Source organism: Aplidium turbinatum, chromosome 6, assembly GCF_918807975.1.
Source record: "Aplidium turbinatum chromosome 6, kaAplTurb1.1, whole genome shotgun sequence".
NCBI classification, from domain to species: domain Eukaryota; kingdom Metazoa; phylum Chordata; class Ascidiacea; order Aplousobranchia; family Polyclinidae; genus Aplidium; species Aplidium turbinatum.
Window position 1 is genome coordinate 16,132,141 of NC_137477.1, and position 222,106 is coordinate 16,354,246.

Sequence of the window (222,106 nt, forward strand, 5' to 3'; positions counted from 1 at the left end):
GTTTAAAATTTATTCTTTTGTTCATAGTCGTAACTCGTAATCCTCCTTCAAAGCGGTATTACAAAGAACAATTTTCGATAAGGGGGGCATCAAGAATATGTCGACATGACTTTTAAGGTTTACGTCAGCCCCCGAGATCAGTAAAATGTTAAGGTTCTCATTATCGTGATTGTAAGCCGCGGGAAATTTTTTCTCTAAAAAACAGATTCCCAGGAAGCTAAACATTTTTTCCAGCCCTGGTAGAAAACAAGAGAAATTAAATAATATACCACTGTCTTGCATGTCTTGCACCAGTGGCGTAGCCAAGGGAGGGGGGTTCGGGGGTTTCAACCTTTCAAATTGAATTTACGGATGTTAATACATTGTTTACAAGAAAAGCTTTAGCCTATGATGTAATTTCTCGTCAAACTGTGCAAGGATGCAAGCCATCTGCAACTGCCGAGATCGCTTGTTCGATCTAGATTAACATCTAAACAGCTATTCGTTATACAAAACTTGAATATATCAGAAATAGCCTAAAGTAATTTCATTGTCTCAAAGCTTTTTGTTTGACACTCATCAAGATGTATGACCTCTATGACGTTACATTTTCTAAACTTTGGGTTGACTTTAGAGCATAAAAGTTAGTGACTTACCAGAATAAGATCGCTTTTTGAATCAACCAAGGAGAAAATTGATAAATAATTAAACTGAAATAATCTCACAAAAAAAAGCAATCAACCTATGTCTCTAAAACAAAGTTTGCCTAATTTTAAACGAAATTGCATTAAAAGAGCGAGTTTTGCCAATACCAAACATTTAAGTATTTCAGTGTGGAATTAGCAGCAAGAAAACATAGAGACTTAGCTTTATTTCCGAAAAATGCCGAAGAAAACATGATCTTATCCTTTTGCTATGCCACCGGACAGAACCATTTTACAGAAATATTTATACCCACAATTTTGTTGAAAATGCTCTCAAAATGCACCAAACTGAAAGTAATTTTTCAAAATTTTCTGGGGGAGGCCCCCCAGACCCCACGCCGCTATGTGTCGCCTTCGGCAAACACGCCATCGGGCTTCGCCCGCCAGCTGTCAACACCCCCCCTTTCAAAATTTTTGACTACGCTACTGTCTTGCACTGTCAATATTTTGCCCCCCCATTGTTGAAGGTCTGGCGGCGCCACTGACTGGATTACAATCCCGATAAAGCAGTTATTGCGTGGTGCAGCGATTCTATTGTAGGACGTCGCCCAGGCCCAGACTTCAACAACGCTAAGTGATCATTTTAGCATTGTTGCAAGTTTAATTCTATTTACTTGTGCTATCGTTATTTTTATTTTGGCCTCCAAGCACGCAGATTTGGCCGCCGAGAAGGAGCTCCCGTTAGGCCACGATGGCTGTCGAAAAAAAAACGAGTTTTAAGGCCTGTACTGTGTTGCAAAATTTTGTGCCGTAAATATTATTTTGAGGCAAAAATGAAAGATTATAATTAGGCTAAAAGCGAATAGCAGAAATTGTTATATTGCAAAATGTGCAGTACCTTACATGACTTTAAAAGGGCACCATTGCCCCCCCTGTCCCCCCGCTTCCGGCGCCCCTGGTTGCTGCCCACATACTTTGTGATATTTATTCTTTAACAAACAAACTAGGCTAACAAAAGTGCAATGTTAGATGAAACAAAATAATTTTTTTAATTTACGTTTGTAACATGATTTTTGTGTGTCAACGTTTAAGGTTTGGACCTATGAATCATTTTGTTTACACACACGGATGCCTTTAGGAAAAAGACTTCGTGTGGTAATGAAAGAACACGAGAATGCAAGCCCAAGTCATTTCATTACGGTTTCGTTACTTAGCTTTGATCCATATTTAAGCCTAGGTTTATTAGGCTTAGCCTAAGTGTTGTGAAAAAATTTCTTGGCTAATCATTGAACAAAACATAAGTATCCGCACCCACTGGCTCGCTGGTTGTTGTTGCTTTTTATTATTTGCAGAGGTTTCTCCATTCAAATAGGAACAATTTTCTGGCTCCTGCACTTAGAGCTGACAACACTTGCTTCCTCAACCGAGCTTTTCCAGTTGATGTCGACTGCGGGCCGAGTGACAACAATTCTTCCACGACCTCCCAATGGATCAAAGTTCTACACCGCTCTAGAGCACACATCGCTTTCCTATTGATCAGTGTTTGTTACATTACTTGATTCGGACAAGCCATTACACCACCAATTAGGCTATTTGTGTGCCTGATAATCGTTTCTATGACTTTAGCATTTTTTCTATATAAATGGGAGACAATTAATTATCGCGATCACGCAATGTGAATCCAGAAAGACGATCGATTCGTCATTGAAATGCATTGGCCAAAAGCTTCGTTGGGAGGCTGTCTTCGAACAACGATTGCTCATATATTAAATAAGGTATAAAAATGAAAGTTAGCCCTTCAATAACCAGTAACATGTTCTTTTAATTGGTTGTCGTTTAATGTTTTTATCATTGCAAATAAACTTTTGATAATGGTTTGAATTTGGTTAAGTTTAGGTGGCCACCAGATGGAGCTAGTAGTATTTTTTGGGACTTAGTATTAACTTAGTTGGTTAGATCTATGCTTGTGCTTTTCAACGATAGCAAATCTGTGGAAATTGAGCAAGAAATGAATAAATGGGAGACAATTAATTATCGTGCACATGCAGGGCGTGAACTGGAAGACGATCGATTCGCCATTGAAATGCATTGTGCAAAAGCTTCGTTGGGGGGCTGTCTTCGAACAACGATTGCTCGTATATTAAATGAGGTATAAAAATGAAAGTTAGCACTTCAATAAACAGTAACATGTTCTTTTAATTGGTTGTCGTTTAATGTTTTTATTATTGCAAATAAACTTTTGATAATGGTTTAAATTTGGTCAAGTTTAAGTGGCCACCAGATGCAGCTAGTAGTATAGTAGTATTTTGGGACTTGGTATTAATTTAGTTGATTAGATCTATGCTTGTGCTTTTCAACGATAGCAAATCTGTTGAAATTGAGCAAGAAATGAATAAATGGGAGACAATTAATTATCGTGCACATGCAGGGCGTGAACTGGAAGACGATCGATTCGCCATTGAAATGCATTGTGCAAAAGCTTCGTTGGGGGGCTGTCCTCGAACAACGATTGCTCGTATATTAAATGAGGTATAAAAATGAAAGTTAACACTTCAATAAACAGTAACATGTTCTTTTAATTGGTTGTCGTTTAATGTTTTTATCATTGCAAATAAACTTTTGATAATGGTTTGAATTTGGTCAAGTTTAGGTGGCCACCAGATGAAGCTAGTAGTATTTTGGGACTTGGTATTAATTTAGTTGGTTAGATCTATGCTTGTGCTTTTTAACGATAGCAAATCTGTTGAAATTGAGCAAGAAATGAATAAATGAGAGACAATTAATTGTCGTGATCAGGCAGGGCGTGAACTGGAAGACGATCGATTCGCCATTGAAATGCATTGTGCAAAAGCTTCGTTGGGGGGCTGTCTTCGAACAACGATTGCTCGTATATTAAATGAGGTATAAAAATGAAAGTTAACACTTCAATAAACAGTAACATGTTCTTTTAATTGGTTGTCGTTTAATGTTTTTATCGTTGCAAATAAACTTTTGATAATGGTTTGAATTTGGTCAAGTTTAAGTGGCCACCAGATGGAGCTAGTAGTATAGTAGTATTTTGGGACTTGGTATTAATTTAGTTGGTTAGATCTATGCTTGTGCTTTTCAACGATAGCAAATCTGTGGAAATTGAGCAAGAAATGAATAAATGGGAGACAATTAATTATCGTGAACATGCAGGGCGTGAACTGGAAGACGATCGATTCGCCATTGAAATGCATTGTGCAAAAGCTTCGTTGGGGGGCTGTCCTCGAACAACGATTGCTCGTATATTAAATGAGGTATAAAAATGAAAGTTAACACGTCAATAAACAGTAACATGTTCTTTTAATTGGTTGTCGTTTAATGTTTTTATCATTGCAAATAAACTTTTGATAATGGTTTGAATTTGGTCAAGTTTAGGTGGCCACCAGATGAAGCTAGTAGTATTTTGGGACTTGGTATTAATTTAGTTGGTTAGATCTATGCTTGTGCTTTTTAACGATAGCAAATCTGTTGAAATTGAGCAAGAAATGAATAAATGAGAGACAATTAATTGTCGTGATCAGGCAGGGCGTGAACTGGAAGACGATCGATTCGCCATTGAAATGCATTGTGCAAAAGCTTCGTTGGGGGGCTGTCTTCGAACAACGATTGCTCGTATATTAAATGAGGTATAAAAATGAAAGTTAGCACTTCAATAAACAGTAACATGTTCTTTTAATTGGTTGTCGTTTAATGTTTTTATCGTTGCAAATAAACTTTTGATAATGGTTTGAATTTGGTCAAGTTTAAGTGGCCACCAGATGGAGCTAGTAGTATAGTAGTATTTTGGGACTTGGTATTAATTTAGTTGGTTAGATCTATGCTTGTGCTTTTCAACGATAGCAAATCTGTGGAAATTGAGCAAGAAATGAATAAATGGGAGACAATTAATTATCGTGAACATGCAGGGCGTGAACTGGAAGACGATCGATTCGCCATTGAAATGCATTGTGCAAAAGCTTCGTTGGGGGGCTGTCCTCGAACAACGATTGCTCGTATATTAAATGAGGTATAAAAATGAAAGTTAACACGTCAATAAACAGTAACATGTTCTTTTAATTGGTTGTCGTTTAATGTTTTTATCATTGCAAATAAACTTTTGATAATGGTTTGAATTTGGTCAAGTTTAAGTGGCCACCAGATGGAGCTAGTAGTATTTCGGGACTTGGTATTAACTTAGTTGGTTAGATCTATGCTTGTGCTTTTCAACGATAGCAAATCTGTTGAAATTGAGCAAGAAATGAATAAATGGGAGACAATTAATTGTCGTGATCAGGCAGGGCGTGAACTGGAAGACGATCGATTCGCCATTGAAATGCATTGGGCAAAAGCTTCGTTGGGGGGCTGTCTTCGAACAACGATTGCGCGCATATTGAATAAGATATAAAAATGAAAGTTAGCACTTCAATAAACAGTAACATGTTCTTTTAATTCATTGTCGTTTAATGTTTTATCATTGCAAATAAACTTTTGATAATGGTTTGAATTTGGTCAAGTTTAAGTGGCCACCAGATGGAGCTAGTAGTATTTTGGGACTTGGTATTAACTTAGTTGGTTAGATTTATGCTTGTGCTTTTCAACGATAGCAAATCTGTTGAAATTGAGCAAGAAATGAATAAATGGGAGACAATTAATTATCGTGCACACAGTGGCGTAGCTAGGGGGGGGGCGGGGGGGGCGGACCGCCCCGGGCGGCACGTCTGGGGGGCGGCACTTTCAGACAGGACGTTATTTTTTTGTTGATAATGCAAAAGTACACGGAAAATAAAAGCAAACAGAATGGCAACGTTCAAAACAGTGGCGTAGCCAAGGGGGAGGAGGGGTTTGGGGGTTACAACCCCTCTTTGGCACGCATGTGACGTCACGATATTGAGAATGATGCTTTCAGTCTCTATGTCTCTAAAACAAAGTTTGCCTAATTTTAAACGAAACTCCATTAAAAGAGCGAGTTTTGCCAATACCAAACATTCAAATATCTCAGCCAGGAATTAGCAACAAGAAAACATAGAGACTTAGCTTTATTAAGTTACCGAAAAATTCCCAAGAAAACATGATCTTATCCTTTTACTATGCCACCGGACAGCACCATTTTACAGGAATATTTATACTAGGGGATTTATACCCACATTTTTGTTGAAAATGCTGTCAGAATGCACCAAATCCAAAGTAATTTTTCAAAATTTTCTGGGGGAGGCCCCCCAGACCCCCCGCCGCTGGGTGTCGTCTTTGGCGAGGACGCCGACGGGCTTCGCCCGCCGACGGGCTTCGCCCGCCGGGCCTGAAAACTCCTCCCTTTCAAAATTACTGGCTACGCTACTGGTTCAAAACATACAAAAAATCCACTTTCAGTCAATTAAAAAAATTTCATTTTCACATGCTTTTTCCTGAAGGGGCGGCAAAATCTGAATCCGCCCCGGGCGGCACATTCCCTAGCTACGCCACTGCGTGCACATGCAGGGCGTGAACTGGAAGACGATTGATTCGTCATTGAAATGCATTGGGCAAAAGCTTCGTTGGAGGGCTGTCTTCGAACAACGATTGCGCGCATATTGAATAAGATATAAAAATGAAAGTTAGCACTTCAATAAACAGTAACATGTTCTTTTAATTGATTGTCGTTTAATGTTTTTATCATTGCAAATAAACTTTTGATAATGGTTTGAATTTGGTCAAGTTTAGGTGGCCACCAGATGAAGCTAGTAGTATTTTGGGACTTGGTATTAACTTAGTTGGTTAGATCTATGCTTGTGCGTTACAACGATTGCAAATTTCTTTAAATTGAACAACAAATCAATAAATGGGAGACAATTTCCTTCTGGTGTGTTTCATTGCATTTCCACCCCGCAATTCCTCCTTCATAATAGTCTATTCCAATGTGTGTGACGTCATCATTTTGTCTGGTTGACCAACAGGGCGTCTTGTGGAAGAGCACCTAAAAACACCACCGTCATTCTGGCAGAATAGTTTTTCCGCTTTCCGCCTAAAAAAGTCATCCGTGAATAAGTGCGAGGCATAAAATGCGACCTGACATACCTTCGAAAAACCTTAAATAAAACAAAAACTCGCAACACGTGCCACTTAAATTTTGCATGCATCGGATTCAGTATTAAATTACCTTTCCAGGGATGTGCACCAATAGGTGGGCATTTGGAAGGAACTCCCAGCAGAACGCTCCAAAGATGGAGGATAAATTTACAATAAACATTAAAATAATACGATTTTTGCATAATAGACACCACTTCAAACATCTCAAAATAAAACTTTAATCCGCAACACGTGCCACTTAAATTTTGCATGCATCGGATTCAGTATTAAATTACCTTTCCAGGGATGTGCATCAATAGGTGGGCATTTGGAAGGAACTCCCAGCAGAACGCTCCAAAGATGGAGGATAAATTTACAATAAACATTAAAGTAATACAATTTTTGCATAATAGACACCACTTCAAACATCTCGAAATAAAACTTTAATCAATAAATGCTCGTCTATCACTCATTACAAAAGCGATTTTTTTTGTCACTAAAGTTACTTTTTTTTAGTTGTAGCCTACCAATTATTAAAAAAAGTGTAAAACCAAAATTTCATGGTTATGGGGTCAATATGCTTGTCCGCCCCGTTAGCTCAGTGGTTACGCGCCTGGCTCAAGATCATTCGGCGCAAGTTGAACTCTCGGGGAGTGCGCTTGAGAAATGCCTTTTTAGGACTGCTCTCCATTCAGCGGCACCTAGTGAATGGAATATTTCCACGGCAACAACCCTGGCCTAAATTGTAAAAACTGCAAATGAGAACGATGTGGAATCATTAGTAGAAAGTGCACTTGCATACAACCTCGCCAATATCAAGTTTAATGTAAATCCTGACACAATTAATTGTCACGTATCTATGCATGGTTGTCGTCATTGTTCAGTCAGATACACACCAGGCAGGTAGAATATGGCTACTGGCGATAGGTCCTGCCTCAACAAAAAACCTAGCGACCGCATGAGGTTGCCTCAATGGCGCGGTAGGAAAACCTTGTATATCACACCGATAATAGTTCTATTCGAAGATGTTTAGAAAAGTGTCAATTATGCAAAAATCGTATTATTATCTTGAATATCGCAAAAATTTCCTCCAGCATTTTTGAACCGTTCTACTGGGAGTTCCTTCCAAATGCCCACCTATTGATGCACATCCCTGGAAAGGTAATTTAATACTGAATCCGATGCATGCAAAATTTAAGTGGCACGTGTTGCGGATTAAAGTTTTATTTCAAGATGTTTGAAGAGGTGTCAATTATGCAAAAATCATGTTATTTTAATGTTTATCGTAAATATATCTTCCATCTTTGAAGCGTTCTGCTGGGAGTTCCTTCCAAATGCCCACCTATTGGTGCACATCCCTGGAAAGGTAATTTAATACTGAATCCGATGCATGCAAAATTTAAGTGGCACGTGTTGTGGATTATAGTTCTATTTGAAGATGTTTGAAGTGGTGTCTATTATGCAAACATCGTATTGTTTTAATGTTTATCGTAAATATATCCTCCATCTTTGAAGCGTTCTGCTGGGAGTTCCTTCCAAATGCCCACCTATTCATGCACATCCCTGGAAAGGTAATTCAATACTAAATCCAATGCATGCAAAATTTAAGTAGCACGTGTTGCGGATTAAAGTTTTATTTCAAGATGTTTGAAGTGGTGTCAATTATGCAAAAATCATATTATTTTAATGTTTATCGTAAATATATCCTCCATCTTTGAAGCGTTCTGCTGGGAGTTCCTTCCAAATGCCCACCTATTGATGCACATCCCTGGAAAGGTAATTTAATACTGAATCCGATGCATGCAAAATTTAAGTGGCACGTGTTGCGGATTATAGTTCTATTTGAAGATGTTTGAAGTGGTGTCTATTATGCAAACATCGTATTGTTTTAATGTTTATCGTAAATATATCCTCCATCTTTGAAGCGTTTTGCTGGGAGTTCCTTCCAAATGCCCACCTATTGGTGCACATCCTTGGAAAGGTAATTCAATACTAAATCTGATGCATGTAAAATTTAAGTGGCACGTGTTGCGAGTTATTGTTTTATTTAAGGTTTTTCGAAGCTATGTCAGGTCGCATTTTATGCCTCGCATTTATTCACGGATGACTTTTTTAGGCGGAAAGCGGAAAAACTATTCTGCCAGAATGACGGTTGTCCTAAAAACAACTGAACTAAATTAAAGACCACGAATAGAAAGAACACAGCAGGATTAGTAGGGTAACTACATCCGCTTTTCGTTCATCCACAACATTAGAAGGGTAATTTTTTTTTTATTTATAATACAAAATAATGTATTTTTTATGGGTTATATAAAAAGAGTGAAGTTAGTTTTGAAGTAATTTAAACTAATTAAAGTTTTTAGTTGAAAGCAAGCCAGCAGCAAAGCGTGAAAATTTTGTCAAATTGGCAATTTACCCTTCTAATGTTGGCGGAACAACGGAGTTGCGCATCCCCTAAGGATGAGTAAGCATGTATCTTCTCTAAACTGTTGATTTCAGAGTCATTTAATAATCAATAATAATCGATTGTGTGCAGGGTTGCCAGATTGGCCTTTTTACGGCCAAATCTCAGAAATTTGGCCTTTTTGAAAAGTGTTTGGCTGGACAATTTTTGTTTGGCCGCTTGGCCTTTTTTTGGCCTTTTTTAGTTTCCCGTTTGGCATTTGTTTGGCCTTTTTTTCTTTTGGTTTTCATAGTTCTTTTGGTTATCTCTAGCAAGAGTGAAAAGTTTTGGTGTAGCGTTTTACATCATGCCCATTTCAAAGACCTTGCTAGCTATGCTTTAACATGTCTCTGCATCCCTGTTAGTAATGCAGTAGTAGAGAGGATTTTTTTATTACTTACTGCAGTGAAAATAAACACGAAACAAAATGCAGACTGAGCTTTTGGAAACGATTTTGCGAATACAAACAGACAGGCTGCTGAATGGAAAATGTTGCACAAACTTTGATGGCAGTGCCATAATGATAAGGCGTTTCACATCTGATATTGTTTATGGTGAAACTAGCAGTAACGAAATGGCAGAGGCGCTAGCTTTCCTATAATAAGGACTGTTCATTGTGGAAAGATGTTGGACATAAATGCAATTGATTTTTCTGATTTTGCAGTGTTGGGTGTTTAATGTAGCCTACAAGTAATTATATTGGGTCATGTATTGGGTATAAATATTGTATATATATACTATTTTATATTGCATTAAGTGATATGCCAATATTAACTCTTTCTCACTAGTCACCTGGGTCTCACTGGTGGACGTTAATGGCTTTTTAGTCTACAGGATGACGCTTAGCCTAATGTTGTATGCATATTTCAGTTGTATTGTAATTGTTTCCATACCTATCTGTTTGTATTTTATGGATTGCATTTTTTCAGGAATTTTACTAAGCGATTCTTCTTTAACAGATAACATGTAGAACAATAGAAACTGGGTAAATATTATCTAATTTGTTGTTGAAAGTAAGTGCAAAAACACCACTGATTTCAACAAAGAGAACAAAACCTCAGGTTTGGCCTTTTTTTCTATAATTTGGCCTTTTTTGGGGATGCATTTGGCCTTTTTTGTTTTATCAATCTGGCAACCCTGATTGTGTGTCATGTGACGAGGAGACTGCGAAAAGACCAATGTTATTCCTCAAGTCATGTTATTCCTCAAGCTCAAATTGACACAAAATGGTTGGCAAAGGTTCAATTTTGCAATCTTGTGCTTTTGTATCCAAATCTTGTGCTTTTTTTCTGATATCTTGTGCTTTTTCCGAATTTGCTGTGCAGCATTGGTGGTGGTGAAGTTATGGAAAAAATTTGCATTTTAAAATAATAATCTAATTAGTTACCTAAAATGGAGCACTTAGACAAGAGATATGGAAAATTTTAATGATTGAATATGTTTTAGACTGGTTCATTTTAATTGTAAATCTGTAACATAAATTATACTGTAGTCCAATGGATGAAAATGGGTCACTTAACTTGGGAGAAAAAAGAGCAGCGAGTGATATGCTTGAAGATGCATTGCAGCACTTTGACAATATCATCGATAACACAGGTGATGGTACTACAGTTTTTGTATACCGGTAACAGATTATTCACAATTTTGCATACTTGTAGAGGCTTCGAATCACTTACGCAGGCCCAGTCATCGAGTTTGAAAGAGTAAAGCAGTTTTGGCAGACCCTATATGGTAACGTACCCTCAAATAAATTGCGGACCCCTAAATAATTTTATCAAAATTTTAGTATATCGCGTCTCGTAACAGAAACAAATGTTTTATTAGTTCTGAAGAATAAGTGGAATTTTTGCGACCTTGACAAAAAGCTTCTCCCTTTTTTTATTTGTAATCACAGTCATGGCAAAACTGTGAATGCTAATGAACTGCTGACTAACATTTGTATAGTTCAAACATACTAAGAGTGATGAGATGGGGTGCAACCTAGTTCATACCCTGAAAAGATCGAGAGAAAAAATTAAAAAAGCCGAAGTCGCTGATCGCAGTTAAATAGCACAAAGCCGAAGTCGTTGATCGGAGTTTCCGCAAACAACTTGAGGGTTAGGGTTAGCGGAAACTGTGGAAAAATATTTGCGGAAACTGCGATCAGCGAGGGTTAGGGTTAGAGAGCATAGATTACTCGATGGTTAGAGTTAGGGTAGGGTAAGCGGAAACTGCGGAAAAACGTTTGCGGAAACTGCGAGGGTTAGGGTTAGAGCATGAATTATTTTAAGGTTAGGGTAAGGGTTACTGGAAACTGCGGTTAGCGGAAACTACAAAAAAATGTTTGCAAAAACTGTGATCAGCGAGGGTTAGGGTTAGCGGAAACTGCAATCAGCAACTTCCGCTTTTTTTAATTTTTTCTCTCGATCTTTTCAGGGTACGAACTGAGGGTATATACGAACTGTTAAGGGTACGAACTGGGTTGCATCCGATGAAATGTAACCTATATAGATCGAAGAAACACATCATAAAAAAGATGAAGTAGATTTAGTTAAATTGTTGCAATTTTTATCTTGAAACTCCTTTAAATTTTTCATTCAGGCACGTTTTAAACCTTTCAAGGTTTTGCCACCTTTTCCCATTTGTTAACGTGCTGGTAGGTTTATACTGACTTTTGTAGTTAGTATCTTTTTTGTCCCGGACGCATTAATGACAAAAAATAAAATGATTGATTGATTTTACATTGCTTTTTACTCTAGCCTGAAAGTTTGAAGAGTGTATTTGCTTTTGAAGAGTGTAGTTTTTGAATTGGAAGTGGCTATTTTTCCACACTTGTTGCCATGGTTACAATCAGGTGTTGCCAGAGTTAAGATTAAAGTTAGGAAGGGTTAAGGTAAGGGTTAGTGTTAGGAATAAGGTTAAAGTTTTAATCTTTGCCCAGGACTAAAAAAATTTCCAAAATACAAGTTTTTGTATTCAACAGCTTTAAACTTTTCTCAAATTAGGGAAAAATTCCTTATCTGGCAATACTGTTGAGGCTATTATTACACTATATAGTGTAAATATAGCCACAGCTTTTTAAATTATTTAAGTCACATTTTACTCAATTGGAGTAAGCCTTAGAAAAGGTGCTTTTGGCAGTCATCCTTGGAAGCGTTGTTGATGGTTTTAGGACAAAAAAAGCACCAAAGTCCACTTTGAAATGTCTTAAATTTCACAACATGCAACGTTTCGGCATGATAAAAAGAATCGTTGTTCTTGATGATCTTGGCAAAAATAGACTCGATTGGACAAATTTCTTCTGTAACACATGAATTGGAGCAAGTAGTGTAGAATGGATGCAACCTAGTTCGTACCCCGAACAGTTCGGACCCTCAGTTCGTACCCTAAAAAGATCGAAAGAAAAAATTAAAAAAAGCGGAAGTTGCTAATCGCAGTTTCCGCAAACATTTTAAAATTTTCCCCCTGAAAAGATCGAGAGAAAGATAGCACAAAGCCGAAGTCGCTGATCGCAGTTTCCGCTAACCTTAACCATAGGCTAATCTATGCTCTAACCCTAACCCTCGCTGATCGCAGTTTCCGCAAACATTTTCCGTAGATTCCGCTAACCGCAGTTTCCGCTAACCTTTACCCTAACTCTAACCATAGATTAATCTATGCTCTAACCCTAACCCTCGCTGATCGCAGTTTCCGAAAACATTTTTCCGCAGTTTCCGCTAACCTTTACCCTAACCCTAACTATAGAGCAATCTATGCTCTAACCCTAACCCTCGCTTATCGCAGTTTCCGCAAACATTTTTCCGCAGTTTCCGCTAACCTTTACCCTAACTATAGAGCAATCTATGCTCTAACCCTAACCCTCGCTGATCGCAGTTTCCGCAAATATTTTTCAGCAGTTTTGCTAACCGCAGTTTCGGCTAACCCTAACTCTAATCATCGAGTAATCTATGCTCTGCTCTAACCCTCGCTGATCGCAGTTTCCGCAAATATTTTTCCGCAGTTCCGCGGTTTCCGCTAACCCTAACCCTCGAGTTTGTTTGCGGAAACTCCGATCAGCGACTTCGGCTTTGTGCTATTAAACTGCGATCAGCGACTTCGGCTTTTTTTAATTTTTTCTCTCGATCTTTTCAGGGTACGAACTGAGGGTCCGAACTGTTCAGGGTACGAACTAGGTTGCACCCGTGTAGAATTTGCTTTTCCCCAATTTAAAACCAGGGTCATTCCATGTCAACTGATCCAGGACCTGTCACCCACCCTCTCAGATTTTGTTCATACTTACCATATTTGTAGAACTTTCTTTCCTGATCACAAAAAACTAAATATTTTGAAAATCGGTCAACCAGAACATAAGTTGCAGCCATTTGAACATGGCCACTTTTGTGATCATTCAAGCGGAACAATCAGCTTCTGGTTCAAATGTGAAACTTTGAGTTAACGTATCTTTGCTTGTATGCATCTGCAACCAATGTTGTTTTCAGACATTGTTGTTCATACAATAACTAAATCATAGCAACAATCACCAACCACATCAATTGTGACCTTTGACCTTTAACCCTCAGTTGATTAGGAGTAGTCTTTGTGTTCAGTGATGCGGAACACAATTTTTGATCTTGCATAGCTCGATGCGGGTACCACCGACATAGACAAGTGATATATCATTGGAAAGGTCTTTCAAGGAGATTTAGAATCAGAAATAAAATTAATGGCTTATTAAGTATTCAACTTCTAAAACTGGTAGAAAGTTTTACTCTTCTTAACTTAAAAATAACAACATTATGCATGAAGACCTACCAATTTTTTCCTTGCATTTCAAACCATTTTGGACAAAAAGATTCCTTGTAACAGAAGAACTACAATAATAATAATGCTCGTGTTTTTATTTGTGCCTATTGCGATATCATACAGTACACTGCGATCACAGATGCGATACAACAGACGACAGGAAGCAGCGAAGGGACATATAGTCTTCGAGTCAGCTGTTCCCATTATTTTGGCTGTATATTGTTAGTATATGATATAAATATACAAAAAATATACAGTTCTTCTGTTACAATGAATCTTTTTATTCAAAATGGTTTGACAGATAAACAAGCTTAGACAGACCCAACGCATACTATATATTATGTAGTATGCGTTGGGTCTGTCAAAGCTTGTTTATTTGTCAAGGATTGGATGTAGTTTTATTACATATAATGTATGCAAATAACTCTAAAGTCTGCGTTATTGTTTTGTAGGCATTATATTATATAATGGATCAATGTAGCATAGGCTTATTGTTGAACAGTTTATGTACTAAAAAGCAACACTAAAAAGGTACCGTTCATCTCAAAAGCACGGTCTGCTTTGCATAAGGAGTAGGGTGTCTCTTATTTGGCAAAAAAAAAAATTTTATTGAATTTTGCTTAGGACACCTTTTTAAATGGTGAGGTTGTCAGAAAAAATAACTCTTGAAAAATTTTTGGAATTTGAAATTGATTTAGGAGTGGCCCTCCCCCCTAAAGTTTTGCGCCCTCATCCAAAATACTAAATCTGCATATCATAAAAACTGCTTGAGCTAGAGATGTGTCAAAAGATGCAAAAAAGATGATTTCCTATCTGCTTTCTGAACAATGATTGTGCCTATCTTGAGTAGAAAAGCAGCAATTTAGAAAAACCCTGTTTTGGGTATTCTAGCACAAAAGAGCGCTGAACAAGTATTGTGGCCCAAGCTATTCAATAAACAAAGTTCATAAACTAACCTGTAAAACTGGTAAAGCAATAAACAAAAGAAGTGTTCCTAAAATTTTTTGCATTCATACGTAGCTAAAATGCCCCTGTTTTTGTCATATTCCTTGGAGAAACTCCTGAGCGTGGAATCCGCTTTCAAGCTCCAGGTACCATGCATCGCGCTCGCTGGATGGCGAAGGCGATTAATGCCAACAAAATTTGGATGTTTTGTCATCAGTTTAATACGTTAAAGAAAGAAGCACAAGGCATTTGAGAATTAGCCACCTTTTCTGTGCGATTCATCTGAAACCATGGATATTGGATAACATCACCCAATGTTATATAGAAGAACCACTAAATGATTTCGGACTCATGGATCAACTTCTTAATTATCCGCATACAACTATTTCTGCTGCAACTAGTAAAAAACTTGGTCTGCATTTATGGTATCTGTCTGAAGAGATGGTTTAACTCTATATTGTCTGTGGAAAGTAAAAAGCTAATAACCATGTTAGATGAAACAGCAGAACGTCCACCAAGGTGACTAAGCGTCAAAGTAGATTTCTTGACAATAAGGGTGTAGACTCTAGAACAGTTTTGCGCCTCCAATTCAAAACGGCTTCTTCAGCTGCAGGGTGTAGATTAAGCCATACTTTCAAAGGATCCTGCTCATTGGACTGAAGATGGTGCATTTATACAAGCTTTACACATAGTGAAGGGACTTTCAGCAGATAGAGGAGTTGCTGTAATCCAGGATTTTAACAAACTCTTAATTAAAGATGAGGACCAACTTCAGTTTTTTTTGCAAGTTGTTACTGAACACAGGAAGCTGTTTCCATATTGCAACAAGAACAATATTGTCGATTCTTCTTCTTCGTTTGAACCTTCTTCGCTACTCCAGGGGCTCTGCCTTTACCACTGTTGGGCAGTGGCGGCGACACGGTCTAGACGCTTGGGCAGGTGTCAAGCAGCCATTGAATTGATTCGTCATTCAGTTCACGCAGACCACGCACACCATTTGGCGCGTGGTAGATTGCGCAGTTTCAGATGGTGTAGTCTGCAGATTGTTCCAATGTTCCTCCTTACCACACTCACAGATCACGGATGGAGCCATCCCCCATTTGCGCATGTTGGAGCAGAATAGTCCGACGCCAGTACGCAGGCGGTTGAGCCTCACCCAGGCCTTCCTTGGCAAATGCATTTGGGTTGGGTGGGGAGTGGTGTCAAGAGATGAAACTTTGGATTCTTGAGGAGTTCTTCTTCCACTCCGAGCTCCATTGGTGGTCTTCCCAGGTAGCCGCACTGATGGATTGGTCTTCAGCGGTTTTCATCAGGAGTTGTGCAGCACAAACAAATAGGTGTCTCAATTTCAGTCGCCGAGGCTGCTCGCTCACAGACTCGTAGAGACTTGAGTGGAGCAAGTGGTTGGGGTTCATAGCTCGGCGAGAAAGAGACAGGATGGCTTCTTTGTGACGAAGCTCAGCTGGTTGGATGCCTGCAAGGACAGGAAGATTGTCTGATGGTGTAGGTCGCAGGCATCCTGTCACGATACGCAAGACAATATGTAAAATATTGTCGATAATATCGCTTTTCGCAGTACCGACCAGAATTACATTTTAGTTTGAATATCGTCACCAGTGTTCCCTCAAAGGTGCAAAAACAGAGAGAAAAAAAGCATTTCTGTAGACTGATTCGTCGTCACAAAAAAAATTGTGAAACCAAGATTTGGACAGATATCACGAGTGCTGATTTCTTGGAGGGAACAGTGATCGTCACATATTTCTTATAGAGCTACCGTACCATACATTTTGTGTTAAGATGTGTTTTTTCTAAATATAATAACTGCTTTTCTACATAAGATAGATGCATTCAATGTTCAGAAAGCAGATAGGAAATCATATTTTCTGCATATTTTGACACAAAAACCGTATCTCTAGCTCAAGTGGTTTTTGAGATACGTACATTTAGTATTTCGAGGGAAGGCACAGAACTTTAGGGGGGAGGGCCACCCCAAAATCAACTTCAAATTAAAAAAAATTTGCAGGAGCTATTTTTTCTGACAACATGTTTGCACACCTGCAAATTTGTGATTATTGCAAAATGAGAATATATCAAAATTTTCATGAATAGGAAAAATATGTGGAAAATTTGGTATTTAGAAAAAATGTTTAGATAGTTTCAGATGTCAAATTCATATCTAAAATTTTAGTAGCAATAGTCAATAAGCCATTAATTTTATTTCTGATTCTAAATCTCCTTGAAAAGACCTTTCCAATGATATATCACTTGTCTATGTCGGTGGTACCCGCATCGAGCTATGCAAGATCAAAAATTGTGTTCCGCGTCACTGAACACAAAGACTACTCCAAATCAACTGAGGGTTAAAGGTCAAAGGTCACAATTGATGTGGTTGGTGATTGTTGCTATGATTTAGTTATTGTACGAACAACAATGTCTGAAAACAACATTGGTTACAGATGCATACAAGCAAAGATACGTTAACTCAAAGGTTCACATTTGAACCAGAAGCTGATTGTTCCGCTTGAATGATCACAAAAGTGGCCATGTTCAAATGGCTGTAACTTATGTTCTGGTTGACCGATTTTCAAAATATTTAGTTTTTTGTGATCAGGAAAGAAAGTTCTACAAATATGGTAAGTATGAACAAAATCTGAGAGGGTGGGTGACGAAATCACTTTTTTTTGGATCAGTTGACATGGAATGACCCACCAAGTATTGAAGCTTGGATTGAAACAAAGCATAATATAACATTTGTAATATCGTTAATGGTGCAATGTATCTTAGCATACATGCTATGCCAACAGACCTTTGCAAGCTGCTTTGTAAGATTGACAATATGATTATTCCATTGCATCGGTTCATCCAAAGTTAGACCAAGATAGTTTATATATACTTTTCTTTCAATACTTTGGCCACTGATAGGCAGACTAAAATTTTCTGCTGCACTTTGTTCATTGGAGAGAATCATATATTATATATAACAAGTTTTGATTTAATGACAGCTTATTGGATTTCATCCACACATCAATTTATTCTATTTTTTTATTGCATAATTACATTTCCTGCCAACGCAGATTAAAACGCACATTTGAACCATCCTTACTATTGTATCTCTTTCATTTTAAGTAAAAAAATATTTTGAACCACACTTCAACAAGTATAAGACGTTAAATTTTTGAAACTTGTATTGCAGGAAATATCAGTGAAGATGATCATTTCAATGAAGATGCTACTAACGAACTTGATAATGGCTTGCAGGTATTGTGGTCATTTAATTTGAGATGCTTTTTCTAACAAATTTTTATTTGGTTTTGACATAGCTAATGTAGGTGATGTGGTTAAGTCTGAAATAGGAATCAATCTGTTGGCATGGTCTAGCAATGCAGAAAGAATGTAAAACACATCTATAGCCATAAGAACCGCTGAGTACACTCGACATATTAGTCGAAAAAACTAAATGGAGATTGGAGATCACAAATTATAGCAGTAGCATTTCAAAATCATGCATGTACAAGAAATTTTCACACACAAAGTCGAAAACGACATTTGCAGGGTGTGGCTCTTCTCATGGAAGATCTACGGCATGCTGTAGAAGCAACTGTTGATGCGGAAGTGAACAGCGACGAAGAAAAAGAAGCTTTTTCAGATGCTCTCTTACGTTATATCTCCATTGACACCCTCACTTTTTATCGTGATTTACTCAAAATCAAGGTTTGTTGTGAATTATTTCTGTGCAAGACTAATACTCCTGAAAAACGTACAGTAGTAATGTATTGTAGGATTTGTGTAATTTTTCACTTAATAGTTGATGCGCAGTTTTGTTTTGCTACTAACTCTGCAAACTTAAGTTTTTCAACATTTTTGTTTCAGCCTACCAAAGAAGGTGAAAACGAAAAAGTCAGTCGCTTGCAAAACGAGAATCAAAGCCTGACATTACATGTGAGTCAATTTGTCCAACTGAAACTTCAGTGATGTTTTTCGGAAGCAGTGCTGTCATCTACTAAACGTTTAATTGTATGGTACCCCCTTGAATTAATTTCAGAGTTTAAACGTAGATTCTTTTTGTCGTTTGTTACAACAGTAGCGGATTGCACCGTCTGGGAATCTTCTTGCGCTTTAGCCGATTGATCACAGCTGTAGCATTAATGCATCTAAAGTAAGTGGTGTAGATGTGGTTTCAACGTTTCGTGTTTTAAAGTCAGTGTACTCACCCAGACAGCAAGTCAGTCGTTTTTTACATTGATTCAACATCTGCAGACGTTCAGTCAATGTAAAAACGACTGATTTGGTGTCTGAGCAGCACGGTCACCTGCATTTTCACCGAGGTTTGTTGATGGAATAATTTAACGGTTTCATTGTTTATTATACTTTGATTGACTCTGCCACCAGGGATGGTGATGTTCATTTTCTGTTTTAGGTAAGCATCCTCACCGACCAAATCGATCTACAGACGGAGAAGCTAAACGAGGTAGAAGCACAACTAAAGGAAGCTCTCCTTCGTCTGGAAGGGGCAGATGCGAGATTACAAGAGGTTGTTGAGTGTTTGTTTTTCTTGCTCGTGATCTTAACATCTACCGTAGGTTTTTGTATTATCCGAAAAGTTGACGTAATTGGAGCAAGCCTTGTTCTGGTCCGAATGACGCTAGACTTGGTGTATCGTACGCAAGTTGGTGCTTAATTGATTAAGGGGTCTGCTACTATTCGGCGAGTCCGATTCGGCGAGTCCGATTCGAATAGTCCGATTCGGCGAGTTCCCTATTCGGCGAGAGCCCTTTTCGGCGAGTGCCCTATTTGGCGAGGTTTTGAAATTTTTGAAAGGAAATTATCGGGTACCGTAGCTTAATTATAATTGCCGTTTTTACATCGTTTTAACGTCGCTAAACGTTGAAATCGTGCAGAAAGGAATAAAAATAAAATGTTTGAACTATAAATTAAAATTCGTCATGTCAGTTCGGTTGTTTTTATTTCTGACCATCATATGAAAAACAATACACGTCAACATAGCAAAGGTAGAAGCGACAAAACGCGAACGTTAAAACGTGCTTGAATTCGTCATGTCAGTTCAGTTGTTTTTCTTTCTGATCATGATATCAAAAACAATACGTCAACATAGCAAAGGTGTAGAAAAAGGTAGAAGCGACAAAACGCGAACGTTAAAACGTGCTTGTGACCGAAGTAAGTTATTAAGTTGAAAGAAATTTGGCACGGTGGCAACACTTTCAGAAAAATTTAAGATATGAAGGAAAAATAAAACAAAGAAAATGTTACAAAAATAAAATAAAATAGATCATGTTTATGTCTATAAGTTAGTACTTTTGAATAGTTAAAATGATTAGTTTGGACCAACAAATGTGTGGCCTACAGCTTGGATTGAAAGGAAATTATCGGGTACCGTAGCCTAGTTATCCCGACCAGCAAAAAATTGTTCCAAGAACACAGTTCATTTTTACATTGTAGTAACAGAATGAAAAGGCTAAACAAATGTGTGGCCTATCGTGTTAACGTCGCTAAACGTTGAAATCGTGTAGAAAAGGGAGCTTTTGCTGACTAGGATACTTTGAAACTGAGAAACATTCACAGAAGCCCTACGATTTGTTCCAAGAACCCATTTAGCATAACATTTCATTTGTACATTGATTCAACGTCTGAATACATTATCTTAAAAATGCAACGTATACGTATCGTAGGGCTTCTGTGAATGTTTCTCAGTTTCAACGTATCCTAGTCAGCAAAAGCACCCTTTTCTACACGATTTCAACGTTTAGCGACGTTAAAACGATAGGCCACACATTTGGTTAGCCTTTTCATTCTGTTACTTCAATGTAAAAATGAACTGTTAGGCTAACTGGGTTCTTGGAACAAATTTTTGCTCGTCGGTATAACTAGGCTACGGTAGCCTACCCGATAATTTCCTTTCAATCTAAGCTGTAGGAGTGTAGGTCACACATTTGTTGATCCAAACTAATCATTTTAACCATAGGCGCCTAAGCCGTGGGGGCCAGGCCCCCACGCATATTTCCGCGTGGGAGCAACTTTTCATGCGGCATTGATACATAAAACAATAGATGAACTAGCGATCGGCAGCAGGAAAACATTTTTAAATACAAACCGCAACAGCTTCGCAGTAAATAATCACTAGAACGAGTAGCGATGCTACAATCCCACCCCAGACAAAAAAATCTGTCATTTTTACGTTGATTTAACGTCTGCAGACGTTGAATCAATGTAAAAATGACTGATTTTGCTGCCTGTGACATAGCAAAAATCTACCATTTTGCGTCGATTCAATGTCATCAGATGTTGAATGCACCCAAAAACAACATAATTTGCTACGTTGACGCAGCGTGCGTTTAACTTAATGCGCTTGCAAACAGCCTCCTGTCGCTTTCGAAAGTCGAAACCTCTGCAGAGAATTGTCGCGGCAGTGAATTGGTTGCTGTGAAAATGAACTTGAAGTCTCGGCCCGAGGTTACCACTAACCAACGTAACAAGGGCTGGTACAAACCGCACTGCCCACAGTCGCACAAGCGGCATAATCAACACAACAACGGACTCGCGCAAATTGCATGGCGCACACACGTCCGTTGCCATAGAAACCCGATCAAAGGCGGGGGAATATGCGCATCTTTTGTTTCATCTGCAACACGAAAACGGGCGTATTACAGCAAATTGAAACTTGAAAGCTGGTCAGTCATAAGTTGCGATATTGTAGTGGAAAGGGAGCAATGTCAAGTCGAAAACTTAATCAAACGTCTCTCTGTAACTATTTTCAAGGGCTGTTTACGGATGTCAGCAACTTTTAAATTTATTAAAGGTGACGTGCTGTTGAATTGATGTAAACATGAATGATTTTGCTTTCAACAGGTATATTTCCAAGCATATGACCAAGTTAGTATTTTCATTCCATTTACGAGTATACCTTTTAGTAAACCTTTTCGTCTCTTGTTTCATGCTAATAAATCTACTTCGTTGCTAAACTTTATGTTGCGCTTAGCTTAAAGAGTCGCAGTCCATTAACCGCTAGCCAACGCAGACGCATAGCATGTGTTTTGGTCGAGCTTTGTTTATAATAATTAACGGTAGGTCGAACGTAGCGATAACTCCGAGTGTGGCAATAAAAGCAATCCTAGTGTGACGACATAATTACGTCATCCATCTGCGTGACATTTCGCTGAATTTACGTTGCTGCTGATGAAACACGCTTTCGCCCCCACGGCCAAAAAAATAGATGGGCGCCTATGATTTTAACTATTCAAAAGTACTAACTTATAGACATAAACATGATCTATTTTATTTTATTTCTGTAACATTTTTTTGTTTTATTTTTCCTTCATATCTTAAATTTTTTTGAAGGTGATGCAACCTTGCCAAATTTCTTATAACTCAATAACTTACTTCGGTCACAAGCACGTTTTAACGTTCGCGTTTTGTCGCTTCTACCTTTTTCTACACCTTTGCTATGTTGACGTGAATTGTCGCTTCTACCTTTGCTATGTTGACGTGTATTGTTTTTCATATGATGGTCAGAAATAAAAACAACTGAACTGACATGACGAATTTTAATTTAATTAATAGTTCAAACATTTTATTTTTATTCCTTTCTGCACGATTTCAACGTTTAGCGACGTTAAAACGATGTAAAAACGGCAATTGCAATTAGGCTACGGTACCAGATAATTTCCTTTTAAAAATTTCAAAAACTCGCCGAATAGGGCACTCGCCGAAAAGGGCTCTCGCCGAATAGGGAACTCGCCGAATCGGACTATTCGAATCGGACTCGCCGAATCGGACTCGCCGAAACGGGCCATTCCGTTGATTAAGACCCCCGCTCCGATTTAAGTCCACTCCACGATATTATGACGCGTTCAGAATTACACGATGCCTATACCACCATATTATACAAATGCCGGGAAGCCGTAATTATTTATAGAAGGGAAGATAAACAGAAAAAAAGCAAAGAATAAGAATGATTTGGACATTAAATAATACAAATAATATTAAATCAGTGTGAAAAGAAGTGATGATAAACAATCGCGCAATGTATACATCAGTGACGCGCGTCATTTAAAGATTGAATATTACTCTAGCCCTGCAAGCGATATCTCTCAACAGCGCAACCCCAAACACAGGCACAAGAAATAAGCAAGTTTCGCGTCATTTGGCCTTGGGTTAAAGTTATTGCCGCCTCCCTGCATTTGTGTATGGTGGCATACCGCATACGCATCGTGTCATTCCAACCGCGTCATAATATCGTGGACCGGACTTAAATTGGGGCAGGGTCTTATTCGGTTAAGCACCAATTTGTGTACGATGCTCCATCTCTATAACTACATGTTTATTTATTTTAAACTAATACTGACAAAGCCGACGAAGGTGTTTTTTGAGGGGTTTCTTGTGGCTTTACGAATCGCTACTTAGGCTACCTCCTAAACCACGCTTATTATTTAGGAGGTCGCAGCGAAGACGAATTTGGAAACGCAGAAACTCCAGCTGATGAACGAGATGTCAAACTACAAAATTGATCTCGTACAAAGACAGCAGCAACAACGACAGGACGAGGCGAGTCACACGTTGGATGGCTTTACTAGTGTTCCTGTTTTTTTCCCTTTACTGTTTTATTTCTGCTCTGTGCGCTAAACAAATTTGCAGTCAATCCGTTTCTTGTTTTTAAAATAACTGTTTCCTGAGGGAAATTTGCAATTGATTTTACATTTGCACCAAACTAACAAAGGGCGAATTATAATGTCAACTTTCTAGAGATGCTTGTTGCGCTATTTGCACAAATGTTGATGTTGCATCGTGCCACTACGACGACATGACGTCATTCTAGGAATCTAAAGCTTTGAAACTTTTGATTCGACTCCGAACCTTGGACTTTCCTGTTGAAAGTGTCACCTGAACGCTTGAACAGGTTGAGGGCGCTGGCGCATTAACTCGCGATCATCAACAGCCAGTTAGTTTTTAGTGTCAATTAAACTCGTGCATGCTGATAGGTTGATGGTGCTGAGGCGGAGCGACGCCGATTAGAAGTGGAGGCTCGAAATGATCAGTACAAAGTAAGCTGGTGTGTGCCTGCTGATGACCATATGGTGTTGAGGTGACATTAATATTCCGCTTCAATTGGATTAAGATAAGTCTCTTTAAATTTTTCGATGCTAACTCGTATAATTTTAAAAGTCTTACGCCACCTACCATATTTGTTTGAAAAACTGTAATTATCTGCAATATCAGTCGCTCTCTTTTTCAAACTTGTATTTCTACCCGTTACGAGCGGTCTATGAGTACTGTGTACACTGTACACTGTACAGTACAAAGTGGTCTATGATTTTGTATGAATTGGACGGGAGCACTGAAGCCAATTTTCGATTTATTCAATTTATGTCCTGGAATGTCTTGGATTCAAGCGCATACTCTTGATGATGTGAAACTTGCGTTTTATAAGCGTCTGTCAAACCAATCAGCTAAAAGTTGGATACGGACATTAATTCAAAATGTTTTCACATCTTGCTTGATTTGGGACGTGAGCGTGAGCCCCCGACTTTCTGATCAATCGGGTGATTTCTTTCATTATTATCATTCAAGTTTCTCATGGGAAAGCTGCATAAGATGAAGGAGAAAGTCTATAAGCTGCAGCAAGAAAAATTGGAATTTTCTGGGAAACTGTTTGTCGCTCAGGTTCCATCATAATTGTTGTCGGGGTTGTGCTGTGTTTATATATATTTTATTGATGCTTGTCTGACTGATTTAAATTGAATGCACTCACAACTCTTTCCTTTAAACCATGAATGTCATCTTGTTCATTCGTACATGACCGAATGCGGCTTCATTTTCATTGCAAAAGGTGAACCATTTTTATGTCTGTTTTGCGCATGGTATGGCATTTAATGTTTTGTAAGAAAGCCATGCAGGGCCTCCAAACAATTTTAAATCATTGTTCAATTGTGTTTTATACGAGCACGTGCTGTGTGAAGTCAGTGATTAGACCTGCTGTCGTCTCAGGTGGTGTTCCTATTTTATACTTGTTCCGATATATTGTCGGTGTTTGTGTGTGGAGTTGTTGCATCAATTGCTGTCAGGGGCGATGGTCAATAAGTTTCACTATGATGAACCATCAGTTCTCGGGTGGTGTTGTATGTAGAGTGCAGGCAAAGATGGTCATCTTCAATTGTCTTGTGATGTTGGTGGTGGTTGTGCACTGTGCAGTGAAGAGATATTTTTATTGTGAAGCATTATCAATATCCATGATGTCATGTTTGCTTGCTTATGCATGATATTACGTCAATGTTTTCTGGTAAGAGGTCATTGCTCCATGACGTCATCAGCCATCATGTTTGGGTGTCAAGAGCATTGGGAGCGATTTGGATTGAGTTGTGTTGGCATCATCATCTTATGATATCGCTGGAATCGTTCAATCGTGGTTTGTCGCAAACATTGTGCCAAAAGATGTCTTTAACATTTTATCGACTACATTGTAGGGCCTGACTGTCGATTGACTTTTCAACGGTTAGTCAAACAAACTATGTTATATAAATCAAGATCGATAAAGAACCCCGACTTTCTAACTGGACAGATTTAATAACTTCTATTTATTTATTTTTTTCTACTCGGTTTCCCAGGTCGAATTGGTCTTTCCATCTTATTAGATTGCTTTTGATAAAATATTTTTCAGAAAACAATCGAAGATCTTGAGAAGGAACTGGCTGTAAAAGATCGGATGTTAAAGGAGATCCACAGTGGAACAGGTATCCTGCCAGGAGGTTTGATGAGAATCTTTTGGAATACTGTTTATCTTCTCTGACGTCTGGTGCTTGTGTTTACGTAATAATGACTTTGCAGGGAAAAGACTGACGTCACCTGACGAGGGAATTGTGCAGGATCATGACGACAAAGTGAGATCATCAGTTACGTCAGTTTACGGTTGCTATTCCTTTAAATGGAAACATGCCATGATTGTTTTTATGTTGTAGGAACATCGTCTTTTGCGAATGCCAGCCCCCTTCGCCACCTCCACCCCCATTTCTAGCGAACCCACCACCCACGGGTAAGAGTAAACAAGGATGGAGACATTTATAGTAACTGGAAAAGTGTTGAACACTTTTAGAATTAGCACTCACAATAATAGAAACAAGTTTCATGTGATATTACATTTTTTATTTCCAGTGTGCAACAAGTTTTGAATGACGACGCGCACGATGCCACCAAACCAGTAGAAGAATTGTCAACTCCCACGAGTGCTCCCCCAATAGAGGCTGTGAGTGTTTTTTAGATATATCAGCAGTTGGGTTAAAAGCAAACGACAAAATTCAGAGACTAACCGTTGCGATTTCTTTAGCAGGTTCGATGCCACAGTCTGGAGCGGCTCCATGGTGTCCGCCTAGCTGGAGGAGATATCAACTCCAGTCCTCGCGATGATGGTCGGTGTTTGGATGGATTATTATTTATTTTTATGATATCGAATATCATTTGCATTCACTTCCACTTTTTTGGCTTCATTGGTGTCACGCTTATGCTGATAACCATAGTCTTAAACACTACTTGCCTCAACTTATTGTTATTTTGCATTTTGCTTCGTACTAATAACAAGATTATCTGCCTTACAATCGTTCATAGGTAAATAAAAGAACAATGAATGGTAGAACTTGCCCAAGTTAAAATGCTTCAGATTATTTGGTCATCGTAACTATTTTAATTAAATTGTTTGCGTTGCAGTCGGTTTAAAGCCTGGTCACATGGGAGGGAGTAGCGGAGCTATAACTAAAGTCACCCCAAATTCCCCTGTGTTGGAATGTGGACCCAGAAACCTGCAAGGGAAAAACCCGAAATCAAGCAGCACCCCAAATTTAGGTTTGTGAAGTTAAATATTCAAATCTACCAGTTTGCTTATTTCCTTTTTATAAACCGACACTATTTAATTAATTCATATTATATTTTTAGCCATTACCGAGATTAGGCCCCTTCCAACATCCAGCGATGGGACGGATGGTCGTGGGACACCGACTCGTGGAAATCCCCAACCGAACCCCTTCCAGCAAAGAAAAAAGCATGGCTTTCGCAAGTTTTTCACCAGGTGTGTTTTGTAAATTATTTGATTTCTAAATTTCGTTTTTTGGAGGCGAGTTGATGATGATCCCATCCCAGTCATCAAATTGGCTGCTTTCCGTCTTCGATTTAACGGCTTCTAAAGGTTTGATTGTTTGGAACGATGTTTTGCGTTGCCTTTGACAATATTTTGACCGAAATTTTCGTTTAAAATGATTTGCTTCATTGCAATTAAAAATTTAAAAAAATTGATCGACTGAGCTCATGACAATCACGGGCTTGCAAATATCACAACTTTCTCTTCACCATTCAAAGCTTCAAGCTGCGCCGGAGCCGTTCTACTTCTATAGATCCAGATACCATGACGACAAGTGCATCATCTCCTCAAGATGATGACAACTTTAAGAGGGGAGGAGTGCGATCCACTGCTGGTCCGAGACTAGGATGGAATCCACGTGATCACGTCAACCAAACGCGGTGTGTATTTTCTTTATGTTGTCATAGTAATCATCATTTAACTGGCATCGGCTTCAGCTTATTATGACGTCATAATCTTCACTTGTACGGAAAGATAGTGGAAGAATTTACTCTAACTTAGCGAATGTTTTCGTTATTTCTTCATTGTGTTTTAACCAGTGTTAGTGCTACTGAACATTAATTCATGTACCCCTAGCAGGTCACCTTTGAGCAGCAAGACCCCGTTTCAGCACTGGGACACTGATATGGTGTGCCGATGGTTGTCGGACATCGGGTTGGACAATTACGTGGACGCCTGCTCGCGATGGGTGAAGAGCGGCGACACCCTGCTGCGTGCGACCAATCACGAATTGGAAAAGGTAGGCGTAGTCTTAGGAATCACTGACTGGTGTAACATGATGTAACTGATGACGCAACAATGCATTCCTTGCTGTAGGAGCTTGGCGTGCGTCATCCGCTCCACAAGAAGAAGTTGATGCTGCACCTCCAGGTCCTTGCGGGAGGAGATGATGATGTGGAAGGAGTCGCCCAGATGAACGCTCTTTGGGTGGCCCGGTGGCTTGATGACGTTGGCCTGCCCCAATACAAAGGTGCCCCACTGTAACGTCGTTGTGCGCTCAACTGTAGTTCATGACTTCTTAACCATATTCACAATGTTCATAGCTTATCTTCGCGCCAGGTGAACTGGTGTAGACGTTAATTGGCATGGCGATGTTATCACCCGAAACTGTAAACTTGACTTTGCTTATTATAATCTTTTGTTTTGAAACAGTCTTGCTACCGCCTGGCTTACTGGCACCGCCTGGCTTACTGGCACCTGTAGTACCAGTACTATACAATTGCTAAGTTTGCAACAACAGTTACCTCGAGATTAAAAAAATACAGTATTACGAAAAAGTACTTACTTAGGAGCAAAACAAGTACCGTGCAATCGTGCATCATAAGTTGTAAAAAACATTTTTGTTTCGATATAAATCGTCTTGCGGGGAGGCAATGAAGTTGATTAAGGCGCAAGAAAGTATAGGAAAACGCCCTTCTGCGCATTTTGGTTTCGTCTCGTCGTCAATTTCGTCTCTCTACCACGTTCCGTCACTGAGTGATCCCCTATTTTTAGCCCCACACGAGATTCGACCACGCGGTGCCACATCTACATGACGTCATAATGGAATAAAAATTACATTTTTTAAATTAGTGTCCAAAATCCCATCATGCGCAAACCCGTACGTTTTTAATTTTAGAAGTGTGAAAAAAATGAAACCCTAACTAGTAATGTGGTCTCCGTTACCGAGGGTGTCCGGATTCACCCCGACGTACCCCAATCGCTTACACACCCCGTCTCTACATTGATCTGTCTAGACCAGAAAGTCTTTCCTCGTTAAACCGACCTTGTTACTTTCTTCCGCAACTTGCCTGACAATCAACACGTAGTGACATTTTATGTCTGCCATTGACGTCATTATTTTTCATCTCAACAGACTCCTTCCACGAAGCTTGTGTGGATGGGCGAACTCTCCATCACCTCACAGTGAGCGATGCACACAAATTAAAAGTGACAAATCTCTTCCACCTACTCAGTCTACGCAGAGGGATCGAGAAGTTGAGAAGCTGCAATTTCGACCCCACCCAGTTGAGGAGAAGACCGCTTGGCGAGGGGGTGAGTATCGCTTGTTTGATGTCATTCAATTGTCATGTCACAATTTTGATCGGCATGTTGTTGCCGTCAGTGATGCACCTGAAATGTTGTAAAGCAGTGTTTTAACAAGTTTGTTATCATTCACAGAGTTTTTCAAACATTGGTTTGAATTGGCCTTTGATGTATTAATTTTGTTCGATATTTTAACTTTTTAAAGGTAATTGTTTGATCACGTAGAGCAGCGGTGCCCAACCTTTCTGGTGCCGTGACCGGTTAATAATATTTACCAAGTTGCGGTGGATAAAGGACAAAATTAGTTGGGTTGATCCAGATCCTCCTTCACTACATTTTTGGAGCTAATTAGGAGCTAAATTAATTTCCGCGAATTGTGGGACTAACATGTCAAAATTAGGCTATTTTTGTTTCATCACTGCACAATGGTTTCACAAGTTAGGCTAGTTACTTTATTGATATTACATCATTATTCATTACAAAGTGTTCCGGGCGGGTCAATTGCCCTCTTGATTTGTGATTGTGCTGACGTTGAATTTGCGTTGTTTCTTTGCTTTCCGTGACATGGCCTGCCTGTAGTGTATACCCAGATGTTTCACTCTTAATTGTCACTTCTGCCGCGTGCCGGGAGTCGTTATGTGTGGAGAGACCATTTACCTTCTGTTATAATTCAGTATTGGTAAAAACAAGCGAGAGATGACGCCAGGACGCCTTTACGAGATGTGTAGGCTACTGTGAATTTGAGTTTAACCGTTTTGACGTTCATAAGTGTGTACAAAAATCACGTTTTTATTCCCACTTCAGACTCAATAAATCAAAACAAATAAACGGTTGCAAGTTATGGTTGTGACAGGAAGAAGGAGGGATTGTAGGCAAGCATTGGGCTCCTACTCTTATAACCACAAAGGTTATTTCTTTCTGCTTTTAACGATGTAAAATATTTAATTTTACAATAATAAATGAGTTAGTAATAATCAATAAAAACGTTTACTCAACTTTCTAAACTTGGGCAAATAGTAAGTTTGAAAACTTCAACGTTGTATTGTTGATAAGTTTCTGGGCAGCCGATTGTAGCATCGAATAGACAGCGATAGACACGTGTTTCGCCCATGAGGCTGGGCTCATCAGTATCGCACCGTATTCTTGCCACTTCACCGTTGTATTGTTGCTTAGTGACAACATCCGTGTTGCCAACGTGAGCCTTCAAAACGCAAATTTGTTTACCAGAATCGCGAGGGTATTCTGATTTGTCTAGCATGCACTAAAGTGCGCCGCTCATGTCTACGCTAAAATCGCAATGCGCTCCATGGTGAGCCGCCTGGAGTTAACTTTCTAAATTTCTAGATTAATGAAACTTCAAACTTTTCAGAAAGCCTCAGGCGACCCCAAGCAAATTGTCTGGCGACCCCAGCTGGGGACGCGACCCACAGGTTGGGAAGCGTTGACGTAGAGCAAACTACATAAGTTAATCAATTACGGTTACTTCACGTTTATCCACTCTCATGTTTCGAGCACTAATAGAATTTATCTTCTTCAGGAGATTGATGACGTGTCACTGTGGACAAACCATCGCGTCATGGAGTGGTTACGCATGGCTGATCTTGCCGAATACGCCCCGAATCTGCGGGGAAGCGGTGTCCATGGAGCGACTATGGTTTGTGCCACTCGGTTGTTTATAGGGTTCTAACGATGTAAACACCAAAGATGGATTCGTGAAAAGGTTTTACCACGTAGCGTCCAGGTTCAAAGTCTGGTAGTTTGCAAAGCGAGAGAATACATTACAGATTAGACACTTTAGAAGGTTACATATTTGCATCAATGGGATGTAAAGTATCAGTTGAAAATCTCTATTTTTCAATATAACTGAAGACAGGACGTCACTGTTTCGACCTTGAAATCTCATTAGTGGAGTGAACATACACTCAGCTTGAACGTCTTATTACTATATAATTAGGTCGAAATTTGGACTTTTTCTCCGATTTCATTGCTGCAAACTTTCTTTCTTGCGAATAGTCATAAAACGACATTCCTGAAAGTTTGAGCTTGATCGGACATCGTTTTCATTTCTAAAAATCGCGATTTATAAAGGTACCTGAAGCGATTTTTTCGAAGCTTGAAAATGCATTGTTTTTAATAGGGAATTTGTTTTTACGAGATTTGAAAACGTCATAACTTACTTAATTCTTATTGTAAAAACATGATTTATGCGTCAACAGATTCAATATAATTAGAATCCAATTCATTGTGTACTGACTCCGAAAAACGATGACGTCATCAATGACGCCATTAAACAGTAATCTGCAAATAGCGATAAAACTGATAATCCTTCATGCTTCATCTCTAATTTATGTGATAATCAATTGATGTACTTTCCAAACATAAACATCGTGCTGGTACTTAATGACATAATTTATGACTATTTATTTCAAACTTCGGCCCACCCTAGTATATAAGCAATTCAACGTGGTGATTTTTCCATTTGTGGTACGCAAGGAACCACGTTTGGATACTTTCGCCCACCTTGCCAGAGTGCTCAAACTGCCGGAGCGGTGAGCTATGCGCAATGCAACAGCAAGGTGTCTGCTGGCAGAGCATTCTCCATATTTGCCGAAGTTGACCTCCTCCAAAGTCTACGGGGCATATGTACAACATAAAACGCTCCTGGTTTTTAATGATTATACAGTCAACCCTCGATTTAACGGACAAATGCGAACCAGCAGCAGTCCGTTGCTGGAAAAAGTCCGTTAATCGAAAATACCGTACTCCCACTACTGTACAGTGTACAGTCAAGTACTCTGCTATAGCGTAGACCATCTGTCACCGCTTGATAAACCAAATACTGTACAGTACAACACAGTAGCAGTTTAAAGACACATGAAATGCGTTCCTTGTTTGTATTTTGTATAGCCTGCGCGACTACAGTACACAGGTACATCTACAGTACACAACTTAAATGTAGATTAATCTGAGTCAGAGATGATCATCAACTCATCATGTCCATCCTCCTGAACATCAACCTCTGGGATGGCGGACGATGACTGCAGCATGGGGCATCATTGTTCAGATTTTCAGGGGCAGGTGGGATGCGTAAGAGAGATGGAGACGACACAGATGGGTTGGCTGGAGCACCATGTTGAACAGGGCGGCTAGGGGCAAAGAAGCTGTTGATTTTTGTCTGGCGACCCCCCCATATGCTGTTCTTTGATGATATTCTCCCTGATCATCCTGAGCTTCCCATATTGGTGCGCCATCTCAGGTAGTTGGCTGTAGGCGGAGTAATCAATGAGGGCATCGATATAACTCCGTAGTTGACAACTTCACTTTGGGGACTTCAATCGCCTCTTCCTCGTCACTGCTTTCCTCTTCTCCACCATCCACCACAGATGCCACTATGTCGGCCTCAGACATACTGATACCCTGGGTCCAGATCTAATTCTTGATATTTCCGAGTCGCAGGTACAAAATGGGAGAAAAACCAATCAGTGAATATTGCAGAGTTAAACCAAGCTTTCTTAGAGTTGTAGTAAACTACTGGCAGGTCACGCTCGACGTTTAATCCCTTAAATGCCCGTGGTTTCTTCCATTTGCCCACCACGGCTAGCTTCAGTCGGTGAGTACCGGTGGCATTGGACCCGACCAGGACCGACAGCCTTTCCTTGCTTGTCTTCTTCCCCTTGGTCTTCTCCTCACACTGACGGACTTGAGAATTCTTCGGGAGAGAACGCCAAAAAATTCCCGTCTCGTCTGCGTTACATACTTGAGATAGGGTGAGGCCTGCGTCACTAATCAGCTTTGCTAATTTTTCGCGAAAGGGGGCCACACTTGCCGTATCTGCATCACCAGCCTCGCCATGCAGAACCTCGTTAAATAATCCGTGGCGATTCCGGAATTGCCAAAGCCACCCATCACTGCCCTTAAAATCGGTTAAGCCAAGACTGGTAGCAAGTTTAGCAGCAGCTGCGATTAACTCTGTCCCACACACATTCACTCCACTGGACCGTTGTTGAACGTACCACTTCATAACTGCTGCGTCTAAAGATTGTTCCTTACCCATCTTCATATGTTTTCTGTTGCTCACTTTACCACCCTTGGAAGACGCCGCATCAACACAATAAGACGTAGCGTATTTCAACAGCTTGTCCGTGCTCTTCTTAATGCCTGAGACTGTTTGTTTTTTGACACCATACTGATCGCAAACACTCGCAACGCTGGCCCCTTTTTCAAGCTTTTTGATCAGTTCTAGTTTCTGCATCACCGACAAGTTCACACGTTTACTAATTTGGCTTAGACATAATGCACCATACTAAACACAGGCAGGTTCTAACTGATTCTAAGGTGCACCGAATGAAGGCTCTTGCTAACAGAGTACGCTGACAGAGTACGCTGATAGATCACAATACGTATTGTGACGTTGTGAGAGACAGCTTTCTAATCTGGTGAATTCCAAAACAATAAAAACCGTTTGTTTGGTACATTCTTTTACCCATAGATCTGCGTATATTGAGTCCGTTAAATTCGAAGTCCGTTAAATCGAAGTCCGTTAAATCAAGGGTTGACTGTATTTCAATCTTCACTTTGGGACTTTAAACAATGACTGCGGTCTATCATGTGATTGTCCACATCCTGGCAGTTTCGTCCTCATTTAGTCTATGACTCAGCCAGGACCCTGATGATCTTGGCGACCTTAACCAATGTATAAAAATGCTCAAATATGCCCGTTTGTGTGATGTCCGACATCTCAATAGTAAAAAATAGAGAGATTAAACCATGTTGATTCAATATTCATGACGTGTGCATTGGGCCAGCGAACTTAAAATTTAGTTCTTAATTTAGCGGTACCTAGTGGATAGAATGTGAAGAAAGACGTTCTTCCCGGCTATCAGCACAAGGCTGATTACTCACTAGCACAGCGAGCAGCAGTAACGCTTCGCTAACCAGAACGGTGTAGCTTCCACGCTAGCCATTAAGACCTCCAATTAAACGTTTAAGTTATTTTGGCAGCCGATTGTAGCATCGAATAGACAGCGATAGACACGTGTTTCGCCCATGAGGCTGGGCTCATCAGTATCGCACCGTATTCTTGCCACTTGAGTAATCGACCGCCGCTTTACCAGTCAGTTTAACTCTTATCTTTGTGGAAAGAAAGAGCCAACAAAACCAGCAGGTGCCTGGGGTGGGTCAATGTGAAGAAAGGCGTTCTTCCCGGCTATCAGCACAAGGCTGATTACTCACTAGTGGATAGAATATTACACCAGCACCACAATATTTCAACTAGGGCCTACAAGTGTAAACTTCATTCGGTCAACTCTGGTAGCCTTTCATGCTTTAAGTTTTCAGAAGATGTTTTTTTTCTAAAAGCATCAACCATGCCGTATATTTTTCCCACGTAACCTTGCAATGTCCCATGTAGGTCTTGGAGCCTATGTTCACCTCCGAGACTTTGGCCGCTCTCCTTCACATTCCAATGAACAAGAGCCTACTGCGGCGACATCTAGCGGCCAAGCTGATTGAACTACTTCCTGAAGAAAGCATCCGCTTGAAGGAAGAACGGAGCAAAGATCCAGGATACCAACCTCTCGGTATCACTGTGAAGTACAAGGTGATGTGAATGGTTCAAGGTGAGACTGGTATCTTCTACCATGAGGCGTTCAACTTGCCGTGTTTTGTGCAGATCGGTCGCCGTTCCTTCGGTGGCTTTGGACGGTTTCGTGGTTTGTCAGCGGGAAGTGGAGGCCGCGAGTTCGGCCAAGGTGAGTATGTTTGCCCGATCTTATCCTCTTCTTCCAAGACCATGTCTGGGCATCGAGATGCCCTAGAGAAGAAAATAAAGATGGTAGAGATCAAAGAAAATCGTGATACCGAAGCCATGCAGAAAGAAGAACAAACTTCTGCTGAAAATATTGAAGTGGTCGAGGTAAGTAACTTGTGGATGTGATGCATCAAAAACACGCTGATGTGAACACTGCTTGTTGTTTCCGCAGCTGAACGAGAGCACGACTCGCGAGATCAACGCATTTTCAGCGCAAATCAACAGTTTGACGGTGAGTCCTGTGTGAAGGTATACATCCGATGTCTTGTTCTGTGCCTGTCACGATACATTCTGGAATCAAAGAACTCATACTCTCCGAGATCAACGCAAGTTTAGGCTCCATTCTTTGTTGCACTGTTTTTTTTTTATATCAATTGTTGGGAATCTTATATCCATATCGGGCTGTGGAACGTTGTGGGGATGACATGTACTTTGTAGACCGCGTGCTGTAAACACTTGTTGCCTCTTCTAATAAAACTTTATATTTCGCGCAGAACAACTGGACAGAAAAGTAGCTGATGATGTCGTCGGCATGTTTCCCCACAGACAAAGTTTGTTGAAGCTCACGCTAGACAGGGATACGTCATGTTCTACGCGCCATGGTGTCACCGCAAACAAACGCTCATGTAGCGGTATGACGTCATCCGATTACGTCATACATTGACTTGTTGGTTTGCAGTCGTGTCACGAAATTATGTTTTTGCTTTGTTTATGAGAGAATTTTTGTAGAGAGGTAACTTTGTAAATCAGGACCAGATAAAACCCAGCAACGATACGGCATTCAACAAAGTATTTAAAAGTAAACTCCAAATCTGCCGATCAAGCATATGAACAACTGAGTTACAATGCATAAAACGAAATACGAAATGCACAAACATGGTAGAGGAATTTAGCCACATCACATGCCTTTTTGATTACACGAGGAAAACACATCACATGTTATTTTAATTGAATACATTGAACAGTTTCGAGGCACCTCGGGCAAACAATTGCCTTGCGAGCCGAAGATTTTAGTGTCGAATTCGGTAGAACATTGATGTACAATTTTAAGACTCTACGGATGGTTTATTGTTTAAACATACCGGTAATTGACAGTCAAGTATATGGTCTTTGATCCCACTTTTTTCTGTTTGGATTGACTAGGTGCCTTGTGTGCCTTTGCGTTAATTACTCTGCCTTGTTTAGTTCACTTTTGTGCATTTAGTATTTCATTTCACATATCGCAATTCGGTTGTTCACATGCTTGATGAAGGTTAACATGTTGTACTGTGTAGCTGAAAACATTTGCAACCTTTAGTTTATTTTTGTGTATTATGTTAAACGCTTGTTATGTCGTTGCTTGTTTTTATACGTTTATGTTAAGTTTGTTATGTCATCACAGATGACGCAATGTGTTGTCGCTGCATTTGACATATTAGCTGCTCGCCTTACACTTTCGTGCCTCTTGTTTCTGATCTACTGTTGCCAATGTTTCATATGTTTTATATCAATAGAGCGCTTTGCATGATAGTATAGCATTTTATTTACGTTTTTGATGGGCAGTTATTACCGAATACTTCGTCGTCGCTTTATTGCTGCTTGTGATGTCATAATTGCACGACGCCTAACCAGCTCTTGTATATTTTCAGATAGTAGGGTAAATGTATCTTAATGGCAGTATGATGTCTAACTTCGTCGCGTTTGGTCGCGACATGGCGATTGGCGGCTCTGCCGCTGCTGTTGCCAAGACTACTATTGCCCCCATTGAAAGGGTGAAGCTTTTGCTCCAATTGCAAGCCACGTCAACTCAAATCCCACCTGGGGGGCACTACAACGGAATCATTGATTGTTTGCGGCGAATTCCCCGCGAGCAGGGTGTCGCCTCGCTGTGGAGAGGGAACCTTACCAATGTTTACAGATACTTCTTAGCGCAAGCCCTCAACTTTGCCTTCAAAGACACCTACAAGGGATTTTTCGCTCCGCGCAACGATGCTGGTTTCTGGCGCGTGTTTGCGACTAACATCGCGTCAGGAGGAGCTGCCGGAGTCACAGCCATCTGCATCACCTACCCCTTAGACTTTGCGCGGACTCGTCTGTCCACTGACGTCGGATCCGGTGAAACACGTCATTTTCGCGGTTTGTGGCATTGCATGCGCGTCATTGCTGAAAACGACGGAGTGCGAGGACTTTACCGCGGGATCTCTCTGTCTATTCCCAACGTCCTCATCTACCGGTCGATATACTTTGGAATGTTTGATACCGCAAAGTCCCTACTTTCTGACCCTCGTCATGCATCCATCATGGTCACATGGGTAATTGCTCAATCATGCACAACATTGGCGGGAATTGTTGGTTACCCCCTCGACACAGTTCGACGAAGATTGGTAATGCAGTCTGGACGCCAGAACCACCATTATCGCAACGCCAGACATTGTTGTAGCACTATATACCGTGAAGAGGGTGGGCTACGAGGGTTCTATAAAGGTGCTTTAACAAATGTGTTTAGGGGAATGGGAGGCGCTCTTGTTTTAGTGTTTTATGACGAAATAAAGAAGTTTGTTTAGTTTGCGACCTGTCGCAACGTACACGTTTTTTGTCTAAGGCTAAGCTGCACTGTACTTAATTTTCAATCATGGTGTTTTGAAGCACTTTTTATTTATTTTGTTGAATTTTTACTGACGTCATCTTTATTAGAACCTGGCACCTTCACTGTTCCCTCCCCTTTTTTAATTTTGTTTTGACACGAAGTCAACATCTCGAATGGAATGCTTGCCAAAATTATCGATGCAGACTCTCATGCAATTAACTTAGGCCTACTAACAACCAGCGTACAATGCAAAACACCAAATCCTCTTCTCGAATAATTGGCCGCCGACGCAGTTGGCTGTGTGTTACAACATTTTTTCCATTAACATTAGGGTACTTTTTGCTTGAGCACAACGTTTCAACGTTTTACAATAAAATCCTTACAAATGCAATTGTACGCTTACTAATTTACTATGGGCTACCTATCTTGTGGCAAAAGAAGGTGTAGACAGAGCCGTGAGAACACCATCTTCCCCCACCCCCCTAAATCCACTAGTGGGCCCCAATGTTTAGTGATGGCTCAAAATAGGACAAGAAAGCGTTAGGTTATGGGCATGGCCACAAACTCTTCAACGGAGGGAAAAAATTTTATAGAAAAAGAAAGGCTAGGCTGGGTATGCCGACAATACAGTAGCGGATCTGACTTGGACCAAAATTTATAAGATTGATTGGTTTTGAATCTTTATCCTCGAACTGACAAAGCCTTAATTTTTATCCTCGAACTGACAAAGCCTTAATAGGTCATTTTTTGGTTGTTTGGCATACTTATGGACGCTTTGACATATGGCCGGTTACCGAAATTGACAAAGCGAAGTTTCTGATTATTGAAATGTTATTGGAGAATTATTCCATCTATGATATTAGATGCTGCTGAATGGAGACATGTCCCTAGAATGAGTTGCTCAAGCGCACACCCAGAGAGACGAATCAGCGCCGCTAATCAGAAATAATTTAGACAAATAAAACCTATCAACCAGATGGCATTTCACATATTAACATGAAAATAAATTAAAAATTACAAACGTTTTCGGCCATACTGATGTCAGCCCTTTTCAAGTAACCAACTGACTGATGTTCTTCATAATTTGAAATTACATTCAATACACAAAAATCGAAAAATGAAACCCCCCATGTCAACTTTACTGGGTAGCTTATCCCGGTGATTCTCAACTTGGTTCATCTGGAATTTTTGTTGGTCCACAGAGAGTTCTAGAAATCCTTGATAAAACGTTCCGCAAAATTGTATCATATAGGCTACTGCAGTAAATTATGTGAGGACTGCATGCAGATGAAAGAAAATTATGTAGCATGTATGATTGTATGTCCGCCTGACGTAATAATCATATTTAGGGGAGAGTGGGGCACAATTGGACAAAAAATAGTAAAATAGAAGTCCCGTCTATATTAAAAGTCTAACAAAATCCAACTTTTGCACAACAACAAAGTATCACACTGTTAACAAAATGAGACAGTGAAACAACACTTAAGTAATGCATATTAAATACTACAGTCAATTGAAAAAATTATTTTTTTTTGTCCAATTGTGCCCCGGTAATGGGGCACAATTGGACATTTGCAAATATTATCAATGGTTTAGAAACAACAGTTTAAACCAACACAAAAGTAATCAAGAAACTGACAAGGACTCTAATAAATAGATTTTACTTGTTTATTGCAGTAAAATCAGGGACGTTGCCACGGGGGAGGGGGGTCTTGGAAAAGCAATTTTACCCCCCCCCTAAAATTTTATCTTGTCTCCCAAAATTTTTATTTTTAATGTTATTACAATTTACAACGTTTAAATGACATTGCGTTGTATGAGACCATGCAATATTAAAAGAACTACTTTTACAGTATGATCTACCATGTGTGTTGCTGTCCAATTGTACCCCAAAATTTGTGTCCAATTGTGCCCCACACACCAACATCGATTTAAAGTTGGGCAGGGACAACCTGTTCTAAAAGTCAGGTCAAAGCAAAGGTAATGAAAAGATACTTTACTGTATATGGCTTGAACAGAAAAAGAAAAAATCTAAAAATCTTTACTTTACATAAAAAAATTACGATTAAAACAAAATCCGCTAAAAATACTATACAGGTGCTAAAACACTTCCCACCGCCAAACTCAATACACGACCAACACAAACTCTTAGAATTTTCATAGTACAACGACTAATGTGAAACTAATTTTTTGCCAAGGCAGGGACTTTCAGAGTTTCCAATTTTTTCTATAAAATGCGATGTCCAACTGTACCCCATGTCCAATTGTGCTCCACTCTCCCCTACTTTGTGATTTTTGATCGATCTTTCTGGAAGTGCTAGATAAGCATAACCTCAGCAGTTTTTGAACTTATGTTACTAGTTGACGAGTGGACTGAACTTATTGAACTGTTCAAGGCATAGCGGTAAAGTGCTGGCAGGCCTAATGAATGAATCATATGTTGCTGAAATTGCTGTGGTGTTGTCGGTGCACGAAGATTGCGCTTCCTCATGGTACAAAGTTTCTTAGGGAGAGTAGAGCTATTTGCTGTTTCACTGAATGTTAGGCCTAATTAAATTATTTTATGATGATCACATGTTAGATTTTTTTCAGACGCTAAATTAAGTACTGTATTCTGCAGTGCTTTCAAATTAACAAAATGTTAGAAGCTCCTGTTGCTAAGAAGGCAAGACTGAGACATTACCAGGCATTACCATTCTATTGAAACAATTTGTGGATGATGTTTTGTTAGAATAAAATTTGAAATTAAAATTATGTGTATTCAAGTAGTTAAGGTTAGGTGTGCAAATTAAGAGGGTTTGCTTAATTGGTCAATTAGTAGGCTAATTACGTATAATTTTATTAAGGACTAAGATTGAACACATCCCTGTAGTCTTCTGAAATATGTGCAATACATTTTCGACTAGTGGCGTTCATGAGGCGTTAACAATCAACATAGCAAAGTGGTCCATCGGATATTTTTTTTTTAAATATGGTCCGTGGGCCAAAAAAGGTTGAGAATCACTGGCTTAGCCTATATGAAACTGCAACTGGGTTGGTTAAACAAACAAAATGTTGAAATCCTTTTGCGTTCGAAAAAAAAATAAGTTAAAACATAATTTCGATTTTAAGTCTAACGTAGAGTAATCACTAAACTTCTACGGAAATCCAGTTTTTATTTGATGAAACCAACAATATAAATTTAGTCTGCGAGCAGTAGTTACAATATTATGTATCATACATTATGAAGGGAATCGTGCATTAGTAAAATGGAGTGACAAACGCCAGGGAGGGATTCTGGAGAGGCAAGCCTTCCTCGCACAAAGTTGCCCCATAGCGAATCAAAATGATAGTCACTATCAATTAAAATGCAAAAACAATGAAATAGGCAATATAACGCAAGAGAACAACTGCACTTGAACTATTTGATCCTGAACAAAGAGAACAATTGGATCCGTAATTGGGCTTCTCTCTAGCACCAGCTTGCTGGGCGTACAGTTCAATAAAGAAATAATTTACAAATTTTATTTTGCCTGTATGAGAAACGCTAATAACAAAATAGTTATAACTATGTAGCCTACACGCAGGCTAGGCTCAATCGTCTACACACCAGCGTAAAATTGTTTTGCTCCAATATGCACAAATTGAGGATGGAACCATCCGCGATCTCGGAGTGCGGCAAGAAGAAAAATACCACAGATCACACCATCTGCAACTGTGCCATCTAATTATATCATACAAAGTGCGTAAACAATCCAAATAACTGCTTGATACCTGCCTAAACATCCAACCAGAGTCACTACCACCGATCAAGGGTGTTGAAAAGCAGAACCCTTTTCGGGGGCAAAGAAGACAAAACGTTCGCACAAAAGAAGTAGGCCTAAGTCTTAACTCGTTTTTAATTCTTTGAGTACCGTATTAAAAAGGACTTCTTTTTGTGAGCATTTAGCAACCAGTACGCTGAAAAATAGCCAAATAATTGATTGAACATTTGGGAAAGCCATCTGAATTGTTTTGCTTGTGGCCTATATACATGCAGGCCCGTAGCCAGACATTTTCAAGGGGGGGTTCCAAAATCCAAAATATGGACCTTTTGAAAACGCTTTCTTCTTGGTGTGTCCACAAGCAAGCAAAAACATAAGAAGCGGCAGTACATGTACCAACAAACTTCAAACTGTCAATTATAAAAAAAAAAAAAAAATACCGGTACAAACAATTTTCACATTAACAATAGCATATCTACAGTGGAACCGACAGGGGGGGGGAGAGGGCAGATGCCCTTATAAAGTCATGTAAGCTACTGCACAATTTGCAATATAACAATTTGCGCCACTGGTGGTCCACCTAGAATTTTTAGTGGTCCAAAGAGAATTTTATTGGTTCACATAATGGACATCAATTGCCAATGATCTATGGAATTTTTTTCTTGAAAAATGGTCCATGGGACAATGGCACAAATAGCCTACACGTAAGCTTCAGCGAATTTCACTGTAATTTAGCTTAAAGTAGGCTATACCTCACACTATCCACTAAACCAGTGGTTCCCAACTTGGGGTCTGCGGACCCCTTGGGCAGTGGCGTAGCCAGAAAAAAAAATTGGGGGGGGGGGGGGGCCAAATATTTGATAAAGTGAAGAGAACGACAAAGTGTTTGATTTAAGACATCGCCACCTGATGTACAGTGGCATATCCTGGTGGGTTAAGCAAGGGAAGCAATAAAGCTGGTGGGTGGTTAGAGCGTGCCGATGGCACGCGTATTCTAGGGGGGTCCGGGGGCATGCTCCCCCGGAAAAATTTTGCAAAATTACACTCAAATAATGGATTATAGCGCTTTCTGGAAACACTTTCAGGGTAATAATTGTATGAAATTTATTAGCAGATAAACAGCTGTTAACGTATTAAAGGTAGCTGTTACACACGAACGGGCAAAAACTGCTGCTAAAAGTAGAGAACACAAAAAAACTCAGCTACACAAAAACCCAACAGAGTAAGCGATTCTGAAATTGCTTCCACAGATTAGTTAAAAGAAGCGTAAATCGAGTAAACTTTGCGCGATTTACGATTTGCAAAATTTATTGGTGTCTTTCTGTGTGTCTAAAACAAGTCCTGGGGGTGTTAATAGCTAGATGTCTTGGAAAACGATATGAATTTATACAAATTATATTATATTTTTAACAAAGGGTTCAACTTCGGAATACAAACTTTGAAAATTTGGGGGGGGGGGGCCATGGCCCCTTTCACCCCCCCTGGCTACGCCTATGCCCTTGGGAGTCCGTGAGAAAGCCTTTAGGGGTCCGTGATTACCTTGATGAATTTTGGAAAAAAACAAAACGAAAAGCGATCTTTTTACTTTCATTTCTCTCATTAAATTTGCTTACGTTGAAAAAGTTTCGGACTGGCACTTTGGGTCACCTTAATAATCAAATACTGCTGACATTTCTTGAACAATTCATTCATTTTCTTTTTTGAGCGACTGTTTAACCTAATATTTGTCGCCTAGGAGTCATAGCGGCAATGCAATCTGACACAGTAGCCTACAGTAGTTGAGTAGCATAATTATTACAATAGTCAATAGCATTTAAGTTATTTTGGCAGCCGATTGTAGCATCGAATAGACAGCGATAGACACGTGTTTCGCCCATGAGGCTGGGCTCATCAGTATCGCACCGTATTCTTGCCACTTGAGTAATCGACCGCCGCTTTACCAGTCAGTTTAACTTTTATCTTTGTGGAAAGAAAGAGCCAACAAAACCTGCCTATATATTTTAATTGGCCTATATATTTTAATTGGAGGTCTCAATGGCTGGCGTGGAAGCTACACCGTTCTGGTTAGCGAAGCGTCACTGCAGCTCGCTGTGCTAGTGAGTAATCAGCCTTGTGCTGATAGCCGGGAAGAACGCCTTTCTTCACAGTCAATAGCATGTTAATTGAGTTTTAGGCAAAATTTAGGTAGGGGTTCGCAGAATTAATAATTTGTCTAAAGAGGCCCGTGACAACAAAAAGGTTGGGAACCACTGCACTAAACCAATACGCGTCCACAATTCCGTTGCCTGTTCTCACGTCAACTATCTTTTATCACGAGAACTGTATTCATAAGATTTTATCAAAAAAATTATCCAGAAGGTAGAATGCAAGAAAGTTTAACTGTTAGTCTATTACGTAAACTCTGTAACCGAGAAAATACGAGTTTAACAACTTTCGTCATATTCGCCAGCGCAACACATGGCATTATGACGTGGCAATGATCAAAGTTTAAGACTTTACTATCGTACAATCAATCATTTTATTTTTCGTTATTAACGCGTCCTGGACGAAAATGTTTTCAATCTTCCATTTATCTTCCAGAAACCTCTTATTTAGAACTATCTGGAAGGTTTCAGCTGATCCTGTGATCATATGTACACTACACCTTCTCCAAAATGTGGACCTTTTCAGCTCAAGGGGGGTTCCTGGGAACCCTGAAAACCCCCCCCTGGCTACGGGCCTGTACATGTAATTTGATAAAGGAAAGATCCGCAGCCTATGAAATAAAACATGCTCTTCTGTAGACTTATAGCTTTGTCTCATGTTGGCAAGAACGCGCGTATTTGTCCACAACTAGTGTAGGACTAGACGTGCACAAAATGTAACAGTTGGTTAAAAATTAACATATAATTTTTTTCATGACTATAGGCTAAACAGTTAAGCCATTTGCAAATTAACAGTTAAAAAAGTAAACTCTAACTAAGCTGTGTTATAGACTAAGCTGTGTTACAGGCTACTTAAAAAAGAAGCACCAGAAATTTGATTTCCATTATGACTTGTTTATGAACTGGTTGCCCGAAAATTTCACGTTTTTTCCAGGTAAAAATTTCTACAAATATATAGGCTATGTTATTGTTACAGTCAGGGCCGGATTTACCAATAGGCTAGGAAGGCTGAAGCCTAGGGCCTCAACGTCCAGGGGCCTCAAAATTTGGTTTCGAAGTTGTAATTCTTTTAAAAACTTGACAAGTTTAAACCCTTTCTAAAGTAGGCCTATATATATATCAAGCCTATGTAGTTATTACTATCTGAAGCCTTTACAAATTGTTTCACCTAACGGATCATCAGAAGGTCTTATTCAAATAGATTCTATTTGAATAAGACCTTCTGATGATCCGTTAGGTGAAACAATTTGTAAAGGCTTCAGATAGTAATAACTATATATTTGATTTACAGTAATTCGCTCTGCTTTGCCTTTTTGCTTGGCATTGAGCACTTTTTGTAGTATTAATAGTTTTCATTGTTTCAAGCCTATATATATATCAAGCTTTTTAGAGTAAAAATTCTATAACTTACACAATTGGTTTGACAAACTTTCTAAGCGAAATTAGAGATGAGTTTGTTCAGCAAGCAAAAGCAACCTTGCCAAATATTAACTACAGAGCTGTCACTAGGAGACAAAGAAATGCACCTGACGCTTTAAGTGAACTCTCTTCAAAAGAAAGGTTTGAAATAAATTCCTTTATCCCTAAGGTCAACGAGCTTGAAGCCAATTTAAGAAGAAGAGCTAATGTGTACAGTGACATTGCAGAAATGTTCCTCTTTCTTAATATATTTGATTTAATTCGCTCTGCTTTACCTTTTTGCTTGGCATTGAGCACTTTTTGTAGTAGGCCTTATTAATAGCTTTCATTGTTTCAAGCCTATATATATATCAAGCTTTTCAGAGTAAAAATTCTACAACTTACACAATTGGTTTGACAAACTTTCTAAGCGAAATTAGAGATGAGTTTGATCAGCAAGCAAAAGCAACCTTGCCAAATATTAACTACAGAGCTGTCACTAGGAGACAAAGAAATGCACCTGACGCTTTAAGTGAACTCTCTTCAAAGGAAAGGTTTGAAATAAATTCCTTTATCCCTAAGGTCAACGCGCTTGAAGCCAATTTAAGAAGAAGAGCTAATGTGTACAGTGACATTGCAGAAATGTTCCTCTTTCTTACTAATCTGAAAGCAACTAAGGTAGAAATTGTACGAGGCGTAGAACTTTTAAAGGAAGCGTATCCGGAAGATGTTGACCCGAAACTTACTGATGAACTTCTACATTTTCAGTTGTACGTGAGACAAACACAAACCGAGGGCTTGCCGGTAGGCCTACAGAAGAGCAATTTATTTCCTTGTCTCATGGAGATCTTTATGAAATTATATGCAAGGGAAAAATTAACACTGCCTTTCATAACGTGGAAGCAATATTAAGACTGTTTCTAAGCTTAATCGTCACTAACTGCTCAGGAGAGAAATCTTTCTCAAGGCTCAAAAGCATCAAAAATAAATTGAGATTGACAATGTCTCAAAAAAGATTGTCCGCACTGAGCATTCTGTGCATTGAGAGTGACAAACTTAAACAGATAAATTTTGATGAACTTTTGCATGATTTGAATTTTGATGAACTTTTGAAAAATTTGGTAGCCTTGTCTTACTCTATATGATGGCTGTAACTATTTCTTATGTCCTCGTAAATAAACTTTACAATTATTGTAACGATTGTTTGATCAAAGAAATTAAAATTAAAAGCAAAACTGCCTAAACTAAATTTTTATTTTATTAATTAAAAATTTGCACCCATGAATGTGGAAAATGAAAAGAACGAAGAGTTTAATGCACTCATATTTTTAACATTAAGCAATGACATGTGATGTTGTTTAGAGAAAAAATTCTGAGCTCAAAAATAGGGAGGGGCCTCACAAATGGAATAGCCTAGGGCCTCTCATGGTCCAAATCCGGCCCTGGACAGTGTAAGAGTAGGTGGTGTATCTTAAACTTTGAAACCACTAAATCTTGAAGCAGTAGGCTTCTTCTTTTCAGGTGTAGTGGTAAATCAAGCACTGGCCGTACACTACCAATTAGTTTAAAAAATATGAATGAGCGTGAGATGTGAACGAGAAAAGTTTGCAAAACGAAAACAATACTTATTTTTTTGTTTTTAAAAACACTTAAGGCACATGAGTAAGACACATATAAGTGCACTGCAACTGACTTGGGGTGACGCGTCTGTGGATCGCTGCAGTGGATGGAGTGCTATATGACCACAGACGTCAGTTAACTGCAGGTCGTTGTGACTCTTCTGGCGCTCGGCCAAAGAGTTGATTCTTGCTTTAAACTTTGATAATTAAAAAAAAGAAAAAGTGGTGGTGGTGGCAAAAATTGAGCCCACGTCGTCGAGGTTGTTGATTGGTTTTGAATCTTTATCCTCGGACTGACAAAGCCTTGATTGGTTATTTTCGCATACTTGTAGAGGCTCTTGACACAGGGCCGGTTACCGAGATTGACAAAGTGAAGTTTCCGCTTCTAGTTGTCGGAGAATTATTTCATTCACTAGGTGCAGTGGCGTAGCTAGGAAATGTGCCGCCCGGAGCGGATTGAGATTTTGACTCCCCCTTCAAGAAAAAGCATGTGAAAAAGAAATTTTTTTAATTTAAAGTGGAATTATTGTATGTTTTGAACCAGTAGCGTAGCCAGTAATTTTGAAAGGAGGGGTTTTAAGGGCCTGCGGGCGAAGCCCGACGACGTCCTCGCCAAAGACGACACCCAGCGGCGGGGGGCCTCCCCCAGAAAATTTTGAAAAATTACTTTGGATTTGGTGCATTTTGAGAGCATTTTCAACAAAAATGTGGGTATAAAACTATAAATCCCCTAGTATAAATATTCCTGTAAAATGGTGCTGTCCGGTGGCATAGCAAAAGGATAAGATCATGCTTTCTTGGGAATTTTTCGGTAACTTAATAAAGCTAAGTCTCTATGTTTTCTTGTTGCTAATTCCTGGCTGAGATATTTGAATGTTTGGTATTGGCAAAACTCGCTCTTTTAATGGAGTTTCGTTTAAAATTAGGCAAACTTTGTTTTAGAGACATAGAGACTGAAAGCATCATTCTCAATATCGTGACGTCACATGCGTGCCAAAGAGGGGTTTGTAACCCCCAAACCCCTCCTCCCCCTTGGCTACGCCACTGTTTTGAACGTTGCCATTCTGTTTGCTTTTATTTTCCGTGTACTTTTGCATTATAAACAAAAAAAACAAAACGTCCTGTCTGAAAGTCCCGCCCCCCAGACGTGCCGCCCGGGGCGGTCCTGTCTTTCTCTAAATCCGGCCCTGTGCAATGTACATCCTCATCTATTCCAAAATCCGGAAATATTTTTACGTTGAAAAAAAATACACATCAACCCCTAATTTCACACCTAGGCATACACAATAAATTTGTAGCTTTGCTTTGACAAAATTGCATAAAACACTGATTTGACACCAGAAGACTTCAGCGAAGCGAAACTTTTTTATTAAGTTATATCAGAAAATTAGTCTGTTTAGGTAGGGTATAAACAGCAAAAAATTTGAAATTTCTAAAATTTTCAACCCCCACGTTCAAAATAGTAAACGATATTTTTCAGTGCTAAAAGTAAGATTTTCGGTGTGTATGCACGTGTGACGTGTCTCTATATTTTGAAGGGACTAAAAAAACTTTTGGTCTAAGTCCCTCCCCCCCCTTTATTCAAACTTATGGCCTACTAACTTACCATTTGCAAACAAAAAAAATGATATGAAAACTTGTTTGAAACTTAACGAACCAACGACAAGACGCTTCGTTCTGTGTGGGAATTGACATGTGTTGCAAATTGCTATAAATGCTACTTTTTCAGTCGACATCAATAAACAGTAAAAGTATATTTATTTTTACACTGAAAGAGCAGAGAAAGTAAGTCACAAAAACAAAAATATATATTCATTGCTCGTGTCTAAATTCTACTGCAACAAGCGTACGTACTAGGCTACCTCATGGTGAACCTTGCATCAAAACAACTTCAACCGGTATGGGTAGAGGCAAAGCATCTCCTTTCCTCCGATCAGAGCTCAGCTCGTCATTTTGGTAGCAGAGATCACGCAATGTTCTATCTTTTTTAAGTAAAAGCAACAACGTAGGCGTACTAACATACGATGGCCACTTTCGCACTAAAACTTTTCTATGTAAGCTAGTTTGAGCTCATAAAAATTTTTTTAAGACATGCTTGATGGCATAATTCTTTATCTTGCATCACTTTTGAGAGGTGATAATGCCGTGTTCTTAAAATACTACTTTGAGGCGGACACAATAAGGTTAGGGAGCAAGAAAAGAAAATATTACAATGAACTGAATAATTTTCGTGAAAAAGAAAAGTTTAATAACGTTGGTAATAAAACAGTTTGTTCTACCACACCCCATGAATTAGCGCAATATCGCTCCGACGATGAAAGCTACAATGAGGGTAAGTAGGCAGGCGGGAGTGGCAACGCTGCCTCCTTGAGTGGTGGATTCAGTTGCTGCTTCAGTTGCTGTCTCCACGGTTCCAGAGCCATCATCTTGTGCTTCTGCTGAACTAATGACTGCAAATGCAATGCAAAAAACGTGATTAGTTCCGTTGCCAAGATGATCGAAATAAGAGCAATAATGAATCGTCAATTTCAGAATTGATAATTTCAAGTTTCATACGACGTTTTCAAAAATTTCTTCTATTTGATGTTTTGATTAATAGTTCGATTAAAAATCCGACATCTAATCTGGCATCACAAAAAAGTGCTTTTTTATTAATCTAAGTTATCGTATCACCGTTGTATCATTTGTGTCATTCAAAATTTGAATCGGAATGCTTCAACACTTTGTTCTTCAAACATTTATCAAAAAGTAGCATTCTTTCTATAAAACTTTTAAATTAGAGTTTTTCTAAAGATTTTAAGATGCTGATCAAACTCTTCTCAAAATTTGACCAGTAAACCAGGTACAGTAAGCTTCATACAAAGTTGTTGTGATAGAGGCTAGTTACAACGAGTTCAATTCAAAGCGCAATTGAGTAAAATATATGTCACCATCATTAGGTTTCTTCTACTCATCCAGGGTTGGAGGCGAGTCATACACACACAACAACCATAAAGCACAAAGACGACGCTTGAAATTTATTTTCTCTGGCATGCGGTGTAATTGAGCACGGTAAAAGCAACGTTCAACCTACATTTTGTGGTGAGAAAATGGAAAAGAAAACTAACAACGTTTTCATTAAAATATGATGACGTATTGATCAATAACACAGGTTAAATCACGCAAGCGGACAGCAGTATTCTCACTGCAAATTGTTTTGATTTCTTACGATTCTTATTCTACACACCGAAACGGTTCTAGTGATGACGCCGCAGTGAATCAAAGTCGAAAAATTAAGTCGGTAAGTTTACCAAGAATTGGGCGTTATCTGCAGTTTTACTGCTTCCAAAAATACCGCTTCATATGAGCATTTTACCACAATCATGGTTCATTGTGTGTATGAGAACGAACCAAACAATTCCTGTCCCACCCTTGACTCAGTGACGTAACTAGAAAGAACATGTAAGGGAGGCAAACATTTTAATATTTGATATAAGAGTTTGTTTATAATATAGCTACTGAATGCAGCCAAACATTTACGAAACGTCTACATGAAACGTACAATGTCATTAAAGGCATACTAAATAAAATTTTCAAACGGAAATTAAGCATTAAAATGCGTAAACTGAACATTCAAGAATACATTTCAAAAAAATTACAGAAAAAAATTTGTTTTCAATGGCGCTGGCAAGGCCCATAGTCCAATGTTTCATTTATTTTCATTTTTTTCAAAATGACCAAAAAGTGCAAACACAGCTCGAGAATACGTCACAAAAGACAGCAATAACAAAAGCCACGTTACAACATCTGCTGTTTTAACATCAGATCTGAGGTTTTGAGCAAACTGTCTGATGTTTTGATGTTGAAGTCTGATGTTTTGATGTACATTGTACATACATACATAGCCTACACTTAAATCGCTGGCAGTAACAACTGTTGCGTGATCAGCTGATTGCTCGTCTTTTGTTACGTAGACTGTACAGTCGCACGCTTCGCTGCTCAGGCCCATCCTGGTTTTGAAAGCTCTGACAAAAGCACGCGCGCAATGGTGGTCAGACCGCAATGGGGCAAAATTTTATTGAAAATCGTTTTATGGTAGCAAGTTAAACACAAAGAACGTGGAAAATCGCAAAGTCAGGTTTTTCCTTTAGTATCCATTTAAAACCTTGTCATAGCATAAAAATCCATGTTTGGAGGAGGGCTGGAGAAAATTTTCTGGGGGGATTGCTCTCTCAAGCCCTTCTCCGTGGCTACCGGGCTACGTCTCTGTCTTAGTTTTCACACATTTACAAAAACAGTTTGAAAGTTTGAATGAAATTACAAAATTTAAACTTCTTTTTGAGTTTTTAATTGATTTAGTAAAGCTAAAATCGACCTTGTTCCTTTCTGTTGACTCTCGACCATGGACGTAGCCACGAGGACATGGGGGAGCAATCGGCCCCAAATATTTTATCTTTCCTTCGAAAAAAGCAGGTTTTTAATACTATCACAACTTTTAATGGCATTGCACATCGACATTGCATGTCAAATGTTTCATAAACGTTTGGCTGAATTCAGTAATTATATTTTTAAACAAAGTTTGTATTTAAAACATTATAATAGCCTACTTGCTTTCCCAACAGTGGCTTTTGCCCCACTAAAGTTTTCTGTCTAATTACGTCTCTGTTCTTGACCCACCACTCTTTACACCTCCCCAAGCACATTTGTTTCTAAAAGTCGACTTATATATTTAGAATTCCCTTTCATCGTCTATCTGACCACTCCCTTTATTACAGAGAGCTTTGTTGTCAAACTCGTTACGTGATTCACACATGCTTGTTGGATGCTCACCAAATCTTTTCCCTCTGCATATGTGCATTAATATTTTATGTCGTAACACTTTCAAGATTTATTGCTAGGAGAAAGTCATGTGATCAGGGAGTGTCAATAAATTGCCATAGCAACGGTACGGTTGCCCACAGCACTATCGTCAGTTTGGTAGATTTTCGGTCCAATTGCAATAACTTCCTGGCAACGCTTTGCTGTTGGAGGCGAAAATAAAGGTTTAGTTTGCGCATTAGCTTTAAAAAGTGAAGAATGACTTGTATTCGAAGCGAATGTCAACGCTGTTCTTGGTTCTAGGCTGGAGGCTAGAGCACACACCTTCAGTTTAGGGGGAAAGACGTCAGAAGAACCGGTGTTTGTCATACAATCAGAAACAACAAAAGGACTAAAATTTGTACACAACCTTTTCGCAAATTAGATAAATCTTGTCACACCTATTTGGAATGCGAATTGGACTTGCAACTAGAAACAGCTGAGGATTTAATGCTGTATCTTGTTTCTGAAAAGGTGTTTCTGCAACTTGTTTTTCATATTATAAGAACCCCAATCCTTTTTTATGTGCAACACGTCACAACGGCAAGTAGACGACCAGATCAATAAGCGACAGTTCGTATTCCGTCTGGAAAGGTCGTAGTCTTCGGCAGAGGTCCGAATCAATAATGCAACAGCGGAGATATCGCATTAATATTTTAGAGCAAGCCTGTGAGCGAATACAACGCACTGAGCCACGTTTTAAAATTACCAACTAACTTATTTCAAATTCTTAAAACGATATATATACAAATTCTTTCATCGTTGGCCCACAACAAGTTAATTGGTTTCGAAGCTGATTTTTGCCTACAAAGCTGATTAATGTTGCATTGCATGGGGGGCGATTAGAGAACAATAGCGAAGATCATACATTGGGCTAACTTACAACTTTGAATTTTTTTTCTGAGTGTTTACATACATGTGAACGTGTCGATGTGTTACTCCTCTGTGACGATCCGATAACTAAAACGTGAGGTTTGCCTTGAAATCTTTTTCAATGGTTGTCTCGAAAATTGTGGGGCAGTCGAATCAGCTGCTGTTTTCAAACATTTTGGCAACACGTAGCTCGGTGACTGAATAGTCTTAGACTGCTTTTAGATGTCTGATGTGTCTGGGATTTCAATGCACCAAGTGTGATCACAAACGACATAAAATATAATGATAGTTATAGTAATTATTATTAATAATTTAATATTGTTATTGTTTCCCTTGAATGTGACTCGAGCATTTGACCTAGCATTACCCCTAAAGAATGAAAACCAGTGAAGTGTTTTTGACATTCATCCATTGCCTAACAACATATGATTTTCAAATGCTTTTCTCAAATCACCAGAGAAAAAATGAAGTGTTTCTATGTTGATTCATTATCTACAGATCTGAGTTGCAATCCCATTCATTTCACCATACAACAAATCACCTCACTCAGTGCCATTTTTGTAGATTTGATTAAACAGGGACGCTCCCTTAAAATAACTAACGCAATGGCAGTGTATAACTGACATCTTATCAACGTACTATACATGCATACTCATCTTCAAACAAGACGAATATCCGAGCAACGTGATACATTAAAATAGTTTTAACTTTACAAACTGATCGTCGTCATTATGACGTTGCATTGTGTGAAATTTATGCACTTACACCAACATATTATCTTCTTGAGCTACTGTTTATCTGCGCTGAGACCAATGTTGAAAGGCAAAAAGTAAAAATGGTTTGAAAATTTTGCTGACAGATTGATGAACGCCAGAAACTTTTGTCGGTTTGCTGCGTTCAGTGTTCGCTTATCAACAAATAACTTGAACTAACGTCGTTTTGTTGTTATTGTTAACGTGACGTCGATATGCAAGCGAACTAACTTCATGTTAAACAAATACAAGTCTTATTTGTACATTGTATTAATATATCCTGATGTTAATATTTGGTAAGTAGTTCCTTCCCAAATCGCTCTTCACTGTTTAGAAATCACAAGCTACGCTCCTTCCTCAACACAACCCTGTCTTGAACCATGAAGTTCCATATTTTATTGGATTGTTGCTTTTATTTTTGTTCATGTTAAGGCCATTCGAAACAAAAGCATTCCATTTAGTTTCAACCCAAAGTTTACTATGTCTATTTTGTTTCTTAAAAATATTTGTTTTAAAAACACCCTTAGTCTACGTAGCCTAACAATGCTAACATACGTGAGCAAAGCTAGAACTTAGCAGCACTGCAGCAGTTTGGCCACAGTAATGTAACTTGTTTGATTAGATTGTGTACTGTTTTATGAGAGGTACAAGAATAGTAGGCAGTCGTTTTAATGTATTGTCATTGTTTCGTCATAATCGGTATCGATTTATTATTTAGTTTCCTGTATAGACACACAAAAGCCAATCTCTGAAAGCATAAGTTTCATGAATAATAAATTACTTTTCAACTGAAACACGTGACCGAATCCGCCTTTTCGATTGGTCAAGTGTCACATGTAAAACCATCAATTTAAAATAAATCGATTGCTATTTTTCGTCAAATCATTATTTCCTTTTACTAAAAAAACAGAATCAGATCACGCATCGACCAAGCTATGAAGATCGGGGTAACAATTTCTATAAGCCACAACAGAATCTGAAACCCCTCATTGTTTTTGATTGTTAGTTGGCACTTGGTTAGCTTTTTGGTGTGCAACGGATTGTAACGCGTAAAGGCAGAAGCACAATAATTTTAAGCACAAATAAGTATTTACGGAAATGTAATGATAACCTAGCTACCTAGGTTACAGAAAATCGAGGAAAATGTTTCGTTCAAGAAAGTCGATGAGAGATGGAGGATCAAGTCTGAAGAGGTACTGAGTATTGTCTCAGATTTCATAGAATTTAGACATACAAACGCGAAGATAAAGGACGGATTCCTAATGAGGAAACAGTCTTTGATTTCAAGGAAATCATAGGACGACACAACTTCTCTTAATTTTGCCTCACAAAAATTCAACAATTGCCATTCGCACTATTGCCATCCCCTTGCACTCGGTGCTAATGTGAACGCGTCAAGTGTCGCTATGGAAACCTGTTCAGGTACCAATTCATTTTTTCAGCAGGTGACGCAATCGAAGACTGGATACCGTAGTTTCCATACGGAGAAAAAACTTAACTGGACTACGTAGCCTAATGTAACTGCCACAAGTTTTTCACACCAGAGTAACTATTTGGTTGTCTATTGGTCTCTGCTGTAACTATTTGGTCTCTGCTGTACAAAATTTTCAAATTATTTACAGAATTCTCAGCCATCAAAAGTCATTCTTTTTACATCGTTTTTACTTATGACACCGCTGAATCGATGTAAAAAGAACAATTTTTGCTTATGAGAAGAATGAACATCTTTCTGGAATACGATTGTGACATAACAAAAGCATAAAATTTTAAAAACATATTTTTATGACATACCGTACAGATTAAAAAATACATCAAATAGAGTTAGTACTTTTCAAAACCTGTGGTACAGCCTGTTTCATCTTTAAAAATATACGCTTTTTCGTAATTGTTTGTGGCAAATCTTTTTAACAAAAAACATATTCGTAGCCCAGTATTAACACACTGGCGCTTAACGATTGGTGGATTGTCAGTAGGTTTCTTACAAGACAATTCCACTTTTTCAGTGTAGATGTTCTTTTCAAAACTTAACACAAAAAAATCACAAATTAAATGATATTTATCTTACTCTTTCAAAGCCTACGTTTGTTCATCCATCGAAGTTGACACAATGAAAACCATTTCTTTGAATAAAAGCAACTCACCAAGCAGCAAAAAGCCCAAAAGTAGGAAAATCTTCGAGCAAAATCTTTCCATCTTCTTTATAGAACTCAGTTACAATCTTTTGAAAATTTTAAATCTACAAGCTATTCAACTTGGCGAAATCAACTTCCTCTTTTCCTGTGCCTGTCGTCAATAAAATGTGGTCAATAGAGGCTGTATTTGTTGCTTCCACGCCCAAACCAGGTGCCTTTTTCATTTATCAATGACGTCAGCGCAGCACGTGATAAATTTACGTCACAAAAAAGTAATCTAATAGAATGCAATGTTTGCGAAATCAAGTTGATTACTCCCTTCACGTACCAAAATCATCATTGAAACTCTTCAGTGATCAAACTTGAGGTAACATGCACCCTGCACAGCCATCACAATCTTATGGCTAAAATTAAGCACGGTTGTAAACACAAGACCGTTTAAATAGCCTACACTACAGTTTTTATTTTGTTGATGGTCTGTCCATAAAAGATGTTCGCATTCAGGGAGATTTGCAAATTTCAGACTTTTCATTGACCCAGTGCAGACATTTTGCAGGCATGGGAGGAGGGGGGTCATTTTTTTGCAGTTTTATGAAGACGTCTTTTATGGAGGGCCCCTAATGCCAAACTAAAAGCAGATGTATTTGAACATAATTTTAATTCCACCTTTCCTGAAGATAAAAATACATTACGATACAATCGGTTAAATTATTTTTCTGGCAAGCTTTCGAATATGAAAAACGTAAAGGTAGCCTACTGTTATTGTAACGAAATGAATCAAAAAGGAAGTGCGCACGTCTGTAGCTGAACGTGTGTTTCTGCCAACGTCACAGTAAACAGCCAGTTTCAGTTACTCATCACTGTCTAGTTTCCTGTGCGCTGAAATACTTCTAAAGGGATATGAAAATATTGAGTCAAAATTCTTTGTTGAGTGCTATTGTTGTTGGACGAGGTGCTTAATCGCATCGAATTTGCTGGATGTGATGTCCTCACCTGGAAAATGGTGAGACTACTGTACTTGTCGGCAGTGGAACTTTCACGCTTTGAATAAAGCGGTTTCCGTGAAATCTGCTGAAAGTGTCATCGAGGTTCGTTTTTCGACAATTCGTTTACGAGGTTTTGTTTGTTTGTTTATCTTTATCCTGCATTGCGGGAAAGCGGACTTGAGCGCTATGCATCGGTGTACGCCTTCCGACGTACACCTGACCCACGCTGCAGCCGACGACAATGTCTGTTTCCGGTTGTCTACTCTGCTTATGACTTAAATTTGGAACCACCCATTACTCGAAATCAATCACTGGGTAGAGGCAATTATCGTAAAGTTTCTTGCCCAGAGAAACAACAGCAAGTGCGGGTGGCTGGAGTCGAACACGCAGGCTCTCGACTGTGAGCCCAACGCGCTAACCACTCGGCCACTGCTGCCGTACATTTTTCGGTTTCGACATTAGAAACCACGCGAAAACGACTGTCTCTTCTGTTAGTGCGGCTGTCACTAGATCAGGGTAGATCAGGGCTACCCAACTGGCGGACCGTGGTCCGGATCCGGACCTTCTGGGTGTTAATGGTGGACTTTGAACTTTTGGAAGAATAACATTGCACGTTTCAGGGCTTCTTTAAACAGATTTCTACTGGGAGGAAGTAATTTTTACTGCGATTATCCTAGTTGCTGGAAGACTTCGACTCAAAGACTCCCCAACACTTTTTCAGAAATCCAATCGAGTTACATTTTACCTAAAAAAAGTGGTTTGGTACAGATAGTTTAACTTTCGTGGTTGCGTGTGAAATAACTCATTCCCCAGACCGCTAAAAATATTCAACTTGTCAAACTGGACCGTTGTTGAGATTAGTTGAGTAACCCTGCACTAGACCATGCATCCATTTGGTGCCTCAACGGGGCGGGGGCACTCAAGGATAACCCGAGAGCAGTTTGTTCCTTCCAGCCGCGTTCACAGGCTAACGCAAAAGCCAAAACCAAAAAACTATTTGTGCATGCACCAATGGAATTATGACCGGTGATTAATCACTTTGTTTTCCACTCTGCTGCAGTTTCGTGACTGTTGGATAGTTGTGCGTTCAAGCAAAATTGGCGAAAAATACTGCATTGACTGTAGCCACGAGGAAGTTTCCTAAGGTGGCACCCAGATTTTGGCATGAAGCTAATCTTTTGAATCCAATACCATACGAGCCTCCTATAGGCCTAATAGCTTCCCTTTGGTGAAGCTCTCCTGGTTAGATGTCTGCAAAGTTAGTGAGGAGTCCATTGGAGTAGGACACAGGCATCCGCCCACAATATCCAATGCATCATTAAGCGGGGTATTAGTGAGATGTATAATTGGATATGACCATGGATTCATGCAGTGATCACAAATAAAGTGATCCAGGGCAGGATTTCCGTACGTCCACGCCCCAACTATAGTGGCAGCTGGACACCTCAGTAAGACGATTTTTTGTTTCTTTGAAAAAACAAAGCAGCAATGAGTTGTATCTACCGTTCGTCTGGTTCGTACCAGCATCACTCTGATTCGACCGCAAGGTTATCAATATAAAACCCCGCTTTCTAACAAAGATTAAAGTGGATCACAATCAAATAGTCATCAGTTGATTGGTCATGTGTTGTGACAAAAAGGGTCTAATAATTAAAGAAAAAAAACTTCACTTCTACAATATGCAGCAAAATATCAACTTCAACACTCTTACTGTCGTCCATATTAACAGGGAGTTTGAATGAAATTGAAATGGCATGGCGACATAGCCGTAGGAGAATAAAACGTTTTGGGGATGCTATCACAATTTGTCCGAATTTTTTCTTTGCAAAGACTTTTTTAAAAACGCAACAATTCATGATTTGTTACAATTTGCCCAAACAACTGGACGTTTTTGCCTAAATTTGCTATAATTTTTAGTAGCTGGAGAAAGACCGCTCCCTCCCCCATCTCCTATATGGATATGAATGGAGAGCATAGTACAAGCGAGTAGTTCAGCTACAGTCAGAGCTGACCCATCGGTACTTGATCTTGCTATTTCTTCTTTCGTGGAGCCGAGTGTGTAGGCTATCTGTTAGATAGACAGAAAACGACGCGGTACAATTATGCTTCAAAGAGGCCATTTTCAAAAGCAGATAAAATCCAAAAACCAACAACCGTGCCGAAAGGGAAGAACTACGTGACCACCTAATCTATTAATCAACTGATTTAACAAATTTCACAGCATTAACGCCTAACAACACAGAAACTTAACAGCCAGCAGCCTCAAGTCATACAAAAAGCCGCATTAAACAACGACTCACTGACTTGACACCATTCGTCATAGCACATGACTAGGGAACTGTGTTCCGAAAGCTAGTGCATATCGCTATTACCACAGCGAACAGCATCAGGCTAAAATATGTCTATCTACAAATCAGGGGTGACGAACCTTTTTGCGGTCGCGGGCCACTTTGTCAATTACACATGAGTTATCGGGCCACACAACTTTTTAATCGTAACCTACTATGAAATTATGCAATCCTGGTTCGACTCCCGGCTTATGCTGGTAGTTGACAAACACCGCTCACCTCTGGGTGTAATAAATTGGGTGGGCGTAGTTGCTGAAGTAAAGGCGGCCGAGAAAAAGAAACTAGCCACCCTACTCTCGTTAGTGCCGAAGGCTTAGAATAATGAGAACCTTATCTTCTCATCCCCCGATGCTTGAATTCAAGTATGGCACTAACCTTTACCTTTTACCTACTATGAAACCTTTTAGAAGCGACTCAAGATATTATTCATGAAAAGTAACCAACAGCAGATGAAAGTAATAAAATCCACACAGTTGAAATTATCTTACACAGAATCGAAACATACAGCAGTAAAAAATAAAAACAAACCAACTTGAGCAAAAAGGATGGAGCAACAGTAGGCCTACTTGCACTGATAATGAAGACAGTTTGATTTTCGAAGCGTTTGCTTTCATATGGGTATGATTTCTTCTTTTTTTGGCTCTATCCTTTTTGCTCAAGTTGACTAAATGTTTCGACCATTATGCTCCGAAACAACAAATCAGTTAATGAAATTTCTTTTTCAAACAACAAACAAAAGCCCATGCGAATCATACAGCTGAAGCTATGTAATGCATCATTGAAGCATAAAATAGTAAAAAAAATAACATTGAAGCATTGAATTTTTTTGGTTAGTGCGATTTTTTGAAAAGTTTTTTGCTTGACAAAGCGTTCAATATTAGGCCAGACAGACGATGTGGCAACTCAACTGCATAGGCTTACTAAGATTTTCATCTGTCAGCCTCGACCTGTAACGACTTAGAAATAGAGAAAATATTAGAAAAAGAAAATAGCAAAGGAAAGGTGTACCAGTGAAGGCATAAAACAGCTTTGAGATGTCTTTTGTCTTTTATGCATGAGCGATTGTTAAATTGTTTTGCGGGCCGCACAAAATTCTTTGACGGGCCGCATGCGGCCCGCGGGCCGCAGGTTCGTCACCTCTGATCTACATTGTGAAGTAAGCAATGATCATGCTGGTAAAAGCAAAACTCAATCAATTGTTTATCTGTTAACCTAGCAAACAAAAATTCATCTTTTTACACTGATGAAATAAAAACAACAACAACGTCTTGTTTACATTGATGCAGGCGTTAAATGCATGTAAACCAGGCTGCTTTTGCTAATTGGAGAGCTACCATGTTTTTCGCGACATTGAAGGCATTCAAAAAGGCAACTTGTGCTTACTAAGCAGTTGAGCGTTGACTGCGACCAAAGTGGCACTTGCAAAGGAAACGTTCAGAAGGGCTGACACAAACTGTTTTGACTTGATTACATAATTGACTCTTTTACATTGAACAACGTTTCCGGGATCAATGTACAACGTAAAAAAAAAACTTTTTTCAACAGGCTTGTTTCGTAATGGCATCATTGATCGTATGCCCTTGCGAACTGCTGGTCTGTTGTAGCTGTATTCTTGAAAACACATTATTTCAATGTTTAAGTACATAATTGTGTCACCTATCCGAACAGGCTTCCACTTTTCAGGAGCAGTTCCTGCGCTTTGTCTGACAAAATGAGTTTTTGGTGACGTAGACTCCTTTCGAGTTACAAATTGGTTTGCTGAGTAGTAAACAGCACTGCGGAGCGGGGCAAAAAATGTACGACTCCCACGCCTAGGTTGATAAATGGCCCACTCCGAATTCACTGTTGCCAGATTTTTGTCCTTTTCATTTTTTTAAATTTAATTTCACTTTACGTTGTGATCGAAATTGAAACGGCATTTTTTATAAAACCTGATAAAAACAAACTTTATATTTTTTGGTGAAGTTTTAGAGCCCAATGCGGAGAACAACAAAAAAATACTTTGAAAAAGATTGCGAATTTTTTTTTTTTATCTTTTATCAAGTCAGAGTAGGCCTTTTTTTTAACTATTCCGTTTCCGGACAGGCCAAAATCTCTCAGACTGCGACTCCCCAGCCTTGCTGGAAAGTAAGCACAATTGTAAAATTGACTTCAACAGACTTTCAAACGATGTGGAAATGGCAACTTTTCTGTAGGGATTTATTCCTGTGACCCCTACAAGTCGGCTTGAAAAAATACTGTACTATGTCAGTGGAAGCAGAGACGGAAGGATCTCTAGGAGTCTTCATTGACAAGTCGGTGAAAGAATATGAGTAGGATATCACCAGGGGCGCCGGAAGTGGGGGCGCGCTCTGAATGGGGTGGCATGGGGGGCAATGGTGCGCTTTTAAGGTCATGTAAGATACCGCACATTTTGCAATACAACAAGTTCTGCTATTTGCTTTTAGCCTTGGAATTAAGACATAATCTTTAATTTTTGCCTCAAAATAATATTCACACACAAAATTCTGTGTCACAGAAGTTTACATCATTATAACGTAGCATGATGCCCTTCCGTGCCATTGTTCTTTGTATACTAGTATGAGGTATGTAATTTTTGTATCATTACTCGATAATGAGCTATTGTGTAGGCACCAACATAACTTATTGAAATTCTACCACTCCTATGCTTCTTCAAAGACGGTTTTGTCACAACTATGTTTGATGTTACCACCAGCTGTGAAAATCAAACGCCAATGATTCGAGTCACCACTAACAAACGTTTTGCATCGCAGAAGACCAAAGGTAGGGCCGGATGGCCGGGATATTGTTGAGGGCAGACTTATCAGAAAATAAAATGTTGCTTGTGATCTTGGTTTTAGTTGGGAAAAAGATCTGAGTTATACAGAATTGTAGGAAAGTTAAGGAAGGGTAGCCTATGTCTTAGCATGGCAAAGAGTGTGAGAACCTGGAAGTTAAGAATTTTCAGAAGAAAAAGTGTAAGTCAGCCGTTATGGTATAGCGTCAAATTAGGAAAGGTGAATGCTGAACACAGTTTAGCTCCATGAGGCGAGTAACAACGTGGCTTCGTACCACAATGACAGACAACAGTCTAAACTCTAAACAAACCGCATGTTTGCAACTATTCACAAATAGCCTACGTGATGGGCACCATAGACTAAGAAGCTGTTGCAAATGAGTTCATTTGAGCAACCGACGCGCGTAAAATGTACTTCAAATTGGTTTGATATCTATATACATTATACAAATTATCCCGTGGACACATACTTTGCAGCAGACTGTGACGCTATGAATATGAAATTTATCTTTTGTTTCTTCTTGTTCAAGCTATTTCATTCATTTATCTTCGTTTGTCTCACATTTCGATTTATATGACAAATAGGGGAAAAACAATTAACGAACTGCCCAGCATTATCGCTATATAAAAATCGTTCCGGAACCCCTGGTTATGACTCCATCTAGCCTAGGTCAGAGCTACTCAACTGGCGGCATAGGCGCCGACTCCAGGGGAGCGGGGGGGCAGTGCCCCCCCCCCCGTGAAATTAGCTCGGGGTGGCTGCCCTCCCGCAAATTATTTAAAAAAAATCCTAAATCAAATGTTTCTAAGTTCAGATTTGCGTTAGTTTGACCTTCATTGCAGATCGACCTCAATTAAAAGATCTACCCATGGGCTCTATCCAAGGGGGGGGTGAGGGGGGTGATCACCCCCCCACTAATTGGAGTGGGGGGGTGATCAATGCAAAATCACCCCCCCACTCATTTGGCTTTGAAAAGGTTTTGTGATATTTTATTGATCAAATTTTGAAAAATATATTTTCGCTGTTAGCACATTTTGAATTTTTTATTAATATGAATATATATTTCATTTCAATATGATTTTTTGGTTTGGCAACCCTGAACTACGAGCCAGGCGTTTACACTGTGTTCTTAGTTTGCTTGGTAGCCACTTTAACAAGAAAAAATTCGGCCACTGCAAATGACTAGAATGACACCGCCAACCAATCAGAACATGTTATAAGAGGCTACCGTCCAATTGTGACCTTTATCGCACTTAGCCAGAGAGTTAATCTTTGTTTTGAACTTTATTTGGTAATTACAGAAGAAAAAAGAGCAATAGCAGTTGTGAGAATCGAACCCACGTCAATGAAATGACTACTTTCTAACCCTAACCCCTAAGCAGCCAACCAGCTGCCAACTTAGTCGGCAGCAGTGGTCGAGTGGTTAGCGCGTTGGGCTCGCAGTCGAGAGCCTGCATGTTCGACTCCACCCCCCCGCACTTGCTGTTGTTTCTCTGGGGAAGAAACTTTACTATGAGTATAATTGCCTCTACTCAGTGATCGATTTCGAGTAATGGGTAGTACCAAATTTAAGCCATAAGTAGAGTAGACAACCGGAAACAGACATTGTCGTCGGCTGCACCGTGGGTCAGGTGTACGTCAGAAGGCGTACACCGATGCATAGCGTTCAAGTCCGCTTTCTCGCAATGCAGGGTAAAAATATGAAAAACAAATAAACAAACAAACAAACAAACAGCTGATAGAAAATCCAGCACTTGATTTGCTTTGTATCATCTTCTTTTCGCCCTTTTTCACGTCACGGAAAACGTAGTTTATGATTGGTTCGAGTTTTCATTTGCAGTGCCAGAAATATTTCTTGTTAAGTGACTACCAGTTTGCTTACCCAAAAATGCCCTTTCCGAAACATACTTTGTGAAACGACTTGGAAACCCTATGCTTCGATCAGAAAGAAGCTGATGCTGCAATGGGGGGTCTGGGGGGCGCAGCCCCCCAGAAGTTGAAATGACTATGACGATTTTAGCCCACTGTCCAAAAATCACCCCCCCGAATTCTAAAAATGGATAGAGCCCCTGGATCTACCCGTACTTGTTGCAACAATAGCGCTGCTCCTAAGATACGGTAACAAAAGAAACAGAAGTACGGTAGCTGATAAACGCCAGCATGGTGCCGTTGAAGCATAGTAACAATGATTGAAAAACGTTTTTCTTGATTTCTTCTGCTTTGTTTTTTCTTGGGAGTGTCAATGACGAGGTGCGGTTTGCTGTTTATTCAGTTTAGTATCTACGCGTATTAAGAGCTAAAGTTCAAAGTGACCAGCATATAATTCGAAGTAGCCTACAGGCCTCGAAATTCGTTTTTGTTGACGGCGGACAAACGTGTCCGGTCTGAGCAGCTATCTCGGCGGACAAATTAAGTCTCACGGCTGACACACCAGTTTTGGCCGTCGATCGTCATGCTTAATCACTTTATCTTGAAAATAATTGTGGGGTAGAATCATTCAAAAGAACAAGAAGGTTCTTGGTTTCAGCAGTTGCCTTGATGTCTACACTATTAATATAGAAATTACCGCCACTACGTTGTCTGGCTTTCGTGTCTTTTCATTCGATCATGACCACCAGTCCAGGCTCAAGGGGACACCACGTCAAAATTTTTACAAAGCTTCATGAAACTAGTTTAGTCCTTGAAACTAGTTATCCACGGTTGACGACACTCATCCTGCATGTTCATAGCAGAATAACTATCCTTGACATTTATCATGTGGAACCAGTCAGTGATGGGCTTCACAAAAATGATAGTTTCATCACTACAAAATCGAGTAGCTTTTTCAAAGTGGAAAGGGAAGCCACAGTCTTTTTATGGAAAATCTGTCAAACAAAAGAAACACTTTTTTTCCGCAAAGGCTTGGGGTAGGCCTACACAGCTGTGTATGTGACCTTTGTCACATAGGCTACACAACGGATGCTGTTTTACTATCTTCATTGTAGAGTGCTTCAATATCACGCCAGCGTGCAACATGCATTTTCGCCTCGTTCATGAAAGAGAGTTCTTTATTTTGTTCAGTTGCAATTTGTGAAAAGCGTTGCAATTAGTTGCAATTCACATTTCTTTGTCATGCTTTCGACGGTTTCAAACTTCGTTACGCTGCTGACCAACTTCTTAATTTAACTGTTTCATCACAAACCATTTATTTGTGCTGCAACTCATTGGCAAACATTGCTTGCTCGTTAACTGCAATTGTTGTGGATATTTTCAATAGATTTAGCAACAGTTAGCCATAGTAGTTCACCGTAAGTCATAGTCATGTATGCGCAATTTGCGCAAATTACGCATACTAGTCTTAAGATTTGGGACCCAAGTTTAAAAACCCGAGATTGCAAATTACGAGTCCTTCTATTTAAGGTGTCTATGACTTTACCAGTGCACATATTTAAAACACCCTACGCAAAGCAGTTTTGCCAAAAATATAAATAGTTTTTAAGCACAAGACCAGTACGGTAAAAAGTTGTGAAATGAATACATGAAATTCATGTTTCGCCCCAGATTAGCTATAGCCTAAACATATACAGGGGCTTAGCCACAAAATTTTAGGGGGGGGCAAATAAGTACCGTATTTTTGCACACGTGAGTTTCTACCTAAATACAGAAGTGAGCCATGAGCCCGGCACCGAGTTGCCAAAGACGGAACACCCACAGGGGTCTGGAAAGCTTTTCAGCCTAAATCAATAATATAGGCTAACTTTGTCAAATGATGCTGCATTACAGTGTAAAATTCTTATTTAAAATATTACGGGGGGAGCAAATTCTCTCCCTGCACATACATTGTAACTGCATACGTGCACAATCATATTTAGCAGTGAACACCTGTACTCCTTGGGTTATGTATTCAAGGATATGAATACAAATTTATTTGGCTACTATTCCATAACACCCCAAAGAAAAATTTTGAAAGATTGACAACAGGATAGCCTACATATCCATCACTGTGACATACCGGCAAGTAGCCCAACTATTTGATGGATTTAAGGATGTTCATAAACTTCACTTTACACAGCCTATTACGCCACAAGATTTCTTCAAAAACGTCAGTGTAGCCTATCAGCTGTTTATAATTTTAGCCTCCATTAAAATGCAGATGAAAACGTGTAATAACGAACACAGTCTATTATTTCTGTCCAAACCAAAATCGTTATCCTGAACTTGAATGCACTGCTATCAAACATGCTGAAACCTCTCGCTAAACAATTCAAACGTGTTGTAGACCGGATAAAATTTCTGGATAAAACGACTTGAAAAATGCTTTTTGTTTAGAAATTATTAATTTTAAACTAGGGGGAAAATTTCGCCAGATTTCACCAAAAGTTTGTCTGGCTCCAAGGTCAAAAACTTGACACCAAATACCTCTAAATTTCACTAGAACCTCACCTGGCAACAGAACTTAAATTGTTATGTGGTTGCCAAGAAACAAATTAGTCTGCAAAATTAGTCTGCGAGCAGTAACAATGACAATTTTTATGCAAATTATAAAGGTAATTAGATCAACTTCGATACATTAGTAAAGCGGATTGACAAACATTAGGAACAGGAAGGGGTAAAGTGGCTCAAAATTATTTACTGATTTTGTTCGTTTGGCTGCATCCTTAAACATAGATCCTAATAAAATTTATTTTTGCAAATTGCAATGCTCTAACATCGAGAAGCCAGATTAGAGGCTTCAGAGACACCAGAAGCATTTTATTACTCACACCTTCAACTAATATGCAAACAAATGGGGTAGCCAATTTAACGTATCAGAGAACAACTACACGCCCAGTCAAGCCGTTGTAAGAGAGAAGCCCAATTACGGATGCAAAGGATACACTGCCTGAAAATTGAATGTTCAAAGTAAATAGGCCAATATGACAAAGTCCAGTTCCAAATTATCGTGTTAGCCTACATATCTCGATTTTGGATATTGAATCCTTTTCACTAAAACTTTATAATCAGCATAGTAAAAAAGGGTGAGTCCCATACTTGCTCCAAGCATTGGGAGATGAGATTTGAGAAAATAAAATTTTCACTGTATTAAGCCGTCGGCGCTAACGAGAGTACGGTGGCCAGTTCCTTTCTCTCGGCCGCCTTTCCTTCTGCAACTATGCCCACCCAATTTAGTGCACTCTGGGTAGATGCGAGCGGTGTTTTTCAACAATCATCTAAAGCCGGGAGTTGAACCAAGATTGCATGATTGGAAAGCCAACGCCTTATCCGCTGCGCCAACCCAACTCCTTATCTGCTGCGCCAACCCAACTCCAATAGGGCCTAATAGAGCAGTTTAGTTTAGAAAAGGGCTAAAATTGTTATGTGGTTGTGTTCTAATCAAGTTTCAAGTTGCTTTCATTCTGTCAAACTTTCTGATCTACTGGAAATAGCACCGTGGCCCAGCGGTTGAATACCACTGCGGTAGACAATGAAAACCGTCGTAAAACTGCCTATGGTTCCTGGAAAAGCTAAAATGATTTCAGATTATTTTTCAACCCACATTACAACATCAGTAGCTGTACGCAGTGGAACAATGCAAGAATAGACATGCCCCTGTTGAAAACTGCTAGACGGAAACATTGTAAAATAAAAGTAAATGTTTGGTTAGTAGGCTGCAGTACTGGATAGAAGCACTGTTGTAAAACTGTCAAAATTATCTTTTATCCACTTGACTTCTATTATGACATCACAAAGAAAATAGCTTAAGTCAAGAAAACTTTCTGAGCTGCAAATTTCATGCTGCCATTAAATATTATTGTTGTCACAACTTCGATAAGTAAATTTTGTTACAAGAAACACAAGCTAAAACATAAAACAGAAAAATCTCAACTGAACATTGCATACACAAAGCCAGTAGCGTAGCCAGGAATCTTGAAAAAGGGGGTTTTGATGACCGTCGGGCGGCGTGTTTGACAAAGGCGACACCCAGTAGCGGGGGTCTGTTAGGGGGGTCTTCCTTTCTTATTCTTGTTAAAAATGAAGTTGGGTTATCTATAGCATTTAGGCTACTGAGGGTGTTTAATTGCAGTACCTGAATAAAAATATGGCCTTAAGATTAAAACAAGACTATTCACAACAACAACATTTTTAAAATCTATTGAAAGATGTCTTACAGAAAATTTTACGTCTTTGTATTGAACTCTGTTTTGAAAAAACAAGGAATTAGTGTTGTTATGATTTTGAAACGTAATGTATTGCCAATTCCCAAGCTTTCTAATGTTGAGCATAGAAATATTTCAATATTTTAAACAATAAATTGCCTACTATTAATACTACAATGATGCTCAATGCCAAGCAGAGCAAATTACATCAAATATAGTTATTAACTTATTGCTTTCTAAAACCTCTACACTCTACAGCAGTGGTTCCCAACGCATGGGTCGCGACCCAAAGTTGGGTGGCCTGATTATTTTTTGGGTCGCTTGTTTTTCAGGCATAGGCCCATTGTATCTAGGGCGAAAAAAAATAACAATAAAAAAATTTAAAACGTGAAAAGATCGATCACAAAACTGGAATATATAAACACAAGTCATGAAGCGTTTCTTGTCAAGACATCGGAAAGCTTTGTAGCATGTTCGTAGTGCAAAAATTTTCAACAGTTTTTGTTTTTATTTTTGTTATAATTATTATTATTATTAAATGTAAACCTTGGGATGATTTTTTTACGGAGTATTCCATTTCTTGGGATAAATGTGCTGGTATTGGCACCTATGGTGCAGCAGGTTGTACTGGCATAGAGTCTAGTGTGGTAAAACGCATCAAAGACAATTAAAGCCACGAGTGCTTTATGGACTCATTGCTTTCTCCACAGAGAGGCCCTTGCTGTAAAAAAACTGTCTCAAGAGCTGCACGAAGTGTTGAATGATGTTGTAAAGTGTGTAAACTTCATCAAAGCAAGGCCACTAAATCGGCGTTTGTTTTCGTCTTTTTGCACTCACATGGATTGTGATTATCAAACATTGCTGCAAATGCTGCTGCACACGGAAGTGCGATGGTTGTCACGAGGTCGTGTCCTGAAGCGAGTTTGTGATTTGTGGGAAGAAATTGCTATCTTCCTGAGGCAACAGAACTGTGTGGGATTACTGATTAGCGGAGACGTTTTTGCAAGAAGACTTCAACGCAAAAGTTGCTTACCTTGCCGATATATTGGATTCTTTGAATTCTCTAAATTTATCTATGCAAGGCAATGGTTTTTTTACGGTAACTAATCACGCCGCAAAAGTTTCTGCTTATCACAAAAAAAACTCATACTCTGGAAAAGTTATGTCACGTGTGCAGCCAAGGGCGTTGACAGGGGGGGTCTAGGTGGTACTTTTGGACCCGGGCCGGAATATTTATGGGGCCCGGATTTAAAAAATTCCCTTCGACTTCAAACATTATCATGATCCTAATATAATTAGATCTAAAGGAATTGCCATCAGGGGTTAAAACAGCCATTTCAGCCGTCAGATGGTAAAGTACCGGGCCCCCTTCTGGGTACCGGCCCACTTAAGCTTTCTGGTAGTAAAATAGCCACTTCAGTCACCAAACAGTAAAATAAGAATGAAGTCCAGTATAGTGATTTCCCTAAACCACGAATATTATTCGAAACACGAATTTCAAAATAAACAGGCTACTATTTGTTCAAACTCAAAAACTGAAATGGCACAGGTAAGAAGATTGTTATCCCTATTTCTGCACTAAAAATTAGACTAAAACCCTTTTCAGATTGCAGCAATCAGCAAATGTTTGTCCTAGGCCCAAACACCTTTTCCAAATCAAATTGAAAACTTTCTGATTGTCTGCAGTGCTGTAAATTATCTTCTGGTGAGCCTAGAATGACCAGTGAAACATCAATGGAATCGAGAAGTAATGCTCTAGCGCCATGTGACAAATAAAAGTTCAAAAAAGCAACCGCGAGAAATAGAGATAGTAAGTTTTGCGGTTCAAGAAATTTTAAGATTGCCCAAGATTTGTTAAATGACCATACTTAAACGACATCAATAAAAGTTTGTGCACAATCTTTATATTCATAACATTGTCGATGAAAGGGGCCGCAAATAAATTGGTAATGGGCCTATTAGAAATCCTGTCAACGGCCCTGTTTGCAGCAGCAATGTTTTGCATAGTCTGATTCAATGCTGCCACAGCAAATTTGGAAAAAGCACAAGATTTAAGAAAAACAAGCACAAGATTTGGATACAAAAGCACAAGGTTGCAAAATTAAACCTTTGCAACCCATTTTGTGCCAATTGAAGAATAATATGACTCTGAAATCAACAGTTTAGAGAAGATAGGCCTACATGCTTACTAATCACTGTTCTTTTTCGATTCATTGTCTTTAAATTAATATCACAAATCTCACAAAAGGCTACATATCGATCAGTTTTGTCTTCTTGTATCGAACTTTTAAAATCAGAGATCATTCAACCATTGACGATTGGAAGACTGTTTATACCACTTTTTTGTTTTGGGACTTGGTGAATGATTGTCATTATTTGATGCTGATCTACGGTACTCTTTTTGCTGCTCTTGTTATCTAGTATCGAGCAATAACACAACCTTTGAGTCTGACGACGAGCACATACCGTACTCTCTTCAAATCAAGTTTTTAGCTAATCTTATCAGGCTTGATAACTCAATGAGTAAAATTGGTCAATATGCCTAAGTACGGTACTAGTCTGAGCAACCTAAACAACTACAAATAATGCTAAGTGAACTCAATACAGAAAGCAAAAAGATTGGCCTTCATATGAACTTTAACAAAACGAAAGTTATGTTTAACAAACTGGCAGACACCGACAGCAATATTCTTTTGGACGGAGCGACTATCGAAAAAGTTGATCACTATTATATATCTTGGCCAAAAAATTACAACCAACTCCAATAAAGAAGATGAAATCAAAAGAAGAATATCACTTGGATGGCAAGCCTTCGGAAGAGCAAGTTCGATATTTAAGTCAAAACTGCCTTTTTCTCTCAAGAAACAAGTCTACGATCAATGCATCCTTCCAACCGCTACATATGGTGCAGAAACTTGGAACCTTACAAAGAAATTAACACTTAAACTAAGAACTATGCAGAGAGCATATGAACGAATCATGATGGGTTTAACATGGTGAGACAAAAAGACTGCCGAATTGATCAGAAATCAAACGAAATTACGAGATATATTGAGCACAATCAAGAAACTAAAATGGTCCTGGGCAGGTCATATAGCAAGATATCAGGACAATAGATGGACTAAAAAATTAACAACATGGACACCACGAGAAACCAAAAGAAAGAAAGGAAAACCAAAAGTAAGATGGAGGGACGACATTGACAAACAATGCAATACAACCAATTGGTACCAACTAGCACATAATCATGTAAATTGGCATGAAAAGGGGAAGGCTTACGCTCTGCAGTGGGCTCTCACAGGCTGAAAATGATGATGATTATAATGACGGGGATTGACGGTACTAGAAACCTAGTTACAAAAACCTTTTAGTTCCTGTCCTTAATTCTCTACCAAACTCAAACCATAGCAGCAACGATTAATTTGACTTTGATCAAAAAACACAAGATTAGCCAAAATCGATCAGAAAGCACAAGAACACCAGATCAAATGTAAAAACACAAGATCTTGTGCTAAAACACAAGACGTGGCACCACTGGTCTGATTTGATGCACAATAGGTTATGCATAGGCTGTTCGATAGGTTCTGAGTCATGGTGGAGCGTAAACAATTCTTCACAAATTTCTATGTGCTAAAACCCCGTTTTCAACACGCAACTAAACATTTTGCAAAATTTTGTTACATGGTTGCGCATCAATTAAATATTTTTAACTTATTGTAATCAAGATTAAACTAGAAGTTGATTTGGAAACTCAGAATATTATTGACAAATCACATTACAAAAAGTATACCCCCCGGCCCCCGCGCTAGGATGAATCATCCAAGCAATTGTGTCTTGCGCTACAACTTTTTTTTGAAAAATTTGTATTAGGCTATTTTTTTTTACCTTATTATTAGGGGGAGGCCATCGCCCTTTATCCTTTCCCCTAAATACGCTACTGCCTGGAACAGCTTGCCAAAAAGTTTCTGCACTACTATGGAGAATCTCTAACACCTAATTGCCAAAATGATTTGATAATTGACCCATTTGCTGGAAAAGATCTGCCTCAACTTCTCATCCATGTTGCAGAACAGTTTATGGACAACAACGACAGAAGCAGAAAATTGAATTTCTTTTGCGTCCTTCAAAAACAAATACCTCAAAGATTCAAGATGAAAACATCCACTTTTAGGCTTCCATGTACCAAGTTTATCCCACAGTTTCAAAATTAGTGATTCAAAAACTGATTCCATTTGCAACAACTTGGCTGTGAGACTGGGTTTAGCGCCATGAGTGCATTGAAAACTGAACAGCCAAACCGGCTGGAAGTTGAGGTCGACAACCAAAATAACGTTTCGATTTTAAAAACTCACTGACAACAAGCGAGCACAGCTATCTCATTAGTGATTTGATAAACATATTATATGCGGAAAAAATAACTGCTTTTGTAGTGCTGTTTGTTTGCAACGCAATCCCATGGCGATTAAAATATTACGACAATTTTCTTGGGTCGCAAGATTATTCTGAACTGAATTTTTTTTTTAGATGTGTGGCCTTAAAAACATGCTGGGAACCACTGCTCTACAGCCTGTTTCACCCTAAAAGGGGGATCGTCAGAAGGTCCTGAAAAATATGCAAAAACCATAAATCAGTAATATCTGAAAAGATATTAAACATTTTAACCAGGGGCGGGTTTATCTGATGAGGGCCCCGGGCACTTTTAGATCGGGAGGCCCCCATGCAATTTTTTTGCAGCAAGGGCTCGAATAACCATTACCACGTCTACACTTCGTAAACTGTGTACATTCGTCACTACGCTTAGCAAGTAGCAATAATCCAGTACCGTACTGTATCGAAATGAATTTAAGATCATACAAGGCAAATTAAGTCGTATTATGCAATAGATCAGGGCTACTCAACTGGCGAACCGTGGTCCGAATCCGGACCTTCTGGGTGTTGATGGTGGACCTTGAGCGCGTGGAAAAATAACCTCATTGCCACGTTTCAGGGCTTCTTTAAACAGATTTCTACCGGGAGGAAGCAATTTTTACTGTGATTATCCTAGTTGCTGGGGGGATTCGACTCCCAGACTCCCCAATAGTTACTCCCAGATAGTTTAACTTTCGTGGTTGGGTGTAAAATAACTTATTCACCGGACTGCTAAACATATTCAATTTGTCAAACTGGACCTTTTTTAAGATTAGTTGAGTAACCCTGCAATAGATTGAGTTTCGCTTTTAGCAGTAGGCCTATGATCGTTGCTTACTTCACAATGTAGATGTTAACGATCTGTTTTAACCTGAGGCTGCGAGTTCGCTGTGGTAATAGCGAATTGCAGTTTGCACTAGCTTTCGGAACACGGCTTCCTAGCACATGACTAGGTAACTAGTCGTATTACCCATAAACAGTAGGCCACAATAACCGGAATAAAAAATGAAATGAACAAACCAAAGAATCTATACGTAATCTAAATAGGCCTAGTGACACGCAGCTGACGAGAACCCTACATCTACTGAGTCTGTATGTCCAACTAATCAACCAAAATAGATCCATAGCCTACATCCAAACTACTACATGACTGTGTGCTTCTCTCTGTTTTTGTTTTATTTTATGCTATTTTTTTATTTTTGGTTTTGTGGCCGTGCTAACTGCTGATATATAGCCTATTAGGCTACATGATTTTCCATTCAGGCACGTTTTAAACCTTTCAAGGTTTTGCCACCTTTTCCCGTTCATTAACGTGCTGGTAAGTCTATATCGATTTTTGTAGTTAATAGTATCTTTTTCGTCCCAGACGCGTTAATGACGAAAAATAAAATGATTGATTGATTGATGGGTAAGAAAGCACACATTAGTTTCAGAAACTTATATAGTAGCTTATCTGGGATGGAGATGTCAATTATACAAAAAATAAGCTTTTATAGCACTGAGTGATGTTGATCACGGTAAATAAAATAGTCAGACTGTATGAAACCTTCTAAGTGTTCAGTCACTGTCAGTGACGTGCGGTGAGGTTCCTAGATGGTTAGACACTAATTTTTTCAAGTCACGTTCAGACTAATTTTTCTTTAACAACAACAAAAACGGTATCGTACTAACCAAAAAAATTAGCAGCATGCTTTCACATTTATTTAAAAATAAAATCAATAGGCCTATCCCATGGCTTACTGTATTACAGGCCTCCCAGACGCGCAATATCACCTAAAAAATGGAGGCGAGCTTCTCTTTTATGCAGTAGCGTAGCCAGGAATTTTGAAAGGGGGAGGTTTCGACAACCCAGCGGCGGGGGATCTGGGGGGCCTCCCCCAGAAAATTTTGAAAAATTACTTTGAATTTGGTGCATTCTGGGAGCATTTTCAACAAAAATGTGGGTATGAATATTCCTGTAAAATGATGCTGTCCGGTGGCATAGCAAAAGGATAAGATCATGTTTTCTTCGGCATTTTTCGGAAATAAAGCTAAATCTCTATGTTTTCTTGTTGCTAATTCCTGGCTGAGATGTTTGGTATTGGCAAAACTCGCTCATTTAATGCAGTTTTGTATAAAATTAGACAATTTTTTTAGACTGAAAGCATCATTCTCAATATCGTGTCGTCACACGCGTGCCAAAGGGGGGGGGGGTTGTAACCCCCACCCCCCCCCCCCTTGGCTACGCCACTGCTTTTATGTATAAAGAATGGCAACCCTGAATGCCTGGAACAAAAATTTGTGCGTGTTTGAAAGTGCTACGCAGTGGTGCAACTCCTAGTGTTTTTCTACTAGATCTAGTGTTTTTGGATTGCATCTAGACAAGTGTTCTAGTGTTTTTTTGCTATCTAGTGTTTTTTTTAGCGATTTAGCGCTATGTTGGTGTGCATAAGTTTGGACAGTGTTCAAAGTAGCCACACCTATTTTTTGTTTGGCTGCATCCTGCATCAATGTGTTTGTAGTGCTTTTCAAAGTGGACATCGAGTTTTTTGTTTGGTTACACCAAATGATGACCAAATTTGAGATATTTAGCATAAAGACTTTAAAGAATACACACAAATGATTAAATGAATGTGAAAAGTGTTCAAAGTAGACTAAAGTAGGTAGCATAGCCTACCTTATGGTAGGCTTAGGCTACATTTCGTCGGCTTACATTTGATGAGTGTTGAGTTCTTAGACTACACTACTTCAGAGATTGTGAGTAATATTGCGTTTTTGACAATATATTTGCAAAGGCCAAATTTGGGGAAGTTTTGAAAAATTTGGGAAAATTTTGTTCGCTTTCCCAAAATGTTTAACTCTCTTACGGCTATGGCATTGCTTTAAGGTTGTCTCTTTCAATAGAATTTCATTTTAGCTTCAAAAATTCCTCTTGTAAATTGTCGGGAAGAATTTCCCCATTTAGACGAAAGGGATTTCTTGTCATCTACCATTCTGGAAGTTCGGTACCACCCAAATCTAGAAAATAGCGTTCAAACTCTTGTTTCAAAAGTTGAATGTGGCACTCCACTTCGAACTTAAGTTCGCCCTTAAGTTCAATTTGGTTTTTCTCGAGGACAGTATCAAGGTTGGAAAATGAAGCCGCGCTTCCTTTTATAACTCGACGATGCCACAGCCCCAGTTTTGCTATGAAAGCATGGATCGCATCATAGTCTTTGATGCAATTAGTATTCTTACCCTGCAGGAGCAAATTTTACTTATTAAGGGCTTCGAAAATGTCTACGAGATAGGACTCGACGATGCCAAATTCCGAAAGACGCTTCTGCAACTTCCGCCTACGACGATTGGCCAAAGCACTCGCTACTTGCAATCTTCGTTTTTTTTTAAAAGTCTTTCTTGCATTGGAAAAAAGCTCAAGATTTATTTTGGTGGTCAAGGTGTTTTTGTTTCAAGATGACGCGGCGAACGAGTTGGTCTCAAACCGTCGTTGCTCAGATTTTAAAAGCATATGACGCATTGTGGTAGGCCTACAACTCATTTACTATGGCATCCATAAAGCCAAACTTCAGATAATTTTCGTCCTACTTTATCTTTTTCCCCACTCGTTTTATGTCAATAGAACTGATTAATTAAAAATAAACCTAATTAAATCAATGCTAAAATTTAAAAAAAATTACGCATGGTAGGTCTACTATTGTAGACTTGGGAATATTGCTGTACTTCTAGCCTCTGTCACTTGTTGGTCAGTCGTTGCCATTAATATTACAACTAAAGCTCGAGGCTGCTGTGTCAGAAAACCGTTGTGTTACGAGTGTTTAAGGTGTCGCAGAAACATTTAGCAACGTCTATAACATCACAAAGAATGCGAGATGTGACAACACGCTCTACAAACACTGTGCCACTGTTACACAATGTTTCATCTTTATCAATCGACTGTCCAGCGTAGTTGTGAAGACATGTTTAGTCATAATTCATGCCGAGTCTTTCAATTTCTTGTGCCCCCTTGTGAGCCTCACACGCTCCCCAAGGGGTGGGGGCGCCACACAGTTTAAAAACCATCGCGCTAGATGCTTTGGCGATTGCGTTATTGATGTCTAAGTCAATGGTTCTGTTCTAGAAAGAGTACTCCCATGTTATGCAGTATATCATGTAACCTATATGAATTAAAGCCAAGGATGAGACGGTCCACGTATGAAACATATTATAGCCTATGACACAGGAAGTAGGCTGCGTTCTGAATGAAACGAAATTTATGGAAAAGATAAATTTAGAATTGTGGTAATAATGAGACTGAGTTAAACAACAATGCTAGGCATATCAAGAGATGAAACGAAAAAGAAAACTTAAGAAAATATATTACAAGTACTGTACGAGCGAGGGAGTGTACATGCAAGACCACTGTTATCTTTTGAAAGCATAGTTTAGATTTACTGTGCAAGAATACCAGGAATATTTAGGTATTTCGAACTAAACTTAAAGTAATTTAATAAAGATCTTGAGTTAACCTCATCACATTTATCGAACCACTTCGTTACATTTTGTGATTCAATTTATTCGAACTCACGGTTTGTCATACATTAACTGTGTTTACAGAGTCAAACGTTGCGTTCTCAAGTCAAATACGGAAGGGAGTTGCGTGTTTTATAACTTTAGTAGTGCTTGGGCTGTTAAATGGACATAAAATTGAACTACAATGAGGAAGCAATTTCGGAGAATCTTAAAATGGAATGATCAAACAAAGTTTCGAAAATTTTCAAGAATTACCTCATTAAAGTTTGTTGCTTCAACCAGCATAACGTCTTTATGACATCATCATTCAAAAACTTTGAAACACGAACATCAAACATCAAACAATGCAAAAACAAACTTGAAAATGCAAACATATACAAAAACACACTAAATTCCTGACTGACAGTTCGATGTCGAAACAACATTTAAAAGTGTTGTTGATGAAATCAAGCCACTTGATAGCCCCACAACAAAAGGCAGAAGAAACTTGGGAGAAATACGACTTTCAAGCAAAGATTGACGTGTTTAGTTTCGGGAATCTTAAAACAACTTCCAGTATTTCTGTACTTCAGATGGGTTTCGAAAGGTAGGATTGGTGGGAAAGCACAGTTCTTAAAATGAATCAAGAGCTAAAGCAGTGATGGAAAATTCAAAATATTCTTTTTATATTTACACCAATTTTTGTGAAAAATCATACGAAAATGGTCTTTACAAAATTTGTTGAAAATATAACACGCCTTCAACATCAAAAATGGCATAAAGCAACATTTTCGAAAAGCGGTCACACTGTGATTACTATCAGGTTGAAATAGCTGCTGGTGTGAGTCTTTTGACATGCAATGCACGATGTGTTAGTTTTCATAATGTGCTTGTGACTCCCTTTAGACTTGAGAGGTTTATCCGGTGCATTAATTTCGTAAATGTTTTAATAATTTTATCAGTACTTTTACAAAAGAATCATATACAACCCGGAGGAACCACAAAAAATTATTAAGACTTTGGTGATCGAAAAGAGTAAGAAATTAGCCAAAGTTACTTGCGTCTACCAAAGCAAAGGATGAACTGAAAACAAAACCACAAAAAATTGTATTGAGTTCATGGTTTGGTTCTTTTGCATTTACCAACTAGTTTAATCACAACTCACTCGTACGTCTCATTGGTTTTGTTTGTGACGCAATGATTCAGGGGGAGGCAACATCCTTGGACGCAACATCTTCCGGTTTTTCTCTTCGTGATTACATGTAAAGAAAGAACATGGCGTATTATTATGCAAATGCAAGAGCACAAAATTTGCATAATAATTCAATTTGTAACTAGGGTTAACTGTGGCTTGCGAATAGGATTGCAAATTCGAAATTGATTTCGAAGAACTTAGTCTATGTTATTGAACTTGACGTTTAAATGAAAAACTGAAAATTTCAAAATGAATTCGACCCTGGAAAAACAACCGATGGTTCAAATCGAGTTTAAGATCAGATCCGTACCGATCTGGTAATGATCTACACCAGATAAAGTGGCTATCTGGGAATCGATGAATAAATAATCTTTAATTCAAACTTGCAAATTTTTCAAATAAGAAACTTGTTTTGAACTCGGACTTCAAAATGTGTTGGAAATTTTAGCATTCAAATAAAAATCAAATTAAGTTTACAGCTCGGCTGCTAATAGCGCGATGGTAGTTCACTTAATATTGTAATTTACTTTGAAACAGCCATCGCCGTTGAGAAGATAATTTGGATCGGTACCAATGAGATCCTCGGGCCCATAAATCAAGGCACTACTAAAAAAAACGCACTATATCTAAAGAATACGTTGGATTTCTTCCAGTTACCGAGACCCTTGGAAAGGTTCCCGGTCTCCCAAATCATTCCAGAACCTGGTCCGAAAGTACCACCCGGACCTCCTGTCAACGCTACCAGAAACAGCACAGTTTGACCATTAGTGCCGAGTCGCAAACAAGGTACAGTATGACACTTTTATGAGTTATTCTTACTAAATGAGTTCCTTGCGACCTTGCTCCTGGTTGTCATAAAAATCAAGAACGTACTTAGAAGCGTAACTTACGCCTTCTTGGATCTGAGAATAGGTAGGGTGTGCTATGTAAGAGTGTTGCTAGGTCTTTTGTACAATTCCAGATAAAAAGCTTGTTATATCAAGTCGCTCAAAAATCGTTCGTGAATTTCCAGTCAAGTGTCGACCATAAGTTTTAAAGGTTGCACAAACTAATATGAAGCGATCTATTGTTAACTCATTAATCAGAAAAAGCCTGGATACGAAAAACATAACTTATCAAAGTAATGGTGTTGATAAATTTAAACCAATTATATTTTTCGACCTGGCCTATGCTGAAAATAGCATAATTTGGTGATTGACGCCTGACGGTATCTCAAAAATTTTACGTGGTAGAGAAAATTTAACTTCAGGTTTAAAATCAGCCCAAATTCGACTTAGAACAGTTATTTCCATAATCTTTATCAAAATTTTTTTAGACCAGTGTTATGTCTATAGAAATAACCGCTTAAAGAAATCACAAAGGTACCTAATAAACATTACGGTTAAAACTTAACTCACCCAGGAATGCTACACCTAGATTAGATAAACTGATGATGTTGCATAACAGTACCTTATTTGGTTAACTTATATTTTTCAGGTTATAACATAATTGCTGTAAACTAGGGTTACCATATTTGAAAAAGCAAAATTCCGGACAGTGCATGACTATTTTCATGAGACCATATATGCGCTACCGAACTATTAGCCATTAGAATTAGTCAAGGATTCTATATTAAAAATTCACTAGACTGAATGCGTCGAAAACAACAATCTCCGCTTTCCATCTAAATAATCGGGAATCCCAGCGTCAACTGTCTGTCTCGTTAAAAGGAAATCCTTTACCATATACTCCAAACCCAACTTACCTTGGAGTAAAACTTGACCGACAGTTGATCTAAAGACCCCACATCGAGTCACTCCGTGCCCAAGTTACCTCGAGAAATAACCTCTTGAGAAGCCTTGCAGGAACAGGATGGGGAGCCCGAGCATTAACCTTGCGTACAAGTGCACTAGCCTTGGTCTACAGCTCAGCCGAATATGCCACAGCTGTGTGAAACCGTAGCAGACACACAAAAAAGATGGATGTATGCATTAACGACACCTTGCGCATCATCACTGGCTGTCTCCGCCCCACACCTACTGCTTATCTGCCAACTTTGGCTGGCATTGCTCCTGCTCATGTCCGTAGGGAAGAAGCCTCTCACAAACTGGCTTTGCATGCAAGACTTGATCCTCAACACCTTCTCCACAGTCACTCCCAAAGATATGGACCAGTCAGACCCCAACGCCTGTCATCAAGGCGCCCATTCCATCGATATGCTACACAGCTTGTGGATAAGAACTTCAGCTGCATGGAGACATGGGCTCAGGAATGGAACGAACTGCCACATATCCCTCCCCAGTTTTCAGTTATACCAGCACTCTCCATCCCTCCTGGAGCAGACCTCTCAAGAAAGGCATGGGTCACATTGAACAGGATCAGATGTGACGTTGGCTGCACTGGAGCTAATCTATTTAGGTGGGGGTTGCATAATACGCCGATATGTGTCTGCGGAGCGGTAGAACAAACAATGCAACACATACTCCACGAATGCCCCATCTTACGGCCCCCAAGTGGAATCATTGGTATTCGAAAACTGGACCCAACTACCGTATCATGGCTGCACGATGAGGCATTGCCAATCTAAGCTACTACAAGTCAAACGAGAGAAGAAGAAGACTAGACTTCCTCCTCTATGACATTTCAAGTAAATCTCTGATTATATGTGCGAAATCGCCTGCTTTTATAGACTGTTGGAATGTTCTAGTAATTTTCGCAGCATGTGATCTATATCTAACCAATTCTGATTCAGCACAACGGTCAATAAGTTCAAGAAAGTTCCAAAGCTCCAGAAAGTTTTAAGTGGTAAACATCATTGATAAGGAAAACGCTCTGTTACATCATAATTCCGTACAACCTCGTAGTAAAAAAAATGGCAGTGTTGCACAGTACGATTGCAGATGCAGTAAAATGAGCTGGCTGAGCGAATTTTCTAGAAAAAAATTTTTTAATTCCCCCAAAACGCCCATCATAAAATTCCGGACATTTGAGCATTTTTTTAAATTCCTCCCGGACGCAAAATTTAACACTAAATTCCGGACATGTCCGGAATTTTCCGGACGGTATGGCAACCCTACTGTAAACAGCTTAAAATTCTAAACGCTGTTGCTATGATGAGTAGAGAAATTGAAGTTGTAAGTTTTTTTAAACTATTTTGTTTGCGAATTTCGGAATAAATTTCACAAACAAGCTGCTCCCGACAATGGTTCATCAAATCAAACGTCATATAAAACCGTTCAGGTCTACTGAATCTTAGCGTATTACGTCATGGAATTTTTCCTAAAAAATGAGCCAAGATTGCACCATCGTTCGTAAGACTTGTATCACACCTGTTGAGAATTACTTCACAATGTTTCACTATGACGTCACAGTAACTGCGTACGTGAGTTTGAGATATTGCAATGTGTTCTGGTCATTCGTAAAATGGTTGCTTGAAGGTTAGTCGCATATTTAACTGTTTGCTTAGTGCTTGTCAGCTGGACGAAAATTCCGTCTTTATTATTTATGGTTTACCGCTGTGACCACAAGCATTAATTTACTTTTGAGCAAGTGAACAATAACATTTATACTGAAAAAACACCTAGCAACACTATTATTTAAGGCACCCTACTCTACTTTTTAAAATTTATATTACGAACAATCAGCTGCTATCAGGATAAATGATGACTGCAGTGACTACACGCCCATTCAGAAAGGAGTAAGACAAGGTTGTGTGCTATCACCTGACCTTTTCTCATTATACAGCGAAATAATTTTAAGACATATTGAAGATGAAAGAGGTATTAGTATTGGAGGAAACAACATTAACCACATACGATATGCTGACGACACCGTTTTGATAGCCGACTCGGACGTAAAACTGCAGAACATATTAGATATTGTGTGTACGAAAAGCAAGATATTTGGCATGGAATTAAATAAAAAGAAAACAGAAACAATGGTCATAACAAAGAAAAAAGCAACCGAAACTCCTATTTGTAATTTATCAGTTAATGGAACAATTCTTAAACAGGTTCAAAAATTCAAATACCTCAGTACTATGGTGAATTGGGATGCAAGAGACGAAACAGAGCTCAACATAAGAACAGCCCAAGCAAAAGCAAGCTTCCAACAAATGAAACCAATTCTTTGCAATAAAAATATCTCTTTCAAAACAAGATCTAGAGTTTTAAAATGCTATATTTATCCTGTTTTTCATTACAATTCTGAAACCTGGAATATTTCAACAAAAATGGCAGAAAAGATTAATGCTTTTGAAATGTGGTGCTTCCGTAGAATGCAACGCATTTCATGGCTGGCAAAGAAAACAAATAAAGAAATTCTACACCAAGTGAACCAAACCAGAACTCTGTTAAAAAGTATGAAAACCAGACAATATAAATTTCTCGGCCATGTAGTAAGAAAGCAAAAACTGGAGCATCTCTCTTTAACTGGTAAATTTTTTGGAAAGCGGGCACCTGGCAGACAAAGACAAACACATCTGGAACAATTTAACGACAAGACAGAAACAATCATCCATGCAACATATAATAGGAACATTTGGTCTAACTATTCATCTGAGGACGTCGATGCCTGGTTCAGGCAAGGCAATTGAAGAAGAAGACTCTACTCAAATTAGGTAATTTGGAATTTCGTATTTTTAAAACCATCTGCTGGTAGTGTGTTTGACAATCGGACAGTGAAGTCAGAAAAAAAAATTTGAATGGGACAAAGTGCAAAAGACAATGTTTCTGTCATTTTGAAGCGCTATGGATGGCTATTGAGGCCAAGTTTTCTATTCAAGATTGGCTTGGCTGGCGTACAAATTCGACCTGCCTGGTTTCCTGGTTTTCTTACGATTAACACCTTTTGCCTATGCCAATCATGGTTATACGCTAAAATCATGATTAAGTAGCCTATCCAGAAAACAGCTTCACCTTTTGCCTTGCTTGAAATGATGAATAATGAGTTTATGGTGCCAGTAAAAAGATTTCATCTTGAATTCTCTCATTTAGCAGACAATCATCAATCTCTTCTTTCTTCGTTTTCTGGGGCCAAGGATTTATCTTTTAACCACCCCAGAGATACCCTGGGCCTGATGTGTGTTATCATTAGTCTGGTTTGGACAGTTATCGGGACTCGTCACGATTAGCTTGACTCACTTTTATAAAAAAATTGCATCTTCTCTTCTGTTATTTTAAGCTTTTAAAGACAATAAGTAAACTTAACTCAATTCATTTTGTTTCAATAGCGCCACATATAAACAAACAAGTAAAATAAATGAAAAATAAGACGCAATAAACGACTTATTGTCCCGAAACATTTCTCATATATTGTTGGTCATTCACAAGAAAGAAGAAAGCATCGTTGAGCTAAGTAAAAAGATACAGTAAAGTGAACAAGTTTTGCTCCAAGTGAACCAAACCAAATTAAAAAATATCAAAACAAAACAGTAAATTTCTCGGTTACATAATAAGAAAGCTAAAACTGTAACATCTCTTTTTAACTGGTAAAATTGTTGGAAAGCAAGCACATGGCAAAGACAAACTCATTGGAAACAATTGAATGATACGGAAAGAACAGTAATTCATAAAACATGTAGGCCTAATAGGAATACTTGAGTCAATCCGTGATGTTAATGCCTGGTTTAGGCAAGACAGTTGAAGAAGATCGTTGAAAGTTTCCGCTAATGATGACGAATTGCTTCTTAAGCAAATAAATTACGTCATTGGAATGGAATCCACTGGATCAATTTGTAGTTGTGACGTCGACAAAACTATATAATAAAATTTCGAAGCAAAGCAAACCTGACCAATGGGGTGTAGTCATGCGGAAATTTTGGTGATGCAAAATCAGTGAAGTGTAATCAGAACGTTTGTCAAAAGCTATGTTACATCTATTTTTTCCATTTGTATCAACAATCAATCGCTTATGTTGTTTGAGTGATTCACCGATCCCAATCGATTATTTTATCACCAAATCTTCCTTCCAAATGATTTTTAATCACTAAACTTAGATACCTTTCACGTTACAAAACCAACCCGGGTTACCCAGGCTAACACAATCATGTATTAAGATAGATCAGTGCAGGTCCATTTAGCCAGCAAATAAGTCTTATTTTTACATTGATTTAACGTCTGCAGAGGTTAAATCAATGTAAAAAAACTGATTTGCTGGTTGGGGAGTTAGAAATCGATTTCGATCTTCAGGATTGAACTCATTTGAGCAAAAATATTTTTTATATAAATTTCGATGTAGGCTACTTTGGTTTCGTTTCATATTTTCATTTTTGACGTTGAAATCTACCCACTACCACAATTCAAAAACCTATCTACCAACTTTTACAATCTGAAACTACTGCTATGAAAAAGAAGAAAGTTAAAATAAATGAGTGATAAACCTATTTGGAATGTTGGGACATTTCTTGTTGGACAAGTAGCAGATGATGGTGATGTACAAATTTGCAAAAGTTATGATCTTGCTGGAATTGGCGTTAAATCGTTCAATGTTGGACAATTAACCATTGTTAAAGCTGATAATTTCACCTCTACTTTGACTAAATTTTTATTATAATTTATTAATAGTTGTACTGATGAGTTCTCTATGAACGAAAACCGGTTCTGCAACAAATAAATTGCAAAATGAAATTGTAATGCTGTGTGGGAGATAGCTAGTCGTCGATGGTATAAACATTGACTTCGAGCAAAAACTTTAGAGTTTTATGTCATTTAACCAAATAAACCTACACCACTTTTTAACAGATGATAATTTAACAGATGTGTATAGTTTAATACCTAATGTGGCCTCCACCTTCTTTTAATATTACACAAACACGGTTTGGCATGGATTCGATTAGACTTTGCAGTTTTCTGCAATTTTTGGGTCCCGAAACCACACCTGAATGATGGCCTCCATGAGCTTCCTTATGGTGGTGCAGTCCTTCTTGCGTAATCGTGCCTTGATTATGCTCCAAAAATTTTCGATAGGATTTAAATTCGGAGAATTGCCAGGCCAATCTAACACAGTAATCTTGTGAAGAAAGGCGTTCTTCCCGGCTATCAGCACAAGGCTGATTACTCACTAGCTTAGCAAAATAACTTAAAAAATCTTGCTTTTATTCAAAAAGTTAGTGGTTTTTTAGAAGAATGGCATCATGCAAGGTTTGTGAGAAGGAATGTTGGAGAGACCTTGAAGCCCTAGCATTTCAATCAATGTGTAAATCATCCCCCAAAAAGATGTTCTGGGTAAGTTTTAGCCACAGTGGTGTTGGATCACTGTTTCCAGTAGAAGGAATGATGAATTCTGAACGATATATCGATGTGATCACAAAAAAAGTTATCCCAGACCTGCAAAGAGCATTTCCAGAAGGTGGGGACATTTTTCAGCAAGACCTTGCACCATGCCATTCTTCTAAAAAAAAACACTAACTTTTTGAATAAAAGCAAGATTACTGTGTTAGATTGGCCTGGCAATTCTCCGGATTTAAATCCTATCAAAATTTTTTGGAGCATAATCAAGGCACGATTACGCAAGAAGGACTGCACCACCATAAGGAAGCTCATGGAGGCCATCATTTAGGTGTGGTTTCGAGACCTAAAAATTGCCGAAAACTACAAAAATCTAATCGAATCCAATGCGAAACCGTGTTTGTGTAATATTGAAAGAAGGTGGAGGCCACATTAGGTATTAAACTATACACATCTGTTAAATTATCACAATAAACCAAATATACACAAATTCAGCCTGTTTTCTTGACAGTTTCAATTAATTCGAACAATACTGTAGATAGGCTACCTGGTGGATAGAATAGTAGACAAACATCAACATTTTTACAAACGGAAGTTTTACTTTGTCAACTTCTTTGACTTGGCCTGCTTCAATGGATCAAATCTCTGCAAGTATGCGAAACTGCCAGGATCAAACTTCTAAAACGCTTTACTCACTGCACGGCTAAAAATTGTCACAATCCATCAAACCAACATTTCATGCATAATAATAGGAGTACACTACTCAGGTTGAAAATTGTTGAGAAGTAATGCAAGAGCGCCATCTACTGGATGCAACACAAGAAAATCGAATATCATCACATGACTGGAGTGTTACCTTAAACTGATTCTCTTTCTTCTTGTGGGTGTGGCCAATGTTGAGATTTAAAATTCGTCAAGGTTTGTACCACCAATCTTCAATACAGCAGCGACTCTGGCAGCGGTTTGATTGTTTGACATCGAAAGACGATCAGCTGTGGTACAAACTATTTTATTAGTGATAGGCAGCAGTGGCCGAGTCGGCAGCAGTGGCCGAGTGGTTAGCGCGTTGGGCTCGCAGTCGAGAGCCTGCATGTTCGACTCCAGCCACCCGCACTTGCTGTTGTTTCTCTGGGCAAGAAACTTTACGATAGTTGCCTCTACCCAGTGATCGACTTCGAGTAATGGGTAGTACCAAATTTAAGTCATAACTAGAGTAGACAGCCGGAAACAGACAGACGGAGACAGCCGCAATGCAGGATAAAGATATGAAAAACAAAACAAAACAAAAAGGCTACTTGCTTTTGGGAATGTCAATTTCTAAACTACTTGAAAGCCTATATTCTGTAATATAGTCATCACGACGGTTATCAGTCAAATCTCTAACAGTCTTACAGAGTAATGAGCTAATTTTTTTCCCTTTAATAGATCATTATAGCGCAAGTTTAAAATTTCAGAATGACGTTATCGTGACTGTCATGACGTCACTTTGACGTCGTGGTCAAAAATATATCTCTGCCTGAAATAAGCAAAATGCCTTATCACCACTAGTTGCGCTAAGTGATGCTTCTTTCTTACTACCCGGTTCAGCAGTTTAGAAGCTTAATCCTGGCAGTTTCGCATATTTGCAGAAATTTGATCCATTGAAGCAGGCCAAGTCAAAGAAGTTGACAAAATAAAACTTCCGTTTGTTAAAATGTTGATGTTTGTCTTAGCCTACTGTTGTCTGCAGAGTATTGTACAATGTACAGTGTTTCTGTTTTTTTTTGTTGAATGGATGATTTCTTTTGATTCTAATGCTTGCATTTTAACTCAATTTATGTTTCACTTCTTCTAGTAAAACATTGTCTGCGACCTGACAATCTTTCATCCCAAGAACGTGACCTCCGACTTTTGATGAGACAGAGCGTCCATACGGTTCCACGGTCGTCATTGATTGTATCAACAAACAGGGCCAGATTTACCTATAGGCAGAGTAGGCAGTTGCCTAGGGCGGAAAATTATTGGGGGCGGCAAAATATACGAATATATTACATTGATAATACTGTATGTGAATATAATAATTCACAACAGATATATTCAGATACATAGCAATTAATAAATATGTTATCACACCACACACATTTATAAACAGAGCGGCAAGTCATGTATGGCAAGTCACCGCCCTAGAATACTTCAAGCTTGATTGGTTTTCAACAATATGTACTGCTTAGCGCTTCTTTTAATTAGGCTATCTGTCTCGCTTAGTATGGAGGACTATGATTTGTCTGTGCAATTTTTATTAATCACACCAGATATCTTGCTAAAAGCATTAGATGGTGAAAATGTGGTGAAGAGTCTTTCGATTACGAGATGGTCACGACGAAATGATGCTTGCAATGCCTTGTTGCATAGTTATGAGGAAATTTTAGAGGCTCTGGAGACTTTTGAAAATGATCCCATGCAGAAGGCAGCCAGATGTAAATCTCGTGGATTAATTACCGGTTTGCACAAACTGGAGACAGCTTTTTTGACAGTGTTTTGGGCCTATATACTGCAACACTTCTCACTATCTTCAGTGGCACTGCAAGCTGCCGACGCAGACATTGGTCTTACAGTATCCCAGTATGATACAATATACAATGGGGGGTTTAATAGCCGATATTTGATCAGAGGCAGATAAATGTTTCAACAAATGAAGAGGGACGGCAGAGAAAAAAGAAACTTTTATCCGGTGAAACCAGAGACAATGATATCACTGTCACTGTGGACAAGCAAACCAATCTGAAAAGAAATGTTTTTTTGCCTATTCTAGACAAAATTGCAGCAGAACTGAAAAAACGATCAACAGCATACCAAGTCATTTACACCAAATTTGCATTTATTGAACAATTGACAACACTATCTGCTGAAGACATCAATCAAAAGGCTACTGACCTGGAGGATTACTACTCTGATGACCTTGAAAATCTTGAAAGTGAGTGCATACATCTCCGTTCATTTTTGCGATCACTTTCCTCGGATGAACTTACTGCTGGAAATATTACTTTTGCTGTGCTGGGGAATTTTATTGTGAAAAGGCGACTGCGGGAAGTATACTCAAATGTTCTAGTGGAAATTAGAATGATTCTTTGCACAATGGTGACCAATTGCAGTGCAGAGCGATCATTCTCTATTTTGAAGCTGATTAAGAATGCACGACGGTCTACGTTGAAGCATGATCACATGACTGATCTCACATTTTTGAGCATTAACTCATCTTTACTTATTTCTGGACTTTGAAGAAATTATTGATTTGTTTGCAAGAGAAAAAGCCCGCCGGAAGCGATTTTAAACAATTAGTTCATTATACAATGACATTCATTGATGTATTCAAATAAACAGCGCAAATAACTTTTTTGTAAGGAATTGAAAATATAAATCGTAGCGCAACATCGAAAATTTTTTTTGCTTTCTGTAAAGTTAAAATAGAATGTTTGGTGGAGTAACAAATTTTAGAACGAAATTGACTGTGCTCACTTTTTATCAGGTCATCCGTTTGTCCCTTCTTCAATAGATGAGACCTGGCATCTCTCCCCGCTAGCAGTGGTCCGCCAGTTTTTGCAGCCCTTTCGCCATGCTTTCCTGTTGTTGGGGTTGATTCTGTGCAGGTTTCTTACACTGATTTCATCTCTCACCATCTCTTGCCATCCTTTATTGGTCTTCTACTTTTCTTCTCTTGGACAGAAAGTTTCCTTGCCATTGCTGGAGTCTTGTCATCAGACATAGCCTACGTTCCACACGCCCATAGCATCGCAAACTTTATCAGGCTCCTATATAAAGTAAATGGGACAGAAGGAACAGAAGCAATGATTGGATTGCGTGAATGGTGTTAACGAAGCCTCTTAACGAAGCCCCTTATATCCAAGACATAAAACTATTTTGTAACCTGCTCTTGTTGACAGATCCAGTATAGCCTACTCTTCCACCACTAGCCTTCATATCAACATATCATACAATTAGGTCTTATCAAACAGTTTGTGAAAGCTCTCAACAAAGAAAGTGCTTCCTCTAGTCTAGAATAGATACATTAGAGAGAAATTTTCTACTTTGAGTGTTAAAAAAGTTCAAAAGGGATGCATTTGTTGGACCTCAAATCAGAAAACTTATTAAAGACACTGAAGTTATATTCACCATGTCCATAACGGATCTGGTAAGAAGCGTAGGGGCCTATGGCGTATGGCTTTGTTTTGCAGAACTTATGTCAAATCAAAGTTTCTCGGAAATACCAAGGATCTTGAGTCTTGACTATTAGAACAATGTGAAAAACATGTTCATTCTTTTTTAAAGACTTAGATGTCGCATGAGTTTAAAATTAATTTTTACACGCACACTTGGATAGTGACCAGAACATTAAAATTGAGGAAATACGGTACCAATAAGGGCGATGAGATGGAGCCATGATGGCAGACCATCCCTTGTTGGTATTTGAAATGTAACTGTACGAATAGTGATATTTCAAGAAAAGTCAAATGAAGAAAATTTATGCCTCAATTCAACAGGAAAGGCAACATGCAAAGTCATTTGAATGAAAACTTTGTTGAAAAATATTTTGCAATATGTAGGCTACTGTATAGGCTCCTATAAGCTTAGTTAGTGTGTTAAAGTAAAATTAAAAATTAATTTTACAAAAGTTGTGACTTTATGGATAAATTCTGAGTGCAAATTCGGAATCAGCGTAGTCAAATTAGGCAAACTCATCTAATTGTTTGAAAAAAATAATAAAGAAGTTTCAAAATGTTGATTAGTGAATGTTTGTGCTTTATTTGTGTATTTACAGTGATTGTAAAAAAGGTAAATCTTTTATAAGGTTATTATACGGTATGTATTAGGGTGGTCCTTATTTGTCAACTTTTGAATTTTTAAGCGGGCGCCCTCTCAACCTGTTCCAATTTGGTTAAAATGAAAAACCTCAAATTAAAAAACAAATCATCGACGTCTAAGGTGTGCTCAAAGAGCTTAAACTTTCTACGCATAACGGCTTAAGTCGGTAATAGCATTGAGGCATGGGTGCACAATGCACATGTGTTACTGCACTTTCATTCTACTGGGGGCTCGCATTTATCAAATGAGAAGTTAATAACGATAGTTATTATAGGGGGATCCTTATTTCAAATCTTTCAAACTATAAAAAATTTTGGCATTTTTTTCCACGCCGTGATCACGAGATAGACACGCCGAACACATGTGCAGCCAAATCGTACTGAGTGAAGTCACAATGCTATGTCTGCACTCTGCGCCGTGTTTTGCCTGCTGAGTAGGCTACTGAATATTGTAGCAACCTGATTGATAATAATATAATAGTCTTGTTTTTTCAGGTACTGTAAGCGTTAATGCCAGAATCTACAAGAAAACAGTCTGAGATGTACTTAGTTGGGCCAGTGAAGGATGAGTTTACTGGCTTAAAATTGCCATCTGTGCATGATGCTCTCGTCTTGTAGCCTACTTTTACCGGCTAAAGATCATGAAGGAAACAAAAAGGGAGGCAGCCAAGCATACTATCCAGAAACTTTTCGCATACTGGAGCCGAGCAAAGATTCCAGTACGGGATGAAAGAAGAGCAATTAAGAAGTTGGATGGTCTTATCACAGCATGGGAGAACCTAAAAAAGAATAAGAATAGAAAGACCGACACGCAGAAAATGAATGAAGAAATCTTCACTGCAGAATATCCAAATTTGTTTGATGTTTCTCATGGCAATGCTCTCGAAATGATTGACATTCAAGAGGACATAGAATTTTTGGTTGCTCAACGGGAACCTGGCAGGAGAGGGTATATAGCAGAATTGGACAAGAAGCTGAAGAAAAGAGAGAATGAAAAGGCAACATGAGTGAAACAAATAAAGGAACTGCTTGATAAAATTGTTCTAGAGAGCAGCTCTTCTTTAAGTGAAGAGGATTTACAAGGAGACGAAGATTTCATACAACTTTCATCATCTGACTTCAGACCTTCACCTCTTCAAAAACGTGGCAGAAAGAAAATTTTTAAACCAGATGTTCTTGCTTCTCTTGACAGAGGTAGGATCAGCGATAGGCATGCAGTTCACACTGTAGCATCTGTGCTATCTGCAACAGGTTTGAATCTTTCAGAATTTGCTATTAACCGCTCTTCTCTTCGACGATATCGCAGAAAGTATCGTGAAGATAGGTCAAGGGACCTGAAAACAGCGTTTCAGAGTTATGGAAAACCACTAACGATTCACTGGGGTGGAAAGCTGATGCTTGATTTGACAGGAGATGAGAAAGTTGATAGACTGCCCATTATAGTTTCTTCTGATGGCGTTGATCAGCTTCTAGCAGTACCTAAACTTCCATTTGGAACAGGACAGGCCATATGTGATGCCATAATCCAGACTGTTGATGAGTGGAATATCAGGGAAGACATTAAGGCCTTCAGCTTTGACACCACAGCAGCCAACACTGGGCGACTTAAAGGAGCTTGTGCACTTCTTGAAGCAAAGCTTAAACATGATGCTCTGTATCTGGCATGCCGCCACCATATTCATGAGATTATACTTGAGGAGGTGTTTTAGTCTTGCTTTGGCCCTTCATCTGCCCCAGAAATACAGCTATTCAAGAGGTTTAAGCAGTTCTGGCCTAAGGTTAAGCATCATGACTACACTCCTGGAATACAGGATGAAGTTGTACTGGCTGAATTGGATACTGAAACTCAGCAGAAGGTGCTGTCCTATGCCAAGGAGCAGCTAGACAGCAAACATCCCAGAGATGATTACAGAGAACTTCTTGAAATCACGATTATCTTCTTAGGGGGATTTCCACCTGAAGGGATAAGATTCATGAAGCCTGGAGCCATGCACCAAGCAAGATTTATGTCTCGTCTTATTTACACCATGAAGATATTCATCTTCCGAAACAGTGGATTTTGCCTGACTAAGCGTGAGCTACAGGGTCTCAAAAACCTATGTATCTTTGCAGTGAAGTTCTATATTAAAAGCTGGTTTTCTTCTCCTCTTGGAATTTCAGCTCCAAAGAATGACCTCCAACCAGCTAAAGAATTGTTGGCATCTGGTGACCAAGTATCACTCGCTGCTCTAAAGAAACTGAAACGACACTTTTGATACCTGTCTGATGAAACTATTGGATTTTCATTCTTTGATACCTCCATTTCCTTAGAAAACAAGAGAAAAATGGTTCAGGCATTGGTTGAACAAGGAGCAGAACATCCAGCCAAGCACGTCAGTCTGTCAGATCAAGACAAACGAACGAAGGAGATCCCTGACTTCGTCACAAAAAACACGAAGAATTTCTTTGAGACTTTTAGTATTTCAACTTCATTTCTAGAAGAAGATTCTAATTTATGGTCCAGTTTGCCAGCATTCATTGAGGCCCAGAAAACTGTTGGAACACTTCGTGTTACGAACGACACAGCAGAGAGGGGTATAGCCCTCATTCAGAGGAACAAACACAATTTATCCTCCAAGTAGTGGCTGAGCACCGAAAGAAACTGCCCCACATAACTAAAGCTGCTCTTGTTGAGAATCAGAAAGACAGATTATTGTAGAAGAGTAAAGAGACATTCGTCATATTGTTTTTTTGTAGAACATTTGATAACCGCTAACATTTTGTGTTATCATATTAATTGGATTCAGCCACGTGAAATTTCATTTGCTTTGAGCATACCTTAATTTTCGTTTAGAATAGAAAATATTTTACAGTAAGTGTTTTTACATTAAGTGGAATCAATGTAAGGGGCGCCCATACAATTTCCTCCAACTTAAATTTTTGACTAGGTACATATAAGGACCACCCTATAGTATGTATATTGTATAGCCTATGTTCAACTGGATGATTTTGAGACTGCAGATTGTTGGTGAATCCATCACCAGACAACATTTTTTAAAATTTATTTGTCATAATTTAAAAGTGTTTTATTTAGGTCGTCTCATTGATGCAGGCCATAAGTATGACATTCGAGTCACTTACCAACTTCGTACGTTCAAATATCCTTTTTTTTTCAAAATACAGTACCGTATTTTAAGTCACTTCGCTTTTATCTGACCTTCACGCGATAAGGCAACATTCTCGCATGATCGCTTTTGCAAAGTTATTTTCGGAATGGGAGATACCACTGTGACGTCAATTGACATGTTTTGCTTTATACCAGGGGTTTGCATTATGCAACATGCGGCTGCGTCCGATGCGGCCCTCGAAGCGAAAATAAGTGGACCGAGGCAGGCTTTGGTTTCTGAACCACGCCACAAATACACTGAAATAAAAAGATATTATTCCAGTAAATTTATTAAGCTTATTAATTGCATTATTGTAATTCTGCTTTTGGATGACCTTAACTCTGCATACCAAAACCCATCGTCTTACACGCTTGAATGACCTCAATACAAGCTACAACAAAATGGCCAGTAAGCAAGTGACATGCATGGGTAGCCTACATAAAAGCGTTTCAGAACAAGTTAAGCCTTTGAAAAGCTCACATAAACAAAAAGGAAATCTAAACTACTCTTAAACTCTGAAAGACACCAGACTAGCCTACTTCTTGAGGAGAAGGTAGACTTCGCTAACCAAATTTATTCAAACTCCGTTGAAAGAATTTCTGAACCGCTTCAAAGACTTCACATATCACAAACATTTCTTCGAAATATGGTGGCTTTTAAAATAGCATTGTATTTGTTTGGTTCAACGTATGGCAACATGCAGTGGCGCGGGAACTATTTTTCTCTAGGAGGGGCTGAAGCTGCCGTAGTGTTGTCAGCTTTTGAGGGGCTTCGCCCCGGGACCCTCCTTCTCTGCGAGAACATTATTTTAATAAACTAGTAGTGGGCATCCGGTCACCTCCTGCGTAAAAACACGACGCCAAAACACACACATTGTAACAAATGAAGAACGGCAAACGACAAAAACGCTCTTCAGGAAATTAAATGAAAACAAACAAATCAGAAAGTGATATAGGCCTACAAACGACAGTTGGTGGAAATGAGCTCTCACACGCTTCCGAAGATTGATTTTCGCTCGGGTGTTTTCTCTATGAACTGTCTCATGAGTCCTTTGACATCGACAGTGTCCAAAATGCTTTGGTGGACATCATAGCCGTACGAGACCAAACCATTTTGGGGGGCAGAACGTAAATTTGCCCAAATCTGCACGCTTATATAGAAATTGCCCAAATATAATGTATGCGGTGCATGATAATAGGGAAAAACTAACATAACAAGATCACCAGCTAGCTAGATTTTTTTACCCAAGTAATCAAGATAGAACAACTGAATTCATCTTTGAATATACCTTGCTTGTGCATTGCTCGATGCTTCTGCACTTTGGCATGGTAGGTAGGAGTAACATTTAGGAGTATTATATACTTCAGCAGTAGCATTTTAAATGTTGGTGAAATTAACATGACACAGTTGCATATACTGTACAAACTAAATATTTATTTTTTATTTTGGGGCGCAACTGCATCATTTTAATGTGGGTAGTTTTATAAAAGTAATCAAACAAAGCTAAGCAACACCACAACATTAACATTAGGCTACATTTAACAGGTAGGCCTACAGTATAACATTTTTTCGTTAAGTGTTATAGTGTTGCTTAGCTATGTCCGTTTAAAGCTTTGGTAGAGAGTTTGCTTTGTTGAACCATAGAGAAATAAAACATAGTAACTTTAGCGGGTTTAGCATACTTTATTTCACACAAAATATAACATATTTAAAATAAAATAAACTCAAACGTTTTCGACACGTACGTGTGTCCTCATCAGGAATTAAATCTATGTCCGTTTATGGTTGAAAAAGTACTGTAACCTCTCCACCAGAATTGTTTTATAAAAAGTATTCACCAGATTTATATAAATTCATATTTTGTTGCTGCCCAAATCATTTATGGATTTTAGGCCTATGTTACGGACAATTTTCACCAAATCAAACGTCATATAAAAACCGTTATGGTCTACTTAACCTAGCTGGCATCTTACGTCATGGAAATTGCTAGAAAATGTCCAAATATTGCACCATCGTTCGTAAGACCTGATGAAACATTGCATCACCACCTTTGAACACCTGTTTGAATTGCGTGACAATGTTTTTCATTATTGCGTCACAGTTACTGTTTACCTGAGTTTGAGATATCGCAAATTATTCTAGTCATTCGTAAGGTTGTTGCTTGAAAGTTGGTCGCAAATTTAACTGTTTCGCTTAGTGCTTGCTAGCTGGACAAAGTTTCCGTCTTTTATCTAAGTAGTTTGTATCGTAGTGACAAGTTTTAGTGGTGTACGGTGTTGCGTTCCAATTTCGACAGCCAGGTGGCTAATTTTACAGAAATACAATTTTGAATAAACGGTTTCAAAAGAGTGTTTCTTCGGTCATTACATACAGACGAACGGATCCGGTAATCTTATGTTACAATTTTCCCACGAAGAGATTATGGTTTACCGCTTTGACCAGCCTATGAAAAAAATTAAAGACTTTGTAAATTTTGATGCCGAGGCAACTGCATCATGCCAATTTGGGCAGTTTTATAAATAGACTATGATCAGATAATTTTATATTTTTTTGTTACCCAAATCTAAACGATACAGTTATGTGAATGGGAAAAATTAATGAATTTGTTCATTTTGGGGAAACTGCCTCACGCTAATTTGGGCAGTTGCATAAACAGACTAATCAGCAGAGGTGGGCAGTAGCGCGCTACTTTTTTGGTAAAAGTAGCGGTAGCGGCGCTACTTTTTAGTTGGAGTAGCCGCTGCAGTAGCGGCGCTATTTTTATTCCAAAGTAGCGGTAGCGGGAGAGGCGCTACTTTTTTTCAGTCGCACTCCCGCTACCCGCTACTTTTTAATTTAAATTGGAAAAAATTACTTGTTTTTTTTGCAATACTGGCGTGGTTAAGCAGCTATATAGCCTAATCGGCTTGGTTGCAAAGTTTCGGTCTTTTCTAGCTGTCGTCAACTTCTTCGGCGAATATCTCCGTGTGATGAAGTTTATCTGCCAGGCTTTAGACATTCTCCAGGGCGAGTCCAAGGCATATTACGGAGTCTTGCTTCCAACCATCACAATTTGCGGGAAGAAGTTGACCGAGATCAGTGATATTGTGACATGTGAGGAGTTGAAAGTGAAAGCCCTTGAAGGGGTGAAGAAACGATTCAACAAGTGCTTCAACAACATGAAATGCGTTATGGCATCGTTTCTTCATCTCTCCTTCAAGACGTCGTGGCTACAATTTCTGCACTACGTTTCCACGGATGATGCTGACGCACTGCGAGAACAAGTCACTCAAGAGAGATGTAATTCGACTGTTGCGGGAGACATCAAGCCTGGTTGATACCGAGAAGAGTGACACCAACACCAGTCATGACTCCGAGGATGTATTTTTGGAGTGTTTGCGCCATCCCGTGAAACGTCGGTGCAGAAGGAAGTAACAATTGTGGACGGCTTTTTTTCGGACAAGAGCAAGTCCTTGAGCTTTTCGAATACCGAGTTAAAACATCTGTTCATTAAATACAACACCCCCATTCCTTCCAGTGCTGCGGTGGAGAGACTTTTCTCTGTTGGAAGAGATGTGCTTAAGCCAAAGCTGGCAGGACTTAGTGACTCTCATTTTGAAATGCTTGTGTTTTTGAAAGATGCGTAACAATAAATTTCCCTTAGAATGTGTTTCTATAACGACGTCAAAATGACAGCGTAAACGAATGATAACATTCGCTTTCAAGGTCATTTTTGCGTCACTATAGGACTTGAAGAGTGTTTTCTAGTGTCATTTTAGACAAAAGTAGCGCAAGAAGTAGCGGTAGCGCGCGCTACTTTGGCCTGAGTAGCGGTAGCGGGTAGCGCGCTACTTTTGTAAATTGGCAGCGGGTAGCGGTAGCACGCGCTACTTTGGCCCAAGTAGCGGTAGCGGCTAGCGCGCTACTTTAAAAGTAGCGGGTGCCCACCTCTGCTAATCAGATAATGTCATGTTTTCAGCTGCCCAAATCAATACGATGCATTTGTGAAAATTAATAAAATTAGCTATATAGCAAATTTTGTGTTTTGATTTGGGAAGATTCATAAAAGTATAAGAGACATATTTTGGTGGCTGCCCAAATTGGCATGATGCAGTTGGTTAAATGCATTTCGTACTACAGTTTGATCACCATACAATAGCCTACATCAATACGGGTGTGCCAAATGAAAATTTTGCGGCATATTTCTTGTGCAAATAAGAGGCTGTACCTGTTTTTTTTTTCGCTGAGACTTTTCGGTCATTTGTCCGAAATGACTTGAAAAAATTTGGTCATTTTTTATTTATTTCGGTCATTTTTTCTGATGAAAATATTTCCTTTGAAGTAGCTGATACAAACGAAAATTTTGCACTTCCTGACTAGCTACAACATTAAGTTTCGCTGAGAAACGTTGTCGTGTTTTATCTGAGAAAAGTTAGAACAGACAAACGTTACTTCCAGTCTTCGAAATTAGCATATTTTTACTTTTGCAAAAACATTGTCGAGGCCAAACGGCAAAAGTTGAAATTGCCTCGGCAATTGCATGTGAACGTTTATTACGAAAAAATTGTACCAAAACATGTAAAGCGAGAAGCAAAAAATATACTAGAGTAGTGTATCACGACCGCACTGTTTGATTTGTTGTGATGTAATAATATCAAAACTAGCGATAAAGCGAGCAACGCGATACGCACGCTGAACTTACAGTAATTCACGTTATATAACTCACGGGGGGAAAAGTAAGTTAATTTTGGGTTGATTCAATGTTCGAGGCAACACAAATCGATTTAATTTTCCCGGCGGCAACTTTTGAAAAGGTACCATTTGGTCACAGCGGTAAACCATAATCTCTTCTTGGCAAAATTTTAACATAAAGTTCCTTAATCCGTTCGTCTGTATATAATGACCGAAGAAACACACACTTGAACTTCTTTTCAAACAGTGTATTCCTGTAAAATTAGCCCGAGGCTACCGAAAACGAGGGGGTGCAACGCCTACACCACTTAAACTGTCACTACACAACAGATTACTTGGATAAAAGACGGAACTTTTGTCCAGCTAGCAAGCACTAAGCCAACAGTTAAATGTGCGGCCAACTTTCAAACAATCATTTTACGAATGACCAGAATAGATATCAATATCTCAAATTCACGTAGAAAGTAACTGTGACGCAATAAATGAAAGACAATTATGAAGTCATTCCAACAGGTGTTTAAAGCTGATGTAATATTTCCTGTTTAAACAGGCCCAAACAAGTCCAAACAAGTTTGACACAAGTCTATGAACGATGGTGCAATTTTGGCACATTTTCTAGCAACTTCCATGACGTAATATTCAGTAGACTTGAACGGTTTTATATGACGTTTGATTTGTACAGAGATTGGCCGTAACACCATTATAAAATCCCCTTTCAACTTGGTTTGGTAATTACAGAAGAAAAAAAAGAGCAACAGCTGTGGTGGGAATCAAACCCACATCAATATTATTACTAATTACTACCACCGCCCTAACCCAATGCGCCAAGCCAGCCGATGCGGAACGAGTGACTAAACTGAGCTAGAATATACGTTTTCCTTTGTTGCTCAGAGGGGATTTTTTATGGTACCTTTTACAAAGTTGCGGCCCGGCAGTATAAAAGCTGCACACTCCTGCTTTAGGCTATGCTTCAGTGCGCAATACACCGCAGGGTGCCTGCGGATTGCTTTTTACTGAACTGAAACACGACTTGACATAGAATAAGCAAGAAACAGAGTAGATAAGATGTGCGTCTGTCCTGTATGCGCAATTGCGTATTGGCCAACATATGCTGACAAAATAACTAATTAAGGCAGAGCGAAAGCAGAATAGAGCACTCATATTATCATCAGATAAGATATTGCTTTCACGTTGAAGACTGCTGATACCAAATTATGATGAGTTTGGTATGGTAGTTTTGAAAGCAGAATAGCAAATAGTTAGCAACGATGGTTCAATTTTTGTCATGTGTGGTTAAGTAGCATATATGTCAAGGACACCAGCCAGTGAATGAAATAATTACTGACAACAACGCTTCCAAAACCGGAAACTCAAGCTATCAATCTTTGTGACCTAGCCAGGGTCAGCGGTTTAAAATCTCAACAAGCCTGCAAACTTTACAGGATACGCTTCTGAATAACTTTTTACCCTTGGCGTATTTCCTTGCTCAGCAGACTGTGGGATTAATAAAGCAAATTTGTCAACAACGTATTACTTCCTTGTAAATGTTTTTTTCTCTCGTTTGGCACCACATGCAATAATACAAGGAAGTTATCGCACAAATTAGATGGATCAATTCAACGGCTATAGACCACCCTGCGAGTAAAGCTACGAGTGGAACGCGTTTCAATGCCAATGCAGCGCTCTAGCCTACTCAGGAAATGATGTTAAACGTTAAACGTTGCAAAGCGCCTTCATAAGTGATTTGAAGAAAAACAATCTGTTCGACTTGTAACCTCAGATATAAAACTTAAGTGGTAGCTCAGGTAAGCAAGGCTGCAAAAAAGAATGTAGAGATTGAAGCAGAAACACTTGGGTTGGTCAGCAATGACGAAACAATACAATGTAAAGGATGCGAGCAAGAGTAATGTTTGAAAGGATATAACAATTCTAATACAATTTTCCACTTTAAGGTTTATCGTAATTTAATTTTCTAGAAGCAGTAAGAAACAAACTAAAGTTTATTAGCTGAAATTCATTGTTTTTTTATGCAGGTTTCTTCCCTGTAGCCTACTGTAGTTGAAGATTACAGTAGATGAAGTTGGCGAGAAGGCAATTGGCAAAGAAGCCAATCTTCTTGTCTACCTAAAAAATCGGTAGCCTATGCTTTCGGCGTTGGCCAAAGCTCTAACCACACGGCTATGCATCCACTGTTAATAGTTAAAGTACAGTTGTGGTTAGCAGTGCCGTACCTATGTAAAATGGCGCCCATGGTGAAGTTTAAATTTGCGCCCTTTTTAACAATTGACAAGCAAAACAAAGTAACCTTAGCGGGTTTAACATAATGTATTACACACAAAGCAAAATATATAACATAATGACTCTAGCGTTTTTCGACACGCACGCATGTCCTCATTAGGAAAATAAAAAATTGTAAGATAAATTTGACTTTGCACTATAACTGTAACCACACTCTCGTCTGAAAAGCACAAACTGAACAAATGATTACGAATAAATTATACGGTGGAAAACAGATCACATGAGATGAAAACTACAGGCATTGGACAAACAATCAGAAGTTCAGAACACACACAAAAGGAACGATGAGCCACAGGCGAATAACTGCCGGTTGAGAGATGGATTGTTACGTTTGATTCTTATAAGGCTTTCATGATCTTAGTCTGAAAACCAAATTTGGCTCGAGAAATGATCGAGACATTGTCAGTGCAAGTTTCACAAGAGGCGATGTGCTCTTTAATTGCACTTTTGGTTGTTAGGTGTGGGTTTTTTAACAATTGAAGTTAAATATTGCATACAAGCCTTTTATGAACAAATCACAAAGAAAATAAATGTGTTATTGCCGTTTTATAATGTTCAAAGGCAGTCACGTGAGATTGTTTCGTCGTGCAAGTTTTGTTCTCTCTGCGGAGCCAATCAATTTGATAGAATGCTGCGCTTTGTGCCTTCTTTCCAAGTTATTTCCCAGATAAAAACTAGCTAACGCGGCTTCCCCTTTCTTTTTCATCTGACGTTGTGTATACCGTAGTGTAGCCTATACCAAGTGAATTATTCGACATAAGTTTGTTATGACCTTCTAGAATCTAGTTACTACTGTTGCTAATATTGTTGATTTGTCGTGTGTATCGTTAATGTCAATTGAAGGGCTTAGTGCAAAAGGGAGGTAGCCTATGTCAATTTTTACCAAATTTGAGTTAAGCACGTCAGGAAGTTCATGAGCCTGCTGCGCGTCTTGTGCAAAAAGGCCGTATGTGTATCTTGAGAAATGAAGGAGATCGGCGAAGGAAAAGGGGGATATGTCACATAATTTTTTTATCATTTTAGCGCAAAAAAGATATATGTCTGACATATATCCTTTTTGCGCTGAAATGATAAAAAAATTGTCTGACATATATCCTTACTGCAAGCAACAGATTACAACAATTGAACATATAACCTGCAAACCCTAGCTTATCCTAGCAAGCATTTTCGAAATTTTCTTCTTCGTTTGAACCTTCTTCGCCACTTCAAGGGTCGAAGGGCTCTGCCTTTTACCACCCTTGGGCAGTGGCGGCGACGCGGTCTAGATGTTTGGGCAGGTGTCGAGCAGCCATTTAATTGATTTGTCATCCAGTTCACGCAGACCACGCACACCATTTGGCGCATGGTAGATGGTGCAGTTACAGATGGTGTGGTCTGCGGTTTGTTTCTCCTTGCCACACTCACAGATCGCAGATGGAGCCATCCCCCCTTTGTGCATGTTGTAGCGTAATAGTTCAACGCCAGTACGCAGGCGGTTGAGCCGCACCCATAGGCCTTCCTTGGCAAATGCATTCCGGTTGGGTGGGGGCTTGATTCTCGAAATGATTTGTTTTTTTAAAGGAAACACTATCTCGTGTTTAATGAAGTGTGCAAGCAGCTCATCTTTCAGCAATCCTGAATCGTTTTTGTAAGTTTTGACCTACAACATGCAATACCACTCCCAAAATTATCTACATCTGTTGCATTTTATTTGAGACAACTTTGCATGTATAACTTCGGAGTTTATTTGATCCAAAAAAATGATGATTCGAGTAATGTGGAAGAAAACGGATTCATGCACTCTTGGATAGAGAATGAAGGAGGCAGAGGGTCGAACAAGATCATCTCATCTCTCTATGCTTTTATGTTAGAAGCTGAGGTACACGGTGACACGCTAATAGCTTGGTCGAATTCCTGTGGAGGTCAGAACAAATACTTCTATATGATGGCTTTCTGGCACTTTCTTGTTCAAACAAGGAGATTCGAAAAAGTTTTTCATAAATTTCCGATTGTTGGAGATAGCTACATGGACTGCGACAAAGACTTTGGTCTCATTGAGAAGCAGCTAAGAAAACATCAGCACATGTACTTGCCAGAGCATTATAGAACTGCCATACGGGACACAAAACATCAAAACAAATTCCGTGTCTATGACATGGCAAACAGTTTTTATGACTTTAAACTGCTGCCTGAACACCTTAGACTACTTAAAAGGAGCAAGGATATCTGTAAGGAAGAATTCTCCATTCAGAAAGTTAGTGTGATGTTTATCAAGGAATTCGGCACAACTTGCTTTAAAAACGATTTTGAAGATGAAGAATGGAAAGCTTTGGATATTAAGCATAAAAGAAAAATTGTTGATTTCAACATTGATTCCCTTAGGTTTCACCAAAACTACCCATGTGGAACTTTCAGCAAAAAGTTTGCAGATATCCAGAAGCAAATGCCTTTTGTTCCTCACCAACATCACTGGTTTTACCAGCGTCTCGTACAACGTGATGCAGAAAAACTTGAAGAGTAGGATGGCCGTACAAGATCCAAACAACTTAAACGAACTTTTTTAAAACAGCTTAAGCAAGAAATAAATTGTCTCTTTGTTTTGTTCTTGAATTCCTGATCTTGGGTGTGACATGTCTCCTTTCATTTGAATAAATTGTTGTGCAAAAAGGTGGTATGTCATTTCTTGCGCAAAATAAAGACACACAACTTGTTTTCAAACAACAATAAAGTGTACTGGTACACTGCAACAAACATTAGGGACTGACACATAACCATGAAATTTGGTATAATGCCAAGAAAAAAGCATGGTACAACGATATACTTTAACCTTCATTTTCTCAAAAGTGCGATTTTTGACATATCTTGTTTTTGCTCTAAGCCCTTCAATTGTTTGCTAGTGTCTCATACTGGTCTTGTTTTAAATACAGATTAGGCCCTACCACTACAAACCAACTAAAGCGCATCAATCTACTTGTCTTATTGTGGTTTAACCATGGTTTAACCCTCGATTAACCGTGGCCGCAATAAAGTATTCCGCCTAAACAACAAAATAAGCAAAACTTCTCAGCAAATAAAATCATTGAATGAAATATTCATAAGCACCATAACATCTACAAATAAGCACATTATCATACGGTAGTATTGGCAAACCAAATTGACAATCTTACAAAAAAATTAGGCCTACATACAACATTATTATTAAAACTACAATTTCTTTGTAAATGAAACACATTTAGTTTGGAAGGTATGTTACATTAAAGTTATTTGTTGGATGTAGTAACGATAGTAACGATAATATTATGGTAGTAACTGGCGCTCGAAAGACACTATTCCATTGAAAGGAAGTTAGGTAAAAGTGCGGTACCGGCATGTATTCATAAAACACAGCTTGTTAAGTTCTGAATAAACCTCAAAACTTCAGAATGCTAAGTGCTATAGGCAGCGCCAGCATAGCAAGTAAAAATAAGTCATACCAAGCCTAATTCTTGGCCTCAGAATTTCATATAATCATGCTTATAGGCTCAATTATACTTTACTGCTAATTTCTTCCTAGAACAGACTGAGTGCTCTGGTCAGGCCAAATGGAAGTCTAACGGATTAGATTTATAAATGCTTATAAAAATTAATAAGTACGTAAGTTCTGTTGCTACTTCTAAGCTTCAACTAATCGCTGCTTAGGGACTATACTAAACTTTCAATTGTTGCTGACTGGGATGGCGCAGCGGATAAGGCGCTCGCTTTTCAATCATGTAATCCTGGTTCGAGTCCCGTCTTAAGCTGGTTGCTGAAAAACACCGCTCACCTCTATTATACGCTACCTAGGTGTAATAAACTGGGTGGGCGTAGTTGCTGAAGGAAAGGCGGCCGAGAGAAAGGAACTGGCCACCCTACTCTCGTTAGTGCCGAAGGCTTAGTGTAATGAGAACCTTATCTTCTCATCTGCAACACCCTAGGTTAGTGTAATGAGAACCTTATCTTCTCATCTGCCACACCCTAAGCCTGCCACACCCTAGGTACGCTACTGGACTGGTTAGTGTTGCTGCCAATCAAGTTTTTAACCTACTTCAGGCAGTGGCGTAGGAGCATATGCTGCCGCCCCTGGCTTTTGTTGAAAATGCCGCCCAAAATAGACTGCAGCACATTTTGAAATAGTTTCATGTTCAAGCAATCTTTTCAATAAAAATAATTACAAATAATGTGCGCGTCTCAGAAGTTCTATATTGCTTGAGAAAGAAGCCTCACTATCTCAATTAATCATTTTATTTTTCGTCATTAACGCGTCCAGGACGAAAAAGATACTAACTACAAAAATCGATATAGACCTACCAGCACGTTAACGAACGGGAAAAGGTGGCAAAACCTTGAAAGGTTTAAAACGTGCCTGAATGAAAAATTATGTAGTAGGCTATATATCAGTAGTTAGCACGGCCACAAAACCCAAAAAGCAAATAGCAAAAAATAAAACAAAAACAGAGAGAAGCACACAATCATGTAGTAATGAATGACAGCCTAATGAAAAGTGTTGTGGATTGAATTTGCCAGTTAGGCTATATTGATGTGGATGAGCAGTCATAATAATAATAATAGGATGGAGAAAGAAAACCGGACATAAAAGATTAAGGCGTTAAGGCTAAAAATAAAAGACAAAAAATGGACAACAAATGTATTAGGCAAATAAAAGAGCAATAGCCGCCTCAAAATTGAACTTTTCGAGCTTTCGCCGAAGCAAAATTAGCGATAATAACTTCAAAATCAAGTTTTTGAACGTAGTCTCTTTCTATAGAAAGAATCGTTAGAGCTGATAGCCGATCATCATTCATGGTAGAACGTAGCCTAAATAGCCTACGACTTTACAGTATCATTTTGAGCTTTGAGAAACTCCTCTCACAGCTCGCAATGGAAACACCAATGGTAAGATAAAGTTTCAGACACAAGTATAAATATGGTGTCGAATCAAGCAGGTGTGATTTAGCTAACCACTGTAAAACATCAAACGCTGTTGCGTTACGATCAAGCGTGATCAAACTTTTTATTTATTTTTGCATTACTTCATTTCTTGTGCTGCGTGCACTGTGCAGCCTCGTTTTGCTGCCCCCTTGCAGCCTGCCGCCCCTGGCGCAGAGCAAGAACCGCCAAGTGGCTGCTACGCCACTGACTTCAGGGGTGTCCAAAATCAGCCCCGCGGGTCAATTACGGCCCGCCATATGCTTTTATATGACCCGCGCCTATTGTTACACTATACGTTATTTTGACTCACAGACCCACCATAAATTGTATTAGTTTCATTTGTATTTTTTGAAACTTTTGTTTGCAAGCAAATGTTAAGCTTGTTCGGCTCAACACATTTGTGTGAGCAAGACGTTGTCGGTTATGAACTAAAAAAAAGCTTAAGATCAGTGTTCTAACCAAAAAAAAAAAAATTAAGGCAAAAACAATTGTCGAGGGGCAAATATTTTCATGTTTGAAATAAAGAGTTTATTTAAAAATATAGCTACTGAATGCAGCCAAACATTTATGAATCGTCAATAACATGTTGGTTGTAATTGCAATAAAACATTTGTTTGGGTAGCGGGCAGAATAAATTCTTAAGATCAAAACTGAGTGATTCCCACCTACGTGATATTTAACGCTCATCTACTATTACTTTCAAGTCAGACTTGAACTGGTTATAGAAATCAAGACATCAGGTTCATTCTTCATATGAACTTGTGTTTTACTAAGTATTTGAATGTTATAATTTCTGCTAGAAACGCAGATAACTTGTATCGCGTGATGCCTTTATTTGCGTGTGGTTTTGTTTTGTGAAAATGACAATATCGAATAACAAAACAATAAATACGTACATTTTTTCAGTGATGTACGCGCATACAAAAAATATTGACGCCGTCAGCGTAAACGCAAACGTTCGAAAAACCATACGCCGTATGCGTCAACGTAACTTGTAAAAAAAGTTGTCAGCGTCAGCGCATACACTAGCGTAAACTAATTTTGTTTGCTAGGTGCCAAACATTCACACGATATAAACCACTCGAAACAAACAAGTTTTATTTTCAATTTCCACGAAGAAACACAAGCATCTGAAAGTGTTCATCGGACATTTTGCTGCGTTTTGGTTTCAATATGTCTTTGCCCATTGAAAACATTCTTTCAACTGCAGCGCTGGAAGGTATTGGCGTGTTGTAGCGAAAAAAATACATTAAAACGTATGCGTTGACGCTATGCGCTAAAAAACTGCAAAAACTTTACGGCGTAGCCTCAAGCGCAAACTATCCAAAAAAATGTGGCCGCAAGCGTTAGCGTAAACAAAAAGTCTACGCCGCATGTCTGCGGCGTATACGTACATCTCTGCATTTTTTATTGTGCAAAATAAGGTCATCAGAGATTGTTGGTCCTCGAACACTTCCACAATATTAAATTTGGTCCTCCTGGAAAAATGTTTGGCCACCCCGGATTTACTTAAAATACACTGCTCACAGAAGTAACAAATTGCAAATAAATAACATGCAAAAACATTGTAAACACGATAGTATTCATGAAACTTGTTCATATCAGTTAATTGTGCGTATATGAATCGTTTTCAAAAGTCCACATACCGTACCGTTTAAGTGAGCGATAAGATTAGCTAACAACAACTTGGTCGTAACTTGGATGAGTTCAAGCTGAGTCGAATGGTTTGATATTGGAGGGAGAGGGTTGTTCTTAACTTTAGATTGAGCTGTAATTTCAAAACGTTGCAATAAAAGCACTTTTCGAGGACTTTAACATAAACTATCACAACATAATGTAAGTCTAGCAAAAAGGATTGTGACGTCGACCCAGCGGAAATGACGAAATATCATACTCAGTGCAGCATTCAAAATTTAGATCACGTTTAAAAGATAATAATTAAACAAATGATAGCAGTGTTGCCTTATTATTTGCAGGCTGCATGAAATTCTGAATTTGCAAATTGGAACTTGAGGTTTTTGTTAATATACAAAGGAATAATTATTCTAACTGCAGTCACTTAATTGACTTTTAAATAAGCAAAATTTGAATTATTTCAGCGAAAAAAGAATCTTATTAACTATTGTTTGTGTTACAACACAGGCCCTAGCTTTAGTTAGGCTTATCGTAGTTCTGTGTTTGACACATCCTCAGACGATTTTGTTGTTTATTCATATTTCAAAGTCCATTTTACAAAAGTATTTTTTTTAAGTATGGCTTTGTTGGATTCATTTTTCGATTTCGAGTATAAAGTTTCTCATCTGCATTCTGTTAATCTGGCAACACTGCGTGGTGGTGTGAGATTAATGGAATGGTATTTTCTTCCAGAAAGAAAGTTGTTTCACATGAAGCGTGACGTCGATCATTCAAGGAAGTATTGAGAAAATACGTTTGTTGTTCTTCCAGTTTTCTACTAGTTCTTGAAAGCATATTGCTTCGCAGTCAAGTCAAGCGATGCTTACTCTTGCTTCATGTGACAAAGCTATAATACAAGTCGAGAGTAAAAGGTTCATTACTAAACTTTCTCACAAATCTTCTGATGTGAATTGAAGGAACAGTGATTTATATAGCAAATAATATCAAACAAAACGAAGTACAGTATTACTATATATGTATTGGTGAGTTCGATTTTATTTGAATTTTGAAGTTTCTCCACATAAGCATGCAAAAATGGCATGTTGAATGAAAGAATATTTAACTTGGACGGGCTGATAATATCATGTATTCTTTAAAAAAGTTTTAAAAAAAACATCTTGAAAAAACTACGCCTGCTTCTTAGTCCATGTTAAAAGAAAATAAAAGAAAAATGGGCTCGAGGACGAAGGTCTGCAGCAGAAAGAAAGATCTGCATTGTTGTGATTTCAGTTCCGAACGAGATTTCAGTTCAATTTTACTTTTCTTTGTTGGAAAACAACAGAAAGGATGATGTTTAAGATAGAGCAGGGGAACAAAACCAATGAAAGGTCCTGACAGTATGTAGATGAAACTTAATTAAGCATGGCCACCAAACCTGGCCGTTTAAGTAAGCATATGAACAACAACTTAAAGAATAAATGAATAATAGGGCTCCACAATCCACATACCTAAAGCCACTGGAGGTGTTGTAATCAAACGTTTAGATTAGGCTACCGCTTGGAATAATGTTTTATTTGCTTTTGTTTGCAGGCATTACGTAAGTCAACTATTTTTGAACTTTTTGTAAGTAATACAGAGGAAGTAGGCCTACACCAGCACATTGTTATGAGGTGAGCAAGGATGTCTCTGCAATTTAGAAATGATTCTCAAATTAACAGGCAACAGTTAAACTCATAGAAACGTCTGTTATGAGTATTGTTTTATTTTTGAATAAACAGTATTTTTAACTAATGTGTCTGGTGTCAGGTGCATTCAAAAAACAAATAGAGATAGTTTTTGGAAAACAGGGAAACTATCAAGTTTTACATGAAGTAGGACATAAGTTTCTAAAGTAAGAGAAGTAAGAAGAACTTTCTCTTCCTAAGCACTCATCATTAATTAATTTGAACGTCCTGGTTTGAAACTTTTGAAGTTGTGCATAGTAGGCTATTATCAATTCTACGACAATTAAACTTTTCAGTTTAGCCTGGTTTAAAGTAATCCATGCTACTAATTTGCTACGTTGTTGACCATATTCATTTGGTATACGGTAGGTTGTGCATCTCCATAATTGCGATGTTCGCGTACCTTCAAGTTCTCCATGCGGAAACAGTTGAGCTTGGGGGAAGATACGGAAGGATTGACAGTGACAAGGTTTCCGGTTCATATCCTGACAATGTCGACAAAACTTGGCGCATCACGGTGCGACCTGGTTATAAGGTCAGCATCAAGTTCACGACTTTTGATCTTGAAGATTCCTATGACGAAGAACTTGGAGGCGCGTGCGTGTACGATTACGTCGAAGTGAGTGGGCCTACTATATATCTGCAAAACAATAAATTGATTTGAAATGTTTATTCTTCAAACCAGTTTTTCATATTTGAAATATATTTCACAAAACCCGTTTTCAGATAGATTCTAAATTGTACGAAAAAGATCATTACTTCTTCCTTTTTGCAGATTGAAGGAGTCCGAAAGTTTTGTGGCAATTCGCATTTCCCCAGCGACGCCCCTGGGTTGCAATATGTTTACAAATCTTCTGGCAATGTTATGGTTCTTAGATTTGTCTCTGACTATTCCAATGAAGATCCGAAGCCGGTTGGATTTGAATCTCATTATGTGGAAGAGGGTATTAGGCTAACTAATTGTTGAAACGTTTCCACCCAGCAACTTATTCTATTCTTTGAGAATAGGCTATGTATTGTGTAATAATTTGGAAAACATTTTCTAAAACTTATTTCTGGCAGTTTTGTATACACATAAAGTCTTTGAACCAGGGACGCTGGCGCGGTCACCAAGGTGGATAGTCATCTAGCCTACTTGAAATTGAAGGATGTAGCTTTACTACAGTACACCCGATAGAACAGCTTGCGAAGATACACCTTCAAAAGTGCAGCTCATATCTCAAAAACATATTTTAAGAGTGATGTTAGCAACCTTGTAAGTTTCCGATCTAAAATGACCCTGAATAATCTCGAACAGTTAAATCATGAGCTAATATTGATCAAAGAACTCAATTCTTTTTTGCTTCGATTCCAGACGTCGATGAATGCTACGACTTGAGCGCAGCAGTCGCTGCAGGTGGGGAGGATTGGGATGAAATTCTCTTCTGCAATCACTTCTGCAATAATGTGCCTGGTTCCTACTATTGCTCATGCAGACCTGGGTTCCAGCTCAATGAAAATCGACATACTTGTGTTGGTGAGTGGGGGGTAGAAAAATCACCTTTTGTTTGGATTGAAATCGAATTAAACTAAATCAGGTTTACAAAAAGGAATTGCAGATAAAATGAATATATAAAACGGCTTGGAAGGAATTTGCAAGTTTTGACAAGTTGTCTGTAGTTTTCTGTGGGAGAGAGTTGGGCTGATTGACTCATTTTGTGTTTTTTTTGTGCACTGGTGAGTGGTATCGCATTGTAGCTCCATAAAAATTGGCCATTTGATAACGAGATCTATGTTTTATGTGATTAAAATGGTTATGGATAATTTTGCAAAGAATAAAAAAATTATGGTTTTTTCAACTTCGATCATTTTTAATAAGGACATGGTTGATTAAACCGTGTTGTGGGTTTGCTTGAATCACAATGAAAAACATTTTACAGATGCTATACAAAAACAATTTTTGTTTGACAGTGTTTGATTGCCTCTGTTTCGCTTCATGTTTACATTTGAGATGATGACCAACAGCACGTTTGTTGGTGCACTGCTCGTGGAGTCACTTTTTGCAGCTTTCGTCATACACATAATGTTCATTTCTCCATCTCTACTAGTTATGGAATATTTTGTGCGGGCACGCAATTGTTGCAAGTTTAATTGCACTGAAATTTTGTTACAATTTCTGTGCAGGTACGGGACATATCATTTTGTAAATGTAGCTTGAGCTTCCTGATGACAACTACTTAGAACAGATACAATCAACTTCATTACCATACCAGCAACAGCAACTTCTGTTTCAAATAAAGGTTTATTATTTTCTATCACAGCAATATGTGAAGATGAGGTCATTGCGCAGCCTGACGGAGAAACATTCATCGCATCTACGGACTACCCGAAATCTTATAGCAAGTTGGCTGATTGTCGCACTACACTGCAGGTTTGTGCATGTGGAAAGTGGCCCACCACGCACTAAAGATGTCATACATTACTCAACAGACTGCAGGGATGTACGAAGTCCGGCCGGCGGGCCAAATCCGACTCGCGATAATATTTTGTATGGCTCGAGCCGTTGTTGCACAGTGTATTATTTTTGGCCTGCAGACACGCAGAAATCGTACGAATTCAATTTCCTTCTTTTAAATTAATGAAGACAGTATTTTCTCACAGACAGAAGCCCAGCAAAAAACAACATTAGAATCATTGCTGCTTCATAATTGCCATCATAGTATTGTAGTAATCATAGTCTTCATAATAATCAACCACCTATTGCCTGAATGCCTGGAAAGAATAGTGATGAGCGATACAGTTGAGCATTCATCTATTTTACTGCTAGCAAATTCGACTACAATTTTCGAGGTCGTTTTTTGCACTTATTGCTACGTTTATCTGATGAAAGTAAAAGCAACGACAAACAGGTTAATTTATTGCTTCACTGACGTTTCACACACCATGACAATGCGCATCCTCAGAGCGTATAACACAAAAAATAAAATTTACAAAGTTATGTACTGCAGTGCGGTTGAAAGCAAGAAAAAATGAACCATACATTATTTCAAAGATTGGCCAAAAGATGTGTGAGCGGTTACTTTCCACGTTAAATTACGTAAAAATTTTCATCAGATGAACGTTGCAACTAGTGCTAGAAACGATAATTGTCCTGAGAAACATCCAAACTTTGAGTATTCAACTTTTGAGATTTTTCTGCAAATGTAAAAGGACTTATTGCTATTTATTTTTTTCTGCTTGAAGTCTGTTGAGGCTCCCGCTCACCTCTGGCTAATTAAGCTTCTCTGCGAAGCCGGCAGCAACATCTTTTGTGCCTTTTTACCAGTAACTGGATAAAAACAAATTTCTAGAAATGGAAAGATTGCAAAGAAAATGTTGTTTGATTGGCTCAACATGTTTCTGTGAGCAGACGTTCTGGGTTATAAACTTAAAGAACCTATTGAGATCAAACCTGAACGAATGCCAACTACGTGAAATTTTACGCTTGGTCTGCCACTAATCTCGAACAATAGTTTAATTAAATCAGCCAGGAGAAATGGCTAGTTGTATATATTTAAAAATTGCTTTGTTGACTTTATTTTGATTCATGATCAGTTGTGACAATTTTAATCGTTTGACTTGACAAGAAAGTTGAACCTCCAACTAATGTCTATCACAACACATTCAGGCTCCTACAGGAATGGCACTAGACATTCAATTCGATCCTGTATTTGGAATCGAAGAACATTACGAAGAAGGATGCGTGTACGACTGGTTGGAGGTATGTAGAATGTTGTGGAATACTGCAGGACGTAGGTTAGTTAGTTTGGAAGCTTTATCCTCGGACTGACAAAGCTTTGATACGTTGTTCCTGGTAGTTTCGCATACTTGTAGACACTTTTGATGGAGGGCCGGTTACCGAGATTGACAGAGTGAAGTTTCCGATTGTTGAAGCGTTGTTGCCAGGGAATTATTCTATCCATTACGTGCCGCTGAATGGAGAGCAGTCCTTAAAATGAGTTGCTCAAGCGCATACCCCGAGAGTCGAACCAGCGCTGCTTGATCTTGAAACTTCGTTCACGAAGCCACTGAGCTATCGGGACAGACCGAATGCTATTTTCTATTTTGGTTGTTGGTTAACGCCATTTATGCTATTTAATAGATTGAGTTTCACTTTTAACAGCATGGTCGTTGCTTACTTCACAATGTAGATATTAACGACCTGTTTTAGTTGAGAAGGAGTGATCTTCCTGGCGTCAGGACTACCTGGCTTCTCACTAAAAGCAGCGGTTGAGAGCTAGGTGGCATTAATTAGTGGTGCGATACTGAGGAAACACGCTAAAAAAGATAACTTATAGTTTCCAAGCTGCTCTTGTCCAAATTGCAACATAAACTGGGTCTGAAGAGCCTATTTCTACTTTAACACGCTTGTGTGTGCGCCAAGGTTACAGATGATCGCGACAACACGATGAGATATTGCGGAGAATCCTCTCCACAGAACGGAAGCTGGATTGAATTGAACACAAATCGCGTTCGACTGTATTTCCATTCTGACCTCACATTGGAGATGGCGGGCTACAAAATGAACTACAGGACTTTTCGTAAGTGGACGAAACGAAAAAGTCATTTAACCTAAAAATCTTCATTTTTTCTTGTAAACATTTTAAGTCTTGCTATTGTAATTTTACATGTTGGATTGCAGGAGTGAAATGTTTGGAAGATCTTGGCACTCCAACAAACGGGGAAAGGGAAACCCCTGAAAAAGCTGTATTTGAATACGAGGATCGGATAACGTTCACATGCAATCGCGGCTACCGACTGGTAGGGAGTAGAGAATCGATGTGCCAAGCTGATGGCACATGGAGTTCTCAGGCACCAATATGTAACAGTGAGTCACTTTGATGTGTTTTCGTATCTAGAGTCATTGCCTTTAATGGAAAACAGATCTAATCTGCAAGTTTTGATATTTTTCTTATTAATATGGATTTATCAGCTCAATAGTTCAAATCATTTTAGTAGGCTAGTGATGTAAAAATGTGTTATCTTTACAGCTTCAGAGTAAGGTGTCACAGATTTACGTTTTGACACTTTTCTTTGTTACCTCATGAAGTTAAGAGCTCACTAATGCAAACCGATATATATAGTTATATACACACAGTATATATAGCAATCATTTTGCGTTTACAAATTTAATGTGTCACTTTCTCTAGTAAAACATTGTCCAAGACCTGACCATCTTCTTAACATCCCGAGAACGTTACCTCCGACCTTTGATGAGGAGGAGCGTCCATACGGTTCCACTATCGTCATTAATTGTACCACTATTTGGTAAGATAAAGAAAACAAACACCACATAGCAGTATTTGATCAATTATGACACACAGCCTACAGAGCCCATGAACTTTAAGATTTTTTTTTTTATTTTAGTCGGATACTGCGTTACAGTTATACATTTTTAAGACTAAATGAAAATATGTTTTCCTTTACTTAAGGATGCCCCTTTTGTGAAAGAATGTTATTCTTATTTGTACACTAGACAACAGTAAACAAAAAAATGTATGTCTTTATTGTATCAATGAGTTTCATCCAGTTCTATAATGCCAAGTACTGCTTCTTCTCGCGTTTGCGTTTGAAGCCGCCGCAGGTCACGAAATTATATCCAGGCGCAGCATCCAATGGATTGTGTGGTGTATTGCTGTATTCCAAGTGTTGCTGAAATGTTCTTTCAAGTGCAATTATTTTCAACTTTAATACTTTACTTAATTTTTTTTAAATTATGGCGAGTTTCTTCTGGCCCAATTGGCTAATTGTTTGTCTTTTCTGTCAAAGTTATTATAAAAAAATTGAGGAAGCATGCTCACTTGCTAGGTGCACGGTTTAAAGTTTCATGAATCTTATTCTATCAGATGAAAATCCTTCTAATCGTGATTTTAAATAGCTCTCTAGCAAGCATCTCTGGATTTTTTTTTGATGTTTGAGGTCTAGCTGACTCCTTCGCATTAGAAAGAACGATCATCCAATTTAGCCATTATAATTTGGTCTTGAATCGCAGCAGTGTAATCATAATATACCTAATCTTCGACCAGAACTGCTTAGGCCTTTGTGTCAAAGGTGAAGACCTTAATGTCTCGTCATATTCGCAGGGCCGGATTTAGCTAATGGGGGGCTCGGGGCACTTTTAGATCGGGGGGGCTCCGTGCAAACAATTTTTTCACGCCTACGGAGCGAAAAACCACCTCTACATCTACAGTAGCATTAATCCAGTACTGCACAGCATTTTCCAGAGACTTCAAAAGCTGAAACAAAAAAAACAACAACAAACAAATCAGATTTTTCCACGTAGGGAGGCCCTTCAAAAGTCGGGGGCCCGGGGCACCTGCACCCTTTACCCCCCCCCCCCCCCTAAATCCGGGCCTGCATATTCCACTCACCAAAGATCTAGGTTATGACATCACGCATGGCTAGTCCTGTTTGAAATAAAAGTTTAGCTACTGCTACAAGCTAGTCAAAGCCATGTAAAGAAACAATAATGGGCACCGGGCAGTCTTTCAACTTTCTTATCTTCTGTCCAATTAACTATCCGCTTTCCATCCTAGTGAATAGTTAATGTTTTCCATAACTTGGAAACTATGCTTTCAGGTCCCTGGACTTTTCACAATATTTTCTGCGACATAGTTCAAGAAAAGAGACGTCAAAAGCAAATTTTGAAAGATTCTGACCTATTTTAGCTGACACAGATGCTATATGGTGTATAGCCTACTGCATGCCTACCACTGATCTTACTTTTGTCAAGAAAAGCAAGGACACCTGGGGTATTTTTTTTTAACTGGGGGTAAAAATATCCTTGCTGTCACGTTTTTCAAAAGGTGGACTTCTGAAGTCAGATGATGGTCGCATGAAATCTTTGCCTTGTAGATCCTTTTCTGCCGAGGAACAGATGCTCTTTAGTTCAACTTTTTCAAACAAATTTATTTTGGCTTCGTGATTAGCAAATCTCCGTCTCTTCATTTGTTCCAATCGTGTCGTTCTGTTACCTTTTTTTCAGTTTTCTGTCCAGGTCTGCAATATACCCTTTTCTGCCAGATTCCTGTTTAGCAAGCAAAATATCTATGTCGTTTTGAATGTCAATCATTTGAAGAGATGAACACCGAACAAATTTGGATATTCCGCAGTGATGATCTTTTCATTCCTTTTCTGCGTCTTGGTCTTTTGATTCTTACTGTATTTTAACAAGCATTATTATTATTATTATTAACTTAACATTTTTTAAAGATTTCCCATGCTGTGATAAGATCTTCCAACTTCTTAACTGAAGGTAAATGTGTTAACGGAGCTGCGACAAAGTTTCACTGCTTAGCAGACAAAACACGGTGACAGAGAACAATCATGCCTCAATGTTATTGCTTTAAGCCGTTTTGCAGAGAACATTTAACGTCTTTGGGCATACCTCAAACGTCAATTAATTTATTTTAAATTTGAAGTTTTCTATTATAAGCAGTTTGAAACTATTTTAAAAGGTGCCCATTTAAAAATTCGAAAGTCGGCAAATAAGGACTAGTCTACTCTTATGCATCATATATCCAAGGAAAACATTGGTTAGAGCTCGGTAAAGGGTCAACTGACCATTGCATGATATTCTGTAGGTATGAACTTGTGTCTGGCACATCTACATGGATATGTGACGACGACGAAACTTGGCACGAGGGGACAGCACCTGTTGTTCGAAATACTAACAGCAATTACCCAGAGTGTAGACCTTGTAAGTTGCTACCGGTATTTGCTTTTGTCTCTTAACGTAACCTACATTCACATAAATCAAGTGTATCAATACAAGATTTTATATATTTCCCATTAGAAAGATGCAAGTTAAGCACTTTGGACTTCCATGGATTCCTTGAGCAGTAAAGTTTAGATCTAAGTCAGGGGTGTCCAACCTTTTTGGCCAAAGGGCCACATGTAGTTTACGAATGGTTGCGCGGGCCACTTGAGTATTTACCGCTAATTTGTAATCTTAAAAATGACTGTCTGATAATTTCTAATTAAAACTCTCACACCCAAATTCTAATCTTAGAAATGTGTTTGTACATTTTATGGGTTATATAAGAAGAGTGAAGTTGGTTTTAAAGTGGTTTAAGGTTTTTAGTTGAAAGCAAGCCTGCAGCAAAGCGTAAAAAATGTCAAATTGGCAATTGACCCTTCTGATGTTGCCGGAACAGCGGAGTTGCGCGTCCCGTAATGTATTGTCCAGCTGTCCCTAGGTTCATCCACGAAAAACTTGCTCGCACAAGTAAGTGCTGCCGAATAATGATGCCACGAAAACTGCCAATCTATGAATCCTCTGATCTTTTTGTTAAGAAACAATTATTTTTGTAAAATTCTAGCAATAGAAAGTTTTGAACTTCTCTCGCTAAAAGTAAGAAATATTGCTGATTGACTGACTCTTGAAGCACAAGTACTATTGTGTGGAAAAGGGTGGACGTAACAATGTAGAAAATGTGATGCGTAACAATGTGCATTGTGATACAATAAAATTAACTTGAACAGTTGCGCACCCCATGCACTAGGGATTGTAGAGTAGTAGAGAAAGAAAGCAAACAATAAATGCCAATTTATCGGAATGTAAGTTCGCCATAAATTACGTTGGCGATTGAGTTGATTATATAATATATGCCATTTCGACAAATATCACGCGGGCCACTCAGAACCTTCTCGCGGGCCACGGGTTGGACGCCCCTGATCTAAGTTAACCTCGATTACTTCATCTAGTAAAAAAAACCTTTTGTCAAAAAAACAAATTTTTGGATGATTTGTTACGATAAAAGGTATCTTTCAATCATATGGGAGCTTCATAGAAACCAAAAACGCCAAACTTGTATTTTGAACTACAAAAAATTGAAACTTCGAGGCGTTACTTATATGATTAAATTTTTTCAAAGTACATCAAGGTCAAAGTTACGTCAAAGTTAGTTTACGTAGCATCATTGGCAGATATAATTCTTTATGTCATAAACAACTTTCAGATTGTGGAATCAAGAATGCAAGAGCGGAAGTCGACTTTTTCACTGGCTTTATTTTGGGAGGAAGACTTGCAAGAGACGGGGAATGGCCATGGGCGGCTTTCATTTACTTTGGTGAGTTGTGATGGTATGGCAGGTATGGCTGGTATCTGTTATTTGGAAACCTTTACTTTGGGTAATGGCTACTGCTTTAGCGGAGATGCTTTGAAATAGGATGAGCCGTGGTGGAATCTTGCTTCATAGCCTAAGCTTTTGATGGTGATGCTTCCCCTTCGTGTTAGAATTTTTTTTGTTGTATCCGCGCTTACGCCCTGTGGTTGTAGATTTAGATTAAGTGAACGGAAAAACAAGGAAGCTAATCTTCGTGTCCACCTTCAGGCAGCCTTTAAGTGTCCTGTTAAAACACAGCCTCTTGGTCTTTGACTCAGCGGTTTCGAACCGGTTTCCTTTTGACTGCCGTTCCAGGTGTCATGCCTTCGCTATGCAGCCAGCTAGCGCCTGAAACAGGCTTTAATTTGAGCATGGTACGTATAGCTTCGAAGACGATTGGTAAGGTCGTTCTGTGAAGTCATTGTTACAAGATGGTCGTTAGAATGATGTTTAGAACTTTAAATGGTTAGTGAGTTAGTCAGGTCTTTCTGGGAATTCTTTAGAGTAGTCTAGTCTTCAAGGCGTTTTTTTTTGCAATCTGACCTTGTCTCAAATTCTAGAATGCAATTAACTCTTAAAGGGCTTCAGTCGCATTGGGCAAGGAGTGGCACCTCACTCCACCGGCCAGGGTTCGATACTGAGTGCTGACACGGGAAGCCTCACTTCACAAGCTCGGGTTCGATACTCGGTGTTGTCACGGCCTGGGTTCGATACTCGGTGTTGTCACGGCCTGGGTTCCATACTCGGTGTTGTCACGGGTAGTCTCACTTAATAAAGCACAATCAAGAAGGCTGGAAGGAGCCTGAGACGTAGCATGATAATCATGACCACTTGTCACGCAAATAAGGACATTCGTGCAACTGTAATACTGAGTAGTGCCTTTCTGCCCACTAAACTGTATCCAGTATTTCAAAACTGTGTTTCTTTAGCAGTTTGCCTTGTACCTAAGTTAGTAATTAGGCGACAAATCTGATATAAACCTGCTACTAAGAAGCAGAGCAATGACAAATATCTGCCTTCAGGAACTCAACCAGGACTTGATGGACTGAAGGATACGGAGGACTTTTGTGGAGGATCATTGGTTGACGAGCAATATGTTGTGACCGCTGCCCATTGTGTGGATCAGTGAGCTGATTTTATGAGTCATAGGCTACTGCTGTTAGGTGTAGCAATCGCATAAAAGCTCATGTAGATGAAGCAAGTTATTGAAAATAAAATGCCTTTGCATGATTGGCAGTTCATAAATCTCTAGTGTGTCAATAAAATCGGCTTGACTGCTTAGCCTGCAGCCTTTTAGAATTTTCAAAAGAGAAACTTTTAATAAAAAAATAAAAAATCCAAAATGTAGATTTTAAACTTGTGTTCTGTAAACAAACGCTTCGAAAACTATACTGTCTTCATCTTCAGTGCTATAAATGTAAGTAAGATTGCATACATTTATATCACTGAAGATGAAGACAATATAGTTTTTGAAATGTTTGTTTGCTGAACATGAGTTTAGTATCTGCAGAAACTTTTCTTTTTGTACACAGAATCGCAACTGGATCGTTGGTCGTTTGGCTCGGTGTAACAGACCGCTTCAACGATTCAAACCCCAATCGGCAGGTATGTTGCTGTTGTTGATAAGTAAACGCATGGCTACATAATTGGTGATACTGAAATGGAACCTTTTGCGGTTTGCATCAGAGAGTCAGTTGACTTTATATTTTTTTGTCTTCGCACCTTTTGTCAAAGTTTACCAGTGATCTCAACTGAAAAGCCTAAAATCCACTTTCATCATTTTATCAAAAGTTTTGACATTATTAAACATTTTATTTGATCTATCGTACACCTGACTCTGCATCCCTAACAATTCCTCAATATCATTTTCCAGAAATTTACTGTAATCGAATCGTCAAGCCACGAACAATTTGTCATGCCGGAAGATGAGTCATCCCTGTTTGAAGGAGATATAACCGTCCTCAAACTTAACAGACCTGCTCCAATTGGGAGATACGTAAGTTGGCTTACTTTTCGGGCAAGAAAATCTTGCATAAAATATTGTCATAGAAAAATTTTAATTGAAACTAATATGTGGTAATTTGATCTTTGTAATGCATAAAATTCGTATTTACTTCAGCAATCGCATTATTTCTCAGGTATAAAGCAAGTCGTTGATTTGAAGTACTGTATATTTGTTAATTATAGCCCACTACATTGTATGTACTTCACAGTTTGTTTTAATAAAATTTAAAAAGTGAAAACCCTAATCTTGGCTAGAAATATATTAATAGCCTACTTAATATTTTTCAAATATGGAATGTCAAACCCGAAGACCTGACCACATATTTTAAGAGGAAGAAGGCTCCGTTGATATGAACATGTAGAAAGATCTAATAGTGCTCTGAAGTTGGCTTGCAATTTACAAACTCCAGGAAGAAATGGGGTTGATCTGCCAAAATAAACTTGAGAAGCGACGCTAAAAGATAGTAGAAAATGGAATTCACTTGTGACCTTGAGAAGTAGAGAGCTGATGTACAATCTGCCATGCGTGCAGTTAGCCAGTCATCTGGAGTGGATTCTACGCGTGTAGAAATGCCCCACGAAACCTGCACCATAAATAACAAAACCCAATGATGATGATATTAATGTGTTATATACCGAATACTTGAGCCACGTAACAATCGATGACCAAAGTAATCAACCGAAACCCATTTAAGACTAAAGTTTCTTCATAATCTACATAGCCAACCTTTAAAAAAGAAAGTTGACCTTTCAGATTCGACCAATCTGCATTCCGCGGACCCCTAGAGAAATAGGACTTCCTGAAAATGACCCCTTACGTGGTGTAGTTATTGGTTGGGGTATCACCGGTAAGTAGAAACACAGGTTATTTGATAAATGCAAACAGTTAAAAAAACTCGAAGTATAAAAATAAGTGAAAACAATCGATGGAGGTTGGAATCTGAATTCCATTTTTTTCCATGACATTTTATGTTTTTATCTGTCAGAAACAGAAAAGTAAGAACACAAAAAAGGTTGTTTCAAGGTTGTATACGCTCAAACAAATATTGAATAAGTTTCTAAAACGAATAGTCAATAGACAATAGCATTTACGAAAATTTGCAAAATAAAAAATCGATGGGCTTATGGCTCCAATAGAGAAAACATTTCCGCTTTTCTTTTGACCTGTTTTCTTCAAAATTAGAACTTGGAAAACCAACCAGAGTTGTAGGTTCTAAAAACTAACCTTGCCCTATTTGATGTCTGTTTAATAACCAACCTAAGTTTGGGGTAGAAAGCCGTTTTATGTTAACAATAGGCTACAATCTAATTGGCAATTTTTAGTTAACGAATTTAATCGCACTCAATTTCAAGGTCAGAAAATTTCGATTAGTTACTCGGAGAGTTGGCTGACTTTGCATAAACGCTTTATTACATTTAGCTGTGACTTTTCCAAAGGGGTCGCGTATCAGTAAATAAATCACGATGCTTTGTCATCAACAGAATTGCGTGAGCCCTCTAGAGTGCTTCGATCAGTGAGGGTGCCTTACGTCAACAATACTGCTTGTGTGGCTGTTTATGAGGAACAAAGCCGAGAACACCCACAGTTCGGATTCGTTCAAGTCACTGGCAACCATTTTTGTGCTGGATATCTGTGAGTTAGTTAGGAATTTTCTGTGATGAAACACTGCAACTGCATGTATTCAATCAAATATATTTAGTTTATTGCTCGTAAAACTTGAGTTTGGAATAGTTCAGTACCTCAGTTCTTTTGACAACGTGGTTGGAAATGTGGATCCTACATAAAGTTATAGCGGGAAGTCATATCGTTTTTACTCATTGTAGAAAAAAAAAATGCAACTACTTGTGCAGAGCCTTGTTTTAAGTTTGTAAACCGATTATTACTGTTTTATTTGATTTCATTACGAATGTAACTGTAACAATGTTCGTTTCTTAACTACTGCTCAACAGCAACAGGGCTAAAGATTCTTGTAATGGGGATTCTGGAGGTCCATTGATGTGGAGGCAGGAGAGACGATGGTATCTCAATGGGATCGTTTCATTCGGTACGACACTTGGAGGATGCCAGAAATATGTTATCGGAGTTTACACGAAAGTCGCCAATTACATCGAGTTCTTGGACAACCACATTATACTTGCTCCGTAGTTCCTGATGAATCTTTGGACACTCAAAGCCACAAATCAATGTCTTGTTTTGTTTCTTTAACTCCCGTTACCCTACTTTCATTATCCCTAAAAGTTCAAGATTATACCATGCAATTGGCATGTTCTGATTTTATCTGAATTGCTGTATATTTTAAAATTTACTAATACACAGTTCAATTCGCTAAAAGTTCACATTTAAAAATTCAGTTTTTATATGTGTTGAAAAATTCAACCGACAGTATTGAACAGTTTGCGATCTCAACATAATTAAAGTAAATTTGTGGCAATAAAGCTTCATATCAGCTCCACCATAAAATGTGTAACAAAGCAGTATTATCATTCCGAGGAAATTCAAATACACGTAAAATCACAACACATTCAACATATTTAATAGCTTATACTCTTTATCTACACTCAACTTTATCTGAAGCGTTTTTTTCTCGTGGATTCGTCAGTCAATAATGCATCTGGTTGGATTTGAAATATCAAGTTTAGTCTTCGAGAAAGGTCAATTTACACCCTGAATAAAATTTTCTGTTCATCAGAATGCACTAGATGTGGCCACGTCTTTTCATTATGATAACCTTGATTAGAATGATTGTGGGAATATGTCGTGGAAAGTGTATGTTGAGGTGACGTAAATCGTTGTTTGTACTTTGTACGACAATCATTGGTAACAACAATTGACTGCAAAGCCGTTGTGATACGCCCGAACATACACGCTTTGTACATAGCAAGATTAAATGACGTTGATTGCCTACCACGTGACTTAAAAATCTTTCCACCGTTATATCATAGGTTTACTTCTACTGATGAAAGCTAGATCATATTCAAAAAAAGGAAAATCAAAAATTCAAAAATTGTCATAAGCTGCAATCTTTTGTTTATGCATGTATCTGGATAAATTGAGTGAATAAACATAATAATAGAAGTAAATAAAATTCTTGTGATCACGAGAGCTGGGTTCGGCTCCAATGTGTTTATCCAGGCAACGTCATTGTGAATCAAGATCATGTGATTTATACTCCACTGAACTGATTGTTTAGAAGTAAGACTCATTTACATTGCATCTAAATTGTAAACCCTTTCTCGGTAACTTTACGTTTAAATTCAAAACCGACTCTATGTTTGATTTAAAAAAATGGTATTGCATGCTTGCCGTTACAAAGACCAAATATCACTTTCCATTACTTATTCCTGCACCTAAGCTGGTGATGAATTTGCAAATTGGTTCATTTGGCATCATTGCGATGCTTAATAGACGAAAAGTTGCAAATCCCCAGCTAGGTTTATATTCATGCTGACAATAAACATTTGCATTTAAATTTTCGCAGATTTGGTTTTTTAAGAAACCTCCACTCGATTCAGGAAGGACATGATGACAATATTTTCAGTTGCTGGTTTCGACCTTTACAACGATAGACTATCGCAGTAGCATCGAATAGTATACAGAGAAGAGTTCTATCCATTTTAGTCTTGATTGACCTAGATCTAATGTCGCAGCTGGACAGTCTTAGGGGTGTGATACAAAAACATTTTTTCGAACATAAATGCTTTTACTAGGAAATAGTAATGCTAGTGCAGCAGACTCAAAAGTTGTAATAATTTAAACTATACTAGGCCTATTTTGAAAGGAAAGTTAAAATTCTGAAAGAAGTTTATTCCATATTATAATAATGTTAGTTTTTATATAGCGCTGTATCCATCGCAGAATGCGTTGCTCCTCAGCGCTATACAAAGCAGACAATGTCAATGCAGCCGTGTAGAGGCGCAACTGAGTACATTTTTACCCGAATCCACTCCATTACTCAGTGCCAAGCAGAAATTAGATTCAGTACCATTTTTAATAAGTCTTTGGTATGACCCGACAAGGTATCGAACCCATGCCTACCGATTCAGAGGCGGGCGCACTAAGCCACCGAGCCGGTATATTCCGACTAAATACGTCCTATCTACGTTCGTCCTATGCTACACATAAAGTCGCCGAAGCGGAACAATCTTTTTGTTTGCACAAAAAGTAAAAGTGCGGAATCCAACATGACAGAAAGGCAGTAGCGGAGTAGCCTACATTGCAGAAATGGAAGGGAGTCGAACAACATTTACTTTACACAACTGCTCAAAATTAATTGTCGTCACTGCAATCATTCCAAAGTAAAACAATTTGCTTGGTCAATAGAAGAATCCCATAGTCAGACGTCTCAAGAAAGCCGTGATTTGGCTGAACCTAATATCCGCCATTTTCAAGTTTTCTAGATAAACGACTTTTTGTGTTTATAGCTGTAAAATTACCAAGGTAAAACACTCGAAGTAGACTTTTGTGAGGCTGGAACGGACAAACAAACAAAATTTTTACGAATGAAATTTGAGCCTGGTTTCTGTTTGTTTATTAAAACATGGCGTATATTTGGTTTTGCCAGATAACTAGTTATAAAAAATGTATTAGGTTTGTAGGATAAAACCTAATATATATTCTCGATATAGGCTTTAATCGCCTTATTGACTTATTTAATGTTATGCTTTTGTATGGTAAAGTCTAATATACCGGTAGGCTAAATGTTGGCTTTGACCACACTACAGTATGTTGGCTTTGTAAACCTTAATTAAACCTAAAGTAAGCCACTGGATTTCTCCCAACGCTGTGTATCATTTCGTCACTGTAATCTGTAGATAACTTTATTGATATCACAGAACTGACAGAAGCCTGCTAGGTTAAAGGCAATCGCCGATTTAAAATCAGTTGCTGGTAGCCTACTTGATTACTAGGCTGTGCCAAAAAATGGCGAGGTCATGGATTTTTCCTTAACTTCCTGAAAATTTGTAGTGGACTTTTACAAACACTAACGTGAAAAAAAAAATTGAAAATAATGACTTCACACGGTCGCGCTGGGCGTTTCTATGGCCCATTTTCATAAAAGTTGGCATATTTCGAAAACCACTGGAGATAAAAAGATGAACGTTACATCAAAAGCTGCAACATAATGTAGGCTACACTCTTCAAAAAAGTTTGTATAAGCTTTAACCTCACAAAAATCAATTCGATTGTCAAAATATTTACACAGTCAATTAACATTGACCTTGGCCGTATTCTCTAAAAATTTTGTCTTATTTTGATATAAACTGAAGAAATGAGAGCAAAAAAGAAAAAAAATATCTATACTAGGTCCTGCATCTCCCCTACTAGGATACAAAAAAATAGTAAAATTGAGTTTTTTGCTTATAAATATTTTTCAAGTAGTCCTAGAATAAAAAGTGTTCTTAGAGCAGATATAAACATGCCACTTCTGCAGCTTTTGATGTAACGTTCATCTTTTTATCTCCAGTGGTTTTCGAAATATGACATTTTTTATGATAATGGGCCATAGAAACGCCCAGCGCGACCGTGTGACGTCATTATTTTCAATTTTTTTTTTGACGTTTGTGTTTGTAAAAGTCCACTACAAATTTTCAGAAAGTTAAGGAAAAATTCATGAACTTCGCCATTTTTTGGCACAGTCTATTGATTACCATGCCTTCATTTAAGGCTACCGTATTACAGTACTGTACATTGGCTACACAGCATCTGGTACGGTTGATTAGAAATGACCAAACACACCGAGTAGCATACCTACTCCCGGGCCTCTGCTTTAAAATCTTATTAAAGCTATTTAGCGTAGGCTACCGTGAAGTCAGCTAAGCCATATCAGTACACCAGTAGGCTACGAAAAATCAACTGATCGGCGAGACATAAATGATACGGCATTTAATGAAAAGAAAAGCTAGTGTGTTCGTACGGACATTTTTAGGCTAACCTACCTAATTAAGCTTACCTAGTGTAGAACCCTATGTTCTACGTAGCAAGCGATTTCATCTATTGAGATCTCTCGCCAAACTCGAATAGCTAAGATAAGACCGTGCGGCTTTCTTAGGCAATTGGGTCGCTGATCTTCTCGTCTGCAGGCGCCAAAGGAAATGCTCTCAAGCAATTTCTATTACCGTAACTTCCAACGTTTCCACTCAAAAAGACAGTACGCTTCCAATAGACAAATTCGAAATAAACTACGTATCAAATTGCGATTGGTAATTTAAAGAAAAAGAAAGTGAGCTTTCGAATAGTTGTGGCAAGCATCTACAACGAGCTTAAATCTGAAAGATAGAACGAAACTATTACTGTTTATATTCATGCCATAAATGAAACTGCACTAAAAGTACTAATACACGCTAAGCTCGCATCAAGCTACTGTTCTATAGTGAGTAGTCAGGTAGCCTAGTGTTGACTCAAGGAAGATCGCTCCTTCTTAACAATGGGTATTCAGTACGTCACTGAAGTCACCGATTATACTAAAATGGTTTCGGTGCTACTAAATTTATTATTCAATTAAATATGAACGAGCTGGTTGTTTACAACCTTACGTCGACTCTCCGTCAAATGATGCCAAATTAACCTATAATTAGGCTACGAATTTATCATCGGCTTAAATAGAAATTTTAACTGATGAAAAGACTAATAATATGATAAGTCTTGGAGATGGCAAGCACACAGGCCTACTGTAACACCATCCAACAATTGATATTTAAATTGTTTCGCTTCTTGATTTAAACATAATCTTCGCCTGCTTGTTAGCTGCATTTACACATGTTTTTTAAAGCAGTTTGAAGTCAACGGCATGTGTAAACTATTTCAGACTGTTCTAATCACGTGATTTTAATCGTGAAGCGTTGAGGAATAATCACGATAATCATTTGAAATTCCATATTTTTGAAAGGCATCAAAATCAGCTTCCGTCATTGTAGGCTATTTTGGTGGAGAAACAAAAAAAAAACTATGATTTTGATATACTCCAAGTAGGCCTATCACATTTAACCGATGTCATTTAGTCTTGTCAGCTACAAGCTTCATCAAATGATCAAGCGGATTTTTCAGAATCTTTTACATATGCTGCAGTACTTCAAACCGTATTTTCCATTGCACTGTTTTTCTGTCATAATGAATAAAAGTAATGTTCACAAGACAATGTGACAAAAGCAGAAAGTCATATTTCATTGCTCATAACGCTGTGCTAATGGGAAATTGGGAAATATAATTGCATAATGGAAATATAATAGTCTAATTGGGAAATTTTAAACACAAGTTTCGTCTTTATCTGTATTTCTGAATTGACACAGGCAACCATGACACAAGTTGTTTTACTTTTATCAAAATTTAACGTTTTATCGACTGTATCTTCAAAATTAGAACATTATTAAACTACATTCTATGAGTTTAACGTTTCATAGATGATAAATTTAGTCAATTAAAGAAAACAAGACATTGATTTGTGGCTTTGAGTGTCCAAAGATTCATCAGGAACTACGGAGCAAGTATGATGTGGTTGTCCAAGAACTCGATGTAATTGGCGACTTTTGTGTAAACTCCAATCACATATTTCTGGCATCCTTCAAGTGTCGTACCAAATGAAACGATCCCATTGAGATACCATCGTCTCTCCTGTCTCCACATCAATGGACCTCCAGAATCCCCATCACAAGAATCTTTAGCCTTGTCACTGTGAAATAATTTAATATTTATTTATTAAAATGCGGCAAACACAATAATTATTTGGAAGCTTATTATTTTACATCGCTTTATCCTCCTCAGGCATGCGTTAGTCTCAACACTTTACAATAAATACAGTATACACTAATCCACGTAGAAACGCAATCGTGGGTGTTATTGACCTAAATCTATTTCCTCAGTACTAAGTAATAAGCGTAAACAGGAATCATTGTCATTGTTCATACGCCGACGACGATTGTCATTGTTATCAGGTCTTTAAGTTGCCTATGTTGACAAATTCCATTGTTTTGTTTTGAAGGCATGCTTGCTTTAATTCCGTACATTTTGTGTCCGAACCAGGGATGGTCCAAACATACAGTAATTAAATAAAAAATACAATGACTTACGAGAAGCCAGCACAGAAATGGTTCTCAGTAACTTTGATAGATCCAAAGTTTCTAAGATTTGCACTTTGTTCTTTGTACGCAGCCACACAATCAGTTTTGTTGACGAAGGGCACTCTAACGGCAAGAAGTATATTTGAAGGTTTACCGATGTCTGTCAAAAATATACAAAAAAATTGTTCATGTTCATTGTTTCTTTCAATGCTTTATTAAAGAAAGTATTGAATTATTTAATACAACCCGGCCAATAGCCTTCGAGAAGTTGTAGCCTAGTTGGTTTGGTTCTGGTTGGTTTTGAATCTTCGTCCTCGGACTGGCTTAGCCAAACAGTAGGGCTGGATTCAAGTAAGTAATTGCTTAAACGTTCATTTTTTATTTACTTAAGTAATTCTTTAAAGTGAGCCTAGAGCAATATAAAAAAGGTGGAAAATAAAAGGAAATGTTTATAAGATGCCCTTTGCACTTTTTGACACGAATTAAAAGAGTCTGAATAAACAAAAGGTCAGAGTTCCTTGTGATTTGGCAGAGAGTCTTGACATAATGGAAGAAAGAGCAAGCCATTTGCCAGAGAGATGTTACAATGTTGAAAAGAAAGGTGTTTGAATAATTTTTCAAGAAATTTATGAAAAAGAAAGGGCCCATATTAATGGAATTGCTTAATTGTTGCTAAAATAACAAAGAGGTTCAAAGCAAGGAAAAATGAAGAATTTGTGGGCTTGCAATGTACTTGGAGACTTCAGATCCTTATGATTAGATGGTGGACTCTTTTCTCTTGATTTATCCTAAAAAATGATCTGGTCAAGATTACATCATACTTTTTCTTAATGGAGGCATTTGAGTTGATAAAAGTGACCATGATGTCAACGAGGAATACCCAGAGAAAAAATCCAAAACAAAAATATTGAACGAAGTTCTATCTGCAGGCTACAACTTCTTTTTGCATCCAGTCCAAGAAAACGCCTTGGCTCACATAAAAAAGGAGATTGCTTTTTTACGAAGCTCCCGAAGAGTGTCCCAAAGGTCTTCAAAATCTAAAACCCTGCGTTGCCTCTTTCCCACCATCTTCAGTTGAGACTAAACGATGCTTTAGTGCAGCTGGAATATTTGTCTTTAAACTCAGTCTTCTCTTAGTGACAGCCTACTACAAAAAAGAGTAAAATTGAGTTTTTTGCTTATAAATATTTTTTAAGTAGTCCCAGATTAAAAAGTGTTCTTAGAGCAGATATAAACATGCCACTTCTACAGCTTTTGGTGTAACGTTCACCTTTTTATCTCGAGTGGTTTTCGAAATATGACAATTTTTATGAAAATGAGTACTGGTAACCATAGAAACGCCCAGCGCGACCGTGTGACGTCATTATTTTCATTTTTTTTCACGTTAGTGTTTGTAAAAGTCACTACAAATTTTCAGAAAGTTAATGAAAAATCCATGAACCTCGCCATTTTTTGGCACAGCCTATTCCACAGCCAGTGATAAAGGAACAACTGTAATCTAACTGGGTGGCTGTAATGACTAGGTTATATATTTTCATTTATTATGGCTTGTTTGATTGATTGCTTTTGTTAAAACTTCATTATTATCAAGTGAACGTGATATTGCATCTTGCTAATAGAATATCGGCAAAAAGAATCATGATGTGAACATTGTAAATAAAGGCTACCTCTTCTGCAGTTATTGTGTTTGCTCGGATACATTGAAGATTTTTTTATTACTTGAATTACTTAAGTAACTTAAGCAATTATTTAATCTTTACTTATTACTTAAAGTCATAGACACCTTAAATAGATGGACTAGTATCTGCTATGCTCGGTATTTGGAACTTGGGTCCCAAATTCAAACTTGGGTCCATCTAAAATGTGGTATAAATTATTCATAAAACTTTGCTTTTGATGTCTTTTACAGGGTTTTGGGGGGCAAGGATTCCATTTTTCACACTTGTTTTGTTCTAAAATATCAATGAAAGGTCTTTTGAAGCTTATTAGTCGCAAAAATATTACAATTTTGGCAAAAATGGGTGTTTTTTTTACTTAAGTCAATAGAACAAGAATTAAATTAAATTAAATTTTACACACCTTTTCACTATCTTATATGATGAACACCTGCAAAATTTGAGTGAAATTTATTGAGAAACACGAGAGTTATAAAGCAATTAGTTTGGGGGGGTCTGCCGAGGGGGCACAATTTTTTTACTTTTGGCCATGTTTGAGGTCCTATTACTGCTTAAGTAAATTAGGTAAGAACCTAATGTTTTTACAGGTGATAGTACTTCTGCCAAATATTGAAAAAATAACATCGTTCACATTGTCACTTTAAAAGATCAAAGGTCAAAGACATCCAAATGTGGCCATTTCCAGCTCTCGGTTAAAATTTTCCAAACTTAACCTTGCCAAGACCCTATTTTTGATTGGGTTTGGCTGACATTTAGTAGAAATGTTGTTTACAGGATTCTCTATGAACTGAGAAAATTTCAGTACAAAATATTAAAGGGGTTGGGAGGTATTTAATGTGAAACATGGGTCGAAATGACAAAAAACAAAATAGAGGTCCTTTTAATATCCCGGTTACCCATGACCCGAGTAAAAATTTACACTGAAATATCATAGAGAATCCTGTAAACAACATTTCTACTAAATTTCAGCCAAAACCAATCAAAAATAGGGTCTTGGCAAGATTTTAAAATTTTTAACCAAAAGCTGGAAACGGCCACATTTGAATGTCTATGACCTTTGACCTTTTAAAGTGACAATACGAACAATGTTATTTTTTCAATATTTGGCAGAAGTACTATCACCTATAAAAAAATTAGGTTCTTACCTAATTTACTGAAGCAGTAATAGGACCTCAAACATGGCCAAAAGTAAAAAAAATTGTGCCCCCTCGGCAGACCCCCCAAACTAAATGCTTTATAACTCTCGTGTTTCTCAATAAATTTCACTCAAATTTTGCAGGTGTTCATCATATAAGATAGTGAAAAAGTGTGTAAAATTTAAGAAAAATTGAATAGGTTGAATTTCTTGACTGTGTGAATTGACACGGAATGGCCCAATGGTAAATTTTCCAGTGGCTGGTGGCAGATCAAGCTCTCGTCAGATTACATTCTAAATTTGCACAATTAGTTTTAGTAGTAATTGGCAAGTTTTCCAACCCCAAGCTAATAAAAATTTTATAAAAAGGTTTTTTCACTCCACCCTACTACACAGCTGTGTATGTGACCTTTGTTAAACGGATGCTGTTTTACTATCTTCATTGTAGAGTGCTTCAATATCACGCCAGCGTGCAACATGCATTTTCGCCTCTTTCATGAAAGAGAGTTCTTTATTGTGCTCAGTTGCAATTTGTGAAAAGCGTTGCAATTAGTTGCAATTCACATTTCTTTGTCATGTTTTTGTCTTTGTCATTCACATTCACATTTCACATTCACTTTTGTCTTTGTCATTCACATTTCTTTGTTTGTCATTCACATTTCGACGGTTTCAAACTTCGTTACGCTGCTGACCAACTTCTTAATTCAACTGTTTCATCACAAACCATTTATTTGTGCTGCAATTCATTGGCAAACATTGCTTGCTCGTTAACTGCAATTGTTGTAGATATTTTCAATAGATTTAGCAACAGTTAGCCATAGTAGCCTACAGTAAGTCATAGTTAGGCCTATGTATGCGTAAATTACGCATACTAGTCTTAAGATTTTGGGACCCAAGTTTAAAAACCCGGGATTGCGAGTTACGAGTCCTTCTATTTAAGGTGTCTATGCTTAAAGTAGAAAATGGAGGGCAGTCCAGCTATGCGTTGCTCAAGCGCACGCCCCGAAAGCCGAACCAGCGCTGCTTGATCTTGAGTCTGGCTCTTAACCACTGAGCTAACGGGGAGGTCTATGTCAAACTTTAATACATTATTATAAGATTATATAGATTCCAGTTAAGTGTGCTCTGTTGGAGACATACAGTAGACCTGTTCGTTTGATACAAATAAAATAATAATGCAGAAAATTATAATGATTGCTTACTGGTGATCCCCCAACCTATGACTACACCTCCATTGGAATCGCTTTCGGGAAGCCTTTTTTCTTGCGGGGTTCGTGGTATGCAAATAGGTCGAACCTAAAACGTAGACTTCATTTACTTCTTTATTTGCTTGTTTAAAAACTTTTTATTTCAAAAACAGGAAACAACTTTTGCTACAATGTAATATCTTGTTTCAAAGAAGTAACCAATGAAGGTGGAAGTAAAATAATTGAAAAATAAACGAATCAGGCTCTATCACAGATGAATCAGGCTCTATCACAGATGAAATCTAAATATTTTTTATGTGCCTCTTCGCCGTGTCAAGCCGTCACCGTCGACATAACTCGACGTTATCTCGATGGTCACGGTCAAGCCAAGGTGATGTGAAATCCAAAAATTGACTTTATTGCATTTGTTGTGCACATCCCGATGAAACGTTTTAATTGTGCAACACAGTAGGCTATATTTATTATTTAGGCTACATCGTTAGGCCTATTAATTATTACAATAGGGCAAGTTTTTCTTGACCGAAAAATCCAAACAAATTGGCTTCAAAATTCAATAAAATTGACGTTATTGACCTAACAAAAGTTTGATTAAATAAACCTACCAGTTTGACATGCAGCAGGTTATCTACCTCTTCATTTACAAACAATAAACCAATGAATGTAAAGCATCCCTGATGTAAAATGCCAAACTTAACTTATAGACGATTTATCATACCGTAGTTGCTTATGCTCACATATGTCTAACACCAAACGTTGCAAAAAAAAGGATGCGTTCCTCACAATACATTTTTTTGATTTGGTCAAAAATTCATCTGCTGCATGGGATGCAAGCCGTACAATTCATCCATAGATGTTTTTTATATTGTAGGCAAATCTAAGTTTATCGGTTTGACTTAAAAAATTAGAAATCCTGCTATTGTCTACTACTAGATTTAAGCTTCAGGCTCATTTCAAGCATGATGTAAAAGACAGAGTTTTTTAGTTTTAGCTCGATTCTGAAGCCCTTATTTGAGGCGAAATTATGCTTTGTTTCAACTGGGTTTATTTTTTTATAAACCCACTTACATATCTTCCAATCCTGGCTGGTTTGTTAAGTTTGAGGACTGCTATGTCTCCGTTTAGTATCGAAGTTTCGCTTGAGTACACAAAGTCGTCGTGCCTCGCCACTGACTGCGCAGTGAACTCCTGTAAAAATACCATGATTTTGTAAAGGTAGCCATTTATTGTTTTCAAACTAAGATATTCAAAGTTATAGAGAAGAATGCATGGATTACTATTTGCTGCATTGTTGTTCAGTCACTTTACGTGCAGACATCCTGTAAAAAATTATGCAATTGTAGGTTGTTGTTATTTTTAGAAGGAACTCCACCATTTAAAAAGCACAAATCATGACACATTTTAATGAGATTTTTGCCTAATAACATGGCATATGTAGGCTAACAATGCCACTCAGGCTTTGACGCGGTGGTTTGTGATCACTGGATCACCAAAGAAAAAATTATCTGATGAGTAAAGTTCATGGTTGCTAAAACAAAATTCTCAGATGAACTTTTAATTCTACAGCAGATTTTTCATATGCACTATCAGTCACCATAGAATCAAAGCGATTAACTGTTTAAAGATCTGGAGGCACCAACATTGGATTATTTACAAATTAACAAAACAACCGATTAAAAATTTTAATCTGTAAGCTGCTTTCTCTTTCATACATCAATCTTAATTCAAAGAATCTACGATTATTCATCCACAGATTAACTTTGCACAAACTGATTCTTGATAAACTAATCAGACTATTAGCTTAATCGGGCGCTTAAAACATCCGTTGTTGGTGTAGCCCACCCAACCTAGAGATAAATTATTTAACAGTTGCCAAAAGGAGATCTATCAACAAAAACAATGACCTGTCGATGTGGATTTAGGTCATTGGTTCGATTTGTTACTCCGAGCCAGACAACCAACGAATCAGAGTCAACCCTGAAGTAGAAAAAACATTGTTAACACCAGTGTGACGCAAAACAGGTAGAATATGAATTGAAATCAAGTCGGCTTTTATGAAAACTAAGTCCACAAAAAGAGTTTTACCTTAAACATCAGTCATTGTAGAAACTAAAAAGGCTTCTGAAAATTTGACAACATAGAGAAAAATCAGGCTGCAGTTTTAAAACCAGTTTTTTCAAACTTAGTCTAAATTAGCCTTAAAAAAAGAAAAATAGCTCTAAAAATTCCATATAAGACACAAAAGGTCACTAATGATTAAGCATTAATTCAACTTAAATACACTATGCAGTAATATTTATTAGAAAGATCATTCATACGGATCGAAAATAAATAAATAAATGGAAAAATAACCAAAGACAAACCAAGAATAATTTTGCCATTAAACATGACAAAATAGACAAAATCAACGCTGTGCGAAAGAGCTCATGATTGTATGATACATTTTGTATTCGACCCTCATTACGAAGAGGGAACGGAATCATGATGGCCTCTCAAAGCTGGAGAAATGAGGGGGTTTCGGCGTAACGAATCACTGTTAACATGGTGCCGGTGCTGCACAACGCTCTTTAAATCGTTAGGCTTCGTGAAACCCAAGTTGTCATCACAAAATGTCATAAACTTTTTAATAAAAAAAGTTCAAAACTCAATTCAAGTAAGTTAGGTCTATAGAGCAAAATTAATTTTATTGTCACACTTGAGATCAAGTGAAGGAGGAAAGAGCAACAAAAATTCGAGAGTCTTTAAAGTTCCTAATAAAAGTTCTGGAAATCGCATTATATTGTATTTGTCGTGCAATATAAAGCAATAAAAACAAAAAAAGTAGGTGGAGTTAGCGACTCCTCTTTTATAGGTATCAACAACACGATGACTTATTTTAACAATCTATTTAACATGCATAAAAAATGTGTTAGAAGTCACCATAAGCTGAGTTCTAACACAACGGAGGCTTTCTATGACCCATTTCGTAATGCCGTAATTGCTCTAAGAGTCTAAGGCCTTCTGGTTAGGGTTGCGCAAATCTATATTTGAAGAGCACCAAAGTAGCGCCTTTACAATTTTTGCAAAAATTCACATTTTTATTACAGCAACATAATTTTATGATCGATAACATCTCACCCGGCGAGACAATGGCCGGCTGTCACCACATATTGCTCGTCAACCAATGACCCTCCGCAAAAATCCTTTTCGTCTTTCAATCTGGACAGTCCACCTCTGTATCCTACAGTTTGATTTTCATTTTGTTAGAAGATGTATACTAACGATCCTGTACCAAACATACCGACCAATAAATGTAAGAAAATCTTCTTATCTCAACCGCTAAGTCTTCAATAAAGTCCAAAAACAGAGCAAGGAAGTGCTCGTACCCTACAAGAAATCGGTTACAGTAAAATTTACTGTTTAAAAATCAGGTTCCTACAGAAACTTTTGGTAACAAGCAGCAGCATTACATGTTCTATAAATACACAAAAAAACTACAAACAGTTGAGCTTAACAAAGTTAACAAACGATGCTTGTTTTTGTAACTTTATCAAAAGTCACCAAAGTAAACAAAGGCCATCCATGGCCATTCCCCGTCTTTCGAAATCCTTCCTCCCACAATGTGGCTATCAAAGTAATCGTATTCCCTTTTTCTTGTATTTTTGATGCCACAATCTGTAAATTGATAACAAACAAATCGTGAATAATAAACTGCTACGTTAACGCTGTCGCTCAGATCGGTTACGATGATTAATTTGTGTTTAATATTTTAAAACTTGTGTCAAAATATAATAATAATAACTTTTTTTGCACCAGTTGGATCCAAAATAGCATCAATAAAAGGTCCTCAGAATTGGAAATTTTCAGCTAACTGTTCCAGCTCTTCAGAGCTATGCTCTGTAAAAGATCGAACCCTTAGCAGGAAAGTTTGTGCTTCCGTTTAATAATGATTCAACATCTTCATACGTTCAATCCAGGTATACCTAGTTTAGGTATCCCTGGTTGAATCCATGTACGAGGAACTAATTGTGGTAGCTGAGACGTGCATTCCTGTTGATTGGAGGTTTAACCTACATATTGTTATGTTATCATTGTAAAGCGATTGCTGAGCATAACAGGCTTAACATGCTTGTCACCCACAAGGTCGGCATTCCGGATAGTTGTTGTTCGCGTTTGGAACAACTGGTGGCTTTCCTTCGTGCCACATTTCATCGTCCTCACATATCCACGTATCGGTGCCAGATACAAACTCATACCTAAAGTCAATTACAAGTTGATTAATAAAAAATCTACCACAACGCGTTCGCAGGAAACCTGGCAGGAAACAACAACTTTTTTTCTTTTGATACAAAAAAGCAGACCCAAACGAAGAAATAAGAAATCCATGTAGTTTCGAAAACGAGGCAATAGCGGATCGAGAAATATATGCTTTTTTTTGAATGAGACACCACCGCTTATTTCCAAATTTTCCAAAAAACAAAGCAAAGATCCAGTTTCAAAGAGTTTGGCTTTAGCTGGCGTGTTAGAAATGGTTTTATGACAACTTTGCGTTGTTTTGTCAAAATTGGTTGCATTTATCTCGATTTTCAGAAGAGACATAAAATCTAATCTCGCCTAGATTCGCTGCTGATGCAGGTGCAGATAATTTAAAGTTAACTACCAATTTTTTGTTGTTGTCTGAAAAAACAGTATTTGAAATCGCAAGATCTACTCAAAAGCCTTCAAGTAATCCGTTTTTAATAACATTATAGCCTACTGCATATGCATGTGGGCTATATCAGGGATTTCTAAACTTGTCTGGTATCCCTAACATACACGCAGGCTACCGCTATACACAGCTATAAACTAACATAATTCAAATAAAACATTTCTACAGTCAATAATATTTTCTCAAAAGTGTCAATGGTTTTCTTAAAATATATCAATCAGCTTACCATTTATTGACGCATTTGATAACAATGGTGGAACCGTATGGGCGCTCTTTCTCCGCGAAGATGGGAGCTGCTGTTCTTGGGATGTTAAGAAGATGGTCAGGTTTTGGACAATGCTTTACTAGAAACAGTAAAAACATAGAATTAGTAAAAGCAATTTGATTGATATAGCCCATACAGTATATCTATCAGTTTGCATAACTTAGTATCTGACTTTATAAGGTAGCCTAATAAGAAAATGTCAAAACATGTAGGCTAAATACAGAGCAAAATCGGAGATACTTTGCTCTAGAGTCATGAAGATAATATACTTTGACACTCAACAAGGAAATAAAAAGTGACTCACTATTACACTTAGGTGCCTGAGAACTCCATGTGCCATCAGCTTGGCACATCGATTCTCTTTTTCCTACCAATCGGTAACCTCGATCGCATGTGAACGTTATCCGATCCTCGTATTCAAACACAGCTTTCTCAGGGGTTTTCCTTTCCCCGTTTGTTGGAGTGCCAAGATCTTCCAAACATTTTACCCCTAAAGTAGAACATATAAAGTTAAAATAACACGATTTAAAAGATATACAAGAAAGAATGAAAATTTATAACTTAAATAACTTTTTCGTTTCGTCCACTTACGAAAAGTCCTGTAGTTCATTTTGTAGCCTGCCATCTCCAATGTGAGGTCAGAATGGAAATACAGTCGAACGCGATTTGTGTTCAATTCAATCCAGCTTCCGTTCTGTGGAGAGGATTCTCCGCAATATCTCATCGTGTTGTCGCGATCATCTGTAACCTGGGCGCATGCAAAAGCGTATTAAGTTGGGGTAGCTACCAGTTGATAGAACATCATATTGCATTGCTTGAAATAAGAAGATCTATAGTAGATTCAATATGACATTCGTATCATATTCACATAGAAAATTTGACGTAAAATACCCCACCTTTACCCAGCAGCTATAAGTTGCATAATAACCTTAGTGGCATAGTGGCATAATAACCTTAGTGGCTAGCAGCCTTAGTGGCATAATAACCTTTGATACATCACCATCTGAGTAGCCCACATTGTAAACAACACGATGCTGTGTCAAAAATATTCCTAACACGAGGCCATTCTGTTATTTTTCCAATTTACGCACTACACACCTCCAACCAGTCATACACACACCCTTCCTCGTAATGTTCCTCGATTCCAAACACAGGATCGAATTGAATGTCCATCGCCATTCCTGTAGGAGCCTAATAAATGTGTTGTTTTGGTTAGAAGGTAGCCTAACCCTATCTTCCATAATTGATGCTTAGACGTTAAATAGTTTTACTCAACTTTCGTGTCAAGATAAACGATTAAAATTCTTACAATTGATCATCAGTAAATAATCCACAGGGGGTCGAATTCCTCTCTTGATCGAATACTATGAGGACTTTTTAGAGACTCAAAAAGACCAATACAATAATTTTAAATTTAACAGTTGCCAGCCCAATAGCCTACTGTATAGCACCTTGGTCTTATTTTAAGCTGATTTACCTACTTTCAGACTGATACACAATTTGTGTAATGATAGGCTGGTCCAGGGATCAGTCCTGATTTCATTTTTGTTTGCAGCAACACTCATGATTTGCCAAGCACAGTTTTTATTAGCCATGCATAAGTTACTTGAGTGAGCTGGCTATTCTTTGTGGTGGAACATAATGGGATAGGCTAGAATAATGGTTTTCAACCGATGTTTTGGGAAACACCAGCGCTCAGTGGAAGACATCTGATACACCGCAGTCATCAAAGTGAGGGTCTAGCCTAATAGCCTACCCAATAACGTTAATACAAAAAGAAGTGCTTCGTGGCAATAGGGGTTCCAAAATGCTCATCAAAAAGACATCCTGAGCCAGAATACAAAAATACTGTCAGCATACAGTATCTCCATAAATGTTAAATATTCTGTAGTATCTTAGTATGAGTAGTAGCCTACCTTAGTATCTGTAGTATCTTAGTATCAGTAGTCTCCAGCAGTAGCCTATCTAGTATCAGTAATATCTTAGTAATAGTAGCATTCAATAGTATCTAGTATCAGTGGTATTTAGTAGTAGCCTATCTATTTCTATAGTCTAAAGATATTTTAATCTAAAGGAGCTGTAAACTTTGTTTTGAACTTAAAAAGTGCCTGTTTTCAAACAATAAAGCTTAGTATAGGCTATGTTATAGATCATGTGACTCCTCATTTCACATTAACACAAACCTTCAATGAAGTGCGACAGTCAGCCAACTTGCTATGAGCTCTCGGATAGTCCGCAGATGTTAGAAATCCTTCACCGTCAGGCTGTGCTATTACCTCATCTTCACATATTGCTGTTGAAAATATAACAAATGGGTGTGAGCAACAAACATAAAACAATTTATTTGTCAGAGCTTTCCAAATAGATTTTGAAAAAACGCGTTTACATACAAAATGATAAATGGATCGTTTTTTGCAAAAACTCTGTAAAAAATTCAAATGCTGAAATGGAGCTGAGTTTTTTCAAGTCCAAATTTATCTGTTCTGAAATCAACAAGACATATAACTTATTTGTTAAGTGAGTCCGTAGGCTATCAATTGCTATTTACTTTATTGCTAATCCACAGAGAGTTAGGCACATGTTTAAGCCACCTACCAACGCAAGTATGTTGATTTTTGTGAAGTTGGAATCCAGGTCTACAGGAGCAATAATAAGAACCAGGTACGTTGTTGCAGAAGTGGTTGCAGTAGAGAATTTCGTCCCAATCTTCTCCAGCAGATGTCACTGCTGCTTTTAGATCGAAACATTCATCAATATCTGTGGAAAGTAATTATGATAAACTTTGTAAGGAAGAATGATTGTGTTCAGTGGAATAATAGCCCACAAGGAAATTGGACGTACGGTATTTCCTTGAAAGAATGGTTTGCATTCAAGTGAGTTCTATACCAAATGTTATAAAGACAACTTGCGTGACGTGGGAGTAAAAACTTAAAGTGTGACGTGGGAGTAAAAACTAAACAGAAGTTCTGCTGCCTACAAGTTTTTTGAGAGCAAGAGTTTCCTTTTCTTTCTACTGCAGCCTTTGTTTTAACTTTATGTCAGTCGTTTCCACAACCTGCGTTTTTGCTGCATTTTGACGTTATTTTTCGTTCCATGTTTCGGTACAATGAACTTTATCTCTGATATTAAAAGAGTCGCTTTTCGAAAAGCAATTTCAGTGTGCTTACAAAATCTTTTATTGAAGAATCAGTCTATTAATTTAGTAATAAACTAAGCGACACCATAGTTTATTGTTTGTGCGTTTTAGTCTACTTTTTGAAAACGAACACCTCCCGGTAGGCTAACTTAGGCCTATGTAAAAAAGCACTAAAATCTGGGTCAGAAAAATGTTTTCATTTATCTCAATTCCAGCCAAAAACTTGCACGACATTTATTTCAGCGCTATTACCTTCCTCTATGTAATGAGATTCAAATCCAAACGGCTTCGGCTCTTCATTAGCATAATCAGATACAAACCGAAGTACCATGATGTTGCTGGATGACTTGTATGAGTATTGAAGCGCTGGGGCATCGTGAGGGAAATGGGAATTTCCACAAAACTTACGGACCCCTTCAATCTACCAAAGCAAAGAACAGTATAGTTTCAAAAAATACCGGTAACTTTTTTTTCCGATTCTTTAACTGAACAGTAACCTAAGTTGTTCAAAAACACATAAGCTACAGTAGATCAAATCACTTATGATTTTATTTTGAGCTACTTTTGAAGTAAAGTCCTTCCAGCAAAATCATGTTATTACAGAAACAAAATCTACGTGTTAACACAATTCAACCACAAGTAATTGTCTGTGTTACATTGTTACAAGACTTCTAACTTCCAAGTAAGGCACTCAACATTAACTTGAAAGTATCACTTCACCAATAAAAACCTTTACAGTAACCTGCCACCTCTCACGATACCATACAACTGTATCTAACAAGTCACTGCTTTAGAGGTCACCAAAAATTTCTAATATTTTTTTTGGGGAACCAAGCCGTTAGAAAAAGGAGTCGACAAGCACAAAGTTTTCTCCACCAATTAGAACGGAACATTCTAGACCCCAGTGCAAAAACACAAACTGTCAAACTTGATGAGGGGCAGCAATATAAGAACTAGCCTATGCTGAATGGTGTTCGCGCAGGCTACATCAAAAAGGAAGATGATGAATATTGTTGTCACAAAATCACAAAATGAAAACATATTAAATCAACTGTAGCCGTAGGCCTAATTACCTGAAGATAGTCATACACGCACGCGCCTCCAAGTTCTTCGTCATAGGAATCTTCGAGATCAAAAGTCGTGAACTTGATGCTGACCTTATAACCAGGTCGCACCGTGATGCGCCAAGTTTTGTCGACATTGTCAGGATATGAGCCAGAAACCTTGTCACTATCAATCCTTCCGTATCTTCCTCCAAGCTCAACTGTTTCCGCGCGGAGAATGCGGAGATACGCGCAGAAAACGATTATGAGAAAACAGAACAATCTACGCAAGATGATCTTTGTCAAGCAAATTTCAATCAGGCATGTATGGGTAGGCTAACATAAGCCCATTCTGAATTACTTTGACAAGTAAACAAATTGCAAGGTTTAAGAATTGGCCTCATAAAACTGATGCGCAAATGAAAGGCTACTTTGCGATTGCAGAAATATGATGAAGCATCTTTAAATTGTCAAGAACTAAATTTTGTAAAAAAAAGTAAGTTAGTACCGCAACAAATATGATAGACTAGTTGCAAATCGTTTGACTAACTCTAACGATAAAAGATACAGTATATCATACGCTAACACTTACTTCATTACTGTGCCTCAGTTCGCTTCTTTACTGTTGTGCAAATGTTATACAAACGCAAAAGATATCTTAAATAAAATAAATGCTGTTAGTATAAGGGCGTGTGCATGTATTTGTTGTAGACTAGAATAAAATCACCTCTCATCCACAATTTAATTTTTAAAGTATTTAACAAACAGGGTTGGTAATTGACTGAGCTACATTTATTGAAAAATCTTATTGCAAAACGTAGCCTAAGCTCTGAACATCCCAACATCATTTTTGCAGACTTTCTATTTGAAAAGTTGTGAAACACTATATTGGCCTATAGTCTACACGTTAGACCAGGGTTTCTCAACTAATCTTAACAAAGGTCAAGTTTGACAAGTTAAATATTTTTAGTGGTCCGGTGAATAAGTTATTTCACACGCAACTACGAAAGTTAAACTATCTGGGAGTGACTAATGGGGAGTCTGGGAGTCGAAGCCCCCCAGCAACGAGGTTAATCACAGTAAAAATTGCTTCCTCCCAGTAAAAATCTGTTTAAAGAAGCCCTGAAACGTGGAAATGAGCTTATTCTTCCAAAAGCTCACGGTCCATCATCAACACCCAGAAGGTCCGGATTCGGACCACGGTCCGCCAGTTGAGTAGCCCTGCGTTAGACCATAGGCTTTGGAATCTATAAAGTAAACTTGATCCTGGGACTAAAAGAAACAGGTTTCCAAACTCGGAGACTCAACCTTTTTTTCGAATTTCCACAACATGACTAAGAGAATCTTTAACTAGCCTAGATAAAGTATTCTCAAAAAAAGCTGCTTGCACTTTTTTGATTGTAGCCTAGGCTAATCGACCGCAGAAGATTCTAAAGCTAATCATGAAGACGCTTAAGCTATGTATGTCTACAGGTAGGCTACTTAAACACAAAAAAAATGAACAAAAATCATAGCCTAAACTTAAACGTGCTAAGTATCAAAAGTTAAACACTTTAACTCAAATTAAATTCAGTTGAATTTTCAGCTCTGATTGGCAAAAATGAAGTTATTAACGTCTGTTGTCTAGTCACCTTTGCGGGGAAATCATTTAAAGTGCTTTTAACAAAAGAAATATTCAAGTCTTATCAAATTGGTTGGCTAATGATATTGTAAACGGATTTGCGGATAGTGGGTGAGGTCTCTCCCACACATAGGCCTATGAGATATTGCTCTGATTTCCTCTTTTTATAGCCTCATTAATCAACTTAAATAGTATAGTATTTAAGGCTTTATACACTGTAGATGCTATACAACCGCTAAAACTTTTCTTCTTTTTTAAAGAAAGCTTTGCTTATCCTCTAGGCCTAAATTATTTTTATTCATTTTATTGGCTATAAGTCAACTGTAGCCAAGTATTTTTGTCAACGATAAAAATTTACTACAGTACCGAAAGAAATAGTAGGCCTATCTTTACAACCAAGGGTGTTGGCTACCTACGCTACGCAGGGGTGGCATTGGACCATCCTTCTCTTCATTTTTTTTCTCAGACGACTAAATTTTAAACAAATGATGATTGGCTCAGTTGGTTAAGCGTTGTGCAAGAAGATGGAAGAAAGATACGAAGCATTACTGTACCACACAGATCGCCTTACCGATTAGGCCTGTACCACAAGTACGATGGCAAAGTGATAACCTGTCTGGTCGAACTTCGTGAGGCTGCCCATGTTTTTCGGTAAAAAAGAAGTCCGACTAGGCTGAATACTTCTTTAACCAACAGTGGATTTCCCAGCCGTGCTATCTGGCTGATATCTTTGGTGAATTGAAAAAACGCAATCTTTTAATTCAAGGCAAGAATGTAGCTAATTGTGATCGACACCAAAGTAACCGTAGCAGCATTTATCTCAAAGGTTAAATTGTGGAACAAGCGAGTTGGAACAGGTACAGTTTCACACTCTTGACATGTAGCCTACCTCGAAGGCAATGGACTTGATTTGACAGCGGCGTTGAAGGAGGACATAGCTGACCACTTAGGCCAACTAGCCAAAAAGATGGACAACTACTTTCCGAATTTGGACACGGCTAGTCTCCAATGGTGCACTGAGCCCTTCACATGTGATGACAGCCAGGTGGATGATGACGACTTTCCGACTAAAGAAGAATTTATCACTCTCCGAATGAACGAGGAGTTGAAATTTGATTTCAAGGGGGAAAGGTTGGAACCCTTCTGGTTTAGCAGACTACAGGACACACCAACATTAGCGACACAGGCATTAAATATTCTGACATCTTTTTCAACAACGTTTGGTTATGAACAAAGATTTTCAACTGTCTTCGGAATGAAGACAAAGAAGCGCAATCGCCTGAATGTCGAAAGCGATGCAAGAATCGCCTTCAGTACCACAAAGCTCAGGATCACAAAGCTGGCGGCTGAAGTCCAGGCCCAACCTTCCCATTGAATGTTTACCACACATTTTTATCTTGTATTCAGTATTGTATTGCATTTTGATTGTCATAGTTAGCCCTTTGAAACACATAGCAAATCCCTGATAGCAATAAACACTTGTTTTTGAAAATTGATCTTGGGGGTAATTGGCTCACTTCAGGGTGGAGATTAGGGTAACAGCCAAAAAAAGGTTGGGAACCACTGGCCTACATGATTCATCAGCACTAGATACCAAAGAGTCTTCACCACTCATTAACGATAGGCTACCAAAAATACTCCATCCCTCACTGACGCTACGGTACCGTACCAAAGATGATTCACCTCTCATTGGCGATACCAAAAACACGTTGCTGTATCATCATGTTTTTTTGCTCTTACATGTGCAGAAAGTTAGTTTAAAAAACAAAGCTTTATTAACAATTTTATCTTGGTTTTGAGCTTCCATATCGTGTATTTATTCTGCAATTTATAGGTTATACTTAATAGCCTATAAAGTGCTGCAAACATTTTATTTCTGTAAGAAATCTGTAAATAGTTCTTGTTTTGATAGTCAGTTACTTAATTGCAATATGTGTGTGTGTGTATTAGTTTGTTCTTGTGATGTTGTTGTTAGGTTCAGTCGTGTTCTCATTGCTTCAACAATTGGAGCTCCAGTTGTTTGTGGAACGAGGAGGCGACTGATTCTTAATTAATTCATCTAGCCTACTTGTTTAAAGTCTCAGGTTTGGTGGCCGTGCTTGATGCATAGTCTACAGTCTACACCGTGGAATTAGATCTTTTCGTGCACGTCTTAAACCATTAAGGTTTTTCCACCTTTTCCTTTTGTTGGTTTTGTTACTGTGGCCTATTTCTTTTTCATAATACCATTTTGTCTTCATTCTGACAAAGAAAAATAAATTGAATTGAATTGATCCAGCATGTAGCCATTGGGATAGGAGATTTTAACAAAATACAATGACGTTTAGGTCTGCATTAATCCGATCTTAAAAATACACTATGAACAAAGTTACTTTTTGTGTTTTAGGGGGGCGATCGCCACATTTGCCTCCTGGATATAACACTGCCTGCGTCAGGCGCTTAAAGCCTCTACAAATAGGCTATGCAAAACTGCCAGGATGAAACTCTCATATGCTTTCTTAGTCAGTGGATAAAGATTCCTACAATCAATTCAATCATTTTGTCTTTATTAACACTGAATTAGGCTACTGCAATTAATTCTCAGCATATTTTTTCTGAATAGTTTTGTGTGCTGATTCATATGTTCGGTGAAAATCTCGCCTTAATCATTTAATGTAGGCTTGGCAGCAAAAGTAGGCTAGTGGTGTTTTATTTAAATCCAATATGTTGAAATCAATCAATCAATCAATCGTTTATTTATCAAAAAACAAAACACAAAAGTGACATAAAACAATAATACATACAATGTTTAGGTTTTGTTATTGATAGGGAGACAACGACAACGCCCCTGGGAGACGTTATTGATAGGGAGACAACGACAACAAACTTGACTTTAACCCGATCATAAATTTCTCTCATTGGACATTTCACAGTCCTTCCCAATACCAGCACTCCACCTGGAGCAGAACTACCCCGGAAAGAATGGGTGAAGCTCAATCGCCTGTGGACTGGAGTGGGCCGTTTCAACACAAACATGTTCCAGGGGGGCTTTGCCGATTCACCATCTTGTGCGTGTGGCTTAGATTTTCAAACTTCACACCACATTTAATTATCTACCATTGTCTTGTATACCGACCCCACCCCAGGATAGACATGTGGACCTAACAACGCTCGATGAATACACAATACATTGGCTGCTGCGCTTGGATGTAACAACGTGATCTGTGGCGGCCTCAAACGCAAGAAGAAGAACCCGATCATATATTTAAATAAAAAACGCATCTAGGCTAAGTACCGTATTTAATTTGAAACCTCAGTGAAATATTAGGAATAGATAGCCTAATTAACGATATGTTGTCTGATGATGAAGACATGTTCGCCCGATAGCCCAGTTGGTTAGCGCGTGACTTCTGGAACGAAGAAGCTTTAACATTAAGCGGTGCTGGTTCGACTCTCGGGGTGTGCGCTTAAGCAACACACGTTGAGAACTGTCCTCCATTCAGCAGCATCTAATGGATGGAACAATTTCCCGGCAACAAGACTTCAACAATCGGAAACTTCACTCTGTCAATCTTGATGACCGACTGACCGGGCCTGCGCCAGTGATTCAAAGCCTTTAGCCTACAAGTAGGCTACGGTATGCAAAACTGCCAGGATTTAGCTCTGTAAGAAACTTTCCCGGTCCGAGGATAAAGATTCAATCAATCAATCAATTATAGTCATTGCATTGTTCTGGAAATATTCTAAAAGCAAGGTTTTCTAAATGTTCTATTGCCGTTAAAAATGTGTTTTTTTTAATCCCATTGTAGCCTATGCCATGCCTGTCAAGTGTCAAGCACGGTGTAGCTATCTGTTATCTAGCAGCAATCGCTTAAATGTTGGATGCAATACAATAAGTTAGTTGTTACAAAATGTTGTTTCATCTGCAAATACGATGCAGCATAAACTCTGCTTTCGTTGATAACAATAGGCTACTACAACTTTTCAAGCTCTCATTCGTAAAAAATTATATCAGTTAGTAACATATGTTGTCAGCAGGGCCGTTGACAGGTTTTTTGGGCTCGGTACCAATTTATTTTCGGGCCCCTTCATCGACAATGTTATGAATATAAAATTTGTGTTCAAACTTTTATTGTCGTTTAACCCTTTGCTTTTCAACGTTTTTTTGGAAGTTAACTGCTCAAGGGGGGGCCGTTTTTGGATCAAATTCAATCGGCTGTTACGTGTTATCCGCTGGTGCTATTTCAACAAAAGTTGCACTGGTGTGAAAACAAATCATTTGTCTATAAGTTTGAAAAGTCATTATTTTGAAATTTTATATGTTAAACTTGATATTTCAATTGTTGCAAAGGTACCCAAAAACGACAATTTTGATTTATCTTGCCGCTATTTAATTACCATGCTAATCCGATTTCATGCAAAGTTCTGAATAACAAAGAGCTCAATCGACTGCACGAAGTGTGTGTGCGTTGTGCCGAATCATTGCATTGATAAAGATTTGCGAGCAAATCTTATTGTAAGCTACTCACTGATTCTAAAATAGTTACAATCAGAGTAATATTGTTACACGAATTTGAAAAAAAAAAAAAACTGCGTTTGTTGTCTTACATTTTTGTCCTAAACTAATGCATTCCGAAACTCATGGCTAGCTTCTAGTTTTATGGAACCAAATTTCTCATAAGTAACACCTTAGCCTGCTTGAATAGCTGTTTACATCTTCGTTTGTGTATTTTAGGTCTACAATTGAGTTTGTAGTATGAATATTTTTAGTAGAGAGAAGACAATTGAACAAGTTGTTGAAATTATCTGAAATTTCTAAGTTCAAATTAGGTGCTTTTGAAATTGTGGATTTGTGTCAAGTCGCATCACAAATATCTTGCAGGCTCTATCATAAGAACAGGACTCATAAATTACATCCACAAAAAATACAGCATTTACATCAACAAAGCTAAGTTCGAAGCCCACTTTTTATTGAAGATTGCGTCAATCAATTTGAAAATACATTTTTAGTCCTCCAGCGTCGAAACAATGCAACAGCGAATTGAGGAACAAGCGTAAATAAAGGAAATGTGAAATAACCCACAGTCAGCAAATCTACATAAATTTAACGTTTACAAATGTTGAATCAATGTAAATAGACTGGATTGCTGACTGGGTCCTTATTGTTTGAAGCACAAAAAATACGCGTAAAGGCGACAACATCAGCAAGACAGTGATTATGTTTCTGGCCAAAAAAAAACTAACTTTTGACTTCAAAGATAAAAATGATTATAACGAAGCTTCAAAGTTTGTCGTAAAACATTTTCCAGAGATACAATAAACATAATCATTTTGTGCCAGATTGTGAGAAGACTTCCTAGATTCTTTCCAACCATTTGCATGATTGCAAATTATTTTCTATAACTTTATATTGCCAAAAAATGGCTTCTTTGTTGAAACAACGTGGCTACGATTCTATAAAAAATTCTTAGGCCTACTACATTGAAGTAATGAAAAATTTTTTTGTGATTTTGCTGATGACGTTTTACAATATCCGAGAAGTAAAAAATAATAATGATGAATTATTTTACAAAACCGTGGTTTGCAAGCGCTTCACAAAAAATTGTTGGGGGAAAATTTACTATTAGACGTAAAACGTTTGTAAAAGAAAATTGTCGGTTTACGTATTTATAATGTTTATTGCGCTGTTATCGAATTATAAACTGCCTGTGTTGTGTACCTTTGTGGTTGCCAGCCAGCTTAGAGCAGCATGCAAACTAAGCGTTTATGGTATTTACATCGTGATATGATTCTCGAAAATTTCCCACAAGGTCTTTATTTTTATCGTGATATTTTTGTGCCTCTTCTGTCCTAAACTTGAAGTTATTGTGCAGCACAATCCACATCGGTTTTTAGACTCAGTCTTCATTGAAAATCTTTTGTGTGGTGCATCATTTCAAGTAGTGTCTTCTCCTAAACTGTTACACAAATCGTCCAGAACCAGGTTGATTATTATGTATCTTACAGCCGTTGAGAGCCCGTTATTGTATGTGTGGAATTATTACTGTAGATGTCTGACTAAATTCATGCCAAAGTCGAGCAAATTCTGCTTTCGGGATCCTTGCCGTTATTTAGGGTATTTTTTGTTGATAAGTTTAGGCAGCATTTTTCCAAGATAAATGAAGACATCGGTATTGTTCGTCACTTAGATTTAGTTTTCTCAGCATTGTTTATTCATTCTTTGATCCACTAGTTTGTCCCACTTTTGGTATAATCGGATCGTTTATAAATGGCGGGTCTTCACAATAGCCGGCCTCTTATACATTGGGGCAACGTATTCAGATGTTGAATCAATGAAGAAGAAAGCTGATTTGTTGTTTGTCTTATGTGACGCCTAACTTTATGCCTCGTCTACATTACAAAATATTTTGTAATGTACATTTTGTACATTGTGCATTTTGTTTGTACATTACAAAATATTTTGTAATGTAGATGAGGCATTATCATCTTTATTTTGCGCTCTTTGGAAAACACAGTACACTGTGAAACAAAAATACAGGACATAACAACAAGTAGGCGACATAAAGCAGGGAAGGGACGCCATCGAGTTAGCTGCTACGTGTAAATGGAGCCTATCTCACAATTTTGAGTGTATCTCACAATTACTGTTTGCAAAAACGCTATTTCTCCGGCTTCTCCCAAAAGCATTTGCAGTGATACATTTCCTCAATTGAAAGTTTTGTCAATGAGAGCATTTCCATAGAACGTTTATTTCGAAACCAGGTTTTCGTGTCTTTACCCAAGAAAAGATTTCTTATTGTAACGTTTTACGTCAATGAATATTATCTGCTTGAAACAACTGTTTTGAATAGTTTGTGGCCTCCATTGCCTACTATTTTGATCGTGGATTGCTATTCTTCTTTGTAGAGCTGATAACGCAAAAAAACGTTTGCTATTATTGTTTCTAATTAACAGCTTTGTGATCACTGACTTTTCGTTTGTAGCATAAGAAATAACGCGCTTTGTATTATTGAGGTCAAACCAAACAAAGGAAAGCAAGAGGATGCTTCTCTCTGCTCGCGCATATCGATGCACGAAGCAATTATGAGCTTATGGCTTGTTATCGCAATGTAATCCATTTCACGCTTTGCTGGAAGTTAGCTAGAAATAGCAAAAATTCACTAAAATCTTGAATTTACAAGAAAACTACACAACTTTTAGCATCAAATTTAATATCATCACATCCGCCTGGCAATTTTAGGAAAAGTCAAGAAAAACCAAGTGCATGGCGTTACTGTGCTTCAAATAATTAAAGAAAATTTGAGGGGGGGGCCAAATCTGGCCTCCCTTTGAGGAGCAAAGTGTTAAACAAGGTCACATTGATCATTTAAGAAATCTTGCGCAATGTTAAAATTTCTTGAACCGCAAAACTTACTATCTCTATCTAGCGGTTGCTTTTTCGAATTTTTATTTGTCACATGGCGCTAAAGTATTACTTCCCGATTCCATTGATGTTTCACTGGCCATTTTAGGCTCACAAAAAGAGAATTTACAGCAAAGTTAGTGCAGACGGTCAGAAAGTTTTCAAGTTTGGGAAAGTTAGTTAGTGCAGACAGTCAGAAAGTTTGGGAAAGGTGTTTAGTCCGAGGTCAAACATTTGCTGATTGCTGCAATCTGAAAAGCGGTTTTGGTCTAATTTTTAGTGCAGAAATAGGGATAGCAACTGTAGCGGACGCGGTAGTTAGCACGCGCGCTCATATGCAGCCGTCCGTGCTGACGGCGACATTCCTGGCAGAACCGAGATCAGAACTGGCGAGGAATGACCAGGACACGATAGTCTTCTTCACTGTCTTATCTTTTGACTGGCTTGACGGAATAATACTTGACACAAGATAGAATTCTTTAAGACTGCGTTGTTTATTAACTTGACCACTAGTTCCAGAAGAACAGAAATCCAAACATAGCAAAAAGAAAACACCAAACTATTGACAATCCCACTACCGAAATACTAGCATGCTGGCGTACTACATTAGGAGCTTCATCCCAACAAAAAGAACTTCAACTTTGGGAAAAAGAAACTTCGTTTACGACTGCACCTTGATTACAAATAGAATAATAGCAAGTCTGCGTTGAATAATCCTCGAATCGTCTCGAACAGTAGGCGATGGTAAAGTATAGTAAAGTCCAATATGGCAGTCTCGTCTAGTATAGCAAGTATCGTGGTTGCAGTTGCTTAAAAAGAACCCTAGTTTACATTGGAGAGGCGCATCCATAGGCATTGCCAATTCTACATGCGATCATCTAACGTAATACAACGGTGGATCCACTAGTCGCTGAAATACAGTGGTAGCCTACTGCAATTCAGGCACAATGCAAAGATTAATTACAAGACTGCATTCCAAAAGTACGCGGTATTTGTTGATTGGGAAGGAAGATTCTGGAATACGACATTTTTTTGTTTTTTGTTTTATTATCTTTATCCTGCATTGCAGGAAAGCGGACTTGAGCGCTATGCATCGGTGTACGCCTTCCGACGTAGCTACACCTGACCCACGCTGCAGCCGACTGCAATGTCTGTTTCCGGTTGTCTACTCTACTTATGACTTAAATTTGGTACTATCCATTACTCGAAATCGATCACTGGGTAGAGGCAATTATCGTAAAGTTTCTTGCCCAGAAAAACAACAGCAAGTGCGGGTGGCTGGAGTCGAACATAAAAAAACGACATGACATGACGTCAAATAAATAAAACGACATGACGTCACAGTGACGCGCGTTGCGTCAGAGAAAATTAGCTCTCGGACGCCACACAATCTTCTTACCTGTGCCGTTTCAGTTTTTGGATTTGAACAAATATTTGCCTGTTTTTGTATTTTTTAGTTCGTGTTTCCGGTAATATTCGTGGTTAGAGAAATCACTATAGGCAAGGCTACTAGACTAAGTTCTTATTTTACTGTTTGGTGGCTGAAGTGGCTATTTTACCCCCAGAAAGCTGAAGTGGGACCAGTACCCAGAAGGGGGCCCGGTAGTTTACCATCTGACGGCGGAAATGGCTGTTTTATTCTCTGAGGACAATTCCTTTAGATCTGATTATATTAAGATCTTGATAATGTTTGAAGTCACGGAGAATTTTTTAAATTTGAGCCCCTTAAATATTTCGAGCCAGGGTCCAAAAGTACCACCTAGACCTCCCTGTCAACGCCCCTGATTGTCAGTAAACTTCCAACCAATCGATTTATGAACCAATGCGATTGGACTGTTACTATGTATTTTAAGCCATAAACAAACATAACTCAGCAACAACACTAAGTTACATTTAACATTATAAAAACAATAAGCAAACGTTTTCGGTTAGTCACACAGCCCTTTTCAAGCTTATAAGAAAAAAAATTGAAAAGGGCTGTATGACTAGTCGAAAACGTTGGCTTATTGTTTTTGTTTTTATAAGGTTAAATGTGGCGTTGTAGCTGAGTTACGTCTGTTCATGGTTTAAAATACATTGCCACCTTTTCCCTTTGTTGGTTTTGTTTCCGTACATTATTGGTAACTTTATCATTGCTGTTGTTTTCCGACAAAAGAAAAAGAAATTGAATTGAATTGAATTGTGTTTGTTTATGGTTAAAAAAGTTACCTCTCTACCCAAATTGCATCATTGTATTTCGTAGATTACATTATGACTCAGCTCTTCGGAGTTACTTGCTTAGTTATTCTTATTACTCTTTATGCGTGATTGCAATATGGACCATTTTGAGACTGATGCAAATACAAATAAATAAATATCTACCGCATTTTGAAAAGAAAATTGCATGAACTTAAAATTATTTTTCCGAAAATTTTTATACCAAGTGAAATTCTGGGTTTGAAAATTGTAATTATGGAGAGACAGTTGTAATTATTTATTTTAATAATTTTTTGCTTTAAAAACTGAATACTTTATTGCATGTTATTGTATAAATTTAATGTTATTTTTTTACATTAAATTTTGTAAAAGTTAAAAACACTGAGGAAAGTTGCCTATGCCGCTGCTGGTCTGAAAGTACCAGCTCCTCAGATTGTGGCTGGTTGTGTTCCTTAGGTTGAGTTAGTTGCCGTAAGTGTACATTCATACCAAATATTGGAACTAAAAATATCAGAAGGTACCAAAGTTTCAATAAACAACAATTTCTTGAGAAATTACCAATCTATGCTTTAAGTGGAGGTCTTATAAAACGACTGACAAGGGTCTGGAAAACTTGCCTCCAGAAATTTTGACATATATACCGGTATTTCACTTTTTTTAGTCACCTTTTGTGGTCCAGTGAAGCCTAGGCTACTGTTTCTAAATTAGCTAGGTTACTGTTAACTAGATTTCTGCAGAAGTTACAAAACCCTACAAAGTTTGGTTTAAAATCAGTGTGGTTTTTAATCTTTTTTTTTCCAAGGAATTCAGTAATTTATTTTTCATTTTGTTTCATGACGTGTTGCATTTTGACACTAAAGTAATTTCAAATCCTGTAAATTATGAAACATTAAGGCAGAGGCTATATTTACCATAAATGGTGAATATAGCCTCTGAGGCTAAACATAAATAGGTACCGTACTATTAATACCACAAAAAGTGTTTAATGCCAAGCAGTGCGAATTACAATGTGTAATTGTGCATGTATATATTAGGTCTGAAAGAAAAGATCTGTGTGTTAATGTATGTTACATCAAACAGCACAATACATATAATACTTTATTTATGTTTACTAGGTCCAACAGGACATGTGGATTGTGGACCTAATAGATCCCAACGGATGCAACCTAGTTCATACCATGAACAGTTTGGACCGTCAGTTCGTATCTTGAAAAGATCAAGAGAAAAAATTAAAAAAAGCCAAAGTTGCTGATCGCAGTTTCCGCAATCATTTTAAAATTTTCTCCATGAAAAGATCGAGAGAAAAAATAGCTCAAAACCGAAGTCCACTGATCACAGTTTCTGCAAACATTTTTCCGCTAACCCTAACCATGGAGTAATCTATGCTCTAACCCTCCTTGATCGCAGTTTTTGCAAAAATTTTTCCGCAGTTTCCATTACCCCTTACCCTAATTCTAACCATTGAGCAATCTATGCTCTAACCCTAACCCTCGCTGATCGCAGTTTCCGCAAACATTTTTCCGCTGTTTCCGCAAACATTTTTCCGTAGTTTCCGCTAACCTTTACCCTAACCATAGAGTAATCTATACTCTAACTTTCGCTGATCGCAGTTTCCGCAAACATTTTTCCGCAGTTTCCGCTAACCGCAGTTTCCGCTTACCCCAACTCTAACCATAGAGTAATCTATGCTCTAACCCCCGCTGATCGCAGTTTTCGCAAACATTTTTCCACAGTTTTGCAGTTTCCGCTAACCGCAGTTTCCGCTAACCCTAACGATCGAGTTTGTTTCAAATTGTTTGGGGAAACTCCGATCAGCGACTTCGGCTTTGTGCTATTAAACTGCGATCAGCGGCTTCGGCTTTTTTTAATTTTTTCTTTCGATCTTTTCAGGGTACGAACTGACTGTACGAATGGTTCAAGGTACGAACTAGGTTGCACCCGATTCCAACACTGATGCAGTGCACTGGTTGCTGCAGTTGAGAGGTGTTACCTCAATTACTGCCTCACAACCAAGAATATAATATTAATTGTTATTGCTATTTGTAATGACAGTGTAGATGTTAACCTAATTTGACTGCAACTGCGTTATGTACATAAAAAAGATGAAAAACACCATGGTGCATGCAACATCTATAATAATATTATATATTAGTAATATATACCTTGTTAATACTCGAAGTTAAGTGATTTATTTTTATAGGTAGAAATGTTTGGTACAGATATTTATTTTATATGCTGCATGTGTTGATTGAAGCTGTTTGGCATTACTCTAACCATATTCAACGGTGAGTGTGTCAAAGGAAATTGATTGATTTACATTAGTGGTTTTCAACCTGTAGTATGCGTATTACTAGTATGCAGAGATTTCCAAGTGATACACAAGTAGCTTTGTGGTGTTATGCTCAATATTTTTAAATTCAGACAAAAAAATTACAACAACTTATTGTTCATCTTTGTACCCACTAGGCCTAGTGAAAGTGGCTGATTCTTTCCTATTAGCGATTGCCTTCACTCCTGTTCTCTATCTCATTCTATCCATCAAATTACTGTTGAGTTGGCTAAAATAAATCGGCAGCGGTTTTTCTTCCTCCCTTTTGTACCGTATGTATTGGCTGAATGGTGTTTATGAGTGACATTACTATTGCTGTATGGCATGCAACCACATCATTATTGCTACAGAAGTACTAGGGATGGGCAATTCAGAATAGTTCACTATTCCACAATTATTCCGGAATACTAAATCGAATCCAGAATACTGAATCTTATTAACTCCCAGGCTCCAGCAACGCAAAAAGTAAAAAATTCCATGCAATCTTTATTTGCAATTTTAGACACAAAAGCAACACAATCGAAGTAGATGTTTGTTGCAGTGCAACACATTAAGGCATTTCAAATGACTGCCAGTCAAACAGGAGCAGTGTTGTCAGATGCTGGAAGCTGCTTGGCACCAAAAAGTAACTAAATTTTTCCAGATATTTAAAAACCCTAAATAAAGCAATTTTGCCTAAAATACAAATAGTTTTTAAGATATAAGACACTGCCATCACGCATACGCAAACCTCTTGCAAAACGTTTTCTATACGAGCAGGGATTATTCGCTAAAAAGTTTTAAAAAATAATTGAAAAAACTTGAGTGGGGAGATTTCGCCGGATTTTACCAAAAAGTTGTCTGGTTCCAAGATCAAAAAGCTTGGCACCAAAGACCTCTAAAATTTAACCACAATTTTTTAATTTGGTATCCATTTTCCCATCTGGCAACGCTGAACTGGAGCGCAGCTTAGTTGCCCTCAAGCCTGCACTAGAAAAGCATCGCTCGGAAGATGCTGATGTGGCAGGTATGCTGAGATATTTCAGAGCCAATTAGCCAACTCCTTTAGCAGGAGCATCTGCTCAATGTTGTTACGCCACCAGTCAAACTATCGCAGAGTTGCATACGCACGTGGATTGAAACAAAGCATTGCACGATTGTGCATGTGTACAAAGTGCGCTTAGTTTCTTTGTTTGCTCATGCGAGCGAGTGACATAGGGATGCATGCGCAGTGCGCGCACAACACGTGCAAAATGTGCTTGAAAATGAGGATGGTGTCAGTGCAAAGGAAAAAGTGAGTATACCACACCTTTTTTTCAGTTCACTGTCTCAAGCTGACAGCTTGTACAAGACTTATGCATATCTTTAAAACCGAATCTTATTACCCGGTTTTATTGCCATTTTGGATTTGGATAGTTTAGGATCTGAATCCTTCTGGATTCGGTATTCTGAATTGCCCATCCTTAAGAAGAACTTACAGGACACCTGAGATTGCTCAGAGCGGAAAATGTTGAACATACATTGTTAATCCGTCCATTCTTCGTCGACCCAGCACTTTTGCCTGTAGTAACTGGTAAACAAGAAAAAATCATTGACATCCAAGCTGATGAAACAGTGAAAATGAAGCACAAAGAGTCATCGCCGATCAATTTCTGGTTAAATGTGACCTCTACTTTCCTGACACTTGCCTGTAATGCTGTTCCTCAAGTACTGTTGTTTTCTCTACATGGGAATGTGAGCAAGGGTTCTTAGATATGATGGTAATTAAAACCCAGCACCAGAATCGTCTTGATGTGCTGAGACATGATTTCTGATGTGCTGTGAGGTTACAGGGTCTGCTACTATTCGGTGAGTCCGATTCGGTGAGTCTGATTCGGTGAGTTCCTAACTCCTAACCCTAAAACGGCAATGATAATTACCTAGGCTACGGTACCCGATAATTTAAAAAAAAAATTGAAAAAATCCCCCGTTAAGGGATCGGACTCACCGAATCGGACTCACCGAAACGGGCCATTCCGGAGGTTACACCCGGCATAGATCAGCTTGTAGAGCAGAGGTGACGAACCTGCGGCCCGCAGTACAATTTGACAATTGTTCATGCATTAAAGACAAAGGTCATCTCAAAGCTGTTTTATGCCTTCACTGGTACACCTTTTCTTTGCTATTTTCTTGCCCTAAACACTTACGGTATTGCTTAAAAAAGTCGTTACAGGTCGAGGGCTCGAGGCTGACAGATGAAAATCTTAGTATGCAGTTGAGTGTTGCCACATCGTCTGTTTGACCTAATATTGAACGCTTAGTGAAGCAAAAAACTTTCCAAAAATCCCACTAAAGAACAACATCCAATGCTTCAATGTTATTTTTTAATATTTTGTGCTTCAATGCTGCATTACATGGCTTCAGCTGTATGATTCGCATGGGCTTTTGTTTGTTGTTTGAAAAAAAAATTCATTAACTGATTTGTTGTTTCGGAGCATAATGGTCGAAACAATTAGCCTAGTCAACTAAGCAAAAAGGATAGGCTAGAGCCAAAAAAGAAGAAATAATACTCATAAAGCAAACCCTTCGAAAATTAAACCGTCTTCATTATCAGTGCAAGTATTGTTGCTCTATCCTTTTTGCTCAAGTTGATGTTTTTATTTTTTACTGTTGTATGTTTCGATTCTGCGTAAGATAATTTCAACTATGTGGGTTTTAGCCTATTACTTTCATCTGCCGTTTGTTACTTTTCATGAATAGGCTAATATCTTGAGTCGCTTCTAAAAGATTTCATAGTAGGTTACGATTAAAAGTTGTGTGGCCTGGTGACTCATGTGTAATTGACAAAGTGGCCCGCGATCGCAAAAAGGTTCGTCACCCCTGTTGTAGAGAAAGAACAGTCGCAGTCCTCACATTAAACTGTTTTTTGTAAACTCGTTTGTGGTATGTAATAATAAGTGCATTTGAGCAATTCGAGTCTTTCTGAGACTAGGTGGTATGTAGCACTAATAAAACTTGCCAGGTGGTACGCAATCAGTAAGAGGTGGAGAACCACTGATTTACACTGTTCATAAGCTGTAAGAAACAGGGGTCTGCTACTATTCGGTGAGTCCGATTCGGTGAGAGCCTTTTTCGGTGAGAGCCCTATTCGGTGAGTTTTTTTTTTTAATTATTGCGCGCCGTAGCCTAATTATCATTGCCGTTATAGGGTTAGGGGTTAGGGGGTTTTTGGGGTTGGGGGTTTGTGTTTTTTTTTTTGAATTTTTGTTTGAAAATTATCGGGTACCGTAGCCTAATTAAAACCCCAAACCCCCCAACCCCCAAACCCCCAAAAAACTCCAACCCCAAAAACCCCAAACCCCCAATCCCAAAAACCCCCAACCCCAACCCCAAAAAAACCCAACCCCCTAACCCCAAAACCCAAACCCCCAACCCCAAAAACCTCCAACCCCAAAAACCCACCCCAACCCCAAAAACCCCCAACCCTCTATCCCCTAATTCCTAACCCCTATCCCCTAACCCTATAACGGCAATGATAATTAGGCTACGGCGCGCAATAATTTAAAAAAAAAAACTCACCGAATAGGGCTCTCACCGAAAAAGGCTCTCACCGAATCGGACTCACCGAATCGGGCCATTCCGAAGAAACAGGGGTGTTAAATTATTAGCCTTATGGTAGTTAAATTTAAATAAATATAATATATTTCATATTTTTGTTACAAGACTTCTTTTTTTGTACAGTAAATCCACCTGCCAATCTTCATTGAATTTGAAACAACTTTTAATAGAATGTGGCAAATTATCCGTTTGTGATGTAAACAGACCTTAAAAAGAATTTCAAACAAAATAAGGCTTCAAAACAAGCAAATTTTACTGCTTTTGAAATGGCCAAAACTCTTCATCTTAGCAAAACAGGTTTGGTTCATATAACCAACTTTCCATAAACATATTATATATAGACTAGGTAAAAGTTTCATCAAAAATTACTGCAGCCTGTGAAAGCTGGGTTTTATATGTCATTCACAGCACGAAAACCAGTGATCAATGAACTCACCCAATGACCCAACTGTGGTCTAAGATATTGACTAGCCTACTGATGCCTGACAGTCTGGTTATTGTATGAGTATTGAGTACTACACTTGATAGTTCACTACCAAAAGCAGTATTTCAAATGCATTTAGATCAAAACTTATCATTGCCAAAATAGCAGAGAATTTGATGATACCCACCTAACACCAACATCAATACCCACCTAATGACACATTCAAAAAGCACCCAAAAAATAGTCACCCACCAAACCAAAAAATAAAACGCCAACCAAAGTCAAAAGAAGAAATTTGGCAGGAAAACTAGCAACTCTGGAAACATAATGCTTGACTCTGAGATGTATGTTTTTATGTTATGGTATGATACTATGATTTATTATAATGCATTTATCACTTACTGGGTACTAAATTTGCTTCAATACTGTTATGTACTAAGTTATTTTGGCAGCCGATTGTAGCATCGAATAGACAGCGATAGACACGTGTTTCGCCCATGAGGCTGGGCTCATCAGTATCGCACCGTATTCTTGCCACTTGAGTAATCGACCGCCGCTTTACCAGTCAGTTTAACTCTTATCTTTGTGGAAAGAAAGAGCCAACAAAACCAGCAGGTGCCAGGGGTAGGTCAATGTGAAGAAAGGCGTTCTTCCCGGCTATCAGCACAAGGCTGATTACTCACTAGCACAGCGAGCTGCAGTGACGCTTCGCTAACCAGAACGGTGTAGCTTCCACGCCAGCCATTGAGACCTCCAATTAAACGTTTAAGTTATTTTGGCAGCCAATTGTAGCATCGAATCGTAAATGATGTATGCATGCAGCAAGTATGCAGCAAGTAGTAGCAGCGCTAAATTATTAGGCTTCGTTTGAAAAAGGTTCTGGTAGCAACATCAACAAAGTTTTATCTTGTGGCTCATTGATGGTTTAAGACAGGCAATCTGTTTTACTGGCCGGGCTGATACGAAATTTTGAATATAAACACTGGGTGCATCAATGTTTTTTAGAATAAAATTTAGTATCATTTTCTTAAGTAAGTAATTTATGTCAAGAAACAGATTTGATGCAGTCCACCAACATAATGTGTGCATTGTGCAACAACTGATGTGAAGAAATCTACACAAATGAAAAAAATGCAGGTCTTCTCTGTCAGGCCAGGTTTTCTATATGCTCTTTGTGGAATGCAACATAACAGCAATACTGTGGTGTATTAACATTCTCAATTTCAGTCACAAAATCAACCACAAAAACTAAAAAGCGAGTAGAAAAAAAACAAGCCCACAAACAAGTAATCCGCGAATCTAAAAAAAATATGCGAACTCAAAAAATACAAGCCTGACTTGAGCCTCATCAAAGGGTGTGCTCAACTATTTACAAAGTTTCTATGATTCATTGCTCGCCTCTTTCAATTCGATTCTACCACCAAGGCTGGAAACAATGAGATGTAATTTGTGATGACTAGTGTGCAGACTGCAGATGCAGTATACACTTTCAGTACTTTACTGAGTACCACTCGAGTCGCCCTGAACAGTGAACAACATGGTGGGTCGCACTGTGACCGCAGATGCCAATTGCACATGTCGGGTTTAAGACATTCTTACATGGTGAAATGAAAGCAGATTATGCAGTAAGAAATTGACTCAGTCTTAAGAAGGTCAAAGAAATGTGTGATATGAACTTGCTAAAACAAGACATTTACAGTTAGTAGCAGTCATTTTGATAGCTCAACTTTTGATGTGTGTAGGATGTATGTGTTGGCTGCCAGAAGTTGCGAAGACTGCATGTCATAAAATGATCCACCAGGCATCTAAGCTACCAGCAACCATCTAATCTACCGCGCCGATAGGCCATGTATGGTTCCCGGCTTTCAAAAGCCAACATTTCTACAGTCTGTTGGTATTTGAATTTTTTCTCTCACACTGGTATTTCAGACTTTTTTCTCTTCACGTGCATTAGGGTGGTCCTTATTTTTTGACTTTTGAAATTTTTAGGTCTCACCCTCCCAAAAGGTTCCATTTTGAATAAAAACACCCTGTGTGAAATATTTTTGAAAAAAATTAATGTTTAGAGGTTCCTCAAGGCCCTTGAAATTTCCCCATACACTATGTATAGGGGGTGTGATGCGGTATGAAATAAACTTTTTGAAACCCCTCTAAACAACTTTGTGCAGACATGAAAGCACTCTTAATCACAGTATTTTAACAGCAATCACAAGATACAAATGTTCCACTCTAAGAGTAAGACACAAATTTGTATTGCTTGATTCTCAAAAGACATAATTGTTCCACTCTACGAAATAAATGTGCATTGCACAAGTCTCACAAAACACAGTTCTATTATTAGAAGACACAATAGCAGGCCCCGAAATTCATGGCGGACATGTCCGCCGTCACCGCATGTGATGTCCGCGGGAAGTACCATCTAGATCGGTCATATTTGTCCGCCGATAAATAACACAGGACAGGAACTAGCGATAGAAATTATCATTGCATAGCACAAACAGAATTCAGCTAGGAAAACGCCAACCCAGAAAATACATGAAAAGACTTTCACAGATTGCTTAGAAGACCTGTTTGATATTGCTCATGTAGATGCATTGAATCTGATTACCATTGAGGAAGACAAACAGTTCCTTATGGCACAACGAGAAAAGGGTCAACGTGGATGTATGGACAAGATTGATGGGGTTCTATTGAAAAAGCAGAAAAACGTAAAAGAGAAGTTTGAAAAACAAAGAAAACGGCACATTAGTAGAAAAAGCAGCAGTAGAACTAAAATCTATGGCAGTTTTAGAAGATAGTTCTAGTTCTACAAACAATGATTCTGCAACTGACTCTGAGGATGCCACATGTTCATTCAGATCTCCACATCCAAAAAAACGGGGGCGAAAGGAGATCATGTCAGCTGATCTTGCAATAAATTTAGACCGTACTAATGTCTCTGATCGTGCGGCTATGCTTATCATCTCTTCAACAGCTAAAAGTAGAGCTCGACCGATATCACTTTTTCAGGCCGATACCGATATTTATGAAATTTTTAGGCCGATACCGATATATATCGGCCGATATATATCAATTACGAAAAGTTTGTTACCAACAAGGTTATTAAGCAACAAACCAGTCCAAGAAAGTTTATGCATTGGTTGCTGTCATAGGCGCCGAGTTTTCAAAATAGCTGGGCGGGCGAACACATACTGTCACGTCACGTCGTGATCACCAATAATAATGTAGAACTCCACTGTTGTTTTCCTGCCACCAAGGTCCAAGATCTAGGCTTCCTAGTTCCTACTACTATAAATTGCAAATATCCAGCGATAAACTGCGCTATTGAACCGAGCTTACATTGAATCTACAATAGAACAGTTAACGAAGGAGCTGAATTGCAACTAATGAGTGACAACCAACGGTTTCATCCGGCCAAACCAACACGTGTGCACTGTTCAGTAGTGCACAGTTTAATATCAGTGACGTAACAGACGCAACTGTGATGGTTGAGACGACAACATAGAGCATTTTAGCAGCAGAGTTAATTGATGACGTCGTTTGAGAGAAAATTACTCCTTTGAAGAACAATGCTACAGTTTTTACACCGATTTAACATCTGGCGATGTTAAAACAATGTAACAGCAGTGGAAATTGCGGTCAGACCTTTTCTGCGAATGAACCCAGACAGCAAAATCTGTCATTTTTACATTGGTTCAATGTCCGTAGACGTCACAGCAATGTAAAAATGACGGATTTTGCTGTCTGGGAAGTTCCTCACAGGTTTGCGCAATTTACTTGATTTATAGCACTGGGCTTACGAGTGGCAGAGTGGAGACAAAAGGCGCGGCTGGACACTTTTGCTCGTTTAACGGCGAATCAATGTTGTTTAACGTTGCATGAATGTAACATGGCAATAATTGACGAAAACTAATCGCTTAATTAGTAGGTCTAGTAGGGCCTATCATATGGCGACAAAACCTTGCGAATAAGGTAAGTAGGCTAGTATTAGAAGGTGGCAGATGGTTACAGAAATTTTTGGACTTAAAATTGAATTAATTTTTTTTTTAATTCCTGAAATGTCCGGCGGGCGCGGCCCACCCGCCCGGGACTCGGCGCAGGTGGTTGCTTGCTTAATTACGCCGCATAACTTCCACCGAAAGAGGTCGTGTGGCTTCTTGCGTCACAATGCTCTGGGCACGAATCGGAAAACTTCTATAATGACGCTACTATTTTCTTCTGTGCAAAGTTTCACTAGGCTTTTTTCTTTGGGTTTATTTTTGCAACTTCTACAATGACGCTACTATTTTCTTCTGTGCAAAGTTTCACCAGGATTTTTTCTTTATTTTTGCAACTTCTACAATGACGCTACTATTTTCTTCTGTGCAAAGTTTCACTAGGATTTTTTCTTTGGGTTTATTTTTGCGTGTCATGTGAACAATTTTAAGTTAATTTTCCCTGGACATTTTCTTTCTTACTGTAATACCAAAACTTGACAAATTTTGCTGCATCTTGCTGCGATAGCCTACTCGTATGATCTCATTTTGTAACAAATCATCATCAATCATTCAACAGTCAATCAGTGAAACTTTTGTGCTTGCTTTCCACAAACAATTTTGGAGATTCTTGGAACAGTCGTTGAAAGAGCTACTCGCATGTCGTCTCTCAGAACTAAGCGAGATCGATGTTTTGTTTTAATAGTCAAAAATGAAAAGAACCCTGCTTCACACAGATAAGTAGTTGGAAAAGGTATAATAACTTCCAGAATAACTTCAAATGCACGCTTACTGCCTTAGTCAGCATAGGAAACTCTTCGACCAATCCACACCAAAACTTGGAAAAGTCACCATTGCACGATAAGAATTTGGAACAAAGCGTTGTTGAACATTGAAGATCAATCAATTCATCTTTGCAAAGATCATCGTCAGCAATACTTTTTAACTTGGCTTCGAAGGGATGAGTCATGGACTTCTGAATAGTAGCATCTGGACTGGAAACTCAGTGGGCAACATGAGGCCAAACAGTTGGTACAACAGTTGGCCAACAGTGGGTCAACAGGGTTAGTTACTTGGCTGTTGGCCAACTGTTGTACCAACTGTTTGGCCTCATGTTGCCCACTGAGTTTCCAGTCCAGATGCTACTATTTAGAAGTCCATGGATGAGTTATCCAAACAGCAGTAGCCTACTGTTAAAACTTTCACCTTTGAAGTAACCGTCAAAGTTATTTTGTAAGGCGGCAAGGCGCTGGCATATTTCGACTTCGAGGTCAGACATCTCGTTGCGACTTCTACTGACTTTCCAATCATCAAATGTTGGAAATTTGCCTAAATTCCTTTTTGAACTCTTCTACTCCACAGATCTAATTTTGTCTGAAAGCCCTGAATTTTATCATGTATACTACATCTATATTGGTAACACTTTTTGATTGCATTTGCATATTGAGCTGGTTCAAACTTGAAAAAAAAGTCGGTTAAGTAAGTCAATCCACCCATAAATTTGTTGTCGCCAAAGTGCTGACTCAACGGGGATTTGCGTTATCGAAGAAAAATCTCGATTTCACCATGTAGTTCGAAAACTCGAGACAAAATAAGGCCCCTAGAGAGCCACCTAACTTCGATGTGATAAAGGAGAACAGCATAAATTTGAATCAAAATCGAGTGCAACACTACCAGTTTTTTAATAACTCAAAAAATGAAGTTTGCTTTAATTTATGATTCAGTAAATTTACCCCCTCGGTAGGTGAAATTTACCCCCAGGGGGTAAATTTACCCCCGGTTAAGAACCCCTGGTGTAGAAGTACACCCGCACTCCCAACGATTCTTAGCGAAAAATTCACCTTTGTTACACTGATTCAATGTCATCAATCGTTGAAGCAACGTAAAACTCGAAATTTTTCATGCTTGAATTGAAGCTAAGGGATACAGTATTAACATTTTCTAGATGCTCGCACTAGAATGGGCGGGAAATTATATTCTCACAGCAATTGTTTGTGCTATGCAAGCACGTTTGAGAAACTTGTGTTTCTTCTAAAGGCATGCATGGATGGTTTTGAGAATGCTTTTGCTGGCCGATGTTTATCGGCGAAAAAAAGGCGATACGATATATCGGCTACACCTGATATCGGCCGATACACATCGGCTGACCGATATATCGGTCGAGCTCTAGCTAAAAGCCTTGGTCATAATATTAGAGACCTTGCTTTGAATCGGTCAACAATCAGGCGAAGCCGCCGGCAGCACAGAAAACAGATGGTGGAAGAGATCTTACAAAATTTTTCTCTTACTGCATCTTTGTGCACTGAGACGGAAAACTTCTTCCAGATTTAACTGGCAACAAACGTGTCGACCGCCTTGCTATACTAGTTTCCTATCATAGACAAACGCAGCTTCTAGCCATCCCTAAATTGCCATCTGGGACAGGTGAAGCCCAGGCTTTAGCAGTTTGCCATGCAATTAAGCACTGGGGTCTGGAGAAAAACGTACAAGCAATGTGCTTTGACACAACTAGCTCAAATACCGGCCGTATAAATGAAGCCTGTATTATTGTTGAACAGACTCTTGGTCGAGATCTACTGTATTTGGCATGTCGCCATCATATCATGGAGCTTATCGCTGGAGCTGCCTTTAAAAAGGCAATGTCAACAACCTCTGCACCAGATGTTCTGCTCTTTAAACGGTTCAAGGAGCAGTGGGAGTACATAGCTCAAGAGAATTATGAAGATTCTTCCACTGATGAAGAAGCTGCAGCTGGTGTTAAAGATATCAAGGATGACCTTATTCAGTTCATTCATATAGTATTGGCCAAGGAAAAGCAACCTCGTGATGATTATCGTGAACTAATGGAAACCTTATTGCTTTTTCTTGGAGATACTACACTGGGGCAAGCTAATTTTAAAGCACCTGGTGCAAGCCATCATGCACGGTGGATGATGAAAGTGATATACACCTGTAAGGTGTGGTTATTTCGAAGTCAGTTTCACCTGACGTGCCGTGAGCAAAACGGTCTCCGTGACCTATGTGTGTTTTTACATGTATCTATATCAAGATACATGTAAAAACAATGCTAATAAACTAAAAACAAAATAAAAACAAACATGTAAATAACAGCTCCTTTGGCTATAGAAGCTCCCAACAATGATTTATCCTTATATAAAGAATTGAAAGCTTATAAAACTGTTAACAAAGGTATCTCCGAAGCAACAACTGAAAAGATGGGTCGTCATCTGTGGTATCTTTCGGAAGAGCTTGTTGCCCTTTCTCTGTTTGATGATGATATTGCAGCAAACATCAAAGGAGAAATAGTGGAAGTGATGAGAATTAGAGAAGAAAATTTGGAAGCACCCAATAAAAAAGTCACCATGACAGTTAACAGCTTAAAAACTAAGACACTATCTTTATTTGCCAGTACAAACAGTCAAACACAAAGTTGTTGTTCAAAATATTAAGCCTTCCAGATTCTTTTCTCCATCTTCCTGTGTCAGAGTGGGAAGAAAGCGGTGCTTATCAGACTGCTCGAGAACTATGTAAATCTCTAGCTGTGACCAATGATCATGCAGAAAGAGCTATAGCACTTATGTTTTGGGGGGTTGGGTTTTTGGGGGTTTGGGTTTTTGGGGGTTTGGGAGTTTTGGTTTTTTTTGGGGGGTTGGGTTTTTGGGTTTGAGGTTAGGGGGTTTGGAGTTTTGGGGTTAGGGGGTTTAATTAGGCTACGATACCCGATTATTTTCAAAAAAAAATTCAAAAAAATCACCGAATAGGGCTCTCACCGAATCGGACTCACCGAATAGTAGCAGACCCTGTTTGGGATGTTTTTACCTGAGTGAACGCAAAAACACAATATTAATTAACAAAAATTTAAAAACACAATCTTTTTACATTGGCTGCCGGCCGCTGAGAAGAAACTCTGGAAAGTCATGTTTGGTTGCCGGAAAAATAAAGGAGCTTAGAAGCCTGAACAATGAACATGAGTTCTTCTTCAAGTCATATATATTTTGTTTTTTCTCTTCACCAAGATAATTCTTAGTTGTACCTGATCTAAATTCTGTTATTTTCTGTTGCTACAGATTGTTAAAACTTCTAAAATGTCTTCGTCATCATCTTCTGGTCATTCAGGAAGACGGAATGGGATGATGAAGCTTCGCCTTACAGGTCAGTTGCTGTATCATTGAACGATAAAGATTGAACAAAAATTTTATCACTTTAAGCTGTAGTTTGTTGCTGCAAGTTGAATATTGCTGGATTTGGTAATGTTGTATTTATTAATTTCTGTGAAAGAAGAGATGCCATTTTTAAATGTCTCGCTGTGGCACAGGATGAGAAATATAACATTAGTAAAAAGTGATTTGGAACTAAAAAGTGGTGTATAACTTACAGATTTGCAAGTACTGTACTAATAAAAATAGCAGTGGGCTATACTGGGGTGATTTTGACTTTTTTCGAGTAACACAACAAAACTAGAGTTTAAAAGGTGCCTATGGACATACCTAATATCGTGCAAAAATTTTTTTTTGATTCTGTTCAAATTCCGGATGGAGCCCGGACTTTATGTGAAAAATACAAGATGGCCGCCATACAAATTGACAAATCTGCAATAAATTTTCTTCCAGTCAAGCTTTTGAGCTGATTTTGATGTCAAAAGAAGCAGCAAATTGAGCCTGCTACTTTAAAAGAGCAACAAAACACCCAGCATGCTTGAAAGTTCTCTAAAACATTGAAACTATTATATTTTGGTCATTATTTTGCATAATTTCTTCATTTTTGTTGGTGCAACTTGAGATTACTGGTTGCATCCAAGAATATTAATGACAATTTCAACAGTATATAATATTATACAGAACTTGTTACTGGTATATGAAATTTGCATAAAAATGTCATGAAATACACTAGATATTTGAGAAACATTTATACACTTTAGTAATGACACATGAATGGTTGTACACTCAACAACCTCACTGGCAGATCACGTGCCTCTCGTCGCCAATGCCCCATTTCAGCAAATGCCATCGCCTCACAACTTGTGAAAAATGGAGTGCACAGAACGAGAGACCGTGAATCAGACAAGTCCGTTCTCAAGGAAATGACGGACCTCTGGAAGGTCCCAACACCTGTCGAGGGCAACATCTCTGGTGAGTTTACCCCAGAAGAATTTGCCTCCGCCCTCCAGCACCTAAAGCCAGGCAAATCCCCGGGCCTTGACCACCTATGCCCGGAACTAATACTCCAAGCTGCCCCCTCTATGAGGTCCTGGTTAAAAGACTTCCTTTCCTGCTGCTTGCGTCACCTGCGCATCCCAAGAATCTGGAGAAGAGCCCTAGTGGTTGCAGTCCCAAAGCCGAAGAAGCCCCCAGGGGATCCGAAGAGCTACCGTCCCATCTCTCTGCTCTGTATCCCCTTCAAGATACTCGAAAGACTTATCTACGCCCGTGTCGAACCGATAATAGATCCTCAGCTCCCTCGGGAACAAGCCGGCTTTCGCCACGGTAGATCAACTGTAGACCAGGTCACCCTGATGACCCAAGACATCGAGGACAGCTTCTCGGCAAAAAAGAAGGCTGGCGCCGTGTTTGTCGATCTCACGGCTGCCTACGACACTGTATGGCACAGCGGCCTTACCTGCAAACTACTTCGTCTCCTTCCTGACAGGCACATGGTCCATATGATTATGGAACTTGTGCAAAACCGCAGCTTTACTCTTTCCACCGGTAGCGGCCGACGAAGTAGACTACGTCGACTCAGGAACGGCGTCCCACAGGGCTCTGTCCTGGCTCCCCTCCTCTTTAACACTTACATCTATGATCTGCCTGACACCATCTCCAGGAAGTATGCTTACGCAGACGATCTGGCTCTCCTGCATCCAGCCGGAGACTGGCAGTCAATGGAGAGGAACCTAAGCCAGGACATGTCAACTATATCAACATATCTCCAGAAATGGAAGCTACAGCTCAGCAAGGCAAAGACAGTGTCGGCGGCCTTCCATCTAAACAACAAGGAAGCAAAACGTGAGATCAACATTACCACCGATGACGAACACCTCCCCTACTGCGCCGAACCCACCTACCTCGGCGTAACCCTGGACAGGTCACTCACGTACCGACGACACCTGGAGTCACTGCGCAAAAAACTATCGGCGCGCGTTGCACTTTTGAGGCGGCTGGCGGGTTCCGGCTGGGGAGCTGATGCGAAAACCCTTCGCACAGCTACCTTGGCCCTCGTCCATTCTACCGCTGAGTACTGCGCACCAGTGTGGTGCCGCAGCTCTCACACCCGCCACATTGACACCGCCATCAATGACGCACTACGCACTGTGACTGGATGCCTGCGTCCCACTCCAACGGACTGCCTTCCCATCCTTGCAGGCATCCAACCTGCTGAGCTTCGCCGTAAAGGAGCCATGATTTCCCTTGCTCGTCGCGCACTGGACCCCGACCACCTCCTCCACAGTGCACTCCAGCGCCTACCTGGAGGACAGCAGCGACTGAAATCAAGACGCCCATTTGTGCCCGCCGCACAACAGCTTCTGAACAACGTTGAAGATCTTGGAATAAGTGCGGCACACTGGACGAACTACACATGGAACATGGAGTGGCAAAACAACACCTCCCGACTCCATGATTTCCTACCCGACGTCGATCCCCACCCTCCGGGAATGTCCCTCGCAAGACTTGCGTGGGTCCGGCTTAACCGCCTACGAACCGGCGTCGGTCGCTTTCGTTCAGACATGTGCAGATGGGGCCTGGCTTCCTCACCGGGATGCGAGTGTGGCGCCACAGACCAGACAGTAGATCATGTCGTCCATGACTGCCCAATCCATCAACCACCACATGGAACGCTTGGACTGAAGACCCTGGATGACGAGACTGTAGAGTGGCTGATGACATCATGCCCAAACATATAGTCCCGAAGAACAGCTCATACGACGAAGAATGGTTGTCACACCTTGGAACACCCATTCAATCTCAACCTTGGCAGGGACGATTTGAACAGGAATGACATTCCTGAATGTCATCTCTTTTTGGTCTCCTCCACATGGTAGGCTATTGTTCTTACTGTCAACCCGCTGGTAGTGGTCACATTCTACAGTGCCATCATTGTTTAAATGGCAGACCCTTGCCAAAAACCACTGACGTTGATTGTTTTCTCCGTCCTACACCACAGCCAGATTCGTAGAAGTATAGGGTATTCTTTAATAAGAAGTTCAGGAATTGCTGCTGCAATACACATTTTCACTGGTTGATCTGTTTCACCAGAGAAAGCTGCAGCAGTTTAAGATGGCATATACCTCATCTTCTGTTGAGAAAATGGACCCAACATCCTCATCCTCAGTTTCAAGAATCACAGCTAGGTTCGGCAGCATGGTACCTACATTCAACTGTTTACTTTGTAGAGACTGGGATTTGCCTGGCTGTGGCATGGATGAATCATCCGTTGGTACTGGATTTCCATGCGGAGAATTTTTTCTGTGTGGATGATGATGCTTTTGGCAGAACTTGGAGCTCTTCCACTTTTGTAATTCGGCCCCCATGTCCCTTACATTGATGCATCAGGTGGTTGAGGAAATCTCCCTCCCTCCTGCTCTTTTTAATGCGTTCCTTCAGGTTAGTTTTTATCAATTCTTTTTCTGTTTCTGTCCTTGCAATCTCCATTTCATCTAAATTCTTCATCACTTTGCGGGATGCTAGCTCACTGTCAATTAGTGCATCTTTAGCAAACATTAGATCATCTCTTTATTCGTTTCGCTTTGAAGTATCTATTTGAATGTGCTGCGAACAGTCCTGCAAGGTTTCCGAATTGGGCTAAGTATCTTTCTGAGAGCAAGTTCTCTGTGAGGAGGTTTACCCTCATTTTTTCAGTCAGTTAGTGTATGGATCCTTGTTCTCCTCTCACTATTCTCTGTCTCGTCTTCCCAGTGCTCTCTTCCACATTGTATCTTGAGGCCAAGTGCACCCTGCTTGGCCATAGCAGCAACTAAGTAGTGGTCGAGGTCTGTTGTGGGGCTGTGTGATTCAGCATTCACATGCTCCCAGGGAACATGGAAATCAGACAGGGTTTCAAGATTAGCCCTCTCAAGATCTTTGTGTAGTTTAGGAAGGATCTGGACGAGGTCGGAGTGTTGGCAACGCTCTACCATGTTGAGGTAAGGCATTGTCACCTTGTGACAGAAGTGAGACAATGCTTTTAGTGATGCCACAATGAACTCATTCTCCAGGTAAAGGAAACAGGCTCTGACAAGGAGGTTATTCTTGCTATTTCTGGATAGCATCTTCTTGAAATGGAGAACACAATCAATCAACGCACCAGCAATGTGACCCAATCTTGTTAATCTGCGGTCTTTAGAGCGAGAAGGATTTTTGAGTACCACTCTCCTTCAACACCAGGTTAAACTCGTCTACCATGGAAGTAGTCTTGCCATCACCACCCCTAGCCACAAGCTTCACTAGAGCCAGGACTACAACTAAGGCGACAACTGACTTGCCTACTCGAAGGTATGACTTCAGTCTCAGCTCTCGTTTCTCTAACATCTGGCATAAACCGATCTAAAAAAATCTGAAATGAAGTAAAATGTGAAAAATTTGACAGAAAACAAGCTGAAAAAAGCTTCAAAAGGCACTTTTTTTCATTTGTTTTGTAGTTGTCATACACACTAAGTGTTTATTGCTCTTTTAAACAAACAGGCTCAACTTTCTGCTTCTTTTGACACCAAAACCAGCCCAAAAGCTTGACAGGAAGCAAACTTATTGCAGATTCGTCAATTTGTACGTCGGCCATCTTGTTTTTTCACAAAAAGTCCGGGCTCCATCCGGAATTTGCACAAAATCAAAAAATTTTTTTTAAACATTCCTGGGTATGTCCATTGTCCATAGGCACCTTTTAAACTTTAGTTCTGTTGTTTTTGAAAAATCACCCCAGTAGCCCACTGCTAATAAAAAGGTCATCTTATCTTGTCTTCAGTAGGCTATTGTCATTCAGTAGTTTGACTATAAAGTGAAAATTGATGAGTTGATAAAATCACTTGGCAGTTTACACCCACGTCTCCTGATGATAATCCTCAATAGTACTAGGCTTGCTTTCGGGAGGCTAGAGAGTTCTTTTAAGGATTGATCCAGTCACCGATAATACCTCTGTCATCACTGCTGGGCACTAAGCCAAAGATGTTTTGCTGATTTTTTTTCGTTGCACAACTGACATCTCTTCTTTGGATGATGTAAAGCAGCACTGTGGCCAGATCGAAAAATGAATAAGATTGATAAGGTTTTTCTCCAACAAAAAGGCTTCCTCTAAAGGATTAGAAAAGGATTTGAAAGAAGTGTGTGAGGCGTAGATGATAGAGTTGATGAGTTTGCATCCACTGAAGATTATGACATGAAGAATAAAGCCATCCAGATTGGAGTCCTTGGAAAAGGATGGGTTCGATTTTTGCATGCTTGTCAACATGATCAGTGCTCAGAAGGTCGCGATGACCGGAAACCCATGCTGCTGAGCAGAACTAGGCCTAAAAATGTACTTTCAAAAGATCAAAAACATTGTTAGGACCTCGACACATGCCACAGCAATTTATACATTTGGAAGGATGTTGTAACTGGCAGTGAGTGTTGTTCAAGGCAAGGATGAGGACTTCAAGGTGAAGAATTCCAAAACTTAAACATACCGTAGTTACAAACTACAGTGCATAATTTGCAGTGAAGGTATACATACATTGTACATGCTGCAGTATGTTGTACTGTATTGTTCTTGATTCTATGTGTTGAGTTTGAATTTTCAAAAAATACGTTATTTAAACCACACCACATTCAGTTTCATGGAGTTTACTTTAGACTATATAGTGCTGCACTTCATACACTACATTATGTATGGTGCAGCCAAACTTTCTTCCAAGGCAACAGTGTAGCAACTTGGAGTGTAGGTGCTGACTTTTATTTACTCCACCGCTGAATACTGTACTGGTGCCACAGCTCCCAGGAAAGGGAGTCAGTGTCAGTATACACTATATATACTGTACGTCTGGTGACAATGTTGCTTTTGAGTGTCTCATCTACAAATCACCAAATTGAATGCATGGTATAGCAGCATTGACTTGGGTTTCCATTACCTGCCCTGAAATCTAAACAATCATGTCTCATACGAAATAAGAAGCGTGCCAGTGTCTGCTTTCTTTTTGCCATTTAGAATTTCTGCTACTAACTAGATGATATGAATTATATTAAGATAACTTGCAATTTTCGAATTGCACAAGTAATCGGCATCAGAAATTGAAGTGCAAACATTGCAAAACCACGGCTTCGTAACATAGTAAAATATAGTACCTAAACAGAATATGTAACATGGTACGCATGCAGCCATTCAATATTAAAAATGGAGTGTTCAATGTTCATTCAGGGCTATATTGGTGAAAAAAGAGTTAGGTAGTTATGTACAACAAGGAGTAACAGAAACATTTCCAACCAGCAGCATCTAAAACCGTTAGCCACGCTTTAACTTGATCGGTTAAAAGCCTGACGGTTGCATTTTCCTTATCAGTGGCTCTGTTCGTGACGTCACGGACCGTCATTGCGATATGTTTGCCGATTTAGCTGTTTACTGCCACAATGCCACATGACAAAAGAATGTCCTGACATTTTGCCCTTGGTTGCAATGTTGGCAGCCACAGTAAACCTGTCATAGTGGGCAGCTGTGCTTTTTGATGCCACACGAAAGCAAACATCCGTCAGAGTGGGCATTTGATAGGTGTTATTTGTGTAATGTGCATCTTCTGAAAATACTGTTGTGTAAAGATCTGCAACGTCAACAATAAGGATTGTGAATGGTAACTAATTCTGCTCCTATAAGAAAACAATAATTTACTTGTCTGGCCTTGTGGTAGGCATTCGTGAATGCATGCATGGAATATGATCTCTGCACGTCATTTTATGGTTTGTTTTGATGTCCTTCACAATCACATGCTGCATAATATGTTAGCTTGGATTGTGCTTATGTCAAAGTTAAGATCTTCCTCTTACATTTGATGTATATAAACTCGATTTCTTGGTATCACTTGAAGATTCTTGTGGATCTATTATGGGTTGCTTGCAGCAAAAAGTTTTTTAATTTTCAAAACACTTCGATTTGTTTCCATGCAAACATTTGCTTTTGGATGAATTTGTTGCTAAAAGATTTTCTTGTATTTTGAAATGAAAACAATTGTGTAGACCAATCGGCGCAGTTTAAAGCATGTGGTTGCATTACATGGAGCTAGTGAAACTACCTATATATAAGAGAAAATATGGTTATGTCAACAACTGAGAGTCATTACTCGAGCAATGGTATTACGAACTCTTTTAAAGCATGAAGTAATAGCACATCGCATCTTAAGAATACATTTGAATTACCGAGCGTACTTGTGAGTGACAAATATATGAGTTAGAGCTTTACAAGTATTAACATTTGTGCATCATCTCTAAGTTGTCAACCTACTAGTGGTGAGCCCTGGTAATTGATTCTTGCAATCAAGCGATTGACGACAAATCGAGACAGCAATTGTAGCTCACAAATTTCTATACAACTCCTCATAAGCAAGAACAAGATCTCTAATCAGTATTCATTGACAACCAATGAAGCAAAATATATTTTTAAGTCGAAAAATCAGGTTTAATTGTATCATTGACAAAGTTTTCGTTTCACAATTTGGTATTTAATGTTACACCGAACCATGGCCACCTGGAGATGCGGCCTGATTTGTCACATTTTGCAGATTTTGATTACAGCTACTGCTAGTGTTTGACTGACATTTTTTGAGATATTATTACTTTTTGCTGTTTCCTAATGACATAAAACTTTTTTGTTGCCTTGGGGAAGCAGTAGCAAATGAGAAAAAGTAAGTTGAAAAACGCAAAATCAGACTGTTATTGAAAATTAACAGTCTGACTAAAATCTTCGAAATCAAATTTTCTTTGTTTTTCAACATGTGAGAATGTTAAAACCTATTGTGTCATTTGGGGAAAAGAGAAAAGAAGGCGTAAAAACCTAATTTTTAGAAAAATTTATTTAAACGTTCGCCCAAAGTTAGAAAAACCTGGAAGTTTCTGCAAAATGTGACAAATCAGGCCATATCTTTAGGTGGCCATGCACCGAACATTTAGTTAGTCTTGTTCTGCGTAATAGTTATATACCGGTACGTCATTAGATTCTAAAACACGGCATTTAGAAGAAAGTAAAATAAGTTCACACCTTTCTTTATTCAATTTTAGCATATTTCCATAAATTCCTTTTAAAATTTCGATCTTACAGTTACACTTATGAAATTTGTTTAATGCGACACAATGGCTATTAAGTCAAAGAAAATATAACTACAATATGTCATGGGTATCACTTCATATTGTCATGCAGCGGTTTGATCTAAAGGTAAAACAACACAAAATCCAGGACAGAACTGGAAATAATTCCTGAAAAGCTTTCAGAAGAAGATGCGGTATATAATTAATGATTCTTTAGTACAAACTGACTTCGCCCTTGAAGATTGGAAACAACTGCTGTTCTTGTAAAATGAGATTTGGTAAACTTTTGTGATTAATGTGTCAAAAATAGTTGAAAGATTAAAAAAAGAAAAACAACGTTATGATTGCAGTCAAGAATGGTGGTCTGCATGGTCTGTCAAGAATGGTTTCTGTAACTTATAAATTAGTTAGCCTTAAAAGGGTTATAAAACGAAAATACTGCATTGAGATAAGTGTCCAAACTGAATTTTTGTTTGGACGTGATATTTTCTTGCAAAGAATTTACTGTAGGGTGAGTTGACCAAAAGAAATTTCGTTTCAAACAATTGTATCCAAAGCTCGCCAATGGCTGTTAGACTTCCTGCCACCGTTGTAATCTGATAGCCTACAATGTAACCAAGCTTTACATTCTCAATCGTGTTTGAGAAGCGTCGTTATGTCGCATCAACGTTAGATTGTGTTGTTAATTTTTTGTTTTTCTATATGGGTTCTTTCATTCATGATCCACAGTTGGTTGTGAAGCAGCTTTGAAGAGCACCAAAGCCACTTAATCAAGTGTATAATAGACAACGCTCAAGCTCTAATTAAGAGAAATCAAGCGTTGCACAGTTTCATTGTAACCAAGACTTCTTGTTCCGTGTGAAAAGTATATTTATGACAAATTTTGTAAAACCTTTTTTTTGCATTTCTTTGTGGTGTACCACCTATACCACTGTGTATTGTGGAAGATACCCTTGCAATCTTGCATCAACATTTTACATAATCGGTATCCTCGATCTAGAGAAGCTTCGTGTTATGTAACAGTCACTGTGGTTATCATCAGGCTGCTATAAAAGTTGTTGATTTGAATGGTCACATTCCAAATTTTCAAAAAGTTGGACACATAAACAAACATTAAAGCCACCTGTTTTAGGTCATCTGGGAACTTGACTTGAGTTTGTTTTTGTTTGTGATATTCGTTTGACGCGAACTGGAATATTTAAAGTCGGTTCAGAGCAAGTCAAAGCAATTTGTGATGATGCTTTGCAGTCTGAATTGACATTTATACTGCCCTGTACTCTTCCAACATTGGCATTTTTACTTTTATTGGGCGAATGGGCACCTATGTACAAAAATTGAATTAGTGAGGTAAGAAAGAATTTTTTTTTTGCAGAAATACAGGCTTTTACTTGGAAAGTAGTTCTTGCTATCAGAGTGTATGTCTGATTTAATTCTTAGTTTTGCATGAAATTGTTATTGTTCTTGGTGCTTGGTCTGAAGCCATGTCTTTCCTTGCGTGATCTATTGAAAAAAAAGCTTTCTGCACCTGTGTGTTTAATGGACTCTTTATTTGGTGGTTCTATGTATTTTAACACAAAAACGCGATTTCTGTATTTGAGAACTATCTTTTTATCAACGTATCATTGTACAATATTCACCGCGCTTCGTGTCGTCTGCTTGTTCAAAGCATTGATGTCGAAATGAATGGTTGTGAATCCGATGCGCTTCAATGGGCATCGTCGATGTCTAAGCTTTTGTTTAATGTACACGTATTGGTGGGTTTGCCGATGTTTTGTTGTAGCGTCTCCATGAGGAATTGTGAAAACTGCATAGTTTCAGACAACACTGCTAACAGCATTATCGCTGCGTTGTGTGAACAACGTTACGTTGCATCAAACAAACGTATGCATCTGGATTAATAGTTTTACAGCGGTTGCTCAGTTGCGCCTCACACCGAGCATAAAGTTCTGCACTTGTTGACCGAGGGTCATCCAACTCGTGTTCACAACTCAAACGGTTGTTTGACGGGTATCAATCGCTCTTCTTAATAATTTTTAGTTTTTCACCGTTTTTATGTCTGTTCAACAAATTGCAACGTTGAAAGATTCGTGTCGGATTTACTGGTTTGTGAGAATTTAGATTATTCTGGTTGCAGCTTTACATTTTCAAATAAACTGTTCGTTTTATCAAACGGCTTTTTGTGAAGTGCCATTCCAAGCACGCAATCTTTTTTCAACGTTAGACACGTACTGCTTGCTATTTTTTATATCTGTTTCAAAAAAACTGACAAACGTCCGTGTTTCTATCATTTCTGGCTGTTCTTGGTGAAACAAAAGTTGTAAATAAAGTAATCTGGTCTCACTGCTCCGCAATTAGGTCATACTCACCATGGTATAACTTCAAATTCTTAACCTTGAATCAACGTCAGTCTAGGAACAACAGACGTTTTTTTATCATGAACACTAGATGGGTGGCCGATTGCTGTGGAATGCGACAGTGAGCTGACGGATTATTAAAGGATATGTTGATAAATACGAATGAGCAGATCGCCTGCAGACGCGGATGGGAAACCGTTCAAATGCCGACGACGCTTATAACAGAATTGCCTGTAATTAACATTCGAACCAGCAATTATCAAATTATTGTCGAACACTCGCACTTTCGTCTTGGATGGATCTCACTAGCAAGCCAGGTTGCTTTAGAAATGCTGTCAATTTTGACGTTGATTTTGACAAAGTCAGACGTTAATTAAACGTGTCAGCGTCTGATTGAACCAGGCTGCACTGCCACGACAAACACGGGTCGTGACTCCGTTTCCGATGTCTTGTCTGGTGCGAGCTTTTCGCCGACTTTTTCTCACTCTGTAGTGGCCAGTCACTCAGACCCGCTGTTGTTGATTTAAAATCTGCAGATATTCCAATTACAAGGCAGGGCAGAATTAAACAACATGGGGCAGCTTGGTTTCGGTCGTTAGCCGTGTGTGGTTTGATCAGTTCAGGAAAGTTAGACAGTTTTAGCTTGTCGAAATAAACAATTGTTTTAAAGAATAAGCAAAAGACTTTCTTAATCAATAGCTTTCAAGTGGTATATACATATTGTTTCAGTCGACATATCATCCAAAGTTGACAAGTGTAGTTGAGGGTTAACTATTTTTGAATTTGCTTGAAATCCCAAGATATAAACCCAGGACGAGAAATACTGATAATCTCAAACCTTCGAAGTTTTCGGGGCATTGATCACTGGTTTGGTTTCCGATTGCTCTCTCAGCCAAAGTCCCACCCTGAAGCAACTCGACATTCTTTTATTTTCTGCATCATTGTGATTTGAATTGAATTTAACACCGAGATTGCGTTTTGTGAAATGAATGCAATAGAACGTTGCAGAAACGCAATTGATGATTGACGTGTGTTTGTGACTTTCTTGTGTTTTTATATTCTGTAGATTTCGTATATAATTGTGACATCACACTCTTAACCCCCAGCACGTAGCCACAGCGTCGTAGCCTTCTTATTTTGTCTTTTTTTAGCGGAATTATTGAAAAGACCCTATCTTCCAAACTGGGAGTATGTTTGGATGGTTTGCGTTGAAGTAGCAACTGGTGCTGCATCGCGAAACGTTTTTAGCCGAGAAGGTCCAATTTGGCGCAAGTCATCAGACATTGCAGGTTATTGGATACTGATAAGTTCATACAGGCATTCGTAGGATATCATGATAACGTATCTGTTTTCACTTTTTGTCATAAACGTGTCTCGGACGAAGAAAATGGCTATAATAAGCGATACATTAGCATGCTCATGAAACGAGACAAGGTAGCAAAGTCTTGAGTGTTTTGAAACGTGATAAAGTTTGTAAGATTTGTTTGAATTGTAGACATTCATGGAAATACAGATAAACTTTTTTGATTTTCTATTTTAGTCGTGTTATTTTTTTTCTCCTCGTGGCGTGGCATCCTTTTCAGGAAATAAGCTGTGACGAAACGCGAAAGCATTCGACTTACTTTCGAAGGGACGTCGGTTCGGCGCCCTTTGAAAGCACGCTGCTATGTCGTGGTGAGACATTTTATTTCCATGGCATAGTGTAGTTCAAATTAGACAGTGAGATTTCATTTCCATCCACTGACCCGAATCTTCAAACACCTCGTGTGATAGCCTGAGTAGGACAAAAATATTTTTGTTATAAAATTGTCAATAAAGGGTTGACCTGCTGTTTCTGTCGAACCATGCCCGAAGGATTGTTTGTTCTTTCTAATTTAAATCTTCTTGTTGATAAAAACCTTGTGAATATTTGATGATTCACTGTCGCCTGCTATCGCGCCAGACGCGATGACGTATCGTGACCTGCTGTGTTGACTGTTTTTCGATCGGCACACATGAGCTTCTGGGTTGTTGCGTTATCAAACGTTGTAGTTACGCAACAAATCGTGTCTGTTTGTGGTCTGGTCCAGCTCGTATTTAACAGCAACTCAGCGTCGCGATTGGATCCGTTCTATCCGTTACTTTGCATTTTTCATCTGAGTCTGGTGGCTGCCAAAAACCAGATTCAGCCAGAATCATCTAACGCATTGTTTGTGTCACTGTATTGATGTTGATCATTGTGGCTCGATGCAAACGAAACTAACCTCGTATTTAAAAAGCAACATTTGTGGTTTCACGATTTTTTGGGTTTTTAAACAAGGAATTGTGCGTTCGAACAGCACTCCTTTTGAGTATTAAACGTCAATTCTCGTTTTCGTAGAGTTTAATTGATCAGTCAAAGAATGTTCTTTTCAACGAATAAATCGAAAGTTGGAAAACGTCAATTATGCTGTTCCCACACAGCTCAGGCGTGACACGCCCACCAAATGAATATATTCACTGCCAACCTCAACGAAACGCACAAGAATCACAGAAGACAGAAAGTGCGTGAAAATCAAAGAGCGTGACTTTACGGCGTGCTTTTTAAAGATTTGTTAGTTCTCATAGGGCTTACAACTGTTAGAAACAAACATTACGTGTGAACAAATTTTGATCACGTAAATTTTAAATTGTCTTTTGTTTCGAGTACCCCAATTCTTTAAACCGAAAATGTCGTTGAGACTAGATCAAAGGTTCTTAGCCGAGGATAATCTAGGTCTGGGAGTAAGTTTCATTGACAAAGGGGGTAATTTTAATAAAGAAGAAAATTGTAACTGCATAGTGCATAATAAATATATAGCCAATAGTTCAGCTGAAAAAAGCTGATGGAAAGTAAATCGATCTTGATTCAGTCAGAAAGATGTGAATAAAAACTAAAGGTTGAAAATTTTAAGGTTAGATAGTTGCTTCTGCTTTGCCAAATCATTAATGCAACTTTAGTTCGAAAATGTATTCGCAAGTTCAACCGATGCTGTAAGCGAAATGGTGGAATCACAGTGTGGTGAAGTTAACCCTAGTTAGCAAGTGCCACGGAGAGCATTGTTACTTACTTACGTTCAGTCACTCAAGAATGCGAGGAATTCCACTGACGAGTGGAATTGTTCACTGATGTGGTGACAACATCGCAGCTTCGTTGAAACTTTTCTCGCTAGATCAAACTGTGGGAAAGTTTGGCCCAGAAAACATCGAAGGTTATTCTGTACTTTCCAGGCAGTAATGTCATCAATATCATGTTATTTCGACTTTTTTATCTTCCAGGATATTGCTTGGCTTTCAATTGTAATTGTCCGGTTGCTTTGCTTGTCGTTACAATTGAACTTTTAACTAGAAATTTGTGTCAATTCAACATCGTTCAATATTTTCTCGAAGGTGTTTGCTCGCGAGATTATTCAGTCTGGTTCGAACTGCCGGGTCTTGTTAGTCTTTGTATTACTCTTTGTTGTGATTGAGTTAAGCTTTTTTTTGTATTGACGCCGATGAATTTTGCTGACCATGTCAGCTATCTGTTAAATTAGCGTAACTTTTTGGACACTTGATTGACAAACTTTTTGTGAACGAAATTGTCATTTGTCATGCTCCTATCTGATGGAATCCGATTTTAGTTGTGCGGCACTGGTCAGTCGGGTTCCGGAATTCGTGAAAGTTCCTGTGAGGTTTCGAGTTAATCCAACAGTAGGTCAGCAAGTGCCACTTGTAGGCTGGCGTTGGTTTTACATCGTGCAACGAGCAACCGATGTAAGCGTCGCGTCATTTGTTAACTGTCTGAGATGGCGTAGGCTTAAAACAATTCGATGAGATTTCAATTATTTGAAACTTGACTCACTGTCTGTGACTCAACAAACCAGATGCGAGCCAGACTAATCACAAATCTTTGCCTGACAAAAACATTTGTCGAATTACAGAGGATTAATGTTGAAATTCGAAATTTCAACACCCGCAGACAGGTGGAACCGAGAATCTGGACAGTAGTGAACCAGATCATCGCCGCCATGATGAATGCTAACATCAAGATTCAGATTAATTGATTCAAGCTAAAAGCAACTTGACTAAATACTGTAGCAGAGGTGGCCGTGATTGATTTCTAGCTGAAGCAGCTTTAGAGGAAGACCGTCGCTTGTTACGATGACTGTGGAGCGATAGACCATTAGAACTGCAACTAGAAGTCATTGCAGTCATAGCGACTTCAGGTCGAGGTCAGGCTTGAGGGTTTTTTGCCACATACGGTGAATCTGTAAATTTCTCTGGCATTTTTTTTGCAGCAAACGCATGAAAGATTTAAAAAAAAAAAATTTCACTTCTGTCGTTCCTTGAGCCACTGTCTATTGGCAGCAACTGAATAGAAGTTCAGTTGTGAAGATACACGTGAAAGGGATCCGTGTTGGCGCCGATCATCTTGTCATTGCCCACTCATACACATTTGCGCCAAGCTGCGGGTGTTCCTGCCAGCGGTGATTCGAGTTGGAAATTATTAATTGACACTGGGATTCTCTGAAAGTTTGCTATGGATCGTTTTGAGAAACCTATGAGCATAATCTCTACGGACCATGTGAAGAAAGTCCGTTGTTGGCAAATACTTGGCCGAAAAATGTCATCACGCGGTTCTATTGTGCCCTGAGGCTCACAAATGATCGCGTCTCAAGGAGTTTGGTAATGCGCGAACGTGTAAGCCGATCATTCATTTTATTCGAAACAAAATGTTAAGTTTTCATTTTAACACTAGCAATGCTTTGATGGTATTATCGTTCATATTCCTTGAGAGTGCATTCCACCAAGACTTTCGCATGCTAAAGAACTTTTTCTTTTTCGTTTGAAGAAGATAAATGAATTGCGTGTGCAGAAGCGCAGCTGGTGATCTGTGTTGTTTGCAGCAACTTCATTATGTCAAGTTTGTTATCAGTCTGTCAGCTAATGGGATAAATGAACTGCTTCCACAGCTCACGCTCTTGATAACACACTCAAACGATATGCACATCATGGAACTTTTCATAAATCGCTGTCACAGTTTTTTTATTTGGTGTCATTGTAGTGGTTAGACAAGGCAGAAGTTCAGCAATTGAGAGAGCAAGAAAATCAGAAGTTTTTGAGTTTTTATGATTAAACTTTATGGAGATGTTTCAGGTTCAGGAGAGTGTAAGCTTCACTATCCGGGCTTCATTGCTTGATTGATCCTGTAATACCTTATTTTCGCTTTCAAACGGTTACCTGCAGCTTCATGACTTGGCACATGCCAGTCTGATTACTACGCACCTTACATTTCTTCAATTGTTGGTTATTTGGTTTATAAACTTCTGCAATCTTGTAGTTTCTAAAATTAAACCATACGGCAGAATATACTATGTACCGTCGAATTAATAAGTCATTCCCAGATGCCCCATCACGATGATAAACCTCAGCCTATATGGAACTTTAGACTTGCTGTTTGTATCCTCGCAAAGGCTTGGATATCGTGCCCTCACGCATTTTCTCGCCTTAAATCTATGCATATGTTACAATAATACGAATCCTTCTCATTCATGACTTCATGCTTTTTTATTCTTTAATTTCTTTTAATTGTGATTTTTCTTGGGCGATAGGAAGTCTTTCACCTCTTCGGTCGGTATCCCTAAAACGCCTAACAACTCGACTCTTGACAAGATATTTTGCTGATAGGCGTGTGCGGTTTCCATCTTTGCATTGTGTCAGCTTCTCTAGTTTTGAAACAAGGTAGTTTGCACTAGTCCCTAGTTTGCACAAGGTTCAGAAGTGGCAGTGTACCAGACCTTGCACTGTAATGCGCCTGCTGAAAGATTACTGGTGGGATTACCGCTTGTAGTTTGCAGCCATGCATGGTACGTCTATGTTGCGCTGTTGCAACGTTCGATTGCTTCATTTGTGTGTTGAATAATTAGTTTCCTGTCTGGATAGATAAGCTTCTCAGTCGTCTCTGTGGAATAGTTTGAATATTTCCGACGTTGATCCTGGATGGTCGATGATAGAGGTCTTATTTATTTTTTCTTCTAATCAAAATCAATATTTTGATAATATTTTAATAACGTCGGAGTGATGTTAAAAAGTTATAGCTCGGTTACTTTCCTGGCTTTATTGAAGTAGTCTATGCTTTATCACAACCACATAAGTTATGCTGATACATCAATAGCATCTTGGTTGACATGGTTGAGACATACATACAACGGTATTAGGTAGCTTATTTCGTTCGTGAACAAAACCAAATTACACACTTTCGCAGATATATTTGGTCTTGACTTGAGTTGTGTTCAATAAAACGGAGAAAAAAACGTTTGGTACGGTAATTTAAAACTTTTGGGTTAGTTTTTGCTGCATACCACGGAAACTGCTTTTCTCTTTAAAATTGATGAGGGACAATGCCTAAGATTTCAAAGCGATTGTGCCCGATTGGAGGGATTTATCGTGGAAGGAAAAAGTTCGTGTTTATTTTTGTACTTCTTCTGGATGGAGAAAATCCTTTAATTCGTGGATTGCGAAACGTCGCCGCAACATTGTGATTGGCTTTTTGTACGTTAAATTTTGTTTTGAAGCGCAATGGAATTCGCTGATGTCACGTCGCATGCATTTACGGTGGCGATGCAGACAGCGAAGTTGTTGGCGATGATTTATGTCGCAGTTAGCGTGCTAGACAAAGCGTTTAAGTTAACTTTTGAAACAGCAGAATGTAGTAAGTTTCGTGCAAATTCAAGTCTTTTTAAGTTTCAAAGTCAGTCATTTTTACATTGATTGTTGAATAATGTGAAAAAACACCGTTTTCTGACTAGATTTTGTGTTGTTTGTCAATATTTTGAAGGCGTTGTGTTTGTTTCTCCAAGGAAACCTTGCTTATTTTCCAAGCAAGGTGAAGTGAAGATGTAGAAAGAGTTAGAGATTTAAAAATTTGGCAGTAACATTTATTGAATGCTGGCAGAGTTCATTATGTTAACCTCTCTCACTGGTTTATGTGGCGGACTGGCGGCTGCATGGCCGAACGGTGAGAGCCTTTGTGCGGCGCTCGAAAAGGCCACCGCTCAAGAGCATGTGGTTTTGTCTTTCGTAAGACACTCAAAAACATGATGCTTGAAAGTAGACACGAAGATAGGCGGCTTCCTTCTTTCAAAAACTTTTGTGCCAAACTCTTGTAAGCCTGAATAATTAATCATAAAATCTTTGTGGTGTGTCTTATTTTCGCTTTGTTCAAAGCAAAATTCAAAACGACGTCAACACGAAGAGTTTTATACGAAACAAAGTAATTTGAAAACGGTAATCGTAGCAACGACAAAGAAATCGTTTGGAAATTTGTTGAACATTAACCCGCTTCAGTGAGCTAAAATTATTAAATTGATCAGACATCAAAAAGCTTTCTATTGTGCTGGTAAGTTAAGCACCTTGAAGAATTCGGTCGTGTCTGAAGTTAGAACGAGCAACTAAACGTTGAAGAACGCTCCAGTCATGGCTCTCAGTGCTGAATTCATGTGCATGTACTATTGTACAGCGCTCATTTAAATAAGACACAGCCTCAAATGAACGAGGTTGTTCCTAACACAATTCGTACTTAGTTGGTGTCAAAGTAAGCGAGGCCACAAACGGTTGAGAGCGGTAACTGAAGCGTTCTTCAACGTTCAGTTGCTCGTTCTAACTTCAGACACGACCGACTTCTACGAGGCTGTGTCTTATTTAAACGAGCGGCGTACATGCACATTGCACATGAATTCAGTTTTAACTTAATCTCCTAATTGAAGTAAATCACTGCCCATCAGCACTTGCATGGCTTGTCGATGGCGTCACCTATCAAGGATGCGCTCCGGGCGTCGCCAGGGGCAACCGATGTGGCTTGAGACGAGATGTCTGCCTTCCAGTCTTGATGATGGCGAACCAGAGTCGCCAAGGCGAGCGACAAATATCAACAGGAACTCTGCAGACAGCTGGAGGTTGTGATCAATGCCACGTATGTTCTATATCATTTAAACGTTGATTTCACGTCGAAATCGCGTCAGCTTTGAACGAGCACAAAGCTGTGGTGGCAGGCAATTAGCCATCATGCCAACAGTTTCCATTATGCGATTGCGTGATGGCGTTCTACTTACTCCAAGTTAACGCTGGCAAATAAAGGTCACGCTTGCTGGTTCCAACTATTGTGGTACTTGAAGCAGACGTTTGGTATTTCCCGGCATCTCACTTCAAGCTTTCATCAATGTAATCGTGATTTAGTTTTTTTTGGAAATCGAATCAGACAGGTTGCGTTGGTTTAATGATATGTTCATTTAATTGATCATTTGTCTGGACTGCTTGCCGACTATGGGTGGAGAGAATTATGTTTTTTGCTGCAATTTGAAAATCAATAGGTGGCCAAACTCAGTCGATTATTTTGTAACAAAATGTAGTTTGGGTAAATGCAACGTACAATGACATTAGTTTACTGATACATAACTGCTTACCTGTCTGATAGACTGGGCGCCTGTAGACGTCCGTCTATGGCTTGCTTGCTTAGATGTTCCAATTAAATCCTTTACATTATATTTTTTTATATATTCTACATTCATAAACGTTGATATGGTGGATGTTGGTTGCACGAACTGCTCGCTCGGCAGACATCGGTTACTTACAAAGGATTCTTGGACTTTCGGTTAGTCTCCGACTGGAGCCGACGTCCAAAGAGGAGGCTGGTTATTAATTATGCAAAAATATCCAAACGTTTCATTTGTTTTATCTGTCTAACATCACTTGTTGATGAAACAACGGAAGGTAGCATTTGTTGAAAGCTCTTTCATCTGCTTGCTTTAATGAAAGTTTAAATTATTAAAAGATTTTTGTTGATCAGGGTATTTTCATAACTAATATTCTGTGGAGTTGGCTTGTCTTTTTAGCAAATTGCTACTAGTATTTCACGTCAAAATTACGTCCTTTCTCAGAAAAAGCTAACTAGTGAGTCCTTTTCCACTGCATTTGCCTTCTGGCAGTGACTTGCGGTTACGTTGCCAGTCAGAAGCAGATATTTGTGATTGAAAACCACTGAAGAGTCATTTCACTTTAGGCTTATTACCTGATCTTACATTAAATATAAATGCTGCTTTTTTGCTGGGTATCTCTTGAAGATGAAGCTTGTTAATACTTTGCTAATTTTTGAATAAACTCACGCGACTTGTTACCTTCTCTGCCCTCCAGGATCAACCAACTTTTTGCCTGGTTTTCAAAACATTCATTTTTGGACTTTCAGCAGAAAGATGTATAATATCTAACATAAGTGAATTGGCTGTGATCTGTGCGCGAGTATTTCGCGCCAATAATTGCATTGTACATTGTGGATTTGAGATTCGATTGTGACGACACAAGTGGTCATGGGAGTAAATATGTTTAAAGTGAAGAAAATTCGGGTTACAGGTGAGTCATGTATTCTTCGATGCTAAATTCACCTTTTTTATTGCTGAAATGTCAACAAATCTACGAAGTGCAAAGATCTTTTTCCTCTTTTATATGTCTCCCTATCAGAAGATATGGGGTAGGAATGTTTCCAATATTCCTGATCGAATAATTCTAAGACCGTGGCTAAGTTGAGAAAACTTTAAAGCCAAAAACTTGTTAGTGTATTTGGGAAAATATGAAGCCCTGGGCAAAGAGCACATTTCTTAAACCTAACCCTGGCAACATCTGCCACGAACAATACTCTTTGATCGCAACCATGCCAACCAGTGCCTTATTAAATACTGTATAACTGCGTAATCCTTATCGTCCTTGTTCTGTGCAGGCGACACGATAACCTTGCACACGACCTTTGTTCATTTATTGTTGTCGTTATTATGACGTAACATGCAGGGAATCGGCGCCATTGTATAGATCCTGATAGCTATTTCATGTTTGCTTGATGGAGAGCTGGTGCTGACTGTATGCAGTCAAAGGCACCAAACGATGTTGAAAGTTGAAAATGAAGCGGTGTTATATCTTTCAATGATTGATCAGCACAGCTCCTTTTGAGTGTTTACACAATAAAATCTGGTTGTTTTTTGGTCGTTTGTAATGCAATGAAGGATTTACAAAATCTTGTTGGTGAAAATACAAAAAAAAATATTGGTATATTGGTTTTAAGTGATGATCACTTAGTGATTGTTAGGGCAAGTGAAGTAAAAAAAGTCAAGGTATTTTAGTAACTTATTGCGGTGTGATTTTAAGAGAGTTCTGGACACAAGGAGTAGGTTTCAAAATCATAATTTGATAGGTCAATAAAAAGTCAATTTTTTGTCGTTGGTTAATTTTCGATCAATAAAGTCAATTCCATGTAATTGACACGTTCAGTCCAAATGTTTTTTTTTTAATGCTGAGGGAGAAAAACTGATACGTTATTGGTTTTACAACTTTTTGTTCATCATTCTCAATCTGTGCTGGTGCACTTCGTTTAGCTTCACACTGCAAAACAGGGGCTCTATCCACTTTTAGAATTCGGGGGGGTGATTTTTCGACAGTGGGTTAAAATCATCATAGTCATTTCAATTTCTGGGGGGCTGCGCCCCCCAGACCCCCCATTGCAGCATCAGCTTTATTGATCATCAATGTGCACAGGGCTTCCAAATAGTTTCACAAAGTATGTTTCGGAAATGGCATTTTTGGGTAAGCGTTTAACTAAGTTAAAACTCCACATCGTAAACGCCTGTCTCGTAGTTCAGGGTTACCAAACCAAAGAAGTGATACCAGTTAACAACCGAAATTTTTTTTTTTCAAAATTCGATCAATAAGATATCACAAAACCTTTTCAAAGCCAAATGAGTGGGGGGGGGGGGGGGGGTTATTTTGCATTGCTCACCTACCACTTCAATGAGTGGGGAGGTGATCACCCCCCTCACCCCCCTTGGATAGAGCCCATGCTGCAAAACAATGACGATATTTCCAGAATAATGGACATAAAAGACCAGAAAGTTGATTGAGCACAGATTTGACACCGCTCAAGAGCATGTGGCCGTGTCTTTGGCAAGACACCGAAAGGCGTGCCGTCGATTGAGGAGTGGCGCCCTTTCTACTATAGCCCTTGATTTCTTTCATGATTATGAACATTACACTGCTCTAGGGAGAAATTGTTACAACCGTTCTTAAGGCTTGGCCTACTGAACTAAACATTACGTCACATTTCAACTCTTGTTCTTGGTGAATGTGATGTTCACGGTGGACTTTACAATGTGGAATTCGTTGATTTCTTATATGGCCTTCAGCCGTGTCCAATATATTCTGTTGAGGATTTCAATGTTTTTTGATGATTTTGCGTTTTTTCGTTCAAGCAGCTTTATTTTAAATATAAAATACAAGAAACAATCATTTAATCAAATTTTCGTTATGTCAATAAAGTCAATTTTTTTAAATTTTAAAGTCAATTTTGGTCTCTAGATCAGGCTGACCTGAGTTGAATTCCAGCTCAACTCGAAGTAATTTACGTCGTTTTCTAACGCTCTGCCAGATGGTTCGGTTCCAAGTAGTCAAGACCAAGGCTGTCAAAAATTGAAATATTTTGAAATACTTTCTTACCGACACTCTTTATGCAAATAGAGTAATCAGCAAATCGTTAGGAAATCACAACAAAACAAAATTGATTTTCTTGTGAAACGGAACCAAGGCGCAAAGTAACTAAATATTTCAAACTGTTTTTGTTTTGAATACCCGATTACCCCGAAAAAGTTGACACAGAAATCTAGTTGCATCCGCATAACTGGCCTGCCATAATCAAGTCTCGTATCCTTGTGTTGATTTAACGTTGGCACACATGATATTAATGTTAACAAGCAGAGCCATGTTAACTTGTACTTGAGCGCAAACTGGTTTCCGCATTACAACGTGGCTCAGGCATTTTATCTTTGTTTGACTTCATACGACGTTAAATCGACGTAAAGGCTGCCTGCGTAAGCTTGAGGAATGCCAGTCCAGCTGCGGAATGTTTGCACTTTTTTGTTGTTGGTGACAAAACGTTGAATGGCATCGTTCTGACGTTACAGTAATTCACTTTCGTTGTCGTTGTTTGGTTTCCTGCTGATATTGAAACGAGATTTCTTCTTCCACTCTGGCAATGTTTCATTGATGGTCCCTTCAAGTTCATGAGTCGCGATATTTGTCAGAATAGATCCAGTGGCTTGGGCTCAAGATTGGAAGGGAGTACTAAAATGTGTAGTGTAGAAGTTAATGATCACAGCAACTTCTTGATCACTGAAACCCTTCGTTTGTCGAGCTTGAAGTGACGTCACAAACGTGGAGCCCACCTCGGCCTGGTGACGGTTGGTCATTTTGTTGGTTTCCTTGGTTAGTCTCTTTGGTTTCGTTGTGGTTGGAGCTGAGATGTCCTTTCGACATCCGATACCGCGACTGAATCTCCATTTGAGTGGAAGAAACGTTATCATGACATTGACTTGATTGAACGTCTTGTTCAAAATCTGAGCTTACTTGACACATAGTGGCAACGACTAACCTCACGACTATTCTCAAGCAGCACGACTCTTTCGTGAGAGGAAATGTAGTCAGTCGAGGTTGGAGGCGTCTTAATTTAATCGAAAGCAAAAACCTCTTCTCCCCAATACCTCCAAACTTCTACCCAGTTCAGTATTTTAACTGTTCTTCTTCTTCTTTGCCATTTGACGTGTTGCCACGCTGGCACTTACGCAATGGTCAGGCTGAAACTTGGCGACAATCTTTATCCCTAATGGCAACTTCTCAGAGACACCCTCTTGAATACTAGTCGTTCGGTTTGGATAGCTTTGGGAATGCAGTTTAATTTAAAATAGCAGATCTGATTTTAAACACGTGAAGAATTTGTTGACAACAGCCGTCGGCCAGGTCTCTCTGGTGCTATCAACCGACGATGACCTAATGGCGCCGTCTGTGAGTTGTAGTGTCACAGACACGACGTCACGTGAAAAACGCCTTGATGTGTAAAATCGAGAATCTTACCATGCGATGCCATGTGAACTACTTAGTCTACCTTTTGGATATTGCTGTTTCTGATGGCTTTAAACGCAGACGAATAAAGTAAAATTTCAAATGAAGATATCATTTATATTTAAAAGGAATCTGCCCAGTGGTTCTAACATCTAGTGTAATATCCCGCTGATATTCGGTTGTGTATGTAATACAAAAACATTGCTTCTTGCTGTGTGGTTTTCGACACCCCCTGGAATAACCAGCAGACCAGTTGACGTGCAAACATTGACCATATTCTGTGTGTCTTACTGGTGCATCCAATATAATCAAAATATTTTCTTTACAGTTCTCTGCGCCAAGAATATCTGCAAACGAGATTTCTTCAGTAAGTAACACTCCATTATTTTTGACTATATTTGTTATTTGTGTTATACTTTGATGGGATTTAAGCTTGTGTGCTGCGCCGCTGCTGTACATGTTCAAAGCGTTGGTATGGCACCGATGACGCTCGCTTAAACTTTTTTTTGAACTTGAAGTTTGTAATTTTGTTCGTTCGTATATATTGGATTGCTTTAACTACGGGTGTCATTTTATGGAAATAACCTCATCTTCGTTATTCGTTACTAGGGCTTCCAGATCCTTTCGCGAAGATATTGGTGGACGGTTCCGGGCAGTGTCATGCTACTGGTACCTGCAAAGCGACACTGGATCCCAAGTGGAACCAACATTATGATTTGTGAGTTGGCCATATTGTAGTTTTTTTAAAGTGTGAAGGTTTTTGTAAAGATATTGCGCCTTTTCTGGGGTTGTTTGAAACGTCAATGATGTTTCAATGCTTCATCGAGTCCTGACCCAACCAACGGTGTGACGCAGAGGGGTTTCAAAGCGGTGGAAATATTTTAATACCAATTGCGTTTCTACGATGGCATAGATTTTCCAGCCGGATGATGATGACGATAAGCATACCATTTAGTAGCCACATATCAAGATTTCGGTTTGTTTTACACTTTCTGGGTTGCAGTGGTGCTAATACAACAGCTTTTAAGCTCATTCTGTGTATTAAGTTTATTTTTCCTTAGTGATCATCAACAAGATTTACATAGCAAAGAATGACTTATCATCGCATTCCAGATACGTCGGTAAGTCTGACAGCATCACGATCTCCATCTGGAACCAGCGAAAAGTCCATAAGAGGCAGGGAGCGGGATTCCTAGGGTGTGTCCGAATCATGTCAAATGCCATCAACAGGCTGAAGGACACGGGATACCAGAGGCTGGATCTCTGCAAAAGTTCTAAAGGAGATAACGAGCCAGTAAAGGGTGAGCGGTGCTTGATTTAGAAAAACTTCGATTAAGCTTTTTGTTTTCATGAACAATTTAATGAAGCTACGATGGTTGTTTAGAACGCCAACAACCCGTTGAGGTTGTCACTGTTTTCTTGATTAATGTTTTGCAAACCCCAAACGCAAGAAGAAGAAGATGTTTTGCAATGGCATAATTTTTGTTTGCGACATACCATCAAAATTAGTTTTGTGTTGTCGTCGCTATAACGAAGCACACTGTTGTGACGGAGCAAATGCTAATGAAGCAATGGAATTTTATATTATGATATAACTTGAGCTTATGAGTAAATACTTCATTCCTTCAACCAATGCTAGTGGCTGTGGTTTCTGACTCTAAATCTTTTAAAGAAATTATAGAAAATAAAAGTTGTAAGTTTGAACACTGAAGAGTTTGTGGCTCAAGTTTGGTAGGTTTTTCTCATATCCACTTATCTCAAAATCAATATTTCTTTCACTTTCTTTTAGGACAAATAGTGGTGAGCATTGAAAGCAGAGACATCGAAGAGAGGCCATCGCCCGACCTGGTCATCGAGCCCCGGTCGTATCGTCCCCCTAGCAACCAGGTTGTGGATGGGAGATCCATGATCCCTCCTCCTAATGAAAACGATCTTCCTGAAGGCTGGGAGTCTCGGATGTCGAACGGGAGAATGCAGTACATCAATCACTACACAAGGTGTGGATTATGTTTCACATCTAACTCGTTTTTTCTCTACTAATTGGACTATAAGTGCCATACCAACTATAATGTGTGCTGTACCATCAGCATGAATGCCGAATAAAAACCAAACAACAGAAACACGTCGATTGGATCAGTGGTTCCCAACCTTTATTCGAAGCGACTCAATTTTAAAAAAAAATGAAGTTTAGAAAATTTTGTAACCCAAGCACAACCTGATATATTACTTGGATGGAAAGCATCCAGAAAAAAAATATGATGGCAACATTACGTCTTGATAACGGGGTAGTGTACTTGCAAAATAAGAACGACCCAAAAATTTTTTCTGGCAACCTAACTTTGGGTCGTGACCATGATCGTGACCCATAAATTGGGAACCACTAGATTAGATGACCACGTTACATCACTGCTGCGTTATAATATACACCTGTGTCCTGTGGGTACATCGGCTTTGGGTTTATAAATCTCAGTGTTGTACAACATTGTTGTGGCCTATTTTGACCGGAAGAAATGAACAGTTGGTTTGATTTTACGTTAAACTTAAAACTTTTTTGAGTTAGACTTTGATCAGGCATGATAGAATGTCTGGCGCTGTGGCACCATGTGTCGTTACTGCCAAATATCTTCCAACACAATATTTTATTTTTGCTAGGACGACGCAGTTGGAACGACCAACACAATCTTCACTCCCACAGCGCCCCCGACGCCCGCTCAGTGACATCGTCGACCCTCGGTCGTCTTCCCAGCACCGGAATCGAACCAGCAGTACCAGTGTTGGCCCCGCCCACCCGATCGCGTCCGCTTCAGGTCAGAAATCCACTTCGGACGTGACGATGTCGCGACGTCATAAACACTTTATGACGCGAAACGAACTACACGGCCCCGCTACCCCCTTGCCCGAGGGGTACGAGCAAAGGACAACTCAACAAGGGCAAGTTTATTTTCTGCACACCCAAACTGGAGTATCATCATGGCATGACCCAAGAATACCCAGAAACCTCACCCACATAAACCCCGAAGACCTGGGGCCTTTACCTTCTGGCTGGGAGCTCCGATCAACAGCCACAGGTCGCCTTTATTACGTTGATCATTCGAGTCGAACGACCCAGTTTACTGACCCCCGAATCGGCCGCTACATCGGGCAAATGCAGACTGGGGAAAGAGGGAGTGCTCCATCTCATGACGGTGAGTGGCTTTGTCTTAACCAATCATCGTGTTATTTGTTTTTGTTATTTACATTTGTTTCTTTAACTGCTGCTCAACACTAACGTCACACGTTTCAAATGCGAGTATTTCACCATATTTGTGTTGCAACTAATTTAAATCACCAATGTTTTTTGTTAAGAAACTCGATGTGACTGCAAGCTCGACCGCAGCAGTTGCCGCCACTTTGGCTTGTGTTTTGATTTCGTCATGTATGTTTTGTTGCATGTCTCCAGGCAATCGAGGCCCTGTCGAGTCGAACCCCGAACCTCACCTTCCCCGCTACAAACGCGATTTAGCTCACAAGCTCAAGATACTGCGGAAGGAACTTCAGTCGCAACAGCCACAGACCGGTCACTGCAGAATAGAAATCAAACGATCTGAAACATTCGAGCAGTCGTACAGGTTGGTCATGGCCAGCGTGCTCACATTGGTTAATCGAACGTACCGCACCTTCTTGTAGCAAGCTGCATCGCTTCAACTGCAAAGAGACTTCGTTTTAAAAAATCACTGAAAACACGCATTCATGTTCAAGGCTTCAAGCTTACCAGTACCACACGTTATTTCTTGTAAACTATTATTTTTTATTTTCTGGTCTCATCTTCTTATGTAAATTGTGCATAATCTTCACAACCCTCCATCAGCTGCTCTTGTGCCTCAAATTTGCTAACAACAGTTCGTTATTACGTCACAGCCTTATCATGAAAATGAAGCCCAAAGATTTACGTAAGCGGCTGATGGTCAAGTTCAGTGGTGAGGATGGGCTGGATTATGGTGGATTGGCCAGGGAGTGGCTCTATGTGTTGTCGCATGAAATGCTAAATCCTTACTATGGTCTCTTCCAGGTAACCGATTCATCGAAAGTTGATGACTTCCTTTTTATTGTTTGTCATCTCTCAATGACCACAAAATATTTCAATATTTTATGAAGGTTGGATTAAAATCAAATTCGGCGTTGTATAATCTAATATTCTTATGTACAGTAGTTATAGTTAGCAAAGTTACCCGGCCTAGATATGCGGAATCTTGAAGCGAAGAGAAGACGCACGCTTATTCGACGGTAAAGTGTTTAAGCATTAAACTTGTAATATTTGTATTGATGTGCTTGGCTTCCGTGGTTATAACAAATGTGAATCACACGTGACGTCATATTGCAGTACTCCCGCGAGGACATCTACACCCTTCAAATAAATCCCGACTCCGACGTGAATCCCGACCACCTATCCTACTTCCATTTCGTTGGGAGGATACTGGGATTGGCGGTCTACCACGGCCACTACATCGACGGTGGCTTCACAATGCTTTTCTACAAGCAACTGTTGGGGAAGCCAATATCCTTGGAAGACATGGAAGAGGTGAAAATTCGAAGACATTTTGCACTGCGGAAAATGGTGTAACCCAGCTACTAAAAGTTGCTATTTTTGCATCGTCTTATCGTCAGCAGACATGGAGACGTTCCAAAAAGGCAGCTCTTGCAAACTGGGAATCATGTCGCACAAGTGTGTTTATATTTCACAGCAAGTGCAAACTTGATTGCGACAAGTTGATTGATTACAGCAGCACTAAAGGTGTAAAGTTTAAGCGATTTATAAATTGCAAGGGCTTATGTCTTGATGCAACGATGGTTCATTGCCGAAAGTTGTGAACCTTGAGCTTTGTAGTTAGTTCAAAGCATGCAGCTTTAACTGGACAATGATGACGTGTGTTGACGACGCAAGTTTAGCGCGACATGACAATTTGCAATGACGTGCCACATCATGTCACCTTTGACTCTTCACAGGTTGATCCAGAACTGTATAAATCCATGCGTTGGATCCTTGAGAACGACATCCACGGAGTCCTGGATCACACCTTCTGCGTGGAATCGGACTCCTTTGGAAAGAGGCGATCTCATGAGCTGAAACCGAACGGGTCTGACATCCCAGTCACGGAGGAAAATAAACGGGAGTACGTCAAGCTCTACGTCAACTGGAGGTTCCTCCGTGGAATCGAGGCACAGTTCCTCTCCCTGTCCAAGGTAACCGTCCCACCATCCGGGAATCTATTGCGTCAGCGATGTTGAAACAGTTGCTCTGTGTGGCGCAATAACATTACAGTTATCTGCTCATGTGCAGTAGTTGGTATTGATATTAGTTTGATCACAATGATATGTAATACGTGCTTTATGATCATGTGTCACAGAGAAGTCAAACCGTTTGTCTTCCACTTCCACAAGTCTGGAAGAACAAAGCGTAGATCTCTAATACAATCTCCATTGTTTTCTATTCAGGGATTCAATGAGCTCGTTCCTCAGCATCTTCTCCGCCCGTTTGATGAGAGAGAGCTGGAGCTAATCATCGGAGGTTTAGGCAAGATCGATATGGACGACTGGAAGAGACACACTCGACTCAAGCATTGCAGCCAGGATAGCAACGTCGTTGTTTGGTTTTGGAAGGCCGTCGAAAGCTTCGATGAAGAGAAGCGGGCGAGGTAAATGACGTTCTTTTACGATTGCACGACGTCATTTTGATGTAACGCGCTGCTCCAAAACTTTACACCTCGAAGTGACAGTCTGCGCTCAGATGCGTTTTGATTTGACAATACACACTACACAGTCCACAGTGCCGCTGTCTTTAAATGCTTCATCGTTTTAACTCGGCAGTTGATTGAACTTCAGACTCTATTTTCACGTCATAATGACGTTCATTATATGCAGGGTGCTTCAATTTGTCACCGGCTCGTCACGAGTACCCCTGCAAGGTTTCAAAGCGTTGCAAGGGTCCACAGGTACTCAAGGTCCACGCCTGTTTACCATCCAATGCATCGACAGCAAAACGGACTGCCTGCCAAAAGCCCACACTTGGTGAGTCTGCATGTATTGTTAATTCAACCTTTATTTTTCTTCTGACCACAAAAAGCCACCAAACTACGTGATGATGCTTTAGTGATTACGTTAATGTTGTCAGTTCACAAACTGTTGACTTAAAGAAGTGTGTGATGAACTTTCTCTTCAATAAAATCTTGTTTCTTCATTGGCGAACCATTTTTGCTACGTTTTGCGTATGACGTGATTGCTACAATTTTTATCAAACTTTCATGTTTAGCTTCAACCGCATTGACCTCCCGTCATACGAAACTTACGAAAAGCTTTTGGACAAGCTCACTTGCGCTGTCGAAAACACTTGCGGATTCTTTACCGAGTGACGACGATCGTAACGTGGAAGCCCCAGGTTTGTTTCTGATCGGTGGCGGCACAAAAAGCGGATTGGTTCTTGCCACAAAGGTGTAGCTTTCTTCAATTGTCGTACCATGGTAACAGACACGGGAAAATGCCAGTGACAAAAGGTCAAAGGTCGCGATGTAACGAAACATCAGAGCTCCAGCTACATTTTTTCACCAGCCAGTTTGACGTTATCCATTACGCTCGCTATACGTGGTGTCTTTCACCCCGGTAGAATCCCCGCTCTCGGGTTCCTCCATGTGAGATGCTTTTGACATAAAGAACTTCATTTCGTGAATAAACTGACGTCACCAAGCTCGATATTCAACCGCCAGTGAAGTTGCGATAATTTTCCTCCATGTTCCTTTCAAAATTTTCATGTTGCCTTAGTCACTCTTCTGCTATGTCAGTTTTAACGTCGCTTCAACGTTACAGCGATGTTCGGATGCGCCGACGCCTACCTCATTGTGTACATAGTCTGGCTAGCAAAACCCGTCCTTTTTACCTTGGTAGGTTACAACGTGTTCTGATGTTGAATTAATGTAAAAAGGACGTATTTTGCTAGCTGGGAGACGATGTTGCATATCAATATTTCATATATTTCTGTTGTTGGGAACCCATGGCTACCCCACCGTTAGTGGTTGATGAAACATTAGTTCAACTTTTCAACCTACTATTCTTATGTTTATTCCACGTCATAATCGAGGTTTGAGGAATTTCGTAAACTATTTTGTTCATATTTATTTTATGTTGGTTTTGACGTCACAGTAGACGTATACTGTTTTGTTGATTTTATATTTTTATTTCTTTTTTCTTTAAATGCAGGTCGGCCAGGCATTACCCGACCCACCGCATTTCAATGAAATTTTGCTAGTTTATAAATAGTTTTAAATTATTACATTTTACAAAATGTCTGCGAATAGCTTAACTCTGTAGGTCTCGGTTTTTCAAGTAAATTTATTGAAATACATGGACCGCTTGCCGAGACTGGAAGGTTTTGCTCCGAAATTAATAATTGATTCTATTAGGCTTGCTATGGGCGCTGTTGCTTTTTCAAAATCCATCGTGGACTTTTATTTTCGTTTGAAATATGTTTTCGCGATCAATGATTGTTGTTCACCATTGATGATGATGATGATGCTCGATGTGTCCCATGCTATCGTGGCTGCTCATAGTTCATTACGTTTGGAAGATTTTGTGGTCGTCTCGTATTCCGGGGAATACCCAGCCATGGAACTTCCGTCATTGTGACGTGCGAGACTTTTGTCAGTGTTGTGTTTTATGACGTTATCTGGTGCTATTATCTCATTATATCGTGCAGAATGGATGTTTGGTCAACCAGGCAAATCCATTCAATAGGTCGTTCTGTGACGCACTCTGTGACGTCATCACAAATGACGTGAAAGCTTATCCCACAAATACAGTTTATGCCAAATATATCTGTAGTGATAGTTTGTATTTGCAGGTGGCTGGCGACTAAGGCCGCAGCGTGACTGATAAGGTTGATTTTCATGATAAACTGGCTGAACGCGGAACAGTAAGTGTTCGCTTTTGGAGCGTTGCTCTACTTCGGCGTTTCCAACTGAAGTTCTTTTGACTAAAGGGTTGTCTTTGCAATGGTCGCTACCGAACATCAGAATTCCCACTCGCGTTTTTAACTGGTTGACCGGGCCTGCGTCAGTGTTTCAAAGCTTCGACAGTGTGCGATATTGCAAGGATTAATCTCTCAAGCTTTTGATAAAGATTTCCTCAATCCTTAATTTTCTATGATTTGGGCCTGTTCAAATATCACTGCTTCAAAGAAAATTCTTAGGCGTTGAGTCAGAATCTGAACACGGTTTGACTCGATCCTGCAAGGGTTTTGAGTTATTTTTTATTCTATATTTCATAAATCGGCCAAATTTTCCTGTGTGAAAGCACTCAAATCGCTGTGATAGCAGTCTAGTTGAGCAGGCATTGGCAAAAAGTATTGAAGATACCACAAATAATAAAAACAGAGTTGTCGCGGCAGGTATGTTGGCGTGTTCGAAGTCGTTAAAAATAGGCGGACTCTTGCTTCATACAACAGGGAGGCAGCCACCCTCCCTGTAGTCAAAAAACGCGCATATTCGGGCCAAAATGTACAAATATTTGGGCAAACTATGTTACATAAACTGCCTCCTTGATCCTTTTACAAAACTGTTCAAGTCAATATGTTGATTTGGACACCAACAAAATATGAAATTGTCCGAACTTGGTTAGTTTTTCTATGAAGCCGACCAAATCAATTATAACCTATTAACTTGGGCACCAACACCAACAAACTATAAAATTATGTTAACCCTTTGCTTTTCACCTTTTTTGTCAAGTTAACTGCTCAGAGGGGCTTTGGACCAAATTCAATCATTAGCCTACGTGTGATCTGCTGGTTCTTTTTGAACAGAATTCGTAATAATGTGTAGAAAAATCACTTGTCTATAAGTTTGAAAACGAACATCAGCCTATCTTGTTTCAACGTAATTTGCCGTTTCTTGACATTTGCAGGGAAGCAGCTGACTCGATGACTGATTAGTCTTTCGCTGCTTCCTGTCTGTTGTGGTATCTAGATTGCTATGGTGCTATTTTGTTCATATTGTGTACAGTATAATTGTATCGTACTATTCTCGCAACAGACGAAATAAAAGGTTTTTCTCACTCTCTCATCCGGCTGAAGAAATCTAAACTTCATTATTTTGTCTCCACGTTGGACATTAATGGAACCTATCTGCAGAGGTGGGCAAAGTTACTCTCAAAAGTAACTGAGTTACAGTTACTTGGCCAAAATAGTAACTGAGTTACCGTTACAGTTACCGATTTCAAAAATGTAACTAGTTACAGTTACTTGTGTGAAGAGAGGGGCGTTCTTCCCGGCTATCAGCACAAGGCTGAGCACTCGCTAGTACAGCGAGCAGCTGCGATTCGCTAGCCATAACGGTGTAGCTTCCACGCAAGCCATTCAGACTTTCCAATCAACGATATGTTTCTCGGCAGCCGATTTGTAGCAAGAATTGACAGCGATAGACACGTGTTTCGCCCATGAGGCTGGGCTCATCAGTATCGCACCGTATTCTGCCACAAATTTATTCGACCTAGTTACTATCAGTTACTCATAAATTTCAACATAAACGCTGTAATCCAAATTTAAACAAACAATTGTTTGCGGGAGGCGCATCCATTCTTCTCAACATTTATTAGATGTAGGCCTATCACGCACCCTGTGGTGCAAATTTTTTTCTAGTTACGCAGTTGCCTTTTTTTGATGTAATTTGTTTTCCGTCTGTCTGTTTTCCACACTATTGCTTATAATCGTTGCGTTTTTCTTGATGCATTATAGTCAGTTAGTTATAGTTACTTTCAAAAAGTTTAAATTTATTGCAATTTATACATATTTTCAGATTCCTGATGAGGGCTTAAGTTAAGCCGAAAACGTTTAACTGTTAAACTACTTGTAAATATGTAAAATATATTGTTGTAATGCTCAACCCTGTGGTATTGTTGTGTTTTGCCTGTCTTTGGTACAAAAAAGCAAACTCTCTCCCGAAACTATATTCTCTTTAAATACTCGAAACAAAGGAAATAATTTGTTTTTCCTGCTATGACTCGAAATTACTTAGACATCGACTTCCGATTTTGAATCGAGAAAACAATGATGTAATAAGGTTGCGAACAGTGAACGGAACACCGAGACTCTGGGTCCTAAATACTCCAAAACTACGGCTCCTGTACACCTCTGGCAGCTATACGACAAGCATGAACTGAGTTATCAAGTGTTGCCAAACACTTTTGCTAAACATTGCATAGAAAGTCACATATTGATCAATCACCAAAAGCAATTAATTTAGCCAAATCAGTTCTCAAAAAGCGCCAAAAAAGAGCCAAATCATAAATATGAAGCCAAATGTCTTAAAAAATTGCCAGATTTCTGGATTTTAGGGATGAATTTGCCAATATGGCAATCCTGCTCCATAAGATCACACAACAAGAGCGCCGTGCATGGGCAGTCCGGCAGTGCTGCTCCGATACAGCTGCGAGAAGAATGCATTTTGCGAAACGCGCAGCAAACACGCATAAAGCATGACACAAACATGTGCAGAGAAATCAGGGATATCTAGAGAAGGGGATATGAAGGCTCGAAGCGATTGCCTTATTCTCATGACACTACCAGGGCGGTAGTTTGTAGTGCTTTAAACATGTGTTTCTTTTTAAAATGGCAGTGGCTATTTGACCGGCTCCGGTCTTTGAATCTGAAACACTATTTGACCGGTCATGACGTCACTACATAAGCACTTTTTTCTTTCAAAACAAAAGACGATAAGCGCCTTAAGTTTTAAATTCAACACGTTTTATTCAACTGAGTCCGTGGCGCATGCGTAACGTCTCCGGCTGCCATTCTAGAGGGATTGAGTTCGATACTATCCGGAAGCGTTCTTTTTTTTAACTATAAAAGGAAACAAACTGATATGAATGAATCAACAAGTGAATAAAAAAGTTTCAAAACGAATTAAAAAAGTTTTTTCTAGTCTTTATTTTTAACAAATTCCTTTCATTTCTTAGCACAAATTCTCTGAAAAAATCACACCTTCTAATAGGCTGTATCCTGTAAGATTACGTTTCGCTGAAGTCCGAAGTTAAAAATTAAATCCAGTCTCATTGTCGCACAACAATCAGTCAAGTTTCAAATCATCATCTCAACCAACCCTTCAAGACAACTTTCCACTTTCACTTTACTACGCTACGCTGAAGAGGTCGGGAGATCGAAACACTGGCCTTTGTCCGTAGTTGCTTTTCATAATGTCTTTTTAGACATTCTTTTTGGGTCAATAATGTCTTTTTAGATATTACTTTTAAAGAAATAAAAAGGAGTCAAAAGGCATGTAAATTTCACTCTGTGTGGAGCTACATGTACTTGAGAGGTTAACTGTTATTCTTTTATTCACAAATTAAAAAAACTTAACTTTATTACTCACATTTGGAAAGATTTAAAAAAATGGGCTGTAGGCTACTCAAATTAAAAATTGACTACAAAAATGCACTTTGGGTCAAAATTTAGTTAAAAAAAAAAAAAAAAAAGAACGCTTCCGGATAGTATCGAACTCATTCCCTCTAGAATGACAGCCCTAGACGTTACGTATGCGCCACGGACTCAGTTGAATAAAACGTATTGAATTTAAAACTTAACGCGCTTATCGTCTTTTGCTTTAAAAGAGAAAAAGAAAAAAGTGCTTATGTAGTGACGTCATGACCGGTCAAATAGTGTTTCAGATTCAAAGACCGGAGCCGGTCAAATAGCCACTGCCTTTTAAAATCATAGAAAGTTTTGTAGTGCAGCTGGTACAATGAGCTACAGAAGACAGTTAGCAAATGTTACATAGAGCATATTTAAAGAATACTTGTTTGGAAAGACAGTTGAAAAGTTACCAGTAAGCTGTTTTTTTTAACAAAGCCTTTGCGGTAGGCTAGATGTAAAGCAAGTATATGGGTAGTTGAATTAACAAGCAACCATGAGCATGCTGTGATTATCCAGGCCTGATGCTAATAGCGCAATGCAAGTTATCATAACAAGATTTATTAAACTACTATCGGTGCCAATTGTCATTTTACTATAAACACAGATTATTTACGATAAACAAAAGCCCTTCTATTGTCAGACGTAATAAAAGCCTTCGTATCCCCTTCTTTAGATATCCCTGAGAGAAATGGACGGCAATTAGAAACACAAATTTCAATACAAAAGTAACTTGTAACTGTTGAAAAAGTGCTAAAATAGGAACTAGTTACCGCGTTTCGTTACTTTTGGAAAATAGTAACAAAGTTACCGTTACAGTTACTCAAAAAGTAACTAGTTACTGCCCACCTCTGCCTATCTGTATGGCGAGATTCACACCGAACATACAAAACTGTCTTCAGCATAACAAAGTGGCGCATGTTTATTTTTTTTACCATTCACACCAGAAATACAATTTCTGGTTTCTCTTTCAAATTCTCTTTCTTTCTCAGGAACCATGTCTGCAGTTAGCCTATATAAATTATTGTATATTTAATTTATTTATATACGTTTCATTTGCAAAGAACCACGCACAGGCACAATGACATTGACACAAACTACATACGAGTGTGTTTCTATTAGAGTTGCCAGATTGGGCGCTTTTACACCCAATTGATTTCTCCAGGCTACTTTTGATTTTCTCCAGGCTACTCCAATGGCTACTTTTGATTTCTCCAGGTGCCAAAAATTCGCGTTGGGCGCGCTTTTTTGGCTGGCGCCCAATTGGGCTACTTTTTTTTAAAATATAATATAACTTTTTATGTAAAAATTGTATTATGGGAACGTTCAAATATTACGTAACGCTTTTTTTCCGAATTTTTGACCCCCCCCCCCTCCCCCATGTAACGCCAACGTAACGCTTTTTTCAATCCCCCCCTCCCCCATGTAACGCTTTTTCACTACGAATTCAGCACAAAAAACTACCATTCCGTACTCGAAAGCGTTACGTAACGTTTTGCTTGAACCCCCTCCCCCCCGATGTGACGCTAACGTAACGTTTTGCATAAACCCCCCCCTCCCCCTCGAAGGCGTTACGTAATATTTGAACGTTCCCTATGTTTAAGAATTTTACCTAATTTGTACTTATTTCATCGAAGAGCAGCGTTTTTGGAGGCCTCGGTCAGGCAGGGTTACCGGTTTGGTATAAAGATGCCAATTTTTTAAAATATGCATGTTTAGGCTTTAATATCTGGCAATCCTGGCAACTTAAGTGATCCAGTCCAGGTTTTCATGAAAATGCAGTGGACAACTTTCTATCGTCCAATGTAAGCTATTCTTCTCAAATCTCAAGTGAAAACTTCTTAGTTGGTTTTGGCCGTTTGAAAACATACTTTATCATCATGAAATCTTTTTATTTTTCAATGCAAATGCGTGAGTAGGCCACAGAGATATAAGCTTAAGTTGCAACTTTGCAGATTCAATTCAATTTTATTTTTCTTTAGTTAGGGCAATATATGACCTTACCCCAAAAAAATTGCAACAAAAGGTTTTTCAACTGATTTGATTAGTATTGGGTGTCAGTATTGAAATATTCAAAATGTTATGCGATCCCACTTCCGGAAAGTGGTTATTTTCAAGATGGCTGCCAAACCATTAAAGTAACAGTAAATTGACCATAACTCGGTCATCATATGACTAAAACATGTAGTTTTGGTGTCTATATCTAGGTTTTTATACCCTGTGAAGTCAATGAGACCATTCTCAGAATTATTGAATTATATATCTGATAGCCTGTAAATTCAATATGGCAATCCAAGATTGCCGCCAAACCAATAAAATAGCAGTAAATTGACCATAACTCCGTCATCATATGACCATAACATGTAGTTTTGGTGTCTATATCTAGGTTTTTATACCCTGTGAAGTCAATGAGACCATTCTCAGAATTGTTGAATTATCTGATAGCCTATAAATTCAATATGGCAATCCAAGATTGTGCACTTTTTAGTTTAGTTTCAATATTCTGACTGACTCGAGAAATTCGGTGAGCTACCGGCATTAGCATACTTCTTACATGGCAAATAGATGGCAATAGTGTGTGATTTTTCAGAAAAGTCTAAAATTTGTTAGTCAGCTTTTTGAGCTTCTATTTAGGCTACAATGTAAGTCTAATAGCAAACTTTTTGCTAATATACCTGCCTTCTATCTCAGGTAGGCCAGTGCTTCTTAACTAGTGGGCTGTTAAACTCTTTAAAGATTGCCACCAAACATTTTAAAATATTTGATTGAAGTTTAAAAAAAAACAATCAAAAAAGAAAGAATTGATGTGTAGATGTGTAGGCCTACACAAATGGCGCTGTATCAATGACTGGGATCTAGCTTTGCATGGTTAAAGAAATTTTGGAGAAGATGAGGGAGCTGGTATACAAGTCCCCCCCCCCACCACCCTTGGCAACTCATGACAAAGACAGGACTCAACCAAACATACAGGGTGAAACTACTTTACCTTTGCTTTACTGTTCACACACTTCAATTCACATGTTTTGGTCAATTCCTCTTTGTCATGAGTTGCCAAGGGTGGTGGGGGGGGGACTTGTATACCCGCTCCAAGATGAAATAAAGCGAATTGATCTCACTACCATACTATATACTTTTTGCATAAAAACAACCTTGCAACATAGATGTCACCAGAACTGCTTAAGGCCATGCCTATAGGCCGTAGCTGTAAAAGGCTATAAATTATATAAAAAAAGTTGCACTGCTTTCAAGATTCTTTCTGACTTCAGTGACAGTGTGGTTATAGGTAAATATGGTTGATCAATGTTAATTGGCTGTCTAATGAAATTTTGTCTGCGTGATGAATATTCTTACTTATTTGACTATCTAACTCCATTAAACTATTTCCACACAATTATTACTCGAATTATAACTTATATAATTTTAAGTTATCAGCTAAGGTGTTTGTGTAGGTCTATAATAAAAATGAACTTAAGCATTACAGAATAACGAAATAATAAGAGGTTACGGATTATCACAGTTTAGCTGTCATCTAAATGGTGTAGCCTATGTTCGAATTTTTATTCTTTCTCGTGTTTGTTCAAAGTTCATCTCTGTCTGTCAATGGGCAAATGTGAACGGTTTTATTTTCTGTTAATCTTGTTCTATTTAAAGCAGCTTAGATGGAAAAATATATACAAAGTCTTTAGAAAATGACATATGGGTTAAAATGGTTTACTTGTTACGAAGGAAAACATGTTTGGCATGATACTGGTTGCTTCAACATGCTCACAAATCACTTACACCTCATGTCAGCCGAACCTACCACCATATTAGATTAGGTAATAGGTAGTGGCTCTAAAAATCGCTGCTCTCGTGAAAAACCTTTTCTCCAAGTGAAGATGGGCCATAACCTTTTAGCGATGCCTGAATGTGAATTCAAATTTAAGTGAATATGATATAAAGCATAAATTGACAAAGTTGTAAAGCACTGTTTTCGTTTTCTAAATTCTACATTCACTGATTTTTTGCCTGTTCTATTAGTTTTTCATTCACTTTGCACAGTTAATTTACCAAATCAAGTTGATATGATGTTTTAATAGTACTTAACCTTGGTATAAAACTGCAAACTGCATAGCTAAGTTATAAACTGAGGGACTTTTGCTAATGCAAATGGTTTTAATTTTAACAATGAATAACAAAGAACATTTTTTGTGTTCTGTATTGGTGCAGTGTGAGTACTGGATAAATTTTTGCTGGTTGCACGCCACTATCACTTACTGCTCATCACAATTATTTTTTTTAGAAATAGTGAAAGCTTGAAAGTAGATATGTTCTGTTTGAGTTATAGATCATGTTTCATTGTGGCAGTAGTCTTTGACTTGACCTTTGTTGCTGCAATTGAACCTGTAGCTGAGGTTATTTCTTCTGATCGACATCATGCTGAACTTGATCGTGAAGTGTTACTGGCCGATGAAGACCATCCTAAACCTGCAGCAGATCTTTCACCAGAGGAACAAAGGGAAAAATTGGAATCACTGGTTGTAGAAAAAATTGATACAAATCACGATGGGTAAGTGTGAGAGTCCTACATGTGAAGTTGTATGTCTGCAGCTTAGGTCTATCCAGGCCTTAAAACTCGTGTTTTTTTCCGGCAGCCATCGTGGCCTAGCGAGAGCTCCTTCTCGGCGGCCAAATCTGCGTGCTTGGAGGCCAAAATACAATAACGATAGCACAAGTAAATAGCATTAAACTTGCAACAATGTTAAAATGATCACTTAGCGTTGTTCAAGTCTGGGCGACGTCGTGCAATAGAATCGTTGTACCACGCAATGCTTTATCGGGATTGTAATCCGGTACTGCGGGACCATCTAACGACCCTAAATTGATTTAACTGCTCGCAGCTCAGTAAATTGTTTCAACTGCATACCGCCTTTCATAAAACCTGACCATTTATTCCGTTATGATGTCACCATTGAGGGTGTGAAGTCACTAACCCACAGTGTTCTCAACTATGAAGACATGTGTTTTACCCACGGATGTCAACTAACCTAGTTCTCCTTTTTAACAACGATTCAATGTCCGACAACATTGAATCGATATAAAAACGACAATATTGCCAGCTGATGTAAATTAGCACTTCGGATTAACACTTCGTTAAAATAAACATCGGAAATTGCAAACAAGACTTACAGCGCTGGTGATCGCAGCTGGATATATTCAATACAACAGTAGTGACTATGATGCGCTGGCCTAATTCTGCGTCACTCTTTGATACTACATATTTTCGACATTTAATCCATGATCATTCTAATGCGAAATTAAATAATTGGCTAGAAGAAACCGGCTGCCAAACTTGGCCGACGGAGAAGATAGCACCGGCGGTCATTCAAGCACTCCTTAGCGGCCATGGCCGCCGGCTGCTTTAAGGCTTGTCTATCTGCTTTTTTTTATGTCAAAATAGAGTTCCTTGTTTAACTCAAGTTTTTAATCTTTAGTGGGGTTTGAAATTTAGCTGTTTATACAATGTACATGTCTTTTATTTTGAAATCGTGTTTGTGGCAATTTTTACATTGTTAGTAGATTGTACTGATTAATCCCAACTTTTCAAATGATATATTTTGCTTCTCAGCTTGTGTTGAAAGTTGTGGCTAAGAACTTGATTACCATTCTGGCAGATTTAAAAAACAAGCTAAGATCTTACGATAATGTACAAATCGTACATAGATTTTTCAGCTATGTATCAGGTCTAACAATAATTAAAAAAAACTTTGGAACTGATGAGACTTGAAAGGTACAATAGTTGAAAGTTTAAATCCTTTTCCACATGAATTTAGGATACAGAATAAATTTTGATGAAATATAACAAATTATTGAATTCAAGTCCTATCAAAAGATATCTCATCACCATCTAAACTCTTTATAAATCCAAAAGTAATAAGAAGAAAGTGGTGGTTGATGTGAAATCTATGGGTTTCAATGTACTATGTCCATATTTAATTTTCTCATAGATAAAGCATCACAAAATTTTGTTTTTAGGTTTGTCAGTCGAAAGGAATTAGAAGTTTGGACTTTGAAAGCATTTAACCAATTTGAAACGGAAGAAACTAGACAGGAATTTCCAACATATGATAATGATGATGATGGTAAAGTCAGCTGGAAAGAATATTCTGACAACTCATTTGGTGAAGATTTCACGGAAGACTCAGATGAATACAAACATCCTCCAGACACAGAGGAGTGGAGAAGCTTCATTCAATCTTACGACACCGAGAAGAAGCTTTTTACTGCTGCTGATGAAGATGGTGATGGAAAATTAACGCAGTCTGAATTCATTGCTTTCAAACACCCCCGATTCACTGAGCAAACAAAAACTGTATGGCTAGCTGACATGCTTGAAAAAGCTGATTTAGATGGAGATGGGGGAATCAATTTAGAAGAATTTCTTGGAGAATATCGAAAAACCTCTGAGGATGGTAGTGATCCTGATTGGATAGTGACAGAAACCGACAAGTTTAAAGAAGAGTTAGACGTTGACAAAGATGGTTTATTGATAGGCGATGAGATGGTCAATTGGTTAGCTTCCGATAACCAGTATGAATCAACCGAAGAAGCTGACCATATCATCAGTGAATGTGACACTGATGGTGACTCAAAACTGACTCTGCAGGAAATTCTTGACAACAAGGAGTTGTGGGTGTCTAGTGATGTCACTGATTACGGAAATCTTTTAACCAATCATGATGAGTTGTAACAACTTGAACCCTGCAAACATCAAGTGGATGCCAGTAACGATCTGCAATAAAGCAAGTGAAATAACGGAAACAGAACACATTGCAATGGCTGCCATGAAAATATTTGTGCAGTGGTTTCTTTAAGCTTTTCATAGATTTCACCCTTTCATGTCAGAAGCTTTTTATAGCCTACCTTTCTGGTTTGTTGTTCAAAAACTAGGAGATTGCTTGATCTTTGAAATGACGGTTTACCCTGCAGTTGAGAAGCACGGTAGTGTATTGTCTCAGTGGATTCTGCTTGTAAGTTGAGCAAATTAAAGTAATAAATTTTCGGCCAAGGTTCATTTATAGCCATCGATGGAATGTACACTATAGCGTTATTGTTCAACTTACATAGATATTTTAAGAATTACTCAAGCATACATTTCTATATCCAAATCGCGTTGTCTTATTTCCTTGTCAACGACAGCGAGAAAGGGAATATAAAATGAAAATGTTGTTATAGAAATTATTTTAATATTTTACATTTTATTGTTTGTTTTTTTTTTATCTTGCTGTTAGATACCTTTAGTCGGAATTAGGTTTGTGCCATCATACTTATCAATACCAATTTATCCTTTGGAACTACATATGACTTTCCAGACAACAAAATCCGTAATTTTTGTACATTGATTCAACGTCTGCAGAGGTTGGATCAATGTAAAAATGACAGATTTTGCTGTCTGAGTTAGCCATATGGGCATTTCTTTTTTACACTGATAAGTCAACGTCTGCAGACGCTCGTCTAGATTCAACGTCTGTGGATATTAACTGTCAAAAAGAAATGATTTGCTGGCTGGGCAGTAATAAGGAAGTTCTCAATCACTTTTTGTGCTGTTCAATTAAGATTTCCGTGGAGCAATTTACAGATAGACAATAGACATACCACCCGTTTATATGTAAGTTGTTTGCACAGCTGTGCAAGCTTGATGTCAAATTTTGGTGCTTCATTTACGCAGTAGTTTCTATTGATACTAATGATACTGTTTCATGATGTCATTAAAGTCTCCAATGTTCAGTTGTAATCCTTGGCAGAAACAGTTGCATTTGCTCAAGATGTCGATTGCTGTCTCCCGCAGTGCTTCTAACCTTAAAAAATTATCATACTTTGTAAGTAATTTACGGTAATTTTTCTCAAGTTATAGGGTCTCCGTACTAGATTTAAAATTTCCGAACAAATTTCTACTATGTACATTGTACAAGAGTGCAAGTGTTAGTGTGTAGCTATGTTTTTTGCAGAGATGTACGTAGGCCGTAGACTTGCGGCGTAGACTTTTTGTTTACGCTAACGCTTACGGCCACATTTTTTTTGAATAGTTGTCGCTTGAGGCTACGCCGTAAAGTTTTCGCGTTTTTTTAGCGTATAGCATCACCGTATACTTTTTAATGTCTTTTTTTCGCTACAACACGCCAATACCTTCCAGCGCTGCAGTTGAAAGAATGTTTTCAATGGGCAAAGACCTATTGAAACCAAAACGCAGCAAAATGTTAGATGTACACTTTCAGATGCTTGTGTTTCTTCGTGGAAATGCAAAATAAAACTTGTTTGCTTCGAGTGGTTTATACCGTATCAATGTCTGCAATTCAAGACCGGACATTTGTGCAAAAAAATTGTAAGGAATAACATTTGCAGCTGCACCAGTGTCAAGCTTACACAATACAGAATATTTGTGACCATAAGGATCACCAATAAGCAGGCGAGTTCGCATTTTCGTGCTGCTTTCTTGTTCATCAATGATAGAAACTTGTAGAAACGTTGGTTTTGATTCTTCGGCTTTGATGTCGTGCATCGGCTTCGTAGGTGGCTTTCGACAAACCGATTTAAAATGATTACGCACACCACAGTTGAGACATGTTTTACCATAGGCAGAGCATTGTCTAGGTGCGTGGACTTTACCACAGTATCTACAACTGTCTCTTGGCTTTAAAACGGATTGCATCGCAGAGGCTGCACGGTTCGTCATGGTTGGCTGGCGTTTACTATTAATGCTGTCGATGTGTTGTGGGTGGTTGTGTGTTATTCATGACCAACAAATGACTTCTTGTTGCGTCATAGGCGTGGCATAAATCAATGGCTTTTGCCAGCGTTAAGTCTGAGGCAGGGTTGTCAGATTGGAATAATTGATTCCAGATCTGGAATCAAAACGAACTGTCTAGTAGAGAAAAAAAATGTCTGGAATCTGGAATAATTTTTAGAAGCAAATTGGGATTATTTAGACAAGTCTAGATTGTTTCGGTAATTGTCTTTTTTTCATTGCATTTAGTAGCTGCAACGTGTGCGCGTAACTTTCTGCCCTAGTTCCGTCTCTTTCTTTGAAACTTTGTTGCTGAATTGCACGCTCTCTGGCGCGAAAGCCTGTCTGTGAGAAGTGTGACGCAACCTAGTTAGCTGACAGGACTTTCCGCACACTTAACACTGGGTTATATTTTCATGTATGTTAAGTTTACTTTTAATCTGTTATATATATATGTTTTTAGGTTGTTACAGAATACAGTACCGTAGTTATTGTTAAGTACTGGTACGGTATTTATTGATTTTCATATTTTGTTGCATCGAAGAAGTTAGATAAGAAGTTCAAAAATCCAAGCGTATGTGAAGTTTATTGTAGGAAGAATATGGCTCTACGCAGTGGCGTATCCTGGTGGGTTGAGCAAGGGATTGAAGGGAAGCAATAAAACTCATGGGGGATAAGAACGTTTCGAAGACCCGCGTATTCTAGGGGGTCCGAGGGCATGCCCCCTGGAAAATTTTTGCAAAATTACACTCAAATAATGAATTAAAGTGCTTTCTGGATTCTGGAAACACTTTTAGGGTAGGCTAATATTTGTATGTACGGTATGATATTTTTTAGCAGATGTACAGCGATTAACTTATCAAAGGTAGCTCTTACACAAACAGGCAAAAACTGGGCAAGGCTTCTCAGCAGGAGGCAACCCTACGTACATTTTTCAAGAATTCTAATGATATAAAGAAAAAAACAGTTGCTATTTCACTTGCTGTGTTCATTTGTTAGCATACATCGTTTACACTGCCGACCATTTGACAAACTTTTTCAACAAGCACGCAGGCACAGATATAAAATTGGGGTGAACAAAGGCTACAAAACTTGATAAAAAATGTGCTGGCATCATCTTATCGTAGGGATATTTTCATTTCAACATGAAGATTCTCACCACTACTTATTGTAAGTTATATCATATTTACAACATACACTGCGTATTTAATGGTATTTTGTTTTAGACTTAAAATGAAATGTCTAGAATAAATTTAGAATAATTTAGAATCAAACTGACATGCAATCTGGAAGGGAAGGCTACAACTAATCTGACAACCCTGGTCTGAGGTTTGCATCAGCTTTTCTCTAATACTCTGGTTTGAAATACCACAGACAATTTAATCACGAAGATTTCTCTCTTTAACAGCTTGATAATGAAATGCACAGTCATTTGCAAGTGTTCTTAGATCATTAATCCAACAATCGAAAGACTCACCATCAAGTTGATTTTTATGCCAAAACTTGTACGTGGAAAAAATTTCGTTCTTTTTTGGTTCACAATATAACCGAAATTTTCTCAGTACATGGTCGTAATTGTCTTTGCTATCATCATTGTCTGGAAAGACGAAATTGCTAAAGATTTCTTGTGCTGCAGTCCCAGCACAGTGTAGCAAGATTGCGACTTGAGTCTCTGCTGGCTTGTTGCTGATCTCAGCGACTACATCGTAGGTTCGGATAGACATCTCCCATCTTTTCCATGCTTCTGCTATGCTTGAACTGTTGAAGTTCATCGGGGCAGGCTGCTTAAAATCTGCCATGCTTTAAGACTAAAAAAACGATTATTGATAATAATTCTTTCAATACCTAGGTTCAAGTAAATTCTGACACCATGTAACGTCTTGATCTCAAGATATATTGATTCTTATATTGAATCAGGGTTGCCGACCTGTCTTCACCAAAAAAAGCCAGACCAAGTCACAAAAAAAGCCAGAAAAAAATAGCTGAAAAAGCCAGTATAAAATAACTGAAACAGCCAAGAAAAAGCCAATTAGTATTCATTAAACATACACATATAAAAATTGCACAACCAAATAGTGTCCCACCGAACTTTGACTTCAGCAACAACGCAGAAACATAGTAAATGAAAAGACAAGCAACTAGAAAATTTTCTCGTTGCGGCTTCAAAACGACATTCGGTCGGACACTACAACCAAATATAAGTTAGAAATTACTGCTCCGATTGACGCTGACTGAATTTTTTTTCTAAAAAAAACGGGAAAGATAAAATTAAGCCAAAAAAAGCCAAAATTATGTTGGCTTTTTATTAAGTTGACAAAAAATCGATGAAACGTGAAAAAAACCCAGAAAAAGCCTAATTTTTTTGGCTTTTTTTTATTTAAAAAAAATAAGCCAAGGGTGTTGAAAAACAGCCAGATTCTCAAAATCTGGCTTCAAAAAAGCCAAATTGGTCACCCTGTACTGAATTATAGCTTCATCAAACTAGCGTCTTGCGCATACATCAGTAACTCGTGAGAATGTATATTTCGTCATAATGATGGTAACCGCACATATATATAGATGGTAGGTGGCGCTATAGGCCTAATCGTTCAATTTGTTACAGTCTGCGATATGCGAAGTTCTAAACAAGCAATAAAGCAGCACAGTGTCTTTCGGAAATACACAAATTTTTGTGCATGTTGTGAAATCTCTTTTGTTGTTACGTATGACGTTTTAGTTTGGTGCCCGCATTCACCTCAAGGCGGCGGCGCACTGCAAATACTTGTTTCTGTTCTTAAAGTTCTTTCATTTCACAATGCATAGTTGGTGTAAGGTAGCGGATGTTTGAGGTAGTGGCTCTTGTGTTTAGAACAGTACATTTAGAGTTGTATTAACTATTGATTTGTTTCTTATAGTTTCTTCGCATTCTTAGTTTGTTAAACCTTACAATAAGGTTTTGTTATGTAGTTTATAACATTTTAACAAACTAAATATTCAAAAGTAATGGACAAGTGTCTTAGACCTGAAAAGTTCGACGCAGATCCTGATCTAGTAGAGTCTCGAAAGAAGTGGCACCACTGGAACCGGACATTCACTAGCTACATACGCAGCCTTGGCGAAATATCTGAAGAAGATAAACTAAGCGTACTAATCAACCATGTTGATGCTTCCGTATTTGAAATTATCAGTGAAGCTGAAAGTTATACTGACGCTATCGCACTGCTACGGAATACCTATGTCAAGCCGTCGAACGAAGTGTTTGCTCGGTATTCGCTTGCAACCTGCAAACAACAGATAGGACAATCGTTGGAAGAGTTCATGCAACATTTAAGACGTCTGAGCAATGACTGCAACTTTCAGGCAGTCACAGCAATTCAGTATAGACAGGCAGCGATACGAGATGCTTTCATCGCGGGAATATACTCGACTTCGATTCGTCAAAGACTACTCGAGGGCGAAAACCTGGAGCTGCAACATTTGTTTGACAAGGCGCGAGCCTTAGAAAGTGCTCGTAAGAACGCCGAGCAAATCGACAGTAGTCTTCAATCAGCAGCATCAATTGTAAGCAATCCTCATGCTCGTTCTACCGCAACTGGAAAGTCTACAACTAATAACAGCGAGATGAGTATTGGTAGCGACATTGCAACAGCAGTGGCCGTCATGAAGTGCTTTTTCTGCGGAAACAAGAAGCATGCGCGCCGAAACTGTCCTGCCAAAGATGTTACGTGCTTTAAATGCGCCAAAAAAGGGCACTTTGCAAAAATGTGTCGCTCTAAGATCCCTGACACCGAAAGTACTTCAGCAGCATTGCTAGGTTCTAAAGTCATGGGAATTTCTTCCGGTCTCAAACTTGACAACAAAACTATACTTCGCATCAAGCTAAATGGTACACCTGTCAATGCTCTTTTGGATACTGGATCCACCAACAGTCATGTAAGTGAAAACATTGCAAAGCGGTTAAAACTAAAGATTTTTGAACAATCGAATTGTGTTGGTCTTGCTGTAAAAGGTTTCACTTCTAATAGCCTGGGAACATGTAGTTCTTCAATCGAGTTAGTAGGAAGAACATACGAAGGCGTGTTATTGTCCGTACTACCAGGACTGTTGACAGATGTTGTGTTGGGTCAGGATTTCATGCAACAGCATGCAAGCGTCAACATCCATTTTGGAGGCGTTGAACCAGCCCTAGATCTTGGGGCCTTGCAACCACTGAAAACCTTGTCACAGCCGATGCTATTTGAACATTTGTCTTCTGATTGCCATCCAGTAATCACAAAGTCAAGAAGATATTCCACCTCCGACCGTGCTTTCATTAAACAAGAAATTACACGCCTCCTGGAAGAAGGAATTATAGAGCCAAGTTTTTCTTCATGGAGAGCCCAAATCGTGGTATAGCAAACAATCCAAACCAAAAGAAACGATTATGTGTTGACTATAGCCAAACGATTAACAAATTTACTCAGTTAGACGGATACCCTTTACCTCGGATGCAGGATATCATAAATCAAGTTTCACAGTATGACATCTATTCAACGTTGGACTTGAAAAGCGCATATCACCAAATAGATTTGCCAGCAGCCGATAGGGATTATACTGCTTTTGAAGCAGACGGTCAACTCTTCCAATTTACAAGAATGCCTTTCGGTTTGAAAAATGCAGTCCCTTGCTTTCAGCGAATCATCAATGACATTATTACAAAGAACGATTGCAAAGGAACGTTTGCGTACCTCGACAATGTTACGGTGGGAGGAAAAACGCAAGAAGAGCACGACAGAAACTTACAAAAGTTCCTCGATGTAGCAAAACAACACAATGTTACTTTTAATGAAAATAAATGCTCGTATTCCACAGATACTATAGACCTTTTAGGATACCGCATTTCAAAAGGAACTTTACAACCTGATCCGGACAGAGTGAAGCCACTCCTTGAACTTCCAGCTCCCCACAACACCAAGTCTTTGAAAAGAGCAATGGGTATGTTCGCATATTATGCACAGTGGGTACCTCAATTTTCTGATACTATAAAACCTCTTGTAGACACTAAAATATTCCCGTTGTCTTCAACTGCTGTGCAAGCATTTATGCTTCTCAAAGAAAAGTTGGCAAAGGTCACGTTGGCGGTTATAGACGAAAATGCACCTTTTACTATCGAGACGGATGCGTCGGATATAGCGATTTCAGCAACGTTAAATCAAGACAAACGACCTGTTGCATTTTATTCACGAACCTTGAATCGTAGTGAAATTCGGCATTCCAGTGTGGAAAAGGAGGCAACCGCCATTATAGACGCCATCAGACACTGGAGTCATTTTCTGCAGGGCCGCCATTTTAACTTAATTACAGATCAAAAATCTGTAGCCTTTATGTACGACAACAAAAAGCATAGCAAGATCAAGAATAGCAAAGTCTTGAGATGGCGCATGGAACTTGCTGAGTACGATTACGACATAATTTACCGTGCGGGAAAGTATAATGCTGCTGCGGACACTCTTTCTAGAGCTTATTGCGCAAGCTTAACTGGTGGAGCACTGAGTGAAATACATGCGTCTCTTTGTCACCCAGGAGTGACTCGGCTCAATCACTTTGTGAAAACTAAAAACTTGCCGTTTTCTTTGTCGGAAATACGACAAACAATCGCTAACTGCCGCGTCTGCGCCGAGCTTAAACCTAAGTTTTATAAACCCATGCAAGCACACATGATAAAAGCAACACAGCCGTTTGAACGGCTAAATATCGACTTTAAAGGACCTCTGCCGTCGTGCTCTAAAAACAACTATATGCTGACAGTCGTTGACGAATTTTCTCGGTTTCCCTTTGCCTTTGCATGTCCTAACATGGAAGCTAGAACTGTAATTCAGTGTTTAAATCAATTGTTCACTATCTTTGGTTTACCATCCTATATCCATTCGGACCAAGGCAAAACTTTTCTATCTGCAGATTTAGTAAAATATCTGAACGATCGAGGAGTTTCAACTAGCAACACGTCAATATACAACCCTCGTGGCAACGGTCAGTGCGAGAGATACAACGGTATCATATGGAATGCAGTAAAACTCGCATTGAAATCTCGAGAACTCTCCATAAAACATTGGCATCAAATTCTCCCAGACGCTCTTCATTCTGTACGTTCATTATTATGTACATCCACAAATCGTACACCTCACGAGCGCATGTTCAACTTTCAACGCCGATCGTCCACTGGTACGGCTTTCCCCACGTGGCTCAGTCAACCCGGCCCAGTTTTGTTGCGACGTCATGTGAGGTCCAGCAAAAATGACCCCATAGTTGAAGAAGTCGAGTTGATCCATGCAACGCCTAACTACGCTCAAGTTCGATTTCAAACAGGCAGAGAAGCCACAGTTTCTCTAAGAGACATTGCTCCTGCTGCTGCTGGAAATGAACAGAAACTGTATGAAAACTGTGTTGCTCCTGAAGACGTATCGGAGGAGGTCGTGGTTGACAGCGAACATTTCGACAACTCACCTATACAATCATCCTCACCAGATAAAAACAGTAACTTAGAACTTCAATCTCCTAAAAAGTGTTCAACCCCAGACAGTATGGTGGAACTGCGCCGCTCCAGCAGAGAACGACGCAAACCCGATTGGTTTCAAAGTTCATAGAAAAACATTGTCGCATTAAGAACTATTCTATGAACCGATACTATGTTAATTCATAACAAGGGGGGAAGAATGTTGTGAAATCTCTTTTGTTGTTACGTATGACGTTTTAGTTTGGTGCCCGCATTCACCTCAAGGCGGCGGCGCACTGCAAATACTTGTTTCTGTTCTTAAAGTTCTTTCATTTCACAATGCATAGTTGGTGTAAGGTAGCGGATGTTTGAGGTAGTGGCTCTTGTGTTTAGAACAGTACATTTAGAGTTGTATTAACTATTGATTTGTTTCTTATAGTTTCTTCGCATTCTTAGTTTGTTAAACCTTACAATAAGGTTTTGTTATGTAGTTTATAACAGTGCATTTATCGAACAATCGCGTTCGTCTCGGACCCTCGGTCAATGATGAACGCAGTTTTAGCGCCGTGAGGCAAGTAAAAACGTGGCTTCGAACCACAATGACAAACAACAGTTTAAACAACCGAATGTTTGCAACTATTTACAAACAAGTAGGGATGTAGGAACCACGTAGGCCTGTGTAGAATTTTGACGCGAATTCTACGTTAAAGAATATCTTTCTCACTGGCGCCAAACAGTGGATCGGATTATTATATGCGTTGCTTAGTTAGTAGCCTACGGTTTTAGGACCTACAACAGACAGAGAAATAAGCCAAGTAGATAAAATCTAAACACGGTCTTGAGTTCTGTTAGTTTATTATGGCAGAAAGGTTGCAAGATCACAAGTTGCAGGCCGCAAGTTTGTTTAACAAACGTAGTGCGCAGATATGGGATACTTCAATCCTAAATAGAGCTGGTGGGACAATTTAGTCGACTCACCGATGCAGCAGCAGCAGGGCTTGAAGTGATAATCCGTACAAATAATAATCCGAATGATAATAAAGTCTAACAGTCATACAGCAATTGATTCTACTAGTGCATCTTATTCAAATAGAATACAAAATTTACAATTAGTAAATGGTCAAGAAATATTTTACAAAACGTTTCTCAATTGATGTTGAAGAACTAAAATTGAACAGCTCGCTTTACAAAATGCAGCTAATACAAAACTCAAGAGAATTGCTTGTCTATGCCTTTCACAAGTAAACAAAGTTTGCTTTGCTAGCTATTATGCTGAGTGCAGCAAAACACAGAAAGGGTGCGTTATTTTAAGACCACGAGTTGAAGCAAGCAAGCGGTAACAATCGTTCACTAACATTGATACAACATTTTTCAAGATGCTGCGAAAGCTTCAAAGAAATAATGCGCTTAGCCAGTATTTATAGTCACATCCCCATAAACATTGGCTCGTAAAAACACAAGAAATACACGTGTATTACACGAGTTTCCTCAGAGATTCACATGTTTTTCACGACCAATGTTTATGGGGATACAGACAAACGACATTTAGAGTGACGTTGAATTAACGTTGGCCATGCTATGCCAACGTTTAGATGGATGATTTAAAACACCGATTAATTTTCAGCCCACAAGATGACATAAAATTGTTTTTTACAGCAATAAAAGTTAAAAATAGCGTTTCTAAAACAACAGACTACAAATAGCTTTCCTAAAAACAACAGACTACAGATACTCTGGTGCCGTTTCATGAGTCAGGTGTTTGCAAGCCAAGTCTTTTGTCTAAAAACTGGCAGCAATTATTTGAAATTGTTTTTCGGAAAGAATAAAGAATTGCTGAAATATGGAATTGTTTTTTATACAATTCGATAGACTACCAACTCCGTGGAAAGAGATATATGAATTTAAGTAAACACAAGCTTTATGTCTGTAAAAGTAACGTAATAATTCTATCAACACGAAGACGCGATTGACGTTTCAGAGTTTTTTTTGAAATAACAAGCATCGCTTGGTCTGGCCCTGGCTGAAGCTTGACATAATACTCGAGGCGATTATAAAATTAACAGGCCTGGGCCCACCTACTTTATTTTCTGGGTGGGCGTGGCTTTGGCCTACCCAATTTTGAAAGCCAAATTTTTTTGTAAAGGTAGCGAAAACGGCAAATCAGAGAGGGAGTTCCAAAAAAAGGTTTTCACTCATATGATACACAGTAGTTTGATTATCTTTGATAGCTCAATGATGAAATCCAATCTTCAAACTTTTCTGTTGAGTCCATTATTGGTGTGTAGCACGTATGGGTGTGGTTGCGTGTGACTGGTGGAGCAATCTATCAATCAATATAATTATTCTCTGTGCTCTCTATGGTTAGAACAGTGATATCAATACATATGAATGTAGAGCAGTCCTTAACGTGCGTTGCTCAAGGCGCAGGGGGGGCAGATGCCCTCCTGCTCTCAATAATTCTGTGGATGGGGGGCAATGGTGCCCTTTTAATGCCATGTAAGCAGTAAGCTACTGCACATTTTGCAATACGATATAACCATTTCAGCTATTAGCTTTTAGCCTAATTATAATCTTTCATTTCTGCCTCAAAATAATATTTAGCCTACGACACAACATGCTGTATCACAGTAGGTAGCCTAATTATAGCCTACATCATCATAACATAGTGGTCACAGCGGTAAACCATAATCTCTTCGTGGGAAAATTGTAACATAAAGTTCCCGGATCCGTTCGTCTGCATGTAATGACCGAAAAAGAAACACTCCTCGAAACGTCTATTCAAAAAGTGTGTTCCTGTAAAATTAGCCCGCGGCTATCGAAAATGGAACGCAACACCGTACGCCTCTAAAACTGTCACTACAGAACAGATTACTTGGATAAAAGACGGAAAATTTGTCCAGCTAGCAAGCACCAAGCAAACAGTTAAACTTGCGACTGACTTCCAACAAACAATTTTACGAATGACTAGAATAATTTGCGATATCTCAAATGCACGTAGACAGTAACTGTGACGCAATAATGAAAGACAATTATGAAGTCATTCAAACAGGTGTTCAAGCGGCTAATGCAATATTTCATCAGGTCTTACGACCGATGGTGCAATATTTGGACATTTTCTAGCAATTTCCATGACGTAAGATGTCAGCTAGGTTAAGTAGACCATAACGGTTTTTATATGACGTTTGATTTGGTGAACAAAATTGTCGGGAACACATAGCATGATGCCCTCCGTGTCATTGTTCTTTGTAGCCTATACCAGACACTTGTATCATTACTCGATGATGAGCTGATGGATGAGCATTATTGCTACCGGTATATCTTATCTTAAAACTTTAAAAGAAAATTGTCCTTTCAGCAAGAAAAGTGCCCTTTTTTCATAATCCTGCCCTCCCAATAAAAAAACGTTCCGGCGCCCCTGTATATGCATAACTTATTGCCATGCTTATTGCTCAACTTATCCGTCAAAAAGTTGATGGGGTAAGTTGAGCAACTCCACTAAAGTTGATACATTCACCTGCCAGTCTTTTTCATAACTCAGTCCTCGAAATTAGCGGCGGCACACGGCAATTGCCGTGGTAAATGCCGCCGCAAACGTCATAATGGCCATTCTGCTACGGCAATAAAAATGCCGTCGCAAAATAAGCATTAAATTCGGACAAAAATTGTTCAAAATTTCCTCCTGTTTGATTTACTCGCAGCGTGAGTTTATTCAGCAGAAACATCGCACCAAGACCTCACCTCGGACTATTTTACTTGCTGTGAGCACTCACGCAGTTTTCGAAATTAGGATATTTTTACTTCGCAAAAACGTTGATGAGGCCAAACGGCAAAAGTTGAAATTGCCTCGGCAATTGCTGTGAACGTTTATTTGTACCAAAACAATTTATTTGTACCGAAAAAATTGTACCAAAACATGTAAAACGAGAAGAGAAAAAAAATATTCGAATAGTCTATCACGACCGCACTGTTTGATTTGTTGTGATGTAATAATACCAAAAGTAGCGATAAAGCGAACAACGCGATACGCACGCTGTTACGGTGATTCACGTTAAATAAATCACGGGGGGGGGGGGGGAAGTAAGTTAATTTTGAGTTGGTTCAACGTTCGAGTCAGCACAAATCGATTTAATTTTGCCGGTGGGTTATAATGCGTAACAACAATGCCCAATAAGAAATTTACGTTTGTTTTACATTAATTCGACATCTAGCGACGTTGAATTATCATGAAATAACGTTAATTGCTCAATCAGGTACCGGTAACAAATCAATAGCTCTCTGCGAGAAGATTGCCTCGATTTACGTATACACTCACATATTTTCGGCACAATTAGGATACTGCGAGCAACACAAAGTCTGTTGGATAAAGAACTAGTCAGAGTCGGAATCATTGGAGGATGAGGTTGTCGCGTCGTCACTGAAATACTTGAAGACGCAAAACTGCCCTTTCATGAACGCGATGCCATATCATCGGAAGCATTACTTTTCTTTACTGCCAAAGAACCATTTATTCGATGAAAGAGTAACTTTTGCGTAACAATTAAGGCAGTATTTGTAAGGTTGCAAACTTTTTACAGTTCACAAGAGCATTGTCAGCGCATAAAATACAGTAGCTTGCGTAATACTCTGGGCTACCGCCGTGTGACACGATGAAGTGCATGAAATTTCGTTTGATTAAAGCATAAGGCAATTGCCGCCTCAATTCAAGGTTTGTTGATTTGGCGACGGCAATGTTTTTGCCGTCGTAGATGGAAGCTAATTTCGAGGGCTGTAACTGCGATGAATTGCTATTAAGTTATATATTATGATTGATTGATTGAATCTTTATCCTCGGACTGGGAAAGCTTCCTGCAGAGCTTAATCCTGGCAGTTCCGCATACTTGTAGAGGCTTTGAATCACTGACGCAGGCCAGGTTGCGAATTTTTTTCCCACGAGATTTCTGTCTCATTTACATATTTTGGTAAAAGTTTGTATTAAAACCGTGTGAATGCAAAATTTTCTCGTTGGCACGGTTGGTTCAGTGGTTTCATCCTCTGCCTAGTGATCGTGAGAACGAGGGTTCGACCCCGTCAAAGTCAAACTTTTTTTTTCTTTAAATTAATTTTTGCGGTGCACAAGAGCTTTTCAAAAAAATTAGGGTTAGGGAAAGCTTATTTTTTATTGTCATTGCAGAATTTCATCGGCAAATAGTTATTTCGCAATTTGATTCAACCAATCTCTCAAAACACTTTTGGAAAATCTTACGTTTAGAGTGACTAGAATCAATGAGACAGAAATCTCGTGGGAAAAAAAAATCGAGGTCCGGTCACCGAGATTGACAGAGTGAAGTTTCCGATTGTTGAAGTCTTGTTACCGGGGAACTATTCCATCCATTAGATGCCGCTGAATGGAGAGCAGTGCTTAACGGGCGTTGCTCAAGCGCACACCCCGAGAGTCGAACCAGCGCCGCTTGATCTTGAAGCTTCTTCGTTCCAGAAGTGACGCGCTAACCAATTGAGCTATCGGGGCGGACTAATATTGCTGACCGTGATGTCGCATCACAGTCTAGTAATATAGAGACTGTGGTCGCACGTTGAATCCTCTTCAGAATAACTTTAAGACTGGTGTAGCAAAATACAATGGTTTAGTTTAGAAAAAGGCCAAAGCTGTTAAGCAGTTACCGAGATACAAACGTGCAAGCTTCAAACTTGACTGCAAGTTAATTTCTTGCACAATCAACTGAGGCCTTCTGAAAAGTTTAGAATTTCATTAGTTTAGAAAGTTAACTCTTAACAATGGGCAGCTCACCACAAAGTGCATCGCGATTTTACTAGAGTCTAGTAAAAATCGCAATTTTACCATGGTTTGTCTAGTAACTAGACAAACCAGAACACCCTGGGCAAAAATAATGCATTTTTTAAGCAAAAGTTGGACTTGAGGTCGCGATTTTTGTTGATATTTGTGAGAAAAAAGTTAAATTTTCAAACATTGAGCAGCTAGGATGCAAGTTGAGAGCTAGGCTATTATTTCTGCATCAGTTGATAACCTAGGCAAGCCTTCTGTTCTAGAGGGAATGAGTTCGATACTACCTAGAAGCGTTCTTTTTTCTTTTTTTTTAATTAAATTTTGACCCGAAGTGCATTTTTGTAGTCAATTTTTAATTTGAGTTGCCTACAGCCCAATTTTTTATGTCTTTTCAAATGTGAGTAATAAAGTTAGAGTTTTTTTAATTTGCTGGAATTTGAGAATTTCTCTGGGTAATTTTCCGTTTGTGGCCGTGCTAACTACTGATATATAGCCTACTACATAATTTTTCATTCAGGCACATTTTAAACCTTTCAAGGTTTTGCCACCTTTTCCCGTTCATTAACGTGCTGGTAGGTCTATATCGATTTTTCTAGTTAGTATCTTTTTCATCCCGGACGCGTTAATGACAAAAAATATAATGATTGATTGATTGATGTGACCGTGTTTGGCTGTTTGCCGAACAAAGCATTACATTTTTGCTCTCAACAAGTTAGTTATATACAATGCTTCTTTTAAAAAAATGG

The 222,106-nt window shown here is 38.7% G+C and overlaps 6 protein-coding genes, 1 long non-coding RNA gene and 1 pseudogene across 12 annotated transcripts; 6 read left to right on the forward strand and 2 right to left on the reverse strand.

Annotated features, from left to right (window-relative positions):
• Positions 1-10,565: 10,565 nt before the first annotated feature.
• On the forward strand, positions 10,566-36,419 carry LOC145771541 (liprin-beta-2-like). 3 transcript variants are annotated; one of them, XM_082583242.1, is made up of 23 exons: positions 10,566-10,710; positions 18,014-18,078; positions 18,373-18,531; positions 18,691-18,759; positions 19,238-19,351; positions 23,269-23,379; positions 23,814-23,876; positions 25,490-25,562; positions 25,657-25,709; positions 25,788-25,861; positions 25,981-26,071; positions 26,153-26,234; positions 26,530-26,664; positions 26,755-26,887; positions 27,175-27,336; positions 27,533-27,695; positions 27,773-27,926; positions 28,812-28,990; positions 30,519-30,635; positions 34,392-34,580; positions 34,653-34,895; positions 34,963-35,022; positions 35,285-36,419. In XM_082583242.1, exons 1-23 carry the CDS (start codon positions 10,611-10,613, stop codon positions 35,303-35,305), a joined length of 2,610 nt encoding a protein of 869 aa, XP_082439368.1. In that variant the 5' UTR covers positions 10,566-10,610; the 3' UTR covers positions 35,306-36,419. The 3 variants fall into 3 exon arrangements, with proteins under 3 accessions (XP_082439368.1, XP_082439369.1, XP_082439370.1); XM_082583243.1 differs by having other exon boundaries at positions 27,536-27,695; XM_082583244.1 differs by having other exon boundaries at positions 26,156-26,234.
• On the forward strand, positions 35,366-37,741 carry LOC145771542 (ADP/ATP translocase 3 pseudogene; annotated as a pseudogene).
• A 10,260-nt stretch (positions 37,742-48,001) lies between these two features.
• On the reverse strand, positions 48,002-55,026 carry LOC145772800 (uncharacterized). The gene is made up of 2 exons (XR_014289327.1): positions 54,863-55,026; positions 48,002-48,710 (listed from the first exon to the last, which is right to left on the reverse strand). It is a non-coding gene; the product is annotated as an uncharacterized LOC145772800 (long non-coding RNA).
• A 52,436-nt stretch (positions 55,027-107,462) lies between these two features.
• On the forward strand, positions 107,463-122,191 carry LOC145772257 (mannan-binding lectin serine protease 2-like). The gene is made up of 17 exons (XM_082584117.1): positions 107,463-107,538; positions 107,962-108,211; positions 108,368-108,536; positions 108,947-109,108; positions 109,893-110,002; positions 111,239-111,331; positions 111,995-112,151; positions 112,253-112,438; positions 112,761-112,878; positions 115,194-115,309; positions 116,571-116,681; positions 117,740-117,842; positions 118,250-118,322; positions 118,591-118,713; positions 119,476-119,569; positions 120,204-120,354; positions 120,672-122,191. Exons 1-17 carry the CDS (start codon positions 107,534-107,536, stop codon positions 120,865-120,867), a joined length of 2,217 nt encoding a protein of 738 aa, XP_082440243.1. The 5' UTR covers positions 107,463-107,533; the 3' UTR covers positions 120,868-122,191.
• A 3,668-nt stretch (positions 122,192-125,859) lies between these two features.
• On the reverse strand, positions 125,860-140,580 carry LOC145771974 (mannan-binding lectin serine protease 2-like). 3 transcript variants are annotated; one of them, XM_082583756.1, is made up of 17 exons: positions 140,516-140,580; positions 139,954-140,206; positions 139,133-139,301; positions 138,340-138,501; positions 137,928-138,037; positions 136,843-136,935; positions 136,336-136,492; positions 136,049-136,234; positions 135,706-135,823; positions 134,912-135,027; positions 134,333-134,446; positions 133,910-134,012; positions 132,697-132,769; positions 131,861-131,980; positions 130,790-130,883; positions 126,786-126,936; positions 125,860-126,388 (listed from the first exon to the last, which is right to left on the reverse strand). In XM_082583756.1, exons 1-17 carry the CDS (start codon positions 140,518-140,520, stop codon positions 126,193-126,195), a joined length of 2,220 nt encoding a protein of 739 aa, XP_082439882.1. In that variant the 5' UTR covers positions 140,521-140,580; the 3' UTR covers positions 125,860-126,192. The 3 variants fall into 3 exon arrangements, 1 of the variants encoding a protein (XP_082439882.1); XR_014289265.1 differs by lacking the exon at positions 125,860-126,388 and adding an exon at positions 127,753-127,920 and having other exon boundaries at positions 126,809-126,936; XR_014289264.1 differs by lacking the exon at positions 125,860-126,388 and adding an exon at positions 127,753-127,923 and having other exon boundaries at positions 126,809-126,936.
• A 12,742-nt stretch (positions 140,581-153,322) lies between these two features.
• On the forward strand, positions 153,323-196,770 carry LOC145771624 (E3 ubiquitin-protein ligase SMURF2-like). Of its 2 annotated transcripts, XM_082583338.1 has the most exons (14): positions 153,323-153,406; positions 165,492-165,576; positions 189,267-189,305; positions 189,548-189,656; positions 190,052-190,239; positions 190,728-190,935; positions 191,591-192,123; positions 192,378-192,546; positions 192,836-192,986; positions 193,299-193,496; positions 193,922-194,158; positions 194,411-194,610; positions 194,837-194,983; positions 195,225-196,770. In XM_082583338.1, the coding sequence occupies exons 2-14, from the start codon at positions 165,510-165,512 to the stop codon at positions 195,322-195,324; spliced, it is 2,346 nt and encodes a 781-aa protein (XP_082439464.1). In that variant the 5' UTR covers positions 153,323-153,406; positions 165,492-165,509; the 3' UTR covers positions 195,325-196,770. The 2 variants fall into 2 exon arrangements, with proteins under 2 accessions (XP_082439464.1, XP_082439465.1); XM_082583339.1 differs by lacking the exons at positions 153,323-153,406; positions 165,492-165,576 and adding an exon at positions 185,293-185,413.
• Positions 196,771-204,650: 7,880 nt separating this feature from the next.
• On the forward strand, positions 204,651-208,667 carry LOC145772043 (reticulocalbin-2-like). Its single transcript, XM_082583852.1, has 2 exons — positions 204,651-204,912; positions 206,379-208,667. The coding sequence occupies exons 1-2, from the start codon at positions 204,671-204,673 to the stop codon at positions 207,091-207,093; spliced, it is 957 nt and encodes a 318-aa protein (XP_082439978.1). The 5' UTR covers positions 204,651-204,670; the 3' UTR covers positions 207,094-208,667.
• A 3,442-nt stretch (positions 208,668-212,109) lies between these two features.
• On the forward strand, positions 212,110-213,501 carry LOC145772443 (uncharacterized). Its single transcript, XM_082584321.1, has one exon. It carries the CDS (start codon positions 212,110-212,112, stop codon positions 213,499-213,501), a length of 1,392 nt encoding a protein of 463 aa, XP_082440447.1.
• Positions 213,502-222,106: the final 8,605 nt, after the last annotated feature.

Coding starts and splice junctions, on each gene's coding strand:
- LOC145771624 (XM_082583338.1), top strand. CDS start 165,510: ATGTCTTCGTCATCATCTTCTGGTCATTCAGGAAGACGGAATGGGATG. Junction 189,657..190,051: donor TGGAACCAACATTATGATTT/GTGAGTTGGCCA, acceptor ATCGCATTCCAG/ATACGTCGGTAAGTCTGACA. Junction 192,124..192,377: donor GAGTGCTCCATCTCATGACG/GTGAGTGGCTTT, acceptor GCATGTCTCCAG/GCAATCGAGGCCCTGTCGAG.
- LOC145772443 (XM_082584321.1), top strand. CDS start 212,110: ATGGACAAGTGTCTTAGACCTGAAAAGTTCGACGCAGATCCTGATCTA.
- LOC145771541 (XM_082583242.1), top strand. CDS start 10,611: ATGGATGAAAATGGGTCACTTAACTTGGGAGAAAAAAGAGCAGCGAGT. Junction 23,877..25,489: donor CTCGAAATGATCAGTACAAA/GTAAGCTGGTGT, acceptor AATATTTTTCAG/AAAACAATCGAAGATCTTGA. Junction 26,888..27,174: donor TTTCGCAAGTTTTTCACCAG/GTGTGTTTTGTA, acceptor CACCATTCAAAG/CTTCAAGCTGCGCCGGAGCC.
- LOC145772043 (XM_082583852.1), top strand. CDS start 204,671: ATGTTCTGTTTGAGTTATAGATCATGTTTCATTGTGGCAGTAGTCTTT. Junction 204,913..206,378: donor ATTGATACAAATCACGATGG/GTAAGTGTGAGA, acceptor TTTTGTTTTTAG/GTTTGTCAGTCGAAAGGAAT.
- LOC145772257 (XM_082584117.1), top strand. Junction 109,109..109,892: donor AAATCGACATACTTGTGTTG/GTGAGTGGGGGG, acceptor TTTCTATCACAG/CAATATGTGAAGATGAGGTC. Junction 118,714..119,475: donor CTGCTCCAATTGGGAGATAC/GTAAGTTGGCTT, acceptor TTGACCTTTCAG/ATTCGACCAATCTGCATTCC.
- LOC145771974 (XM_082583756.1), bottom strand. Junction 138,502..139,132: donor ATCTCATTACATAGAGGAAG/GTAATAGCGCTG, acceptor TACTTTCCACAG/ATATTGATGAATGTTTCGAT. Junction 126,937..130,789: donor CATAGGTTGGGGGATCACCA/GTAAGCAATCAT, acceptor TATTTTTGACAG/ACATCGGTAAACCTTCAAAT.